The 251,159-nt window shown below is 44.5% G+C and overlaps 8 protein-coding genes, 1 long non-coding RNA gene and 2 other non-coding genes across 27 annotated transcripts; 5 read left to right on the top strand and 6 right to left on the bottom strand.

Moving 5' to 3' along the window:
• Positions 1–882: 882 nt before the first annotated feature.
• On the bottom strand, positions 883–22,579 carry Emc3 (ER membrane protein complex subunit 3). Its single transcript, XM_003464082.5, has 8 exons — positions 22,398–22,579; positions 15,252–15,309; positions 14,818–14,911; positions 12,130–12,234; positions 10,782–10,863; positions 8,223–8,302; positions 3,440–3,522; positions 883–2,166 (listed from the first exon to the last, which is right to left on the bottom strand). The coding sequence occupies exons 1-8, from the start codon at positions 22,550–22,552 to the stop codon at positions 2,038–2,040; spliced, it is 786 nt and encodes a 261-aa protein (XP_003464130.1). The 5' UTR covers positions 22,553–22,579; the 3' UTR covers positions 883–2,037.
• LOC111755301 (U6 spliceosomal RNA) lies at positions 15,825–15,935 on the bottom strand. Its single transcript, XR_002789871.1, has one exon. It is a non-coding gene; the product is annotated as a U6 spliceosomal RNA (small nuclear RNA).
• A 58-nt stretch (positions 22,580–22,637) lies between the features above and the next one.
• Fancd2 (FA complementation group D2) lies at positions 22,638–95,972 on the top strand. Of its 12 annotated transcripts, none has more exons than XM_063225247.1 (44): positions 22,638–22,806; positions 26,097–26,189; positions 30,133–30,267; positions 31,947–32,014; positions 32,177–32,292; positions 32,640–32,700; positions 33,534–33,586; positions 35,780–35,858; positions 36,992–37,116; positions 39,235–39,322; positions 40,269–40,373; positions 41,230–41,330; positions 41,690–41,798; positions 42,252–42,287; positions 43,608–43,751; positions 46,231–46,365; positions 47,822–47,953; positions 50,917–51,027; positions 55,031–55,140; positions 57,147–57,186; positions 58,355–58,474; positions 59,013–59,086; positions 59,395–59,541; positions 60,071–60,171; positions 60,778–60,893; positions 61,902–62,010; positions 63,113–63,220; positions 63,472–63,584; positions 65,185–65,328; positions 67,784–67,900; positions 69,478–69,606; positions 69,741–69,865; positions 72,987–73,097; positions 73,722–73,852; positions 75,313–75,406; positions 75,756–75,878; positions 78,118–78,211; positions 78,779–78,850; positions 79,493–79,531; positions 80,550–80,624; positions 81,553–81,627; positions 83,304–83,450; positions 84,752–84,847; positions 95,704–95,972. In XM_063225247.1, exons 2-44 carry the CDS (start codon positions 26,126–26,128, stop codon positions 95,776–95,778), a joined length of 4,347 nt encoding a protein of 1,448 aa, XP_063081317.1. In that variant the 5' UTR covers positions 22,638–22,806; positions 26,097–26,125; the 3' UTR covers positions 95,779–95,972. The 12 variants fall into 12 exon arrangements, 11 of the variants coding, with proteins under 11 accessions (XP_063081317.1, XP_013001745.1, XP_063081318.1 ...); XM_063225248.1 differs by having other exon boundaries at positions 22,761–22,934; positions 32,177–32,280; XM_013146288.3 differs by having other exon boundaries at positions 22,762–22,934.
• On the bottom strand, positions 50,141–67,889 carry LOC106026319 (uncharacterized). Its single transcript, XR_010039488.1, has 6 exons — positions 67,766–67,889; positions 64,545–65,405; positions 60,434–60,514; positions 59,352–59,428; positions 51,157–55,728; positions 50,141–50,366 (listed from the first exon to the last, which is right to left on the bottom strand). It is a non-coding gene; the product is annotated as an uncharacterized LOC106026319 (long non-coding RNA).
• A 1,388-nt stretch (positions 95,973–97,360) lies between the features above and the next one.
• Fancd2os (FANCD2 opposite strand) lies at positions 97,361–100,560 on the bottom strand. The gene is made up of 2 exons (XM_003464081.2): positions 100,369–100,560; positions 97,361–98,172 (listed from the first exon to the last, which is right to left on the bottom strand). The coding sequence occupies exons 1-2, from the start codon at positions 100,520–100,522 to the stop codon at positions 97,628–97,630; spliced, it is 699 nt and encodes a 232-aa protein (XP_003464129.2). The 5' UTR covers positions 100,523–100,560; the 3' UTR covers positions 97,361–97,627.
• Positions 100,561–104,246: 3,686 nt separating this feature from the next.
• Brk1 (BRICK1 subunit of SCAR/WAVE actin nucleating complex) lies at positions 104,247–111,082 on the top strand. The gene is made up of 3 exons (XM_003464080.5): positions 104,247–104,445; positions 110,276–110,358; positions 110,515–111,082. Exons 1-3 carry the CDS (start codon positions 104,328–104,330, stop codon positions 110,539–110,541), a joined length of 228 nt encoding a protein of 75 aa, XP_003464128.1. The 5' UTR covers positions 104,247–104,327; the 3' UTR covers positions 110,542–111,082.
• LOC111755298 (small nucleolar RNA SNORA84) lies at positions 105,110–105,242 on the bottom strand. Its single transcript, XR_002789868.1, has one exon. It is a non-coding gene; the product is annotated as a small nucleolar RNA SNORA84 (small nucleolar RNA).
• A 12,432-nt stretch (positions 111,083–123,514) lies between the features above and the next one.
• On the top strand, positions 123,515–131,604 carry Vhl (von Hippel-Lindau tumor suppressor). The gene is made up of 3 exons (XM_003464125.5): positions 123,515–124,061; positions 127,263–127,385; positions 129,202–131,604. The coding sequence occupies exons 1-3, from the start codon at positions 123,881–123,883 to the stop codon at positions 129,393–129,395; spliced, it is 498 nt and encodes a 165-aa protein (XP_003464173.1). The 5' UTR covers positions 123,515–123,880; the 3' UTR covers positions 129,396–131,604.
• A 19,647-nt stretch (positions 131,605–151,251) lies between these two features.
• Irak2 (interleukin 1 receptor associated kinase 2) lies at positions 151,252–220,638 on the top strand. Of its 4 annotated transcripts, none has more exons than XM_013146285.3 (12): positions 151,252–151,407; positions 169,420–169,602; positions 190,603–190,746; positions 201,059–201,165; positions 202,871–203,208; positions 203,996–204,110; positions 205,961–206,070; positions 208,370–208,565; positions 212,179–212,241; positions 216,727–216,909; positions 217,818–217,992; positions 219,216–220,638. In XM_013146285.3, exons 1-12 carry the CDS (start codon positions 151,314–151,316, stop codon positions 219,326–219,328), a joined length of 1,821 nt encoding a protein of 606 aa, XP_013001739.1. In that variant the 5' UTR covers positions 151,252–151,313; the 3' UTR covers positions 219,329–220,638. The 4 variants fall into 4 exon arrangements, with proteins under 4 accessions (XP_013001739.1, XP_063081324.1, XP_013001740.1 ...); XM_013146286.3 differs by lacking the exon at positions 151,252–151,407 and adding an exon at positions 157,790–157,976; XM_063225254.1 differs by lacking the exon at positions 216,727–216,909.
• Positions 220,639–222,062: 1,424 nt separating this feature from the next.
• Tatdn2 (TatD DNase domain containing 2) lies at positions 222,063–242,721 on the top strand. Of its 3 annotated transcripts, XR_010039489.1 has the most exons (8): positions 222,063–222,468; positions 222,564–222,992; positions 227,392–227,898; positions 232,704–233,597; positions 238,713–238,840; positions 240,237–240,420; positions 240,602–240,696; positions 240,817–240,999. XR_010039489.1 is itself a non-coding variant. In XM_063225252.1 (7 exons), exons 2-7 carry the CDS (start codon positions 222,570–222,572, stop codon positions 240,955–240,957), a joined length of 2,277 nt encoding a protein of 758 aa, XP_063081322.1. In that variant the 5' UTR covers positions 222,063–222,468; positions 222,564–222,569; the 3' UTR covers positions 240,958–242,721. The 3 variants fall into 3 exon arrangements, 2 of the variants coding, with proteins under 2 accessions (XP_063081322.1, XP_063081323.1); XM_063225252.1 differs by lacking the exon at positions 240,602–240,696 and having other exon boundaries at positions 240,817–242,721; XM_063225253.1 differs by lacking the exon at positions 240,602–240,696 and having other exon boundaries at positions 227,407–227,898; positions 240,817–242,721.
• Positions 242,722–244,296: 1,575 nt separating this feature from the next.
• On the bottom strand, positions 244,297–249,430 carry Ghrl (ghrelin and obestatin prepropeptide). The gene is made up of 4 exons (XM_063225255.1): positions 248,777–249,430; positions 248,532–248,648; positions 244,587–244,695; positions 244,297–244,431 (listed from the first exon to the last, which is right to left on the bottom strand). Exons 1-4 carry the CDS (start codon positions 249,074–249,076, stop codon positions 244,412–244,414), a joined length of 546 nt encoding a protein of 181 aa, XP_063081325.1. The 5' UTR covers positions 249,077–249,430; the 3' UTR covers positions 244,297–244,411.
• Between the last annotated feature and the right edge of the window lie 1,729 nt (positions 249,431–251,159).

Consider the following 251,159-nt stretch of genomic DNA (forward strand, 5'->3'; position numbering starts at 1 on the left):
CCAGCCCAGCCCGACTGGCCTGTCACTTGGACGTGGCGTATTTCACCTCTGCTTGTCTGGTATTTCATCCTGCCGATATACTGAACTGAACTGTATCTGTCCAGTGACAAGGGGTTAGCATTTCCTCATTTGGGACTGTCTAGGCAACACCACTAGGGAACTCTGTGCTAAGTTCTCACAGACTTCTCGTCATCGGCTTCCTGTTGACAGGTGTGTGCACCGTGCTGTTCTCCCTTCCTGCTCTGCAGTTGCTGGCAGACAGTGATAAACACCCCCTTGTATGGCTCTTGGAATATATCAGTGTGGCAACATTTGTGCACTGACCAGAGTAACAAGGCTTTTATCTGTATTTAAAACTCAGAAACATTTTCCTGAAACAAGGCCAACTCGAGGGCCTCCACGAGTCTGTCACCACTCAGCCACGGGCACACTTGCCCTTTGGGTGAGCCACGCCCCATGCCTGTGTCTGCTGCAGGTCTGTGGGGTCACGGTGAAACCTCGGGTCTCACCTTTTGACGACTACTAGCCCCTGCCCCATAAACTACAACTGTGACTGCTGGTGGATGGGAGCCAGGGAAAGGCCATGCGGAGTGCCAGTCACCCACACAGCCAGCCAGGACTGGCTCCCCTAGCTGTGTCTGCATGGCTGCCCTTCCTGCCCAGCAGCACCTTGTCCCCTCAGCCCCCCCAGGCTCCCTGGGATGCTGCCAGGCCACGTCCACTTTGGGGAGGTGACAGGCTCATCCGCCTCCTGCCCTCAGGTGCCTGGAGGTTCTAGAATCTCTGATACCTGCTGCTGGGGAGTCCTGAGGGCTGAGTTGACCCCTCCAGCACTACTTAGGATGTTGGCAGAGGCTGCCAAGCACGCACAGAGGCAACATCTCACAGGCAAGAGAGAAAACTGGACAGTTTAATTCAGTCAAGAGCCATTTGTTCCTGATTACAGTGCTCAACATGCAAATTACATCCACCTAGATATAGTAATGAGACCCAGTCGCATCCCTGGCTTGTGTCTAGACAAAGGCGTTGCTGGGGACCTGGATTCATGTGTCAGCCAGCAATGCTTTTGCTCCTTCTTGCCAATGACAGGTACATTGCACCTGCCCAGTGACTGGGAAATGATCTCCATCCACCTGCAGAGCCATGTACAGCACAGCACCATAGATTTGCCAATGAATTTGATATATTCTAAAGTTTGGATTCAGATCTCTGTTTTTCAGAGACAGGTCTCACAATGTAGTTCAGGCTGGTCTTGAACTCACTACAGGGCCCAGGCTGGCCTCAAACTCACCATGATCCTCCTGCCTCAGTTTCCCGACTGCTGGTATCACAGGTGTGTGCCACCATGCCTGGTAAAGCACTTATATTGCTCAACCTGTCTTAATAATCCTGAAGGCACCTGGGGGTCTGGCAGTGCCCGAGGGTGGCTGATGTCACTGAAGGGGGAAGGCTCTGCCACGCCCGCCAGTCCTGGTGTTCCCCATGAGAAGGGCTCATGTGAGCGAGGCCTTGACACACTGCTTTGTGTCATTCGATAGGCTCAAAATGAATAAAGCAGGGAGATTCATTTTGCTCACTCCTACTTCCTACATTTTTAGAAATGAAATGTATTACTGTTATAAAGAAAGTGAACTATATTAACAAAAAAATTAAAGGTAAATGCAGAAGTGTTTGGATTCCAAGAAGACAGGAGTTTACTGTGGTTAGAAGTCACACTGACTGAACATAACCAGCTACAAATGACGTTTCCTCCAAAGACTGAAACTTGCTACGTTTTTATATGGTATTCGTAGCCTGAGTTTCCCCTTTCTCTTTTATAACTAGATGAAAGAACACTTTTGGATAGCCAGAACTAGTGCACTCCTTTTTGTCCTCTAGTTTCCAACACAAAGGGGAGCCCAGCCCAGAAAAGAGCGAGCCCTGCAACATCCTGCCAGCCCCTGCATCCTCCTTTCCATCCTGAGGCTCTGGTTTCAGTCAAAGTACAAGGTTAGGCGCAATTGCAGGTTCCCAACGCAGCTGCTCCTGGCTCCAGCTTCAGAAGATGGATGTCTGCAGTTCCTTCTTGAACATGCCCTCAAAGTGCAGGTCCTTGGTCATGAGCTCCTCCTCAACATCGTCCAGGGCCCACTGGTGGTCGGTCAGCTCCAGGGCCTCCCACTCTGTCTGCAAGGGCAGATGAGGCAGGAGGGAGAGAGGGCTTGTCACTGACAGCATTACTGCTAATGGGCTGAGCCACCGGGGGTGCAGCCCATCTTGGTAGGTGCTCTGGGCTGTGCTGCCGCCTACTCATCCTACATCTGATGGGGAAGGAGATTAAAGTGTGGATGCTGCAGCACAAGTTAAGGTCCCTGGCTCAGAAACTAATGCAGCCAAGATTCAATTAGGTGCAGGGGACTCCTAGGCCCCAGGGCTCCTGGCCATGAGCTCATGCTCTTTTTTTTTTTTTTTTTTTTTGGTAGTAGGGATTGAACTCATGACCTCGAGTTTACAGGCAGATACTTATGCCACTGAGATAAATTCCCAGCCCTGAGTTCATGCTCCTGAAGCTCCCGCTTCAGGTCCTGTACAACTTCCAAGGGACATGGGACAGACAGCCTAATGTGGGAATTCTGAGCCTTTTACAAGGCAGCAAATAGCTTCCAAGGCCCTAAGAACATGTCTGCTCACCTTAGGAATGGTTAAACACACAAAGGCATTCAGTACAGTTTGTGGGAGTCTCATAATTGGTACTAATGAGGTCATCACTGGAAAAACATGATGAGTTTAAAGTATAAAACATAATTATTTGGCTGTAAGCTATGACTATGGTTTTTTTTGGAACCGGGGACTGAAGTCATGGAACTCACAATCTAGCACTTGCCAAGTAGGTGCTTGTGCCGCTGAGCTAAATCCCTGGCCCCAAGCCATGAATATGTTGAGATAAACAAATTTCTAGAATTTTAGTCTGATTGCATATGCCTTAGTTTTTAAAAAATGCTTTATAGGAAGCCAAAGTAGGAGGACTGCCACAAGTTCAGAGCCAGTCTGAACTATGTAGTGAGACCCTGTCTCAAAATAAATAGCTTCGGAGCTGGGGATTTAGCTCAGCGGCATAAGCACCTGCCTTGCAAGCAGGCAGTCGTGAGTCGATTCCCGGTACTGATAAAAAGGAAAAAGACAGGGGCTGGAGGTTTAGCTCAGTGGCATAAGCACCTGCCTTGCAAGCAGGTGGTCGTGAGTTCGATAAAAATGAAAAAGACAAAAAAAAAAAAAAAAAAAAAAAATAGCTTCACAGAGTTTTTCTGTCACTATTATATAGTTTCAACACAAAAAGTGCAGTTAGTTATTACTGGACTGCAACTGTCTGTGCATAGTAAACTGCAGAGAATGAAAGCACGGTGGAAGAGGACACTGTACCTGTAGCACCCTGTGGCCCTGCAAGGTGAGTGAAGCATACCTTGAAAGCTTTGTTGGTGTCTGCAGGCATGGCCATGGCAGCTCCTGTCATCTGCTCCTGCATCACTCGGGACTGGTCAGCAGCTGCAGAGGAGACACGGCTGCATGAGTGCTGGGCCCACAAGCTGTAGCACTCACAGACGCTTGGTGCCCACAGACTGCACCTGTCACCTACTGGCTGTGTGACTACGTAAAGTGCTGTACCCTCCCTGAAAAACAGGTAACTACAGCTGGGGAAGAGAGGGGACTAGAGGAAGCCCTGAACTTTATTTCAACAGTAACAACAGCCACAAAATATTGAGCAACTGTTACACACAGGGCTGCTGTCAGTCTGTGTCCACTTTACCACAGGAGTGGAGCGCAGTAGCCAGCCCTGTCCTGACAGACACAGCCAGGCTTACGACTGGCCACAACTGACCAACCAGCTCTTCCTCAGGATGACAGGCCAACACAGCAGACACGGTCTCTTCCCCAAGGAAGGTGCATTATTTTGGGCAGACAAATAACATGCCAACTCTGTGGCTGCTGGGGAAAATTCAGATCTTAAGTGTGAGTGCTAGTTTTTTTTTTTTTTTTTAGGTACCAGAGATCAAACTCATGACCTAGCACTTACCAGGCAGGCACTTACACTGCTGAGCTAAATCCCCAGAACTGTGAGTGCTGAATTTTCGAGACTTTCAAAAACCTCAGAAAATGTCTTCCCTAAATTCATTTTATTTCAAGGAAAAGAAGAAGAGGAGGAGGAGGAAGAGGAAGAACAGGAAGAGGAAGAAAAGGGAAAAAACTACAATAAAATTTCAAAGCATGTTACTTAGGGCAACAATGATACATACATTTCACACTGTCATCCCAAATCATTCACCCAGAGGACAAGAAATCTGCATTCAATGGTCCAAACAATCTCAGCACAAATTTTTCTCTTCAGTGTCTCAGAGAAATCAGTAGTGTAATTATCTTAACTATTATTTTTACACACTTTTTTTTCTGCTTGTCACACTAAAGAAACCATAAAATCTTTACACGTGTATTATTTATGTCACTAATGAGTATGTTCTCAAGATGCATCCATTTACCGTAAGTCCCCAGTTTATCCTTCTTTAAGGCTGACTAGTACTCCATCATACAAAAATACACCCTTTTTTACCCATTCTTTAGTCAATGAACATTTAGGTCGTTTCAAACATCTGGCTATTGGAGCTGGGGATTTAGCTCAGTGGCATAAGTGCCGGCTTTGCAAGCAGGCAGTCGTGAGTTCGATCCCCGGTACCAATAAAAAGGGAAAAGACCAAAAAAAACCATCTGGCTATTATAAACTGTGCTGCTATACACATGGGTGCACACACATAACTGAAGTATGTTGTTTTTAATTCATTTGGGAAGATAACCAGAAGGGGAATAGCTGGGTCAAATGGGACCTCTAGCATTAGTTTTTTGAGGAACTTCCACACTGATTTCCCCAGTGGTTGCCCAGTTTGAATTCCCACCAACAGTGGAGAAGTGTTCCTTTTTCCTCACAGCCCCTCGAGCATTTGTTATTGCTTGATTTCTTGATAGCAGTCATTCTTTCTGAGGTGAAGTGGAATGTGGAATCTCAGTGTTTTAATTTGTATCTCTCAAATGACCAGTGATGTTGAACACTTTTTCATATATTTATTTGCTGTTTATGTTTATTCATCTGAAAAGTGTATATTCATCTCAGATGCCCATTCTTAGATTGGGTCTTTAAACTGGGAGGATTGATTTTTCTGTTTTTCTTTTTATCGGTACCGGGGATCGAACTCACGACTGCCTGCTTGCAAGGCAGGCGCTTATGCTGCTGAAAATCCCCAGCCCAAGGACTGATTTTTCTGAGTTATATTCTCAATAGTAATCTTTTATCTGAGGAACAGCTGGCAAACATTTTATTCCAGGTTGTGGGTTGTCTCTTCACTCTGTTGGTGGTTTCTCTTGCTGTGCAAAAGATTTTCAATAGGGTGAGATCCCAGTTGTTGATTCTTTGTGATAGTTCTTGTACAATCAGGGTTTTGTTCAAAAAATCTTGGCCTACATCAGTGTCTTCAAGAGTTTTACTTACTCTGTCATCCAGCAGATTTAATGTTTCTGTTTTAATATTAGGATCTTTGATCTATTCTGATTTTAGCTTGGTGGTATATGGTAAAAGATATGGCTCCAGGTTCAATTTTTGGCATGTGTAAAGCCAGTTTTTCCAGCACTATTAAAGAGGTGGTCTTTTTCCAGTAAATGTGTTTGGAAACTTTGGCAAAGATAAGATGGCTTAGTGTGTCTGGAGTTGTTTCTCCCTCCTCTGTTCTGGTCCATTGATCTTGGGTCTGTTTTTTTGCACACTGTTTTCATCATGGTAGCTTTATACTACAATTTCAAGTCAGAGACTACGATGCCCTGTCTTATATGTTTGTTGTCCAGGATTGCCTTTGCTATTCTAGGTCTCTTTTGATTCCAGATGAATTTTAGGATTGTTTTTCTAATTCTGTGAGATGTTACTGGAATTTTGACTGAGGTTGCACTGAATCTGTGTAACAGTTTTGGAAGTAGGGCCATTTTCACTATATTGGTTTTTCCTATCCAAGAGAACAAACAGGATATCTCTCCATTTTCTAATATCTTCCTCAATCTTTTTTTTTTTTTTCAGAGTACTGTAGTTTTCTTTTCTTTTCTGTCTTTTTCCTTTTTATCGGTACTGGGGATCAAACTCATGACTGCCTGCTTGCAAGGCAGATGCTTATGCCCTGAGCTAAATCCCCAGCCCCTGTAGTTTTCAATGTAGAAGTCTTTTACATCCTTTGTTAGATTGATTCCTAGGTATTTCATTTTGGGGGATGCTATTGTAAATGGCATTGTTTCCCTGATTTCTCTCTGAGTTTGTTATTCAAGTACAGGAAGGCTATTGACTGTTAAATGTTGCTCCTATAATCAGCTACATTACTGAATTTGCTTATTAAATCTAGAAGTCTTTTGGTGGGGTTTTTGGGATCTTCTAAGTAGAGTATTGTGACATCTGCGAGTAACGATAGTTTAACTTCTTCCTTTCCTATCTTTATTCTTTTTCTGGCTAAAGTTTCCAGGACTATGTTGAATAAGAGTGGAGACAGTGGATATTCTTGTCTTGTTCCTGATTTTGGAGTGAAAGCTTTCAGTTTTCGTCATTTAGTACGATGTTGGCTGTTGGTTTGTCAGAGATGGCTTGTATCAGATTGAGATAAAGCTTGTATCAGATCTATTCCAATTTTTCATAGGATTTTTATTATGAATGGGTTCTGGAATTTGTGAAAAGTTTTTTATGCATCTACTGATCTATTGATCATACAGTTTTTGACTTTAGCTCTGTTAATATGGTGTATTACACGTATGGATTTAGTTATGTTGAACCATCTTTGCATCCTGGGATGAATCCCAGTTGATCATGCCGTACAATCTTTCTGATGATTTGCTACAGTCTGTTTGCCAGTATCTTACTGAGGATTTTTGCATCAATGTTCATTAGGGAGATTGGCCAGTAATTCTATTTCTTACTTGGGTCCTTCTCTGGTTTTGGTATCAGGAATGAATCTGGAAGTACTGCTTCCCATTCAATTTCATTAAAGAATTTGAGAAGCAGTGCTGTTAGGTCTTCTCTAAATTTCTTGTAGAATTCAGTAGTGAATTCATCAAGGCCTGGGCTTTTCTTTGTTGACAGGTTTTTAACTGAATCTTTGATTTCACTTATCATTGATATTGGATTATTTAGTATTTTTATACCTTCTTGATTCAGCTTTGTTAATTCATACATATCTAGGGATCTGTCCATTTCTTCTGTATTTTTCATCATGTTAGCATACAAGTTTTCAAAGTAGGTATAGATGACTTCTGGGGTTTGTCAATTTTATTTAATTTTTCAAAGAACCAACTCTTTGATTCATTGATTCTTTGTACTATTTTTTTAGTCTCCACTGTGTTAATTTCTGCTTTGATATTTGTAATTTCCTCCCTTGTACAAGCTTTTGGTTTAGCCAGCTCTTCTTTTTCTGAGGTTTAACATTAAGTTATTTATATGTGCTTGCTCTGTTTTCCTGATATGGGTATTTACTGCTACAAATTTCCTTCTTAAGCCTACTTTCATTGTGTCTCACAAGTTCCAGTATGTTGTACTGTCATTATCATTCAACTGTAAAAGCTAATTTCTTTTTTAATTTTATCTATGACCCATTGGTTGTTCAGTAGGGTGCTATCTAATTTCCATATGTTTATGAAGTTCTTGTGGTTTTGTTTGGCATGCATTGCCAATTTTATTGCACTGTGGTCTGACAGTATGCATGGGATAATTTCAATTCCTTTGCATTTACTTAAGCATGTTCTATGAGCTAGTACATGATCTGTTTTGCAGAATGTCCCATGTGTAGCTGAGAAGAACGTGTATTATGATGTTGTGGGGTGGAACATCTATAGACATCTACTAGGTCCATTTATTAAAAAGTTTGACTTAGCTCTAATATTTCATTATTCATTTTTTTGTGTAGTTGATCTGTCTTTTTATGACAGTCAGGTATGGAGGTCTCCCAACATAGTTGTATTAGAGCTTATTTGATATTTCACGTCCATTAGTAATTGTTTTATATAGTTGGGTGCACTGGTATTTGTTGCATATATACATATATCATTAAAACTTCAGAAATTTCAGGAAGACAATGAGTTTGACTACACTGATGGCATGACCTACGTGATTTTTTTGCTCTAGCATGAGTGGTTCAATTATCGAAGTATTCATTTATCATAGCAGACATTCTTACCATTATCTTGGCCCAGAATCAGAGAGTAAATGCTCCGGAGCCCAAATACGTTGAGAAAGTACCAGGATGCAGAACTCACCCTAGCAAAGCAAAAGTGAAAGTGTTGATAGTTGCATAATTTGCAAAGTTGTTTGGTATAAGCCATATTCAACTAACATCCCACGAAGAAAAATAAGCTGTTAAGACAGTTTTACTACTATAAAAATATATTAAAAGAAATATATTAATTAACCAATTTTTGTCTTTTTGAAACAGTGTCTGCTATTAACTGCACAATTCAGGCTGACCTTGAATTCATACTATAGCCCAGGCTGGCCTCTTGAGTGCTGGGATTACAGGCATGCGCCACCATATATAGCTAAAATATGTATTAAATTAAAATTGAAAGAAACTCCCTGCCTGCTGTCCCTTTCGACCAAGTGCTGGGACAGAACCTGGGATCTTGCACATGCCAGGCAAGCACACTGCCACGGACCCACACCTCTGGCTGTGGCATCCTCTGTCTGGAGGAAATCACAAGTGCCAGTGTGTTCATGCTTAGAGGAAAGAACCAAAGGTAGACTTAAGCAAGTATTTACAATGCTGAAGATGTAAATTATTAGAAAAGTGTTCCATGGGCTGGGGGTTTAGCTCCACGGTACGAGTGCCTGCCTGGCAAGTGTGAGGTTATGAGTTTGAACCCTAGTACCAAAAATTAAAAAAAAAACAAAAAGTTATTAAAAATCTTATAATAGGGCCAGGGATTTAGCTCAGCAGTATAAGTGTCTGCCTGGCAAGCGAGAGGTTGTGATTTTAATGTCCAGTACAAAAAGAAAAAAAATTACAGTAAATCATGCACCTAATATATGCTAGTAGGTCAAATTTATAGAGCTGGGCATGGTGGCACACGCCTGTAATCCCAGCACTCTGGAGGCTGAGATCATTGCAAGTTTGAGACCTGCCTGAGTTACAAAGTGAGCTCAAGGCCAGAATGAACTGAATAGCAAGACCTTGTCTCAAAAAGACAAAAAAAAAAAAAAAAAAAAGAAAAAAAAAAAGAAAAAGAAAAAAAGAAAAAAGTATACCAAGTTTTAAATTTTGTTTATTCAGCCCTCAGCAGTGGTTTCCCACCCATCTCCCGTAGAATATGCTTACATATAATACAAACTAGAGGGAATAAGGAAAATGATATTCACATGGAAAGATGCCACAAAGTGAGGTCAGGTAACAGGAGCGGTCTACTCCACTGCAGGCCAGGCAGTGATGTCTGAAGGTACAACACTGCAGGTCTGTTCTGCAGCAGAACAGTCCACTCAGGTCCAGGCCCCATGTTGTGCATGTGAGTGTGGCAGTCACAGGCCTGACCTCATGCTGAGATGAGAAAAGCTCTCCTCCAACCCATAGAGTTCTCCCCTAGCCCAAGTGGGGTTTGGGAGGTTAAGTTTAAACAGAATCATGCCGCTCCTACAAAACGCAGTTTTCTCAGCCAATATTATCACAGGACCTGTCCTGTTCTTGCTATAGAATGAGAGATGGCTCTGCTAGCCTAGATAAGCCAAAATCACCGCTGGCCACACCACTGCCCGCCCTCCTTCTCTTCTCTCGAGGCTGCTTTCTAGGCCAGTTTTGCAGAAGGTGTGGAGAGTCCAGAGACCACGTGAGCCACATTACTGTGTTGTAGGTACAGCAGCAATGTTTCCCAAGCATTTTGGGTTTTTGGTTTTAATATTCTGCTATTAAAAAAAACAGAGTGGAAGTAAGTCTGAGGTGCTGGCTGCAGATAGCCTCGTACCTGATCAAATACTAATTTTCCACAACTTCATAGGGTTGCTATGAGGACAAAGTAATAAACAGAAAACCCTAGAACAACAACTAGAACCAGTGGAAACTAACATATCTTAGAGAAAAACACAAAGATTTCTACAGTTTGGATGTGGATGTCCTCCAAAGATTCACACTTGGTGCTTAGCCTGAGGAGCTCTGGGAATGTGGCAGAGCCTTCAGGAGGTTTAGTCACAGTCCTAGAAGGCCTGTGGGACCTTGGCCTGTCCCTTTCTTTCATGTCTCAACCATGTGGTGGATGCTTCCTTCATCACACGCACTCATTATCTGCCTCACCCCAATCCAAAGCAGCCACCGACCAAAACCTCCACTCCTGTGAAGAAATCCAAGCCTAAAGAAATCCTCGCTTTCTCTTTTCAGCACTGAGGACTGAACCCAGGGCCTTTTACTGAGTCACATCCCCAGCCCTTTTTGCTAAGTCATCCAAGCTGGGCCCGAATTTGCCACTCCTCTTGCCTCAGTCTTCCAGAATGCTGGGATTACAGGCGTGTGCCACTGTGCCCAAAAACTGGCCAGAGTTCTGGCTTAACCTTTCTGCTTCTGAGAGGCTTATCACATCCATCCTGTGCCCCTGTGGCCCAATGAAAAAGGCTGGCAAGTTCTCTACTTTGCAAGACTTGTGGAAAAGCTGCCAGAAGCCAGCAACATTATTTCAAGTAGAGTCAAAGTAAAATAAACCTGTAAAGAACTGTCAGTAAAATATGCAGGTCAGAAATCTTGATCTTAGAAAGTTCTTACCAGGATGCATCTAAGGTGAGTAGTTCAATTCCCTGCTGCAGCATGGGCTTAAAGCGCAGCGTCAGAGGAAACGGGACCTTGGCTGCAGGGAAAAAGCAAACATTCAACAGTGCCACACACTGTTCTATTCTTACAGCAGCTGAAGTGCCAGTGCAGAGTTTTCCCCAAGAAGCTGGGAACTCTGTGCCATATGTGCCTCAGAAAATGACTTCTACAAGGAAACATGAGGCAATTTTTGAAGAAAAGGTAAAAAATGTTGCTCTGTTCTAGTTTCCTTGAATAATACCAGCTTTAGATTGCTGAGGAAGCACGCTCAAACTGAGCTGTCACCTAAAGTGTGGAAAAAATTTGTACTTATCTAGTTATTAAATCCAAAGTGGAACACGTACACACCAAGAATTCTATTAATAAGAAATGAAATTGGTTCTCCTCTCAGCAGTGGTAAAAAAAAAAAAAAAAAAAAAAGAAATGAAATTGGTTAAAATCAAATCATCTAATAAACAGACAGAAAACTAATCCCAACATCCAGCAAAAGAAATCGAAATAGAAGTACGCTTCCCTTTATTCTTCCTCCCTGGAATACCATATACATGGTTGTGTAGGCAAATGGGGAAGTCACTCACCTGAGTCTCTCCTAGCAAAAAGTATCAGACACACAAGCTTAAATATGAAGTGTGAACTAAAATGCAGATAATAGGAAGGCCACCAGAGAAAAGTTATTGTAACCCAGCATGGCCAATGAATATAAGTGTACCTTGACTCAGCATAATTATCTTATATATTATATATATTATTTGGCCTAGGCATTAATCTGTGCTTATGATAACAGACTTGGTAAGAACTTAAAAATATATTAATGTATCTGACACTGGCAAAAATTTTTTTTTATTTTTTTGAGACAGGGTCTACCTATGTAGCCTTGAACTCATTTAAGTAGCTCAGACTGGCTTTGAACTCACACAATTTTCCTGCCTCGGCTGCCTGAGTGTTGGAATTATAGGTGTGCATCACTATACCTGACTGGCAAAAAAATTTTTAAGGGGTGGACAAGAGAAAAAAATAAAGAGATGTGTTTATACATGTACCACTTCCCCATAATTAATGTAAAGATCAACCACTGCAAACATTACTAATAAAAATTAAAAATTTATAAAAGCATCCACATTTTGAATTTAGAGTCAGTTCAAATCAGGAATCATAAAATCACAACACAGTAATATGTTTCACTTAGAGAATGTTGTCAGTTTCCGTAAGAAACCCTCAGCTGTGACGTTAAGTCTCTGAAGCACAGGAGTCACCAAGGGGCACACAGGATGGGTACAGGTAAAGATGCCGGCATGCAACTCACTTGTGACAAAGCCTGAGAATGTCATGTTGATCCATCCACCGATGAGGATCATAGGGAGGACGTTTGTGACGTTCCCCTTCATCATGTCCGTGAGCATTGTGGGATCTGAGATGCAAGCACAGAGAACACAGGCTTACCTTTCCTGTTTTCTGTAAACTTAAAGTGTTGGACAATTCACGGAACATGTGTTCCTTGTAAAAAGAAATTTATGGCACAGAAATTAAGAAATAGTTCCTCTCAGCTCATTCACTAAACACTGAGTTATTTCTTGCATATTCTTCCATCTTTCACTTTATACACACACAACGTAAAGGGATTCTATGTTTAACATATTCTACTGTGTCCATTTTTGGGTTTTGAGACAGGGTTCTTTATGCTGGTCTTGAACTCACTATGCAGCCCAGGCTGGCCTTTCATTCCTTGTGCCTCAGCCTTCTGAGTGCTGGGCTTATATTCTACTTTCTAATGTTTTACTTACTCTTTTATTTATTTTTGTAGGGTCTCATTACATAACCCAGGATGCTCTCAAACTCATAATGATCCTCCTGCCTCAGCCTCCCATTATAGGTATTATAGGTATGTGCCATCACATCTCACTTTATGTTCTAAAATTAGTAATTTTGTGGGTGATACTTCCATGTTGGTATAATATCTGCCTCCTGCTATGAAGAATTACTTTTGGGTGGGTATTTCCAACTTTTTTTCTTTAATGTTTTTGAGACAAGGTCTTGCTTGCCTTCAACTCCCTAGGTAGCCCAGGATGGCTCAAATTCATGGCCATCCTCCTGCCTTAACCTCCCAAGAGCTGGGATTATTTGTATGTGCCACCTCATCTGGTTTTCTAACTCTTTTTTGCCAATAAACAGTACAATACAGCATATAGTTATCTTGTATACAAAGCTGCATGGCTATCTGTTACTGTAAGAGAAGTTTCTTGCTCCTTTTTTGTTTTTGTTTTTGTAGTCCTGGAGTTTGAATCCAGGGCTTTGCACTGATCTGTATCCCCAGTCTTTCTTTTTGAGATAGTCTCACTATGTAACCGAGGCTGCCTCCAATTTGTAATCTTTACGCCTCAGTTTCCCGAGTAGCTAGGATTATAGGTGTGTACCACAGCATTTAGTTATAAGAACTTCTGGGTTAAGGGTGTAAAGCCCTAAAATTGATAGCTATTAGTAGCTGTGGCACAGGTCAGTGGCAGATTGCTTACATGTGTGTGTAAGGTCCTAAGTCCATGCCCAGCACTACCAAAAATCACTCGGACATTTTTTGTGTGTGCGTGTGACCGAGCCTTGCAATGCAATTCCAACTCACCTTGAACTCACTTTGTAGCCCGAGCTGTCCTCAAATTCACAGCAATCTTGCTGCCTCAGCCTCTAGAGTGCTGTGATTACAGGCATGCATCTCCACACCTGTCTATAAATCACTCAGAATTTAACAAACTGTTTTTCAACAAGGCCTGATCATATGGCTTGACTACTCTTGCAAATAGTGGCTTGGATCAATCTTTCAATCTTTGCCAATTTAGTGGGCTAAAAAAGACATCTTGTTTTTATTTGTCTTTGTTTATTTTATTTGTATTCCACGAATCATTAGTAGGGTCAAATATGTTTGTATAAGTATTGACTTTTTCTTTTTTTGTTTTTTTGAGACAGGGTATTACCATGTAGTTCAGGCTGGCTTTGAACTCATTTTGTAGCCCAGCTGGCCTTGATATGCAGGGACCCTCCTGCCTCAATCTCCTGTGTGCCGGGATTACAGGCATGTGCCACCACACTTGGTTTCTCCTAAATTTTCTTAACACCGGTACATTCTGTATGGTTTTAAAAGAGCTGAAGAAATGTACTAAAATGAGAAATAATTTTGTTTTAAAAATGTATTTTTTACAAGATAGGGATGAGTAGAAGTCAGAAATCTGTCAGAGCAAAAACTGCAGGGACCAGTCATGACCTGGTTGGCCTAAGAGTTCTAGAGCTCTGCCTCACTCAGGCAGGCAGGTGTGGGTACATGGCAGCTGACGTGATACTTCAGTGTGTGTGAGAGTGTGTGTGTGTGTATATGCACGCGCGCACCTGTCAGCTGCAGTCCATGAGCAGTGGTGCGCAGGGGAAAAACTTCCAGCTCTGCCCCTGGGTATACACAGCACAGAGACCCAGGAGGAGGGCCTGGCCTTCTCTCACTCTATCATCTGAAAGCACTTTCAAAACCTACTTTCTTCACTGGATGTTCAGAAGACTTATTTGAAAAAAAGACCTACACAAAACAAAACAAAACAAAAAAAAAAAGAGGGGAGTTGGGGATATAGCTCAGCAGCACAGTGCCTGCTTGGCAAGTGCGAGGTCCTGAGTTCTATTCCCGGTACCAAAAACAGAAAAACAAACAAACAAAGAAGAACAACAGCAAAACAAAACAAAACAAAAAACCCCTGGTAGCTGGGGATTTAGCTCAGTTGCATAAAGTCTGCCTGGCAAACACAAGGTCGTGAGTTCAATTCCTGGTACAAAAAAAAAAAAAAAACAAAACCCAAACCCTAGGCTTTCATAGATCCCCATATTAGATATTTTTTCTAAGATGCTTTGCATATTACTCCCTATAATTTAATATTTAAGAATCTATAGTCTCTGTCCCTGCCCCCACCAACAGTCTAGGTTAAGAATCTTTTGCAATGGTGAGCGATGGGAATGAACATACCAGTCATAGGAGAAGGTGGCACTACTTTCCTTTTAGTTTTTTTGAAAAATCCATCCTCTGGGTTGTTGAAGTAATATTTCCGTGTCAAAAAAGACTAGTGGGGAAAAACAAAAGTTTTAAAGTCCAAGAACCGTGACATAGCAAATCATCCCACAATTCCCTGGAGAGCGGATCAGAAAGCCCATGGAATAGAAGGTGACATTCAGAGCTGACAACTTACTTGGCAGCTGACGTGACACTTCAGCTGAGTCAGATTTAAAAACAATTTCCTAAGAAGGTTAAGGTCACAATGATGACAATGATAAAGCCACAACTTCATTACCAAGTTGCCAGCTTCAGCTCTCCCGAAAGAGTCCTCTTATGGAACACTCAGCTATCTACTGCTCAACAGTGAAAGGTAGAGCTTTTTAATAAAAGATACTGTAAATGAGTACCTGTTTGGGAATGTATTTTCCATTTTCCCGGAGGACTCTGCTTCGAATTAAGACTTGACTGAAAAAGACAACCAAGATAAGGAGATTTTTAAAAAGTGAAACACTAGAAGAAAACGAGAGAATAAAGTAGAAGACCTATTTAAAAACAAGAGAGGACCTACTTGGCAACAACTATGTGTGGAACTCTTCCAACATTCAGTATCTTAAAAACAAACAAATTTAACTTAACATTGAGAGTTCCAGAAAAAGTAGTCTTCGGAAATAACTGATTGTAAACAAATATTTCTGAGGAAGGCGTAATTTTTCTTACTTTATAATGTGCTACGAAGAAATTTCTTCTGAGTGAAAAGAGTAGCCGTTGGATATTGTTCAAAAGACTGGGAGGCAGGAAGGGAAAGTTGAAGAAACTTCTTAAAATAAAACAGAGATATGAAGACAGGCCTTGAGAAGGATGTTATCTACAGACAAAAAATAGGAATCCTACTAGGATTCAGAATGCTAGTCAGTTCTCCATATAGTTACTAAATAAGTGAAATTATTCAGTGATCTTAGGGCAAGTGGATCACTTTGTTTTTAAATATGGAACGCTTCACGAATTTGCATGTCATCCTTGAGTAGGGGCCACACTAATCTCTGTATCGTTCCAATTTTAGTATCTGTGCTGCTTGAGTATAAACTGATCACCACAGGTAACAGACTGCTATATATTGAGTGTCACTAAGATACAGATATTAAACAAAACAGAGATCAAAATACAATTTTTATGTTTTCAAAAGTTGTTCAAAGGAAGAAAAAGGCCTTAAATTAATGGAAATCTTGCAAAGTGAAAAACAGCCAGACCAAACCCAAGGAAACCGTACACGTGCTTTCTCCCTCTCCCCGCCGGGCTCCATGCCATGCTACACTCCAGCTTCCTCTGCCAGCCCCACCTTCCTTAGACGCCTTCTTTTCCACACAGGTCTTCCTATGTGGGGCCTGTGGCCTCTGCCATTTCCCTCCTCCCGCCTACAGGTGACCTGAAAGGTGGCCGCTCTGTGACAAGAGAAATACAGTCGCTGAGAGCAATGGTTTAAACTTTCAGAATAATATGACCTTCTCACCGACATTCTAAATTTGTGATCAAAATATTTTTTACAAAAGCCTGCAATAGATTGAAAATCACAAAACAAGCCCCTAAACTAGCCTGTAGCACTGAAAGTTTAAGAAATACTGGATGTGGAATGAGTAAAAAGTTAAGCAGACAGATGGGTTCACATTCTGCCTCTGCCACTTAGTAGCTATGTGATCCTGGGCAAGTCACTCAGATCTCCTACACTGTCACGCCCACTCCATGCTATACGAGACTGACACTTTCACTGGACAAACAGTTCTCAAACTCTTCCGTGCCAGGTACCGTATCAGGAGCTGTGACAATGATCAACACACAAATATGGCATGACTGCTAGTCTAGTGGGGCAGAAAGGAAGTAAACGACCACAGGAATCAAAGTGGAACTCAGCAGTTATGCATGTCCTAGAAAAGAAGGACGGAGGGTGTTAACATGTCTAACACGGGGAGCTGACCCATTCTGGGAAGTCAGGGACTGACAAAAAACTGTTGAGGATGTAGCATTAAGCTGCAATCTGAAGAAGGGCTGGGAATTACCTTCCTAAAGTGCTGGGGGTAATGTTATGAACATGCTTTGCAGCAGGAAGAAATGCTATCTCTCTCAGGGCCCAAGAAAAGGCCACATAAGAGAACCCAGAAAACAGGGCTGAAATGGTACGCACAAACCATTCTAAGCAAGGCCATAAGAATCCCACTGTACTCCAGTCTTTGTTGCTGTTCTTTAGAGACAGGGTCTTGTTATGTAGTCTGGGCTAGTCTTGAACTATGTAGCCTAGGCTGGCCTTGAACTTTGGCAAACCTCCTGCCTCAGCCTCCCCAGTGCTAGGATTATAGGCAGGTGCTACCACACCCAGCCTGTTGCTGGGTTTTTTGAGCCAGGGGATCACTATGTAGTTTAGGTTGCCTGGAATTTGCAATTCCCTTGCCTCAGCCTCTTAAGTATTGGGATCACAGGTGTGTGTGATCACACCCATCTCTGAACTGAGCGCTTTCATACTGAACTACATCCTGGCCCTTCCTTCAATTTTTATTTTAAGGCAGGGTCTTGCTAAGTCCCTAAATTGCCCAGGCTGAGCTTGAACTTGTGATCCTCCAATCTCAGCCTGGGATTACATTCCTGGAATTATAGACATGTGCTATCATCTCATCTCTGGTTTCCATCAGTTATTTTATGAGCAAAAGCAAACTAGTGAAGAGTTTTAAACTAAGTCCTTCACATGCATTATCTCATTTAAAGCAGTTACTACTATATATAAAACATCCTAAGCATTAGGTCAATGAGATCTTTTTTTTTTTTTTGGTAACAGGGGTTGAACTCATGACCTTGTGCTTGCCAGGCAAGCACTTCCCACTGAGCTAAATCCCCAGCCCTTCTTTTCATGGTGCTGGGGAATGAACCCAGGGTCTCACACCGTCAAGTACTCTACCACTGAGCCCCATGTTCAACTGTTTTTGTTTTTTGAGACAAGTTCTTGCTAATTTGCCCAGGCTGGACTTGACCTTGCAATCGTCCTGCTTCAGCTTCATGAGTAGCTGGGATTATAGCATGTGCAGATGTGCCTCATTTTGTCTAGGGCAAAGTGAAGGGCACAAAGTAGGTCATTCATAAGACACAGAACAATTCATAATTCAATTTTGTTTTCATTTCTGTGGTTAACTAAAAAAAAAAAAAATTCCTTGTACTAGATATAGAGATAAATCTTTAGTAATCTGCAACCCAAAAGACATTTTCTTAGAGTAAAATTTCAGTTTTTAAAGTTAAGACTTCTCAAATGGAGCTTCCTGGGCTTATGAGTATGTAGGAATGGGGGATTGGTCAGTGTAGGATGCTTGCCATGCATGCCCAAGGTCGTGGTCTCAACCCCCAGACCCCCAAGAGAGAATTTGTAATTTTTAAAAAGTCTAATATTAATTTTATTAAGTATTTCACTTTTAACTTACTACATTTTAGAATAATTTTAGTTAAGTCTGGAAGCAGTACGAGCTTAATAATTTATGGAACCAAATGTTCCATTTTGTGCTCATTTGGGCTAATGTCAATCCATATTGTGTTTAGAAAAATGTTTTACAACTAAAAATCTCCTATTCTGCCTTGGACTTGGGCTGCTTCAGAATATATAGCATTCTACACAGGTTCAGTGATGACTGTGGGGGACAGTCACACCCTGCCAGACCAGGCACAATTCCACCCCTCACGGGCAGGAGAAAGAGCAGTTCTGACCAGGGGCACAGGCCTAGGAGCAGTGATTCTCTATGGGGGCGCTGTCTCAGGTAGCAGTTGTGAGAAGAGGTGGGAACTTTCTGATTGTTAAAATGATGGAGTAGAGGGGGAAAGGCAGGTAGAGTGCCATTTGTTAGGGGTAAAAACATGTTTAAGTCTCCTTCAATGTTGGTGAGTTTCAAATACTGATTATGAAGAACTATCCCATGTCACAAACAATTTTTTTAGTATCTCACCAAACTTTCTAATTATCTAAGCTTCAAACCTAATTCCATTTGCTTTGGTGGTGATAGGGTCATACTTTCTATATTCAGTAAACTTCTAGGTGAAGTAACACAAAGTACAAACAAGGAAAAAATGTTCTTTGTTTTGTTGAATTTATAGAGTGGCCTTTAAGTAAAGGCCAGGGGGGCTGGGGATTTAGCTCAGCGGCATAAAGTGCCTGCCTTGCAAGCAGGCAGTCATGAGTTCAATCCCTGGTACCGATAAAAAGGATAAAGACAAAAAAAAAAAAAAAAAGAAGAAGAAGAAAAAGCCAGGGGTCGGGGATTTAGCTCAGCAGCATAAACACCTGCCTGGCAAACATGAGGTTGTGAGTTTGATTCCTCACAAACAAACAAAAAAAAGTTTTGGGGCCAGGGATTTAGCTTAGCGGCATAAGCACCTGCCTGGCAAGTGTGAGGTCATGAGCTTTATCCCTGGTACCAGGAAAAAAAAAAAAAAAAAGAAAACAAACAGACAAACAAAATCACAGAGACAGCATAGCACTGACTTTTGTGATATTCATCAGTTTTAGCCTACAATTGACCAGTCCCAATAATGGTGATTTCACAGACAGGTGAATGCACAGGACTTCTATATCACATCCTGTAGGACAGCTGTACACAAATATTTATAAAGCACATATAATTTATCTTATAAATTACTTCTCCTGCTTATTACAAGTAGAGCATTATGTTGCCTTTTTTTTTTTTTTTTTTTTTTTTTTTTTTTGTATTGGAAACTGATTTCAGGGCCTTGCATTTGCCAGACAGGTGTTTATGCTTCTGAGCTATATCCTGGGACCTGCTTTATTTATATATTTATTTATTAGTACTGGGGATTGAACTCACAACCTCATAGTAGCCAGATACGTGATTATGCCACTGAGCTAAATCCCTGACCCTAGCCCTACTTTTTAAAAAGTTCTTAACCAGGTGTGGTGGCACAAGCTGTAATCCTAGCATCTGAAAGGCTGAGGCAGAAGGATCACTGCAAGTTCAAGGTAATCCCATATCATGTAGTTCAAAGACAGTCGGAGCTCCATAGTGAGACCTTGGTGGAAAAAAAAATCCTGTATGTAGACTGCATCAACTACATTTTAGGGTTAACAAAGAGCTGTATGTTTGACAGCACTTGGAATCATTACTCTAAAAAACATGGTAAAGCAGCCCCCAAAATTGTGGCAGACAATGTATAATAGCAGGAATCATAGTAAAAATCATAAACCTGGTGAGACAGCACATGCCTATAATTCCAAATACTCAGAAGCTAAGGCAGTAAGATCACAAGTTTTGAGCCAGCCTGAGCAACTTAGCCCAAAATGACTAGCCTCAAAATGACAAGGGGTGGAGACATAGCTCAGTGTTAGAATAGTTGCCTAGCATATGTAAAGCCCTAGGTTCCATCCTTGGTACGGGGAAAAAAGCGAAAAGAAATCATGACAGTAGATCAGCTAAGTCACTCTAGGTTCAAGTATATGCACGACATTTTATTACTTTGGTTATTTTGGGAAGGCAAACTCCAAGCTTCCTTTTCTTCAACTGTAAAAATGGGTATAAGATTACCTACCTCAGTACTAATATACTGTGGATATATTAAAAATGTGAGTAATTCATGTGCATCAAGTAGAGCACTTTCTACTTTGCATCTGTCCACAGGATTCATTTTTGGGGTAAACTGATTTGTTAGGGTTAGCTCCAAATGACTGGCTGTGCTTAGTTTTGAAACTTACGACACATGTACCACACGCACTTACCAAAGTGGCCACACTGGTACAGTGGAATGCGCCTGAGGCGTGAGAAGTCCTAAATGTTACCATGTGTGAACCTCTTTAAGCTTCAGCTTTTTTTTTTTTTTGGTCTTTTTCCTTTTTATCAGTACCGGGGATCGAACTCACGACTGCCTGCTTGCATGGCAGGTGCTTATGCCGCTGAGCTAAATCTCCAGCCCCCATGCTTCAGCTTTTTAAAACAGGAAAAGAGTGCATGCTTTAAAGAGTCTCTTTGAGTTCTGCATCAACTAATCAATATGAGTGCTTAGCATAGTGCCTAGTATAGAATAAGTATTTAGAAAAATGTTGGCCTCAGGCTGGGGATTTAGCTCAGGCGGCATAAGCGCCTGCCTTGCAAGAGCGTGTCGTGAGTTTGATCCCCGGTACCAATTAAAAAAAAAAAAAAAAGAAAAATGTTGGCCTATCATTGTTCTCAGATAATTGGGAATGACATGAAAATGATAAAGTGCTCCCCAAACTAAAGTCATTTTCACTTACTTAGCACTTGTACTATTATATAATTAACCTTTTGGAGGAGGGGGAATGGTATTGAGAATTGAACCTACAGTCTAGGTTCAATTCCTTGTACAGGAAAAGAAAAAAGAACAGGGAATATGAGAGAAAGCTCATTCAGGCAGTGACATCCCCAATACTTTTCAAAAATTTGAGACAGGTCCATTATGTTGCTAAATTGCTCAGGCCGCTTCAAGCTTGTTTTCCTCCTACCTCAGCCTCCCTGAGGGCTGAAATTACAGGCATGTGCCACTATGATTGACTTAACATTTTTACATATCGACTTTTCTTATATGTTACTTTTTAATGTAAAGTAATCTTTAAATTACCAGCAAGTGGAAATCTAGTATTATCTGCCATTTTTGGGGGGGGCATCGGGAATAGAACACAGGATCTCACACTCATTGGAGCTATATCCCCAGCTGAAAAGAAAGTAATTTTTATTTATTTATTTTATTTTTTTTGTCTTTTTCGTTTTTATCGGTACCAGGGATCAAACTCACGACTGCCTGCTTGCAAGGCAGGCGCTTACGCCCCTGAGCTAAATCCCCAGCTCCAAGAAAGTAATTTTTCACAAGATACTGTCACATGTGGAAACTTCTAAACTTGATGCTTGCTCTCTTTATTACAATGAGAGATGCATAAGTTAACAATAGGTGTTTAAAAGATTGTTACCTATTTCATTATAGAGGAGCATGAATCTAGATACTCCAAAATCATCTCAAATGCCTGTCTCCGCGGATACATACTGGAAGAAAGCACATAAGAAGGAAGTTGGTTCCACCTCAGATGGGGAAATCCTGGAATTTCTGAGGCAGCTGTAGTTTGCAGAGCACTGTTTCTGTGCGTCTCCGCTGCCAAGTAGATGATCTGGTTGTGTGGATTATCATGTCCACGTGACTGGATGTAGCAAAGGCTAACAGCCCATAACAACCATTCTGCCTGACCACATGGCGGGACGGGACAATCCCGACAACCTTACCGAGGGTTGGCGACCAGCCTCCTATTAGCAAAGGGTTCTTTTTTTCTCCGTTAAGCACTTCCCTGGTCTCAGGCCCCGTTTTAAGGGTTTCACAGACACCACCTAATTCAGTCCCACGCTTGTTCTGTGTGATGGGCACTGTTACTATCCTTTATAGAAGACAAGAAGAAACAGAGGAAGCGGCCGAGGTCACCCTGCCAGCAAGGGCGCGAGATCTCGGCTGACAAAAGCCCTGCACTTTACTGCCCAGAGCCGCAGGGTGAGGTCGGTCAGGTGGAGAAGGGAGCTGACCTGTCAGACACTTGTTCCTGGGTGAGCTTCTTGTCGCTCTGCAACAGAATGGACACGTAGTGGCGGATCATGCCTACGAAGAAAGTGATGATCACGATAGGAAGGACCACCCAGAGGCGGATGTTGGAGTCCAGCAATAGCTCTGGCCCCGCCATCTTCGCTGAGAGCAGGTTGCCGGCCGCTGGGAGTGCAGTTTTCCTCCGATTCCGCTCCGGGGCCTTCTCCCTCTGGTCTGGAAGGCCAACCCCGGCCCTAGAGCAACCGGAGTCCTGAAGTACCCGATTCCAGCTGGGACGCCGGGCGCCGACTTCCGGCGCGCGAGCGTGACGTCATGAACACGCGTGGCGTCACAACGGCGTCTGTCGGGCGGGAAAGTAGAAAAACTGAGACGGGGGACGTTTTCTGTCTGGTGAGAGAAGTGATTTTGGTGTCTCCAAGCTTTGCGTCCCTGCAGTCTCCGGGCTCAGGCCTAGCGTGGTCTTTCCCACCGAGGCTCTGGGCCCTGAACCTCGGCTTCCTTATCTGGCTATCGTCTAGGTACTGTTTTTTGTTGTTAAAAAGGCGAACCGAGGCGGGCGTTTAGCCAGGCGTGGGGGTTTGAGCGCCTATCATCTCAGCGCTCCGCGCGGCTGAAGCGGAAGGATCGAATTGGAGGCCAGTTTGGGTAATTAGGCAACCTGGCTAAATAAAAAATAATTTTTATGTCTTAAAAAATAAAATGTTGCACCGTGGGGGTTGGGAGGATGAAGGCCTTGGTTTTGCGAGAAGGAAGGAGAGCAACGCCTGTAATCTCTGTATTTGGGGGGCTGAGGCCGGAGAATCTCTGCAACTTCAAGGCCAGTCTCAATTACATAGTGAAATATTGTCTCAAAAATAATTATTTTTGTTTAAAAATGAAAAGCAAGATGAAGTTACACGTGTTGAGAAGTCAGATCCCCTGATTCTGACTTGCCTTAGTTTTTACGTGTGCAAAATGGCTGACAGTGTTTACACTCATTAAACAAGGCACGGTGCTGTGTACATTATAACGTAGCCTATAAGGGACCTATGAGTGTTGAGCCGAGTTTGGTGGTATGTGTCTGTAATTCCAGCACTGTGGAGGGTGAGACAAGAGAATGGCACTTTCAAGCCCAAGGTAGAACTTAGCTTAGGGAGATCCTGTCTTCAGATAAAAAGGACTGAAGATGTTGCTCAGTGTGAAGGCCCAAAGTCAGTGATGGCGAACCTTTCAGAGCTTCAGTGACACTGCAGCACTGCCCTAGGCTCAATCCCCATTACAGGAAGAAAAGAAAAGAAAGTCGGTTTTGGTGGTGGTTAAAAGTAAGGTTTCTGGAGCCAAACTGCCGCTCTTAGAATCTCCTCTGCCACTGATGACAAAACTAACAGCGGTACCTACTAGAAATGTTTCATGAGGACTAAATGTTAACTATGAACCACTAAGGGCAGTTTTTGTTAGCTGTCAGTGTTTTACCTGGTCTGAAGCCATTCCTTTTTATTTATTTTTTATTAATGCTTATTTTTGCTATGTAGTTCAAACTGTTCATCAACTCCAGACTGGCCTCAATCTTGAGATTCAGCCTTCTAAGTATTGAGATTACAGGCATGTGCCATGCCTGGTTGCTAGCCATTCTTTTTTTTTTTTTTTTGTCTTTTTCGTTTTTATCGGTACCAGGGATCGAACTCACGACTGCCTGCTGGCAAGGCAGGTGCTTATGCCGCTGAGCTAAATCCCCAGCCCCTTGCTAGCCATTCTTACTCGGTGAATACTGTATTCTCAATTTTCCTTAAGCATGATTCTGGTCACCTGTAATCTCAGGTACCTGGGAGAAGATTACAAATTCAAAGCCAGGCTGAATTGCAAAACATTGTCTCAAAATTTAAAAAAACTCCCTGGTACTACAAACAAAAAGAAATTTGTTTTTCTTTATGCTAGGTATTGTGCTGGGACAGAGAACAGTGATGTAAATAAGACTGGCTTCTTGTCAAGGAGCTCTGCAGTATGGGCTTGTAGGTAGACTCTGGACAGGGAAGCTGGAATAGCAGACTTCCTTTGTTGGCTGTACTGGAGGAACACTAACTCTTTAAGGATGAGCAGAAATTTCTGGGCAGCCAAGAACATTTCAGGTGAAAATGCTTGTGCAAAGACAGTGAAACCTGGAAGGTTCTGGTACCATGTAGTAGTTCAGGCTGTCCATGTTTGTGCGGTCATTTCTGACTGTAGACTCTCTCCTACCTATTTCAGTAAGTTTCTTCCCACACGTGTACTGGTAGAGTCCTGTTTTGGCACTCAGGTCTCTTGTTTAAAAATGAGTTTCTGAAGCTGGGCATGGTGGTGCTTAACCTGTAATCCCAGCACTTGGGAGGATAGGGCAGCAAGATCACTGAGTTTGAGGCCAGCTTCTGCTACGTGGTGAACTCAAGGCCAGCCTGCACTATACAGTAAGACCTTGTCTCAAGAAAAACAAAACAAAACACTTTCTCTGATTATAAGGAAGCTAGATGGCAGAGGCTTTGAGATGGGAAGGAAGGGGACCAAGGTAACGGGGAGGAAAGAAAGAGAAGATAAAGGCATTGAAAATGATCGAGATGTTATATGCATGATGAACTCTGCAAAGCATTCTAAAAAACAAGAAAAGTTAAATTCCATATTACAAACAAGCACTAAAGTGATTTTTGGGTTGAGGGTGTAATACTGTGTTAGAGTATTTGCTTAGCGTGTTACAAGGCCCTAGGTTCAATCCCTGGTGCCACCAGAATAAATTAAAATAAAATAACATGAAATATAAAATTTTCTTTTAAAAAGTCTCTATGAACGTTTGTTCCTCCTTTTCTTCACCAGTAGACCTGTACTTTACTGTCACTTATACAACTGAAGTTAGATATGTTGAGTATTTAATATAATATGATCCCTTAGAGCAAGAATCATGTCTTTTTTGCCCCAGCACCTGTCACAGGCGTTGGTATGTATTGAATTAGTTTAAGAAAAGTGAATTGGAGCTGTGTGATACCAGGTCTTGAACCTCAGGTGAAGAACTATTTTTTAACTTAGCAACAGGGCTGTAGTTTTGTAAAGAGACAACAAGGTAAACAGTCCTTCAGAGGTAGTGGGTGGGGGTTGGGGATTTAGCTCAGTGGCATAAGTGCCTGCCTTGCAAGCAGGCAGTCTTGGGTTTGATCCTTGGTACCGGTAAAAAGGAAAAAGACAAAAAAAAAAAAAAAAAAAAAAGGTAGTGGGTATTGGCTAAATACAGGCATGAACAACACCTGGATTTAAATAGCATTAATATAAAGGTTAAAATACTTAGAACTCAGAAGGCTGAGACAGGAGGATTGCTAAGAGTTGCAGGCTAGCTTAAACTACATAGCAAGATTCTGCCTCAAAAAAAAAAAAGAAAGAAAGAAAGAAAGAGAAAACCACTAAAAACCAAAACTTTTTTTTGTTTTCGTTGTTTTTGTCCTCTGACACAGGGTCTTGCCATGTAGTTCAGGCTGGCTTGGGCTCACTTTGTAGCCCAGGCTGGCCTCAAACTCTCAGTGATCATCCTGCCTCAGCCTCCAACTGCTGGGATTACAGGTGTGTGCCACCATGCCTGATCAAAAACTTTGGTTTTTGCATAGAACAGTTTTCCTCAGCCATAGCTTCAGTTCTTCAGCATTTAGCTTCTAGAAGTAAACTTCAGTGTTCTCATTTTGCTCTAGGAAGTAAAGTATAGAAGACTTTGATCAACATGGTTTCCAAAAGAAGGCTGTCAAAATCTGAGGATAAAGAGACATCCACAGGAGAGGCCTCCAGTAAGTATCTGGCCATTTAGTGTTTTAATTTTCTGTACGGTAGCAAATGTATGAGACACTTGAAAGAGATGTAAAGTTCCTACCCTACAAACTGAAAGTCATCAGTGATGAACACTAGAGCACAAGGATCCAGAGTCAGGAGGCTCAGGAATGCGTTTTGCCTCTTAATTCCACATCCAACCTTGCTGAAGTCTTTAAGCCTTGGTGACCACATCCAGCAAAACCTGTCTTTAGACTTGTGTGAGGACACAGAAATAGAATCTACCTTTGAAGGAGACTTCTGTTCTCTCTTTGTATCTTACAAAAAAAAGGTTGACTCAGGTAAGTGCTGGGCATGGGATATGCAAAGGAAGGCCGTTTCAGAGCAAGCACGCCACAGGCAGACGGCTTGGACTTCCTGATGAGACTGAGGATGGCCAGGACCCCAGCAGCCCTGAGAAGCATCCACAGTCTTTTCATTTGTCACACACATTATTCATGTTACTGTAGTTTTCTGTTAGTGTTTGAAGAATTATTTTTTTTACAAGGTATAGGAGTTTAGGTACTGGTACAACTGATGTTGATGAATGATTAAAATAATTGAGGGTGATTAAAATGTCAAGGCTAAAGCTCTTTTGAAAGACTTGATTTATGAAAGGAAATTTTGAGGTTCTAAAAATACATTAGTAAAAGGATTATAGAATATAGAGAAATTGATAGAAAATTTGAAGAGGAATGATTTAGGAGGTTGCTAAATATAATTTGATACTTTGTTCTCCAATGGGAAGGAGATATTTAAATTGAGGAGAGTGAGTTTAAAGGAACTTTGGCTTTCCTGGCAAGGAAAAAGCAGGCTGGATGTGGTGAAGCACACCAGTGTTCCCACCACTTGGGAGGCTGATGCAGGAGGATCTCTGCAGGTATGTACTGAGTTTAATACCAGCCTGGACTATATATTAAGACACCATCTTATATTCTGTATATTTTTTTCCCCCTGAAATTCATTTTATTTTAAGGAGAAAAAGAAAAAAAGCTAAAACAATTTGAAAACATGTCCATTAGGGGGCAACAGTGGTACATACGTTGCTCATTGTCATCCTCAAATCATTCACTAGAGCACAAGACATCTGTCTGAACAATACCAGTACAAATCTTTCTCTTCAGTGAACTCAGAGAAATCAGTAATATAACTATCTTAACTGTTTTCTATATACATATGTATATATACATATAGGTACTCACACAATGCGATATTCACACGAATGCCTTATTTATTTATTTATTTTTGGCTTTTTCGTTTTTATTGGTACTGGGGAGCTAAATCCCCAGCCCCGAGTGCCTTATTTATTTATTTATTTATTTATGTCTTTATCCTTTTTATCGGTACCCGGGATCGAACTCACGACTGCCTGCTTGCAAGGCAGGTGCTTATGCCACTGAGCTAAATCCCCAGCCCCAAGTGCCTTATTTATTTCACTGCGCATGGTCTCAAGTTGTATCCATTTATCTTTAAAATCTCCAGTTTATCCTTCCATAGGCTGGGTAGTAGTCTATTATATAAAAATACTGCATCTTTTTTTTCCATTTCTCAGTTGATGGGCATTTAGGTTGTTTCCAAGTTCTGACTGTTACAAATTGTACTGCTATAAACATGGGTGCACATACATTGCTGTGGTACAATGTCTTTAATTCTTTTGGGAAGATACTTTGAGGGGAAGAGTTGGGTCGAATGAGACCGCCAATCCTAGTTTTTTGAGGAATCTCCACACTACAGTGGTTGTACCAGTCTGCATTCCCACCAACAATGGAGAAGGGTTCCTTTTGTTCTACAACCCCTCCAGTATTTGTTATTGCTTGACTTCTTGATAATACCCATCCTTTCTGGGATGAGGTGGAATCTTAGTGTGGTTTTAATTTGCATCTGTTGAATGACCAGTTATGTTGAACATTTTTTCACATATTTATTTGCTGTTCATATTTTCTTGATCTAAGAAGTATGTATTCATCTTAGATGCCCATTTTTGGATTGGATCTTTAAGTCTGGGAGGAATAATTTTTCTGAGTTCTTTTTATGTTCTTGATAGTAATCATTTGTCTGAGGAACAGGTCCCAAATACTTTCTCCCCATTGTCGGTTGAGTGAGATAGCATCTTTTTAAAAAATGGAAAGGAAAAAGCAGAATTGCATTATTCAGGGAAAAAAGTAGATTCCTTTTTTAGCTTTAAGTCTCTGTGTTTGTGGTTATTATTTGGCACTGGAATTGAACCCAGGGCCTTCACACTGTGCTATACCTCCCTAGTCCTTTTTTTTATTTTTTATTTTGGTATTGGGGATCAAACTCATGACCTTGTGCTTGCCAGGCAGGCGCTTATGCTGCTGAGCTAAATCCCTGGTTATTTTATATTTCTTTATTAAGCCACTAAGATGCCAGGCTGAGCTTCAGTTTGCAGCTCTCCTGACTCAGAGTGATGGGGGTCACAGGTATGTGCCACTACACCCAATTTTTGTTTTGTTTTTTGGTACCAGGAATCAAACTCACAACCTCATGCTTGCCAGGCAAGCACTTATACCACTGAGCTAAATCCCTAGTCCCTATTAAACCCAATTTTTATGGATTGAAAGCCTTATGATGAAACCAGTCTGGGCTTTGTACTCAAAGATATAATGCAGAAAAACCTATTCCATTATATTTTCCATTCTATTCTGTTTTGTTTGAGACAGGGTTTCACTATGTAGTTCATACTGGCCTCAAACTCACAGTGGTCCTCCTACCTCAGCCTCCCAAAAATGGGAATTAAAATGTGTACCATCATGCTGATTTATTTTTAAGATTTTGACTTAGTAGTTCTGGAATATGTGTTTTTGCTTGTATACCTGTTTGTTTTGGGGGTTATAAAAAGATCTTTCTATGTATTCGATTGGCCTTGAACTGAGTGTTGTGTAGGCTGGCTTTTAACTTTAAGGTGATCCTCTTGCCTCAGCTTGCTGAACTCTGGGATTTTACATGTCTGCTGCTAAGCCTGGCGGGAATATGCTCGTTCGTTCGTTCTTTCTTTCTTTCTTTCTTTCTTTCTTTCTTTCTTTCTTTCTTTTCTGTGCTAGGAATCGAACTCAGGACCTTGTACTTGACAGGCAGATGTTATTTTGGTTTTTTGAGACAGGGTCTTGCTGTGTAGTTTAGGCTGGCCTTGAACTCGTCGTGTAAACAGGCTGGCCTCAAAGTCAGAGAGCTCCTGCCTCAGCCTCCCAAGTGCTGGGATTACAGTGTTAGAGTATTCTGGCGCAATAGAGAAGCAAAAAGTACAAAATGAACAGGTTTATTAAGGACATGGAAAGTAACAACCCGTGGTGGTTGGGCTAACTCCGGCAACCGGATACCGAGAGGCAGAGGGTTAAATAACCTCTGATTAAAGTGGCACATGGGGCAGATATTGACGATATGTGAGGAACTGATTGGAATTGTCCTTGCCTGCGAACAGGGAGGGGAGTTGCAATTAGGCCTGAAGAAGAAGCAGGAAGTGGTAAGTGTTCCCACTTTGGCCTTCCGCCATGTTAGCCCACCGCCATAATTGCACGGTAATTTATACTAGGGCAAGAACTTTTCATACAGGTGTGTGCTTTTGGAATATGCATTTTTAGTGACTGCAATGTAGTGGCTTGCAGACAGCAACCTGAGAGACAGTGCTTTAGATCTGGGAAGGAAACATTTTTGTGGGTATTCTCATTACAAGTGGCACATTGAAAATTCAACAACTCAGGAAAATAATTTTATTTGTTGATTGTTTTATTTGTCTGTTGTTTATATGTAAGCTACTATTACCATTTTTAGATATAGTTTCACTCCAGCCTCAAATTAATAAAATTCTTGGAGAATATATTCATTTTTCTTTCAGTTACTATTCCTGGAGTTTTACATTTTAATCTTTACTTCTGTTGATATTTTGGAAAATCTTGTCATTTTCAGAGACCAAGAAGCAACAGCTTTCCAAAAAGATAAAGAAATCTCATGCTTCTAATGAAGTTGAAGAAAACGTCTTTGTCAAGCTTCTTAAAACATCAGGACTTATTCTTAAAACTGGAGAGAATCAGAATCAGCTAGGTAACTTTTAACCTAAATTTATCTTTTAGGTTTAGAGAAAAGATTTAGGCCAAGTGCTGGGTCTCCTAACTAAATAGGCAGTGAAGATTTAAAATGACCCATCAGGGCTGGAAGCGCCTGATACGTTGGCATACACCTGCAGTCCCAGTACTCTGGAAAAGTAAGAAAAGATTGCAAATTTGAGCCCAGTTGGGGCAGCTGGAGACCCTGCTTCAAAACTTCAAAAGGCGGGAGGCTGGAGACACAGCTCAGTGCAGAGGCCTTTGATTTGCTCCCCAGCACTGCCAAGAGGGAAAAAAAAAAAAAAAAAAACCAGTTTGGACTGGGGATGTTGCTCAGTGGTTGAGATTGCCTAAATTATATGAAGCCTTGGGTTTGACCCCCAAGCACTGCCAAAAAAGAAAGAAAAAGCGAAACCAAACTTGTCTTTGTACCTGGTCCCTGTGGCTCACATCTCTGATCCCAGCTATTCAAAAAGCTGAGGCAAGAGCATTGCAAGTTTGAGGTGAACCTGAGCAACTTAGTGAAACCCCGTGTCTAAATAAGAAGTAGAAAGATTGCTAGATTCAATCTGTAGTACTGAAAAGAAGAAAAAGAGGATCTTGTGTTGTGAGACATAAGTAAAATTTCTTGTAGAGACTATTGTTGTAGTCTTAGTCCTGGTTAATGCATGTTAAATGAAGTGCTCCTAACCTATATTTTTTAGGGAAAAAAAGAGAGCATAGTTGTATTCCTTTGTGTTGCATTGTGAAAAAAAGTTCATGCCCAGGGAGTAACTAGATATATGTCAGAATAATTTCAAAAGAAAATGTGGAAAACTTTATGAGGCCAGAAATTACTCTGCTAAGTTATGATAATTTTTTTTTCCCTTTTCATACAGTACTCAGGACTAACCCCAGAATCTTATACATGCTATTCAAGTTCTCTGCCCCCGAACTGTATCTCCAGCCAATTTTATTTTATACTTACATTATTTTATTTTATTCACTTCTTTCTTTGTTTTTTGTTTATTCAGACAGGGTTTTACTATGTAGTTCAGGCTGGACTAGAACTAGGAATCTTCCTACCTCAGACTTCTCAGTGCTGGCCACTGTGCTTGGCAAGATTTTTGTTTTTTTTGTACTGGAGATGGAACTCATGGTCTCTTGCTCACCAAGGAGGCACTTATGCTGCTGAGCTAAACCCCCAGGTCCCACTTGACAAGTTTTTGATTTTTAAGTTTCAGGCAGAGCATTGCTAAGTAGCCTAGCTAGTCTCAAAGTTGTGATTCTCTTGCTTCAGCTACTTGAGTAGCTGGGATTGGAGGCATATATTCTCAAATCTGGCTGTCAGATCTTTCTTAGCAAACTTAATTGCTATCCTCCATCAAAGTTACATCTTTGCAGCTACTCAGAGGGCTAAAGTAGGAATGTTGCAAGTTTGAGCCCAACATAAGCAATTTAGTGAGATCTTGTCTCAGAATAAAAAAATAAAAAGGCTGATTATAGCTCACTGCGTAGGTCTTGCTTTTAATCCCTAGAGCTGGGGGCAAAAGCTAAGGTTTTTTTACTGTGTGTTTACAAGTTTTCACTCTGAAATGAGGTTGGAAATATTTGTAGTGCTTTCCTCCGACAGAGGGAAGACAGTGGTATTGGGAGATTTATAGACCATGGTGACTGGCTGTCCTTCTTTCCTCCTAGTTGTGGATCAAATAGTTTTCCAAAAGAAGCTCTTTCAGTCCCTGAAGAAACACCCTTCTTACCCTAAAGTATGTATTTCCCTCGTGGTATTCTTGCTTTTGTTACCAGCATTTTGAGATGAGGAATTTAAAGACACTGGTATATAGTTGAGTGGGCTAAAATGATTTTTAGCTGACAGGAAATGTTAAGCCAAAACTCCTACTATTCTGTTTTCAAATCTCCCTACTAAGGTAATAGAGGAATTTGTCAGTGGCCTGGAGTCTCACATTGAAGACCATGACACCTTCAGGAACTGCCTCCTGCCTTGTGAACGTCTGCAGGATGAGGAGTTGAGGTGTGAGGGGAGGTGAGATGTCCTTGGGTTTTAGTCTGTTATGGTGACCATACTAGGGTAGGCAGAGGCAGATGTTTACTTTTGAATTATGATTCTCTTTGCTAAGACTTGAGGCCTCATCTTGAAATTATTAAATTTATCACTATAAGGTTAGAAACTAGAATGTTTTATAGAATGTGTCTTACTTGTGTTGATATAATTTTGAATCTGCTTTAGTAAGAGTTATCTTTTGGTCTGCTTTTTCATCTAACAAGATTATATTTTAATGCTTAAAGATTTTATATTTTACCAGTTTTTGTGGCAAATGATTAAAAACATTAAAAAGTGACAAGGTGGAAACAAATACCTCTTCTTTACAGCACGGGCACATCTTACTCTAAAAGCCTCATTAAACTGCTGCTGGGGATTGACATATTACAGGTGAGACTATCATTTTTCCTGTGAACAATTGATAGAGGTAATGTGTAGTGCCCAGTTTTAAGTGACTGGAGTTCAGGGTAGAGTGAGAATAGTTGGAAGTTGAGGCTTGCAAGAGCTTTGCCACAGTAGTCCTGTTGCTGCGATGAACCTGGCAGTTGATACCTATCCTGAGAGCCCTGTCCTTCTGAACATCCCATTTGTTCCCTCGGCATAGATTCTGCTTTGTTACAGCTGCATTGTCTGGGCTCTGAGAACCTTGTGATCAGGGTTATTTCCAATTTAGCTTTCCAGCTACTTATTTGATTTGATTTTGCTCCTTACCTTCTTCTTCTTTTGGAGTTGAGTGGATGATACATTGATGTAGTTTTAAAAATTTCAAATTGTACAAACACATGTACAGTGAACAATCTCCCCCTCAGACCATACTCCATTTTTTATCTTTTCCTTTTCACTGGAAATCTTGAAAGCTAGTGGTCTTTAAGTCTGTAGGTTCCTTTGTTCATGCTGGAAATTCTCTACTTTTGAAAACTACTTGATAATTTTTTAAAGTCTGCATTTCATAGATTAACAGTTACCATATTTAATAGTATTTTTACTGTCTGATTATTTTCATCTTGCCTTGAAAATCATTTTTTAATATTTCAAAAGACGTATGTCAGGAGCTTGTACAAAAAATATGGCAGTATTTGTGTGGATATCTTTACAATAGGATTATATAAATTATAGCAAGGTCTCTCCTCAAGAACTCAGGCTGGAGAAAATCTGGCTAATTATAAATTTCTACTGTGTATTTTATGAGACTGTCTCCTAACTCCTTATATCTTCTTTTTTAGCCTGCCATTATTAAAACCTTATTTGAAAAGTTGCCAGAATTTCTTTTTGTAAAGTAAGTAGATTTATTATGGAATGCTCACGATACCTAATTTATTATGGAATGCTTACAATAACCTAATGTACTGAATTTTCTCTGAAACGCTCATTCTGTCTGTTCTTGTTATAGATAGTGTCTTGCTTTGGAGTTCAGGATAATCTTGAATACATTATACAGTCCAGGCTGGCCTGGAACTCTTGACAATCCTGTTCTTTTTTGTTGTTTTCCTTTCACCCTCCCCCATTCTTTGTTCCCTTTCCCATTTGAATATTTTTGTCCTATTTGCCAGTTTCTGTTATATATCTGTCCTTATTTATCCTTTCTATTTCTCCCTCTAGAAAAACAATGTGACATTTAAACATGAGCATCCAATTTATTTCATTTAAGACTATGGACTCCGGAGCTGGGGATTTAGCTCAGCAGCATAAGTCCCTGCCTTGCAAGCAGGCAGTCGTGAGTTCGATCCCCGGTACCGGTAAAAATGAAAAAGACAAAAAAAAAAAAAAAAAAAAAAAAAAAAAGACAATGGACTCCAACTGGGTGTGTTGGCATGCATCTGTAAATCCCAGCACTTAGGAGGCTGAGGCAGGAGGTTTGCTGTGAGTTTGAGGCCAGCCTGAACTGCATACATAATAAAACCCTGTCTCAAAAAGACCACGACCCCCCCAAAAAAACTGGACTTGTTTTTCTTCCCTCCCCCTCCCTAGTTCCCTTTTCTTTTGAAAAGTTTCTATTTCACAGTGCCTTTTACAGTACCTTTTATATACTTCACTCTGTATTTACACTTACATACTTACATATTTACATACCAGAGAAAGGATGCAATATTTACACACGTGAGTCCAATTTCACTGAAGAGTATGTTCTCAAGGTGCATCCATTTACCTAACTATCTCAAGCTCATACTTTATAGCTGAGCAGTACTCAACTATAAAAAAAAAAAAAACACATCTTCTTTATCCATTCCTCGGTTGATGGGCATTTTTTGTTTCCAAGATTTGGCTATTACAGCTGTGCCAGTTAGTGTGGCTATACTATTTGTTATGATGTTTTTTAATTCTTTTGGAAAGATAGCTGGATTAAATGAGACTGCTAATTATACTTTTTTGAGGAATCTCCATAGTGATTTCCAAGAAATTCTTAAAAATGTTACAAATCAGTTAAGTCAAGAAAAAGAAGATAAACAAACATATGTAGGTATATCAATAGTGGATAAATCGAGGTGATAGTTATTGTTATTTTTCTTTGAAGTGTTTAGAACGTTGAAGATTCATTCTTTACAATCCATGTTGTAGCTGAGTGGTTTATGCTAGGTACAATCTGCCCCAAATCCTTTTCAGCAGTTAAGATTGGCTGCTGTAAGGTGGAGATACAGCTCAGTGACATGCTGCCTGCCTGACAAGTGCGAGCGCCTGAGTTGTATCCCTCATACCACAAAAAAAAAAGACTGGCTGCTGTGAGCAAGGCCTGAAACAGTCAGAAAAGAAGGTGGGGCTGACCTAAAAATGCAGACAGGAATTTGAGAGGAGGGCAGAGACTTCATTTTGGGGGAAATAATAATAACCATACCAATATTTATCTGTAAGTAGTTTTCAATACTTTCATGATCATAATTAAATTTGACCCTTTGTTTCTATAATTATATGCATGTCCTTTTTTTCCCCACACTTAGAACATTGTTGTAATAGTTTTTCCTTTTTAAATTCTGTTTGTCTTAGTCAGTGTTTTATAGTTTATTCATATTTTATTTTTAAAAAACATTAGCATTCTTTAAAAAGTTTACATTATTACTGAACTCTATCTGGCCTTGACTTCCTTTTCTTCTGAATCTTCTCAGGCTACAGCACTGCTAACAGTTCAGTGCATCTTTTTCCAGGCACCTTGTCTAACATGTAGAAGTTTATGTCTGCTGTGTCTGGTATCAGTTGTATCTAGCACAGTGTCAAATGCATAAATGTTGCTCAGTGAATGTTAATTGACCAGCTGAAATATTTTGTGCAGTAATGCTGCTTGTTGTTGTATTAGTTAAAACGGCCAAGTCCCTGGGTTGAGGTATGAGCACCTGCTTATCCTGTGGAAGGACCTTGGTTCAGTTCCCAGCATCAAAACCAAACAAACAAACAAATGAAAAGCAAGAAAAAAAAAAAAAACCTGGAGAAATAAAAAAGAAAAAGACTTAGCTCCTGGTCTTCTCATTCTTCACTCCAGAGTGAACAGTGATGGCATCAGCATGCCGCGACTTATTATCAGTCAGCTCAAATGGCTTGACAGAGTTGTGGACAGCAAGGTAGGTTTACGGGCTTCATCTATTACTTGGACTTAAAGAGTGTTTTCTGTACTTGATCCAATTTTTAAACAGGAGAGAGTCACATTTTTCCATCTAGCTATCAACATCCTGGCTTTTATAATTTTGAGAATCAAATGTATTTTACCCTTCAAATTTCTTCAAACAAATTTATCAAATTACAGAGATTAAATACAATTTGTCATATAAATTAAATACTTGGAAAAAATTCATTAGTCTTTCAAAGTGCAGTGATTGCTGTTTATTTGTCTTTTGTTGTTTTTGAGACAAGGTTTTACTACATATCAGGCTGGCCTTTATCTCACGATGTAGCCCAGGCTGGCTTCCAACTTGCAGTGATCTCCTGCCTCAACCTCCCTAGTAGTGAGATTATGGGCTGCATTTGTTTCTTCAAAGTGGTATGATTCTACACAGTCTTAGTTCACTGCCCATGTTTTAATTTGATACATAGGGAAGTTATAGCAAATTTTCAGCGTTAATGTGATTTGCTTCTTAAGCACCTTTGTAAAGTTGGATCTGTTCTGAGCCAAGGGCTTGAGCTCCATGTATTTTCAGGAGTTCTAATTTTGGCAGGCATTTTAAGATTAAGTCTTTGTTTGAAAGAACATGAGAGCCAGGCATGGTAGTACACACCTGTAATCCCAAAAGTTGGGAGGCTGAGGCAAGAGGATCGTAAGTTTAAGACCAGCCTCAGATATAAAGTAAGCTCAGGCCCTCCTGAACTGCAAAGTGAGACCCTGTCTCAAAAAAAAGAAAAGAGAAACCACATGAGAATTTGGAGTCTCGTCTTGTCTGGAATTTGGGGCCTGCTGCTTAACTGTGTGTCTTTGAGTAGGTCATCCCTATAGTTTAAGAATGAGATTATTCACACAAAGTCCATAGCTCTGTAGAGTATATGATTAATACTATTAGGTAATGTACTGTCCACCCTACTTTTTTCTATCTTCTGTATTATATGAAATTTTTGAGTCTGTTTGGTTCTTAATGTAGGTTTTTAGCTTGATGCTGTATTTGTCTCACTACCTGGAAAACAAGTCCAGCTCTGTGTGTTGCAGGAGACAGTGTTTTCTGCTCTGGGTAATGTGCTGACATCCTAATAATGTCTTCCCCTGCAGGACCTCACTGCCAAGGTCATGCAGCTGATTGGCATTGCTCCAGAGTGCTTGCAGCATGACTTCATCACCAGCCTTCCTGAGATCCTTGGGGACTCCCAGCATGCTGATGTGGGGCAAGAACTCAGGTGGGTAATTGTTGTGGAGCTTTGCCAGTGATGCTGCCAGGTGGAAACAGTATGGAGGTTCTTTGTGTGTGAAAAGAGCATGTACTTGCCTCCCATGAATAGACTGTGGGATTTGATGTGCATTTTGAGACAACAGGTTGATATTTGAATAGACCATCTGCTTTCCTTAAATGATATACCCAATAGGAAGGTAAGGTCTGGCTTAAGATTTCGCATATAATTTTGGTCTGTGGAGAACTGAACACAATCCCTTTCTTGCCTTAGTGTTTTCTGCAAGGGTTCCTGAGTCCTAACTGCACATTGCATCATTTGCAGAGCTTCTTAAACATCTGCATTCTGTGACGCCCTAGATGACTGATCATGATGCACATCCCTGCATCACATCTGTTCCTGAGAACCATTACTTACTGCCCTTACTCTCCACTCACGTGAAGAGTAATTAAGAAATTACGCCTGGGTTATAATTCCTGTCCTGTCTTTTTTTTTTTTTTTTTTTTGGATATTGGGAATTGAACTTGGGACCTTACGCTTGTCAGACAGGCGTTTATGCTGCCAGGCTATCTCCCTGGTCCTAATTTTTGTCTTAATGTAACCTTTTATTTGTTGTGAAACTGGTTGGAAAAATTCATTTACTTCCTTTTCAGTAGTTCTCTGCAGAGCTATCTCCATATATGTTGTCTTGGTTACTTTTCTCATTGCTGAGAAAAAAAACACTTGACACCGAAAGTTAAAGGAGGAGAGGTTTATTGTAACTGAAGGTTGATAAAGGTTTAGTTCACAGTCAGCTGGCTCCCAGGGAGGGTGGTGTGGCAGAGGAGAAACTTGTCTATGGCAGGGCAAGGAAGGCGGAAGGCAGCAGGCAGCAAGGGACCAGCAACAACAGCCCTCCTTTTGTCTCTTATATTGTCTCACCCAGAAGGGGCTGTGGTGTTATCCACTCTCAGCACTCTGCCAAACCAATCAGTGGACTAATTTAGTAATCACACACCCTTGATCCCATTACATACATAATCCCAGAATTACACACTCTAGATCCAGCCACCTCTGAAAAGCCCCACTTACAAGCATGAGGCTTTGGGGAGATGTCTCGACACAGACCATGACATACGTCTAGTAATTCTGGCTTTTGTGCTTATGGTCTGGATGCTCCCATCTAGATAAGCTGTGATGCCACTACTCACTCCTTGCCTGGTGACAGCTCGTCTTGTGTGGCTTTTTCTTAGAATCCATGACAAATCTATCACCATTGTGTGCTTCACATGCATCTGTCATACTTAGGCTTCATGTGATTGTTTTGAGTTTTTTTTCCTTTTCTTGAAAAGGCTATGCACCAGACTTGATGGTAGTGATTTCTCTATGGTGAGATGGAGAAGAGGTTCTCACTTTTCCTTTTTTCTAATGTATTTATGGGCTGCCTAGTGAGAAGATAGCTCAGAGCTTTTCTAGCATGTATAAGGCCATGAATTCAAGCCCAATAACACTGCAAACTGAATATGATGAACATATATTACTTTTTGTCATGAAGCTAATTCTTATTGAAGTTAGTCTAAATAGTAATTTAATGGGAATTCAGTATTATTGGCCTGTGTATCCACATATTCCATTCCTTGGGTTCAACCAACTACAGATCAAAAATAGAAAAAAACACTACATCCATGCTAACATGCAGACTTCTTTTCTTGTGCATTATTTCTTAAACAGTACAGTATAACAACTATTTATATAATATGTGCTTATACATATTAAGTGTTATAAATAATGCATTGGTGATTAACCTTGCATGAGGATATGTGTACAATGCTACTTTGTATAAGATGTGAGCTTCCATGAATTTTGTTTTCGTTTCTTTGCTAGTGGGGTCTGTGTTGACCAGTCTGGTCTGAAACTTATAGGCATAAGTGATCTCCCTGCTTCAGTCTCGTGAGTAACTACGATTATAGGTGTATACTATCATGCCTGGTTTCATCTGCAAATTTTGACATCCATGGGGGCATCCCAGAACCAGTTCACTGTAGACATATGAGTTACAGCTCTCTCTTCTCTTCCCATACTCTCATGAGTGGTTTTTCTCAGGTGTTCTGTCCACCACTGAATAACTTTTCTTTTTCCAATGCCCAGTGTCCTATTGGTGGAGAGTACTCAGCTCACTGTCCCTATCCTGGATGTCCTTTCCAGCCTCCAGCTTGACCCTGACTTCCTGTCTAAGGTAGGGAAGGTGCTGCTCTGCAGAAACAGGGCCAGCTTTCTGACTGGGGCACTGTGTCAGTTACTATTTTGGGAGAAGTCATGTGTACTGATCTGTGTTTTGAAAATCCACTGAGTTACATTTGATTTCTTGCTCTTTTCAGTGGACTTTCAGATGCTTACTGTTACTCATTTCCTATTCTGTCTCTTTTTTGGGTGATTTGGGGATTGAACCCAGGGGCACTACACTTTACCATCAGCTATATTCCCAGCTGTTTTTATTTTTAATTTTGAGATAAGGTCTGTTTAGGCTGCCCAGTGATGGTCAGACTTTAACCTCCTGTTTCAGCCTCTTCAGTAGCTAGGATTACAGATTTGCATCACCACATCTGGTCACTGGTCTGTTTTGGTTTGGGGGGTTTTTTTGGTTTTGTTTTGTTTTGAGACACAGTCTTGCTCTATATTCCAAGCTGGCTTCGAACTCAAGGAGATTCTCCTACATCAGCCTCCTAAATGCTAGGATTACAGGCACATGCCACCTTACCTGACCTGTATTTATGCAAAGTTTTTTTGTTTTTTTGTTTTTTTTTGGTGCCAGGGATTGAACTCATGGCCTTGTGTTTGCCAAGCAGTCACTTACACAGCTGAGCTAAACCCCCGGCCCCTATGCAAAGTATTTTAAAGAAAAGTTTTTATATTGCTTGATTATTATCCTCAATAGGAATAATACTGTGTTATGCCTTCATATAGCCAGTTGAAAATCGAGACTAAAATCTAGGATAATAACGCTTTTACTTTTATCATCTGTTTGTAAAGAAGCTTTGGCATTGACAATTGAAAGTTTGTAATTTGGGGAAAAACAGAAGATGTTTTTCTTTCTAAGTTTCAGGATTTTCTAGTTTTACCTAACAGTACTGGGTTGAGTAATGATAATACAAATTTAAAATTTTTGTGCTTTTTATTTTTAGGTCCGCCAGTTGGCAATGGGTAAGCTAGTTTCAATCAAACTGGATGATTTTCCTGTGATAATCAAGTTCATTCTTCATTCCATAACAGCCACTAATGCGTTTGAGGTATGCTGTTATTAACTGACTAGCCAGTGTAGTGGTGATTGCCTATAATTTCAGCAATTTGGGAGCCTAAGCAAGAGTATCACAGGTTCAAGCCCAGCCTGGACAGTTTAGCAACTTAGTGAAAACCTGTCTCAGAATTTAAAAAGGGTAGGGGCTGGGGATTTAGCTCAGCGCCATAAGCGCCTGCCTTATAAGCAGGCAGTCGTGAGTTTGATCCCCGGTACCGATAAAAAGGAAAAAGACAAAAAAAAAAAAAAAAAAGAATTTAAAAAGGGTTACTGATGTAGCTTACTGTGAAGATCCTGGGTTCAATCCCCATTACTACAACAAAAGCATTGGACTTACATAAAGATACATTAGGATAAATAATTTAAATTAGTAGGTGGAAGCTGTTCTTCTCCCTGAGTATCGTGGCATGTGCTGTAATCCCAGCACTTAGGAGGCTGAGGCATGAAGATTGCCATAAGTTTGAGGCCTGCCTGAACCTACATAGTGAGACCCTGTCTCAAAAAACCCAAAGCATGTGGGAAGAAGTGTTCTTCTCTGGCCCCAGACAATTAACAGTGTTGATTAATGCCGATAGCATTCTGGGAAAACTGATACTGTTAGTCAGATTGCTTATTCTGTATAAGCTGCTATAGGTTATAGTTGCTAATGCTGTAAAGTAGAGGGTTACATGGTGGTAGCATTGGGGGTATGATGTTATACTTGTGTTATTCTAATGACTCCATTTCAAAATGCTTGGACATTTCAGTTGGAAGTTTTAGTCTTTTCACGATTATTTTGGCTCTGTTGAGGAAATGAACTCTGCCTATCCACTAAGAATAGTAAAATACCTGGCTAATACTTTCTGTAGGTAATTTCTGAGCTTCGAAGAAAGTTGGATCTGCAGCATTTTATTTTTCCATCATTGTTACAAGCTTCACAGTTCACATTAAAAAGAAAAGGAGGCGCAAGGTATGAAAGTCTTGCTATCCTTTTTCTTGCATAATTGAGAAGAGTTTTTTAAAATTTATCCTAGAATCATGACACTTAGAGCTTAATACTTGCATTTACAAATAGTGATAGTAATAGTACATTCACATAGAATATAGTTTTTTTTTTTTTTTAAATCAGGTGTGTGTATGTGTGTGTGTGTGTGTGTGTGTGTGTGTGAGATCCCAGATTGATGTAGTATAAGCTTTTTAGCCGTTTTACTTGTGACTTGAGGTTGTGACTTGCTCCAGGATGCACAGCTAATAAGCAGGAACCCAGATATTGTGACTTCTTCTCTGATAAATAGAAGAAATAATTTTTCCCTTTCTTGCTACTTGCAGTTCTTCAGGAAGTCAAAATAGTAGCCATCCCGACTATGTTACCCTCATCTTTGATGTAATAAAGTCAGCTGTTAGATATGAGAAAGCCATATCAGAAGCCTGGGTTAAGGTAAGTTTTTTTTTTTTTTAATCGGTACCAGGGATTGAACTCATGACCGCCTGCTTACAAGGAAGGTTCTTATGCTGCTGAGCTAAATCCCCAGCCCCATGGATTAAGGTAAGTTAAGAGCTGGGTATGATGGTGCATACTAGTAACTCAGCATTCTCGAGGCTGACGTGGGAGGATTGAGAATTCAAGGTCATTAAGGGCTACAGCGTGAGACCTTTTCTCAAAACAAGAAAAAATTCATCCTTGAAATGTAGAGCATCAAGGAGGAAAGAGGTTGTCCGTCCATGACACAGGTGAGGTAGGTTAAGGTAGCCGGGAGTCAGTTCCAGCAGAGGTGATCCTGGTGACAGGCAGATGTGCTTTCCCCCTGCAGCGCAGGGCATGCCAGGGCCCTGGGGAGCTGGGACGTCATGTTGATGTGTCCTAATATTGCTTTGACATTTGTTTTTCCAGGCAATTGAAACTACTGTCTTGGGATCTGATCACTCGGTAATGTTCTTGCGCTCTGAGTTTAGGTAGTAGAGCCAGAGTAGTGACCGTGGTTAGGTTTCCGTCCTGCTCGTCTCCCTACCTGCTTCCTGTCTTCTGTGCCTCTGTAGCTACTCTAGTAAACACAACTACCAAGCAAGTTGAAGTGATGAGTAACTTACCAAATCTTCCACCCGTACCCATTCCTGTAAGAAAGGGAAGCCTGCTGTATCAGGAAGGGGACATGCACATTCTGGACATATACATTAAATTGCAATAGAGACACAGCACCTCCAGCCGCAGTGGGGTGCCTGCCTCACTGACTTTTCACCCCCGCAGAGCTGTTGGGATAGCCGTGCTCTGTGGCTTTACCTCACCTGTGTGGACCTGCCAGAGCGAATGAGCCTCACCACTGTTCAGCTGCTCTGTTTCTCTTACTTCACAAATAGGAGTTTTGAAGCCAAATTGGTCAAGTTGCTTTGTACTGATTAGTTCTTGCTAAGGATTTTTCTGTAGTTGGAGTCTGTTTTCTGGAATTTTTTTAGGTGGGCTATCAGATTGTTGGACTATCTTAAAAGCTTCTATGTTATGGAATGTAAAAAATGAAAAGAATATATTTTGTGGGGGAAAATAATCAGAATATATTGATTTTGTTTTTGTACAAAAATAAATTGGCTATCTGATTACCTTCATTTCTACTTTTACAGATTTGTAATCATTCTGTAAATATAATTTCACATACTTTCTTACTGGCTTCCCTTACCTTCTACTTCTGGAAATGGAAACCAGAGGCTTATATGTTATCAGCAAACACTGTTACCACTCTGTCAGCCCCATTGTCCGTGTCTTAATTTAAGTAAACTCAGTCTCAATGTAAGAAATAATGAGCTGGGGATGTAGTTCAGTGCAAAGGCTCTGGGTTCAATCCCTAGACCCACAAAAAATAGTCTTTACATGGCTCTCTATGGTTTCAAAACACAACCCTATCATAATTTAAACTCTTAATGAACATTTAGAGTTTTTCAGCTTTTTGCAATAGTAGGGAAAATATATGCTGGAGTTCTTATGTGATTTAATCTTTTGATAAATGTGAAGATGGTTAAAATAACTTTTATAATATCACTTCCATTTATATTTCAAGAAATACGAGTAATGAATGGTTGTAGTGCTTTATTTTTCTTGAAAGTATTTCTGGATTTTGTGTGGGGGGGTGATACAGGTAATCCCATAGGACTATGTTGAACAAATGAATCAGTTCTGTAATGGGAATACATTGAGAGTTACTGTTTTGTTGCGGAAAGTCTACTGATGTTTCTGTTCTCCTTTACATCCTTCTGACAGACTTTTGATGTGGTGATGCTTTTCATCATTTATAGTACCAGCCCTCAGACAAAGAAGTACATCGAGAAGGTGCTGAGAAGTAAGATTCGTTCAGGCTGCTTTCATCAGCAGCTGCTGGAGTCGACGTTCTGTGTCCACTTCATGGTATGGTCGAGCAGCAGCCCATGGCTGTAAAAGACAGGGCTGACTTTAACCTTTCCGGCCAGGTGGAAATACAGATAGTCCTTCTGCGAGCTGTTTTTGATAGGGAGCTCAGCGTGTTTTGAAGTCAGACACACAAGCTTAAATATCAAACTCTTCCGTAGCTTGGTAGAGGAGTTATGTTAGTTATGTTAGTGAACTAAACAAAGGCTGATTTCCACATTTTTTGCAAAAAAATTTATGGAATTGATTTGGGTGATGGAATCATGTCCTTCACATTGATTGTATCACCAGACTTTTTGGTTTTTATTGTGAAATGAGGTCTTACTGAGTTGCCAGGTTGCCCAAGCTGGGCTCAAACTCACCATCTCCTGCCTCAGCCCTTGAATGCTGTGGGGTCCGGCAGGCATCACCATACAGGTTCCATAGCACTTCTTAATTTCTTTCTTCATCTGCTTTTTCCCCCTCATTCCACGTTTTGATCTCTTTCCCATTTGAGAAACATCTATCTCTTTACTTCCTATTATCTATCTTGTATTTTGCTCTATTTGTAATTTTGGTTGCTAGAATAAAAGAACGAATGTGATATTTGAGCTGTGTGTCTGGCTTATTTCACTTAACGTGGTTTCAAGGTACATCCCGTTTTCCTACAAATGACTGAGTTTATCTTTCTTGAGGCAGAGTTTTAACTGCATTGTGCATAAATACCACCCTTTCTTTATCCAGTCATCTCTTGATGCTCATATATATAGGTTGCTCCCAAGATTTAACTATTACAGGCCAGGGAAATAGCTCAGTGGCACAGTGCCTGCCTGGCAAGTGCAAGGTCTTGAGAGCAGTTCCTGGATACCAAAAAGAAAAGGAAAAAAAAAAGAAATTTAGCTATTACAAACTGTGCTGCTGCCTGGCATTGTGGTACATGTCTACAGTCCCAGCACTTGGGAGGCTGAGACAAGAGCGTTGCAGTGGGTTTGTGGCCAGTCTGGGCTACATAGTGAGTTCAAGGCCAGCCTGAACATGACCCTATCTCAAAAAAACAAAAAACATAAAAACCTGTGCTGTTATAAACATGGATGTTCATGAATCACTACAGTATGATGTCTTTAACTCTTTCTGCAAAATACCTAGAAGAGAAAGACCTTGGTCAAATGGAATTTCTAGTTTTAGTTTTTAAGGAATCTCCATAGTAGTTGCACTAGTTTATATTCCCATCAACAATACAAAAGGTTCCTTTTTTGCCACAGCCTCTCCAGCAGTTTTTATTACTTGATTTCTTGGTAATGCCATTTTTTCTAGAATAAGATGGAATCTCTGTGTTCTGATTTATGTTTCTCTAAGATGTTGAGCATTCATGTATTAATTGGTCATTTGTACTTTTGAAAAGTGTCCATTTTACTTGTCCATTTTTTGATTGCATCTTTTATTTAGGAAGTTTTGGGTGTTTGTTTGTTTTTGAGTTTCTCATATATTCTAGATACTAACCCTCTGAGAAATTGCTGGCAAAAAGTGGTTCTACAGGCTGTCTGTTTACTCTGTTGGTTGTTTCATTTGGCTTTTTAATTTGATATGGGCTTATTGATTTTGGTACTATTTCTTATGTAATTGGAGTTCTGTTGAGCCTATGCCTGTGACTTCAAATATTGTGGCTATTTCATCTACCAACAGGTTAAGTGTTTCTGTTTTAACATTTAGTTCTTTAATCCATTTGATTATAGTCTTTAATCCATTTGATTATAGTTTAGTGCATGGTGAGAAATATGGGTTTAGATTCAATCTCCTGCATGTGGAAAACCAGTTTCCCCAGCACCATTTATTAAAGAAACTATTCTTCCACTAGTTTTTATTCTTTGTGTCCCCCTTGCAATATAGGGGATTGAGCCTACAGGTACTCTACTACTGGCTACTTTCTTAGTCCTATTTATTCTTTGTTTTGAGACAGTCTTGCTAAGTTGTTTTTGGTTTAGTTTTTGTTGTTTTGAGACAGTCTTGCTAAGTAGATCAGGTTGCCTTGAACTCAGTATGTTGCTCAGGTGACCACAAACTTGCAGTGATCCTTCTGCCTTAGCCTTCTGTGTCCTGGGATTATAAGTGTGCATACTGTGCTCACTCAAGGGCAGTTTTTATCTATTTGTGTAATTCCATTGATCCTGAGAGAAAATTCAGAATGATGAAGATTATTCTAAGTAAGATGAAGACCAAGATGCCATAAGAGTGTGCATGATGATCGCTTTAGAATCCTAGCACTGTGGGGGCTGATACAGGAATGTTCCCAAGTTCAAACTCAACCTGTAACTCTTAGGGACTTAATGAGACCTTGTCTCCAAAAAAAGGTCCTAGGGATGTAGCTCTACAAGAAGACCCTTATTTCAAACCCCAGTACCACAAGTGAATAGACAAATATTTAAAACGTTAAAACTAAAACACATCTCTAATATGCATAATAACTAAGCTTTTCCCACAGCTTGTGTTCTTTCTCCTCTAGGTTCTGGAGGATGTCTGTCCTTCTATTCTATTGGTGGCTCAGAATTTGTTTCACTCCCAAGAGCAGAGCATAACTTCATTTGCCAGTTTGCTCTACAAATACTCATTTAGGAGTTTTGACACTTACTGCCAGCAGGTATGTTGAAGTCCTTTATTTTTATGAGGAATGGAGAAATAGAAACACAATTTCGTGTAAGCTGTGATCCGATGTATATTTCTTGTTGATTGAAGGAACCTGAAGAGGAGAGAACACAAAACTGGAGCTTGGGAAACTTGGTTCTAGTCCCAACTTTAAAATGAGTAGACCAGCCTGGGGGATTGAACTCGGTGTTAAATGGGTCTAAAGTTAAGGTCTGAAGCCAGTCTGCTTCATTTAAACCTTGGAACACTGGGCTGGGTCATTAGGTGGTCTTCACAGTGCTGGAATGGCATTTAAATCTAGTTAAAAGTAGTCAACTTTTATTTGATCCTGGAGTTGTTCCTTCAAAAACATATAATAAAAAATAAATGAATAAGAAATGCTTGAGGCCTGTTCCCATGAATAGGGGACACAAAATTTAATAGTAAGTGTCTAGAGGGAGAAGGCTGTATTTGTAGAAAGTTACTGTAAAAATAAGGAATTATTATTAATGATGTTTAAATACACTTGAAGGGAACCTTGGCAAGTGAAGATTGATTGATTTTTTTTGAGTGTGGGAATCGATCCAGAGTCTTAAGCATAGGCAAGCATTCTGAGACTGAGTTCACCCCTAAATCCCAGCTGAGGAATTTATTAGTTTGGTGAAAACCCATCTCAAGGTGGTTGTGGGGGCTGTAGCTCAGTGCAGAAGCCCTGTGTTACTGCAATATGGTGATGTATGTCTGTATTTCTAGCACTCTGGGAAGTGGAGGGAGGATGATTACAAGTTTGAGTGGAAGCCAGGTGTAGTGACACATGCCTATAATCCCAGCATTTGGGAGACTGAGGCAAGAGGATTATTGTGAGTTCGAGGCCAGTCTGGGTTACAAAATGAGTTCCAAGCCAGGCTGAAGTGCATAAGGGAGACCATGTCTCTAAAAGACACCGAAAAAAAAAAAGGTTGAAAGGAGTCTGGGCATCTTGCTGCAAAGGTGTCCTGGGTTAATCCCCAGTACTACAAAAGAAAAGAAAAGAAAAACAGCAGTAGATACAGCTGACATTAAACATACGATTCTGTTACTGGACAGGAGCTTAAAGGGAAGCAGAAGTAGCATCTTAAAACCTTTTTGACTCTCAATGTCTTGGAGGTACTATCATGATCTCTTTTCTCTTATATGGGTAAAACAAAGAGGAAGACCACACCCAGAGGCAAATTCAGGTGGGTTTAGAGACTGTTCACTCACAACTTTTGGAAAGTAGATCAAGTGTGGATCATAGTGTGATTACACTGCAATCACCTGAGGCTTCCTGAATCCAGCATTACTGAAAACTACACAGTAGATGGTAGGATCAGGTGAGCTGTGAATTTAACAAGGTCATCACCCACAAGGCATCAGGGTGAACCTTTTTAGAATGATCTTGCCATGTTTTTGCTTTATGTTGCTCTGGTGAACCTTGTTCTTTCCTTGTGCAGGAAGTGGTTGGTGCCCTAGTGACCCACGTCTGCAGCGGGAATGAAGCTGAAGTTGATGCTGCATTATATGTCTTGCTTGAATTATCAGTACTAGACCCGTCTGCAATGAGGCTGAATGCCGCATTTGTGAAGGTATCTGTTGATTACACTGTCATATGCTGACTCATTTCCTTTGTCAAATATAGCAAAGTTATCTGTTGGTAATCTTTGTTTAGTTACTCCGTAACTGGTGCCTAGAAAGTGAAATGTAATAGGCAAGTACTATTTTAAAATGACTTGTTGGGGCTGGGGATATAGCTCTGCGGCACAAATGCTGCCTGGCAAGCACGAGATGGTGAGTTTGATCCTCAGTACCCTCCCTCCCCACCAAAAACACCTCACTGATTATGTACTACTTAATTCAGCAAACGTCTCTATTCCTAATGGTTGCCAAGCTCTGTCCTGGATGCTGTGGATATAAAGGTCAGTGTTTGCCTTTCCTGATAGACATACAAGCAAGTTATAAGACAGAATCTACTGAATTCTGTTATGAAGCAATGGGGCTGGGGATTTAGCTCAGTAGCTCAAGCATTTGCCTTGCAAGTGAGAGGACATGAGTTTGATCACCGGTAGCAAAAAAAAAGTACTATAGATACAACAGAGCAGGCATAATTCAGTTTGACCTGGAGGGCTGGAGAGTGTCAAAGTGGAAATCACATTTGAGCGTGTCATGAAAGATGGGAAGACCTTCTGACCGACAGTAGTTGAAAGGGAAGCTAAGTGATGCCTGAGGCCATGTGTGCCTGAGGAATGACAGCGGACTGGACAGAGTATATGTGGTTGCAAGTGGGGAGGCGAGACCGGGAGAAATGGAAACAGGGCTCTGTTGCAAAGGGTTGAAATCGAATTGAAGCCATTCTAAAGAGTGTCAATCTTATTTTTGTAGAAAATAGGGAGCAAGTGCAAGTTTCTATTAGGAGTTGATTTGATCAAATCTTGGTTCTGAGGCTGGTGAGTAGATTGGAGACTATAGATTGGCCTAAGAGAGTAAAGGCTGAAATTAGGCTCAAGGGGAAAGAGAGGGAATGATAACTTTATTTTTTAAAAAAATTTTTTTTCAAAGCCATTTTTTTCAAGGATAAAAGGAAAGAAAAATAAGAAAAACTGCAACAAAATTTCAAAACGTCAATTAGGGAGCAACAGTGATACATACATAGCACACCATGATCCCCAGATCATTCACCCAGAGCACAAGACATCTGCATTCAATTGTCCAAACAATACCAGCACAGTCTTTCTTTGGTGAACTCAGATAAATCAGTAGTATAACTATCTTAACTATTTTTATATACATATACATACACATATACATGTTTTTCTTTCAGCTTGTCATACTCACGAAACAATACACTGTTGACATGTGTCTTATTTGTTTCACTAGTGAGTATATTCTAAAGTTGCATCCATTTACCAATACAAGTGTACAATTTATCCTTTTTATGGCCGGATAGTACTCCTTTGTATAAAAATACATGTTTTGTTTCCATGCCTCAGTTGATAGGCATTTGGGTTGTTTCCAAGATCTGGCTATTATAAACTGTACTGCTATAAACATGGGGATATATATATATTATACATATATATATTACTGTGGTATGATGCTTTTAATTCTTTTGGGAAGATATTCAGAGGGGAACGGCTGAGTTGAATGGGACCTCCAACTCAATAATATCTTTAGAATCAGTATGGTTATCAAGAATATATTGTGATAACAAAGCGAACCGAGGTCCGAGTTTTCCATCTTAGGAACCTTGGTGATTTGCTGTACTATGTTGCGAGCTCAGGACTGCAGGTGAGGAGTGCATCTTTTGGAAGAGGCACAGTGAGTTCACTTTGGTGCCTGCACGTTGGATGGCTAGTAGATACCTGGAGATTCCAGTGTGGATCCCAGAGGGCACCTCCAGCTTGATGAGCATAACAGTGTGAGCTCAAGGGGGCAGCAGGTCCTGGGAGCTTGGGAGAGTGCCAATCCTCTGAGAACAGTAAGGGTAAGTGGCAGACCAGGCAAATGTCCACAGAAAGATAGGCTTAGAGTAACGTAAATCAGAAGGGTGTCAGATAGCAAAAACCCAGGTAGAAGAGTGCTTCTTACAGAGAAGCAGGGTGGTGGAGTGTTTAGATGGGGTCATGGTCATTAGCTTGGGCAATTAAAAGCTCACAGAGCCCTTACTACTGGGTCCTCAGACCTCCTTGGAAAAGTAGTGTACCTATTAATATATCCATGTTAGAGATGAGAAAGCTGAGGGGCTGCTCATGGTCCAAAAGGAATCCAGTGGTTCCTCAGTTCATGAATGCTTTTATTTTTGAGCGATTTGGTTCACAAACAGAAGCATTTGATAAAATTTTGTTTTGGTTGCAAGCTCTGCATTGGGTGATGAGCACAACAGCAGTGTCTTTCCCACACACAATACAAACATGGCCGTCTTTTCCAGAATTGTGGACCTGATGGATGGAGTTCATGAACCGCCGATGTACCACTGCAGTTTCCTTTTGATTCCTTCCAGATCTGCAGGGAAAGGATAGTTTATGGAGTAAAAGCTAGACAGGAAAGATACAGTGAGGAGTTGGTGTTATAGACAACTTCTGGTGGAATATTGTTCTCACTGAGGAGAAAAAGGCAGAGAAATGGAAAATCTACCAGGACGACTAAGCTGGAGATGGTTAGAGCCTAGGATTGTGGTGTAGGGGTTCAGGGGACCAGTGCTCAGGGTTTCGTTTTCCTGGCTCTGGGTTGGATCCTAGTCTCCGATAGACTTAGGCAGCTGCAAGAACCCTTTCCACTTGTGTACAGAATATCCAACCTTTATAGTCTGAGCAGGGCTTTTAGAGCTTAAGCTTTTGGAGAAGAGATAGATAAACACCTAGCTATCTAAGTGTGTATCTCATAAGAATTTTAATTTTTGTTTTGTTTTTAGGTACTGGTAATGAAATCAAGGCAGGGCCTGATATGTTAGGCAAACGTTTTACCATTAAGCCTCAGCTCAGGATTTTAATTTTTTGACTTAAAGAGAAAAACTGTTAGCTACCAACCTCATTGTTGACATTTTTTCTTATAGGGCCTTTTAGATTACTTGGATAATATGTCCCCTCAGCAAATCCGAAAACTCTTCCATATTCTCAGCACACTGGCATTTAGTGAACAGCATGAAGCCAGCAGCCACATCAAGGTAAGAGGCCTTGTGTTGAGAAAGAATCTTTCAAACCTCTTTACTCAGAATTTGCTAAACAAAATCACACTAGTCTGTGCAGTCAGAGTGCAGAGCCCTGGTCCCAACTTTTGCCCAGTCTTTGCTTACCACAAATATCGTGTGACTGTGTCCGTGGCTGGAGATACTAGGGTGTCAGGTTTTCTGCCCACACCATAGTCTGGTAGATAGTTAGGTTGTGATCAGCTAACTATGGCATTGAGTTGGAAAAACAGTCCCAATTCTGTACTGAGTCCTGTTGAGAAATAGAATTCCACAGGGCTTGCTTTCATTTGTAAGCACTGCTTACAGAAACCCAAGCAAAGAATTATAAGAGGAGGAGAGATTAGATTGGAATCACAACTCACAACTCTTTTTGTGCCTATCATGTTGCCTCAAACAGTAAATTCATACTAACTGGACTGTGCTTTTAACGATCAGCACTGATTTTACTTTAAAAAAAAAAAAAAAAAAAACCTCTTTAAAGCTAGGTAACACACATAAATGGAACAAATTTAAAATGTATAGAAGAGTACACAGTCAAAAATGATTTCTTATCCTTCTCATTTCTCTAGGCATCTGGTTTCTTTCCCTAGAGTTCATCAGTATTGCTAGTTTATAGCTTTTGTATGTTTTGAGCATTTACAAAAATTTGTATTTGCCTTTATACTGCTATTTCCCTCTCATTTGATGTCTTGTATGTTGTAGTTAGCAGGATACTTTGGAGGCTACTAATATGTTACTCATTTCATTTTTGAATTCTAGTAAAACATATATAACATAACTGTTTAATCATTTTTATTATCAGTTGTAAGGACATTTGCAATACATAAACTTATCACCATCCACTTTTATTTTTATTCTCCCAAACAGAAAATGCACCCAACCCAGGTGCGTACCCTCTACTTGTGATCCCAGCATTCTAGGAGGCTGAGGCAGGAGGAAGGGAAGGGAAGGGTAGGGGAAAGGGATGAAGCAAGCTTGTGCCTATTAGTCATTAATAATTGCAAGTTTCCCTTCCCATCAGCCATGGTAATCTATCTCTACTTTCATCTGTGATTTTGCCTAGTCTAGATACTTCATGTAAGCGGAATGGTGCAATATCTGTCCTTTTCTGTCAGCTTATTTCACATAACATACTGTGTTGTTTTGAGACAGGGTCTTGCTGTGTAGTCCAGCAGGAGAAAGTTCAGCTGTGTTGTGTGATGTAGGAGGTATGATCAAAAAATACATTGAATCTTTAAATTCTAAAATAGTTATTGTAGTAAAACACATTGCCATTAATCCTCCCCAAAATATCCCCCCCAATTGAAACACACTTAGCCCATTGCTCTTGGCAATGTGTCTTTTACTGTTGTAAGTCAGTTTTGTTTAGCTTAACATTGAATGTATGTATTTTTCAATCATCCCTTATATCTGAACTTCATACCTTGTAGTAGCTGACTAATCCTTACTTATGGGCTGCATTTTGTCCATTTGTTTGTCTTTCAATGGACATCTGGGTTGCTTCCGGATTCAGCACTGGCCATTTCAGTGCTATTGTGAACACTGGTGTACATGCACTGATTTGAGCCTATTTTCAGATCTTCTGGGTATGTATCTAGAAATGGAGTTGCTGGATCCTAGGTGATTCTGATTAACATTTTGAGGAACCACCAAAGTTATACATAGCAGCTCCCGCATTTTACATTTTCAGTCACAGGCACAGGGCTCCAGTCTCTCCACACTCTAGGCACTCACTGCAATTAATAGCTACCTTAGGCTGGACTTAGTGGCACATGCCTGTAATCCCAGCACTCAGGAGGCTGAGGCAACAGGGTGGATTACTGCAAATTCAAGGCTGTCCTGAGCTACGTAGTAAGTTCAAGGGTAGCCTAAACTCCATGATGAGACCCCGGCTTAAAAAAAAAGAGAGAGAAAAGAAAAGAAATTGGGTGTGGGACTGGGTGCGGAGGTACATACCTGTAATCATACCTAAAAACTGTGGAGAGTGAGGCAATAGGATCACAGTGAGTTAAAGATCAGCCTAGTCTACATAGTGAGGCTTTGCCTGAGACAGTAAAATAAAAAAGAAAGAAGTGCAAGGCCCAGGTTTGGTCCTTAGCACAAAAAGGGGACAGAGAGAGAGAGAGAGAGAGAGTGAGCGCAAAAACAAGAGCAAGCACTCGGAAGGAAGGACATTTCTATTCTTTATTTTATTTTATTTTATTTTGTCTTTTTAAGACAGGGTCCGCTGTGCAGTTCAGGCTGGCCTTGAGCTCACTTTGTAGTGTAGGCTGGTCTTGAACTCAAAACGATCCTCCTGCCTTCCGAGTGCTGGGATTACAGGCATGAACCGCCACACTCGGGTATTCTTTATTCTTTAGTTTCTTTTCTTGTTGTGGTATTGGAGATTTTTATACTATATGTCAAAGTACTAATCCCTTGTGATTTTCACATATTTTCTTCTATTCACTGCATTGTCTTTTCTGTTTAGTTTTTGGGGGTAGGGATGGTTTAATTCTCAGGATGAGTCTCACTGTGTATTCCAGGCTGCCCTTCAATTTGCTGTGTAGTCCAGGCAGTTGAGGATCCTCTGACCTCAGGCTCCTAGATTTTGGGACTATAGGCATACATCTCTATGCTCAGCTTCTATCTTTTTTTTTTTTTTTTTTTTTTTTCTGGTTTATGCTTTTTTTTTTTCCTCTGGTACCTGGGGATCAAACTCACGACCACGCTTATGCCTTTGAGCCAACCCTGGTTTATGCTTTTTTAAGGGGTTTTAGTTTTTGTTTTCTTTTGTTTCTTTTCTTCTTCTTTTCCTCCTCCTCCTCCTCCTCCTCCTCCTTCTTCTTCTTTTCTTTTCCTTCTTCTTTTCTTTTTCTTCTTTTTCTTCTTCTTTTTCTTTTCCTTTTTCTTTAGGACAGCATCTCCTTATGTAGTTCAGCCGGGCCTTGAACTCACCATGTAACCCTGGCTAGCCTTAAACTCAGCCTCCGAAATGCTGGGATATAGGGATTATAGGCATCATGCCCAGCTCCAGGTTTTTTTTTCCTTGATAGTGTGCTTTGATGTGCAAAAGTATTTAATTTTGATGGCATCCAGTTTATCTTTTTTTTTTTTTTCCCTGTATGGTTGGTACTTTTGATGTCATAGTTAAGAACGTATTACCAAGTCTAAGGACATGAATATGCTCCCTGTTTTCTACAAAATGAAAATTTGGGGACTTACATTTAGGTCTGTGATCCACTGTGAGTTAAGTTTTGGTGTTGCCTTTCTGGTGTAAGTTTATGGTTCAGCTTCATTGTTCTGGATGTGAATGTCCGGTTTCCATTGTACCATTTGTAGAGACACTGTGATTTTTCCACTGGTGGTCTTCATGTCCTTGTTGAAGAGCAGTTGACCATATATGTAAGGTTTATGTCTGCGCTATATTACATTCACCTGTTTATCTATCTGCCCAAGTCAAATAGATTAATTAGCTAAAAAATTAATTAATTAATTAATTAGGCAAAGCTATCCTGTGTTCAGGAATAGCTTTGCTTAATTAATTAATTAATTTTTTAGCTTTGCTTAATTTTTAGGTGTTTAACTTCTTTCACAGTGTTTATATAGAGTTTGACATATAAATCTTTTGCCTCCTAAATTTATTCCCGAGTATTCTGTTTCATTATTGTAGCTAAGCAGCCATCCACATTGAGTTACAATAGTTTTCATATCTTTACACAAAATAGTTTTCATATCTTTACACCACCACAAAAATAATAGCTGCTGTGAGCCAGGTGCTATTCTAGGGATTTTTCACAATCTCTCAACCTTCAAACAATCTTTCCCATCTTGTGGATGGGAAAATTGAGACTCAGAGAAACGAAGTACTGTATAGGAGGTCACAGTTGTAATTGAAAGAGCCCTTTCTCCTGGGGTTTCTTTTGGCTCTGGTGTCCATAGATTCTTTTGCTGTGCCATCCCAGATGCTTATTCTTCACCCGTTGTATTCTCACTGCAGGACGATATGCACCTAGTGATCCGGAAGCAGCTCTCAAGCTCCATAGTCAAATACAAACTCATTGGGATCATTGGCGCAGTTACCATGGCGGGCATCATGGCAGCAGACAGGTATGCGTGCAGAGTCTGGCTTTAGTGAAGCAGGATCAGTTAATGAAAATAAAATGTTACATTGTGAAGGCGTCCTTTTAACAGTAGATTTTAAACCTGTAAGAGAAGTGAGCAAATAGTTTGTGCTAACTTTTCCGTATTTCCTTCCAACTTGGACTTTATAGACCTTGTATGAGTTTTACAGTTGTGATTATAGTCATTGTAGTGTAATGGTTAAAAAGTAGGAGTTGCCCAGAGGTGCAGTCTTTGAAGGCTTTCCACAGAAGAGCACCTTAATCCTCTTGGAATTTGTTTTTCTGTTTCTGCCCCTAAACCAGGTGCTAGACAGTATAAGTCCCAACATTGCTGCACTGATCCTGCTTGGAACTTCATGATCTGAACGGATAACAGTCTTATAGTTCCACCCTTTTTCTTTGATGTCCCAGTTGTAGCATCTAAAGAGGCATCAGATTTGGGGCTTGTTAAGATGGTGACTTTGCAGTACAGTTTCATGTCCATTGAATTGTGCAGAACTTGGGCTGGGGATTTAGCTCAGCGGCATAAGCACCTGCCTTGCAAGCGGGCAGTCATGAATTCGATCCCAGGTACCTATAAAAAAGAAAAAGAAAAAAAAAAAAAAAGCAGGAATTGTGAGGAACTCCTGAGGCCTCAGGAATCAGCGTTAATAATCTGAAGAGGCTGCATAATGTATTGGTTGAACAGTTTATTCACTGAGACTGCGCCACTTGCCTGGAGTTACATATTTGTAACCTTGAACCAGTTGTTTCTACCTTTTTAGTGTCACCTCTGTGCCATGAATATCTGCATGGTATTTACGCCATAGCGTCACTGAGAATGTTAAATAGAGCAGAGCCAAGCACACAGCTGTACTAAAAGAAGCAATGGCCCCAGCCAGGTAAAGGAGTGTGCACCCTAGTGCTGTCACTGGATGGGACCTGAGGAGGCCTCCACAGAGAGGATTGGGACCTCACCTAGCCCTCGAGCTTTTGGAGGAGAATCTCGGCACTTCTCAATGAGATAGGCGGATTTATTAGGCAGAATCAAAAAAGTACACACTTAGAAAAGAGCACACGTGTGCAAGGCCAAGATACACCACAGTCTTGGTAGAATGTTTCTGTGGTCAGGGGATGCCCTCAGGATACATGGCCTTAGATGGTTTGTTCTGTTGTTCGTCTGCTGTCTGTTTCCTTAGGGTTAGATTGCTCACTGGTGAGCTGAAGCAAAAGCACTTTTCCAACTGGGTTAAAATGTACTGTTTTTGCATGTATTTGAAGTTTGGAGTGCCAGATAATAGGGCTGTTCCTTTGAGAGTAGAAATGTTTCGATTTGTAGATTTATAATATCAGAAGAAAACAGGTCAAATTTATGGACTCATTATATCTTTAAAACATAGGGATTTAGGAGTGAGGAGCCTAGAAAGCACAGGCCTAGGGATGAAAAAGACATCAAAACCCTAAGTGACTTTGATTGTGTCCGTAGGCTGCAGGTTTGTTTAAATTTCCATGTATTTTTTCTATGCTACCTCAGTCCTAACTATTTGGGGGTGGGGTGAGGCAGAAAGAGTTTTCTTCCTCTCATCTTAAAAAAGAAAAAAGGAAAGCAACCTGAATAGCACAGCAGGACCCTGTCTCAAAGAAGAAAGAAGTGAAGTGCATGCCCTTATTATCATCACTAATTTAATGTGCCCTTAGAAATCCATGGGAGCTGGGTGCAGCAGCATCCACCCGTACTCTCAGCACTATATGCTGACCTGGGAGGATCAGTGGAGCCTAGATGTTTGAGACCCAGCTAGGCAACAAGGCAAACCCCACTTGAAAAGACAGAAAACAAACCTGAATTGTTGTATATCTATATCCATGGTTTGCATGGGCAGTATAATACCCCTCCACGCCTTCAGAACTCTTACCTCTACTCTTGCTTCAGGGAAGGTCAGGGTTGTTTAACTTACTGCCATTTGTTGTAAAATATTGAAAAATGAAACTTACAAGTGGATATTCTAATTTCAGCCAAGAGAGAGTTGACCCGAGCAATGAGCAGTGCACACAGGTGAGTTTGTATATTGTACTCATGTATGCTTATGAGAAACTGAGGAATTGCTTCTTATCACTCTCAGATTACCAGAAAGAATACTTTTAAAAAAAAAATCTTCTAATCTCATAGCTTTCATGGTTTTTGTCATTTTTGTGACACTTAGATTCTTTCGGCTTGCCTTTACTTACATATCTCTTTACTTATATATCTCTCTGCACTCTCTAAATTGAAACTTCTTAGTGGTGCACACTTATGATTAAAAGGCTGAGACAAGAAGGTCTCTGTGAATTCAAGGCCAACCTGGGTGACAATATCTGTTTAAGACCAACCTGAACTATGGTGGAGACCCTGTCTCAACAGCAAAAAGAAATTGTAAATTCTTAGCAAGAGCTGACCATGGTTAGTTGGGCATGGTGAAACGTGCCTGTAATCCCATTGACATGGGACATTGAAGAGAGAAGGTCATTTGTTTGAGGCCAACCTAGGTAACTTAGCAAGACCCTGTTCAAAATTTTAAAAAAAAAATAAAAAGGGCTATGGATATAGACGACTTGCCCAGCATGCTGCAGGCCCTGCATTCAATTCCTAGTACCATGGGACAGGGAGCGATAGCAATCAAAGGTAGAGCCCACTGTGTACAAGGTATCAACCCTAGCATGCTCATCCCCAGAAGAAAAACATGGCAGGTTGGCTGGACCATATGGGAAAAGAACCTGTGTGCTCAGATATAAAACTAGTTCAAGGATTTAGCTCAGTGGCATAAGCACCTACCTGACAAGCACGAGGTTGTGAGTTCTATCCCTGGTACCAAAAAAAAAAAAAAAAAACCAAAAAAAAACAAAAAAACTAGTTCAGAGATGGAAAACCAAGGTCTTGAATGCACGGAAGGTATTTTTGTTTTCCTCTTTAAGCAGAGATAATCCTTAAAGGTTTCTTAGCATGGAAATGGCATAATGAAAGTTTAGCTTGAGAAAAATGAGTCTGGCTGTGGAGTCTGATGGGTTGGAGAAAATGTTGATTAGAAAGAGACATGGTTGTCAGGAGGCTCTGGAAAGTCTCAGGTAGGCGCTTAGTGGTATGGCTGGAAGGGGAACTTGACACAGAGTGGGGCAGAGGGAGCTCCAGGAGTGTGGGAGGGGCTGCTGGCCAAGGCACGAGCATTCCTTCTCTTCTGCTGCTCCAGGTGATGTCCTTGCTGCAGCTGGTTCAGTCCTGCAGTGAGCAGTCTCCTCAGGCCTCTGCACTGTATTATGATGAATTTGCTAACCTGATCCAAGAAGGAAATATAGCTCCAAAAACATTGGTAAGGTCCAATGTCTCTTTTCAAAGTGATGAAGCATGAGAACTGCACCTAGGTCATCCTGCAAGCGCCCCAAAGTTTTAGTTGAGAGGATGATTCTACCCCCTCCTCCCCTGGGTTGGGCTTTTCTGTCCACATTCTCCACATATCGGTACTCACAGTAATGAGGGAGAAGTGGAGGGTTGCTTGGTGTAGGTGATGTTGACAGATACCATCTGTTTGGTAGCCCTGTTCTACCACCGGTCACTGTGCTAAGCGCTTTCTGTATGTACCCTTTTCCACGTCACGGTAGGAGGTATGTATCGTTCTTTCCACTTTAAAAATGAGAAAACTGGGGCTGGGGATTTAGCTCAGTGGTATAAGTGCCTGCCTTGCAAGCAGGCAGTCATGAGTTCAATCCCTGGTACCGATAAAAAAGAAAAAGACAAAAAAGAAAGTGAAAAAAAAAATGAGAAAACTTAGGCTTGGTCAGGTTAACAGTCATTTATCTGTAGAGCAAGTGCTCCTGAGAGCACATGCCTTTTTTGTTTGCTTCCTGAAGGAATGGGTTGGGCAGACTATCTGCAGTGATTTCCAGGATGCGTTCGTGGTGGACTTGTGTGATGTCTCAGAAGGGTGAGTGCTGTTTGCCTCTGCTCTGGTTGCCCAGGTGAGGAAGTTAGGTTGGCCATCAGTGACTGATACAAAGTTCACTGTGCCCTTCACTACAGCCAAGTCTGTCCCACCCACAGCTTCTTTCTTTTCAGCCCTAACAGCCCTGCCCCTTGCTTCAGAATCGCTAGAAGTCCCCACTTGTTCTTTGTCCTGTTTCTGACTTCTCCCCACAATAGTTTATTTGAAGTTAATTTGTTCTTGTGCTTTCCTCCATAGGCTTGCTTACCATTGAGCTGGAGCATGAGATTCTGGCTTCTCTGTCTTCACAGGGCACTTCCATTTCCTGGGAAAGCACTCTACGGGCTGGAAGAATACAATACTTGTGATGGAATTGCCATCAATCTCCTGCCTCTACTCTACTCTGAGGAATTTGCAAAAGATGGAGGTCATATGACTGCACAGGAATCAGGCCAAAAGTCAGTACACTCTCCCTCCCCCAGAATCTCTGTTGGTGGTTTGAGTGTTCATAGAGCATTTTACGGTTTTTCCATCTGCAGGGAACTTGAGTTAAAGGAGATTCTATTCTCCCAAGGGTATTTGGAGGATTAGAGGGAATGAGACAAATTCGTTATGTTTTTCCCTTGGATCATGAGGTTGAAATTTGCATTATTTCCTGAGAACCAACAGGTGTTCTGTGAAGCGATTTTCTCTTCTGTTCTTCTGTTCTTCTTTACCTTACCCTTGTTTTCTTTCCTGTGAGCATTGTTGGCTACTTCTCCCTCCTACCACCTTCCCTGTGTATCTCATTCACTCTACATAACCCCTTCCTTCTTTGTAATTCAGGTCACTGTTGGCTGAGCATTCATCAAGTTAGTTACCATTTATTCTTAAAAGTAAGCATTTATTTTGTGGAAAACTTACAAGTTATAAAGACAGGCACTGTATTGACATGAACTAATGTGATGATGGCTATGAATTGTCTGCAAATGGACTTTTCCTCCCCAGATTGGTGTCTACATTGTGCCTGGCTCCTTATTTCCGGTTATTGAGGTTTTGTGTGGCAAAACAACATAATGGAAACCTGGAGGAGATCGATGGCTTATTAGGTATACAACGAAGTCTTGGGTCCTCTTTGTGACATTTCTTGCCAAACAGACAAGGGCCAACTAGTACATGGTATAGGTAGGAAGGGATTTCTAATTTTACAGAATAGTATAGCAATGGAATTCCAGAGATAAAATAGTATGTATTTGATTGCACAATGTTAACAAATAACTTGTTATTGTAGTTCCACATTGCTTTCTAGTGATTCTCTTTTATAACTCTTGCCAAACTTCTTTATCCTAAGATGGGTGTGCTGGTGCTTACCTGTAATCCCAGTAGCTCCAGAGGCTGGGACAAAAGGACTGTGAGTTTGAGCCCAGCTTGTGCAATTTAGTGAGACTTCATCTGAAAATAAAATTTTTAAAAGGGCTGAGGACATAATGCAGTGGTAGAGTATTTGCTTAATATTCATAAAGCCCTGGGTTCAATCCCCAGTACTGTGAAAAAAGAAAATACTTCTTAATTATATTTATTGGTTGCTGCATGAGATAGAAGTTTTTTGTTTTGTTTTGTATTTTGAAACTAGTCAGAGCTTGATCTCCAAATATAAGCTAAAGGGAAAAGGAAGGCATTCCAGGATATTTGAAGGGCTTGTCCTTCTCTCTTAGATTGCCCTCTGTTCCTTACTGACCTGGAGCCTGGAGAGAGGCTGGAGTCCATGCCTGCTAAGGAGCGCTCATTCCTGTGTTCACTCACATTTCTCACTCTCAACTGGTTCCGAGAGGTGAGCAGAGTCACTCAGACATCCCTCCTGTGGTCATTAGTTCTCTCAAAATACAGCTACTCCCTTATAAGGCTGGGTGTGGTGACGTATACCTGTAATCCCAGTACTTGGGAGGCTGAGGCATGAGGATCATGGCGAGTTTGAGACCAGCCTGGGCTACAAAGTGAACTTAAGGCCAGCCTGAACTGCACGGTGAGACCCTGTATCCAAAAAGACAAAAACAAAAAAACAAAACAAAACAAACCCAGCAGCTATTCTGAACTTCCATAGGAATCCTAAACAAGCTCCACCAAGTGCTAGTGTCTGTGCTCTACCTGTTTCACCCCACCTCTCCCCAGCTGGTGTGGTGCCAGAGCACCCAGAATAAACTCGTGAGACCTATGCTTCCCCATCCTGAGCCCTCTCAGAGCCTTACTTCTGCCTAGAATGATCTTGCCCTCCGTGGAAGAATTGTTCTTTTGGCTAGCACAGGCGCATGCTGATTGGCTGCAGTGAGATGACTGGTGGTGGTTTCCCTTCCTTTGAACATGTTACATTTCAGAGAGATGGTGATGGCAGCATCCTTCTGCCGTTTCTGCTTTCCCTTGCATTTTAGTTCGGAGATATGTGTTTGAATGACTTACAGTTCATCATCGTGGTGTTATTATAATGTGGACAGGATGGGTATTGTTTTTTTACATATATAGAATTTCAGTCACAAAATTTTATTAAGCATTTACCTGCTGCTAAGTTAATTTGTCTATAACATTTAATTCAAATAATAACTACTGTCTGTTGTCATTTTAAAGTTGAAGGCTAAGGAAGTAACTTGGTTGTAGAGTATTTACCTCGTACATGTGAGACCCTGGGTTCAGTTGTCAGTACTAGAAACAACAAATGCAAGCTATAGCATAGAAACTCACAGATGTGCTTCCCAGGGGCAACTTTGTTATAGGTGAATAAGGCAAATAATGCAGACTTAAAAGTTAAAATCTGAATACATCACAAATGTGAGAATATAATTTGCAGGTAGTGAATGCCTTCTGCCAACAGCCGTCACCTGAGATGAAGGGGAAGGTCCTCATGCGGCTGAAGGTCATTGTGGAGCTACAGGACATCCTGGAAAAGCACTTGGCAGGTAGGGCTCATCCTCTCAGCTCTACTCAGGTCAGGGTGGTGCCTGCACCCTCCGCAAGCAGGAAATACGTGCTGAACAAAACTTTTGATGACTGTATCTGTTTCGCTCTATTGTTAGCACCAGGAAATTTTACTAGTTAAAGTAAAGACTATTAAAAAGAAGACACAAAACATGGGTTGGACCATTATCAAGTTACTTTGTTAGTTTGGATGTTATATTTCTGATGGTCTTTGCCTATCTGAACATAGTCATGAGCCAGGAGAAGAGATGAAGGCCTCTTCATACCTTCTGATCATGTAAATATACCAGTTGTTGTAAGGAATTACTATCTTGATTCTCTGGAGAAAACGTGCAGCTTCCTTGAGCCCCTCATTTAACATAATAGTGTGTAAAACAGAGTGCTGCAGGGTTGTGGCAGGTCACACCTGCGTCTGTAATCCCAGCCACACAGGGAGCTGATGCAGGAGGAACACATTTTACTACAAGGGAATATTAGGGATCCCTTAGCTCAAAAAAATTTACAAAGTCTGGGGTATAGCTTGGGGTACAGCACTTTCCCAGTATGCACAAAGACCTAGGTATAATCTGTAGTCCTGCCCAAAAAAATTAAAATCCAAAAATACTGCTTTGTGACCAAATGTTATTAATATTGCGAGGGATTTTTTGTTTTGTTTTATAATGTACAGTCTCACTGTGTAGTGCAGCCCTTGAATTCATTTATATGGCCCAGGCTGGCCTCAGACTCCTAGCAGTCATCCTGCTTCAGCCTTCCGAGTACTGGGATTATGGGTGTGTGTCTGTACAGACAGTATCTTTAGATTTCTGAATATAAGTTTGTTTTAGTCCTTTTATGTGTAGTTTTATATCACTATTTAGAATGGTTTTGTTAGTGATCATAATCAGTTACTATACTATGATACTGCTGTAAGTTCTCTGGCTATCCGGCAGTGTGAGAGGAATGATAGAGAATGACAGTGTGGCCCATAAATACTATAATGCTTGGTAAGTCTGGAAACTAGTTTTCAGCCAGTTGGGTGATTGCATTCCAAAACCAGTGGTGGTGCGTGGTTGGTATACATTGACCTTCTGACGTCTCTTTCAGTTACTCCGGACTATGTCCCTCCTTTTGCACACTTTGACTTGGAAACTTTAGATGTAATACCTCATAGCAGTTCTGCGTCAGCAAAAAGCAGGAGCAAAGGAAAGATAAGTATGTTTCCTGCTTCCCTCAGCCACACTGAATTAACCAAAGACATTTTATATATGCTGCATATTTTTCCTCAGTCACTATATAAGCATCAGTAGTTGGAGAGATTATATAATTGAACTCTTTCTCACCAGGCATATAAATGCTTTGTAATCTAGGCTATAGTGTTAGCTGTTCTACTGAGTGGAAAGTTATTTCCTGAGAGCACTGATTAATTGAGCACTTAAGTCACTTTTCTCTTTTTAAAATATAAGGAGGAAGAAAACAAAAAGCAGATGATGGCAAAGCATCCCCTGCTGATAAACTTTCGAAGGAGGATAATTCAGAATGTGAACCTGTGGCATCTGGAAGAAGCCAGCTAGACAAGGTACTGGAGGGGTAGGTGATGAGAGTATGTACAGCAGCCCAGTGCGGTCTGCAGAGGGCCAGCCTGATTCCCTGTATTTTATAGAGGAGAACTTGGAGACTGAAGAGACAGTCTTTAAGGCTTTGGAATAACCAGTGACCTATTTACAAGCAAAGTGCAAATTATACTTTTTTTTTTTTGGTATTTTTTCAGACAAGGTCTTCACTTTATAATTCACACTGACTTCAAACTCACTGTGTAGCCAGCTTGGCCTCAAATTTATAGCAGTCCTCATGCCTCAACCTCCTAAATGCTGGCATCACAGTTGTACACCTTCACACCCACACCTACTCAAGTTACTGTTAAATCTTTACTTCTGTACACAATGCTGTTATTTTTTTCTAATTATTTTCCTTCATGTTTTACTCCCATTGTTTTGTATCCCAGTAGTGTTTTGAATTTTTCCTTGCAGTAATTATTAAATTCTATCTAAGACATACTTCCTGTGTTTCTGCTAGTGTCTTTCCCCATCTAATCCTAAATTATCAGCTTCTCAGTGAATTAAAATAATTGCAAATGCTTAGTACAGTTTCTGATACTTGATTAGCAATAGTTTCTTTTCCTGTAATTTCCTGTATTGAAAAATAGATTTCATGCATTTGTGAAATTGCCTGGGCTCCACATGGATCATAATCACTCTGTCTTTCAGTTACTATTTATTATATAATTCATTGTTCTAAATGTCTTAAGTGCAGTTTAGTATTAATGGCTACATGTTAGCCGGAAGGTATTTATGCAGTGAAAATGTAACTTTTTACATAAGGGTAATGCTTATTTGCGCTTTAGAATGGTCATTAAAAATTAGATAAATATAGAAGATTTATTCTCTTTTTTGCTGCATGTTTTGATTACTTTTTTCTCATTGTTGAGACAAAATACCTGACACCCAAAATGAAGGAAGGAAAGGTTTATTTAACTTACAGTTTTTGGATGTTTCAATCCATACTCCTCTGGCTCCAAGGCAGGATGGCGTGGTTGAGGGGCAGTTGGTCATGGTGGCCACAAGGGACAAGAGCAAACAGGATAAAAGGAGGAAGCAGCCTCCTCCCCTCCCCTCTGTTATATGCTGGCCCTGCGCCCCTGGGCCAGTGCAGCCCTCACACCACCACTCCCAGCACTAGACCACCATCCAATCACAAACATTAGATTCAGCCACTCCATGACTGCAGGAGGCTTGTGGGGGAACTTTTAAACAAATGACAAAATGATCCGGCCTGCAGATCAACAAGTTCAGAGCTCCTGGAGGGGAAACGGGGATTAAATAAAAGACATGGGGGAGACAAAAAGAGACGAAGGCAAGTTGATGTGACCCAATCAAGCCTCCGGTTTATTGAGAAAATAATCACACCTTTTATAGGCTAAGGGCGGGAGCTGGGACAGGAAGAGGTTAAACAGATGAATACAACAGGGTTACCATCACATCCGGATAAGTGACGTAAGCAGAAGAGGATTATGGTTAATGTAGGCAGGCGCAGTGCCCATAGGAGAGAGAGAGAGAGACATCTAGGCAGCAGTGCCTGTCACTCGGCTCCCTACAACAAAACTGTATCTTTCCTTCCAGGAGTTCACAGGGAAGGAAGCGAGGGCATCAGTGTCCCTGCAGAATTATCGCGCTTTCTTCCGGGAGCTGGATATTGAGGTCTTCTCCATTCTCCGCTGTGGACTCGTAACCAAGGTTATCTTAGATACTGAAATGCACACCGAAGTGAGTGACATACTGGAATCTCAGAAATTTGTCTTCTTTCAGGAAGTTCTTCAGCTCTTCGTATTTAAAAAACAACACTGTAACATTGAGAAAAGTTAAAGTGTTGGATGAAGCTCAGTGACAGAATACTGGGTTCTATCCCCAGTACCACAAAAGGAAGGAAGAAGTGATTTAGACTCAACTTTAAAGCCTTTAGAGTACCGATGAGTGGTCATCCTCATCACTTAGATGTTTATAAGCCAGAAATTTTCAGCAGTGTGTTAAAAATGACAGATCACAGGCCAGGAATATAGCTTAATGGCACCTACATCTGCCTGCCAAGTGTAAGGTCCTGAATTTGATTCCTGGTACTAGAAAAAGAAAGAGAGAAATGACAGATTACTGATAATACTTAGTTTGCTTTTGTAGAGGAGTTGTTCTCTGGTGTACAGAGGTTAGCGCTGTTTCACGACGTTTGTTCAGCATCTACAAATGCTTATAGAGCCATTTTTTAGGTGAAAGCATTTACTAGTAATTCAGACACTGACAGTGCAATAGTATATTCAGCATGGTGTTTGCCTTCAAATAAGTTATAACCTAATTGGAAACGTGATAAAGTGATAAACCAGCAGTAACTATTGCTGGACTAGACCACATTAATGGACTAGCAAATCCTCAGAGAATTATATTTCTAATGAAATTGAGAGTAAAGATATTTTCACAAAAGAAAGTACCTTTTGATATGAGATTTCACTGGATAGTAGACTGTCTCCACACTAAGAAATACAGAAATACCTTGGACCTTTACTTGATAGTTATAAGAATATGGGCCTCTCCAGAACAGTAAATGTCTTTGTTAGGTGGGACACTGGAAATTTAACACATGGTCTTCACAGTGATTTATACTCCGGGCCATTTTTTCACTTTTATTTTTTAAGGCAAGGTATTGCTCAGTTACCTAGCTGGGTTTCAGTTTGTAACAGGTGTGTGCTACAGCATCTCACTTTTTTCTTTTTTCCTTTTTTTGGTTTTTTGAGAGAAAGTCTTGTTTGTAGCCCAGGCTGGCCTCAGAGTCCTTCCTCAGTCTCCCCAGTGCTGGGGTTACAGGCATGCACCACCGTGCCTGGCTCTTTTTTTTTTTTTTTTTTAATCTTCACATCAGCTTTCCTGTAGAAAATTCTCCAAAATTGTATGTGGAGGCTGAGGATATAGCTCAATGGCATAAGTGCCATTCTGGCAAGTGCAAGGCCCTAGATTTAATTCTTGGTACAAAAGAAAGGAAAAATGAATTGTGTGTGGAGTGAACAGTTTGGAGTGGGACTTCATCCTTTCTACTTCTGGTAGTGTAATATACTTGTAAAGATTCTGCCTGTAGTTAATAGTAAAACATTAAGGGAAAGAAAATATGAAAGGTGAAATTGCGAATTAGTCTTTTTGGGCCAGGGATTTAGCTCAGTGGCTTAAGCACTTGCTTGGTAGGTACAAGGTCATGAGTTCGATCCCTGGTACCAAAAAAAAAAAAAAAAAGGAAAATGAATTAGTCTTTTTTTCTGCACAGTACTGAAGATAGCAACCAGGGCCTTATAAGTTCCCTACCACTGGCTTATATCCGTAAGCCTTCTTTTTGAGGCAGAGTCTTGCTAGGTTGCCCAAGCTGGCCTGAAGCTCATTATCTTTTTGCCTCAGCCCCTTGAGTAGCTGGGAGTATAAGCATGTAACACTGTGTCTGGCAAATTAGTCATTTTTACTAGTGTGTCTTTAAAAATACACCCTAGTTTTCTAGGGAAAAAGATACAAAATGAAAGTATGTTTTCTGGATGGGTTTTTTTGTTTTGTTTTGTTTGAGACAGGGCCTCACTGTGTAGTTCAGGCTAGGCTTGAACTCCTAGCAATCCTGCTTCAGCCTCCCAAGTCCTGGGGTTATGTCTTCTAAACCACATTTTCTCCTATTCTTTGTATGTGTTTTGAGACCAAATCTCACTGTGTAGTTCAGGCTGGGCTTGAACCTGCTACATAGCCCAGGCTGGTTGCAAATTTGAAGTCATGGCAGTCTTTCTGCCTCAGCCTTCTGAATGCTGAGGTTATAGGTATGCACCACCATGCCCAGCTAGGATTCCTATTTCAATAATTTGGAAATTTGCTTTATTTTGGAAACAAATTTTGACATACTGAAAAGTTGACAGAACACAACTACTACATTTTACATGAGGTGGAGAAAATTCATCTTTTATTAAAAGTCAGATTCTCTACTCATTTGGACGCATGAACCTGAAATATACAAAAACCGAAATGAGCAGGCAGGCGTGGTAGCACATGCCTTTAATCCCAGCACTTGGTAGGCTAAGAGAGGGGGCCTACTTTGGGTTCAAGGCCATCCTGAACTACAAAGCAAGACCCTGTCTCAAGAAGACAAAAACACAGACAGAGAGACCAGGACCCATGTATCTGGAATTAGTACCTCTTTTTCACTTCATAGGCTACAGAAGTTCTGCAACTTGGGCCACCAGAGCTGCTTTTCTTGCTGGAAGATCTCTCACAGAAGTTAGAGAACATGCTGCTACCTTCTTGTACTAAAAGAATGTCTTTCCTCAAGGTCAGTGTAGGCAGAGCAATTCCTGAGCTGTATGACTCTGGAAGCAAGTAGGTGTGACAATTCGTCTTTCTGACCTCATGCTTGGGTATGTGGATAACATGTTGGCAGCCCTGTTGCCAGATCAGATTCATTTTGCTTAGAAAGGAATTCTGAGCTAGGGCTGTAACTTAGTGGTATTAATAGCATGGACAACACCCCAGCTTTGATCCCCAGCACTAAGGAAAAAATGAAACACAGACCTCTGCTATAGCAAACAAAAAGGTACTCAAAACAAGAAATTTACTACTAAGTTTTCCGAACATTCCTCTTTCTTGATCTTCACTTGGGTCTTATTTGTGTGATGCAGACAATCAAATCCAGGGTCTACGAATGCTAGGCAAATGTTCCACCACAGAACTATGCCCCAGAGCCCTTGGGTTTTTCTTTTTGTTTTTTCTGTAGTAGGCCTTTGCCTTAAACTACATCCTCTGTCCTTTTTATTTTGAGACAGGGTCTCACTGAGTTATGAAGTAGCCTCAGCCTCTCAGAGTGCTGGGGTGACAATCCTGCACCATCACATCCAGCTCCCAAACAGCCTGTGCCTAAGCTTCATTGTAGCTGCCTAGAGAGGTTAGAGCCTAATTGTTTATGCAAGGTACAGACACATATTTTAGCATGTGGAGGGCCAGCTGGGTGGAAAGAGCAGTGATACGTTAAAGACTTGGGTGCCAGGATCTAAACGTTAACACATCTAGGGTTATGGGCAGTGTATTCTTTGTACTATTTGCTCTACATTCCTGTCAACTTAAACCTTTTCTATTATAGTGTGAACTTTGTTAGTGGTAATTGACCTTTTTTTTTTTTTTTTGTCTTTTTTGAGACAGGTTCTCACGCTATGCAGTTCAGGCTGGCCTTGAGCTCAATTTGTAGCCCAGGCTGGTCTCGAACTCGCAACGATCCTCCTGCCTCAGCCTCCCAAGTGCTGGGATTACAGGCATGAGCCACCACTAGACTGACCTAGTCTTAAATATTGCTGTTAACTCTATATAGAGGTGTACTTCTGCAGCCATTTAGAAACAAAGGTGTTTGTCTGTTTTGGAAACAGTGTCTCATTTTATAGTTCAGGCTGGCCTTGAACTTGTGGCAGTTGATCCTCCTGCTTCAGCCTCCCATGTGCTGGGATTACAGTGATGTGCAAAAGAGAAAATGGAGTCCTTGAAAGCACCTCATTTTCCCCTCCACCCTACTTAAGAGTACAAATTTGACTAAATTCAGGCGGGTATGGAGGTGTACACCTGTAACCTCAGCATGTGGGAGGCTAAGACAGGTGGATCACCATTGAGTTCCAGGCCAGCTTGAGCTGTAATAGCAAGCTCCAGTCTCAAAAGTCAAATAAAAGTTTTACCGGGGCTAAGGATTTAGCTCAGCAGCATAAGCGCCTGCCTTGCAAGCTGGCAGTCGTGAGTTCCATCCCTGGTACCGATAAAAAGGAAAAAGACACACAAAAAAAAAAAGTTTTACCAAACTTCATAATGAACTCTTAGTTTCAGAGAAGCTATCAAACAGTTTCTTCCTCCATAATGCTGAATTTGTTATAGAGCAAAGGAAGCCGGAATATTGGATTTTCACATCTTCATCAGAGCTCTGCATCGGAAGTCGTTAATTGTGTTGTGCAGCTGGTAACCCCAATGTGTAACCATCTGGAAAACATTCACAACTATTTTCAGGTTAGAAGACTGTCTCATCATTATAGAGACCTAGAAATCAATAAGTAAATACAAGATTTCGTTTTTGACTAAGAAAAACAAGAGAAGTGAGAGAAGTTGCTGGAGCAGCTGCTCTAACATTGTTTCCCTTTTAGTGTTTAGTCCCTGAGAATCATGGTGTGCCCACAGTGGGTGGCCCTGGAGGGAACGCTCAGGAGTACCAAATAATGTCTTCCTGTTATCTGAGGCTCCTGCAGATTTTTCATTGGCTTTTTGCTTGGTGAGTATATGGGGAGAAATGGTGGAGAGAAACGAGTATGTACTTGATGAACAGGCACTAGGATATAAAGAGAAGGAAAAAGTTCAAAATAATATAGAACTATGGTGAATTTGTTCTTTTTCTCTTGACTTGTTTTTTACAGCCACTGCTGTTAACGCACTGCACAGATTAGGTGACGTATTGATTGTTAGTTAACTAATAACAGATACGGCCATTTTACTCCTCAGTTTCCTATAGCACAATCTCTGTAATAACTATTTAACTTGGTATTTAAATGTTTCAGTGTGGTATAGTGATACTCTCCTATAATCTCAGCTTCTTGGGATCCTGGAGCAGGAGTATCACAGGTTTAAGGCCATTCTGTGCAATTTAGCAAGACCCCATCTCCAATAAAATGTGCTGGGATGTAGCCCAGTAGTAGATCCTCAGTACTTTAAAAAAATGTTTCTAGAGTCAGATAGAATACAAATCTGTAATTTCAGTTGTCTGAGTCAGGAGGATTCCAAGTTGTACGCCAGCCTAAGCAAGGACACCCTGGACTCCATATCAAGACCCCATTCCCAAAACACAAATAAACCAGAAAGAAAAAGTTGCGGTGTTTTTTCTAGAGAAGTTATGGATAAATCCTAGTATGTGTGGTAAAGACCTACATGCTGTGTGAACGGGGGTGTTTTGGATGGGTGTTCCAGGAGACCTATTCAGGCCCTTAAGGATGGGTGACCTGGAGGGGGTAAAGGAGAGACCCAGAATGCACAGGATGGATGTAAGATGAACAAGGGAGGTCTGTCTCGTAAATACTTTAGTGTTCCAGATCGAACTCAGTTCCACTGTCTGCTTTACTCAGGTTTTCCAGGCAATCTAACCCAACCTTAGGTTTATGCTAAATTTTGTATACTGAGTTACAGGCATGTACATCCAGTTACCTACTCCCCCCCGCCCCCTGAGTCATTAACACTTCAGACTCCTTGCCTCCAGCAGGACGCGTTGTCGCTATTGCCTGGCTCTGCCTAGCTTGGTAAAGGGCACTGCCAATTGCCTCAGCCAATTGTTCCCCTACTCTGCACTTCTCTCCCACGTATAATCCATCTCTCCTCTGCACTGATCTCGCCTGAACCAGATTAGTGTCATTGTTGGTCTTGGCCTTTGGTGACAGTGATCCTCCAAGACAGGCCTAATTTTGTCTTGTCCTAGTCTTGGACTTTGATTGCAATTTGGTTTTCCTTGAGATCAAACTCTTGAGCTTTTCTCAGGACTTCTGCCTCATTCCTGCCGTTGCACTTATGTCTTGCTCTCCATTTCCATCCATACTGAGTGCTTTTCAGCACCGTATACAGTTTCCACCTGAACAACTTTTCTCTTCCTCTTTAAGCTTTAGTCTTTTCTGACTCACCAAATCCTATGAGGTCAGAATTTAAACTCACTTCTTCAGAGACACCTTCTCTAGTCCCTGAGCTACGTAAACTTCTTTCCTGACTTTCTGATCCGGTTTTCTCCTAATTGTCTTGCAAAACTTACCATACTTTCTTGTAATTGTTTACTCATCTGTCTTTTCTACTGAACTGTAAACTTCATCAATCATTTGTTTTGTCATTAAAGGTATTACCCAACTAAAGATTTGAATAGACAGTCATCCGGACAGGTAGAAATGGCCAATACATACATGAAGGGATGATTTTTGAGGGTGGGTACAGGGAATCAAACTCCACTACCTTGTGCGTGCCATGCAGTTGCTTGTGCCACTGACTTGACCCCTTGAAGAGACAGTTTTTATTAGCCATTAAGGAAATGCAGATTAAAAGCACAGCATATTCAATAGGATGACTAAATGAAAGACACGCCGCATCAAGTGTTAGTGCAGTTGTGGGACAGCTGGGATGATTATGTGCTACTGGTGGAAGTTCAAATCATGGAAACACTTTGGAAAGCAGTTTGTAAAGTTTCTTACACAGACACAGCTGTGCTTCAACCCTGTTATTCCCTAGGTATTTACCCAAAATCTCTGGATTTTTTGAGACAAGGACATGCTATGTAACCCAGACTGGCCTTGAATTTGTGGGATTAAAGATGTGTGCCACCACACCTGACTCCAGAAAAATTTTATGCAAGTGTTTATAGTGTCTGTATTCATAATATCTCCAGAGTGAAAACAACCCAGATGTCCATCAGCTGGTGAATGTACAGGCAAATTGTGGCATATCTGTATGATGACATACTGTGTGCCCCAACATGGGTAAAAAGGATAATGGCAAGTTAAAAGCAAGACTACAGGGTTCATTGTATTTTAATTATATCATATTCTAGAAAAATCAAATAATATTACTATGGTGGAAAGCAGACCACTGAGCAAAAGTATGAAGGAGGAGATGAGTTACACAGGCACATAAAGAAAGCCTTGGGGGTGATAATAGATATATTCACTATCTTCTAGTGATGATTTCATGAGTTTTTAAGTCAAAACTAACAAAACCAACACGTTAAATACATGTCCTTTTTTTGGTCTTTTTCAGACGGGGTCTTGCAATGCAGTCCAGGCTGTCCTTGGGCTCCCTTTGTAGCCCAGGCTGGTCTTGAATTTGCAAACAGTCCCCTTGCTTCAGCCTCCCGAAGGCTAGGATTACAGGTGTGGGCCCCCCCACCCAGTTTAAATATATGTCCTTTATAATCCCAGCTTTCAGGAGAGTGAATCAGAAGGATCACTGAACTGTAGGCCAGCTGGGCTACATAAGGAGAGACCGGTCTCAAACAGACCAAAATGGAAAGAGAGAGCGAGGGAGAAATACCAAGACTTGACATGTGAAAGAGCAGTTCTTTATCCAGCCCCTACTATGACAGTCTGACACAATTAGTCCTGTGTTGTTGGAGGCTTACCTCTAAAACCGAGGAACTTTCTTCTTGGATGATAAACCTCTGGGGACTGTTAGATCTGTAAAATCTATTCTGAATGCACTTTAGCTTCTGATCTCACATCCTAGAGCTGTGACTGTATTTGATGCTTATGTCCTTTCAGTGCTTGTTACATGATTGACTTGCTAATGGCACAGATTGGGGGCCAGGATCTTCAAATGCCATCTGAGTTGTCCCCCAGAAACAGCTAAAAGACCTTGATTTAACTTTCCTTTAGGAGTGGATTTTCTAACATTGAGAATCACAGTTATCTATACTCAGCCCTTGAGGTCCTTACTGGACGAGTAAAGCAGTTACAGCCTGATGAGGCCTTGGAGGAGCTTCTCAGGTAGGCCGTAATGCAAACCTTCCAATGCTCTCCTAGAAAGTGGATTGCAGGATTTCTTTGCACATGTTTGGTCATTAGGAATTGTAACGGAAATTAGTATTTTCAGCTGTTTTCCGTCAGCATTTGAAGTTTCTCAACTATATATTCTGGTAAATTCTAAAGTATTGAGAGCCTGGGACCAAATTATCTAAAACCTCAGGCATAATTTTGCATAATTGTGATACCCATCTTCCATTATATCCGTGAATAGAAAGTAGATCATATATGATATAGTCATTAAAAGCCATAATTGCTTTTCACCTTGTCTCTAGTGAATTCAGATTTTTTTTTTTTTCAGTTTATAATGAAGAAAGAGCCAGGCGTGGTATCCCCTGTAATTCAGCACTCAGAAGGCTGAGGCAGGTGGTTCATCAAATCATCGCAAGTTCAAGGCCAGTTTGGGCTACATAGTTGGTTCAAGACCAGCCTGAACTGCATAATGAGACCTTGTCTCAAAAAAAAAAAAAAAAAAAAAAATCTGTAAAAGAGGATAATTCTGATTAGGCTGTCGAACAGTACTAGGGATCTGGAGCAACTCCTGTGAATTTAAACCCATCTACATGTTGGTTTCTTGTCTCCTTACAGCCAGAGCTTCAATTACTTGCAGAATTTCCACAACAGCATCCCCAGTTTCCAGTGTGGTCTTTGCCTCATCAGAATTTTGATGGCCCTTTTCAAGAGATCAGTAGATCCTGCTCCAAAGAAAGAAAAAATTGGTGATTGCGCAGATCCTCCTTTTTTTTCTTTTTCCACGAACAGGATTAATTTCTTACGAACTTGTAGCTTCTCAGAACTTGGACATTTAGGGTCGTGCAAGAAGGCCACTGTTCCAAAAGGGACTAAGACTAATTTCCACTCACATTGCTAGGTGTGACTTTGGTTAGATCAGCTAGCTAGCTAGCATATTTTTTTCTTTTCAGATGATGAGAACTGAATCCAGTTTCTTATACATATGAAAGCTATGCTTGTGCTAAGCTACGCACTCAGTCGTGGATAATTTTCTTTTTGGCTTAAATTTTAACCATATGATGCTGCTTTTTTTTAAATTATCTGAGGCATTTGATAAAAGACATAAACCACTAGGTTAATAGAATGGGAGATAAAATTAGGATCAAATATAAAGGAAGTGTTGGCCCCTTTCCTGATCTAACATTCTTTTTTTTTTCTGACTTTCTTTCATTTTTTGAGACAGGGTCTCACTATGTAGTTCCAGCTGACCTTGAACTCACTATGTATCCCAGGTTGGCCTTTTAACTTGTTATGTAGTCTAGACTGACCTCAACCTTGTAACCCTCCTGCCTCAGCCTCTGGAGTGCTAGTTCTTTGTTTTTTTGAGACAGGAGGGTCTCACTATGATCTAGTCTGGCCTAGAATTTGGAGTCTTCCTGCTTCAGTCTCCCAAGTGCCAGAATTACTTTTCTTTTTATTGAGGACTAAACTTTTGCACTGAGCTATATCCTCAGTTCTTTTGTTTCTTTGTTTCTTTTTTTTTTTTTTTTTTTTTTTTGAGGCAGAATATTGCTACACCACTAAATTGTCCAGTCTAAGCTTAACTTTGTAGTGTTCTTGCCTTAGCTTCCTGAGTGCTGAGATCAAAGATGTACACCATCATACCTTTTGACCTTTTTCTTTTTTACCATAACTCTTAAAATCCTGCTTATCCTACTGGGCAGCACAAGCAGAAAGCAAGATGATTATACGTGAAACCTCTCTTATGCCCCGCTGGTGAGAGGGGAGGCTTAGTCTGAGCCTGGGTTATCCATTGCTGTTGTTCTGTCCAAGAGAGCAAGCCCAGCTTCCACTGCCAGCTGTGCTCCTCCCTGTGCCTGTGTGGCCCCTCTGTGTATGCTGAAGGGTGGGCTGAGGGCTGCTAAGTGTTGGTTCTTGGATGGGTTTATTTCTGGTAGAAGTGTCATTGGAACAGGAATAAACAGTTTAAAAAAACCTCAGAGACTTCTTAGTTAATAAAAATCCTTTTAATCGATAATTATCTCCAAAAATGTGAGAGACATGAGTGAATTTATCTGATATTACACATTATCTTTGTATATCAAAATGTCACTATGAACTTTTAATATATGCAGTATTATTTCAATTAAATATATATGTAATTTTTTTTAGAGAATGGGGTTAGTTTCTATCACATGTGAGATGCCTGTGCTATGTTTTCTAACAGCTTTCCTGGCCAGACAGTTCCTCTGCCGGGTGTGGCCACATGGAGAGAAAGAGAAGACCTCTGTTTTCAAGGATCAGCTTCAGGATTTGCTCTGGTGAGGTGTTCAGTGTCTTCTAGTGAGCCAATCGCCTTTTCCCACTTAGCACCATCAGAATCCCTCACTTGGGCACACACCAATAAATTACCTTTTTTAGGGGGAACTTGAGCACAATGAAGTATGTTTAAAGTGAACGTAACTCGAGATCTGTGGATCTTAATTACTTCTAGTTCTGCTTACTGTTAACTACTAATGCCTTGTTGCTAAATCAAATCAGAAAGAAACAGAGGTGTCTGCAGTTTTATGATTGAGTTAATAAAGCTTAATAGTGGGCAGTATCTCATGAGAGAAATGTGGACATGAGGGTTCCGTGGCTGGCATTCATACCCTCTGACTTTCCTTGCAGCATTTACCTGGAGCACACAGACAGTGTGCTGAAGGCCATAGAGGAGATTGCTGGCGTTGGGGTCCCAGAGTTGATCCACTCTCCAAAAGATGCCTGTTCTCCCACATTCCCTACACTGACCAGGTATGGGGCTCTTGGCTGCCATCATTTTCCTAAGATAAAGTCACATTGTGTGGAGAATCTATTCCCGTCCTCATCACGGTCCTGGAAGGTTTATATATATAATCCCATGGAGATGGTACTAGAATTCTAGAGAGTTAATTCCAGTCTACCATTTCCTAAGGCAAGAATTCAAACACTAAGACATATATACAGTCTTAGGGAGCCCAGAGGTTCTAAGTCTAGCCAAGATGGTGGTTCACCAGCCCAAAGGCCCTAACCCAGAGCCCAGCTTGGGTTTTAATAATCCTCCATGAGGGGAGTGGCTTGGGAGGAGTGACACTAAGAGTGGTGGGAAATACGTGACTGCTATGACTACTGTGAGTTGGCCTAGGTAGGAGGTCTGAGGTCACCTCTGTGAAATGTAGAGAGAGTAATCTGCATAACACAGCTGGGGTAGTATCTAATAATTTGGGTTGGTACTTCAGTTCTGATGTGGGAAGCCATAGCCTCTTTCTTGAGGCTCAGACCTAGCCGGTAGCGTGGAGCACACTCCATCCCACCTGACTCAACTACGTATTTGGGAAGTCACTGAACGAGTAACACTGACTTGTCACTCGGCTTCACAGATTATACATTGGCCCCTCAGCCAGCCCAATTTACGTTGCTTAAAGCTAGCTGAAGGGAAAAGAAATAACCTAGCCAGCTCTGTACATACCAATACTTGGAAACAGGGCCAAAATGAAGATAGTTGCTCTTCTGTTCCAGGAGAGTCCTCTGGGTAGTTTCCCACAATACTGCCCGATGGATGTGTTTTCCAAGTTCTGATACAGGTGGTGGTACTGTCACTCATTCAGAATGGAGTGTCTGCTGCTCTACCTTCCTTCCAAGGGCTCTTCGGCTAGTCTGTAGAAGGACCTCGCTGGGAGGGAAGTTTTAGTGGGTGCAGGGTTCAAGGGTAATGAACTTTGCCTCTCTCTGCTTTTTTCCTTTAAACTTTGAGACTAGAGTTAGGATTATAGTTAAGGGTAGTACACATGCTTAATATGTATGAGGCATGTGTTCAGTGCCCAGCATTACAAAACCAGGATAATTAGGCACGGTAGGTAGCATATGCCTGTAGTACGGCTCTTTGAAAGATTAAGGCAGGAGGATTTCATGTTCAAACCTATCCTAGACACCTTAGTGACTCTCTTTATCAAAATAAAAGTGAAAACAGCACTGGGGATGTAGTATAGTGCAAAGGCCTTGAGTTCAGTCTTGTGCCACAAAATATTTTTCTCTCTCTCTCTTTTTTTTTTTTTTGGTGCCAGCGATTGAACTCACGACCTCACGCTTGCCAGGCAGGCACTTACACTGCTGAGCTAAATCCCCAGCCCCTCCTCCAAATTTTTTTTAATTAAACTTGAGACCATTTTTCAAGGAGGGTGACTGTTGTCTAGTTTTTTTTTTTTTTTTTTTTTTAATCGGTACTGAGGATCGAACTCACAACCACCTGCTTGCAAGGCAGGTGCTTATGCCGCTGAGCTAAATCCCCAGCCCCTGTATCTAATTTTGTATGTCTAAAATGGTTTGGATCTCATAATATTAGTAGCTCTCTTATACTCATATGGTTCATACAGCACTTTCACGTTCCAAATCTTTGGCCCTTTCTGTAATTCTCATAAGAGTGGTCATCATTCTCCTCCACTACAGTTGAGGAAACAAAAGTGAAAAGGGAACCTCACCGGCTTGCATGGGGGCAGTAGGATGACCACAGACCATCACTCAACCCAAATCTTCTCCCCACCAGTTCACTGTTCTTCCCGTTCCACTGCTGCCACCTGTCATGAAAGTCAGCTCCATTGTTTCGTGGGCTGACTCGGCCTCATTCTGACTCCTCCTACTCTTCTCCCTCTTTAAAGGACTCTAATGAAAGAACATTCAAAGCGGTGAGGAAAGAAGGTACTTTTGTTCTAGTGAACGTTTCCCAGGAAGTCTTAAGTGTGTTATCTGTCTCTCTCTGTTCCTTTCCCTTCTTTGCTTTTTTCTTTTCTTTTTGCAGTCCTGGGAATTAAAGTCGGCCTTCACACTGAGCTACATCCCCAGGGCTTTCTTATTTTGAGAAAATGTCTCAGTAAGTTGCCACGGCTGAGCTTGACTTTGTCATCCTCTCTCCTCAGCCTCCTGGTTGCTGGGGTCGCTAGCATGCACTGTGCCTGGCCCTGAAAATTCTTTCTGAGCAGGGCATCGTTATGTAGATGTGCTTGCTTTTCTCTCGTAGGCAGACTTTTGTCATTTTCTTCCGTGTGATGATGGCTAAACTGGAGAAGACAGTGAAAAGTCTCCAGGCTGGCTCAGCAGTACAGCCACCAAAGGTGGGTCAGACACTCCCCTCACCAGGAAATGAACGCTGAATTGCTTGGAAATTTCTGATTCTTTTATTTCTTGGGTCTAGTGTTCTTCTTAACCTATCACCTTTGATTTAGCAAGATTAGAATTTTTTTTCAAAGACCTTCTGTTTTAATTTCCTTTTCCTCTAGTGAAAATGGGGCCCTGTTTTCCCTGGCTGCTGGGGAAAGGTGGGAAGGGAAAGGCCAGCTGATTTAAGATGAGCTAACCTGTTTAAGACGTGTAGGCCTGGACAGCCCGTGAACCAGAACTCAGCAAGAGCAAGGGCAGGCACAGGGCCTCGGGAGCCAATGAGCTCTGGGTACCAGCAAGCGTGCTGCAGAGGCTCTTTATCTATGTAGAAGTACTGTGGCGTCACCACAATGTGACAGTTCAGATCATCTTCTTGGGTCCACTGGATGTTACAGCTTTTTGGAGGGCCAGTTGGCTTCCATCTCAGAATAGCTGTGCAAATGAAGACCTGTGTGATATCGGGAGTCCAGGAGGAGAAGGCTGTAGCTGTGATTCACAGGCAGTGTGTTTGGCATCCCCAGGTCCATGAAGAGAAGCTCCTGTACTGGAACATGGCTGTTCGAGACTTCAGTATCCTCATCAACCTGATAAAAGTGAGTAGGGAAGAAAATTTTTTTAAAAAGTGAGTAGGGAGCCTCGCTGACCTGACTCGAGTGGTCACTGAAACACTGCCTAGAGGGCTTTCAAAGCTGCTCCTCCTTGTTCCCCTCCCACCTTCTTTGGGGACCCCCTGGTTGTCTTCCTTTCTTTCAGCCTGTCTCTGGCTCTTCCAGGCCAGCTGTCTCTCCTTAGGTGGTGGTGTTTGTTTTTCCCTGCCTCCCACCTGGACCACATTACTTAGCCCCCGTCATTCTTGGTTCTCCTGAGTGAGTGCTTTCACTGGCCCTCCAGTGCCTGCACTCTGCTCAGGCTTGTGCTCCAGTCCTTGACATCCCGCCCACTGACGACTTCCCTCCCTCACTGCATCATTCTGAAGGCTGCAACCCTCTGACAGAGCCGTGCTCTCCACCTGCCCAGTGGGAATCCTTACCTTTTTTCCTTTGCTCCTCTCTTCCTTCTCTTAGAGTTCAGTTTTGGAAGTTACTTTCTTCTGTGAATTAATTTGTAATAAACCAGCCAATGTGCCTTCTTTGGTTTAGAAGTTCCTGTAGCTCCCGGAACTGCCGTGCACAGTTGAAAGGGGCCGGCCTCGAGGAGCAGGCTTCAATTTAGCTCCTTGTCTTTTATGCCTCTAGGTGTTTGATAGTCATCCAGTGCTGCATGCATGTTTGAAGGTGAGAGATTTATTGGACCTTGTTTATTGTTTGTTTCATGGTCCTAGGGATTGAACCCAGATGCTCAACCACTGAATTATACCCCTGTTGGTTTGGGTTTTTTTGTTTTGTTTTTTTGTTTGTTGTAGTTTTTGAGGAAGGGTCTGGATAAGTTGTCCCAACTAACCTTAAACTTGTGATTCTCATGGCTCAGCCTTGTGCATCTGGCCTGGTGTCCTGTTCTTGTTATTTTCTGGCCTCTTTCCCCTTCTCCACTCATATATCACCTGGCACAGTACAGGAGACAAGTCAGTCTGAGAGCGTGATTTCTGTGATTGGCCAGTTTGGAAATCCACCCTCTGCAGTTTCTTCCTCTTAGGAATGAGTTACCCTTGGGAGCTGGAGTTCTTCCCACCCACTCTTGGGCTGGATGAGGCCTGTGGCCTGTGGCTGTATCAGCCATATCCAAGGCAAGTAAATTCTGCCTGCATTTTCCAGATCAACCTTTTTATACTGTTCCATATTTTTTGCTTGTTTTTTGGTAGTGGGGAGTGAACGCAGGACCTCATAGTTGCTTCTAACTACATTCCCCAGCCCTTTGGGGATTTTTTTGGTACTGGGGATCGAACTTGCGACCTCACACTTGCCAGGCAGGTGCTTATGCCGCTGAGCTAAATGCCCAGCTGGTCTTGAACTTGCAGTTTTGCCTTAGCCTCCCTAGTAGCTAAGATTACAGGAATGTACCGCTATTTGAATTTTTGGGTTTTGTTGTGAGCCAGGATCTCACTATAGATAGTTCAGGCTGGTCTTGAAGTTACTATGTAACCAAAGCTGGCTTTGAACTTGTGATGATCATCCTGCCTCAGCCTCCCGAGTGCTAGAATCACAGGTGTGCACCACCTTGCCTAGCTCAAATTTGTCTTTTATGTATAAAAATAAAAACATAACCTTCTTGGGCCTGGTAGTGCTAGGCTGTCACTGGCAGAGTTTTTCACATAAAGCTTCCTGCTAGAGTCACCTGTGTGTCTCTTTTCTTCAGTATGGACGTCTCTTTGTGGAAGCGTTTCTGAAGCAATGTATGCCGCTCCTAGACTTCAGCTTTAGAAAGCACCGGGTAAGAGTTGAGAGCAAAGGCTTGCTCTGAAGAGCTGCTGAGAAGATAAGGCCACAGTCCCTTATGGGCTGGGCTGGGAACAGTCCCTCTGCCTGAGTTCTGGGCCACATGGTGTCTCACACCACTTTCAGGCTAGCCCAAGGGGTCTCCACAGGACTGAGTGTTCTACAGAGGGCCACCTGCAGGCATGGTATTCCTGGTCTGAGGAATCCCTTTCAGCTTGCTTCATTGTGCTGCTGGAGTCCAGGCCTTGACATGTTACCTGTCATGTGCCTATTCTGGGCTATCCTGTGTCTACTTTTTTTTATTTTTAATTTTTTCTACTTACTTACTTACTTACTTATTTATTTTACCGGTACCAGGGATTGAACTCACGACCACGCACTTGAAAAGCAGGTGCTTATGCTGCTGAGCTGTGTCTACTTTTAGGAACTAGTCATAAAAATAGATCTCATGTGTGTTGTAAAACTGCTGTTTTAGTGTGTAGTCTTGGTGAAGTTTTTTTTAGCCAGGTGACACCTGGGGCTACAGTTGTAAAACAAAGATAAAAATGAAGATAATTTGTCATACATATTTTGTAAATTGACTTTGCAAAATACCAAAGTCCCTCCTGTTTGCTATTTGGTTAGTCTTTCATAACCATCAAAGAGAAAAGAGAAGTGGTAATTTATCCTAATTTGCAAATGAGAAAGCTGAGATGGGAAAATGTACTTCAGACTTCAGTGTGTGTCTTGCACCTGGCAGACTGACATGGGGATAGAAGCTGGAGCCGCAAGTGTGAGCCAGCGCCACTGCTGAGGGTCAGTTAAGATGATTATCCTCGGGGGCTGGAACCTGAAGTTCTGCCTCTTTGGATTGCAAAGATGTTTTGCATCTAAAATGTGATTAGAACATTTCATGCTGGGCTTATGAATTTTGTTGTTTTTAGGAAGATGTTTTGAGCCTGCTGGAAACCTTCCAGCTGAATACGAGGCTGCTTCATCACCTGTGTGGGCATTCTAAGGTAAGGGGAAGCAGGCCTTAGCCTCTGCTTCTGGGGCCAGGCTCCTGCCGCCCTCCTGTGCCTTTGCACAGGGCACTGTGTGCAGAGGCAGTTTATTCAGGGCAGTCAGAGCCTTCACAAGGCACGGTGCATGCCTCTGAATTACAGCTACTCAGGTTACGGAGGCAGGCTTATGACTTTCAGCAATTTACCAAAACATTATCTCAAAATATAATAAAAAGGGCTCAGTGGTAGTGCATTTTCATACAAGTTTCATAACATGTTTAGTGGGGCTGGGGATTTAGCTCAGCGGCATAAGCGCCTGCCTTGCAAGCAGGCAGTCACGAGTTCGATCCCCGGTACCCATAAAAAAAGAAAAAGACAAAAAATATATATATATATATCTCATAACATGTTTGGTTCCTATTACCATTAAAGGAAAAGGAAGGAAAACCTAAGTTGCTGATTGAAATTGAGCAGTTTTCTAGAAAAGGATATTCTGTATCTGAAATTTTATTCCAATTCCACTGTTCTTTTTTCTGGTCTCTTGCGTGAGGAATATCCAGTGCTACCATAAAATTCTGCAAGCTGAACATGGTGGCTCATGCCTGTAATCCTAGCACACAAGAGGCTGAGGCAGGAGGATTGTTGCGAGTTTGAGACCAGTCTGCTCACCAAAATGAGCTCAAGGTCAGCCTGAACTGCATAATGAGACCCTGCCTCAGAAAAATAAATACTAAAAAAATTTTTTTTTTTTTTTTTTTTTTTTGTCTTTTTCATTTTTATCGGTACCAGGGATTGAACTCACAACTGCCTGCTTGCAAGTCAGGCGCTTATGCCGCTGAGCTAAATCCCCAGCCCCTAAAAAAAATTTTTGAAAATGAAGTACTGCAGTTGGGAGAAATGTTAAGTGATGACTACTGAGACAAGAAGTCTTTCTAAAGCGGCCTCTTAGAATTTTTCGTATGTTCCGCTTGTCAAGTAATACACAATCTCCTGTTGGGACAGTTCGGTGTTAAAAGACTTCTGCTTGCTACTCTCTCAGCAGTTGGTGAAACAGTCCTTGTGTCTGAAGGAACACAGAACCCTTAGGAGTTCTGCAGCCACCTAGGAAATCGAATGGTTCTTTGAGCAGTTCCTTTTGTTTACTTCAGTCTCTGGTTCTAAATTCAGGAAGTGCCAAACAGCCAGGCAGGGTGGTACACACTTAACTATCCCAGAGTTCCACCACAGGTTCAAACCCACATTAGTGCACTCAGGGTCAGCCTTTACTGCATAGCAAGCCTCTGTATCCAAAAAGAAGGGCATACAGTGGTGATTTAAGGACTCAGCTAACAGGCCTTCTGTTCAAGAATATTTTAGGTAAGACCTGGGATTTAGCTCAGTGGCATAAATGCCTGCCTGGCAAGCTCAGAGTTGTGAGTTTAATCCCCAGTGCCAAAAAAAAGAACGTTTTAGGTAAATGCATTGCTAATTGGTCAGTAAGAGGTCAAAAAGAACCTAAAAGTCTTCCTTACTTTTAATCTTTTTGCTGCCACTGTCCGTGGAGTACTCTGCCAAGGTTCCTGTTTCATGGACCTTGTCTCTGGACCATATAGGCAGGGTGGGAGATCTTACTCTTTTCAAGGTGTGAGGAATAGGAAGGGTGAGAGCACATGATAAACCCAGATGTAATGGTTGTATTCATTTTTGTTCAGATTCATCAGGATACAAGACTCACCAAACATGTGCCTTTGCTTAAAAAGACACTGGAGCAGTTGGTTTGCAGAGTCAAGGCAATGCTTGTCCTCAACAATTGTAGAGAGGCTTTCTGGCTAGGCAACCTCAAAAACCGGGACTTGCAGGTAAGCATAGAGACTGTCAGTGCTAAGTCCTTCATTTTTTAAAAGTATTAAAAGAAGCTGGGCATGGTGGCGCATTCCTGTAATCCCAGCACTTGGGAGGCTGAGGTAAGAGAATTGCTTGCATGTTTGAGACCAGCCTGGGCTACAAAGTGAGCCTAAGGCCAGCCTGAACTGCATTGCAGTTTTACTTTCTCTAAAAGACCCCCAAAAAAAAGTATTAAAAGAAATTTAAGAAAGGTAACGTAAGCCCTGCTTGCTCAATAACACTTTTTAAGTCTGTGACTATTCAGTTCTTAAAGTTAGGTGATGGGGTTGTCACAGGCTACATCACTCATCCCAGCCAGAAAAGGAGCCCAAACCTGCCATTGATGTAAATGGGGCCTCAGTGGGCATGCTATGCCCTACCAGAGGGAGATCCATTTGAATATGGACAAATTTCCTTTTGGTTGGTTGGGACTTTATTCCTAAAGCAGTCTTATTTCTGAAGTCAATTGCTGGCCATTTTAACACCTGAACGTTTGTAGGGTCTTTCAGTTATCTATCTGTAAGACTGAAACCTTATGTTGCTGGCCAGCTGTGGTGGTGCTTGCCTATAATCTCAGCTATCCTCAAGGCAGAAAAATTCCTGTGAGTTTGAAACCAGCCTGAGCTACCCAGTGAGACTCTGTCTGAAAAAAATAAAAGCTGAAAGCTTGTGTTACTTTTCTACTGCTTTGGAGTTCCAGTGTTTTTCACTTGTCAATCATACTTACAGTGTCTTGAGTATTAGAATGGTTATATGTGAAAAGAACAGACCTCAGAGAAGTAGCTTCCCTTCTTCACATCATCGTTGTGAGGCAGGTTCTGTTGTTTCCTTGAGAAAACCAAAACCCAGAGGAGGAACCTCATAAGACCATTTGCAACTGTGGAAGTAGCTCCTGATTTGAGTTTGCCAGTGATCAGAGCTGGTGCTCTTAAGCCACTTGGCTACCCTGTTCTTCCTCCTCTCCCACATTTGTGACTAGTTTATAGGGCTTATGTGCCTCTGAGTGCTGGGGAAATTTTAGTTCCATATTCAGCATTGACTGACTCATCAGTATAATCTGACCTTGTAAAATCTAGTGTAGTACTAGAAAACAGAAATGTACCTTTTGTGGAACTTCTGCTGCATCAGAGGCAGGGGTGTGAGGCAGAGGGTTAAACATCCCTTCTTTGGTGCTGGGTCACAACTTGGTGTCCATGTTTCTACTGCCTGTAAACTCACTCTTTGTACGCTAAAACCCAGAGTATAACCCACCATTTTCTGGCCCATTGGCATTTAGGGTGAAGAGATTGTGTCCCAGGATTCCCAGGGGAGCACAGCAGAAGAAAGTGAGGACAGCACAACATCCCAGGTCTCCCAGAACAATGCTGCCAAGGTATCTGCAGAGAGCACCAAAGTCTGATCCCGAGGGCCGCAGTAGGGATGGTAGCCAGGGCCTTGCACAAACCAACATTCCCAGCCCTTTTTGATTCTTATTTTGATACAGAGTCTCACTAAGTCACTAAGTTGTCTGGGCTGGCCTCAAACCTGTGATCCTCCTGTCTCATTTCCCAAGTAGTTGGGATTACAGACATATGCCATCAAACCCACCTCCCTGTTTATATTTATCACCACATACTTCGGTTCTTGTCTTCATTCCCTTCAGTGACTACATTGTTTTATTCCCGCTGGTTGGTCATTTGAGACCAGTTCTTATTCTGTAGTCCAGCCCAGCCTTACACTCATTGTGCAGCTCAGAATGGTTTCAAACTCAAGATCCTGCTGCCTCAGGATCCTAAGTGCTAGGATTACTGTACTTGCTCCAACTATAGTGGAAGCCTCCCACAACTACCTTCCAGTCCCATCAGAAAAGCTTCTTAGCTTTTCTTTAATGATTAGGAGCTCTCAAAAAAAAAAAAAAAATATATATATATATATATATATATATAACCTTAAAATTGATATCTCAAGGTCAAAATTAGCCTGAACTACACAGTGAGACTTTATCTCAAAAGCCAAAACAAAAGCCCTCTGTGCTATCTCTTGCACGGTGGCTGCCCTCACACACTATAGGGTATATTTCTAATTTCCTTTTTTTTTGGAGGGGGGGGTTAACCAGGGATCAAACTCATGATCTGCTTGCCATTCACGCACTTATGCTGCTGAGCTAAACCCCTATTCCTATGGGGTATACTTCTTTTACTTGGCCCAAATTTGCTCTGTAGAACCTGTTTCTTCTCCTATCTTGAATAAAACTGCTACCATTAAAAGAAGAAAAAAAGGGGGGTCCAGGGATACAGCTTAGCAGCTTAGCACCTGTCTGGCAAGCACTTCAATCTCCAGTACCAAAAGAAAATAACAGTATCAAGTATCTGAAGCTGAGGTATATTACGCTGTTGAAAGTTCTGTTTCGAGGGGCTAGGGATATAGCTTAATGGTAGTATATATGCTTTAGCAGCCACAAGAACCTGGATTCTTGGGGGCTGGGATTAGAACTCAGTGGCACAAGTGCCTGCCTAGCAAGCACAAGGTCCTGAGTTCAATTCCCAGTTCCAAAAAGCAAAAAAGACTTGGATTCAATCCCCAGCACCAAAAACAAAAAGAAAAACTTCCCTCCTCTAGAAGGGAAATGAGGCGAGAATGTGCTGAGTGTTGAAAAAGTTAAACCATCCAAACCAAGTGGTCTTGCAGTTTTTTTTGTTTGTTTGGTTTTGGGTTTTTTTTTTTTTTTTTTTTTTTTTTTGGTCTTTTTCCTTTTTATGGGAACCAGGGATCGAACTCACGACTGCCTGCTTGCAAGGCAGGTGCTTACGCCACTGAGCTAAATCCCCAGCCCATTCTTGCAGATTTAAAAAAATAAAAACAAAATGTGTATTTCTAGCTTGCTTTTTTTTTTGACAGGGTCTCCCTATGCAGTTCAGGCTGATTTTGAACTCACTTTGTAGCCCATACTGGCCTCCAATTGGCAGCAATCCTCCTGCCTCAGCCTCCGAAGTGGTGGGACTACAAGCATGTACCACCAAGTCCAGCTTGTTGGGTTTTTTGTTTTTGTTTTGTTGTTGTTCTTTTGTTTGGGCTTGCTTATTTATTTATTTATTTATTTATTTTGAGATGAGGTCTTGCCAGGTTGCCTAGGCTCTCCTAGAACTTTTGATCTTCCTGGCTTAGCCTCCTGAGTAGCTGTGATTATAGGCATCTATCACCACTTTGATGAATAATTTGAAGCAAACCATATCCTTTTAATTTGGTTCTTTCTGTTAAGCAACCTCCCATGTTTGAGTTAAACAACAATAATTTATGATGGATTCTTTTTGAGATATACTGGTACTTTTAATAACTACTTCATTCTACACTGAATGGTATTAAGACTTTCTTCCTATGTCACATTACAGCAGAAGAGCTGGAGGTCTATAGTTTAAAGAGTAACACAAATTTGGCTCACTTACAGTACGGTAGAGGCAGTAACCAGGTGACCTCTGTTCATGGTCTTGGCTTAGAATTAACAATATCAAGAAGAATTGGAAGTCCATCATAGGCCCATTAACCTCCTGTTACAGACTCACACAGGACACTGCAGTGAGCACCAGAATTCAACTCCCATGTGCAGACAACCTCTGCCTTCTTCCACATCCCACTCTGCAGATAGCTGTTCTGCCCTTCTAATACCCCGGAAAGTTCACTGCACTCTCCAAATCCTCAACACCAAGATGGAGTGGTGATTTGGTGTTCAGATATAGCATTGTGAGGAAGAAAAGGAGGAGGGAAGCAGGTCCCTGGGACTCAGTAAGAATCTCTTCTCTGCTGTCTTCTCTTTTTGTTTATTCTTGTTTTTATGTGAGTGTTAACATTGTTGCTAGTTTTTTATTGTTGTTCTGTGCCTCGGTTTGTTGTCCTGTCCTATCCTGTCCTGTCCTGTCCTGTCCTGTCCTTTTCTGTTCCTGGAATCAAACTCAGGACCTGGGCTTACCAGGGAGGTAGTGCCCTGTTGAGCCATACCCCGGCCTCTGTTCTTTTTTATTTTTTCCTTCTCTCGTTCTCTCATGTCTTCTTTTCCAGTTTCCCAAAGTTTGCATAATCTTTCTTTAGCATTTAGCCTTGCTTCTAAGCTCTTCCTCTTGTTCAATTTCCCTGTTTTTTCCCCTGAAGCCCCTAAAAGTAAAATTTCCATATTGTGAGGAGATATTTATTATATACAAATTTCTGGTTTGTTTTAGATTTTATTATATAATCACAAATCTAGTTCATATGATTAAAGGTGGCAAATTAATAGTTACCACAGTTTCTCATTCTCTAGGCTGTGTTTGATGCTGTTGCTCTTGCTGATTATACTACTTTACCCAAATTGACATAACTGTTTTAATCATTTGTTTTTCCCAGTATGCCAAAACTGAGATTGCCTAAGGGTCATAAACAATACTGTACGCCAGTGCCAGAGAACAAGGTACTGAGCCAAGTAGGCAGCAACTTCTCATCCCCAATAAATTGAAGAGGCAGGATCTTGCAACAGAATACAAAACCAAAAAGTAGGTATATTTGGAAGACCTCTCTAAGAATCATTTCCTAAAGGTTCTCAATACTAGCAATAAAGCTGTGCACCATAAGCAATTTAAAAGCATCAACCTAGAAATTTTAAAAACTGAAAGAAAAAGAAAATGACAAGACACCTCATGAATTTGCAGCCTCACTTTCCCAGGCACAATGAGGTAGAACAATCCAAAAGATACCCAGCTGGACTCTCTCAAGTGGTGATAGCAAACTGTATCAAAGCAGGTAAATGAGGCTGTACAAAATTAAACCAGAAATAATCTCTAAGAGCAACCCATAGATAAGAAGGTTCCCCTCTTATCTCTCAAGAGCTATGTTTCTCAATAAATTTTCCTACTCTTAACTTCCATTATTCCTTAGAATTCATTCTTCAGTTTTGAGGAATACCAGTTTGGCATATCTGACATCTATGATGTTGGGAGTTATGTTTCTCCTGTATCATACTGCCTCCCACAAAAAAAAGAAATATTGTCTCAGACAACTACAGAAGTGGTCACCCTAATGAAAGACACGGTTAGACATAGATTTTTAAAAATAGCTGAGTTCAAAGTGAGCCCAAGGCCAGCCTGAACTGCATAGTGAAATCCTGTCTCACAAAGACAAAAATAAAGTAAAATAAGTAGCAGAGTTTAGGAAAATGGTGAAATCCATGAATACTCAACATGGGAAAGAAATAGAATCCATGAAACAGATTCAGAGAGATATCCAGGAAATTAAAAAATTCCATTGAAAGTATATGCAGCATAGTGCCTGTGTGGCAAGTGCAAGTTTGTGAGTTTGATTCTTGTTGGTACAGAAAGTTAAAAAATAAACTAATATATAGTAGACAGAATTGTAGTTATCAATTATGAAAAGAAAGATTTCCGGTACGAAGAAAAAGAGATTTCTTAGAAATAGCAATAGACTCATGAAAAATGAGTCTAATGGCTGTTAAATGATACAAGGCAGAATAACATCAGTTTGATCAGAATCAGTGAAAAAACAGGAGATAGTGCAAACAACATAAAAATATCTGCTCACAAGCTAGGCATGATTGCATACACCTGTAATCCCAGCATTTGGGAGGCTGAGGCAGAAGAATCTCTTGAGTTCAAGACCAGGCTAGACTACATAGTGAATTCAAGGCCAGCCTAAACTACGCAATGAAACCTGTTCACAGAAGTAAGTGGTAACAGAAAACTTCCTAGGCATGCAAAAAGAATTTTAGCATACAGATTTGTGAGATATATGGACCTCCAGTTAGCCATGATCAAAAATGATCTACACCAAAGCATGTAACAGTCAAATTCCAGAAATTCAACACAAAGACAGATGTTTTAAAAGCCATTAGAGTGAAGAAACAAATCACCTAGAAAGTCCATCAGAATCAGAGCAGATTTTTCAACACAAACTTTCAAGTCAAGGAGACCTTGGAATGAAGTTTTTCAAGCCCTAAAGAAAACAGTCTCTAGTGCAGAGTGATGTGCCCTGCAAAATTATCTTTCATTATTGATGAAGAAATCGGCTACTTCCATGACAACCTGAAGAAATTTATGAACACCAAAGTAGCACTCCAAAATGTTCTGAAGAGGGGGTTGGGGATTTAGCTCAGGGGCATAAGTGCCTGCCTTGCAAACAGGCAGTCGTGAGTCTTTGAGACAGGGTCTGTATGCAGTTCAGACTGGTCTTAAACTTTCAACAGTCCTCTTGCCTCAGCCTCGCAGGAGTACTGAGATTACAGGCGTGAGCCACCATGCCCAGCTTTTAGATTTTGTTTATATTCTTCACCAAAGGTTTCTCTTCTTTTTCTGGATTCCTCCATTCTTCTATCTGTGTCTTCTTGAGAGGGGCTTAGCATTTCTTTTATTAATCTTTTTATATCTTGCCTCACTTGGATTAAAATTTCAGTTTTAAGTTCGTCTGTGAGGTCATGAAGGTATTTCTTTATGTCCACTGATGATGTGGCCAATATTGCATGATTGCTGCACTGGATCTCTTCTGTATTTACCTCTCCTGGACTTATTTTCCCAGAGTCAGCAGCAGGAGGCTTTTTCTTTTTTCTTTCTCTTGTCCTGTTTCTGTTTTCTTTCAGACAGGTGTATGGTGGAGGTCTTGCCCTCTCCATATTGCTACGGTTTTTCTGAAGTGTGCTGGCTGGGGGCTTGCTGCCTTCTCCAGTTTGCTGTTATCTGATATGCACCCAGGGACTGTGACCTGGCCCTTCTTCTCTGACAAGCAACAGGCAAGTGCCTTTAGCACCTTAGCCTGTACTGTGCGGATGTCACAGATTCAGGACAGTTTCGTCCCTGGCTATTGGGTCACAACCAGGGGCGTGACTCACCCAAGCTGGTCCTACCAGTCCTCTTTGGGCCAGGGATGGCTGACTGACACCAATGCGCTTCTGGGTTCAGGCCCATCCTGCCCAACTCCAATATGTCCTCTAGCCGGCCCCACCCGCCATGGGACCCAATTTCCAGCACTCACCACAAATTAATGTAGTTCTACACCTTGGCTCCACTCTACGCTGTGCCGTGTCTTCCCCCAAAGGCCCCAGACTCACCCAACTCCTGATTTCAGAGGCTGCAACTTCAGTGCAACTGCAAATCGTCCCACTCCATGGTGCACCCAGCACAGCACCAGACTGGCCCCAATGAGCGCATCTGGTTCCAGCCTTTCATCCACGTTTTTCCTTCCTTCCTTTTTCTTTTTCCTCAGTTTCTTTCTGGGTCATTAGAATCCCTCTTCTTTCGTCTGGTCTTCTCCATGTTGTTAAATTCTAGCGTCTGAGTTGTTTTTCTTAGAGAGGCTCTCTATCCAGCTACCTATCAAGCTGCCATCTTCAGAACTCTGAGCTAAACTTTTGAACAAATGGATTTAGATGTGTACATAGTGTTCCACTCCACAACATCAGAATACACATTCTTCTCAGCTTCACATAGGTTCTCCAAAAGAGACTGTACTAACTTGGGGCTGGGGATTTAGCTCAGCCACATAAGCGCCTGCCTTGCAAGCAGGCAGTCGTGAGTTCGATCCCCGGTACCGATAAAAAGGAAAAAGAAAAAAAAAAAGAGAGAGAGAGAGAGAGACTATGTACTAGCTCATAGAATGTGCTTAAGTAATTGCAAAGGAATTGAAATTATCCTGTGCACATTATCACATCATAGTGCAGTGGAATTGGAAATCAATGGCAAAAGTAACCAGAGAACTTCATAAATCCATGGAAATTAAATAACACCCTCTAGAACACCCAGTGGGTCACAGATGAAATTAAAGAAGAAATTCAGAAGTTTCTGCTATTAAACAATAATGTCTACACAATATACCGAACTTACGGACACAATGAAAGCAGTCCTATGAGTCAAAACCCTTATTAGGAAAAGAGCAAACTAAAATAACCTGGTGTCAAAGCTCAAGCTCCTAGATAAAAAAGAGCAGGTCATGCCCAAAGCTCATACAAGGGAGGAAATTGTAAAGATCGGAGCAGAAATTAGTGCCATGGAGACTAAGAAAACAATACAAATAACCAGTGAATTGAAGATTTGGTTCTTGGCAAGATTAAATCAAATTGACAAACCCTTAACCAACCTTATCATAAAAAAGAAAGACTCAGATCCAAGCAATTAGGAATGAAAAGGGTAAAATCACAACAAACTGCAGAAATCCAGAAAATCATCAATATCCACGTTAAGAAACTATACTCCAATAGTATGAAAAATAGAAACAGATTCCTAGATGTATATTAAAAATTCAAAATAAACCAGTAAATAAAATTAAAGATGTGATTAACAATCTACCAACAAAGAAAAGCCAAGGCCCTGACACTTTCACAGCTGAATCCTACAAAATATTTAGGGAAGATCTAACACCACTATTTCTCAAACTCTTTAAAATTGAAAGGGAAGCAGTACTCCGAGATTGATTCCTGGAAGCAAAACATTATCCTGATACCCAAACCAGCAAAGTATCCTACCAAAAAAGGGAACTATAAGCCAGTCCTTTAATGAATATAAATGAAAAAATCTTCAGTAAGATAATCAGCAAGCAGAATACTGCAAATCATTACAGATTATATACCATGACCAAGTAGAATTCATGCCAGGGATGCAAGAATGATTCAACATATACAAATCAATAAATGTAATATATCAACTGCAAAGAACAAAAAAAAATTCGATAAATTACCATGCATGATAACCATAGAAATTTGAAAGAGTCTTTATCTCAATCTAGTGAAAGTCTTCTGTGACAAACCAACACCAGTGTCATACTAAAATGGACAAAAACAAAGATTTCATCTGGAACAAGACAAGGATGGCCACTGTTATCACTTACTAAGTATAATGTTGGAAACATTTGCCAGAGCAATTAGACAAGGCAAAGAAATGAAAAGAATAAAGATAGGAAAGGAAGCAGTTAAATTTTCATTATACACAGATGACAATACTCTACATAGAAGACCTTAAAAACTCCACCAAAAGACTTCTAGATTCAATAAACAAATTTCAATAGGTAGCTGACTACAAAGTCAACACTCAAAAATCAGTAGCCTGTAAACAAATAACAAACTCACTGCTGAGAGAGAAATTAGGGAAAGCACATCTTTCGCACTGACATAAAAAAAAAAAATACTTAGGAATCTCTGTACCAAAGGAAGTAAAAGACCTTTACAGTGAAAATGACAGTTTTCCTGAAAACAAAGATTGAAGAGGATATGGAAAGTTATCCCTTGCTCTTGGGTAGGAAGAACCAAGAGTGAAAATGACCACACTTCCAAAATGTTACACAGATTCAGTGCAATCCCAATCAAAGTTTCATCAATGTATGTCACAAAATTAGAGAAGATAATCCTAAAATTCATTTGGAGCTAGGAGAGACCTAGAATTACAAAGATAATTCTCTGGGCAACAGGGCTTTTGTGAGTTGAGGGCTGGTGATGCTTTGGGGACAGAGCAGATGTGAAAGGGCCGTATTGGCTTGGGTGATGCTGGGAGGGAGTAGCCTGGCAGACTAGGCTGGGTGTGCAGGTCCTGTCTGCCTTGGGGCTGGGGAGGCTGTTGCTGTGGAGCTGGAAGGAATGGGACTTGGGGAGTGCTTGACTGGGTCTGGGAGACTATGCCCACTGTTTCTTGCTCCTTGTCTGGAATCTCAGCAAAACACTGGATATTGTCACAAGCTCAAGCACTGTCTAGGAAGTTTAGCTACTTAATGAGACCCTGTTGTAAATTTTTTTTAAAGAAAAATTTTTTGTAAAAGTTGCAGATGTAGTTTACTACAAAATGTCTTGGATTCTGTCCCAGTAACCCTAGTGTGCACGGACAGACAAGTCAAAGCTATGTGTGGTAGTGCATCCTTGTTAATTCCATCACTTGAGAGGCTCAGGCAGGATGATGTGTGTTTAAAGGCAACCTGGGCCACATAGTGAGTTCATGCCAGCCTGAACTACGCAGTGAGACTCTTGTCTCCCAATGACCAAAAGAATTTTTTGTTTTTTGTGGGGTTTTTTTGCACTAAGGATGGATATTTATTATAAGTCATGTATTTTTTTTCCTAATTGTTTCCACATGACATTCATGCTGTGGTATCTATAACATTTTTATGGGGAGTATTTGTTTTCTAGACAATCTACCGACAACCATTGATTCCTTAAAATTCAGTGTCTTACTGCTGAGCAGTAGTTCAAATAGGTAGTAATTGGGCAGGGAGTGTAGTTCAATGGTAGAATACTTTCCTAGCCTGTTCAGAGCTCTGGATTCAATCCCATCGCCAAATCAAAGTAAAATACAAAAATTCTGGGCAGCAAAGGCAAGGCAGGGGGTATCATAATCCCTGACTTGAAATTATATTACAAAGCTACTGTGATTAAAAACAACAGAAACAGCATGCTACTGGCCAAAAAACCAGACTTGAGGATCAGTGCGACAAATTAAAACATGCAGAAACAGCTCTAAACACATTCAGCCACCTTATCTTTGACAAAGGAGCCAAACACCTTCCCTGGAAGAAAGCTAACTTATTTAATAAATGGTGCTGGAATAACTGTCTTTCCACATGCTGAAGATTATTATTAGACCCATATCTTTAACCGTGTGTTAAAAGTACATTAAAAATCTAAATACTAAAACAGAAACATTACATCTGCTAGAATAGGTAAAACTCCTGGGAGACCTTGGTGTAGGCAAAGGCTTTATGAACAAAAGCCAGATCACACAGAACTGTCACAAGAATCAACAACTGGTATCTTACCTAAACAGCTTTTGCACAGCAGGGAAAACTGCTGAGTGAAGAGCGCAGGAAAAAAAATTTTTTTGCCAGCCTTTCCTCAGACAACAGGCTACTGTGTAGACTATATAAAGAACTAAAATAACCAGACCCCCATATTTAAAGACCCAACCCAAAAATGGGCATTTGAGATGAATAGACACTTCTCAGATGAAGAAGTAGAAATGGCAAATAAGCTGGGCAGGGTGCATGCCTGTAATCCCAGCACAAGTGTAGACTGGTGCAACCACTGTGGAAATCAGTGTGGAGACTCCTAAAAGAACTAGGTTCGATCCCCGGTACCGATAAAAAGGAAAAAGACCAAAAAAAAAAAAAAAACTAGGACTAAAGGTCCCATTCGACCCAGCTCTTCCCCTTCGTGTCTTCCCAAAAGAATTAAAAGCATTGTATCACAGCAATCTGTGCACACCCATGTATATAGTGGCACAGTTTGTAATAATCTTGGGAACAGCCCAGATGCCCATCAAAGTGAGGAATGGATAAAGAAGACATGGGGTTTGTTTGTTTTTCTACATTGGAGAAATACTCCATTTGCTGCTAGAAAGAGGATAGGCTTGAGATACTTCTAGCTAAATGGCTGCACCTTAAGACCATACTCCTTTAAGTGAAATAAATCAGACACACATGTAAATACTTCATTGTCTCTGGTGTGAGAAATCACAAGTGTAAATAAGGATAAAGATGTATAATAGGTATTGGGAATGGGAATAAAATGTTCAAATGAGAAGGGGAAAGGAATGAAGGAAAAAGAATAGAATGAAAACAGGATCGGGGGCTGGAGATTCAGCTCAGCGGCATAAGCGCCTGCCTTGCAAGCAGGCAGTCGTGAGTTCGATCCCTGGTACCGATAAAGGAAAAAGACAAAAAGAAAACAGGATCGGGCTGGGGATTTTGCTCAGTGGCATAAGCGCCTGCCTTGCAAGCAGGCAGTCGTGAGTTCGATCCCTGGTACCGATAAAGGAAAAAGACAAAAAGAAAACAGGATCGGGCTGGGGATTTTGCTCAGTGGCATAAGCGCCTGCCTTGCAAGCAGGCAGTCCTAATAATCCCTGGTACCGATAAAAACAAACAGCTTTTGTGAATGAGGAAAGAGTAGAAGGTCAAGGAAGTGGAAATAAGATACATCGTGTACAACTTCCATATGATAATGTGCCAATAAAAATGTAGCAATAAAATAAAATTTAAAACAATTGGGGGGAATCTCTGGTTTATTTTATAAATGGTTTCAAACTGAGCCCTGGGAGTGAGGTGCAGTCCTGAAATCCAGGCACTTGAGGCTGAGGCATGACAATCAATGCTACAGAGTGAGACCCTGTCTTGAAAAACAAAAACACTATGCATTCTTGGTTTTAGCAATAGGATTAGTGTACTGACCACCCAGGAGCTGTGTTACAGTGCGTGAGGTCACCTAGAAGGGTGCCTAATATTTCTTTGTGCTTTGCCCTTTAGGCCGGTGTTGAGGATGAAGCAAGTGATGGGGAAAAGGAGCTGTACAGTGAGGACAGTGATGACAGCCTGGATTAGCCCTGGGAGCTGCCCCACCGTGCACCGTCTCCACAGGCTTCCTTTCCACTTAGTATGCAAAGCTTCCTGTTCTGCCTCCAGAGGGTTGTTGATTACTGCCCGAGTCCTGCAAGCTGTGCTGACAGCGTGCAAAGTTACTTTTTCTAAAATGCAGGCTTATGCAAGTTTTACAAATAAATTTTTTTCTGCTCTTTGCCTCGGCTACTTCATTCCATCCTTTTGATTTTCTACATTATTCAAGTGTAGGTAGAATTGAAATTTATGCAAGTGGCATACAATTGATGCAGTGGCAACTGCTGGCAAGTTGGCTCTCCTGCTCAAAACTAGGATCCCTACTGTAAGGCTTTGTCTGAGTTACCTTCTTGTTGCTGAGACAAAGTACTTACCAGCCAAAGTTAAGGGAGGAAAGGTTTATTCAACCCACAGTGCACGGAAGTTTCACTCTGTGCTCCCCCAGCTCCAGGGCAGGAGCCTCGTGGCAGAAGGGGGTGGTGGCAGCAGCCCGCCTTCCCTCTCCTGCAAGCCTGTTGACTGTGCCACCCACACCCAGGGTGGGACTTCCCTTAATTCACATTCAACCCCTAACCCAGCCACCCTGGAAATCCACACCTGTGAGTACATGAGGCTTTGGGGCACATCGAGACACAAGCCGTCATAGGATCATTCTCGCCTAAGACAAGAACATCTTCATGAGTTTTTTGAGAAATGGCTTGAACTTTTCTCAGTGCCCCAGCCAGAAACATTTTGCCTGCCTTTTTAATTTTCTGGTTATTAGTGTAAAGCAAATGAAGAGATCTTCCAACCTATGATATGTTTATTTCTACATTATTTTGAGTTATGATAAGACTACTGTATAATTAGTTGTAATTAATTAGAGCATTATGAGTATGCATCAGCTAAAATGAACTGCTCTCCTGTATTCTGCCAGAAGGCCAGTTTTAGTGCTGCTACCAAGTTCTTTCTTGGCAGGTGATAACAATCGTTTTAATATTTGTCAGCATAGTGTCAGGCAGGGTGATGCAGTAAGTTCTTAACTATGACAGCAGAAGTACAGACAGTACAGAAAGAAAAAAAAAAAAGCATAAGGGGCTGGGGATTTAGTTTAGCAGCATAGGCATCCGCCTTGCAAGCATGCAGTCGTGAGTTCAATCCCCAGTACAAAAGAAAAAACAAAAAACCAATAAACTGGATGCCATCAAAATTAAATACTTTTGGGGCTGGGGATTTAGTGGCATAAGCACCTGCCTTGCAAGCATGTGGTCGTGAGTTTGATCCCTGGTACTGGTAAAAATACCAAAAAAAATTATAAAATTAAATACTTTTGCACATCAAAGCACACTCAAAAAAATACTAGACTTGGACATGGTGGCACATACCTATAATCCTGGGAGGCTGAGGCAGGAAGATTACTGAGCTTGAGGCCAGCCTGGGCTACTGAATGAGTTCAAGGCTAGCCTAAACCACAAAGTGAGACCCTGTCTCAAATTCAAAAAAAAGACCAAAGAAATACATCTTTTTTTCTTGACTCTCTCTTTTCTCCCCAATTCAATGTCTTTGGTGTCTAAATCAGTTCACATTAGACTCACTGATTTATATGGTTTAATGGTTTTCATCACATTTACAAGTTAGTACTACTTTGACTCTTGTTGTTCAGCTCTACAATGGATGTGTTCCTCCTTCCTCTGTCACTGGCCCTCTTCTTGGAGAGAAGAAAGGGGCTCCTCTTGTCACTTTTTGACACAAAGCGACACAGTAAGGGCAGCATCGCCTTGGCTTGTGTAGACAGGTTGACACGAGCTTGGTTTCATCCCAGAGAGCAGGTGCTCAGGCTCAGGTGCAGCAGGACCCCCTACCTGGAGTGCTGCAGGGCAAAGGTGCACTTCTTGTAGGTTGCATACAGCAAGAGAATGGAGCGCAGCATCTGTTTGCACATTGTCACTGTCATCTGAATCTGAGGCTCCTTGAGTCCAGTGGGCCACTGATGCTCCCTGCTGATAATCTTGCAGAAGGCCGACTTCTCAGAAACTCTGAAGGTCCCGGTCCACTTGGGAGGCTGAGCCGTGATGACCCTGCCAAAGACAGAATCCACTCCACTGAGGCGGACAGGCTGAGGTTTCCTGACAAGTCCTTTCTTGTGGATCATGCTTCGGAGCTCTGATGTGTGATAGGGTAGCTTGGGACTCACTCCATTGTCCAGGAATGGGCTGTCAAGGACGAGCGTGACCTCTTGGAAACACAGCTGAACTTCCAGGTCGGAAGGGGTGTGTGGGAAGCCGGGGGAGGCCCTGAAGGGGTGCTTGGAGGATGGGGTGGGTGTCGTGTGCCGCAGCCATTGGAAGCTCTCGTCCAGTGGAGTCCACGGTGACCAGAGCTGGTACCCTGCCATTGAGAGTCCTAGACAGAGGAATGAGACATGGTGTTGCTCTGGTGTGCTTTTGGCGAGCACAAGCATGCAAGTTCACAACTCTGCCTCAGTACTGACTTAGACACTTTACTGTCCCCATGAGTAGATTCCAGGAGGTAGGAGGGTATTAGTAATTTTATAAAGGACAGTAAGGATGGTAGCAAATATTGAATGTGGTAACTACAGTGTGTACAAAACTTCCATTAAACCTTTTCACAGGCCTCTCAAGGGAAGTGTTAACTCATTAAAGAGAAGTCATGGAATGTCCCTGTCCGTGGTTGTGTGCTGTGCTGTGTTGGTGACTGCTAATGACAGAAACCTTGCCTGCAAGGGGAGAGAGGTTGCTGAGAAAGGCATGTCTTCCACAGGTGTGACTGATACCCTCCACTGGACATCAGTAGTTCTCAAAGTGTGATCCCTAGGCCAGCAGCAGCAGTGCCACTTGGGAACATGACAGAAAGGCAGATTCTGGGCCTCACCTCACATTTAAGAGGAAAAAATTCTCAGGGCCAAGAATCTGCTTAAACAAACCTTCCGGGGATTTGGTGCATCTTACAGTTGGAGAATTTTCAGCTGCTTTCCTGTCTTTCACCATGGAGGCAATCTCCTTGCCCCTAACAGCCCCTGTATTTACTTTGTGTTTTGTGTTGTTTTTTGGTCTTGTTTTGTTATACAAGAAAACAGCGCAGGCTGAGCACAGAATCTCTCAAGTGCCCCTCAGAGGAGTTGCCCCAGCCGGCAGGGTGGCTGCTTTTCAGGACTGTGGCCTGATAGTGACAGAACACCTGGCAGCTTTCACAAGGCCTTGGGTTTGATCCCCAGCATCACATACACCCAAACTTTGGGTCTCTTCTAGGTGTGGGTCTGTTTTTTCATCTGTGGGACATCAACAGTTTAAGACCTTCACTTTCTTTTCTTTGAAGAAAGAGGGCTGGGAGGGTATTGCTAACTCAAATCATTTATCCAAGTACAATTTGGACTTTCTGTCATTTCGTTTTTTAAAATTAATAATTAATTTTTGGAACTAGGAATCAAATTGAGGACCTGCTGCTCATCAGGCAGGTGCTGTGTTACCAAACTACACCCCTATCTTCCATCACCCTATTTAAAATTGCCAATATATAACGGTTTTACTCATTTTAGGAAAAGCGAATAGTTTTGGAGCTGGTTAATGACAGAATCTGTGCCTTTTTTTTTTTTTTTTTTGAGAGCTTATTTGGGCAGAGGAGCACAGCTACTCGTATACCCTTGACCTAAGAAAATGGGCCTCCACTATAGGATAGTCGTCCTCTGCCACTGAGCGCACAGCTTTGTAGGGGGACAGTGAGGGAAGAAAGGACACAGCCCCGCCAGTCAGATCAGCCAGATCAACACTGACGATCAGCGGGGCGACAGATGTTGCAGCCAGATTGGCCTCACATCCTTTTCTTGTGTGTGTTTTAGTTTGTTTGTTTTGGTTTGTTGTTGCTTTCTTGGAGACAGGATCTTGCTCTGCAGTTAAGGCTGGCCTTGAACTCACTGTGTAGTCCAAGTGTATTTCTTTTCCCTTCTCACTGCTACAAAGCACTGTGTAGCAGTGCAGATCTGATCTCATCCCATAACTGCCAACATAGTTTGTTAGTTTATGTTTGATCCTTCATGTGTGTCATACTCAGGCCTCATGGGTGCTAGGCAGCTCTCTGTCACTGACATACACCCTTATCCCTTTTAAATTTCTGAGGTGAGTTCTCACTAATTTGCCTCAGTTGAGCTGAGTGTGCTGGTGCAAACCTGTAATTTCTGCCACTCAGGTGGGAAGCCGAGGCAGGAGGGTCACAAATTTGAGCCCAGCTTGGACAACTTTGTGATAGCCTGTCTCAGAAGAGAGTTGACTGGGGATGTAGCTCACGGAGCACCCTGAGATCAGCCCTCAGTGCTGTCAAATAAGTCCAGCCTGTTAAGGTTCTTGTAGAACCAATGTGGAATGAGCAGCTACTGACCCAATCCTTCCACTCCTTCACACAGGGCTAGTGGTGCTGCCCCATCCCCAGCACTGGACATCACCTCGTCCATTCCAGGAGGCGAGACTTGGCTACTCTGTCCTTGGAACTCTAGTATCTTCCAGACAGGCAACACCCGGTTCTAACTTAAAGGACTTCCCCATCAGACTTCCTCCCATTCCAAGGAATCCGCCCGGATTTCCCCACCTGGAAAAGGTGACGGCAGCGCCAGAGTACAGCTAAGGTCCTTGTGAACCTTCAGCAGAAGCGGAGGTCCGGCGCGCGTGGACAGGGGCCTGCTCCGGGTCCCTCGCTCTGGCCTAGCAGAGGCGGTGGAGGGAGCCCGGGCCGGGCCCAGCATCAGGGCGGGGCTCACCTGGTGAACTCCCCTCAGTCCAGAGTGGCCACATCCTTCTTAACCGGGTGCCTGGCAACCGCCTTTGTGACCCAGCCAGGGTCCTTGGAGCTAGGCCAGCCAGGGCCATGGGTCTGTGGCCTCCCCAGTCCTCCTGGAAACACCCAGCAAGCAGCTTCCGGACTTGGCTTTGGCTCTCAAGGCACAACTCTCTGCCCACCCACTACACCTGCGCACCAGGATCGGACCCCCATATGAGTTCTGGGACTGGAGCCAGTGTTAAAATTAGCACCTGGGAGACTGAAGCAGGAGGATCCTCATGAGCTCGAGACCAGCCTGGGCTACAAAGTGAGCTCAAGTTCAGCCTGAACTGCAGAGCGAGACCCTGTCTCAAAAAGACCAAATAAATAAAATAAATTAGCATTTACTCTAAACCTTGCTGGTACTTGGGCAGAGGGACCCACAGTTCCGACGGTGTTATTGTATTCGGTGTTTCCACGGGTCTGGCTTGGTGGTGCATGCCTGCAATCCCAGCACTTGGGAGGCTAAGGCAGGAGATCACTATGAATTCGAGGCCAGCCTGGGATACAAAGTGAGTTCAAGGCCAGCCTGAACTATGTAGTGAAACCCTGTCTCGAAAAGAAAAAAAAGGTTCCAGGGGAAGCAGAAGTTATTAATGCCTGCCTGTTAAGAGAACAAGCTAGATACACACACCCTTCACTCTGGCGAGCACCTCTCCATTTCCCATTCACTACCAGTCAAGACAACAGGAAAGATATGCCTGTCTTTCTTTTACTTCCTCACTGAAAATTTCCTGCTCTTCTGTTAAATCTAATAACAACCGTGTCGAGAGTTGGGCGTGGTGGCTCAGGCCTCTAATCCCAGCCCTCGGGAGGCTGAGGTGGGAGGATGGTTGCGAGTTCGAGACCAGCCTGGGCTACAAAGTGAGCTCAAGGCCAGCCTGAACTGTATAGCGAGACCCTGTCTCAAAAAGGACAAAAAAAAAAAAAAAAAAAAAAAGAATTGTGTCCCATATTACAAGGCTGAAAATGTGATGTGATAACTTTGTAAACTCACATCAGTTGTTCTGGAAAGCTGAGGGTGGGGCACAAGGTTCACCCAGACGCCTTTGCTGCCCACAGGACCTGGCTGGGAAGGCACCTGTCAGAACATATCACGGATTCAAGAAGCTAGGGAAGGCCACCTGCTCCTTCCTGACACCCAGAATTGCTTTTGCGTTTTGTAAACTGCAAACAGCACCAGTGAGAGAGATCATCTTCAGTCAGCCCATTGGGTGAAAATGACAGAACCTGAGGCTCTAAAAATGAGCTCAGGCTGAGATCCTGAACTGGAAGGCAGGGGCTGGAGGACTGGTCCAGGGCACATCATGTGTGCATGCGTGTCCCACGGAATAAGTGAAGCAGGGGTGTATTTGGAGAAGAATCAAAAAACAGAGCAAGCAAAGGACAACGAAGAGGTGTAAATTATTTGGGGACTTTGTTTGTTTGTTTTGTTTTTTGAGATAAGGTCTTACTATATAGTCCAGGCTGGCCTTCAGTTCACTATGTAGCCCAGGCTCACTTGAAACTCAATCTTCCCGCCTCAGCCTCCTGAATGCTGAGATTACAGGCATGTTCCACCATGTCCAGCTGAGGTGCAAAGGATTTTGAATGAAACTTTTTCCCCAGGTTATTTTTACTTTTAGAGAGACTACTGTTAAAAATCAAACATAATAGTTCTTGTTGCATAGTAGCGTTTTATTTTTTGAATTAAAGTCCCCAAATCAGAGCTGTATGATTACAGTTGGATAGAGAGGCTGTAGTCCTCCTATGGTGGTGACCTATACAGTCCGGCATAGTCTGTGGCAGCTCTAAGGGACATGTTCCAGTCTGGGTTTCACTATTTATTTATTTTTGGTACCAGGATCAAATTCATGATCCCTGGCTTTTTTTTTTTTTTTTTGGTACCAGCTATCTTGCTCAGAACCTTGAGCTTGCCGGGCAGTTGCTGTGCTACTGAACTATATCCTTGTCCCAGCTCAGCTTTTAAATGGCACAATGGAGCACTTGCTTCCGTGTCCCAGGGCAATGCCCCAGTGATTGAATGGCTATGTTTTGTTTTGTTTTTTTCTTCAGTTCATCATGCTTTTTGTTGTCAGGCTGGCAAGGGGATTCCTGATGCCTGTCCTTGAGGGCCAGGAATCTAGTCCAGATACAGAAGACCACTGTGAAAGAAGCAGCAGAATGTATTGCAGATGAAAGTGTGCAAGCCAGGCATGGTGGTGCACACCTGTAACCCCAGCACTCGAGAGGCCGGAAGATCACAGTTAGTTCCAGGCAATCTGGAGTTCAAATTCAGCCTGGACTACAAAAAAGAAACAGTGCAAGGTGAAACTACATTCCCTTACTCAAGTTGCAGTTTAAACTTCACATCATTGTTGTTAGGATGTTCTGGCCCATGAAATCCTCTTCAGTTTGTCCCCACTGGCCACTTTTTTTTTTTTTTTTGTACTGAGGATCAGGACCTCGTGCTTGGCAGGCAAGCATTATGCTGCTGAACTGTATCCTGGGCTCCCTATCAACTTCTCTTTGCATGCTTTCAAATGTCAGTGAGCTAAGGAAAAGCTCCCAGCCGAGGTTACCTGTGCCAGATCAGGTGAGCCTTTCCCAGGTGCGCGGCCAGGGCTGCCCCTGGGAATGCTGGTCTTGACATCTCTGGGTGTGTTCCTCAGGCAAGATCTCCTGCAGCTCCATCCTGTGTAGAACGTCCACCTGGGCTTGTTTTATTAGTGTTACATGTTCCTTCCATGCCTCACAGCCTACTAGTATTTTTCTACCTGATATTGTCCTGTGACTAAAGTGTTCATAATTAAATGCATTAATATTTACACGATTGCCTTTGGTAGCTGTGCTGTTGTTTAGCCATTCCTCAGCTGTTGTCATGATGTAAGGAGAGCACTGTTGTGACTAAAGTCAAGTGTGCTTTTTTCCCCACTGGTTTTAATGGAATGATTAGGTCTAAAGGTTTGAAATTTTTTGTTGTTCTTTGTACTGATTTACATATTTCTTTCTCAAAGGATTGTAGTAGTTTATGTAGTTACCAACTCTTTATGATGCTACGAACTTTGCCTCAGCCTCTCCAACACTGGGTATTTAACAGCCGGGTGTGGTAGCACGCACGTGTAATCTCAGCACTCTGGGAGGCTGAGGCAGGAGGAAGGTAAATTAGAGCTCAGTCAGGGCAATTTAGCGTGACGGCTTAAAAAAAAGAAAGGAAAATATTTTGTTTCCTGGTAAATATGAAGTGGGATATCATACCGTGTCGGTAAAGGGCATTATTAAATGACTTATGGGACCAGGGTTTAGCTCAGCAGCGTAAGCGCCTGCCTGGCAAGCACGAGGTCGTGAGTTCCATCCCCAGTACCAAAAAAAGTGACTTGTATTTACTAGGGCTTAACAGTCCCCTTATTATTTTATTGCTGAGGTTTAACCGTCCCTGTATTATTTTATTGCTGACACAGATTGCGCAAAAAGCTTGGAGCAGACGAAGGCAAGAAGAGCATCGGCGCCCCCTATCGACCGCAGAGGCCCGTGACCGGCGTGGGCCTGCGGGTCGCTGCAGCAGTGCAGGCTTCCGTTTTGCCGGGCGTAGGAGACAAGCAAGGCGCAGGCATGAACTCGATACTGCGCAGGCGCATCGCCGTTGCAGCGCCTGCGCGGGCGCCGCCGACTCGGTGTGGGCGGGGAGCAGGCGCACTGGTGACCTGTGCGCTCAGCGCGCCTGCGCAGTCAGTCTTCCCCAGGCGGCCGCCATGGCTGGACAGGAGGACCCGGTGCAGCGGGAGATCCACCAGGACTGGGCGAACAGGGAATACATTGAGCTCATCACCAGCAGCATTAAGAAGATCGCGGACTTTCTCAACTCGTTCGGTCAGGGGCGAACAGGAACGGGGCGGGGCGGGGCGGGGCGGGGGAGGCGGGGATGAGAGACTCGGCAGCGCTGAACGCCTTGCGCCGCGCTGTGCTCCTGCCTCCGCTCCACCTTCTCGCTGCGCGATCTGGCCGCGGGGCCGGTCGAGCTGTGGCTTCGTCGCTGTGGCAACCGCAGCCCCGCGAATCGGCAGTTCCCCCCCGCGTCTCTGGCGGCCCGGTGCGGCCGGGGAGTGCCGCTCCCCTTCGGGGTTCCCCGGCCTTCTTTGTGCCGCCTGGTTCCAGCCCCCACCTCGTCCACAGGGTGCCGGCGCGGCGGTGTCGCCCCCCTAACAGCTCCCGGTCTCTTTCCGGACGAGATCGAAACCCTCTCGCGCCGCCCCCCCCCCTTCCCCCGTCCCCAGTGATGGCAGGAGCTGAGGCGAGAGGTTAACGGTTCGGGTCTTGGACCCTAGACGGACTGCATCCCTCGCATCTGATTTGTGTTAGGTGTCTGTCTGTGCTGGCCGGCTCCTCGAAGCTAACACGGGGAAGTGCTTTCAGTGGAGGCTGCTTTACCGAAAGCTGCCCTAGCAAAGTCTTTTCGTGGCAGTCTTAAATTCTTCTGCACTGGACAGCAAGCCTGTAATACTTGTACCTCACGTTCTCCAAGTGTCCCCCCCCCCCATGTAGCAGTGACCGGCCTATGACAGCTGCTGAGGAAACACAGATGCCATGCAAAAATCACAGGATTGCTGTGGCCCATTGTACCCACTGGAGTTCTGTACCTGAACAATAGCCCCTAGCAACCACAGGGCAGTTTTTTTTTTTTTTTTTTTCTTTTGTACCGGGGATTAAACTCAACGTTTTAAATATCTTAAGAGTGGCTACTATGGCCATTTATTTTTTATTTCATGTTTTTGGGAGTTGAACACAGGACCTCATGCTTTTGGGGCAAGTGCTGTACTGCTGAGCTAAATCTCAGGCCCATTCTTCTTCTTTCCTTTTCTTTTTTCGTTTTTTTTTTTTTTTGTTTTTTGTTTTTTTGAGACAGGGTCTTGCTATGCAGTGCATGCTGGCCTTGGGCTCACTTTGTAGCCCAGACTGGTCTTAAACTTGCAGACGATCCTCCTGCCTCAGCCTCTCGAATGCTAGGATTACAAGGGTGCAATACCATGCCTGACTTAGGCTCATTTATTCTTATTTATTCCTCCTTTTTTTTTTTTTGCCTTTTTGTGGTACTGAGGACTGAACCTAGGGCCTTGTTCTACCACTGAGCTGCATTCTCACCCTCACCTTCTTCCTGTTTTTGTTTTGTTCTGTTGTCTATTTTGAAACAGGCTGTGGCTAAGTTGCCTAGACTGGCTTTAAATTTGGAATTCTCCTGCTTCAGTCTCTGAGTAGCTAGGTTACAGATGTGTGGTCAGATGCTCAGCTCATCTGTTCCTCTTACATAGCGTCTCACACCTGAGTGGGCTATTAAGCGTGTTGTATTTGTTGGTTGAGTACAAAAACAGGTTTGACTTTTGTTTGATACAGAGCCTCACTGTGTAGTTAGGCTGGCCTAGAACTCACTGCATAGCCCAGGTTGGTCTGGAACTCTTGATAATCTTCCTGCCTCAGCCTCCTGAGTGCTGGGACTACAGGCATGTGCCATAACGCTTGGTTGGCTCTTCCAGAAACTATGCAGAAGAGTGGTTTGAATTGTTAGCAGCCCTCACAGGAAGTGGTCCTGTGTGGAAGGAAAGGGAGGCACTGAGATATTGATGTGCACTGTAGGGGTGGGTGTCAGAGGGAGCAGCCCCAGCTGGGGGAAAACAAGATCTGGAGGGAGAGGATGTGTGGCCCAGAGCCAGGCCTGACTCACTCAAGATCTAGAGCTTGCCTTGCCACATGTGGGAGGCCATGGTTTAAGCTCCAAGCACTGTGGAAAATTAAAAATAGAGGCAAAGAATAGTGGTTTCCAACCAAGAGTGACAACACTTAGGTATCAGGATTCATATAGGGGTGATGAGAACCTTCTGAAATTAGTTTGTGGTGCTGGTTGCAAAGCTTTGGAAATATACTGAGAACCACTGAATTGCATACTTCATTAAGGTAAACTGTATGTATGTAAATTAGGTATCTTTTTTTGGTCTTTTTCCTTTTTATCGGTACTGGGGATCGAACTCACGACTGCCTGCTTGCAAGTCAGGTGCTTATGCCACTGAGCTAAATCCCCAGACCTTAAATTAGGTATCTTTAAAGCTATATTTTTAAAAGGAGGAATGAAAAGTAGCAGTAAAAAGCCAGGCGTGGTGGTTCATGCCTGTAATCCCAGCACTCGCGATGCTGAGGTGGGAGGATTGTTGTGAGTTTGAGACCAGCCTGGGCTACAAAGTGAGCTCAAGGCCAGCCTGAACTGCATAGCAAGACCCTGTCTCAAAAAAGACCAAAGAAAAGAAAAGTAGCAGTAAAAATGGAGGATGTGCTAACCATGTATGGTAACCTATACCTATAATCCTAACATGTGGGAGGCTGAGGCAGGAGGGTTGCTTTCGTTTCACAGCCAGCCTGAACTACAAAATGAAACCGTGTCTCAAAACACCAAAAGAGAAGAGATACGAATGTGGTAAAGAATAACATGGAAACAAGAATGATTAAAAAGTGGAAGAATTTGAGTCTTAACAAAGTTTAAATGGTGTGAGGAGTAAATTATGGCTCCGATGTAGGTACTCTAATTTTCAATAGTATTTTAATTCTTTATAGATATGTTGTATTTTATTAAACCATTCTTCTAGTAATGAGCATTTGTTTTTGTTTCTCCACCATCATAATAGTAAAAGTAGTGAGTGTCTATGAGTTAAATCAGTTTATGTATTTTTGTGCTGCTGGGTCAGGACCCCTGACCTCCAGCGTGCTATACGTTAACACTTCCTAGAAAGGGAGATGAAGTACATGGATAATTTACAGATTAGAAGTTTAGTTGTGTTTCAATAAATTCAGAAAAGGAAGAATCGTGTTCGTTTGGCAAGACATCTTAGAAATACAATTTGAACCGAGTCTGTTTTTTATTAGTAGCTCTTTGCAGAACATGATGGGTACATGACTGTGGGGACCTGGTCTGTGCGCAGGATACATCTTCCTTGCTTCTCACCCCCTTCCCCGCCTGTCCCTTGTCCCTCTGACTCTGCCTTCCCATTTACAGAAGCTCCCTTTCTAGTTTCTTTTTCTGAAGGATAAATGTGAAGGATTTGCCGGTAAAAGGATGCGTCTCATAACCACACTGTTGAGTGAACTGCATCAGACACACAGCCTTAAATATGGCCTGAGATTCCTCTCATATGACAAACTCAAAATATAAACAAAGAGCAAAGTAAACGCTAGATAATAGGCAAGAGGGAGATCTTTTCCACAGGGGAAGGGGAACGAGAGTGAGAGCCAGCCTTCCTGGAGAGTTGAGATGGGAGGTGTCAGATGAAAGCTGACCACTGGTGCAGAACAGCTAGCAGTGCGCCTCGGGAGCACCAAGTCAGGAGTGTGGAGACTGCTGTAGAGGCTGGAGAGTCTGGACACGGAGGTGAAGGTCACGGAGATGACCGAACAGTGTCGGGAGAGGTCCTGGGAAAGAGTTACACTCGCATGCCCTTTTTTCTTGTGTGTGAGGAATAGTTGGAAAAGTGAGACAGTAGTTTTGGTTAGAGATGTGCACAGAGAAGATATTTTGAGGTTGCATTTTTTGAGAAGTGAAGAGGGACTGAAGGTGGAAGAGGAGGAGAAATGCAGGCTCCGTGGGGTGCTGGGTGTCTTTGTTTTTTCTAGTTCTGAGAGGCTCATGCAAACAGTGACATGTTCTCCTAGACAGCAGTGACCATGTGGCATCCCAGAGTTGGCAGCCTCTGCCACCCTCCTCCCCTTCCCCTCAATTTCTGCTGCCTTTTTGTTTGTTTGAGACAAGGTTTCAGTGTGTAGTTCAGGCTGGCCTTGAACTTATGTAGTATGTAGCCGAGGCTGCTGAGATTACAGGTGTGCATCACCACAGCTGGCTCTGCTGCCTGTTAACACTAGACAATCCTAGTTTATGCTGGGTCATCCCAAAATGTGTTGGTTTTGTGATGTGCAAAAGCAGACTGCATTCCATAGAAACCATGCTTAACTTTTTCTTCCTGTTCTCAAGGCTGGAGTTCAACCCAGGACCTTGTATGTGTGCCAGGCTAGTGCTGTGCCATGTAGCTGTGACCTGAGCCGCGGCCATACTCTGCTTTGTGCTTTGTCTCTTCTTGGGCTGGCAGTGTGTGCCACCATGGCGGTGAACAGTTACTGAGCCATGAGGTCCAATGAGTTAGGCAGTGCCACTGCATTTTCACTGAAATGGCTCTAATTCTTATTTATTTAGAGACAGGGACTCACTCTGCTCCAGGCTGATCTTGAACTTGGGCGCCCTCTCCCTCAGCCTCCTGTATTAGCATTACAGGCATGTGCCATCAAGCCTGGTGCTTTTTTTGTATGAGGGGGAAGATCTTGTTATGTTATACAGGCTGAGCTTGAATTTGTGATACTCACGCCTCAGCATCCCAGAATGCTGGGACCACAGGCCTACAACACCATTCTCAGCCATGTTCCCTGTCTTGAAACTGTTGCTGGTTAACAAGTGGCTATCCTTTGCTGGACGAGGTGACACAAGCCTGTAATCCTAGCACTCAGGAGGTGGAAACAGGAGAATCACTGCAAGTTCAAGGCCGGCCTGGGGTACCTAGTGAATTCAACCTGATCTACATAGCAAGAGCCTTTCTCAAAAAAAAAAAAAAAAACAAAACTAAAAGCAAAAACAAAACCAATGGTGATTTCCAGCCTAGGAGTGTTGTTTTATATTGCTGCTATAACAAATCAGCAGCTTAAACTACATTTATCATTTTGCTCTTGCGTGGGTCAGAACTTCACTTATGCCAGATGTGGTGGCACACACCTGTAATCTTAGCATTGGAGAGGCTGAGGTAGGAGGATTGCAGCAAGTTTGAGCGTAGCCTGGACTATAAAGTGAGTTCAAGGCCTGAACTTCATAGAGTGTCTCAAAAAACAAAAAAAATGCAACACTTGGCTGGTCCTGGTGTGGCGTATGTTGACTGTTTAGGAGGCTGAGAGAGGATTACACATCCATTGCCAACCAGGGTACCTTAGCAAGACCCTGTCTCAAATAAAATGTAAGGAGGGGTGTGTCCAGCTTAGTGGTAGAGCATTTGCCTCATGTGTGTGAGGCCTTGGGCCCAATCCCCAGAACCCCAGCCCAGGGGCAGACCCATAGCATTGATCACTGGGCTGTATCAGGCATCGCTTCCCTCTGGAGGCCCTGTAAGGCGACTTGTCTTTGCCCACTGGGCTGTGGGCAGAATTCCCTGTTTTGTGGTTGCAGGACAAAGCCAGGTTTCTTTGCTGGTAGTTAGCTGTGGCTGTCCCCAACCCTAAAGGACACTCATATCCAGAGGTTCATTCCCCCACTGCGAAAACCTGCCTGCTGTATGTGGCTGCTTTCCCTCTGCAGTCTCTTCTTCACTCTGACCCCTGACCCTCATCTGTTCCCACATCGACCCCAAATGGAAAATACAGGTTAGAGCCCTGCCCGTCCAGGTCCTTACTTAGCCTCAGTAAGCCTTGCAAAGCCCTTTTGCCTGGCGTTGTTTCGGGCTCTCAGAGAAGACCCGGCCATCCTAGTGTTCCCTGCTGCCTGCTCAGCAGCAGCTGGGTCTCTGAGCTGCACTGCCTTGACCCCGGTTCCCACGTGGGCTCCTCATGCTGCACACCTGGCCGCTCTCCCCCAGCACAGGGTGTGCATGTGTTTTGACACTAGTGCTGAACACCAGTCTCCTTTCACCAGATATGTCTTGCCGTTCAAGACTCGCAACGCTGAATGAGAAGCTGACAGCCCTGGAGCGGAGGATAGAATACATCGAAGCTCGGGTAAGCCCCTGCGAGCCTTGCCGGGGTGTGGGTTTCCACGCCCCTGCAGCTGTCTTCCCTGTGATTTCTCACTGCCTACAATCAAAAGGACGTTGTGCGTCTCTTAGACCCCTTTAGTTGTTTTGAATTTGTCTGAATGTGACTGTTCTTTGACAGGTGACGAAAGGCGAGACTCTCACCTAGAGCTGCACTGCCTGCTGCTGGGACTTGCTTTACAGGACACAGACCTCGCAGAGCAGGCCCTGCAGCCCCAGCTCTTCTTCTTCTCCTTCAAGAGCAACAGGGCTTTTTCTCGTGTTTTCTTTTTCCAAAGGTCCAGCCTTTGCACTCCGCCATGAGCACCTGAGAGTGTGGTGTGGCACAGTGTGGGGAGATGTCCGTGGTCTCCCGGAACAGCTTAGGCATTTACCTTGCAGTAGCACGCAGCGTTAGCATCAGTGTGTCTCAGGTGTCCAGAGCCCAGAGCCTGGCTTCCGCTAAGGCCCCTGCCTGCTCCCGACTCTCCTTCAGCTTCTGGCATTTCTGCCTTTGTCTGTGCCCGACTTTGGGGAGGGGAGGGTCCTGGCTGGTCACTCAGCAGCTGCCAGAGAACATTGCTAACCTGCCACTTTGTTCTGGAGATCCAGGCCAGTCCTCTAATTGGCTTGAAGGGACATCTTCAGAGTTTTCTGTCACTTGATCTTTTTGTGCCTCTTGTAATTCCCTAATAAATTCCTCAACTTTACCTGACTGCTGTGATTAAGGAGGGAAGAGGGGCTAGAGATGCGCTTGCCTCTGCTGCATAAGTCCTCCAGCTGTAGCTGTCCAATTTGCCAGCTAGGCCTGTGCTGGCCCTTAGCTGCGTCACTTATCCTGTAACCCACATTGAGTCAGGTGTGATGTCACAGTCTGCCCACTTCTGCTTCCACATGGCCTCACTGTAGTCCAGGGCAGACTCAAGCTGCAAAATGCCGGTTTCCCTTGCAAAGCAAATCCTGTACACGTAGTTGATCAAGAACCTAAAATTTGTCATTCTAGTGTCCAAGGCTTTCTGTAAACTTGAGGGCACCCTCCTTGTAAAACCCTTTTCCTTGTGTAGGTTACTTTTCATCCCTTAGGCTCTGCATACAAAAATTCTCCCATTCAAGATCTAGGTCAGGTCAGGCTTCTTCTGCAAAGCTCCAGCATAACGTCTCCATGCAGTGCTGCCTTCTGTCCTGTCCTGTTTTCCCATGCGCATTCTCATCCTGATGTCAATCATCCTGTGACTCAGTGGGTGTACTCTGAATACACCTGACCCCTGATCTGCAGAGAGCAAGCTGCCCGGGGATTCACATCTTTGAAGAACCTCACTCAGACCTCTGGAGGACCAAGCTAAGCATACCTACTCTTAAAATGGGAAAGTCTTCAAAATCTTGAAGTGCTGACCTGATGCCACAGTGGAACATTGCACGCCTGACCTCAGGTCATAGTAGAAATAGGCACCCTGGAAACTACATGACATTAACATAAAGCAATGTATAGTGGTGTATATGAAACGTGAATTTCACGTTCAGATCAATGTCCTATCTCCCAGACCTCATTTTTGTACAAATATTCCTAAATCTGAAAACATCTGAGATCCAGCTGTAGTGAGAACCAGCTGTAGTGTCACACACCTATAATCCCAGCATTCGGGAGACTGAGGCAGGAGGATTGCTGCAAGTTTGAGGCCAGCCTGGACTACATAGCAAGATTGAAAAAAAAGAAAAAACATACTTGAAATATTTCTGACTCCGCATTTTGCATATAAGGTACTTGTACTTCTTTATGAATAATTACAGTGGAGACAGTGGAGACGCTTGTACCATTTATCTTAGCAGGTGTTCTTTTCAGCATTATTGAGCGCTCCTATGCAGTTCTTCAGTCATGTGAGTTCGTTATTTGTATTTCCCTCCAAGATAAGGAAGTCAGTGTTAGTGTCCAAGTGTTAGTGTCCTGGTGTGCTGTTCTGCAGTCAGTTTTGCCACCTGGGTTCCTGCCATGGGTAAGGACCATAACATGAGATGGAAATAGGGGCAGAAGTGCTAGTGATATCTCCAGGCAGGAGAAGCTCTTTCTATGAGAGTGTGTGAAAATGGTTAATAATGGTTCTATTATATGGATATTAATGTTAATTTGCTGGTGTTAAAGTAATAAATGCACCAGTAAGTGATATAGTTCAGTGGTGGAGCACTTGAGTCCATCCTTAGCACAGCCAAAGGAATGAAAGAGTGCATGAATAAAGCAGGTGTGGTGGCTCACTGCTGTAATACCAGCACTCAGGAGGCTGAGACAGGAGGATTGCTGCAGGTTTGAGGCCAGTCAGCCCTGCATAGTGAGACCTTGTCTCAAAACAATAAACTGGACATGGGGTACAAACCTGTAATTCCAAGTTTCTGGGGGCTCAGGCAGGATTTTAAATTAGAGCTTAACCTGCGCAGTTGAAGAATTTAGGGAGATGATATCTCAAAGTAAAAATGGCTGGGGATGTAGCTCAGTACAGAGGCTGTGGGTTGAAACTTCAGTCCAACAAACAGTGTTTCTAAGAGTGTCCTAGAACCACATTGCTAACCTGGTTAGAAAGGGCAGCAGGTGGTGCTGAGTGCAGGGAACCAGTGACCAGCCTCCACTGGGTGCAGGAACTTCATCCTGGAATGTGCTTGCCAGGGTCCTGTGTTGTCATCCCTTTATTTTTTGGGACAGGGTCTTGCTGTATAGCCCAGGCTGACCTTCAACTTGGATCCTTCTGCCTCAGTCTCCCACCATCCCCTGCTGTCATCCCCTTTCACTAGAGTCCTAACTCTCCCGTGGGTGTTCCTATGTGCCATGTGCTTTAGGCAGTTTTCTTTCTTTAGGGCAGGGGAGAGGAAGGAAAGGAAGAGAAGGACGGCGAGGTGAGTGAGGAGACGAGCAGTTTGTTTCATTTAACCTCAGCAGCTCTAGGAGCTGGTCTCCTGTGTGGGACCTGGGAGCGTGCTGGGATGGCACCAAGACTTGCTCACTCACAGGCTGCCCTAGCTATCTCTGACTTCTGAAGGTGGTGTGGCCAGGTGGGAAACTGGTATTACCTGAAATCCAGTGCCTGTGTGTTTGTGGTGGGGGTGGTACTGGGGATTGAACCACTGAGCTACGCCCTTGCCCCCCACCCTCTTTTGTCTTTTGGAGACAGGGTCTCACTATGCTCACTGGCCTTGAGCTCACTTTGTAGCCCAGGCTGTCTCGAACTCAAAACAGTCCTCCTGCCTCAGCCTCCCAAGTGTTGGGATTACAGGGATGTGCTACCACGTCTGGTTTACATTGGCCTTTTTAAAAAAGTTATTTTTTGTTAATACATGCTTGTAGTACATAATAATTGCATTCATTGTGGGGAGTAGGTACACATAGATAATATTTTAATTCTTTTTCCCAGCTCTTTTTATTTTTTGGACAGGGTCTTGCAGAGTTGCCCAGGATGGCCTTGATCCTTGTAATCCCTTATCTTGGCCTCCTTGCCCTCTCAGCCTCTTGTGCTAGGGTTATAAGCACGTGCCATCACGCCTCCTGGCTGGCTGGTTTCTGTTCCTCTTTGGTGCCTGGGGTTGAGCCCAAGGCCTCTGGGTTGCCAAATAGAAGCTCAGCCACTGAGCTGCACTTTGTTCTGCTGTCATTCACTTGATAAAGGTGGCTCCCAGCTCTCCTTGCTGTGTCTGGAAATACTGTGTGTATTGATTGTCTAGGTTCATTTCTGCTGGCTCACTCTTAGAATGTGCAGCTTGTATTTTCTTTCTTTTTTTTTTTTTTTGTCTTTTTCATTTTTATTGGTACCGGGGATCGAACTCACGACCGCCTGCTTGCAAGGCAGGTGCTTATGCCGCTGAGCTAAACCCCCAGCCCCGCAGGTTGTATTTTCTTTTGCAACACTGGGAATTAAAACCAGGGCTTGGTGCATGCCAGGCAAATGTTTTACCACTGAGGTGGACTCCTAGCCACTGTATAATTATTTTCTGAAAGTCTTGCTAAAGAATTTAATCCATTCTAGCCCTTAACCTCTTCTAGTAGTCTATGAACTAGAAGCAACTACATCCACCTCTCAAAGGCCTTTTTTGGTTGGGCTATAGGAACTTTTATTATTTTTAATTATTTTGAGAGGGTCTTGCTATGTAGTTCAGGTTGGCCTTGAAGTCATGGTGATTTTCCTGCCTCAGCCTCCTGAGTGCTGGGATTACAGGCATGTACCACCTTGTATGGCTTAAAAAAATTTTTTTTAAATGGCTGTAAATGTAGCTTGGTATGAAGGCCCTGGGTTCCATTACCAAAATAAATAGTAAAACACTGGCTTGGAGAATATATATATATATGGATATACATATTAGAAGTCAGCACCTAATCAAGAAATGGACAAACGAGGAGTCTGGCAGTATACACCTGTGATCTCAGCTACTCTGAAGCTGGGGCAGAGGAGTACAAAATTCAGTGCCAGCCTGTACATTCGCACAGCCCTGTCTGAGACAGGAAGGACTGGGGTGGAGCTCAGTGGAAGAGCAGCTGCTCAGCATACCTAAGTCCTGGCTTCAGTCTCATTCAGGAAAGGGGGACAGCAGGTCTGCAGTGATGTTTTGCAGTCCACACAAAATGGCGAACAAGAAACCATCACCAGAGTGGCGTTGAGCTAGAGAGTGGGAGGTGCGTACATGAGTGCCAGGTGCACAGTACCCCAAGGCGGGAGGATGCCAATGGAGGCCAGCGGGACACCCTAGGGAGCCTCCGTCTCAAGCAGGACTGGGGTCAGGACGGTCAGTCACAGTGCCTTGGCTTCTGTTTCCAGTGCTTCAGGAAAAACAAATAACCTGATTTTAAAATGGGCAAAGACATCAACTAGTGAATGGATAAAGCTGTGAGGTTTTTTTAAATCAGCAGAGTACTACTCTGCCATGAAGGTGGACAAGCTTGAGGTATTTGTAGCTACATGGATGCACCTCCTTGAGACCATTCTGTTAAGTGAAATAAATCAGACACGTGTAAATACAACATTGTTTCTCTGTTATGAGAAAGTGTAAATAAGGACCAAAATTTATAATAGATGTGAAACAGGAGGAAAATGGTCAAATGGGGAGGGAACAAAGGAGGAAAGGGAAGGAAGGAAAAGTTTTAAAAATCAGAAAAGAAAAAAAAAAATCAGAGAAGAAGCTGGGGATTTAGCTCAGCGGCAGAGTCACCTGCTCAGCAAGAGTGAGGTTGTGAGTTCGATGCCTGGTACCAAAAAAAAAAAAAAAATTAGAAAAGAGGTAAAAATGGAGACAAAGCTTGTAGAGGGGAGGCGCGGGGGGGGGGGGGGTTGAAGGGAGGGCAGGGGAAGGGGGAAAAAGTTATGTACAGGTGCAGATTCTCTGATGGATCTGATGATTATGTATATCTAAGATGTACTGATAAGAGCTAGGGACATAGCTCAGTTGCAGAAGTGCCTGCCAGGCAAGCACAAGGTCCTGTGTGCAATTCCTGGTACCCCCCCCCCACTAAATAAAATTACCAATAAAATCTGGTTAAAACTACAATAAAGTAAAATGGTCCAAGGAGTCAGGTGTGGTGGTGCACACCTGTAATCCTAGAACACAGACAGGCTGAGGTGACTGCAGGGTCAGATCAGCCTGAACAACACTTAGATTTGCTAGCCTGAGGCAGAAGGATCACTGTGAGTCCAAGACCAGCCTGGGCTACAAAGTGAGCTCAAGGCCAGCCTGAACTGCATAGTGAGACCCCATCTAAAAAAGACACACACAAAAAAAGTGGACTCAACAGTAAAACGATAATAAGGAAATATTCAGAATATCTTTGAAAAAAAAAAGACTGAACAAAACTGTTTGTAGTCTCACTGTTTGAAAGTCCACTTTATATGCTTCAATTTTGTAACTTGAACAACTATTTCTAAGATGAGAATATGTAATCTATTAACTAGTGATTTCTTATTGTTTATTTTTTAAATTTTGTATTACTTGTATCCTTTTTCTGTTTTTTTTCCCTTTTTCTCCTTAAATAAAAAAAAAAAAAAAAAAAAAAAGAAACAACAACAACAAAAAAGAAACGAAAAAAGACTAAGCTGTAGCCCAGCAGCAGGGCGCTGGGTTCACTCCCAGTAACACAAGAAAATCATTGAACAATTTTAAAAATAAAGGGACTGAATAGAAATTTCTCAGAAGACATAAGTGACCAACAGAAGAAAAAAAATAATAGGAAAAGGAAAATGATATATAATCACTAATCAGGAAAATGCAGATTAAAGCCATAATCTAGCAACTGCCAGAATAAATACAGAAAAATAAGAGCTGGGTGTGGTGGTGCACACCTGATGTCTGCACTTCAGATGCTGAGGCAGGAAGGTAATGAGTTCAAGGCCAGCCTGGGCCTTGCCTTCCCCGCACACAGACACTGAACAAAAGTGCTAAGTGTTGGTAGAGACTGGAGAGATGGGGAGCCCCTGTACATTGTTGGTTACAGTGGAAAACAGTAGGTAGGCCCTGTAAAAAACAGAATAGAGGGGTGGGGATTTAGCTCAGCGGCAGAGGTGCCTGCCTTGCAAGTGTGTGGTCCGATCCCCAGTACCGATTAAAAAAAAAAAACAATAGAATGACCATAAGGTCCAGCAGCCCCACTACTGGGAATACACATAGTCCATGACTTTTCAACTTTACAAGGGTGCAAAAAGCAAGAGACTTTCAGCCTGGGAATGGCAAATGCCAGTAATCTCAGCACTCCAGAGGTTGAGGTAGGAGGATCTCAGTGAGTTCAAGCAAGCCTGAACTACGTGGCAAGACCTTGTCTCAAAATAAATAAGTAAAATAAAAAATAAAAGAGCGATAGACCTCAGTAGAAAGGGCAAATGTTGAGCTTTGGCTGTTTTCCTGAGCTAACTGTAGACAGCAGTACACTCTTTGGACCCTGAGGGGCAGCAGAGGCTGTACTGTGTGGTACCCTTCATTGCTGAACTGACACTGCAAGCTAGGTACATTCTGCATTTTCAATTTCCACAAGGTTATGGGGCATAATGCTGACATAAATTGAGGAATATCTGTATATACAAAGGAAAGGGAGTTGGTATGGTGATGAGATCTCTTCCATGTTTGTAGTAGCATTATGACAAGTCCCTGACTAACGAACATTGTATATTGTGTAAGATTTACAGGTCTACCATGTAAAACTCAGGTGCACAGTGTAAGACAGGTGGACCATGTGGGACTCCCACAGGTAGACAAGTCCCGTGGGGAACCATGTAAGACTCGCTTAGTTAGATTACAAACAAATCCAATTTACAAATTTTCTCCCAGAACAGAACTCCTTCCTAAATCAGGGACTTAAAGTATATTCACAATAGCCAATAAACTGAACTAAACCTTCATCAGCTAACTAGTGGATATAGAAAATGTGGGTGTGTATGTATATAGTAATAACATAGTATCTAGACTTGAAGCAGAAGGAGATCATGTGATTTGAAGCGTTGAATCTGAAGACATTAGGCCCAGCCAAACAGAAGAACAAGCACAGAATACAGTCACTGGTGCAACCTCAAAAAATTTAACTCAGCCAGGTATGGTGGCTCACACCTGTAATCCCAGCACTCAGGAGGCTAAGACAGGAGGATCACCACAAGTTCAAGGCTAGCCTGGCCTACAAAGTGATTTAAAGATCATCCTGAAACATAGTGAAACCCTGCCTCAAAAAAGACGCCCCCCAAAAAAAGTTGGACTCAAACTAGGTATGGTGGTAATCACCTATAATTCCAGCATTTGAGAGACTGAGGCAAGAGGATTGCTGTGAATTTGAGGCCAGCCTGGGTTACATGGTGAGTTCAAGGCCAGCTTGAACTATTTAAAAAAAAAAAAAAGCAGAAAATAGAATGATGGTTTCCAGGGACTGTGGGGATGTGGGTGGAGATGCTGGTCAAAGGGGTGCATCATTTCAGTTAGGATGAATAATTACAGCATGATAGCTGTGGTTAACAGTGTTACATGAAAGTCAAGCACAATGTAATGGCATGATATATAATCCAATACCCAGGGTTGATTCAGGAAGATCATGGATTTTTTTACTTGAAATTTTCCAAAGGAGTAGGTATTAGATGTTTTCACCATTAACAAGAATGTGAGGTCCCATATATGTAAACTTGCTTGATTTTTAAAAATGGGGAATAAGCCCATTGAGGAACTGGCAATATAGATTAGCAGTAGAGTGCTTGCTTAGCAGGTGTGAAGCCCTGGGTTTGACTCCTAGAACTGTAAATCAGCAACAGCAATCACAACTACTATACAGCCAGGCCTTCCCATCAGTACTCTGGGAAGCTGAGGCAGGAGAACTGTAAATTCAAACCCAGCCTGGGCAATTTAGCAACAACTTAGCAAGACCTTGTCTCAGAATTTTTTTTTTTTTTTTTGTCTTTTTTTGAGACAGGGTCTGGCTATGCAGGTCAGGCTGGCCTTGAGCTCACTTTGTAGCCCAGGCTGGTCTCGAACTCACAATGATCTTCCCACCTCAGCCTCCCGAGTGCTGGGATTACAGGAGTGTGAGCCACCATGCCCTGCTCCTGTCTCAGAAATTTAAAAATTACAGTACATGTGAATCCTAGCAGCTAGGAGGCTGAGGCAGAGGATCACTGGTAGTTGAAAGCCAGTCTGGGCATACAGGGAGCTCAAGGCCATTTTGGATTACATAGCTCAAGATCCTGCCTCAGAAAAACCAATAAATAAATACAATTTAAAGGATAAAAAAGGCAGAGGAGGTAAAAATGGGGCTACGGATGTAGTTCATTGTGAAGGTTCTGTGTTCCATTCCCAATAAATAATTCAAAAACCCAATAATTCAAAAACAAAAGCAAGCCAGGTGTGGTGATGCATGCCTGTAATTCTAGCACTTGGGAGGCTGAGGCAAGAGGGTTGTTGCAAGTTTGAGACCAGCCTGGGCTACAAAGTGAGCTTAAAGCCAGCCTTAATTGCATGGTGAAACCCTGTCTCAAAAAACAAAACAAAACAAAACAAAACCCAAAAACAATAAAACAAAAAAGCCCCACTACCATATGTCAGGGGTGAGAAGACTAAAGGAGTTTCTCATGTGTGAGTACCCCAAAGAAGGTCATCGAAGCAGATATCAGCCACATAGCAGGAGCAGGCAGCTGAGCACAGCAAGAGTGCAAAACCAGGGTCTGGGGATTTAGCTCATCGGCATAAGCGCCTGCCTTACAAGCAGGCAGTCGTGAGTTCGATCCCCGGTACCGATGAAAAGGAAAAAGACAAAAAAAAAAAAAGAGTGCAAAACCCACCTGCATCTTGTATAATTGTTTTTTTTTTTTTTTTTTTTTCGTCTTTTTCCTTTTCATCGGTACCGGGGATCGAACTCACGACTGCCTGCTTGCAAGGCAGGCACTTATGCCGATGAGCTATACCCCCAGCCCCTACTGTATAATTCTTATGCAGGTTGTCATCTCATTGACATTTATTTTTTGGTACTGGACATCGAACTCATGACCTTGCACTTGCTAGTCTTATGTTGCTGAGCTAAATTCCCAGCCCCTCATTTATATTCTTACATGCTGGATTCACTGGCGCATGTGTAGTTGTTCATTGCTAAGCCATGGTAACATAACTGCATCCTGCTATGCCTTTGTGCTAGACAGTGGGATCACATCCTCAGGTGTCCTTAGATGCCCGAGCTCTGAAGCAGTCTGAGTGGTTCCCCACATCCCACCTCCTCAAAGGTCAAGGGTATATAAATGTAACATTCTATATATAACAGGGCACAAGTGCCTCCCCATGCTGCAATCAGCAAATCAAGAACCATGTGGTTTTGTAAAACCACCTTTCTTATTTGAGAAGTTTTATTGATAAGCAACATCAAAGCCTGACATACAACAGTTGAGGCCTGGGTCATATGTTGAGCAAGGGCTTTGTCTTGGTTACTTTTTCCTCTTGCTGCTGAGACAAAATACCTGATGCCCAAAATGAAGGAAGGAAAGCTTTATTTAGCTCACAGTTTGTGGAGGTTTCAGTCCATAATCTGCTGGCTGGCATACAGAAGAGAAGCAACAGTTCATAGTGGCTAAAGACAGCAAAAGCAGTAAGAGCAGGTGTCCCTTGTATCGTATGTAGGTTACCCACCCCTAAGGAAGGTGTAGCACTCACACCCACAATCCCGACATTGGACCATGTATCAATCACAAACTCTAGGATCTTGCCCCATGACTACATGAGGCTTTGTGGGGGACATCCAGATATAAACCAGAACAGGCTTCAACCTGGAGGGCTGTTTATGATGGTTGCCCTTGGTCAGATGCTACTCCTAGCAGCATCCCATATGCAGCACTCAATATTTTTGGTCAGACACCATTCCTAGCAGTCAACCATTGCAATGCCTGGTCAAGACACCTGTTAAATCATTTGCTGGTGACTGGAGGGGCTTGTGTACTGCACCATGATGGCCTATATAGCTTTTTGGCCATGTTCCCATATGTCTTATCACACAGTGCCCTGTCACCACTGAGCTGCCCAAGCTGGCAGCCAGAATGTCAGCCCCCTTAAGCCACCCAATTGTCCATGCACACATGCAGGGCATCTCCCTCCTGCCTCACAAGCAATCATACTGTCATCAGTTCTGCCCATTGGTTTGATCTGGCTCTTCTGGTCCCATATGGGGCTGAACAGTGACTGCTGTCCACTGCAGGACTGGGTCACGGCAGGAACCCTCAGTATATCCAGTGGAAAGGGGAGGATCCTTCTGTGTAGGGCTGGGGCTTGTGTCCCATCGTCTGTCCTCCCTCATAGGCTCCTGGGTTGTGTGAATCATGGGTCCCAACTATTCCCTGGTCAACTGCTAAGGAGCTCCTTGAGGAAGAGGCCTGCTGTTGAGGTACGTCCCCTGCTGTGTAAGAGTGGGAGCCTGGGCCGCCCCACTTCTGGAATGGGCAGTTTCTATCCCTGTATTTGTACTTTGTCTGTACTTTCACTGTCTGTTGTCCTGTGACCCCTCACAGGCAATGCAGAGCTGTGTACAGTGCTGTTTCACAATCGGGGTGCCAGCTCTCCACAATTGTGACCAAAACCCGCAGGGTGGGGCTAGGGATTGAGCTCAGCAGCACAGCACTGCCTGGCAAGTGCCACGTCTTGAGTTCGATCCCCGGTACTACAAACAAAAAACACCCACAGGGGCTTTTGTTTCCCGTTTTTGCCGTAAGTTCCAGCTAAACCCAGTATTATCCATACTGTTAGGGAAAATCGCAAGCTAAGGTCAATGACTCAAAGGGCTCATATCAGTATAACTGACCTTTTGAAGTTCTGGAAAGCACCTTCTGCTGTGTCCATCTAGCCCCATATTATGTCCAACTTGGTCATCTGGTATAGAGAGCACAGCAAGGTGGCTAGGTGTGTTATGTCTGCCAAAAACCTAGCAAGCTTGGGGCTGGGGATTTAGCTCAGCGGCATAAGCGCCTGCCTTGCAAGCAGGCAGTCATGAGTTCAATCCCTGGTACCGATTAAAAAAAAAAAAACTAGCAAGCTCACAAATGCCTGTAATTGGCATATGGTCATGGGTCTGGAGTATGCTTGGATCTTATCAATAACTACTAAATAAAAAGTTTCACTCAACCAGACAACATGGAAAATTTGACAACATGGAAAATTTGACAGACAAGCCAGTTCCCTGAACCTTTTCTTTGTCTACTGCCCACACCCATGCCAGCAAAGCTTCTTTCAGACTGTGCATGGCGGCTTCCAACTCTGAAAGGTTAACATAATATTTATTGGCGTCTTGGCCTAGCCCCAGTCTCCTAAATGAGTGGGCAGTGAATGGTTTATTTTTTAAAGGTGGTCTCACTATGTAGCCCAGAATGGCCTTGAACTCACAGCCTCACACTTGCCAGGCAGGTGCTCCACCACTGAGCTATATTCTCAGCCCCTCTGAACAGCTTAAATAAAAGAGATCAATAGTATGATTTTGGAGTATCCAGGAAGGTCAGAACTCTCAGGAATAAATACAGACAGTTATTCGAGTCTCTCTAGAGGGAAATCAGCGCTTCAGAGAGATTCAGATTGTAATTATCACCACCCTACCTAGTGGGCACCTAGTGGGTGCAGACAGGTATCCGACGCATAGGTGGGTGACCAGAACATCTGGACCCAACTCCCCTCCTTTCTCAGGAATGCCTTTGTCTTTTTCAGTACTCTGCTGCTTGACTTGCTTCCCTACTGGATCATATAACTAAGCAGCTATAATTGTAATCCTATAGGTTGACAGTAGTCTGACCCACATTGTACTCACATTAAGATTTTGCTGTATAAATTATCACTGATGGGGCTGGGGATTTAGCTCAGCGGCATAAGCACCTGCCTTGCAAGTGTGCGGTGGTGAGTTCGATTCCTGGTGCCAATAAAAACGAAAAAAGACCAAAAAAAAAATTGTCACTGACAAAGAGCTTCAGTGACCACTCACTCCACAACTCTCCTGGAAATCCAGGCTCTATTTTTCTCTATCTCCAGTAAAACTCTTCTGCCTTCTCACGTTTGCAATTCCTTCCTCCGTGTTGAGACCATGAGCTCACTACGTCTGACATCTTAACAGGTTGCGAGTTAGGTATTTTCCCCACGACAGGTGCATCACATAGAGCCTGGGCCATTTACCAAGAGCTGTAGCTCATCACTAGAGCATTTGCCTCCGAGGTGCAGAAGGGCCCGAGTTCAAAATCCAGCGACCACTCCTTTCCCAGCCACACGCGGGGCGGGAGGAACAGGGAGAAGGGAGCAAATGGGCTTGTTTCCCCCAGCATCGCAATCAGGGAATGCCAGCTCTCCTTTACAAATGTGTTTGATTACTTTCCTTAACACTTTTTTTTTTTTTTTTTTTTGTCTTTTTTGAGACAGGGTCTCGCCATGCAGTTCAGGTTGGCCTTGAGCTCACTTTGTAGCCCAGGCTGGTCTCAAACTCACAACAATCCTCCTGCCTCAGCCTCCCGAGTGCTGGGATTCCAGGGATGTGCCACCACGCCCGGGCTATAACAGTAACACTTTTAGAACGGAAGTACAAAAGCCAGTTATAAGAACAGCCTGCAGCGGGAGTGAAAAGGGGAGGGTAAATTTTATGTATTGGTTCTTTGCTATATATTTTTAATACCGTGAACCAAAGCAGAGACAAGACAAATTTGACGACTAAGAAAAACTTTAACAGCACAGGAAGTGGGGCGAAAAACTGCTGGGCTCTTAAAACAGCAGTACTGACAGGAGATACAATTTAGCAAACAAGGCGACGCCACACCCCACCCGACCTAAGGACCCCTGCGCGTGCGCACACGCTCCCAACGGCCAGGTCTGCGCGTGCGTGCCCCTGCCCCAGGATTACGTAGGCCGCCCGCCGGGCACGTGCACGCACGTACGCGCGCCCTCCACGACCCACGCCTCCGACGCGGCCATTGGCGGTGTTTGGGTCCCGGAGGTGAGCCCCTGGAAGGCAGGGATTCTGAGAGGCCGGGGCGAACCTGGAGGCGGGCTCTCGGCGAGCCGGACCGCCGCCGGAGATGGAGGCCGGGCGCCCGCGGCCGGTGCTGCGCTCCGTGAATTCGCGCGAGCCGTCCCAAGTCATCTTCTGCAATCGCAGCCCTCGCGTCGTGCTGCCCGTGTGGCTCAACTTCGACGGCGAGCCGCAGCCCTATCCGACGCTGGCGCCGGGCACCGGCCGCCGGATTCACAGCTACCGAGGTACGCGCGGCCGCCGCCGCGAGCAGGTGCCAGCGCCTTGGCCTCGCGAGCTCTTCTGTCCGGGAAGTGCGGCGCTGTTCTTTCCCTCGCGGCTAACACGGTCGGTGCTGCTCCGCAGCGGCGCAGCGTTGAGGAATGCTGAGGGGTCTGCATCCGAAGGTGTTTTTACTCCTTCGAAGATCTTGTGTCCGTCGCGCATGGACTCCATCCTCAGAGACATCTGTGTAGTCCTGCCACCCTACGCCCCCCCCCCCCCCCGCTGTGGACAACTGCTTGGAAGGGCACGCACGGGCACGAGCCCGCGTCACCGAGGGAGGAGTGTGCGGGTCCGCTTAGGGAGTGGGTCTCGGAAGGATGGGGGCAGGATGAGCAGGACTCAGCCAGGCCGGATGAGTGCGAGGTTTAGACACGTGCTAAGACCCGGAGCCATGGCAGAGCGGGTGGTGGGTATGGAATGGTGGGCGAGGAACCTCAAAAGGTGGTTTTACCCCTAGGGAGATACAGTTGGATACCATTGTCGGATTCACCCACTGGGTGGCTCACTCCAGCTGCAGAGTGGCTTGGAGGGAAGACCACTGGTGAAAAGTGGTTAGGGGACTGTTAAGCCAAGTGAGGGTGCTGGCGGTGGAGCCCCTGGGCTCCGTAGTGAGCTTACGGCCAATCTTTTCTTTTTTTTTTGTCTTTTTTCCTTTTTATCGGTACCGGGGATCGAACTCACGACTGCCTGCTTGCAAGGCAGGCGCTTATGCCGCTGAGCTAAATCCCCAGCTTACAGCCAATCTTAACGACATAGAGGGACCCCCGTTTAAAAAAACCAACAAAACAGAACAACAACAAAAAAGACTGGTTAGGACTGACTAGGCTTTTAACTAAGGGGATCTTTTTCCTGCCCTTGTGGTGGAGTAGCCCTAGCCTTCTTCAATTTTCAAAATCCTTTTTCTGTTTTGCCTTTTTTTTGAGATGGGGTTTCACTATGCAGTTTAGAATGACCTTGAACTCACTTTGTAGCTTAGCCTGGCCTTAAACTTGTGATGTTCCTCCTGTTTCAGCCCCCTGAATGCTGGGATTACAAATGTAGGACACTATGCTAGGCAACCCTTCTTTTCTTGCTTGAACTACTGCGTCATAAGCTAATACCTTCCCCCTTTCTCTCTCTCCCCCCCCCCCTCTTGTACAGGTGGTTGAACTCATGACCTCACGCTTGCTAGGCAGGCCCTTGTGCCGATGAACTATATCCCTGTCTCTTATTTTTTTAAAGGAAAGGAATGTCTTCATTACTTACAGTTCTGGAGTCTGGAAAGTCTAGTGTATAGGAACCACCTCTTGCTGCAACACAACACCGCAGAGTGCATTACAGGGACACAGGGCACCAGACTTTTTTTTTAAGTGTGGTCCCAGACCAGATGTGGTAGGAGACACTTGTAATCTCACCACCTTGGAGGCCGCGGCCAGAGGATCGCCACAAGTTCAAGACCACTGGAACTACAAAGGGAGCCTTTGTCTCAAGAAACCAAAAATAAAGTGAGATCTTACTATGTAGTTCAGGCTGCCTTGAACTCTCAATCTCGTGCCACAGCCTCCATCTCTATTTTATATAAGAAATTTTGTGAATTTTGTGGTCTCTAAAATTTACCCTGTGCCTAATTTAGTACCAATTTTATAAAGAAAATTACTATGTGGGTGTACTTGATTTCACTGAATTGTACACTAAAAAATGAGTTAAAATGGGCTGGGCTGGTGGTTCTTTCCTCTAACACCAGCTGTTCAGGAGCCTGAAGGAGGAGCAGTGTGCATTTGAGGCCACCCTGGGCTACTGGCAAGATTTTGTCTCAAAAAAATTAAAAAACAGGGGTTAAAAGTGTAGCTCAGTGATAGAACACCTGTCTGCCTAGCTTATATGAGGTCCTGAGCTCTATGTTTGTCACTACAAAGTAAATAAAACACTCAGAGGTGTGAGTGGAATAGTGCTTGCCTAGCTTGCAACTTCCAGAACTGTAAAAAAGCAAAGTTAAACTGGTAAATTTTATATTACCTATATTTTGCAACAGTGAAAAAATTACTTGCAAATTTAGATTTTTAAATCTGTCCACCAAATCTTCAAGTAAGTTTGTTTGTATGTTTTTTTAGGCTGGGTTTTTACTATGCAGTTCAGGCTGGTCTTGAACTCACTTTGTAGCCCCAGGCTGGCCTTAAACTTGAACTGATCCTCCAGCTTCAGCCCTCCTTGAGTGCTGGGATTACAGTTTTACCCCACCTGGCCAGGCTAAATAATAAAGCCTTATGTCAGATTTTTTTTTTTAAATTTTTAAAAATTTTTTTTGGTACTGGGAGTTGAACTCAGGACCTAGTGCTTGCCAGGCAGGCTCTGTGCTGCTGAGCTATATCCCCAGCCGTTCAAGAAAGTTTATGCCCTAGAAAGGAGTGCTGTATTTATGCTGAAAGAATACACTCCTTCCTTAACATGTTCTTGCTGGCCTGTGCTACTGGTGGTACATGTGTGACCGTTTGATCAGGCAGCTTGAACCACTGGCAGTGCACGTAAGTATCCTGTCTGGCAGCATGGGACAGTTGTGTGTATTTCATGCATACAAACTACAGCCCCATGTGAATGTGTTAGATGGGATCCTGATTGTCGGGGTTTGCCTCTTTCCCCTTTTACTTTATGGTGTCTTTTTAAAATTTAGGTATAATTTACACAATAAAATGTGCAGATCTTTGGCCTTGATGAGGTTTGGTAGTTGTACACCTAAATCAGAACATCTCCAATATCTCCGCTGAGATTCCTCTGTCTTCTACTTCCCCCCACACTTCCTGTTCTCACAGCTTTGTTGATTGTGCCTTTTCTGTCTGGCTTCCTGCGCTCAGGGAGAGGTTTGGGGAACCAATGGCCTTATCACTGCAGTGCTCTGTGTAGTTTGCAGTCACCCACTTTGTGTAGGCTTTTTTTTCACTATGTTTGCATACTTGTGCCTGCTCTTCTGCAGTTTCTGTTGCCTTGACAAATCACTGGGCCTATCAGGCCTGCTTTCTTACCTAAAAGCGGGGCTCATGTAAGGGGTGTGCTGTGATGTTCCTGGAGGGGCTGTGTGACATTTAAGTAGAGTGAGCGGTGGGAAGTTCATGTCAGTAAGGGTGCATGGGGAAGACAGATGCCTTGACGAGGTCACTGGGGCTCCCTAATGGCTTCTGCTCGTGTGACAGGTCACCTTTGGCTCTTCAGAGATGCAGGGACATACGACGGGCTTCTGGTTAACCAGACAGAATTATTTGTGCCGTCTTTGAATGTTGATGGACAGCCTATTTTTGCCAACATCACACTGCCAGGTACTGATGGTCAATCATACTTTTGATAAATGTTGTTTGTTGTAATAAGTAGTGGATAGGTTATTTGAGAATGGAAGATTAGCTTCATAGTTCAGTATTTGTTTAAAAATCAAATTACTAGTTGAAGTTAGACTTACCAAGACCCTATCTCAAAATTAAAAATTTGAAAAAGGACCAGGGTTCCAGAGCGAATGCCATGGGTTTAGTCTCCAGTACTGCAAAGATAACTGTAGTGTTATACATTTATATATAGATCCTGTCGTGTTAAACAGGTGGACATACAGAAAAAGTATTGAACATTGTTAAGTTTGGTAAACTTTGCCTTATAGGATACTTTTTTTGTTTTGTTTTGCATTTCTGGAGATTAAACCTAGGGGTGCTCTACCTGAGATACATTCCCCACCTGATGTTTTTCTTTTTCCTTTTTTTTTTTTTTTTTTTTTGAGACAGAGTCTTGTTACGTAGTGCAGGTTAGTCTTGAACTTGCTTATGTAGCCTATGCTGGGCCTTGAACACAGCGATTCTCATGCTTCAGCCTCAAGTACTGGGATTGCAAGTGTGCACCACCCCACCTAGCTATGATTTGGTTTGTTTGTTTGTTTGTTTGTTTATTTTTGGTACTGGGGTTTGAACTCATGACCTCATACTTGCCAGGCAGGCACTTAACACTGCTGAACTAAACCCCTAGCCTTCTTTTTTCTTTTTTTTTTTTTTTTTTTTAACTTTTTATCAGTACTGGGGATCGAACTCATAACCGCCTGCTTGCAAGGCAGGTGCTTATGCTGAGCTAAATCCCCAGCCCTAGCCTTATTTTGTCTTTTTTGAGGCAGGGTGTCAACTGCCCAGGCTAGCCTCAAACCTGTGAGTGTTGTATACATGTAATGAATGTAGTGCCTCCATGGGCTAAGGCAGGAGGATCACAAGTTTGAGGCCAATCTGGGCCACTTAGTAAGATTCTCTCAAAATGAGAAAAAGTTAATGCCATATATGATAGAATATGCCTGTAGTCCCAGTACTTGGGAGGCCAATGCAGGGAGCTCACAGAGTTCAAAGCCAGTGAGTTTAAGGCCAGCCTGTGCTACATAGTGAGAACCAGTGTAAAAGGTGGGAGAGGGTCCTGGGAAACTTGGAAATGTAGCTTAGTGGTAGAATGCCCTTGGAATCTCAATTCCAAGTACAGATAGGTAGGTAGATAGGTAGATTGATTGATTGATTGATCAGTTGATCTCGGGTTATAGCACAGTGACAGAGCACTTGCCTAGAATGTGTAAGGCCCACGATTTCATCTCAGCACTGCAAGGAAAGAAGTACAAGTTCCCTAGTGAGTTTAAAATAGGAACTGAGTTACTAAAAAATTGATTTTCACAGTCTTTGTTGATCTTTGCTATGTGACACCCACCCGAACTAGTTATTATTTGTTGAGATTATGCAGCCTGAGCTGTGCTCAGCCAGGTGGTAATCCTGCTTCTACTGCCAGGGCTCTTTTCTGGATGGCTTTGGGGTCTGTCCCCTACTATGATTTCATCCACAGCACAGTATAACACATTGTTGCTGGCTTTTCTTAAGGCTTAGGCTAAGCACGGCCAGGATTTCTTCATGCACATGCACACCATGAAAGTTACTCACTTAGCCCTCTTTCAAGCAGATATTACTACACAGGGCATGAACACTGGGAGCAGCTGTCGTGCAGTGCTACTATAGCATGTGCTCAGCTTTTGTTATTTATTTAACCTACATCATTGGTGTGCTTGGCGCCCTTGCTCACCTTTGTCCCGAGGCCTGGTTACCCCTGAGGATTTGGTCTCCTGCCTTGCAGTGTACACCCTGAAAGAACGATGTCTCCAGGTCGTCCGGAGCCTTGTGAAGCCTGAGAACTACCGGAGACTTGACATCGCCAGGTCACTCTACGAAGATCTGGAGGACCACCCAAATGTACAGAAAGATCTGGTGCGCCTGACACAGGAACACATCACCAATCAGCCACCAGAAGAGGAGCTCAATGGAAATTAGCGTTCCTGTGTCTCAGCTTCTGCTGATACTGATGAGTCTTGCTCTAAAAAGAGGACTGGCCATTACTCTCAGCTTCACAGTATCTTCTTAATGAAATATACTACTTTGCTTGAAGGAAAGGTGGTTGACTCTGCTAGTTGTTGCTGTGTAGAGGGGCAAACATCAGTAAGAATCACTTCATTCCTGCCCTTTGTCGAAGTACTCATTAGGAGAAAATAGTTGTATTTTGTTCCTAGTGAGTTGGGCAACTTTCAGTGTAAGAGTGTTCGAATATGGAATTCGGTAAGAATTGCAGCATATGCTTTTACCCAGGGAGAAAGCAGTGGCTTCTGTTTTGACCTAATGTAATGTGGTTGGTGACATGCCCAGCTCCCAGTGGAAGAAGAGAGTAGGTCATCCTGGAGGCAAGGAGCGCTCTTTCTCTTAAGGCTCCGCTGCCTAGCTCAGTGCTGGTGAGCCGATGGCACATGTGCTGCAGAAGGCTGTTATGACTGCTCTGAAAGGTTCACCCTCACTGTCCTGAGCCTCCAGTCACTGGGGATCAGTGAGCAAATTAGGGGATGCGTCAGTGGAAAGGGTTCAGAAGGTTGGCATTATCTTCTGGTCAAGGAGGCCTTAGCCTGTGGCATGGTGGTGCACACCAGTAATCCCAGCACTGAGAGGCTGAGGCAGGAGCATTACTGCAAGTTTGAGGCCAGCGTGGACTACATAGTGAGACCCTGTGTCAAAAACCAGGGAGAAATCGTTTTTATGGAGAGTACTTTCTCTGATTTTCTAAGTCTCTCACCTTTCTTGGCCCACTTCTGTTGTAATACTGTTTTGTTTCTATTTCTAACCAGGATTGGTTTTCCCCAGTTACTGTGATAATAGCAATTTTGTAACTTGACATTTACACAAAAAATAGCAGAAAAGAGCTATCTTTTGTTTAATTCTAGTGTGAAAGAGCTGTGCTGTAGACAAATTGTCAGTTGTGGATATGTCTGTTAAATTTGTGGCATTTCCAGGCTGAGAACATAGCTCAGTGGCTTAGCACTCCTGCCTGGCAAGTGTGAGATCATGAGTTCAGTTCCTAGTACAAAAGTTTTTTTTGTGGCATTTCCAGTTGGTTTAGCATCGTTATTTGCAGGACCTGGTCACATCCTACCTGGCTGGAGGAGGAGAGGCTGTGGCCCTCCACTCCCACACCAGTTCCTCCTAACAGTATGTCCTGGAGTAGCCTGAGATGTAGTTTTGTGAATGTACACATCCTTTCTCACAGGCTGGACAGTAAGTCATGAACTCAAATTTAATACTTATATCAGACTTACTTTTTTGTAACTAATAGCATTTTATTTTTGTTTTTGTTTTAATTCCCCTGGGAAAGGCAAAATTTAAAAAGAAAAGTAGCCAGTTGCGGTGACGTACGCCTGTAATCCCAGCATTTAGGAGGCCGAGGCAGGAGGATTGCAGAGAGTTTGAGGCCAGCCTGGCCAAATAGCCATAGTGAGACCCTGTCTCAACAGAAAAAGAAAAAGTAAAAGGAGAAAGATTACTGTAGAGACAGTACTTACATACAATCACTGTTAACTTTCAAATATTTTCTCTCAGCCCTTTATAGGACACAGTTAGGATCGTGTAGTATGTACAGTTTTGTATTTTCCTTTTTCATTTAAGTTTATAACTTAAATATTCTCCCGTGTAATTTATAAGCTTTCCACAAGCATTACTGGCCCCCTTGAGATGAGAGTCTGAAGTGTGGACAGTGTTGCTAGTTCCGTGGGCCACAGTCCATGGGACTTAGGGTAGTGTCCCTCTGCCTGCAGCTTATCTCATTGCCCCAGTCAGCTTTGAGGGTGCTTAGAGAGTATCATGCAGCTCCCTGTAGGGTTTGGATTTTCCGTGGAGGTGGGTGAGGGAGGCAGAGGTCCCTGGATAGTGTGGATGTGGCTGGGGTCTGTGGGACCAGGAGGTGGCTGCTGCAGTGCAACACAGGTTTCCTGTTTCAAACTTGTTAGTGTGTCACACAGGTTTTATCTTTCCCTTGTTAAATACAAAATTTTAAGTACTGTTTTTTGTGTTGTCTAAAAGAAGATGGACCTATAACATGAAGCATGTATGTTTTAAATTTGGAATCTTGTAAATGTGTTAAGTGTATTGTTCTTAAGACACTGATATTTCCTATTTTGAATTTTAAAAAACTTGTGCATTAAATGGTGCTGAGCAAAGAAAACAGGCTGATCTGTTTTGCTGTTTTATCTTGGTTCCTCCAGGGGAGTTTGGAAGGGGCTTGCTCCATAGCTAGGGTGGGTAGAGGGATGGATGTGAGCCATCATCTCTGTGTGTGGGGCCCAGGTGGAGGCCTGTCCACAGCCCACTAGCCTCATTCCAACTCTCCCTTCCCAACCAGGGATTGCTCTGAAATTTAACATCATTTTGCCTAAATTTATTTTCTTACAGAAGTGAAATGCCACTGCAAAAAATTTATGCACTGCATAGAAAAGCGTTAAGAAGAAAGGCATTTGCACTGGGAGCAAAGGTGTCCTCCTCCCCTACCCCAACAGAACCAGAAAAGGCCAGAGGTCAGTATTTTTCCCAGTGGCTATGCTGAGAATCGAAGGAGGTGCCTGGATCCAGTGCAGCAGTAAGATGTGAAGTAGGCTGCAGTAGCTGTGGTGGGGCACTGGCCTGCTGTACCAGAGGTTGGGTGCCGTCCCCAGTACTGCCACAGTGACAAAGAACAAAGCGTGAGACTTGTTAGTGTTCTGCTTTCTGGGTGCATAAACCCCAAAGTGACCATTTCAGGAACTTGCACCCTAAATGGTGTCTTGGCTGGGGTATGACTCAGTGCTAGCACACTTGGCTATCATGCACAAGGCCTAGGTTCAATCCCCAGCACTGAAAACAAGGAAGATTTCCGCCTTCTATCCTTATTACTTCAGTCCTGCTTTCTGTCAGTCATTGGCTGCCTGTTTTTCTCCAGCTTTTCCCCTTTCTGTTGGCACACTTGGACTCCTCGCATCAAGAAAAGATTTTCTAGAAGCCAGCTGTGGTAGTGCATACTTGTAATCCCAACACTCAGGAGGCGGTGGCAGGAGGATCACCATGAGTTTGAGGCCAGCCTGAACTACATAGAGAGACCCTGTCTCAACAATAACCAAGTTCTTAGCCTCTGCACATACCCAGGAGTCCATTAGGCAGATCAGAGAAAAATCAGATACACTTCCATGGTTTTCCAAAAGATTGACCAAAGTGGGATATACCTATAATTCCAGCTACTGGGGAGGTTGAGGCAGGAGCATTGAAAGTTCAAAGCCAGTCTGGGTGATTTAGCAAGACTCTCAAAAAGAAAGGGTTTGTGATGCTTGCCCATAATCCCAGCACTTGGGAGGTTGAGGCAGGAGGATCACAGTGAATTCGGGGCCACTTTGAACTATATGGCAAGACCTTGTTGCAAGAAAACAACAAAAAAGGCCTCTTGGCTTAGTGCTCCATGGATTCAGTCCCCAACACTGCCCTGAAGCCCGTCTTTTCTTGTGGTTATTTCCTGAGCTATGCAGTGTAGTAAGTGCTTCCATAGCACAAATGAGAGACGAGGATGGCATAGGTTCTGTGCAGATTCTCAGCCATTGTAACTAGAGAATTTGGGCGCTCCACATGACACAGTGGGAAGGCGTTCTCTCTCTTCCTACAGTAAGTCCCCTATAATCAGCAGACCATGACTTTTCTAAGCATTCTTTTTTTTTTGTCTTTTTCCTTTTTATCAGTACCGGGGATCGAACTCACAACTGCCTGCTTGCAAGGCAGGTGTTATGCCGCTGAGCTAAATCTCCAGCCCGACCATGACTTTTCTTTAAGCACATGTACAGAGAGGGTGCAGAGAAGGTGCTGTACTGCCTTTCCAAGTTCCTGCTCTGCAGGTACTGGAGCCTACGGTGGAGGGCCTGAAAAAGCGTCTCCAGGGCTGCTGGATTGACCACCAGTGGTTTTTTTTTTTTTTTTTGGTGCTAGGGCTCAAATTCATGACCTTGCTTTTGCAGCTAAGTGCTTAAGCTACAGAGCTAAATCCCTGGGCCTGACCACCAGTTTTTAATCCAAAGCAATCCACCACTAGTTTATGGATGCTCTGCACATTTTGCAGGCACCACCCAAGTGGACAGCTGCAGTGTTACAGCCCCTTTCTGGGATATCCCTAAAGGATGTGGTGAAGGGAAATCATCACAGTGGGCAGAACTTGGGGCAGTGCGCTTAGTAGTACATTTTCCCTAGAAGAAGAAATGGCCAGATGAGACTATATACTGATTCATGGTTGGTAGCCAGCTGGATGGTCAGGAACTAGGAAGGAACATAATTTGAAATTGGTGACAAAGATATTTGGGGAAGACCTATGTGGATAGATCCCTTCTTATGGGCAAAGAATGTAAAAATACTTGTTTCCATTTAAATGTTCACCAAAAAGTAACATTAGGCCACCAAAAAGTAACATTAGGCGACCTGGCGGCAGGTTAATTATACTGGACCACTTCCATCATGGAAGGACTGCGCTTTGTTCTCACTGGCAGAGACATGTATATTTGCCTTGCCGCACATAATGTTTCTGCTAGAACTACCATCCGTGGATTCATAGAATGCCTTATCCACCGTCATGGAATTCTACTACATAGCATTGCCTCTGACCAAGGAACACATTTTACAGCTAAAGAAGTGAGGCAGTGGGCTCATGCTCATGGAATTCACTGGTCCTACCATGTTCCTCATCATCCAGAAGCAGCTGGATTGATAGGTGGAATGGCCTTTTGAAGACAGTTACAATGCCAACTAGGCGGCAATAGTTCGCAAGGCTGAGGTAAGATACTTCAACAGGCTGTATATGCTTTGAGTCAGCATCCACTAAGGGCATTGTCTCTCCCATGGCCAGGATTCATGGGTCCAGGAATCAAGGAGTGGAAGTAGGAATGGTGCCACTCACCATTCCAGGAAAAGAACTGAGACCTGCTGAGGTGCTTGCTGGAGGCAAAGGAATACAGAATGGGGAGTGGAAGGAGGAGGTTCTAAATACCAGCCACGACCGGTGATCAGCTGCAGAAAAGAGGATTGTAATTACTATTTCTCCCCAAATGTGGTTTTAATGTAACATAATGTTGATAGAGTTAAGGCTGGCTCTTGGGATTGTTAAACCTGTGTTATAATGTTAAAGTTATAAACTGATAGGAGTAAGCATCAACCAAAGAAAACTTACATTCCATTCTGGTAAGGGAATTAAGTGTGTTTCCATTGTACGCAGGATAGTTATAACATGTTAGGTGCAAATATATGCATGTCTTGGTATCTGGAAACTAGTTTAAAGAAACGTGTCTGGTTGCCAAGTTGACAGGGGTAGATTGTAGTGGTTGATTGATTGTGTCAACTTGAGACATTTAGAAATTTAACTAAATTGGCTGAACAATTCTACACCCTAGGGTGTAGAAGACCCGCTCTAGGGAGGCTCATCACCTGGAAGTATAAAAGAGAACAAGAAAGGACAAATGCATTCCATTCTTTGGAGGAGCTTCAGGCATACACAGGCCTTGGGCTTGGACTTGATCTCCTGGCTTTCAGTGTTCGTACACCCTTTAACTTTCTGGCATACACCCTTCAACCTTCTGTCACAGACCCATTGGCCTGCGGTGCAGACTTGCACTGGACACTGTGGTGAACTCCAGACCTTGGATTGAAGCCTTTAGGCTCCAGCATACAAACACCCTCTGCATACTTCCTCATCTAGCTCTGGCTGACCATTGTTAGCCAATCTTGTAATTTCTTATACATTTGTGTATCTCCAGCATTTGTTATTCGAAGACTGTGTTGACTAAGAATGGAGACAGTGGCCATGCTGGAACTTAGGATGCTGGGAAGCCAAGCAAGCACCTCCCCTCCCTGGTAAGCGGTGGCAGTGTGGCAGACTGCGACCCTTCCAGGGAAGAACCACCAGTGTCTCCTGAGATCCACGCCATGTTGGAACTTATGAAGCTGGGAAACCAAGCAACCAGCCTGCCTCCCTGCTAAGCAATAATGAACTTATTGGTGCACATTTTATTTTGATATATATGATTGAAAGAACAACGATTGTAAAGATAACAAAATATCCTGTGATACCTATTACTTTCCCGGTAACCTGCTGTGAAATTCTGTACCAATTTCACTGTATGATCTTAGTTGGCTTTATTTATTTATTTACTTATTTATTTATTTGTCTTTTTCCTTTTTATCGGTACCGGGGATGGAACTCAACGACTGCCTGCTTGCAAGGCAGGTGCTTATGCCGCTGAGCTAAATCCCCAGCCCTTAGTTGGCTTTATTCTGTCTTGTTCTGTTACATTTTACTACTTTCAAAATAAAATTAAAAACAAAAAGGAATGGAGACAGTGAACATCCTTGTCTTGTTCCTGATTTTAGAGTGAAAGCTTTTAGTTTTTGTCCATTTAGTATGATGGTGGCTGTTGGCTTGTTGATGGCTTTTAACAGATTGAGATAAAGATTATCTGTTACAATTTTCTGTAGGTTTTTTTTTTTTTATCATTAATGGGGGCTGGACTTTGTCAAAAGATTTTTTGTTTTTGGGGTTTTTTTTTTGGTACTGGAAATCAAACTCATAACCTTATGCTTGCCAAGCAGGCACTTAAGCTGCTGAGCTAAATCCCTGGCCCCCAACCCATTAATTTTTAAACAATGAGAGACTCTCAAGTCAATAGCAAACAACAATCTACATTTCATTTCCACAACGAATTTTACCATCATTTTGACCAGCTGGCAGCCCAGGTGGGAGCATTTTTTAAAAATCTATGACCCAAATTAAATTTTGATTAAATGATCCAAAAATGAAAAGAAAAAAAAGAAAATTGTTGAGCTCAAATAAAAAGAACAGCTGTTCACAGAACAGACAAATGGACACAAAGATGTACAATCTGTACAGATTGGAACAGTCATAGAGACAAGCACATAGCCTGTTGGTGTCTGTGAGAGCTCCTAAGTTACTGGTGGGCTATTTAAACAGCTGTCATGTTACACCCCTTTGCTGACCTAGGCCACTTCTTACCGCATGTTCTCGGGGCTGGAATGCCTGTCCACCTCCAGCACCCCATGTCCTTGGGCATTCCTCTGGTGCTTCATGCCCCAGGGGCACTCTGTACAGGCACTTGTGCTTTTAGCTCTGCACATGTGAGTGAACACTAGCTCAGCAGCTCCCAACACAGCTTAACAGACTGGACAAACAAATAGATACTCAGGCATGCTGACAAACATCTTAAAAAGTCAGAGTGCACTCAATTATATTTTTGGCCAAATTGAATTACAGTAACTTTTTTACAGTTCTGGAATTTATAACTACAAATAGACTGGTCAGATTTGGTGTAGGTCAATTACCAGAGATTTCTTGTAAAAAGAATTTAGAAAGAATGAAATTTTATTTATAATTAACATATTTTGTATTTTATCTTAATACTTTTGTGTCTTCCTCTATTAAATTTTTATTTGGTTATTTCTATATACTCATCACCTATTAGACCTTTAGTTTTGTTTTTGGTTACCATCTCCTGGGAAGCCTGAGTCAATTCTTTCAATTGTCTCTAGGTGTGGTCTAACCCCATCCTTTCCTATCACTTTTGTAATGGTTTCTGAAGTGTCAATGTCATTGGACTGAGCAGCCGACTCCTGAGAGGTGGAATCAACTCCTTCTCTGGATTTGTGTCAGTGATACAGCCAGACAGCCTGCTCTCGCCCCCAGAGAGGTTGTTCAGCATTCTCTGGGGGCGGGGGGGAACAAGAGTATGTCCTCCACTCCAGGTGAGTAGTGGGCTGGGACCTTTCCATTGTCCAGTCCAAAGACCTGGCCAAAGGACCCTTCCTAAAACCTTTTTTCTTTACCTGATTAAATAGTCTTTTTTGCCGCTATGGTTCCATCCTTAGTAGAATTTAAAGTTAATAGTATATACCGCCAAGTGAAGTCTATTATGAACTATAAATTTTGTAAAAAAAGCTTCACCTTTTTGTTTTTGTAATTGAATCTTGAGCACATGATGAGCATGTTCAACAATTCCCTTGACCCTGAGGGTTATAAGGAATTCTTATCATACAGGAAACATGAAAAGTTTTATAAAATGTTTGGAAGGCAGCACTCCTATCGGCTGGGACCTTGTCAGTCTCAAGTGCCCACAGACATCCAGGTGCACTACAGCACCCAAGGAGGGAGCCATGACATGTTTAGCTGCTTCACTGGTGTGAGCAGAAGCAAGGTAAATCCCAAGAAAGTGTCCACTGAAACACGGGCCCAGCATAGAGTGCTAAACTCAGGAATGTAAGTGGCATCCATTTGCCAGAGATGTAACCCGGGGATTAGCCCCATGGGGAGTGACGGAAGATGTGTCACACAGGAAGAATATTGGTTAACAGTTTGCCAAGCCTGTTCCTGGGTTAGATGGAACTGTTTGCACGAGGCGCAAGCATTTTGCTAGAATGTGGCGTGGGAGGCAGAAGCCTGCTGAATGGTATCTGAGGGACGAACAGTGACAGCCAGCAATCTGTCTAGTGTGTGGTTTCCCTCGGTGAGAGGCCCTGGGAGTGTAAATGGCCAATAAAGCAGGGAACATGGTGTGACTGAAGGCAAGTTGGAGTGTGTGAAATCAGTGAAAGAGATCCTTTTGACTAGTATGTCAAGTGGCAGTTTAATTTTATTTTTCTGTGAAAATGGAGAGGCCTCCTCTAGTGGGGACTGAACTTATTTTTGAAGGAAAGACAAAGTATGTAAGGGAAGCAAATTGAATTAGTTTATCTGGAGGATAATGGCAATCAGTAACACCAGGAAAATTAGCCAGTGCAGATTGCCAAGAGGATGACACTGCCATAGCCACTGTTGTTGGACAGAAGACAAGGGAACAATGACAGTTTGCACCTCACAACCAAAGAGCTGAACGGCACGTTCGCCCAGTTGCGATCAGTTCTGTCTCAGCTTCATGAAAGGGAGTAATGGTTTTGTGTGAAGTATGTGGCATGTATCCACTGTAAAGGCTCCTGAGGCTTCCAGAGGACCCTAGTAGGCATGTGTTGAGTAGGGAAGATAATTAAAAACCTTGGTGAAGATGGGTCAACTCTAGAAAGTTGGGCATTAGAGAGAGCAGGATTGACTTTTTCCAAGGCAGCTTTAGTCTCTGACGTAAGAGTCCTTGGAGATGTGGGGGCCAGGTTCCCCTTGAGAATGTCAAACAGAGGACATAAGCATGAGTAGTTAGTTTGAGAGCTGGGCAGAGCCTGTTAATATCACCAACTAAAATCTGAAAATCAGATAAGATTGTAAGATGATTAATTTTAATCTGAACAGTTTGGGGTTACAATATGTCTTTGCTGGATGATGTAACCCAAAATGAAAAGGGTGCCATGGTTTGCACCTCGTCAGAGGCCACAGCTAGGCCTACACTATGACAGGCATTGTCTAATTGGATAAATACTTGGTTCAAAGTGGATAAGAATTCATGTGCCAAGAGTATACCATCCACGTGATGAGTAAGATAAATACGTTGATAAATCTGATGCACACAACACAGCTACAACCACAAGCTCTTGACGTAGGTTGGACTGTTTGCCATTTTTCACAGCAGAAGCATCCCCGGAAGCAGTGCATAGGGGTTTGGTGTTTGACAGAAGGGAGATTAAGGACAAAACATTTTTATCTTGAGGATGAAGGTGAATACTTTTAAATCAGTCACCATAAGGTAAAAATGCAAAGGAATAGCTACGGGACTGGGTGTTACAGTATTCTGAGGCAATAGAGAAGCAGAGTACAAAGTGAAGAGGTTTACGGAGTTGAGGACACGAACAGGAGAACACGGCTCATGGTGGTTGTGCTGTTTCCTCGACCAGATACTGAGAGGCAGAGGTTCTCTGAGCTCTGATGGGAAGTGCCCCGGGGTGGATACTGATGACGTTACGTGTGAGGGACCCACTGGAATTCTCAGGGCATGCAGACAGGAAGGGGAGTTGCAATTAGGGCTGAAGAAGAAGCAGGAAGTGGTAAGTGTTCCCACTTTGGCCTTCCGCCATGTCAGACCACCGCCATAACTGTGCAGTGATTTATACTAGGGCAAGAACCTTTCATTCCATCTTTGTATTGTTAGGAAAAGAGCAAAGATTAACTCTTACTACTTGCTACTGGACAGGGGCATCGTGTTGGGGTCTAGGGGGTTGACGGAATGACAGTTGATGCCCATGGAGAAGCTCGCATCAGATGTTTCAGCCAGGATAGCTTTATCATTGGTGAACACTCACATCCTGGATTGGAGAGACCAAAAGAAAAGGTGCTATGAGGAGGCAGGCCACTATCATATTTAAGGACCCAGGAGAGGTAAAAGGAAAGGTGCCCTTGATGGAAATGTGTTGTTGCATGAGGGCCATGGGAGGAAGAATCTGAAAAATGAGTGTGGAGTTGGGAGGGGGAAGTTATGAGGGGTAAATATTCCCCATCTGAAAGGGTAAAGGTTCAAAGTGTAGGTAGGTAGGGCTTGTCCTTGGTCCAGAAGCTGAGCTGGAAAGAATAAGCATGAGAAATACAAGGTCTGACAGTTGAATCATGTTTGGGAAATTATAGAGCCATGGCTGTGTCACTGTAAGTGACACGAGAGCTCAGACAGACGGGAGTCTCATGTGTAACTAAATGGCTGAGAGTGGAGAGAGCTAAGATAGTTGTAGTGAAAAATTAACTACTAGAATGTAAGGGGTCAGGAACCAAATAGGATAACAAAACATGACCTAGCCTGAAAACGGTGGCTGTGGGCCTTGGTGAGATGGAGATGAGATGACCACTCAGGCTGTTTAGAGTCAGGGGAGTTAGGGTTTGGAGGGCACTGCTTAGCTTGAGCTACGTGGAGCCAGGATGGCAGTCCGGCGGCCTTGACCACCGTTGAAGTGCCGAGGAAGATCGGGTAGGGGCCATTCCATTTTAGTTGTAGTCCTGTTGAGAGATCTGAGGAATAAAGACTGGACCATTATCTGACTGGATACTTTGAGGCAGACCAAACCTTGGAGTGATTTTCTGTAACAGAACTTTAGGAATTACAGCAGCCATCTCCCTGGTTGTGGGAAAGGCTTTTATCCATCTTGAAAAAGTACAAAGGTGAGGAGATACTTGAGAGTTTTGTGGCGGGGCGTAAAAGCTTTGTGTGTAAAGCTACCTGCCAGTCTTGGCCAGGAGTGTGTCCACAAAGCTGATGAGCAGGAAAGGAAGGGGGTGGTTTGAGTCTCTGAGGAAAGGTTCTTACACAGATGTGACAGGTGTGAGTAAGCTGTTGAGATCTGAGAGTGTCTGGGTCAGTCTACATAAATGGAAAGGAGTCTTGGCAATCAGGGTGTAGGGAAGATGGTAAAAAGTCATCTTTAACGTCTCGGACTATGGCATGAGTGGTGGAGGGAGGGATATGAGAGAACATGGGATAACACCCCTGGGTGAATTGGGATAACGACGTCCTTGATCACCCTGAGGTCTTGTACCAGACGGGGAACCCATGAGGCTTGAGTATCAGGAGAATGGGAGTGTCATAGGGCGAAGGGGTAGGATTAAGAAAAGCATTGTCTAAAAGGTGCTTGATTATAGATTTAAGTCCTCATAAATGTTTAGGAGTTATAGGATATTGGGGAACACAAAGAAAAATTGAGGGGTCCCTGAGACAAATTAAAATAGGCATAGATAACATGGGTAGTGCTGGTGGGATTGGAGGTGTTTTAAACTTTGGGATCGACTAGAGTGGCTGATGAGAGCGATGGGGAGGGAGAAGGTAAAGGAGAGGTTAATCCTTTGGAGACCATCCCTACCTAAAAGGGATGTGGGACATGTTGGAATTACCAGAAAGCTATGAGTGAAGAAGAGAGTTTGGAACCTGCGTGGAATGGGCCCTGTCTGTAGAGGCTGTGTAGATTGGCTGTCAATGCCCACTATAGAGACTGAGGAGTTAATACAGTGGCCTGAAAACTCAGGAAGAACACTATGCATGGCCTCTGTCTCTACAAGTGCAGAGGGTGTCTTACCTGAGACCTCCAGTGAGGCTTGAAGCTCTGAGAAGGATACTTTAATGGGCACTGTGGGCCTGAGCCCCAGCAGTCTTCAGCAGCAAGTCCAAGCAGATCAGCCAGTGAGGGATGCAGTGGTGACGAGATCTCCCATGAGGGCAGGAGTTAGAGGATGGCTTACCTGCTCTCTGGTGGCTAGGACAGTCGCCCTTCCGGTGGCCCTTGAGATTGCAGAACGGACATTCTCTTGCCCAGTGTCCTTTTTGTCGTACTTGAAGCATGGTCTGGGAGGGGCTCGGGCAGTTCCACCTTGTCTCGGTTTACCTGTTTTAGAGCTCCAAGTGTCACTGCTAAAAGGTCTTAGAGCTCCAAATGGCACTGCTAAAAATTGAGATTGTTATTTTTGGGTTTTTAAAATTTTTATCTCTGCTGTTGAAAATACAAAAAGCCATAGTGAGAAGGTCTTCCTGGGGATTTAGCTCAGCGGCATAAGCACCTGTCTTGCAAGCAGGCAGTCGTGAGTTCGATCCCTGGTACCGACAAAAAGGAAAAAGACAAAAAAAAAAAAAAAACCCAAAAAAATAAATAAACAAACAAACAAATAAATAAATAAAGAAGGTCTTCCCGTGGGGTTTGAGGGCCAAGTTAGCCTTTTGTCTTAGGATTTGGCTCACAGCAGGAGCTATCTGTCTCCTCCGCAGTCACAAGACATCTGGTCCTCTATGCTGGCTACTTTGAGGCCCTAGCCCTGTCTGACTGCCTGTAATATCTTTAACTGACTTAGCTGCCTTTAGCATTTTTTCTTCTGAAGTAACCCAAATTACCATGAGGGGTAATGGGCAATGACCAGTTTGGCTTTTTTAGGCTGAAGGGGGTTGAAGTTGTTGAATGGCTGACAGAGATACTCTGCAGAGCTTTTAACTAGGGGCCCCCAGTAAATAGCAGGCATTTTTATCTTGGGTAGGTGTACAGCTTTAAGTCTCAAGAAACAAAGGCAAATAATCAATTAAGTATGAAAGAGTCAAATAATAGAATCAACAGGGTATTTATGAGTATAATTTTAGTAATGGCTTCCCATGAGGAGGATAAGGATAATGTCCAGGGAATTTTAGAAACTGACATGTCATTCATTTGTCATACACATTTAGGTTTTATAATTGTATAAGTACCTCCTGTGCTATTAGAATGTCTAATGCCATCTGATTTTGGATGGCCTCTTTTATTAATTTTATCTTTTTTATTCAGGAGAGAGAGCAGCTGCGGTATCATTTGAAGCCAGTTGAGTACAGTTAATTATGGCCTCAATATGCACCATATAACCTTTTTCTGGAAAAGATCTGGTGGATCTCAGTAAAAGGAACCTAAAAGGAATTTATAATTACCTCTTACTTTTAGTTGTTGAACATTCAGAAGAAAAGATTGATAATAGTACAGTGCAGTAGAGGCAGTAAGCTTAACACAGAACATTAAATGGAACTTCTATTTTCTATTAACCATGGATGCTTTAACATTTGAGCACTGAAGAAATTTTTGCCATTGCTTGGACTGCTCAATATTTAAGCATCTCTAAGTATAACACATACGTTGCATAAATTTTTGTTTAAAAATTGTTTAACTAGTGACGTCATGTTGGTTTGACTTGGATCTCCTAACTGGAGCACAAGAAAAAGGCAGATGTCTGGATCTGAAAGAAAATATTTATCATCATAAACAATCCCAATTTTATATTTGAAGGCATGAATATACCTTAAGATCAGCAACAATGAATTGTCTTAGCCATATGAACTTTAGTTGAGGTGTCTCCCATAAGGTTATGGAGATTATTGGGGCCTCTAATTAATGAATAAAAGTTAGTTAAAGTTACCAGGTGGCCACTTTCTTATTCATCAGTTGAAGTCTTGTCCAGGCTCTCCTCACCCCAAGGGATTTTGTTTTTAACAGTTTTAGCATCATTTTGACCAACTGGCAGCCTAGGTGGAAAGGTGTTTTTAAAATTTATAACCCAAATAAACCTTGATTAAATGATCTGAAAATGCAAAAGAAAAGGAAAAAGATTGTTGAGCTCAAATAAAAAGGAATAGCTGTTTACAGAGCAGACAAATGGACAAACATGGGCAGACGATCTGTACTGTATAAACAGACTGGACAGACAACAGATACACAGACTGAAACATCTTACAAAATCAGAGTGCACTCAAGTATGTTTGGCAATTTGAACTATAACAAATAGACTAGTGTGAACCTTCCTGTAGGTTAATTAATAGAGATTTCTTGAAGTAAGAATACCAGAAAAGGAACCTAATTTATGGTCACTCTGAGATTAGTCAGGGCGGGGGGGGGGGGACGAACTTGAATATGCACTAGCCCCTTGGGAACAGTCTGCCCCTGAAGGGGGCACAGGGACTGAGGCTGAGAAGGCCCAGTGTGGTGGGCCGGTGGGGAAAACGGCATGAAGGAGTAGGGGACAAAGAAGGGCTGTCCAATGGCTCAGGTGGAGGGGATCAGAAATCTGAAACTGGGAAGAGACACTAAGGGAAGGATTCGAGGCTACTGGGGGTGAGGAGGGGGCGAGCATGGCGGGGCACAGAAACCTCTGGCTGAGAAAGCTGTGGGGTCTGGTCTTGGAGATACAGGGCAGGAGCCATAAAGACAGGAGCCGCATCATCTAAAGGGGTCTGGTGGGGAGGGAGAGAGAGTTCCTTGTGGAGCAGAGTAGCCCGAAGTATTTAGACCACCATACAAGACAGAGTGAGGGAAGGACACGTCCTCAATGTGAAAAAGGCCTAAAAATGAGGGCTTTCTGCCAGCTTGCTGCCATTGTGACAAAAGCATAAACAAAATATCTGCTTTTTGGTTTTTATAGCCTTCTTTATCACCAAGGTTATGAACTGGGCACCTCAGAGGTGTGGTTTTCAGGGGACAGGAAGTGGTCCCCATGCTTGAATTATAAGTGAGCCGAGAAAACAGTTTTACCTCAGGACGTAAGAGCTTTAGCTACCCCCAAGGAACGTGGAAGCTGTCTTGGATCACACCTATCAAAAGAAGTGGTCACCTGTTTTGAAAATGTGACATGGAAGGTCCCAACCCATTCTCATCGGCCATCACTGAGCAGTGCGGGGTGGGATCCCGGAGAACAAGAGGGTAACAGTTTTGTCTCGGGCTGTCCTGCCCAAGGACCATGAAAAGTGCTATTTTTGTCCAGATACAGCAATGCATAGGTTTTCTGATGCAAACTTGCGAATTTTAGGAGCGGAAACACAAAACTCCGGATGACAGCTCACCTGTGATGAATGAGGAGGGTCTGTGTTGCATTTGGATTAGTGCCAGCAAATAAATAGGTTCATGGGCAGGGGAGCTCAACGTGGGTGTGACTCCCAGGAGTGACTGCCATCAGAGTCTCAAGGCACCATGGTGTTAGAGTATCCTGGCACAACAGAGAAGCAAAAAGTACAAAATGACAAGAACAGGTTTACTGAGTTGAGGATGTGGAAAGGAGCACACAGCCCATGGCAGTTGGGCTGTCTCCTTTGACCAGATAAGGAGAGGCAGAGGGTTTTATCATCTCTGGATTGGAAGTAGCACATGGGGCAGATATTGATGATGTGTGAGGAACCAATTGGAATTCTCTGTGCAAACAGGAAGGGAGTTGCAATTAGGCCTGAAGAAGAAGCAGGAAGTGGTAAGTGTTCCTGCATGTTAGACCACTGCTATAACTGTGCAGTGATTTATACTAGGGCAAGAACCTTTTGAAAGAGTTTTGGCCCAGGCCGGACACTGTAGCTGGAAAAGCCTCAGCTGGAACCAAGGAGCTCCATCTCCCCCACCCCTAGGAATTTACCTCTGGCGCCAAGAGAATACCAACGGGCTACTTGTGCATCCCTAATGCCCCCTTAGGTTCCACCCCAAACCTAAGCTACATGTATGCCCCCACTCCACGTGTTCCACGGAGAGATCCCCGACCCTGGGGGGGGGGGAATGCCGTGCCCCAGGGGATCAGGGGTGTCTCTCCCCACATTCTCAAAATAAAGGTCATTTATATTTCATACTTCTTATCTTTTCAGCCACCATCGGTCCCCCACAGTTCTATCACCTTTCACTGAGCCTTCCTGGTTGAAGTGCTCCCAAAGGTCCTATGGTTTGATTAACAAATCATCTAATAATCTCCATTTCCTGACTTCTTTTATTATGAAAATTGGCGTATTCCAAGGGCTATTGGAGGGTTCTAGATGTCCCACCATCACGTGTTGATTAACCAGTGTATGAGCTTTTACAAGCTTCTCCTGAGTGAGGGAGCACTGATCAACCCAAACAGGGTCATCAGACATTCAGGTTATCTTGGATGCCATCTGTGGGGTCAGAGGAAAGATCACAACCTCTCCTGCAAATGTGAAGGTGGGCAGCCTATGGCCAAAATGGTCCTTTTTAGGGGTCTGTTGGAAGGGGTTGTCTTCCCCCCTGATTATTTTTACCAAGCCCTCGGTAGAGAGAAAAGCTTGTGGTAACATCTGAAGAGTCACCAAGGAGTTAGGGCTAACCAGAAAAGCCCCCCCGTCTTCTGTGATCATCCCGACCCCATAAACTGACTGGTGTATGGGGGGCACATAAGGCGAAAAATGTCTGGAGCTGCCCTCTGCATCCCTCCAGCTCAACAATTTAGCACTTCTGTTAGGATGAGAAACTGCCCATACCCTGCAGATCTGTAGCTGTCACATCCAGAGGTCATGCCGTGGGCCAGTGGCATTGGGCAGTAATGGAGACATCTGTTTCTGTGTCTAAAAGCCCTTTAAGTGCTTTTCCTTCGGTGATCAATTCCATCTTGGGCCGAACTTAATCTGTTGAACCCAGTAAGTATCAAAAGACCCAAACCCCTTGGGTCCCCTCTCCTTATTTATAGATTTTCCAATTTTTGTAAGGAAAGAATAAGCAATTGAGCAATATGATTTGAACCATGTTTTGAGACTGACCCATAACCTTGATTTCCTCTCTGTAAGCAGCACTCATAACACTTGGCAAAACCTGGAGACCTTTTAAAGTGAGGCTGCTGTGTCTTAATAGGGGCCCCCCATTCCTTGAGGCAAAGGCCTGTAGACTTCAGTGGGAATAACTTGGGGTCCCATTTCTGGATTTAGTATGAATCTAGAGAAGAGACTGAGGTCCAAGCCTTCGCTGTCTTTCATTGCTCACCAGAGGTCACAAAGTGCCTGGCGGGGAGGGCTGGGCTGGGGAGACGTGAGGAGAGCGCTCGCATTGTTTGATGGGGCCAAGGCAGGCCCAATGGAAGTTTCCTGGGATGGGCCAGCCTTCCACCTCGATTTTGGATCTGTGCTGACTTTCCTGATGATGCCCTCGCTGACACTTCGCTCAGATACTAGAAGGTTTTGTTGAGACAGATAATGGCTGTGCTGCCGCCGCCACAGTTGCTGCTGCAGAGCAGTTTTGTGCAAATGCCCCACTCCCACCCTGCAACAAAAACAAGTGACTTTGTTCTTTCCCTTTCCTTTAGGCTGTGTTTCCTGAGTGACTGCTGCTCCTGAGGTAGCCCCGTGCCGTGCCTCAGTATCTGCACAAGTCCAGATCATTTCAGGCAGTGTAGCTGACTTTTAGCGGGCTCCTAAACCTTGTTTACACTATTTATTTGCATTTTCAAAAGCCAGCTGTTGAACTATTAATTAACCAGCTTCTTTGTCACTTATAATTCTCTTACTAGCTTGTAATAAACATGCTGGGAAATCCTGAAACCATTCTTCAGGACAACAAACAGGCATCAAATCCAGGGAGGTCTCTTCAATGCTTCAAGCTTGACACCTGATGAAGCCAGTATCAGCACACTCCAGGGATGAATACTGACCTACACCAATGTACTTCTCCCCCATTGTGTGCACATAAGAAGTGTCCCCTCACCCTCAGTCTGTCGCCATCCATGTTCTGGAGCTATTTGTAGTGACCAGCTGCAGCTCTAGAGGTCCCTGGGGTGAAGGACTGTGAGATGATGACAAAGTAAAAGACAAAATCTGGGGTCAGACTACTCATATTTATACAGTTGGCAACATAGTGTCTGTGGTACCCTTTGCCTAGCAGCCCATTGCTTGGATTGTCTCGGGGCTTGTGTTCTCTGGACTGAAGTAGCTTCTGCAGTGGCTTGCCCCAGCCTGCATGTGTGGTCATTTTTCAGCTTCCCTCCTTCAGCTCCCTACACGGCTGGAGCTGAATCTCTGGACGACTTTAGCTCCCAAGGCTGCAGCAAGAAGGAAGTGACCTGGGCCAATCTGAGCTTGAACCTGCTGTGCCTGAAACCCCGGAGCAGGGAAGAGACTGGGCACTGTGGGGCGGTGTGGTAAATACCTCACATGAGAAACAGCCCCAAGTAGCAGGGGTCAGGGATAGAGTACTTCTTGATACGTGTGAGGCCCTGAATTCATCTCCAGCACTGCAAATAAATAGTATGATTTTAAAAAGGGGGGTAAAGGGTGGCAGATTGCAATGCAAGAGGATTGCATGTTGATTGTCTTGTCCCGTCAGTCTGGGAGGTGGTGCTTCCACAAGCAGCTCTCAGGCCACCCTGAGAGTCTGGCCCTCTTTCTTCCATGAGGTGGAGTCCACTAAACAGTCAGACTGGTTGTGAGCATAGGCTGAGTCATCTTATCTGGCCCCCGTCTTTCCCAGTGCTGAAGCCCAGGATGCCAGCAGAAGAGGCTGAGCACACTGGATGTGGCCACTCTGACCTCAGTGAGGTGGATGTGCACGGTGGCATCAAGCAGTCCATGTGAGTGTCACGGCACTGCTTCTCAGTGGTGGGCATGCTGCCCCATTCCCACAAGGAAAGCAGAAGCTGCTGTAGCACAGAGAGCCAGCGAGTGGCTGTCCAGGCTGGACTTGAATGTGAATCCTTCTGTTTCAGCTTCCCAGAATGCTCAGATGACAGATGAGTATACTATCCCTGGCCAGGACTCAGGTCATGATAGAACTCCAAGACTGATGGGGTCTGCTTTCAAAATAGCACTGCACTGGGCATGGTGCATGCGTGTAATCTCAGCACTCAGGAGGCTCAGGCAGTGTTGTAGTCAGGGTTGTACACAGAGAACAATTAGGATTAAGACATGGAGTTTATAATATTTTTATAATGGTCACCGGGAGTTAACACAGGAAAACGCAGGAAATCTATCCACAACACCAAACACATAGATTATTTAGTCAAGAGCCTAAATCCCACAGCACATGTCCCACATGAGTCCAGATAAAAACCCAGAGCGCAGGACAGTGCCTCCCACCAGTCCAACTGGAGGTCCAGAGCCCACAAGAAGTCTCTTTTACGGATCCATGCCAGGAACATCCAAGGGTCAGCGGTGGAAGCCAGAAAGTCTATGCCAGCAGGATGAAGGAGCTGTGCTAGTGGAATGAGGGTTCTACGCTGGAGCTGCAAAGTCACACAACAAAGACCAGGGCTGTCCTGAAAGGCACCACAGCTGTCCTCAGTGACACGGAGGCCCTGAGCTCCTCCTCCGACAAGCACAGTCGGGTACATGCCAGGAAGCAGTGTGACGAGCTCATCCTGGAGACCAAGCAGCACATGTCTTCCCCTCTGGAGCCAGGAAGCAATGCTCGATGTGAGGACCAAAGCTTTTCCAGGAGAACCAACAGCTCAGACAGCGACTTGTAGGAGAACCCACAATGCCTCTTTAACGCCTCAACCCTCAACACCTCCCTTCTTCTTCACCTATTTATCCTGGCAACCCTCCTCAGGTGGAGCATCTCCGCCCAATGCATGCTGATGTAATCCAGCTGGCGTTAAGTTGACCACCAGTTCTTAACCCGTAACAGGCAGGAAGACTGCCTCAAGTGTGAGGTCAGTCGAGGTCAGCTTTAACTACATAGCAAGACTTTGCCTCAGAAAACAAAAACCAAAAAAATGAAATAGCGATGGCATAAAAGGAAAACAAGTCAAAAAAGCCACGTGTGGCATCACACCCCTGTAGTCTTGGTGTGCTGGGAAGCTGAGGCAGGGTGGTCTGAAGCTCTAGCCCAACCTGGACAATATAATGAATTAGCAAAACCTTGATTCAAAACTGAGTTTGGGGGCATGCTAGGGCTGTAGCTCAATCAAAGTCCCCAGTGCTGCTGAGTAAATAAATGAATAAATAAAACAAAAAAATGCCAAGAGCATCTGCCATTTTGGGGGTCCATTTTCTGCCCAAGCCCTGTTAGTAGCTGTTCTTTATGGGAAGTACAATTTGGTTTCATCCACTTTTATTACAGCTCTCAAGTAGAAATGATGAGTTTTACTCTCCAGAAGTGGAAAACAAGGCTGACAAGCGAAATGTGTGGTCTAGGGTTACTGGGGACCTGCCAAGATCCCCTGTCTCCCAAATGAGTGTATAGTGAAGGCTTAAATAAATGAGACAAATAGTATGATTTTAGGGCTCCAGGAGGATCAAAACCCTCTAGCAGAGTTCAAGGCTCTGAGGGCTGAGACAAAGAGCTTCTCTGGGTGCCTGTATTTATCAGGGTTTCAAACAGAGAGGGGATACTGAGGAAAGTGCAGGAACTGAGCAGGACCTTGGGAGTCACTTCAAAGACTTCTCCAAGTAGTAAATATGCCAGTTTAGGAGAACTGTCTTATCTCCAGGATGACAGTTATGCAGGAGTGAGATGCCTGCAGATGAGTCTCTATCCACTTAATTGGTATTTGAGCCAGGTGTCCTCAGCTGTGGCCTTATCTTGTCCTTTGAGACATCTCTGGCCTCACAGGCCACTACAGGCCTCAGCCAGGACCAGAGATTCATAGAGGCTCACTTACTATGAATCAGCTTCCCATCTCCAGACAAGGGGCCGAGGCCTAGGACAGACTCACGGAGTAGCTAATTTTAAGTCCTGCTCAGAGCTGCTTCATATGGTCTCCAACATGGGGTCACAAAGCCTGCCGGTGGCTGAACTGGGACTTGGTCCTAGGACTTCTCACTTCGATACCAGTTTCTGTCCTTGGAAGCCACATTCCTTCACTAGCTACAAGTTGCACTTTGATGCCGCCTAGCCCCGTGAAACCTATTTATGGTTGAATAAAATGGGGATAATAAGTGGATGTGATGGCGGGTGCCTATAATCCTACTTAGGAGGCTGAGATGGGAGGATCTCTTCATGCCAGGAGTTTGAGGCCAACCGGGCCAACATAGTGAGACTCAGTCTCAGCAAGAACAAAAACTAGCTCTTAGGATACAATGTAGTGAGAATTATATCTGATCACTCATGCAAAAGCACACTGTAAACTGGGGTGGTGGTGCACACCTGTAACCCCAACACCTTCCTCAAAGTGTCAATGTAAGGAATAAGTAACCCAAGTGAAGTCTGCAGACAGTGAGTGCCCAACGAGTACAGCACAACTAGTATAAGAGCTGTTGCTCCTGCCCTGCATTACCATGTGGTTTGCCCCACAGTCCCTGTTCTGCCAGTCGTATCCTGCAGCTCTGAGACACTGTGGTTGGTAACCAGCCACCCCGTCTAATGCTCTAGACTTTACTCCCTAACCTGACCTACCCCTTTCATATATCCACCCACTGTCGGCTTCCACTGCGGTGGGCGCCGCGCCAGAGTGGAACCCAGGGCCTGTGCCTGCGAGGCCTCTGGTTTTCTCAGCACTGGGGATCAAACCCAGGGCCTTCGCCCTGAGCTACATCTTCAGCCCTTTTGCTATTTTTCTTTTTATTTACTTTCCCTTTTTCTGTTTATTTTGAGCGAGGATCTCACGAAGGTGACCGAGGCTGGGCTGGCTTTGCGGTTCCGCTGCCGTCTCTGAGCTCTGGGACCACAGCTGGCCACGCCCGGCTCTTCACTGTGCGGTTGACGCGCGGCCAGCGCTCTCCGGCCAGCAGGGGGCGCCGCCCCGGCCTCGCGGCTGCCGCTGCCCGCGCCGGCTCCGCCATGGCCGGCTTCATCTACCAGCTGCCCGCCCGCGTGCTGGACGAGCTGTGCCGCAGCCTGGACGCGCTCAGCGAGTGCGACTGGATGCAGCTGGGTGAGTGTGACCGCCGGGCGGGGGCCTGGCCGGGCGCGGGCAGCTGTGCTCCGCCTCCCGCGGGGAAGACCGAGCCCAGCACTCCGGGAACTGGTGACTCGGCAAGACCCAGCCTCAGATTAAAGAATAAGTGTGGTGGTTTAGAGGTGTAGTTTAGTATGAAAACATTGGGTTAAATCCCCACTATGAAGAAAAAAATAGAAAAAAAAAAAAAAAAAAAGAAAGAAAAGGAAGTAACTTGCCTGAGAGCTTGGGATGGCGCGGTGGCAGAGTGGATGGGATTCGAACTCAGGCCCTGGACAGTAACTCGTGCTTGATAACTAAGTGACTGCCTGTGTGTCTTAGCGCCCCAGACAGGGACCTGTATTCTGGGGCCCCACACTTCCTCGCCCCTGACTTGTGGCCAGTTTCTCACTCTCCTTGACTTTCGTTTCTCGGCTGTACACTGGAGAGGAAATGATAACTTTTTAAATTGTTGTTGTTGTTGTCTTTTTGAGATAGGGTCTGACTATGCAGTTCAGGCTGGACTTGAGCTCACTTTGTAGCCCAGGCTGGTCTCAAATTTGCTATGATCCTGCTGCCTCAACCTCTCTTGAGTGCTGGGATTACCGGCATGTACCACCACGTGAGACAGGCCTTCCTATAACTAGCCTGTCACTATGTAACCCAGAATATTTTTTTTTAACCCAAGGGTGGACTTTATTACACCAGTTTACCAATTTTTCTGGAGAGTCAAAAACTTTGCTCTCTAATGGGTAGTTGTGGTGGTCTTGAACTTACATTGATCCTCCTGCCTCAGCCTCCTCGGTGCTGGAATTATAGGTTAGGCCACCATGCCCAGCCCATAGCTTCTTAATAATTTCACAATGAAAATATTGTGCAGAAAAGAACCTCCCCCCCAGTGTAGATGTTCTTAATAAACCATGAGAAAGTGTTACAGTTTTTACTTTTATGTTGTGATTTAAGTCAGTGTAACTGGTGCTGCTTAATTGTTAAGTGTAGTAGTATATTTTCTAGTGAATGCTGTTGAACCCCAAGAATGAGATGCCAAGATGTTGTCCAAAAACAGGACAAGACTTTTTTTTTTTAATCGGTACTGGGGATCGAACTCAGGACTGCCTGCTTGCAAGGCAGGTTCTTATGCTGCTGAGCTAAATCTCCAGCCCCGGCAAAACATTTTTTAAAAGAAAAAGAAGCGCTTTATTTAAGCTGGTACCCAGCAACACAGTGCAGTTGGAGTTTGCAAAGCTGTGTAACTAGGTTAGATTTTTGGAAGGAAAAAAAATACAAAGCAGAGGTGGGAGGGGATAAGGGTGGAGAAGGCTTTTGCTATTTGGCCTGGGGACAGAGTTCTTTGCTTAATCAGTTGCCTTTACAGGAGGGGGACAAAGGTTGACACAGAATACAGGGTTACCAGGTAATGACACATACAGAACAGAATGGCAGCATTTTTGTTAGAGCACAACAAATGCTTTATTAAATATGCCTTTCACACAAAAGAATGTGTAACACATAGAGTGGAAAGAATACCAAATGATGAGCCTGTGTTATCTCTGTGGTTTGAGTTAACTGCACATGTTTTAACACAGGCCGAGTGGTCGTCAGTCAGGGGCCATTAGGAGCCTGGGACATTTCTTTAGACACTTGGGTCTTCACAGAGTGGAGGATGAGTGAGGATGCCAGCAGGGCACAGGACAGGTGTTGGCGGAGGTGCAGCAGTCCCGACTTCACCCTGGCTCATGAGGAAGCACTTGGCAAACAACTTCCCAGCAAAGCCTTGCTCCAGTGCTGCTGTGCAGACTAGCTTCTCTCCTATGCTCTTTTCCTGTTGTTTGTTCATGTTTTTGCGGTGCTGGGGATTGAACCCAAGGCTCTGCTGTTTGCTGTGATGACTGGAAAGGCAACAGCTGCCTGAGGTGTCACTGTTACGGCATAGGTGTGTCTGTCTCCCCACCAGGGCCAGCAAAGAATTGAACAAGACACACAGGAGGGGTGGGCACAAGGCACAAGGCTGTTTACTGCGGGGAAAGTGCAGCCTTGGGTGTGCGCCACAGTGCCTGTCCATCTTAGGGTCCAGGCCAAGGGACTCTGGCCAGGATTCGCTGTCAGGACAGCAGGCACAGCCACAGGTGGTACCCCGGGTGTCCTGAGGTTGGCCTTCTTTCCTTTTCCTAGACTGTGGGCAGGGCCAGGGCTGGTGGCTACCCGGCTAACTCCTCATGCTGGGAAAGGAAGTTGTTTGGGGTTGGGTGTTTTGAGTTAGGGGCTCGTCCTCTACCCCAGACTAGCCTCAAATTCAGGCTGGCCCTTCTTCCTCTATGAACCCAGTGCCAGCCTAGCTGCCAAGAGTCCCCAGGGATCCAAGTGCAGTGCTGAGACCAAGGTGCAGGACTCCAAAGCAGTTAGTGTTTGTTCCCCAGGCTCCTGCTGAGGAGAGCTGGGGAGGTGGATCTGTGGAGGGTAGGGAGGGCTCCAGCAGCAGCAGAGAGTGATCCCCAGCATGTGGGTCTCCTGCCTCACAGGCTGTGAAACACACCCAGCTCAAGCTCTGTAAATTCCAGGTATGATAGGAGTTTTCTGCCTGAGGAGCAGCTGGAAATTTTTTTCTCATTCTTAGATTGTCTCTTCATTCTGTTGGTTGTTTCTTTTGCTGTGCAAAAGCTTAATTTGATATAATCCTGTGTGTTGATTCTTGGTACTATTTCCTGTGCAACTGGGGTTCTGTCCAGAAAGTCCTTACCTGTGATAGCCAGGCCTGGGACACAGAACATCCTCTGCAGACCAGTATCAGGGCCGACCAGTTCACAATTGCCAAAACCCAAACAGCCGGCAGCTTAACAAGCTGGGGAGAGACCCTTAACAAGCATGGGACACCACCAATGGCTGGGGCAGGTGCCTGCTGAGCTCTCTGTGGTCACCCCAGCTCCACAGAAACATGGACTGCTGCAGGCACGGCAGTAAGACCTCAGCAGGACAACGGCAATCAATCGCTAGCATTACTGGGGAAGCCTGTGAGGGGCTGGGGTGGCTTCAGGAGCAGTGCTTTCAAAAGGCTCTCACTGGGGGCTGGGGATTTAGCTCAGCGGCATAAGGGCCTGCCTTACAAGCAGGCAGCCTTGAGTTCTCCCTGGTACTGATTAAAAAAAAAAAAAAAAAAGCTCTCACTATGTAGCCCAGACTGGTCTTGAGCTAGCTATGTGTTTGTTTGCCACTGGGAATTGAACCCAGGGCTTGTGTACACTATGGAAATACTCTACCTGTGAGCTGCATTTCCAGACCTGACTTCAAACTGGGGATCATCTTGTCTCAGCCATTCAAGTTCTGGGATTGCAGGTGTGTACCTCCATGCCCAGCTAGTACCATGAAATTTCTCTTGAAGTCATAGGCAAAGACTTTTTTCCCTTTTTTTGCTACATAATTCAAGTTGATCTTGAAGTCACTATGCAGCCCATTATGACTTAAAATTTGTGGAGATCCCTCTGCCTCAGTCTCCCAAGTGCTGGGATTATAAACATGTGCTGTCATGGGGTGTGTCCTGGGGGCAGGGGGACAGCCGAATCCAGTGGTGACTTCCTCGCTCTTTCTTTTTTTTTTTTTTAAATTAAATTTTATTTTATTTAAGGAGAAAAAGAAAAAAAAAAAGCAGAGAAAGGGTACAAGTTATACAGATTTACAGAAAAAAATAAACAGTAGGGAATCACTAGTTAATGGATTACATTTTGTCATCTTAGAAATAATTGTTCAAGTTACAAAATTAAAGCTTATAAAGTGGACATTCCAACAGTGAGACTGCAAATAGTTCTGTTCAATGATCCAACAATACTCAGTAATATCATTATCTATCTTATACTCTTTAATATACATGCAGTTATATCGTTTAGAGCACTTTCTTTTCCTCTCTTTTGTACAATGACAATTACACATTTTGGGTTTTGTTGCTCCCACAGTTCTTGTTATTACTTTTTTGGAAGAGAGTAGAACCAAATGTGACATAACAGAAGAGAGTCAATCAAATCAAAAGGGTGGACGTAATAGATAATGTAATCCTCGCTCTTTCTTGTTCCAGTCTTGTACCTGGTGTGATGTGATGTGACATTTTCTGCTGGTGTGTGTGTTTCCCCGGTTAGTAGCTGAGTGTCTTCTCAGTGCAGGTTGGCCATTCCCGCGTACTTTTCAGAGGACACTTCTGAGTTTGTAGGCCTAGAGACACAGGTGGCCCCAGCGCCCCGAGGGCATCAGCAGCTGCCCAAGGCCATGCAGGTAGAGCCCAGGACTGCCTGTGCCAGGCCTGCCCTGCCTGACCTCCTCCTCGTGCCTGATCTTACCTGCCTCCCCTGCCCAGCCTGCTTGGTCCTGACACAGGGTCCTGCACTTGCTGCTCTCCTGGCCTCCCCTTGCTGGCCTTCTGATCTGTTTGCTCTTGCTGTTGTGACAGGTCCCTCACACCACATGGTGTCCAGGTCCCGCAGGCCGTCACTTGGCCTGGAACGCTGCTCTGCCCCCACATCTGCTCTGACCTGACACTCCTGCCTGCCCTGGGGATCACAGTGGCTGATTTGGTGACCCAGGGTGATCTCTGGTTTCTAAATCTTCATGTAATCCCCTCTGCAGAGTCCCCTTTGCTATGCAAAGTGCCATGTACATATACACCAAGCTAGGGGTTTGGGTGTCTTGGGGTGGTACTGTCCCCATTGCTGTGTCCCTGCAGGTCAGTTCACAGGCTCATTCCAGGGGCCCCTCCTGGGCCTATTTCTTCGCCCTGGTCACCATGCTTGGGTGTTACCACATTCCTGACCTCTCTGAGACCTTCTCTCTGAGAGTAGGTGCTGAGCCGAGGGCGTGCACCGGGCCCTGGCCATGCCGACCTCCTGGGACCGAGGCTGCCTGCAGGACAGGCCTTTGCCCCTGCTTGGGTCCTGGTGCTGACCCCATGAGAGAGTGGGAAGTGATGGCCCTTGAGCCACTGTGGTCTGGGAGAGATGGTGTGAGGTGTGGGACGCTAGGAAGTGACTCAGCAAACCCCCAGCCATGGAGCTGTATCATGTTCTGGGGTTGATGCTTGGAAGACTGTCCAGCTGCGTCATGGGTGGCTCCCGGTACCCGTGGCTGTCACGGGCCTGTGTCACGGTCCTGGAGTCCCTCACCCAGGCTGCTCGGGGTCTCCTGGGCTCCCCTCAGGCTCTTCTGGGCCCGCATGTGCCATCCTTGTGTGCATGCCAGCTGTGTGCTCAGGCTGGACCGCTTTGTTGTACCTGCCTTTGCCTTGTTGGTGGTGCTTCCCTCAGGGTGCTGGGAGACTCAAAAAGTGGGTTGCAGAGGTACTGAGGGTTCCCTTATCTCACAGGGAGGAGCTGCTTGGTCTGGAGAAGGGGCATTTCAGCAGGTTGTGCCCATCTGCTTTGGAGGACATGCAGGGTGGCTCGGTGAGCTTGAGAAGGCGTGGAGTGCTGGACTCCACATGAGAATCCTCGGTCATCATACGCTGGAGATAATGTGTACTGCTGCCATATCCTCACTTGATCCTCTTGGCCACTCTGAGGGAGAGGCTTCTCCTGTAGTTCTTTGGTAGATGAGGAAACTGAGGCTCAAGCAGCAGTGAAGGGCCTTCTTCAAATGTATAGCAAATAAGTGGCTGATATAGGATTTGAACCCATGCCTCTGAAGCACCTGGTCTGGCTTCTGAACCACCCCTGTCCTGTCTTGCTGATTTATGTGTGAGCTAGCTTTCCATTCCTGGAGCAAATACCCATGATCAAATTTCACAGATAGTCTCTGTGGCTCACGGTGGCTGAAGCCTCAGTCCCTGGTCATCTGGCCGTTGTGGCCTGTGGCCTGTGGAGAGATAGCACCTCAGGGCAGGAGCACAGGGTAGAAAAGCCGTGCCCATCATGGTGCCAGGAATGCCATGATGGGAGACAGCCACACCAGGGTTCCCTGTCCCCTTCAAGGGAGGTCCTCAGTGAGGGGAAGACTCTCCCTCAGGAGAGTCTGCTTTCACTTCCCCAAGAGTGCTGGGCCTTTCACACAAGGGCCTCTGGGGACATTCAGGATCGATTAAGCTGGGTGTGGTGCATACCCGTCATTTCAGCACTCAAGGTTGAGGCCGAGGATCATGGATTCCAGGCCTTCCTGGGCTGCTTGGTGAATTTGAGGCCAGCTCCAACTACATGGTGAGAGCCTGTCCTCAGACAAACAAGCCAACAAACAAGACCCAGGCTCCAGCAAGTGCATGTGGTTTTCTATCTGTAGGAAAAACCCTGGGAGCTGAGCTGTTAGTGGTTTCCTCTGGTCTTCCTGGTAACATGGTCATGCAACTTTTACTTCTGCTTCCCAAGTGCCCTGCGGTGACCAGGTGTCACTTGCTTAGTTAGCAGGAGCTCTTGGCCATGACTCGTCCCATCTCAGTGATGACCCCATGCTGGACTATGGGTGATGATGATGGCCAGACCTCTGACTTTAGCTGTCTTGCTTATGTGTGCCCCTGAAGGGCCACTCTGAGTTCGCTTCCTGCTTCTCCAGGGTGCAGTGCAGTGCTTGGCTTGTTTTCCCGTGGCCCTTCCACTTCCTGGGTGAGTAGTAAGTGGGACAGCGGCTCCCTGTGGCAGGAGAGGGGAGGGTGGCAGGCGGGGTGCCTTCTTCATCCTGCTGCTGTCTTCTCTGCGTGGCTGGGATTTGGCCTGGGATTTCCAGTGACTGGGGTTGCAACTCTGGAACTTTCCATACCAGCCGGTGCTTCTCCCCTAGGGCAGAGGGTTGTGCAATGTGATGGGTGGGGGTGTGCTCCTTGCTGGGGATCCCCCGGCTGGCCCCACGGAAGCCTGGGACTGCCCTGCCTGAGTTCCCTGGGCGTGTGTTACTGTAGCTATCATTGAGTGGTACACTGTGCATGCTTGGCGACCGTGAACAAATGTGTGACCAGTGAATGGTCTGGAATGGAGGGATTTTTTTTTTAAAGAGGAAAAAATAAAATTTTAAAACAGGATAATAAAAGGGTAACAGTGGTTAATACACTGCATATTATCTTTACTCAGAGTATATGTATCGGCATTTACTTGTCCAAACAGTATTAGCACAAACCTTTCTTTTCAACGAACTAAGAGAAATTAGTAGTATCTCAACTTTCACATAGTATATAGTATATAGTATATAGTGTATATATATATTTTTTTCATTTTCCTTCCTTATTTTCTCCGTTCCCTCGTCCCTCATTTTGAAGCTTTTTCCCATTTTACAAATTTTATTATACATTTTGGATCTTATTTAATCTTTCAGCTTCCCATACTAGGGAAGAAATAGAATGTTTACACATATGTGTCTGGTTTATTTTACTTATGAGTATGGTCTCCAGTTTTATCCATTTACCTATAAAAGCCTCCAGTTTATCCTTCCTTGTGACTGAGTAGCATTCCATTGCATAAAAAGACCACATCTTTTGTATCCATTCCTGGTAGAGGAGCTTTTGGGTTGTTTCCAAAATCTAGCTATTACAAATTGTGCTGCTATAAGCATAGGTGCCCATGTATTGGTGTAGTATAATGTTTTTAATTCTTTTGAAAAGATACTCTAAAAGGGTAATGGTGAGTCAAATGTGAACTCCAGAGGTTTTTTTTTAGACAGGGTCTCACATTGTAGTTCAGGTTGGCCTTGAACTCTCTGTGTAACCGAGGCTGGCCTTGAACTCACAGATCCTCCTGCATCAGTGTCCTGAGTCCTGGGATGGGCGTGTACCTTGCCCAGCTATTTTATATCTATCTGTTCATCCATCCATCTATAGATATCTGTTTGTATATTAATCTACCTAGCAATCTTTTTTGTAGTACTAGATTGAACCCAGGACCAGAACCACACCCCCAGCTGTTTTTTAATTTTTAATGTTGAGATGGGGTCTTGCTAAGTCACTCAGTTACTCAAGCTGGGCTAGGATTTATGATCTGTCTGCTTCAGCCTCTCAGAGTGCTGGAATTACAGGCATGCATCACCGTGTCCTGCTGTGTCTGATCCTGGGGACTGAACCCAAGGGCTCACACAGGCTTGGTGAGTACTCTGCTACACTGTACATCTCCATTCTGAATATGTTCTGGGGTGTGTGTGTGTGTGTGTACATGCAGATGTATTTACGACCAGAATCTTGGAAGGACTGAAGTTTGTGAACCGAGGCACCACCATATTAATTTCTTTTTAAAATTTTTATTTATTCATTTATTTATTTTAAAGAGAATAAAACCAAGGAAAGTAAGACAGAATAAAACCAATCAAAACAAACCAGTGTAAGTGATACAGGACTTCAAAACAATACGTAATCAATAATAGTTACCATAATGCCTCTTGTCTTCAAAATAGCTGCAGATACTTTCAGACATAGTAAAAATCAAACAGAGCATAACAGAATAGAATCAATAAAAACAAAACAATGAATGTAATAAAGGACTTCAAAACAAGACAGTAGTAAATCCAAATTGACTACCGTAATAGATCTTGTTATCTTTGAAATAGCTGCTCATGCCTTCGGATATAACAAAATCAAACAAAACAGAATAAAACCCAACCCAACAAAACAATGAAAATGATACACGACTTCGAAACAAAATAGTAGGGCATACTGGCTACTGCCTTCAGAAGAAGACACCTCCTAGATGCCACACTGTGTACCTCAGTTCTCTCAATAGATGATCAGCCCACTGGGGTTGGGGCCACTGAAGCTGAATACACGTGCAGGGCTGTGACGTGGCCCGGGCATGGCTGAACTGAGAATGAGGAGACACCTCAGCTGAGGCCACCTGAGGCTTTCTGGGTAGTTTTCCTTAATTAGCATTGTCTGTTGCTCTGAGGGGCCCTTGAACCCATCCAAGATCTTGCTCAGGTTTCCTGTGTTTTCCACTCAGCTTCTTGCGTGTTCTGATTAAATACGGGCTGCCCGTATACAGGGCCAGTCAGCCTGCTGGCTAGCAGAGTTACAAGCTCTGTGGAGGATCTGAGTCCTCCAGGAGCGCTAAAGATCATGCCACTTGTCTTATTTCTTTGGGCCTTCACTGTGCACCCCTTTGGGGGTTTGGGGATCTAGGCACAGACCCCAGCACACTGGCCCTAGACCTGCAAGGTCAGTGAAACACCAAACACTACAAGCTTCAAGTTCCATTTTACCTCAATAACTGTCATTGCAGCCTGAGTTTCTCTGAATCAGCCAGTCGCGTATTGGGGTGGCGTGGGGGTAGGATTGGCTCTTCTTGTTTGCCAGCTGCGGAGCTGGAAGGTGCTGGGGTCTGGCTGTCCTCCCCCCAGAGGTGGCCCACGAGTGGTGCTGGTTCGCAGGGAGGGCTCGCTTCTTGGTGAGTCTTGTTCTGTATCCCCGCAGTCTGAGAATGGCGCTGACTCACGGGAAAGGCTTGGGTCTGGCTGTCCCCTCGCCCACGGTGCCCACACATGGTGCTGATTTGCAGGGCACCGCCGTATTAATTTCGTGGTGAAAGATGAAAAGCAGTGGCACATCCCTTTTATTATTGCCAACAGGAGCTTCCTGCACATTTGGCCTGTGCTTTGGGGTTGGTAAAGGGTTTTCACATCCAGTGGCTATTTTTCTCGCCTTTTCATTGGTCCTGGGGCTGAACTCAGGCCTCCCACATGCTGGGCAAGCCCTCTGTCAGGAGCTGCATCTCTGCCCTTTTTATTTTATTTTGAAGTATGTCGTGAGTGTCTTAGAGCACTCTGAACTCCGGGAAAGGTAAACACGCACACACGCCTGATCGGGACACGGGGGGTACAGTGCTCGGAAAGGAAGACAGGACACGGCACCTTTACTGTCTGCACCACGTTACACTGCACTGCACGCACAATCTTTATTTTAGGATTCATATATAGTAAACCAGATCAGTTCACAGAGCCCAGATAATTAAGTAGTGAAAAGGCATTCTTTGTGGCAAGCTACAACGTGACAGACTACAATGTTTATTTTAAAGCTATCTAAGTGAAGTAAATAATCACAACCAGTTCTCATAACTTCTCTAGCCCAGGAAGAAATTCATTAGCTCAAGAATGTTGTTAATTTGTCTGCTGTTAGTGTCACAAAGGGTGGCCAGCCACTTCCTCAAGACTTCTGCAAAACAAAGCCAGCTCACAGTATGGATTCCAGAGGGTGAGGGGTCTCACTGAGAACAGGCATTCCTATTCTACCTCCGTCTCGCATACCAGGGCGGCTATTGTAAATTGCAGGTTAGAGGGGGTTGGGCCTACAAAGTGACACCTCATCCCCCACACTTCCTTCCTTTTTATTTTTTTAACAACAATTTCCATAAGATCAGGTTATTAATAGTATTTCGTCTTATGCAGTAAAAATACACAAGAACTATGGCAATGAGAACTATAATTAAACTAAGTCCCATGCCACTTAAAGTGTGGGTTATGCTCTGCCAGATTCCTTTGGAATCTAATCCTTTCAAAGATTGAGCAAGCAATTGCGCGAATTGTGCTAGGGATTCATCATCATTTTGCTTTGCAAAATCCTTGTCAATTTGATTATGCAAAGATTCTATTTCCTCCTGGGCAGAGGTGTTTCCATTTAGATACATTCTAATCACTTCCCATTCATATTCTGTTTGATTATAAGGTCGTTGGGTTATACAGAAAGTAGTTGAATTCCAATCACATTTTAAAAACACTTGATGCTGAAGAGCCAATATTTTTCTACCCATCCATTCAACTGTTTGTTTAAGGAGGTCTATTTGTTGTTGTAGTTTGGCGTTTATTTGCCACTGAGTTAACCAAAGTTCATGAGAATTTTCATGCCATAATTCTACAACATGTTTTTCTTGCAAAGAGGTTTGTAAAGCTATTCCTGAGACTGCTGCTAGGGAGGCTACAGTTATCAGACTTAACAGTACAGCAACCACTATTCCAATAAATCTTTTTGTACGTTTTAACAGATGTTTAAAAAATTCAGTAGTAACAGAAATTACTGGGTCTTGAGACCATGGTCGAGTTAAATTTACAGGCAACCAAATATGAGTTTTTTGTTGTAACAGCATAACTGTATAAGGCTTAGTGAAATTTAGTGTGCTATTTAAGCATGTAAACAATTGACAATTTAAACAAGTACAAGAAAAATGTGTAAAATTAAAAGTTCCCACTAAAAAGACATAAGGCAGAGGTGCACAAACAGTAATATTATACATTTTAAACCTAGTAAAATTATAAGTAGTAGATACAGATCGACTAGTCCCTGAATAGGAAACATTGTACAAGGTTACAGGTTGCATAGCAGCTGGAATCTTTCAAATATGATTTTGAAGGTGATGAGGGTATTCTTCGGCTGCAACAGCAGGGTTAGCGATTCCACCATCTCCCCACCACAAAAGAGACGTCTTCTCAGTCCCCGAAGCAACGGTGAGCAAGGCACATAAAGCTAAAAACAAGTTTTCAGGGTTTAAAGGCTTTCCTGCTTGAAGGACAAGCCGTTGCCCTTCTATGGTCAATTTCTTTAATTGTCCCCATGTAGGGAGGGGATTTAAATTTGGTCGCTGTGAGCGGCGAGAATTTCTTAGCTGTAATCTGGCCATGGCTGCGATAGGAACAAGCTCAGCATCTTCAGCCTCTAGCTGGTTTCGCGCTCGCTTCTGAAGGCACGGTTCCGGTTCCTTGGGGAGTTGTCTCCGGGACTGGCGAACAGGGTCTGGAGGCGCGGATCCTGATCCATCGTCCAGGGACCCACTGCTGAATTCCATTTTCTGTGGAGATATAACCAAAACCTTTCCCCTTATAGAGCAGTGTGCCCTTCTCCCATTCAGCCTCTGGAGCTGTTTTAGTCCAAATAGGTTCATTAATTACATAGGGCTGTTGTTGCTGTTCGAAATGTCTTTCAGCTCTTGTTAATATTTCACCTTGTGGTAAATTGAGAAAATTTAAAATAAACAATGCTTGATGCAGTAATATTTTTGGACTGTTTTGCAATTTAAACAGTATTGGTATCTGAATATCCTCCTGACTCCTCCTTTTTAATTTTTTAATTTGCAACTTAAGAGTGCCATGTGCTCTTTTAACAATAGCTTGACCCTGGGGGTTATATTCAATCCCTGTAATATGAATAATATTATGGAGATCACAAAATTGTTTAAATGTTCTGCTAGTATAAGCAGGTCCATTATCTGTTTTGATTTTAGAAGGAATTCCCATAACTGTAAAAGTCTCCAATAAATGTACAATAACATTTTTAGTGGATTCTCCCTGTTGAGCAGTAGCCCATAGAAATGAAGAATAGGTATCAATAACTACATGTACATAAGAAAGCCGACCAAAAGAAGGTACATGTGTAATATCCATTTGCCATAACTCATTAGGTTGAGTTCCTCGAGGGTTGACACCTGCGGGAATAATTCTTAAATGTAATGGTCTACAAATAGGGCAGGCTTTTACAATCTGTTTAGCTTTTGTAAAAGGTATCTTATATTTAAGATGCAAATGTCCTGCATTTGCATGATTAAATTGATGTTCTTTAACGGGTGTAGTGAACATAACTAAGGAATCCACTGCATTGTTACCTGATACTAATGGTCTGGGTAACTGAGAATGAGAACGTAAATGAGTAATAAAATAAGAATGATTTCTTTTTTGAACATGTATTTGTAAATTTTGAAATAAAGACAATAAGGCAGGCTTATTAGAATATAACACAGCTGAATAGATATTTGTCACTACTCCAACAGAATAGGCTGAATCGGCTATTATATTAATAGGTTGGTTATGAAAATCTAAAAACACTTGCAATATAGCAAAAAGTTCATTTTGTTGTACAGAGTTAAAATTTGTCTGACGTACCCAGTAAGATTTTTGAGTCTAATATGCAGCTTTATTTTTAGATCCATCTGTAAATATAGTCAAAGCTTGTGGAATTGGCTGTACAGCTAGTAAGGTATTAACCACAAATTGTTGACGTCTAAAAAAATCCCATAATTTACTTTTAGGAAAATGATATGAAAAAGTTCCCATGAAATCTGCTAAAGCAATTTGTAAGGTTTCAGTAATTGACAACAAATATTTCCATTGTTCCTTAGTTAAAGGGATAACTATATTGTTTATATCTTCTCCTATCAAAGTTATAGAATGAGCTCTACCATTCATAATTAAAGCTGCAATCATATCGATATACGGTGTGACATTTTTAGATTGCTTAGTTTTAGTGAATACCCATTCTACTGGCATAGCATTCTGACCTAAAACTGCAGAGGGATATTGAAAAGTATTAATAATATATAAAGTTAGAGGCAATTTAGGATCAATCCTAATTAAAAATGCATCCTTAATTCGTTGTTCTACAAACTGTAATTTTTGCTCTGCTTTTGCTGTTAAAGAACGAGGGCTGGATGGATCTGAAGAGCCCTGTAGAGTAGCAAACAAATGCTGTAATGCATGGGTAGGAATACCTAGTGTGGGACGAAGCCAATTAATATCCCCTAATAATTTTTGAAAATCATTTAAAGTGGATAACTTATCTCTCCTAATAGACATTTTTTGTGGAATCACCTTTTGTCTAGTAAGAATATATCCCAAATAATGACTAACTTCTTCCTTTTGAATTTTATCCTGTGCTATTACAAGTCCAAACGGAGAAAAATATTGAGGTAAAGTTTTTAAAATATCTTCTAAAACATTTCTATCACTATATGAGAATAAAATATCATCCATGAAATGAGCCGTATAAACCTGAGGCCATCGTGCACGCACTGGTTTTAATGCTGCATCAACATAAATTTGACATATAGTTGGGGAATTTTTCATTCCTTGGGGTAAAGTTCTCCATTGATATCTTTGATACGGTCTTTGATAATTTGTTTGAGGAATTGAAAAAGCAAACCGTTTTTTATCTTCTGGATGTAATGGAATGTTAAAGAAACAATCTTGTAAATCTATAACATATACAAACCAACCAGCAGGGAGCGCTGAGGGTAAAGGAATACCGGGCTGAAGGGCTCCCATTTGAAATAAGGATGAATTTACAGCACGTAAGTCCGTTAAAAGTCTCCACTTGCCTGATTTCTTTTTTATCACAAATATTGGAGAATTCCAAGGAGATGTGGATGGTTCTATGTGATGTAGAGAAAGTTGTTGATCAATCAATTCCTGCGCTGCCTGTAACTTTTGAGTAGTCAAAGGCCACTGATCTATCCAAATTGGGTCATCATTTTTCCAATTAAGCTTTAAAGGATTCATTTCCCTAAGCTGTAGAAACATATTAAAAATGTATATGAACTCCCCATTGTTCTAATATATCTCTTCCTAAAATAGAAACTGGCACCTCTAAGATATAAGGTTTAATAACAGCAACTTGACCCTCTTCATTTTTTATATGTATATGCATTGTGGCTTGTCCAATTGTATTTACTGGAGTTTTACTTACTCCTTTTATATTACATGGAATAATAGTATAAGTAATATGAGAAGGCCAATCAGTAGGTTTAACAATAGTAATATCCGAGCCTGTATCTATAAGAGCCTGAATTTTCTTATGCTCAATAAAAATATTAATAAGAGGTTGTTGTTGAGATAATTTAGCTGTCCACATTACATTAATAGGGTTAGTGCTGCCGAACCCTCCTGTTCGTTGAACAACAGAGGATCCTATTGGGATATAAGGCAGTAAAATGAGTTGAGCTATACGTTCTCCCTTTAATAATTTATAATCTGTAAGTGAGGACATCAGAATTTGAATTTCTCCAGTATAATCTGCATCTATAATTCCTAAGTGAACAGTAATGCCTTTTTGATTTAAACTAGATCTACCCGTGAGCAAGCCAAAAGTTCCCGCAGGCAGGGAACCAAAAATTCCTGTAGGAATTTTCACGGGAGATTGTCCTCCTCTTAATTTTACATCTTTTAAGGCTGGTATGTCCACTGCGGCACTGTGTTGGGTGGCTGGCTGTAGGGAGAATACGGTAGATTTACCCCATTGATTTGTCCGGGGCCCGGGGTAGGGCCCGTTCTCCCGTTTCCCTTCTGTTCAGCTGAATTAACTTGTTTACTCCTGCATTCACGAGCCCAATGATTTCCCTTCTTGCATTTTGGACATAAGCCAGGAGCTCTAGATCTCTTTTTTTTATCATTGCCTACAAGTTTTGGACAGGCCCTCTTTACATGTCCTGTCTGACCACAATTAAAACATTTTAAAGACTGTTCCTTTTTAGATTGCCAATTAGTCCACGTGGTTGCCATGGTTTCAGCAAACAGTTGCATTTTCCTAGATTCTGAATTTAAATCTTTACATTGTTTTATAAAACTGTCAATCGTTCCAGTATCTTTTATTGAAATTAAAGCCCTTTTGCATTTATCATTAGCATTTTCAAAAGCTAACATTTTTAAGAGATGCTCTTGTAAGTCTTGTCCCACTACTGTTTTTTCTATAACATTTTGAAGTCTTGCAACGAACTCAACATATGGTTCATTGGCTCCTTGCAGAACTTTAGCCCAAGATCCATATTCTGATCCTTTAGGCCGTATTTTATCCCAAGCTTCTAAAGCAATACTTTTTAATTGAGCATGAATCTCTCTTGGAGCTCCTGCCTGATGCTCAACAGTATCAAAGAAACCTGTACCAGAGAGCATGGGATAAGAAATGAGTCTAATATTAGGATCTCGATCGTCAGCATTTTGCCTTGCCTTTTCCGCACAACCTTCTATAAACCACATGTGCCACTGTAAATATTCTGGCTCTTTTAAAAGAATTTTGGCCAAGGCCTTCCAATCATAAGGAGCAAGATTACCATACTGATCTGCTACCGACGTTATTAATTCTTTAGTGTAATGAGCCTGAGGGCCATAAAGGGTTACAGCCTTTTTTAATTTTGCTAAATCATCCATATTAAATGCTTCCCATCTAGGGGGAACTGCCGCTCCATCTATTGGCTGCGGCCTGATTACAGGGAAAGCAAAGGCAGGCTTTTCCTCGTCAGAATCCCCTAATTTTGGTAGATCAGCCAAAGCTAGCTTGGCTTTACTCCAATTAGGGTTAGATGGAGGAGGTGCAGAGGGAACTATAGGCGGGTTCTGCTTAACGGAGAGTTGTTTCACCTCTTGTGTTAAATGCTGTATAGCCTGTAAAATTGGGCGATTGTCATAATTTGATATTGCTGCGGCAGCTAAAGCTGAGTCGGCTGTAGCGGATTTTACTTTCGGTTTGGACGCCTTTTCACTACTTAAAGCGATAGCGTCATTTTGAACTACATTCTGCTCCTCCTCTGTGAGGGGCAATTCCTGAATAACTGGCTTAATTTCTAGTTGAAGATTTTCTACAATATGTTCATCTTCCATAGCTTTTAATAAAGAGTACACAACCGACCAAATAGCCCAAAAACGTAAAGGAATCTTCTCCTCCTGTTGCATAGCCCTTTCTATACTAACCCTTGCCTTCCTCCATACTTCTACATCCAAAGTTCCTTTATCTGGAAACCAAGGATTATATTCTTTAATTGTATCAATACACATATCCAAGTCAGCTGACCTGAGCGATATGCCATATATAGATAATAAATGTTTAAGAATTTTTAAGAAAGGAGAGGAAGCAGATTGTCCCATTTCCCCGTAATAAAATTATACTTACCTTCCTAAGCGACCTTCGGAGTCCCTGTTCGGGCGCCACTTGTCGTGAGTGTCTTAGAGCACTCTGAACTCCGGGAAAGGTAAACACGCACACACGCCTGATCGGGACACGGGGGGTACAGTGCTCGGAAAGGAAGACAGGACACAGCACCTTTACTGTCTGCACCGCGTTACACTGCACTGCACGCACAATCTTTATTTTAGGATTCATATATAGTAAACCCGATCAGTTCACAGAGCCCAGATAATTAAGTAGTGAAAAGGCATTCTTTGTGGCAAGCTACAACGTGACAGACTACAATGTTTATTTTAAAGCTATCTAAGTGAAGTAAATAATCACAACCAGTTCTCATAACTTCTCTAGCCCAGGAAGAAATTCATTAGCTCAAGAATGTTGTTAATTTGTCTGCTGTTAGTGTCACAAAGGGTGGCCAGCCACTTCCTCAAGACTTCTGCAAAACAAAGCCAGCTCACAGTATGGATTCCAGAGGGTGAGGGGTCTCACTGAGAACAGGCATTCCTATTCTACCTCCTTCTCGCATACCAGGGCGGCTATTGTAAATTGCAGGTTAGAGGGGGTTGGGCCTACAAAGTGACACCTCATCCCCCACAGAAGTAGAGTCTTAGAGCTGCTCAGGCTGGCCTTGAACTTGTGATTTTCCTGCCTTGGTCTCCCGGGTAGCTGGGTTCATAAGTGAGTGTCTTTGTGCTTGGCTCCCAGGGGTGCTTGTGATCCTTGTCACAGTCCCACAGTGGTGCTGGGGCATGAGTTCTGTGTTTGCTTATTCCTTCCTAGGTCTGGGCCTCAGACAGCCAGGGCCGAGATGCCCAGGGCCCTGTGGATCCACTAGAGTTGCTCACCTGCTTCCCCCTGGGGCTGGCTTTGCCTGCCTCTGAGCTAGGCTGGGTTCTCTGCTCTGGCACTGAGGCAGTGGACAAAGCAGCTATAGCTCTGCCCATGGAGTCCCACCCAAGACAGGAGACAGCATGGAGGCACCTGCTGTGATATGTGGCCCCAGCACTCACAGCTGCCACCCAAGCCTCGCACTCTTTGTCCTGTGATCATCGCCAGGTTGATGTTTATATTCTATTACCTGTGTGCAAGTCCCCATGAGTGTTCAACAGAGTAAGCATTGGTGGCACACACCAATAGTTGCAGTGCTTTGGGAGGCTGAGGCAGGAGGATCGCAAGTTTGAGCCCAGCCTGGGCAGCTTAGTGATTTAGTGAGATCCTGCCTCAAAATAAAAATAAAAAGGGCTGAGGATTTATCTGAGCATGAAGGCCCTGTGTTCCGTCCCTAGTACTGTAAATGCATGCATACCCACAAGCATATGTGAATATGTAGACAGGAGGAGACATTCAGGACAGGGACGGCCGCCTGCCCAGTCTCTTGGGGAGGGCCAGCTGCTCAGTGTCTCTTGCTTGCTTTGCAGCCTCCTACGTGATCACAGACCTGACCCAGCTGCAGAGGATCAAGGCCATGGAGCGCGTGCAGGGTGTGAGCATCACGAGGGAGCTGCTGTGGTGGTGGGGCATGCGGCAGGCCACAGTGCAGCAGCTGCTTGACCTCCTGGGCCACCTGGAGCTGCACCGCGCTGCCCACATCGTCCGGAGCTGTGAGTGTTTGGCTGCCCCGTGGCCTCAGGGCGTGCTGTGACTCCTGGCTTCTTTGCCCATCTTCTGTGCACACCATGCAAGTGCTCCTCCTTGGAGCTGCCCTGCTGAATGATGTCCCAGCCTTTTGATTTTGTAGTTTTAAGAGAGGGTCATTGTAAGTCACTAAGGTCCTGAGGCTAAGCCTGAACTTGTGATCTTCCTGCCCCAGCCTCTTAAGTGTCTGGTATTATAGGCATGTACTTCTGCCTGGCCAGGACACTTTTACAATATCAGTCACAGTGGATGAGGATGTGGCTCAAGTGGTAGAGAGTGAGGCCAGGGTGTGCCAAGGTCTGGGGATCCTGGAGTTCGGAGGAGCTCTAGAAAAAAGGTAGAAGGGAAGGCACAGAGCAGAGCAGGGTGGGCCCCAGAGTTGTCCTGTGTGGGGTCCTGGGCAGGGGATGACCTGGCCAGATCCACAGACCCAGGCTCAGCTCTCCCTCACTGTCCCTCGGCCTTCTGGATTTGGGACTCTCTCAGAGGGGAACTCAGAGCAAGGAAGCAGGTGGCAGGCCCTGGGGGACACCTGGGGCATCACCGGGGCTGCAGCCCATGCCACCCAGTGACTCCCCAGAACATGGTGTATGCAGGGTACCCGGGCTTTTGTACCTGGTGACTTCCTGTCTGAGTCCAGGAACAGGTGTGAGAGACCCAGCTGATGCGGAGCAGCCACCCCTGCTCCCTGTGTGCTCCAGCGAGGTGGCCCAGTGCCTTCCTCACAGCTGCCACCCAAGTCCCCTTCTATGCCTGGGGGTGCTGCTGCCTGGGGCACAGCTGCTCAGAACCTGCTGCTCATCCCTGGGGCCAGGCCTCATGCTTCCCTGCACGGGCATTGCCTTCGCTGCCCCCACCCTGGAGTGCTGGCACACATGGCCTTGGGCAGTGTGACTGACTCCTGCCAGCTGGGCTGAGACCCAGCGTCTGCTTCTCGGTCTTTTCAGGACCTGACGTGGCAGATGCTGTAATTTGTTTCTCTTGTGCTGAGGATTTAACCCAGGGTCTTTGTGCTGAGTGACATCCCCAGCCTCATTTTTTAAATTTTGAGATAGGGTCTTGCTGAGTCTTAAGTTGCTGAAACTGGGCTCGAGCTTATGATCCTCCTGCCTCAGCTTCCCACAGTGCCAGGATTACACGTGTGTGCTGGCATGCTCGGTGCTGAGAAATGACTGTCGAGCAAATATACTCTGAAACCTGTCCACAGCTTGAGGGAGATTAACTCAGCAGATGAAAAGGGGGTAAGAAGCCCACCAGCCCTGTGCAGTCAGAACTGAGGGTGGGGTGCCAGCCGGTCTGCTTCGGGAGGGTCAACAGGGTGAGGCCTGGGCTGGGCTTCATTTTCCCCAGGATTTGGAGAGTGTGAAGCACCTTTATTAAACACCAGTCCTCGTCCCAGTCAGCACACACACGGTGCAGAATGGGAGAGGTGATACTTCCTGAGCTCAGGTGACAGCACCTTGGGGGCCAGGTCCTGGGCTGAGTGTGGGTGGCACCCAGTGGCTCCTGCGGGTCTTGGGAGCTGCCCTCCTGGGCCGGGGTAGTGGTGATTGAGCCAGGGTTTGGGGCTTCAGGAGACATTAGTGATGTCTCGGCTGGGCCTCCGTTGACGTTCCTTGGGTCTCTGGGAAAGTTTCCTGCCCCACAGCCCTGCTGGTTAAGGCTACAGGGAGAGGGCCAGGCCCATCCCCTGCCCTGGCTGCGCTTGGTAGCGTCTGCACTGGCCAGGCCCTTCTTTCTGTATCTCATGTGTGTTTTGTTTTGCTTTTTGTTTCTCTCATTGGTGGAAGAAGTGCTGTATTTCTCATCACTTCATGGGCACAAGTGTGAGTATGTGTGAGAAGCATTTGATGCCTGTGTCCCCAAAGCCTCTACTCTCAATTGTGGCGTTAGTTGTATGTACGTCACTTTGCATTTGCCTGCTGTTCATCTTTTGGTGGCTTGCTCAGCAGCCCCACCCTGAACAGTTTGAGAACAGATATCTGCCCACGCATTGACTTTTTTTTTTTCCGCAAATGGTAGGCAAGCATCCTGCCACAGAGCTCCAGCCCAGGCTGCTTTTCCATGTGTACTTTCTGGTCTGTTCTGAGCTGAAGAGGCGGGAGTGGTGGTTTATACCCTTGGCATGAGGAAGTCTGGGGCGACAGTTCATCTTTATAAGAAGAAAGCCCTAGTTTTTTTTTTTTTTTTTTTAATCAGTACTGGGGATCAAAATCATGACTGCACGCTTGCAAGGCGCTTATGCCTCTGAGCTAAATCCCCAGGCCCTCACCCTAGTATTTTAAAGGTCCAGTTTAGCTCTTGGTTGTAGTAGTGCCAAAGGTTATATCAGGAGCTGGTGACCCCTATCTTACCAGTAACTCCTCATACCAGGGTCAGCCTTTACCTTATTTATTTTTGTGGCACTGGAGATTGATCCCAGGGCCTTCAAATTTAATTTTGCAACCAGTCCTTTTTTAAATTATATATTGTAGGGGCTGGGGATTTAGCTCAGCATCATAAGCGCCTGCCTTGCAAGCAGGCAGTCGTGAGTTTGATCCCTGGTACCGATAAAAACCAAAAAGACACACACACAAAAATTATATATTGTATTACGTTTATCTGTGTTTTTTTTTTTTTTTTTTTTTTTGAGGCAGGGTTCACAATGTAGCCCAGGCTGGCCTCAAACTTGTAGCAGTATTCCCGTTCGGCCTCTTGAGTGCTGAGATTGCAGATGTGTGACACCATGCCCAGCTTTTTTAAAATTTATGTATCTTTAAATTTTTGAGATGTCTCTGCAGGTTGCTTAAGTTGGCCTTAAACTTGGTGAGCCTCCTGCCTCAAGTGTCCCAGAGTGCTAGGGTTCCAGGGGTGCACTGCCACATCTGGCTTCTTCACTGATTCTTGGGAGCCTGTTGTATCAGCATTATAGACTCCCATCTGGGATGGAGGCAGACTCAGGAGCTCCCCTAAGAGCTTGCTCACCCTGTCTGGGCCAGTGGGCACCCAACTCTGACCTCACTTCCACTCACAATCCGTTGGCCAGAAATCCCTTATGCAGCACTCCTGGCAGCACGGGAGGCTGGGAAACAGTCTTCACCAGGAGGTTGCAGACACACGTGACACATCTGTTACTCTAGAAGTGAGGACATGTGTGTCAGAGGACCAATTAGAAGTCTCTGCCATAGGCAGTCCCATCTGGCCCAGAATGTACACACCTGGCTCCTCACACATGAAAAGGCCCTGTCCCCAAGGGGGATAGAGATGTAGTACTCAGGAGCCGTCTGTACACCGTGGAGCCAGAACTGTGGCTGATGCCCTCCTGTCCACGCCCTGTGGCCGGTGTGCTTCACCCCAGCTGTTTGGGTGCCTATGCTGAGTAGAGGTGAAGGCACTGTCTGCTCCAGAGGTGGTTTCTCTGTTCTGCCCAGCTGGCTCTGCTCAGTAGACACATGATTTGGAAAGCTTCCTAAGAAAAATCACCTGGAAGCTCTGTTGTGACTTTTTTTTTAATCAGTACGGGGGATCGAACTCATGACTAAGCTTTTGCAAGGCAGGCACTTATGCTGCTGAGCTAAATCCACAGCCCTTGGAAACTGTTGTACAGCTCAGTGGTAGAGGATTGGCCTAGCAGGTGAAGCCTGTATCCCCAGCACCCTCCAAATCCCCCCAAATAACCTGCAAATTAGTGGGCCCCACTGCTCCTCATCTTTTGGAGACACTGGGGCGGGGCCAATGGTATGAGTTAAAGACTGCCAGCGATCCAGTGTACTGGGCAGCCTGTGATTGCTGGGTTTGCCCTGAGTGGCAGAGGGGATGGAGCTGGCTAGGTCCGAGTTCTCTGCAGTCTTACCTGAGAAGGAATCCAGAGGCTCCAAAGGAATCCATGGGCTCGTTGGCTTTCCCACCCTTATACCATTTTCTGCTGATGTAGCTTGGGACCTTGAGGAGAGCATCAGGGTTCAAGTAATTACCAGCTCTTAGGAGCCCAGGTCTGTGGTTCTCAGAAAGACCTAGAAGCTTCTGGGCTCTGAGTTTTTAATCAGTCTTTCCTTGGTAATTGCAGCCAAGGAGCCAGCCTCGACATACCTTGGTTGACACACTGATTTTTTTTTTTTGAGGAGGTGTAGCTTTTATTTGTTTACCAATATCTTAAATTTTGACCTAGCATGGTGGTACATGCTTGTAATCCCTACATTTGGGAGGCTGGGGCCGGAGGCTGGGCCGGCCTCAACTACATAGCAAGACCCTATCTCAAACCCAAAAAGAAAAGAAAAAAAACCTTTTTGGCACAATTTTGATGCATATAGGGATCATATTTACTGCAGGGAATTTGCACCCACTGCTGTACACTGATAGAGCTGCCGTGCTCACATTGCCCCTCTCCTGATTTAATGAGTTTACCCGAGGCCTCCTTTGATGCCACCTGAGAGACAAGTTGGGTGGGAAATTCAAAAGGTAATATTATACTTTTCAGGTAAAGGCATTAACTGGCCTTATTTTCAATTCTGGAACCAGGTGACACCAACCCTTCATAAAACAACCCAAGTGTTCCTGTGAGCAAAGTAGACAAAATTGGTTTTAAAAATAGAAAAGTCTTTTAGACTCCCTTGAAACACAAGGGCCTGGGAGTGTAGCTCAGTGGTAGAGCACTTGTCTAGCATGCAGAGGCCCCGGGTTTGATCCTTCACAATGAAAACATAAAAATACAAAAGGCCTGCGGATGTGACTCAGTGTAGAGGCACTGGGTTCAGTCCTTGGTGCCACGAACACACAGTAGGGGACTGGGAGACAGAAGAGTGACCAAGGAATCAGGTTGTTTCATCTTTTTGTGTGTAAGGGTTAGAGCAGAAGGACCCTCATGATCTGCCAGTTAAACCTGGTTTGTTGGGGAAATTTGAACAGCTAGCTTGTTTGCTTTCCCCCTCTCTTTCTTGTTCGGTACCAGGTAGCTTAGCTTTAGTTACGTTAGTGCGTGTGACTGCTTTCTGTTTTCTGATCACCTTTGGCTGTGAAGCCCAGGCTAGCCTGGAACTGGCAATTCTGCCTCAGGCAGCTGAGTGCAGAGACTGTAGGCTTGCGTCACTGCACTTGGCTTCTGTTTTAATTTTTAAAAGTATTTTTATTAGCATACATTTGCAGTATATCATGTTTCTATTCTGTGAGGAGTAGGCCTCTCGCAAATGTGCAACAGAACTATCAGCATGTGGACCAGAAGGACAGAGCGAAAAACGAGACTTTATTTCTTGATTTTGTAAGAGCAGGTGTCAGCTGGGTGTCATGACTCACACCTGTAATCCTAGCACTCAGAAGGCTGAGGGCAGGAAGATCCCTGCTTTGAGTTCGAGTTTGAGGCCAGCTTGAATTACATAGGAAGATCCTGTTTCAAGCAATACAAAACAAAAACAAAAAGAAATGGTGCCAGCCAAGCAAACAGACTGACATACCAAGAGAGCTTACAGTGAGCAGTTAACTGTCAGCACAAAGTTCCCTTCCATTGGCTCTTTAATTAGCTAAGTACTGTGGGGCGTCCAATATTTACCCTTGGCCTGCTCCTTCTATAAACATTTTGTGGGTTTAAAAAAATTTTTTTTCAAATCCATTTTATTCAAACATAAAAAGAAAAAAAAGAGGTAGGAAAAACCCGATAAAATTTCAAAGCACGTCAATCAAGGGGGTAACAATGGTACATACATTGCACATTGTCATCCCCAAATCATTCACCCAGAGCACAAGACATTTGCATTCAATTGTCCGAGCAACGCCAGTGCAAACCTTTCTCTTCAGCAAACTCAGAGAAATCAGTAGTATAAATATCTTAACTATTTTTAAAATATACATATGCATACACATATATGTATTTGTTCCACTTACACACTAATGAAATAATATGATGTTTAGACATGTGTGTCTTATTTTACTAATGAGTATGTTTTCCAGGTGCATCCATTTCCCTATAAAGGTGTCCACTTCATCATTCTTTATGGCTGAGTAGTACTCCATTGCATAAAAAAAACCACATCTTTTTTTTTTTTGAGACAGGGTCTCACTATACAGTTCAGGCTGGCCTTGAGCTCACTTTGTGGCCCAGGCTGGTCTCGAACTCGCAATGATCCTCTCACCTCAGCCTCCCGAGTGCTGGGATTACAGGCATGAACCACCACGCCCGGCTCCAAAACCACATCTTTTAATCCATCCCTCAGTTGATGGACATTTAGATTGTTTCCTAGATCTGGCTATTACAAACTGTGCTGCTATAAACATGGGAGTACATATATATCTGTAGTATGATGTTTTTAATTCTTTTGGGAAGATATCCAGAAGGGGCATAGCTTGGTCAAATGGAACCTCCGTTCCTAGTTTTTTGAGGAATTTCCACAGTGGTTGCACCCGTCTACACTCCCACCTACAGTGGAGAAATGTTCCTTTTCCCCCATACCCCTCTAGCATTTGTTATTGCTTGATTTCTTGACAATACCCATTCTTTCTGGGTGAGGTAGAATCTCAGTGTGGTTTTAATTTGCATCTCTTGAATGACTAGTGATGCTGAACATTTTTTTACATCTTTGCTTGCTGTTTGTATTTCTTTATCTGAGAAGTGTGTCTCAGGATCTCAAATGCCCGTGTTCCGATTGGGCCTTTAAATCTGGGAGGACTGATTGTTTTGAGTTATGTTCTTGATAGTAATCCTTTGTCTGAGGAACAGCTGGCTTACATTTTCTCCCACATTGTGGGCTGTCTCTTTACTCTGTTGGTGGTTTTTCTTGCTGTGCAAAAGCTTTTCAGTAAGGTGAGATCCCATTTTTTGGTCTTTGTGATAGTTCCTGTGCAGTCTGAGTTTTGTTCATAAAGTCTGCCTACACCAGAGTTTTCAAGAGTTTTACCTGCTCTTGGGGCTTGCGGGATTTAGCTCAGCGGCTTAAGCGCCTGCCTTGTAAGCAGGCAGTCATGAGTTCGATCCCCGGTACCAATGAAAAAGACAAAAAAAAAAAAAAAAAAAAAAAAGAGTTTTACCTACTCTATCATCCAGCAGATTTAATTTTTTGGTTTTAATATTAAGATCTATGATCCATTTTGATTTTAGCTTAGTACTTGTGAAAGGTATGGGTCCAGTTTTAATCTTTGGCATGTGTAGAGCAAGTTTTTCCAGCACCATTTGTTAAAGAGGCTTTTCCCCAGTGAATGTGTTTGGCACCTTTGTCAAAGATAAGGTGGCTTAGTGTGTCTGCAGTTGTTTCTGTGTCTTCTAATCTATTCCATTGATCTTTGGGTCTTTTTTTTTCCAGTACCACACTGTTCTTATCATAGTAGCTTTATAGTATAATTTCAAGGCAGGGATTGTGCTGTCCCCTGTCTTGTTGTTGTTGCCCAGGATCACCTTTGCTATCCTAGGTCTCTTCTGGTCCCAGATGAATTTTAGGATTGTTTTCTCTCATTCTGTGAGATATGCTATTGGAATTTTGATTGGGATTGCATTGAATCTGTATAACAGTTTTAGAAGTATGGCCATTTTCACTATATGGTTTTTCCTACCCAGGAGCATGGGATAGCTCTCCATTTTCTAATATCCTGTTCAGTCTCTGTTGGGCGCAGGGGCTCAACATACCATACCCCACCCGGGACTAAGGACCACGTCAGCTTCCACAATGCGCTACGTCCCTCTCTAAACTAGCCACCCCGTGCTCACTCCGTATTTGCCCCGTGCCGACTCTGTGGCAACCCCTGATTGACCACAGCTGGGTATATTGGCCAGAGCCCGCATCTCATCCCAACCCTGCCTCCTCGTGACAGCCTGTGATTGGTCACAGCCAAATATATAAGCCAGAGCCTGCAACAATAAAGCGGCAGTTATCTGTTACCCACAAGAGCGTCCTCTGTCTCATTGGGGTGCTGCGCCGGTCAAGTCTCCTTTTTCAGAGTACTATAGTTTTGTGTTTTTTTGGTTTTTTTTTTTTTTTTTGGGTACTGGGAATTGAACTCTAGAGTACTATAGTTTTCAATTTAAAGGTATTTTACATCCTTTGTTAAATTAATTCCTAGGTATTTCATTTTTGGGGGTGCTATTGTAAAAGGTACTGTTTCCTTGATTTCTCTCTCAGTGAGCTATTGTTTGTGTACAGAAAAGCTATTGATTTTTGAGTGTTGACTTTGTAACCAGCTGTTACTGAATTTGCTTATTAAATCTAGGAGTCTTTTAGTGGAGGTTTTGGGGTCTTCTAAGTAGAGTATCATGTCATCTGCAAATTATAGTTTAACTTTTTTCCTGTCTTTATTCTTTTTATTTCTTTCTCTTGTCTAATTGAACCAGCTGAAGTTTCCAGGACTTCGTTGACTAAGAGTGGAGACAGTGGACTTCCTTATAGTGTTCCTGATTTTAGAGAGAAAGCTCTCTGTTTTTGTCCATTTAGTATGATGTTAGCTATTGGTTTGTTGTAGATGGCTTTTATCAGATTGAGATATCTATTCCAATTTTCTGTAGAGTTTTTATCATGAATGGGTGCCTTTTCTGCAGCTGTTGAGTTTTTTCTGCATCTTTTGAGATGAACATATGATTTTTGTCCCTACCGCTGTAAATATGTTGTATTCCATTTATGGATTTGCATATGTTGACTCATCCCTGCATCCCTGGGATGAACCCTACTTGATCATGGGGTACAGTCTTTTTGATGATTTGCTGCCGTTTTCCAGTATCTTATTGAGGATTTTTGCATCAATGTTCATTAGGAGATTGGTTTTGGAATTAGAGTAGTGCTTGGTTCCAGGAATGAATTTGGGAGCATTGCTTCCCTTTCAATTTCATTAAAGAGTTTGAGAAGTAATGGGGTTAGGCTTCACTAAATTTCTTAAGGAATTCAGCAGTGAATCCATCAGGGCCTGGGCTTTTCTGTGTTGATAGGTTTTTAATTATATCTTTAATTTCACTTTATTGATTTTGGGTTATTTAGGATTTTTATGTCTTCTTGATTCAGCTCTGGTAATTCATATGTATCTAGGAATCTGTCCATTTCTTCTGTATTTTCCATCTTGTTAGAGTACACGTTTTCAAGTAGGTATGGATGATTTCTGGATGTTTGCAGGGTCTGTTGTGATTTCACCCTTTTCATTCCTGATTGCATGGATTTGAGTCTTTTCTTTCCTTTTTTTGATAAGATTGGCCAAAGATTTGTCAATTTTATGTAATCTTTCAAAGAACCAACTCTTTGATTCATTGATTCTTTGTATTGGGTTTTTAGTATCCAATGTGTTGATTTATGCTCTTATCTTTGTAATTTCCTCCCTCATGAGCTTTTGGCTTAGCCTGCTCTTCTTTTTCTACAAGTTTGAGGTTCACCATTAAGTTGTTTATAGTGCTTGCTCTGTTTTCCTGATGCTGATATTTACTGCTACCAGTTTGCTTCTTAAGCCTACTTTCATTGTGTCCCACACTATTTTTAATGTCATTTGTGGTATCTCCTGCTTGTTCATTGATTCTAGTTAATCTTAGGTTATCCTTCTTTGTCTCATCTAGCAGCTGCTGAACTGATTTCTCATGGTCGCTTGCTAGTTCTGAGAAACCTGTTTTTTCCTGGTCACTCCCTGCAAGCCTGTCTTCAGTATCTGAGATCCTGTCCTCACATTGGCCTAATCTGCTTTGAATACTTTCAATGGAGTTTTTATTCTCCTGGATAACTGCTTGAATCTGTTTTATGGATTCCATTTGTTTGCTGTGTTGTGCTTCTGTAATTTGCTTAAGCTTGTCTATTTTTTTTTTTTTTTGTCTATGTCTGCTTAACATTGCTAAGCATGGTGTGTATTTTGGTAATCTCTGTAGTTATTTGAGAGATTATTTCTGATTTTATTTTTGCCAGAGCCTCACTGATTTGCTTTGTTGTTACCACTTCAGAGAAACCTGGTGTGGGGTTTGCAGACTGTCCCCCCTCATTGCCCCCTGGGTCTGCCTTTGGTGAACTGGGTGTCTGGGGTTGCATCTCGTTTAAGTGTCTTCTCATTTCTTTTATTTTTATTTATTTATTTTTTTAGTTTAATTCCTGTGGTGGTGCTTGTAAGTTGGTTCTTGTGAGTTGCTTTATTGGTGGTATTTAGGACACTTAGGCGATGGTTACGTCTCTGAGGTGTCATCCAGGTGTAGCTGGTTTTGGGTTTGAGTCTATTGAAAGATTTTACCTCTTCAGTTTGTTGGAGATGAGAAGTTGTTGCTCATTTGGCCTGATCCCTGCTTCTTTGGCGCTGTGCCACCATATTTTCTGTGACCCTTAGTTAATCTCAGTTATGGATTATCAGGGCCAACAGCTGTTTAGAACAATTATGTCCATTTTGGCTTTAGTGGTACCAATAGCATCAAACAGCCTAGGAAACCACAAACTGAACTAACCCTTCATTTGCAACTTTTAACTGTATGAACTAGATTTGTGATTAGGTAATCAAATGTAAAGAAATCAGATAATTATATGAAATATGTAAGTGTAATGTATCAATTTTGCCCTTGGGGGTTAAAATTTAAAATGGATTAAGGAGAAAATAGAGAAGTGGAAGAAGAGAAAGAGATTACAAGTGAGGCTGGAGGACAAAGATGGGTCCTGCCAGCTTAGGGGGACTGTGCAGAAGGCTGAAGGAGAAGAGAGACATACAAGGCAGAACAGAACAGAACAGGACCACACCCACAGAGAGGTGAGGAGCCACTCACACTCATTAAAACAAAAAACAGAGAAAAAGAAACAACTGAATAAATCAAAACAAAGCAAAACAAATAAACCAGAATATTAAAAACAGTAGTCCACTTGCAGGATTCTCTCTGGGTTTACTAGTAGACAGCCGTGGAGACAGCGTCCAGAACCGTGCCGCTCTGTCCCTGCAGCCGGCCATTGCTCTGTGGTGGAGTATCAGATGACCTCAGCAGGCCTGCCCTGACACCAGACCCATCCGGCTCCCTGCAGTCCGAGCAGTTTTCCTGGGTCTGTTCCCACAGTGAGGGTCTGCTGGAGGAACCCAGCAACCATTCTGGTTCTGGGCGTATCTGGCCGGACTGCAGACTGGATCCTGGCCATCGCTGTCTCCTGCAGCAGGACTAAGTCCTCTGCCCTGACTGCAAGCCAGCGAAGCCTTCCATGTCCACTGCTCCCCGCCACTGCCACGTCTCTGTGCAGAGGCCTCTGGGGTCAGCAGCCTCCACTGTCACCTTGACTGTGTGTCCCCAGGTTCCAGCAGCTCCCCTCCCGCAGTGAGTCCGGCTCTGGGCCAAGGTGCTGCCAGCCACCGCCTTCTTCATTAAAGTTTCTCTTTTTAGTTTTACTCCCTCTGTGGGCTTCAATTCACCCTTCAGATTCTCCTTAGGTCCAGGGATCCACTTCCTCCCGTCTTGGCTTCCTCATGATCCTGTATCCCACATCTGGGCCACTGTCAGAGAGGCTGTTTTCTCCGTTGCTTATTGCTCCGCCATCTTCCCGGAATCCTCCTTTTTGTGGGTTTTAAAAGCAAAGGATTAAGCTACAGAGGGCAGCTTCTTAACTGCCACTACTTTTCCAGTCCGAGTTAGTATAGTGACTGCCAGACCTTGTTTAGAGACCCTTTCAGACCCATGACAGTCACACCCACAGGCTGGGAGTAGCTTTCCCCTCAGAGTTTATCCTGAAAATAGGCCACTTTGACTTTCTATTGCTTTTTCTTTATTTTTTCTTTCTTTATTATTTATTTATTGGTCTTTTTGAGACAGGGTTGAGACAGGGTCTCACTGTGCAATTCAGTCTGGCCTTAGCTCACTTTATAGCTCAGGTTGGTCTCAAACTCACATCGATCTTCCTGCATTAGCCTCTGAGGCTGGGATTACAGGCACATGCTACCACGCCTGGCCCTTTTTTATTTTTAAAACTTGTTTCATTAATTAAGTTTATTGGTATATTTTAAGTATACACAGTGATCATATTCATCATAAGGAATTTGTTTCTCTACATGATATATCATGATTCTTTTTTTCTACCCTCCTTTCAACTTTTCTTCCCTTTCTTATTTACAAAAGTTTAGTTTCCATTTTTTCTTCTTTTCTTATTTTCCTTCTTTTCTTGTTTTTTCTTTTCCCCAATCCCTTCTATATTTCTCTTTCCCATTTGAACATTTTCTTCCTATTTCACAGCATCTATTACATATTTTGGTCCTTATTTATACTTTTGGTTTCTCACATCAGAGAAACAATGTGGTGTTTACATGTGTGTGTCTGATTTATTTCACTTAAGAGTATGTTCTCAAGGTACAGCCGTTTACCTAGAAATGTCTCAAGCTCATCCTTCTTTGTGGCTGAGTAGTGTTCTGCTAAGAAAAAGCCTTCCATCAGTTGATTGGCATTTGGGTTGTTTCCAAGATTTAGCTATTACTAACTGTGCTGCTATAAACATGGGTGTGCATATATCACTGTGATGTGATCCTTTTAATGCTTTCACAAAGATACGAAGATGAGGGAATTGGAGTTGAATGGAACCTCTAGGTCTATCAGCTTTTTCCGGAATCTTCACACTGATCTCCACAATGGTTGTACCAGCCTACGCGCCCACCAGTAGTGGAGGAGGGTTCATTTTTCTCTATAGCCCTGCCAGCATTTTTAGGGTTTGACAGTCTAATACCGATTTGAGATTTTTAAAAAGTCTTACAGAAAATTAGAATAGATGGTCTTTATTTCAATCTGATAAAAACTGTGACACGCCAATAGCCAACATCACACTAAATGGTTAAAAACTGATGTTTTCACTCTAAAATCAGAAACAAGACGAGGATGTCCAGTATCACCAATTCGTTTCAATATAGTTCCAGAAACATCAGCCATAGCAGTTATGCAAGAGAAAGAAATAAAAGAAATAAGGATAAGGAAGAAATTACCATTATTTGAAGATGACATTATGCTCTATTTAGAAGACCCCAAAAACTCCATATATAAAGAAGTCTTCTGGGGGAGTTTTTTTTTTCTTTTCTTTTTTTGGTGCTAGGTGTCGAACTCATGACCTCACACTTGCCAGGCAGCTGCTTAAATCCACGGCCCATCTTCTAGATTAAATAAGCAAATTCATCGCATAAGTAGATACAAAGTCAACACTCAAAAATTAATAGCATTCCTGTACATGAATAACAAACTCACTGAGAGAGAAATTAGGGAAACTACACCTTTCATGATAGCATCCAAAGAAATGAAATACTTAGGATTCAGTCTAACAAAGGACTAAAAGCCCTCTATATTGACAAGTTCAGTTCTGTGAAAAAGAAGACTGAAGAAGATTCAGAAAATGGAAAATTATCCCTTGTTCTTGGGTAGGAGGAATCAATATAGTGAAATGGGCATCTCCCAAAATTGTTATACAGATATAATGCAATCCTGATCAAAATTTCAACAACATACCTTGCAGAACTAGAGAAAACAATCATAAAATTGATTTAGAACCAGAAGAGTACTAGAATAGCAAAGGCAGTTCTGGGCAACAAAGTCAAGGCAGGAGGCATCATGATCCCAGACTTGAAATTATACTGCAGAGCTGCTGTGATAAAACAGCATGGTACTGGCAGAAAATACCAGAACCATGTGAACAGTGCCAGTGAACAGCGCCAGTGAACAGATCAGAGAATGCAGAGGATCAGTGAACAGATTAGAAGGTGTAGAAACTCCTCTAGACATACTCATCCACCTTATCTTTGAATAAGGAGCCAAACACCTTCCCTGGAAGGTGGCCTCTGTAATAAATGGTGCTGGGAACACTGGATTTCCACATGCCAAAGATCATGTCTTCTACCAGGCACTAAACTAAAGGTGAAATGGATCAAAGGTTTAAATATTAAAACAGAAACACTGAATCTGATGAAAGATAGAATAGATAGAACTCTTGAAGACGTATGGTGATGTAGGAAAAGACTCCATGAACAAAACCTAATTGCATAGGAATTATCACAAAGAAGCAAAAATTGGGATCTCATCTCATTAAAAAGGTTTTACAACAGAGTGAAGAGACATCCCATAGTGTGAGCAAAAATTTTAGCCAGTTGTTTCTCAAAGAACTATCTAAGATATATAAAGAACCAAAAAAAATCAGACACCCCAAATTTAAAGACCCAATTGAAAAATTGGCATCTGAAATGAATGCACACTGAAAGTGTGTCCATTTTCCTACAAATGACTCAAGTTTATCAGTCTTTATGGCAGAGTAGTAATCCAATGTGTGTAAATACTACATTTTTTCTTATCCATTCATGTGTTAATGGACATATGGTCAGGCGCTGTGGTGCTGAGTTGTATCCCTGACCCTATACTATGTTTTTTTTTTTTTAAATTGGTACCAGAAATCGAACTCATGACCGCCTGCTTGCAAGGCAGGTGCTTATGCCGCTGAACTAAATCCCCAGCCCCTTGAGACAGGATTCTTGAAACGAATAAGTTATCTAGATTGGCTCAAACTAAAGATTCTGCTGCCTCAGCCCTCCAGAGTTCTGGGTTCACAGGCATGTATCACCACACCCACCTATTTCTATTGTAGCTTGTTTTGTGTTTTACTTTTGGGACGGGGTCTGGCTAACTTATCCAGGTTGGGTTAAGCTTGTGATTGTCTTGCCTTAGCCTCCGGTGTGCCTGGGGTGACAGGCCTGTGAAACTGTACCAGGCCTTCTTGTCCCATTATCTTCCGCACTGAGCTGGTGCTCAGTGGTCCAGCAGCTGGAACTGGGATCGCATCGGTGAGGTAAGACTCTCCATCCTGCCTCCCCCAACCGGGGCGGCGGCTGGGGTGGGGTGCAGGCGGCCATGGTAGTGGTGCAGGTGGCAGTTACATGGGCAAGAGAGTTAATATTGAATTAAAAAGACTTCACCGAGTGCCTGCAATGTGCCAGGCAGCCTGTTGTCTTCTGTGGGTGACGGATAATGAAGCAGCAACCAGGCTGACATGCATGCGCAGCCATTGTGCATGTGTGCTTGGGGGCCCTGCGGAAGCCCTGAGGTGTGTGCCTAGGCTGGTCAGCCTAAGGATGGCTGGTCAGCAATGTGGGGACCACTGGACTCTTCCCAGGATGGGCCTGACCTGGAGTAGGTGGGGCTGTGTTTGAGGCCCAGGTGGAGGATGGCAGGGAGGGTGGACAGTGTGGGCTGCAGCTAGAGAAGGAAGGCTCAGCCGCCCAGTGCCGCAGAGGCCAGCCTGTGTGTTTGCTGTGGGATGACTGCGGGGCTGTTTGCTGTGTTTTTGCCTTCTTCAAGTAAGGTTGTCTATAAGCCAACCTCTTTTGCTTGGACCATCACTTACTCTGTCTTATGGAATGGAGTGCTGCTTGAGCCAAGAACCTAAGAAGAGCCAGGAAAGCTTGTTTAATATCTACTTTTTAAAAAGCGGGCAGCTGGAGGCTGAGATATACTTTATTTATATGGTAGAAAACAGGCTTACCCTGCAGGAGGTCTGGAGTTTGATTCCTCAGAAGCAAAAATAAGAGCTGGGAACATACAGCTCAGTGCATGAGGCCCTGGCTTCAATTCCCAGCACCCTCCACCTCCCCCACATAGGGAAGATGCTGGCTTGCACTGTGATCCTGTTTACTTAGGAGACTGAGGCAGAAAAATTGCAAGTTAGAGGCCAGCCTGGGCAGTTTAGCCAGACCCTGACTTGGGGGGAAAAAAAGAAGAGACAATGGATAGCTTCCGTTTTGGGGTGTATTCCACTGTTCTGTAGAGTAGGGGCTGCTTGGGGTTTCCTTGGCACAATTTATGACAGGAACATTTGTTAATACTGTTTTCCCAGCATAGTATGTGGTGTAGAAACTCATCACAGCCGGGAGTTAGGCTTGTGGTTCTGGGGATGACCGGCTTACACCTGGCTTGTGCCAATGAGCCCTTTCCTCATCACTTCTGTTACCTTTTTTTAACAATTTTATTTGAAGGAGATTAAGACAAAAGAGGGCATAACAAAGTAGATCAGATCAGAACAATGCAAGGAACACAGCATTTTACCACAAGACAACCCGTAATTAACAGTAACTATCATAATGTCTCTTTCTTTGAAAATTGAGCGTAGCTTCATATAGGATAGTATCAAGCAAAACAAAATAGTATAAACCCATTCAAGAGAATGAAAGCATTACAGGGCTTTCAGAACCAAATAGCAGAGATGAACAATGGCTACTATATTACCTCATTTTGTTATCTTTTCTTATTGACTGCAAATTGAGGTTCACAGACTAGGTGGCTCGCCCAGTATTGTGTAGCTTGCGAGTAACAGGCTAAGGTAGTGCGGCCCGTTCATGTGACCCTAAGTTGTGCCTAGAGACATCACTAGATATTGTCAAGCCTCATTTTCCCTCCCTGAAACCTGGTAGAGGCATTTTTCCTTCTACTTTGCCTATCAATAAAACCAGAAGCTTCAAAACTAAGGGATGTGATTTTATTTTTTAATGCTGCATCAGCTGGGTGTGTTACGCCTGCCCGTGATCCTAGCCCTCTGGAAGGCTGAGGCAGAAGGATTCCAAGTATGTTGTCTCAAAAAAAGATTTAAAAAGTGCTGGGGCACATCTCACTGGCAAGGTTCTGAATTCAGTCCATAGTACTGCAAAACAAAAAGCCCAGACACAAAAACTGGTCCCTAAGTTTTCAGAGGGATGGTGCGGGTGGTGTTCAAGTGATCTACTGTGTGTCACATACGTGCTCTGTAGTAAGCTATTGTAACTAGTTTCCACAGAGTTATAACAGGCGCCCTGAAATCTCAGTTGTGCCACACAACAAAGGTTGAGTTCCCTCCCCTACGAAGTCTGATGCGGGTCACGCCACTGGCTGTCATTTGGTTTTTTGCCTTGGGAAGTCTACATTGCCAGCCCTTTGTATTTTGTACTCTGACACCAGGGTCTTGTGGAGTCACTAAGTTGCTCAAACTGGGCTTGAACTTTGATCCTCTTGCCTCAGCCTTCTGGAGTGTTAGGATTGCAGGGTTGCATGTGTACACGCAGCTCACCTGCAGTCTCGAAGCCTAAAGGTGAGTATGTTGGGAACTCAGGGCTTTTTGGGTCACTGCGGCAGGCAGACAGGAAGGGAAGAGGTGCAGTGGCTGCTGGTTGCTTTGCCCGGAAGTGACAGGGAGCCTCTCTGGCTAGAACCAGCCACACACCTCCAACTGGCCTACGGGAGGCTGGGACCTCAGAGGCAGCAGTGGGTGCTGGATTAACTCACTTCAGTTCATGGATTTGTGGGGGTTTTTTTTTGTACTGGGAATTGAACTAAGGACCTTGCGTTTGCTAAGCAGGCACTTGTGCCACTGAACTATATCCCCAGCCCTGGTTCACAGATTTGTGCAAGGCTCTGCTGAACTGCATTCTGCAAGGGTCCATGAGGTCTGATCTTGCCCAGTTCTCACATACCATTTCCTGCTTTCCTATTGCTCCTGCAGCTTGGCCACAAGGGTCGGCCTGCACCCAAACAGTACCAAAATGTGCTCTTCCTCAGGGCTTTTGCACATGCTGTTCCTGGAGCACTGTTCCCTTCCTCCCTCATGGCCCCTGCTTTCTTCCTGTCGCTGGTCCTTTTCATCTCTTGGGACTCCGCTTAATGCTGTGTGCTCCGTGGAGTGTGCCTTGAGTACCCTGTTCCAGTAGGTCTGATGAGTTCTCTTCCTCAAGTGTCTTTTTAGGATGAGTCCTCTCGGTTTAAAATGTTGTATGTCTGTTTTTGATTATTTTGTAATACTGGGGGTTGAACCCAAGTCCTCATGTTCTATCACTGAGAGAGACTCCTAGGGCCTCAGGGGCTTTTCCTTAACCAGCTTGAAGTCGGGATTCTGTGCATGTTGATAAAGAATGGTGTCCTGTCACCGATACAGCAAGACAGGACATACACAAGGCACCTCAGGGGCCGGGGGAAGGTTCTCTGAGCACCTGGGACAGAGCCTCAGGAGGACAGGTCCTGCTGTCAGAGCTGTCTGATTTTGTGCCTAGCTGGAGTGGGGAGTACCGGATGGTGCATGGTGTGTGTGCCGTGAGTGCTGTGCTATGTGCTGTGTGCTATGTGTTCCAGAAGGGTCAGGCTCAGGGATAAAAAGGGAAAAGAAAAGCAGGCCCAGAAAGCTGACATGCCTGTGGTGTGGGCAGCAGACCAGAGTTCTTTGGGTATCGTGGAACCACGTCTGCTTGCTCTAGAAGGGGTCTATTCCAGCCAGTCAGCTGAAGAGGAAAAGCAAATGCATAAATATTGCATCATTCTTTGACTTGAGGGTTGTGAGGGAGAAGTTTCTAGAGTGAACCTGTCAGGCAAAGACTCTGTGGCCTTCTACGCAGTGAGCAGGGCTGCCTGGCCTCAGTGTCATGTCTCCTCAGCAAGGGAGGACCTCAGCGAGCAGAAACTTTCACTGCAGCAAACACGGCCAAGCAGCTGTCCTTGCTTTCCCTTGGCCCTGGAGTTTCAGAGGCTGCATGTAGGATGGGATGTTGGTGGCAGTAGCAGTACGAGCAGTAGCAGCTCGTGTCCCCTGAGCTGTCACTTTGTCCTCAGGCAGCTCTCAGGGTGGTGGAGGGCCCAGCTCCTGGTCTCATTTGTCTGATGGTTCCCTTAGTAGTGAGCCCGCTGGTAGAGTCTGTAGGAACTGGAATTCCTGCCAGGATGCTGTGAGCTCACTGCTTAGCTTCTGGTCGGTGGTTTGTAGTCATTAGAGAGCTTGGGACACTGTGCACAGAGACAAAGAAATCACACTGTCAGCCAACCCTAGTGAGCACAAGGGGCAGAGAGGGGCTTCTGCCTGCATCTTCTGCGCTGCCACTGACTGACCTAGTGCCAGCGGCCAAGACTCTGTGTCAGCCTGCCCCTCTGGTGGCTGACAGGGACCCAAGCAGGAGGACCCATCCCTCATCTCACCTGCACGCATGTGGCTCACTGGCCTCCTCCTCCCCTTGCTGATGGCTTTATTCCTTAATGTAGCAGGTTGAAAGAGCTGTGTTGTATCTCTTCAGTGACCAGAGACCAGGCTTCCAGGGGGTGAGGACAGAGAGGCCATTTGTTGTCTGGTGGTTTTGACCAGGGAAAGCAAGGCAGAGGCCTGTTCTGTCCCTTCCAACTTAGACTGGTGTCAGCAGCTCTGGGGCAGAGAGGAAGATGCCTAGAACCTTCTGCATTGTGTTCCTCTCTTTGCAGCATTGGCGTTCTGAATGCCCAGAACCCAAGGGCCTCACACATGCCAGCCCAACACTGTACTCCTCAGCCTCATACATACTTTGCCATGAACACTTGGCATTTGTACACAACGTTCCTTTTTTGAGTTTAGGGAGAGGAGTCTTCCCAGGGGACCAGAACCCCTTGAGGGGACTGATGCTGGACTGGCAGCTGATAGTGGTATGGGGTTGTGACCCTTCAAGGGTGACTATGGTGCCTCCTGTGCAGGGCATCTCCCCACATGTGCCGATGGCTCCCTCAGAGCTCTGAGACACTGGGTGGAGCGGGGTCTCCAGCCCTCACAGAACCTGTGCGTTCCCCAAACCCATGCCGAACAGAAGTGATGGCTCTTCAGGAAGCAGGTAACCACTGCAGCCAGTCCCCTGTCCCCCTGGGCTATTTGCTTCATCTGCTCAGGTCTCAGTTTCTTGTCTCCAACAAGGATGGAACACAAAGATGTTAAAGGTGCATTGGTCTGTTTTTCCCTATAATACAGAGAGGATAGATATACATGTAGAAATTCACACATGGAAGAATTTTTTAAACTATTTACTGGAACAGATTATATAGTGTACGATATAATGAACAGATACTCTGAAGAAGAAGAGACACTAAGAAACCCAATGCTAATTCTGTAACATTATGATATAAAATCTAGCAATACTATTAGTCACTGTTCAGAGTGATTTAGTCTAGTCTCTTTAAGTTCAATTTCAGCATATATAAAGATAAGGACAGTTACTATGAAGAGAATGAGAGACACTGTGGTAGTCATTATTGTCCTCCCCAATGTCAGGTCTTGAAGACCTAAAAAGCCTTCATCATCCTGTAATGATCTGATTAGTTCTATAATATACAGCATGTATTCAATGTGTGTGAAGATGGGGACAATTATTTGGAAGAAAACTAGAGACAATAAGATAGACAGTGAAGATCTCCAGTGGACTTGCTTTGAAATCCGTATTTCTTTATGAACTGTTTTGTTCTGTTTTGGTATGTTTAATCTTACCCTCTTTAAGATAAAAAACAAGTGTGTAGGACTGATAACCATATTACTAAGTTTTTGAAGGGTCATTGAGCAGAACTGTTGGCACTGTCACTATTTGAATGTCACTTTGTATGCTTTAATTTTGTAACCTGAACAACTATTTCTAAGATGATAGTATGTAACTTATCAACTAGTGATTTCTTACTGTTTATTTTTCTGTAATTCTGTATTATTTCTACCCTTTTTTTCTGTTTTTTCTCTTTAAATAATAATAATAATAATAATAATAATAATAATAATAAGTGCATTGGGGTTGGCTGGCCCTGTCCTAGTGGACTCTCAGTGACAGAACCGCCAGGGGTAGGAGTGCATTTATATGTGGAACAGAGCTCATGTGTCTCAGCTGGGGCAAGGAAGCTGCAGTTCAGCCAGGGCTGCTAAGATCAAGGGTTACTTAATGGGTTGGGCATTTGATTGTTTTATTTTTATTCATTTTTTGCAGAGCTGGACATGGAGGTCAGGGCCTCAGGCCTGCTGGGCAAGTGCTCACCATAGCCCTGGCATATAAGCGAGTAGATGTTAATTTAATGCACTCCACTTTCTAAGTGGGAAAAGAGGCTCAGAGACAAAAGTAACTCATCTGAGGCCATAGAGCTGGCTAGGCAGGTATGGCGCAGGGTGTCTGAGCAGGGCCATCACAGGCCATTCTGCCCAGAGCCTACACCATGCCAATGTGGAGACCACAGCCCAGGGTGGTGGGGCACACTGTATCCATGGCAGAGCTGAAGTGGAACTCAGGTTTCCCATCTTAGTGGTTGCCCCACATCACAAAATGACAGTGACCTTCCTTCTGTCTTATTCCAGGGAAGCAGGGTCCTGAAACCAGCTCTTCCCTGCCAGCTTTCCCAGGGCCTGTGCCACCAGGATCTGCAGCGGCTTTCCTAAGAAGCAGTGAGGAGGACCAGGATGTGGGGAAGCCCCTGGAGCCGGCTGCCTGTCAGGGCCGAGGTATTTTCAATTTCATTTAATTTGTGTAGTTAAACTTATTTAAGGAAATTAAGATTTATCTGTAACAGTGGTAGTGAACCTATAGGACAAGTATTAGTGTATTTTTTTAAGACAAAAGGTGTTACTGTGTGAGCTGTTTTTTCTAACCTAAAGCCTCAGCATTCAGGTTTCATCGCAGTGTTGCCACTTGGTGATGAATCAGCGGGTTCTGGGTCATGGTTCAGTGCACAGTCTGTAGCAGGCTCATAATCACTGATCTCTGTGAATATTCATCTCAGCATGTAGGAGCAACCTGGGAAGGGTCAGAGGGAGTTAAGCACAGGAAAGAAAGTCTGTGCAGAGGCACACACCTGTCGTCCCTTCTGCAGGAGCTGAGGTGGGAGAAGCACTGAGCCCCTGGGTTTAACACCAGTCTGGACAGCATAGCACAACTGTCTCAAAAAATAAACAAAAGAGACAAAAACCAAACTGAGTGTATACATGCATGCCTGTAATTGTGAGGCCAAGGCAGGAGGATTGTGAATTTAAGGCCAGTCTGCCTAAAACAGCAAGTTCAGCTTGACTACATAACGCAGCAGGACCTTTTTGAGAAAAAAATGAAAGAAACAGGAGGGTGTGGGAGGGGAAGGGAGAGGAAGAAAGGAATCAAGGAAAAGAAAAGAAATAAAGACAAAAATCCACCAAGAAAAAGTAGAACAATCAGGTAACAGAAGAATATGTACAGGTGCGTATAGCTCAGGGATAGAGTGTTTACCTAGCATCTGGGAGGTCCTGAGTTCAATCCTCAGTACCGCAAAGAAAAGAAAACCAAACTAAAGCACACACACACACTCATGCACCTCCTGAAAGACCACACATAGGTACTTACTGCCCTTTTGTTCTGACTGTACCAGGAATTGGTGCATGGCTTCTTACCTCCTAGCAAGAGCCCTACCACCAAGCGATACCCTGAACGCCCATTTATCGCCATTTTTGTCAAGAAAATATATCCGTAAGCGTGGGCCTTTTTCTGTACCAGACCCTGTTGTGAATACTTCCAAGATGCTGACTCAGTCCTCAGCCACAGCGTGAGTTGGCTGTTGTTTTTCTCCCCTGTTACCAGTGCAGATGGGGTTGAGGATGAGGACGCTATAGCCTGAGGTTAAACCAGGCCAAGCTTAGCTCTCACTGTGTACGGCTCTGAGCTGGTGTCCAGCTGTGTGTCTGTCTAGTCCTGGGCCTCATGACTGTGCTGTGGGGCATACAGGGTGCCATCTCTACCTTCTTTCATGCTGCCAGCCCTAGAACTATAAGTTGGCCCAAGGTCCCCAGCAGCACAGAGAGGGAGGGTGACTTACTTGAGGGCCCTTGGGTAGAAGGCGGCATCCACACATGGGCCTTGAGCGCACGCCACAGCCACTGTGCACACTGCCAGCCCCGACCTCACAGCCTTCTTCAGACTCCTCTCCACTTCCGAGGGAAACGGTTGTTTGACTGATGGCTGGGGGATGCAGCCTCCAGGTGACTGTCTGGAAATTGATACTCAGTGCTGTGTCTCTGCTCTCACTGCCTCTGCCTTGGAGTCTCGCCTCCTTTCCCCATCTGTGGCCACCTAAGCAGTGAACAGCAGATCCCGGACCCAAGCGGCCTTAGTGCCAGGGACAGCATGGTTGGGACAAGCAGGGCTTCAGCGTTAGACCAGTATTTGAATTCTAATACTGTCATCTTCAGCAGGACAATTGCTCAACCTCTCTACACCTGAGTTTCTTTATCTGTAAACAGGTAAGAACAGCACCTATGGCACCCCATTGTAAAGAACCATACTGGTTGGTGCTGCCACCGTGGAAGTGCTCTAAAATGTTAGTGTGTATTAAGAATGTGCCAGGCATTGGGGATTTAGCTCAGCAGCACAAGCGGTGGCCTGGCAAGCGTGAGGTTGTGAGTCGATCCCTGATACTAAACAAACCAAAAGAATCTGCCAGACATCAGCTGGGCTGAGTCTATGAACTCCAAGCTCAGGCATCTGGGTTATATCCTATAGCTAAAAGATACCTAAAAAGAAAAACACTGTGCAGGCCTTTCATCAGCAATTAAAGATAAGGGATGTAGCCCAGTGGTAGAGCCCTTGTCTAGCATGTGCAAGACTAAATTCAGCCCTTGTACTCCATAGATATATAAATTTATGATAAAGGGAAATGGGCCTAAGGCATATGTGATGATGGTTGTTGGTCAGAGGGAAAAGCAATGAGACAGGAGAATTCTAGGGCAGCACATTCAGCATGAGGTGGTAACAGGCACAACACTTCCTTCTGATAGTCTTTGTCTAAGTTACTGGAAAAACAAGCATCACCTTCACTGCCAGCTTTTGTACTTTCTTGATTGTCCCTGGCTGGCAAATATTCCAGGAAGGTTGAGATAGTTATATAGTGTGCATAGACAGGAAGTGTCTTGTCTAGAGTAAACCAAGCTGAAAATAGCAGACTAATCATTGACTTCATCACAGCTCTTAAGCCCGCCTTGTCTTGGGAAAACCCCATGTTCCATGTTAGAAACCCAGTTGGATCTAGCCCTGCTGTTGCATGAGTCCACTTAAGCCTGTGCAGAGATGCTCTGAGAGTGAAAGCAGAGGCTCTAGAGGGCCCGACAGGAAATGTTTCTGTTTTAGTAAAAGCTCTGGCATTTGGAGAGCTAACTCCCAGGGTTTAGGAGGCCAGGGCTGCACTGGCCTGTGTAAGTGGGCAGAGCTGTCGCCTTCCTTTTCTGTCCTGTGAGGCTTATGCCTATCCTGCTTCCCAGGTCTTGACAGTAGTACATGCACATGTGTGTGTTTCTCACAAAAAAATCTTTAATGTAGAAGCAATGATAGCGTACAGTGAAGCCGCTCGTGCTCTCTTTGGGTGTCACATGTAGCCCATGTGGCTTCTCCAGCTGTCTTTATCTGTCCCCTCCCTTCTCTTAGATAGTTATTATAAGTAGAATATACTTATATGGTGCTATGATCTGTGTCTGGATGTCCTCCAAAGCTTCATACCATCATGGGTGGCAGGATTTTTTTTTTGGTCTTTTTCATTTTTATTGGTACCAGGGATCGAACTCATGACTGCCTGCTTGCAAGGCAGGTGCTTATGCTGCTGAGCTAAATCCCCAGCCCCTTTTTTTTGTCTTTTTGAAACAGGGTTTCACTATGCAGTTCAGACGGGCCTTGAGCTTACTTTGTAGCCTAGGCTGGTCTAGAATGCACAACAGTTCTCCAGCCTTAGCTTCTCAAGTGATGGGATTACAGGCATGTGTAAACATGACCACTGGGTGGCAGGATTTTTGAAACCAGCTAAATCTTGAGTGTGTGATTGATATGTAGTGCAATGTTGAGATCAAGGTTGTTGGTATTAAGGGTGGGTGATTGGTAGATCAGTCCACTGACTGGACAGGCACTGTCCTAAGCCTAATAGGCTGGCTATAATATAAGGGACAGAAAGAGATTTGCTCCCCCTCTCTCTTGCTCCCTTGCTGTCTTCCTCTGCCATGAACTGTTGTTGTCTCTGCCATGTGCTGCTCTGCCTTGGAGCCAGCAGATTATGGACTGAAACAGCCACAAACTGTGAGCTAAACAAACCCTTCTTCCTTTAACTTTGGGTTTCAGGCATTTTGTCTCAATAATGAGAAAAGTAACTAGAACAAAATTTGGTTCCAGAAGTGAGATTGTTGCTGTGACTATGTCTTACCATATAGTTCAAGAGCCTTTGAGAATGGCTTATGAGAAGAGTTTGGAAAGGTTCAGAGGTACCAGCTGAAAAAGCAGAACTAGAATGCTTTAGGCTGTTCTGTTTGGGAGATTCTAGTCAGAGTTCAGAAGACCAGAAGGCTGATAGAAATCCTGCCAGTAAAGACCAGGGTTGGGAGGTTTCTGCTTGAGGGAAGGACTGTATTGGTTGTTGGACTCCTAATGATGTGTGTTATGGCTTGGCAGAAAGTTTGTCTGCATTTTTCTTGTGTTGCGAAATTTTTCCTGAGGCTGAGATTAAGGGTGGCAGACTAATTTAATCCTATAAAAGAAATTTCAAGGCAGTTGAATGTTGAGGTGGTGGCATGGCTGCTGTGGAGGGCATTTAGCCAAATCTATGTTGAGAATCAAAAGCAAAGAATGTAGAAGCATGACTTAAAACATTGTGAGTTTGGTCAGGAAGGAAGCTGCAGTAAAGCTATGGACTGCAAAGATAGAGCAGAAGAGATCTATTTCTGAGAAGAAACAGGAGAATACAAAAGATGACTTGAGGACATCATAGGAGGCAGCAGCACTCCAAGAGGACCAACAGTGCATCAGTTCTCTTTTTATGTTGTTGCCAACAGCCCTCACACCCAGCTCCACATGGATTCATTTTAGCTGGGTGTTACATGCTGACATTAGTTAATTCATCACAGTTCACTCCTAGTCAACTTGATAACCAAACACATTTCTTTAAACCATAGTCTCCAACAGCAGATTTATAAAAATTTAATATGTCTTGACTATTCAGATTAACATTATTATAACAGTTACATACATACAATCTTATTGCACTAATTTCCACACTAAAAGCAAAATATTCAAAGGGTGCTCAAAATTCATTTTTTTTTTTTTTTTTGTATTAGAGAGCAAAGTCATGACCTCACACTTGCCAGGAAGGCATTTATGCTGCTGAGCTAAATTTCCAGTCCTCAAAATTCAAGTTTAAAATCACAATACTTTGACTAGTTAACCTGATTTTAAATATGTATCTAAAAACTACATATTAAGAGAGCTATTACAATCACGGTCCTTGCCTCCCATTAACTTTTTTTTTTCGTTGTCTTTTTGAGACAGGGTCTCTCTATGCAGTTCAAGCTAGGCTTGAACTCACTTTGTAGTCTAGGCTGGTCTTGAACTCACAACGTTCTCCCTGCCTCAGCCTTCTGAGTACTGGGATTAAAAGCATGAGCTATCACACCCGGCCCCCATTAACATTTTAATGTCAGGACATGGCAATACTAAGAAATGCCCCAAGGGATCTCTTGAATTCCAGATACACTCTTACCTTCTGATAAAAGTCCTTAGATCATTTTTTTCATTGTCCTGTCCCTTCTCAACAACAATATTCTCCTCTGTTTTATCCTTGCAACCCATAGCTCCACTGGAACTTTCCTTCTCATGAAATGTTTTAGATAAACCCACTGGCCCTCTACTCTTAATTTTGAATATAGATCTGGCCAAAAGTTTCAACACTAACCATTCCACTGTTCCAACTGTAGACTGCATTGGAATTTTCTGCCATCCAGGCAGTGTTTCTAATATAAGCAAAATGCAGACCAACTTTCTGCTGAAGCACAACATATGACACCTGGAATCCAGCAACCAATGCAGTCCTTCTCAGTAGAAGCCTCTTGAGCTTCATCTTAACTGATAGCATTTCCATTAGTCCTCTGATTTTCCAGACTCTAACCAGAGTCTCCCATTCAGTTTAGAGCATACAGGAGCTACATCTTTGGCCAATCTCTCAAAATCTTTCTAAATTAATTCCTCAAGCTCTTAAGCCACATGGCCAGGCAACATCACACCAGTGGCCCCACTCCTGGTACTAATTTTATTGTAGTCAGGATTTACAAAGGACAAGATTTAATTCAGGATACATAATTAGGATTATTTTATAGTCACTCAAAGAATCAAATGCAAAAGAGTGTGGGAGGTCTGTCCACATACACTAGAGACCTAAAGAATCCAGCTGAAGACTTAGAGCCCAAGGCAGTGTCCAACATGAATCAAAATGGAGGTCTAGCCATGCAAGTCTGTATCGAGTATCTGCACTGGAAAGTGGTCAATGGTGGAAGCCATAAAGTCTGTACCAGTGGCATGAAGGATCCAGAGCAGGCTGAGGGATCTGCACTGGAGTCAGGAAGCAACATTCAAAGTAAAGACCAGAGCTCTGCTCAACCACAGTGAGGATCTGAAGACAATCACCGCCACCCTCAACAACACTGAGGATCTGAGCTCCTTCAGTCATGAGAACAGCTGAGTTCATATCAGGAAAACCGTGTGACAGGCTTATCCAGGAGAATCAACAGCACCCCCCCTCCCAGTTCTGCTTTTATGCTGTTGGCAACAATTCTCAGATGGTCCTTCCACACCCAGCACCACACTGACTCAATTCAGCAAGGTGTTACAAGTGAGGAACCCACAGATAGGGAATCCACAGTACTTTGAACTTATTCTGGGAAAAGTTTTACACCCTTGATGGCAGGAGAATCTCTCTTCCTCCTCTTCTGCCTGCTTTTGGGGCACACGGCAGGGGTGCAGTGTAGTGTGTACGTGCACAAAGAAGGCCTGGAACACCAGAAAAAACAAACAGAAATTGTCCTTTTGATTTTCTCCCACCATAATTAGCAGCCCCCGAGCTTGATCCCTACGGGAGAGGTGAGCAGAGATGGAGGCTAAGGGCTAGTGCTTCTTACGTCATTTGTCAGCCTTGCAATATTGGCCCAAATCCCATTCCTTTTTACCAAAAGGAATTTGGTAAATTCCTTTGGTAAATTTGGTAAATTCCTCATTTGTTCCTCTATAACCTCATGTCATGGGAACAGACTCAGCCAACCTCTCAGGCCCAGAGAGCTAGTGCAGCCTCCAGAGGCAGCTCCAGGCATGGAGGCATCTGGCTAGGGGTACAGCTCAGTGGTGGAGCCCTTGGCCTAGCAAGCAAAAGGCCTTGAGCTTCATCCCAGCCCTGCAAGGAAAGAGAGGAGAGAAGACGAGGGGGGGAGGGGGAAGGGGAAGAGGGGAGGCAAGAAACAAAGAAAGAAAACAAATACGTATGACGCTGAGGCACACTGTGTGGTCACATCTGTGGTCAGGCCCTGGGGCTGGGCAGAGTGGAACTCAAAGATGGGGTTGGTTGGAGCAGTGGGCCCAGGGATTGGGGCCTGTACCAAACTGCCTGCCCATGAGAACCTGGGTGCTAGTGTTACTGGGCAGGGGACCTGCTGGAGGCTCCGCTTGTAGGTAGTTTCCAGGTTCTTTCTGTCTCAAACAAAGAATTGAACAAAATAAGCAAAAATATTAGTAAGTTTATTTCAGAAGTTAAAAGTGGCTTGCCTGGCAAGTGTGAGGTCATGAGTTAGATCCTTGGTGCAAAAAAAAAAAAAAAGTTAAAAGTGAAATACTATCTGTGCTTTCATTGCTTGAGCACTCTTTCATGTCTGTGTCTTGTAATCTGAGCAACTATTTTGAAGATAATAGTAGACAATACATTAACTATTATTAAGCTCCTGTTGTGTTGTTTTGAAGTTTTGCATTGACCAGGGGTTTAGCTCAGTGACACAAACGCCTGGCTGACAAGCCCAAGGTCATGAGTTCAGTCTCAGATAAAAACAAAAAAAAAATTTGTATCATCATTTTTCATCATTTTTATTCTTTTTCATTTTAAAATTAAGAAACAAAAATAAAAAATAAACAAAAAAGTGAAGCAGTACAGTTGAGTGGGCCAAAAGCAGTCCAGATGCTTGTGTACAAGAAGGAAAGAATCAGTAAGTGACCAGGCTGACCTTGAACTCACAGTGATCCTCCTGCCTCAGCCTAGTAGCTGCAGTTATGGAAGATTATGGGATAGCAGCAGGAAGAATGAAGGGAAAGAGGATGAAGAGAAAAGGGTCCCCAATAACCCAGGCTTGCAGAATCGGTGGGGTCAGATACCTTGGACATCAGAAATGTGCCAGGCATCATGACCTGCTAAACTTAAACCTAGATAATCATTAGGGTGGTGTGGCATTTACAGTGGCACTAGGAGGAGGGAGTGACCCAGAAGGGTAAGAAACTGGTGCTGCAGATCGAATACAAGAGAAAAATAAACTCCACATGTAGGGCCTTGGGAACTCAGTATGGGTGTCCTGGGATTTGGTTATACCTGTTCCCAAAGCAGCTGTGGCATGCCCTGCCTTCCTGCTGTTGCAGAAATCTGATAGCAAACCAAATGAAAGACCCTTTGCACTAGAGAGTTTCAAGCAGCTGTTTATTGTACTAGCAGGCTGGCAGAGCCATGTCCAAATCACCAGCCTTGAGTCAATTTTGGGTTTAGTTTTTATAGCATTGCAAGCAGGAAATGCAAAAGCCAGTAGTGAATCAGTTTATGTCAAGTCATAGGTTGTCAAGCAGATTTGTTTTATGCAAATTTTCTTAAAAAATTGTTTACCGGGGCTAGGGATTTAGCTCAGCAGCATAAGCACCTGCCTTGCAAGCAGGCAGTCATGAGTTCGATCCCCGGTACCGATAAAAAGGAAAAAAGACAAAAAATAAAAAAATAAAAAATAAAAAATTGTTTACCGTAAGGCAAGAGAAGTGAGGGAGGAAGTGGGGCTGAGGGGCTGAGAGGTTGGAACCACGCATGTGCCTGATGAGTTTATCTTCACTGGACAGTCCTTGAAAATAGAATTAACTAATTAATTAATTAATTGGGTACTGGGAATTAAACTCAGGATATCATGCTTGCCAAGCAGGCATTGTGCCACTGAGCCACATCCCCAGATCCTATGGAACATATTTATATGTCACACAGTATAGGCAGTCCAGGTGTGACCAGACTGAGCCAGGTCCAGCTGTCTCTAAGTTGCAGCTGGCGTGGTCAGTGAAGTCTGAGTGTCGTGGTCTAACTATGTGCTGGGCAGGGTGAGAACATCTTGTCTCAACAGGGCATTAGGCTGTTGATTTTTAACTTTTCTGTTACACTGCCTCACTAGAACATGGACACCACTGTGCAGTGGGAGGGCAATTGGCACATGTTATTTCAGATAAGGCTGCACCTCATCCTAGGCTCCGGGTGATGAACCAACCCTTCGAACTCATGTCAGGAGAATGATGCTTCCAGCCACCTGCCTGGGTTAGTAGTTTCCCAAGCTTGACTTCATTTTTGCCATGATACTATTTTCAGCCTCCTGAGTTCATATTTTTATGGTCCAAGGTTCAGATTAGTCACCACTTTCCTGTTTGTGTAAACCAGAAGTACCTGAGGCAGACAGGTTTTTTTTCACCAGTCCTGGGAAATAGGCAGCTTCCAGAGAAAGGAAAAGAGACAGAGGTCTGAGCACAGCAGAAAAAACCTGAGAACAACCACTGTGGCCCTGAGACTACACCGGCTGTTCTGTATAGGCGATGGGGTCTTATGTTGGGTCACAAGGAGGGGAGATCTTTGAGAGGGGGCTGTGGCTCTCTGTCTAAAGCAAGCCTGAGAGAGCATGATGGTCATGGCTGCCCAAGGAAGAGGTTTGGGGAAGCGTAGGGACTGGTGGCCGCTGTTCACTGCAGGGCTAACTGTGTTGTCTCCAGGTGTGGCTGTACTGGGACGGGTGCTTCGAGGGGTCTCAGATCAGGGTGGTGACCACCAGAGTCCTTCACCCTGTGTCTGCTAGCTGCTCCTGCTGTGCCCCACCCCCACATATTTCCAATGTTGACGTCTGGAGCTCTGCCCTGACCCTGGCTGACTGTGTCTACATGTGTGACCAAACACTGTAACCCAGCAGATGCTGGCTCAGCTGGTTTTCAGATGGGTCTTCATGTGGCACCCAGTGAGAGCATTTCACCCTCTTCAACCTGACCCCAACCTACTTTGCAGGACTTCTCTGTTCTGAAGTTTCTCTCACTAAGGGGTTAAGACCAGGGACCCTGAAGCCACTGACTGTGCCCTTGGAAAGATGCTTGACCTTTCTGTGCCTTCTTTGGCTGTCTGCAGAGGGAAGGTAACTATGGTGTCTCCCTTCCTTGGATCTTTGCAGGCAGATCAGTTGTGTGCTCCCTGCATTCAATGTCCTCCCTGGTGGGATGTAGGTGTTGCTTGTTACCTGTGGCCTGGATATTTACTGCCTGACTGGTTTTGGAAAGCATTTTCCCAGGCCAGGTGCCCCCTGCCCTGTAACCCTTCCTTCCCTTGCAGCCTGCTTTGGTCCCTGTGCCCCTGACCTTCCTTGCCATGGGCTGTGTCCTCAGAACCACTTCTTGCTCCGTGAGCTGTGTGGAGGCTTTGCAGAGGCTTTTGTGACTGCCGGCTCATATCCTCCCTGCTTGAGTGGGTGCAGAGAGGGTACAAGAGATCCCAGATCTTCCATGTTCTGGCTTTGTTGTTCTGGTTAGTGGCTCTGCCTCTGCATTACCTGCTAGATAATGAATAATGATGAATAACACCTTGGTTGTTGGTTGTTGCAAGACTTAAATGGATGATGCCCATTTGGGTGTTGGAGGAATGGCAGCACTAAAGCAAGGACAGTTGGTTTGGGGACTGAATGTGTAGCCCCTCCTGCCACTCCCCAGCCTGTGTTCTGACCCAGGGTCCTTCCTTTCCAGGGGGTGCTCTGCCCAGAGCCCGCCAGCTGGCTTCTGTGCTGCTGCTGTCTGAAGAGGACACTGCCTGCCCCATAAAGACTGACTCCCCTGCGACACTGCACTCCAAGGTACAGCCTGTTCTTCTGCCTTCGCCACGCCCCAGCTTGGGGCTCCCTCCCAACAGTGGAGTCCTCAGGACCGGGAGCGGGGAGGAGAAAGGGAACCTGTCAGACTCTTCAGGGTCCTCCGAGGGTGACTGCAGGTGGTCAGCAGGATGTTCAGCCAGGGCATGAGTGTGCTGTATGAGCATATGTTTGGTCTTTTCTATGGCGGGGAGGGGCTCAGGGCCTGGCTCCTGCAAGGCAGGTGCTCCGTGACTCTGAGTGTGTGTTTTTAACGAACTTCCTTGTCATATGTGTTTAAAAGATAGCTCTGGTAATTAGCATCCTCTGCCTTACCGCTGAAAATATCTCCGTCCACTTCAGTTGTCTTGGATTGTGTGACTCAGTCTCTGTAACCATGGAGTTTGAGTGACTGGGGTTAGGGATGCCCTGTGACTTTTGCATGTCATACAGACACTTACTTTTGCCTTGATGGATCCTCCTTTTTTTTTTTTTTTTTTTTGTCTTTTTTCTTTTTTATCAGTACCAGGGATTGAACTCACAACCACACACTTGCAAGGCAGGCGCTTATGCCCCTGAACTAAATCCCCAGCCCCTGGACCCCTTCTTTTGTTTAAAAAAAAAAAAACCACCAAAATTATCTTTTGTGACTACATTGGTACTGAGATGACTATAACCCACCCTGGTTTAAAAAGTGAAAGTGGGCTGGGGGTGGAGCTCAGGGCAGAGCACTTGCCTAGCATGTGTGAAGCCCTGGGTTCTCTTCTGGGGGTCAGGGGTGAGCAGGCAAGAGAGAACAACGAAGAGAAGAAAAAAAAGAGAGGGAAGGGAAGAAATAGAAGAATTAAATTTTTGTGTCTCCTTAAAGTAATTACAGGCTCAGCATCTGGGAAAGAAAGCAGCTCCTGAATCTGGGTAATGGGCTCTTCCATTAAGGGTGTTCTGCCTAGGACTTTGGTTGTGGGTTTGTTAATGATTTTCAGAGATCTGTTTATCTGGGAGAGTGGTCATGGGATAATGTCACGTGAAAACAAATCCCAGCTCTGTATCTGTGTAGCACATTTTCATTTTTGGTAGATAAATCCTAATGCATCGAAGTGGCCAGAAGTACAGCGAACTTTAATAGCACTTATAGGGATAGTGAGGTTGGGAAGAAAAGTTCATCCCTAATTTTCTAAAACTGTTGAAAAGAACATATAACTTTAAAAACTTAAATTTATGTGCACTTGTCTTTAGAAAGGATGTTATGGGAACAGAGCTGCTTTTTACAGGCTGTTGTGTATACCAAGTATCCAAAACTCTGAGCTGAGAATTGCATTTGGTAGTATGAGCCCTGCTTTCCTGAAATCTGGCAGCCCGGCCTATGTAGCCTGTATGTAGGACTGGGGAGTAGAACGTGGCCGTTCGTCAGCTTTGTGACCCTTCTTCAGGTCTTTGACTCCCTGGAGTACTCGACATTTTAGTACATCTTTAAGTTACCTGTAAACTACTATTGGTGTCTTCATTTTTGGTGATGGAGAAATTGTGGTTCAGAAAGGTTGAGTAATCCATCCAAGGGTGCAGAGTGAGTTTGAGACAGGGCTGGGATTTAAGCTTGGGTCTGTCCACATCTTTTTCACCACATCCCCTCCGTCCTTTCAGCTCTGGTATTCAGGGTCTGCTGGGTAGCAGACGAAGCCTCCAGTAATCTCTGTGTCTTCTGGATTCTCAGAATTTCAGCACTTCTGTTCCTAAGCAAGCAAGACCTCTGAGCTGTTCTGGAGCCAGCCTTCTCTGGAGCGAGGCAGACGTGATCCAGGCGACCAGCAACTTCCACCCAAGCCACAGGATTAGTAGCAGCACATTCGCTGATGTGTACCGAGGGCAGAGGCATGGGGTGCCCTTGGTTGTCAAGCAGCTCCGGGTGGTAGGTGAGGGGGCTTCTCCAGGCACTGTGGCTGGACATAAGGGGCCAGGCCTTTGGCACCGATGCCTGTCTCCCCAGGCAGCCTGCTCTGCTTCAGTGTCACTGGAAAGGTTCCTCCGGGCAGAAGTGCAAGTTTGCCTCAGGTGAGTTCCTTTTGGGAAGCACTGTGTAGTGGTGGCGAATGGTAACCTTCGCGTAGTGCCTCCTGTGTGCCGGGCACGGTTCAGTTGCTCCATACTGATTGTCTTAGTCTGTTTTCTGTGCTATAACCGAGACCACACAGCAGGTGAATGTGTTAGGAACATGGGTTTATTTATCACATGGCTCTGGGGCCAGAAGTCAGGAACATGGGGCTCTTATCTGGTGAGGGCCTTGTGCTGCATCACAGGGAGCAGCAAGCCACCAGCTCACGTCTTGCCCCACCACCGGGGTCCACTGTGGTGTCCTCCCAGTTCTTCCCCAAAGGCCCTGTCTCCAATACCATGAATGTGGGTTTGGGGATTACATTTCCAGCACATAAATTTTGTAAGACACATTCAAATCACAGCACATGTGAACTTGTTTACTCCTGACAAGAGCTGCATAATGGGGCTGCTGTTATGACATTGTTTTACAGATGGGTAAACCGAGGTATGGAGATGTTAAGATCACAGGGCTAGGAAGTGGCAGCAGCAGGAGTTGAACGCACGTGGTCTGTCTCCAGAGCCCGTGCTTTCTGTGTAACGTGCATAGGGAGAGGGGACTAGAGAAGGATGGGAGAACTCTGTCTCTGGGCCAAATTTGAAATAGGCCATGACTCACTGACTGCAGCTCGACTGGCAGAGCCATCTTAACTGGGAACCTGCTAGATGGGCTCAGGGAGGCAGGCGAGGCTCATCTGTGGGTCTCCTTGATGTCTGGTCCTTACCTTGTGCTGCTGGCTGCTTTCAGATGCTGCCACGCCAATGTGTTGCCTTTACTGGGCTTCTGCACTGGAGGACAGTGTCACAGCCTGATCTACCCCTACATGGCAAATGGTTCTCTACAGGACAGACTGCAGGGCCAGGTAAGGGTTGTTGTGGTCAGAGACAGGAAAGAGCAGTGTCTTAGTCTTGGCCAAGGACTCACAGGAAGGGGGGCCATGCAGGTAAGGCATAGGAGGGGTTTGTAAGAGAAACTGGGCCACGAAAATGCTTGCAGGATGGCTTGCCCATGGGCTGTCACTCAAGTCAGGATCGAGGCAGGGGTATCACAGCACTGGTGCTGTTCCTTGCTGCTCTGGACATGGTGGCCAGTGCAGTAGGACAGCAAAAAGAGCCCAGAGGTAGGAATGTGGGAGAGGAGGCAGATTTTTATGGTATGTGTTAATCTAGAGTGTTCCTTGCTTGTGTGTTCACGGGGTATCTCTGGAGACAGACATACACAGCTGGTATGTTTGCTGCTTCAGATAGCGGTAGTGCAGGATTGGAGGAAAGCTTTCATTATATGCCTTTAATGTATCTTTAGAATATTAAATCACATAAATGTACTACCTCTTTTTTTTTTTTTTGGTGGTTCTGAGGATGGAACCCATCCTTGTGCCTAATAGATAAATGCTCTACCATTGACATATACTCCTGACCCTTTTAAATCTTATTTTGTGACAGGATCTTGCTGAGTTTGCCAGGCTGGATTTGAAGTCTTGATCCTCCTGCTTTACCTTCCTGAGTAGGGGGATCATAGGCATGTATCACCATGCCTGGCTAAAAATTATAACTTTAAACAGAGAGTGGTAATGCACGCCTGTTATTCTAGCACTTTGGAGGCTGAGGCAGGATGGTCACTATGAGTTTGAGGCCTGAGCTACATAGTTCAAAGCCTGAACCAAGGGACTGGTGATAGAGTTCAGCAGCACAGCACCTGCCTGGCAAGCACAAGGTCCTAAGTTCAATTCCTGGTACAAAAAAAAATTAATAAATAAAAATAAAAACACAACACAGCTGTCATTTCCATTGGCAGAGGTCAGGCTTCACTGTCACCCACCGTACCCCGCTAACTGCTGGCTTTGCAGAGCCTTCTTGTATGAGGTGTCTCGAGGAGGCCCTCACCTGCATCATTTCCCTTGGGCCTTGCCAGCCATCAGAGAAGTGTTTTCCCGTTTTCCAGAAGCTGAGTCTCTGGCACACAGAGGGCAGGAGCCTTGCCCCAGGAGCATGGTCATAGCATCAGAGCAGGCCTTCCTTGAGCTGTGGTGGCCTCAGTGTGCTGTCACAGAGTCCAGGCTAGCTCTTAGAGGGTGTGGATGCTCAAGCCACAGGTGAAAGCAGGTGCCAGTGTAGCCCAGGGACTCAGCCTTAGTGTGACAGCAACAGCCCAGCGTGGGCACAGAGCTTCAGCCCTCCTGTCATCCTCCCTGCCTTGTGATGTTGCCCCCAGGACGCGCTAACCTCTGAGCTCTCAAGAAGCCCCTGCCAGAGGGGAGGCAGAGATGCTGTCATACAGGTCAGGGTCCATCCAAGCTGCTGGATTTTGAGCACCTGTTATGCGAGGGCTCCCTGGGGCCCCTGGAATCATTATAGTATCTGTGAAATATGGGTACATATGTCTTTTGTTTTTTGTTTTTCTTGGGAATGAGGATCAGAACCTAACATATGATGTTGCAGATTCTTGGCAGGTGTTTTGCTGCTGAACTGTGCCTCTGCCCATCATTTCCACTTTATATGCAAGGAGACAGGACAAGTTAGGAGTGTTTTCTAGTTGCACAGCTATTGAGACTGCATCAGACCTTATAGGCAGGCCTGTCTGCTGTGAGATGCACAGCCCCGTCTCAGCAAGCTGTGCGGGAGAGGATAAGATGGGCAGGGCAGAGGAGGCCTGGGAGTGAGGATGCAGCCTGCGGTGCTGTGTGACCCTTGTTCCTCTTCTTCTTTCTCCTAGGACAGCTCAGACCCTCTGCCCTGGACCCAGCTTGTCAGCATCTGCTCAGGGCTACTGTGTGCTGTCGAGCACCTGCATGGCCTGGATATCATTCACGGCAACGTCAAGAGGTGGGAAAGGGGCTGGCTGTGAGGCTGAGCCCTGTTACGGGGCATACCCGCTGCCTGTCTTCTCTGGGGCACTCTGCCCACCTATGTGTGTGTTTGTTTGAGGGCTATGGCCTGGGTCTGCCTCCCCTCTGCACACAGGGCCTATCTGTCCTCACATTAGGCTTGCAGAAGCTATTCTTCTGCAGCACACCATCTGCACTCCACTGCCTTTCCTGTCCACTCAGTAGCCAGCTTGGACCTCATCCTCACACTTGCAACCATGTCCGACACTTGGAACTCTCTGTTTGGACTCTTCTCAGTGACCCTGCCTGTGTATCTGTTTGTCACACCAGCTTGTTGGGAAAGCACCCTGTCCCCTAGTATCTTAGCACCATCTGTCTAAGAGTAACAGAGCCCCACCTGGGGCCTGGCCTCATGGGAGAGATTCCAGAAGGTTCCAGAAAATTCTGCCAGAAATAGCCTCCACCTGTGGGACTCAGTTCCTCAGAGTCCTCTCTGTTTGGCATGTGAAGCATGAAAGCCCTTCCTTTTTTCCTCTACCCTGATTTCTGTTTGATCACTCCAACCTTTGTACTGGACTGGCAAGAAAGAAAACAAAAATCAAAGGCTTCAGGGGCCTACTGCTGTGACTCATTCAGTGACCTCTGGTTTTCATTTCTTTTCCTTTTTGTGGCTCTAGGATGGAACCCTGAACTTGTGTGTGCGAGGCAGGTGCTCCACTGTTGAGCCGATCCCCATCTGTTTCACTTTTCCCCCACACAGGTCCAGAGCCCTAAGTAGCACAGGGACCTGCTTACCAATTTGTCTTGTTTTCCTCCCTATTTGAACATGGTGAGCATTTCCTTTTATGGTATATTATCCGTGTTTTTTCCTTTTTAGCATCCCTTGATGGGCATTGCCCATAATTTTACTTACCCACTCTTAAGAGTTGATATCAGAATTGGTGTCTACTGTTTAAACTACTGTTTGGGATTAGTTCCACACATGTAACTTGGTTTACCCTGCTCTTTGGAATATTTTCTCTGAGGTAACTCCCACTGACTAGATGACTGGATCAAAGGATATATATTTTTTTAATTTAAAGAGAAAAACAAAACTAAATGAAGCAAGACAGTAAAAGGCTAGAAGCAACACAGAATTTCAAGAGAAAAAACATACAGTAAGAGTTCACCAGTTAATAGATCACACATTGTCAACTTACAAACAGCTGTCCAGATTACAAAATTAAAGCATACAAAGTGGAGATTAATACAGTGAGATTGCAGTCAGTTCTGTTCAATGATCCAAGAAAAACTCAGCAATATGGTTCTTTTTCCTACACATTTAAATAAACTTGCAGTTATATCCTTGAGATCACTTTCCTTCCTCTCTTTTTTTACACTAACAATAGCGCATTTTAGTTTCCATTACTTCCACAGTTTTTTTAACTTTTTCTTTGAAGAGGAAAAGAAAAAAGATTGAAAAAAAGGCCAAAAAACAAAAACCAAAACAAGACGGACCAAAGAAAAACCCAATGTGACAAAGCAAAACAGAGTCATTTAGATCAGGAGGATGGACATAGCATAAAATGAAAAAAAAAAAAAAAGGGATTACTAGGTGATCAACAATGGTTACCATTATGCTTCTTGTTATCCTAAAAAAGAGTAGCCTATATCAGCTAGTATAAAAGAACTGAACAAAACTGTACATAAGACCAATAAAACCACATTGGAGAGCTTACAGGATTCCAAAGAAGATAATAGTCAAATAATAATAATGGGCATCATAGAATATCTGGTTGCCTTCCAAATGGTTGCCTATACCCTCAAACTTGATACTATTAAGCGAAACAGAATATAATAAAATCAGTCAGAACAAGATATGGAGAACACTACAGGGGTTCAAATCAGGATATTTTTATTGACCCTTAACATGTTTTGAAATTGCTTTTGTTCTGCCTGACTGGGCAAGTTTGTCACAAAGGATGCTAATAGGTAGACTTCTGTCAGCCAGCCAGAGGTAGAGGTCAGCAGCTTTGGAAGTCAGCCAGCAGGCACAGGCTGCAGGTTGGCAGGCTGAGCTGATCGTGGACCCCTCCGGGGATCAGGGAGCTGCACTTCTGGGCTGTGCAGCTTATTTGCTGGAGGACTGGACTGCAGTGCACCGCCTCCTGGTAGCAGGGCTGGCTCAGAAACGCTGTGGTGAGGGTCTTCATAGCCCCCTAGCAGGGGCTCCAAACACTCAGCGCTGTCGTTTTCCAGAATGGTGTCTGTGGAACGTCCTCTAACTCAGAATGAGGGTTCTTTGCTTCTTGTCACAGCTCCAACATTTTGCTGGATGAAGAATTCACCCCTAAGCTGGCTCATCCAGTGGTTCAGTTGTGTTCTGTCGACAAAAGGTCAGAATACACGGTGATGAAGACCCACCTTTTCCAGGCCTCTGCAGCATATGTGCCAGAAGATTTCATCAGGGTCGGGCAACTGACCAAGCGCGTGGACATCTTCAGCTGTGGGATAGTAAGGATTTCCTTCCTTGCACCCCTTTGTCGACCCCTAGCTTCTTGGAGAGCAGAGCATACAGTTTTTGCTTTTGTGCCAGGCCCTATCAGGTCCACTGTGTCTGTGTACATGCAATGGAGTCTTGGGCCTTGTTCGTGTTCAGCAAAGGCTCTGCACTGAACCATACTTTCACTGTTTCTGGTTTTTTTTTTTTTTTTTTTTTGGTAGTACTGGGAATCAAATGAACCTGGGGCCTTCACACGGTGCTGCATCTCCTTCCCTTCCTGTTTTTTTTTTATCTTGGGATAGGATCTCATTAAGTAACTCAGATGCTCAGGCTGGATTCAAACCTGCAGCACTCCTGCTTCAGCCTCCCAGAGTGCTGGGCTTACAGCTGTCTTATTTTTTGAGATGTGATCTGACTGTGCTGCCTGGGTTGGTCTCAAACTTGTGGACCCTGCTTCCTCAGGTTCCCATGTAGCTGAGATCTCAGTCATGTACTGCCATGTCTGGCTTCCATGGAGGATTTTTATGGTCTCTGAGCTAAGAGTGGTGTGTGTGTGTGTATGATAATACAGGTATATATGATAGTATATGGTAATATATATATGATTATAAAAAATAGGATATGTGATAGAGACTGTGTGCGACCCACAAAGGCTACAATAATTACTGAAGCTTGCTATAAAAATATGTCAGCCCTCGAAGTAAAGATATTTATGACTGTCCAAAATTTTGTAGGCTGTGGTAGTATCCCCTGACTTCTCTGATTTTAGTCTAGGCATCCATCCTGTTCCCTGTCTACTTGTCTTTGTTCATGCTCTTTTCTCATTACTGGGACAAAATACCCGATGTCTGCAGCCTAGCTGGAGAGAGCTGATCTGGCTCATGGTGCGGGCTTCAGCTTTAGCCAAGCAGCATGGTGGATGAAAGCTGTTCAGCCATTGGGGCTGGGGGTTTAGCTCAGTGGCATAATCGCCTGCCTTGCAAGCAGGCAGTCCTGAGTTCGATCCCCGGTACCGATAAAAAGGAAAAAAGACAAAAAAAAAAAAAAAAAGCTGTTCAGCCATGGTAGCCAGGAAGCAGAGACAGAAAGTGTGGGTTGTGTTGGGCTCCAAACCCTAAGAGCTCGGTCACCTGTTCAGCCATTTCCCCACCATCTGTTGACCCCCTTGTCCATAGCCACCTGTCCATTCAGTGTCTGTGTGCCATCTAGTGTCCTCCTGCCACTTCTGCAGCCCTTCCTTCCTGACCACTCGCCAAGCACCTGTAATGTTAGTGTCACTAAAATACAGTCATGGCCGGGACCTCACGATTTGAGTGGAACAGTCTCCAAAACGTGTCTCTGTAGAATGCACCCTAATTCCATGAGAGTGCTGTAAGACGGATGTTACAATAGCTGGACAGGTTTTGTGGATGGTGTGGAAAATGCTAGGTTAAGCAGAGTTAAGCAGATCTCGTTACAAGATTAGTTAGCGCCTCCTCCCCTCCTCTTCTCTTTTTTTTCTCTCCTTCTAAGGGTTGGACTTGAATTCATGATTGTTCTGCCTCAGTCACCTATTGTGCAATGACCGCCCATCCTAGTTAAGTAGAGACTCCGTGAGCCTTTAATCTGGTCACTGTGGGTTCACCGTAGAGGGCTGTGCACTGACTGTGGAACTCTGTTTTCTCAAAGCATCATTCAGCCTCTCATGGAAAACATTGGCTGACCAAAGGAAAGTCTGGCCTTAGCTGGCTGTACACAGCGGTGTGCGGGCTGTCCTCTGCAGTCTCCAACTCTGCACTTCCCCTCTCTGACCATAGCCTTGTGTCTGTTCACATCAACCTCCAGAGGGCTCTTCCGGAGCCAGCTTCCACCTTTGCTGGGCCTTGTGTCCTGTCCCCAGCTCGGTGGTCTCCTGAACTCCCTGGAGAAGTTGCTATGTGGAGCTCTGCTGTGCTGGCCCACGCTTTTACTCCTAAGAGCCAGCCGAGTAACCCGTAGCTGCGAGGAATCGTGGCCTCGGCCCCACTAAGCTACTTACAGTTGTGTCACCTGCAGGAACTCATCTTGCCTGTGCATGTTTGACCTTCTGTAAATGAGATAATGATGTGTGAAGAGCGTGGCATAATGTGTGCACACTGGTTAGTGCAGTGCCCTGCACACATCCAGACTACTATTATTATTACTATTGTTATTATTTTTAAATTTCTGGCATGGCGGGGGCTGAGGATTTAGCTCAGCAGCATGAGCACCTGCCTTGCAAGCAGGCGGTCGTGAGTTCGATCCCCGGTACTGATAAAAAAAAAAAAAATCTGGCATGGGAATTGAGCCCAGGGCCTCGTGCATGTTAAGCACAAGCTATGTGCTCTGTGGCACCCTGGCCTGTTAGTGTTACTCTAACCTTTATACCCTTGCTAGTTCTGTTCATTGAAAGCTTTCTGATTGTTTCCAGTGTCACAGTTGACTTCTTGTTCACCGTCCCTTCCTCCTGGTTTCTGCAGCCATCCTCCTGGGGGCCCACTGCTCCTTTGCTTAGCCCAGCCCCTGGCCCATGACTGTGATGTTGAGCTTTGGTTTTCCTTTGAGGAGCACATTGCATTTCCCAGTGTTTTGTTCATTTTGTGTTTCTGTTTTCTTGCAGTACCAGGAATAGAATTCAGGGCCTTGGACATGCTAGCAAATATTGTGATACTGAGCTACGTGTACCTCTGCCCTTTCAATATGCTTGGCGAGCCCTTCCTGAGCCGGTGCTGTAATGGGCTTGCCCCTGCAGGGCCACATCCATCTCCTCTGCCTGGCAGAACTTGGTTACTTTCAGCTGGCTCTGACACCACTTGCTGCAGAGGTGCCCCCTCCTGGTCAGGGTGACTGTGTTAATAACCTGGTCAGCTCTGCAGTGTGTGGGACACTATTCTGCTTCCACAGGATTTTTAGGAGAGATTTGCCGCTAAGAGTAGTGTGTTCACTCCTCTTTACAACCTTTAGAACCCTACTTAACAGTGGGAAGACACTGAGATTCAGAGTTTAGCTACTCTCCCAAAGGTCATCTGAGCAGTGCGTAACAGTAGCATTTGAATCCGGACTTGTCTGGCTTTAATCATGTGCTGCTGTCTCTGTGGAGAATTGTTTGGTTCAGAGCAGGCTTCCTGTTCATGCAGATGTGTCATGCTCGTTAGTTTCATGGGTTCAGGTTGTGCTTCTAGGGAGTGGAGCAGTAATGAATAAAGAGCATTAAGGAAGCTGTGGAAGATGCGCTATAAGTTCACTGAGACTTTGCCTACAGAGTTCAGACCTGCAAGAGTGTGCCATCTTTCCTGAGATGGACAGGGCAGGCTTGCTGTTACTGATGGATTCTTAAACAAAATAAATTTAAAAAACTGACATGTGTAAGTCAGGCATGGTGGTGCACTCCTGTAATCCCAGCACTCAGGAGGCTGAGGCAGGTGGATCATTGCAAGTTCAAGACCAGCCTGGGCTACAAAGTGAGCTCAAGTCCAGACTGACCTGCATAGTGAGACCCTGTCTCAAGAAAAGAAACAAAACAAAAACTAACACGTGTGTGTGTGTGTGGACAGCCTCTGCTCGTGGCCAGATCCTCCTGCTCCTTCATGCCTGAGCATCTGACTGAGTGTGTTCTCTTCTCTGCAGGTGCTGGCAGAGGTCCTTACTGGCATGCCTGCAATGGACAGTGACCGGAGCCCCGTGTACCTGGTAAGGGAGTGGTCCTCAACAGCTAATACCATGGAGTGGGGAGGCTGTGCCTACCTAGGCAGCCCTCAGGTCGGGAGTTTGATTTCCATTTGTGCAGAATAGCTTTAAAGCCAAGCCCCACCAATTTTTCATGCTAATGGCATTTAGGGTGCCTAGGAAAACTCAGTCCTTCTCTACCTACTAGACAGTTAGGTTTGTTCTCAACTTGGTGAAAGTGTATTTCAGCCCCTTTAAACAGGTTTCTATAATGAAAACTGTACTTTTCCCTTTGTAGGTCAAAGATCTCTGACACACACATGCACCCATATAATGTCATTTCAGAAATACCACACTGCAGTTGGACTCTTCTGCGTGTAAGCCACTTTACATAAGTTATCTTTCTGGATTATTGAAAAATCCTCATGATAGGATTATGGCATTGGTCTGCAGATGAAAAAAGTGGGCTTGGAAATTTGCAGGCATTCTTGGCATTATTGAACCTCAGAGTGGGGTTCTAGTCAGGTCTCCGGGCTCTAGATTAAGATTTCTCTCTCTTTCTCTCTCTCTCTCCCCCAACCCCCTCTCTCTCTGTGTGTGTGTGTGTGTGTGTGTGTGTGTGTGTGTGTCTGCCTGTCTTGTTTCTGTCTCTAAGGGTTTTGTGTGGTTCAGCTTGAACTTGAACTCACTGTGATTCTCTGACCTCATCTCCTGGATGCTAGAATTATAGATGTGCTCCAGCACACCTTGCTATTTTGGTTGTTTCTTAGGATTGTTCTGTTCCCTCCTGGGCCCTTCTCCCTTTTCTTTCTGTATGTCATTGCATTTTTGCATAAAGTGTGTCATCTGTCCCATATAGACCGTCTCACAGTCAGGTTTCACTGATGACATCCTTATGGTATTGTATGTGTTTCATTCTTCCTCATATTTCCTGTGCTTGAGACTGACTTTGGGTTCATGGTCAGTGCTTTTCTCCAGGACACTTCCGGGGCTGGGGAGGCTTCCCATGGCCACACAGCCCGGGTGCTTGGCCTGGCGTCCTGTCTCAGGGGCAGTTAGAGAGAGGCTGACTTTCTGTTGTGAAGCCCTGGAATCAACCTGAGACTCATCCTCAGCTTTCTTGCAGCTTGCTGGATGAGATCTGTCTTTCCACTAGAGGACTCTGAGGTGGTGAGCTGTCCTGTTGCACCTGTCAGCCAGACACAAAACACAAAACAAAACATAAATTAAAAAGCCAGATGTAGTGGCACATGCCTGTCCTGTAATCCAGCACTGGGGAAGCTGAAACAGAAGGCTGGCAGATTCAAGCACAGCTTGAGCAATCATGTAAGACCTTGCCTCAGAGTAAAAAATGAATAACCAAAGGGCTAGGATGTAGCTTGGTACAGGGGCCTCAGATTCAATCCCCAGTACCACTAAAAAGAAAGAGCTAAAATTGTTATTGGAAGTAACAACTGTTATTTTTGGCAACCTGAACTCTGGTTCTTATTTTAGGTATGAATATATACACATAGCTCATATTATATATTTATTTATTTTTGGTCTCACCTATGAATACTCATTTATATACAGTATTTATACTTAAATAATTTATATTTTACATTATGATCTGGCCCATGGATCAGTCCGCGGGGTGTACCTGGAGGGGGAACGGGGATGATAAAGAACAGGGGGGAGACAAAGACAGATGGAGACAAGTTGAGGAGTCCAATCAAGTCTCGTTTATTCAGGAAGAGGTTGCAGCTTTTATGGGCCAAGGGCAGGCTGGTGGGACAGGAAGAAGCTACGAGGTGGTTTCTGATGGGTCATCGTCACGTCCAGATATGTGACATAAGCAGGAGAGGATTATGGGTAATGTAGGCAGGCGCATTACGTGCCCATGGGAGAGAGAGGTGGGGAGGCAGCAATGGGGCTGTCATGCCGCTCCCTACAACATTATAGTATGAAATTTTATCAGGCTTTTGCATTTTATTTAGCATGAATAGACTATGTCTATGTGAATAGACTGTTTATAGCATACAGTATGTAATATATAAAGTATATTGAAATATGTACATATGTTCATGAAATTAACATGTAACAAATTGTTTTATAATATATAATTAAAAATATATATGGCAACTATTTAAAGTGTACACTATATTTTATATGACAAATATATTGCATGGAAATGTATGTAGAGGGCTGGGGATATAGCTCAGTGGCACAAGCACCTGCCTGGCAAATGTGAGGTTGTTTGATCTCTAATACCAAAAAAAAAAAAAAAATATATATATATATATATATATGTACAAATGTTATATTATTTACATAAATTATATTTGTGGAGACAAATAGAAAACATCAAATATGTTAATATTGTATAGTTAGAGCCAGGGATTTCACTCAGCAGTTCAAGCACTTGCCTGGTAAGCATGAGGTTGTGAATTTGATCCCTGGTATTAAAAAAATAAAAAGGTATAATTAATGCAGCATAACTCTGTTAAGAGTGTACATAATTATGTCTTAATTTTCTTATATTTAAGCAATGTATGTGTTTCATATAATGTGTTGGAACATATATATGTAAATATACATTCTATACCATATTATATATTAAATATATGTTATATAAAATATATTTTGTGCCAAATATATATTTTTATAGAAATATAATTATGTCATATCTTCTGTTGTATAGTTTTAAAAATTCTTACTATTGTGTATATATTTTACATATTTATAATTTTGTAATCATATATTTATAAAGAATAATAAATGTGTAGTTATATATTTTTGGAGGTACTAGAAATTAAACCCAGAGAATCATCACATATGCTGTCTATCATGAACTACAATTCCAGTTCTTATTAAAATTTTATTTTCAATGCTGGGCATGGTGTTGCAGTGCACCCCTCCAGTCCCAACATTTGAGGCAAGAGGATTACTGTAAGTTCAAGGCCAGCTTGGGCTATATAGTGAGGTGCTGTCTCAAAAAAAGCAAAATACAAAAAAACAAACCAACAAAAAACCCAATCACCTCCAAAAAAAAAAAAATCCCATAAAATTTTGAAACAAGTCTTCTTTGAGTTGCCCAGGCTGGTCTTGAATTTATGGTTTTCTTGCCTCAGCCTCCTGAATAATTGGGATAACAACCATATGCATATGCACCTGTGCATAGCTGTAATTATATATTTAAAATTTGAAATAAATAAATAAGCGAGTTTTTATGGTACTAGGGATTGAACCCAGCCAGGACCTTTCATAGAATATGCAAGCACTTTACCACTGAGCTACACCCCTACTCTTAAATCCTATATTTCAAAGTGTTTTGTACTCTAAGAGAGTATCCATTCTATGTAATCTTCAATTTTATTTTATTATTGGCATCAGAAATGGAACTCAGGACCTTGTACTTGTCAGGCAGATATTAAGGCCATTGAGCTGTATCTCTGGCCAGTTCTTCAATTTTAATTTAAGCACTCATGGGGGGAAAAAAAAAGAACTCATGCAAAATATTCCAGATGAAAAAGTTTCAGTTCTCATTTCTTGTCTTTGTCCTTGTTAATTTGTAAGTAATGTTATTTGTAACTCTCTTTGCATTTAGCAGCTGTGTGGAACCATTCATGTAAATTAGTCTTTAGACATTTTTTAAGGGTGGGCTGGGAGTGTAGCTTAGTGGCAGAGGACGTTCAGAGCCCTGGGTTTCAGCCCTAGAGTTGCAAAAAAGAAAAGCAACTCTGGAAGACTGAAATTCTGCTCTTATTCTTTTTGATGCTTACCACCCCTCCCCCAGAAGATTCCCAGCTTTTCTGTTTGCATTGATTTTGTTTCTCTTGGAGAAGCTGCTTGAGATCAGCAGGATCCATGATTCCATCTTCTGCAGGGTGGGTGCCATCAGAGAGAACTTAAGAACCTACTGTTTCTGGGCTGGGGATTTAGTTCAATGGTTCAAGTGCTTATCTGGTAAGCACAGGGTTGTGAGTTTGATCCCTGGTACCAAAAAAAGAAAAAAGAACCTACTGTTTCTTTTTGCCTCCTTTTGTCACAAGCTTTTTCATGTGTGTCATGGCACCAGCAGAGGCAGAAAGGGTCTATGTTAATTGCTAATAAGGTTACATTATTAATGTAAGTAGAGTGCTTGGTATGCAGTAGGTGATCATTACTACCAGTACTGTTTATCACCAGTAGTTGATTGTGTGGTTTCTTCCGCTTGAGGTATCATACCTTGTGCTTTAGGTACAGTGCTTTGCTAATGTTTCTGTTGGTCTTAAGAGAGCCATTTTTTTGACACCACAGAGGCCTGTGGTTGGAGGTATAGGTGTACTGTGGGCTGCATATAGGCAACTGAGTGATTCTCTACTTCCTGGTGTGGTGCTTGTTTCTGGGACCCTTGCATTTATGCTTTAAATGTTCAGTGTGTTTTTTGAGAAGCTGTTGGGCTCCAGGGCAGTCCTGGAGGTGGGTGGGGCAGGCATGGTAGCTGCTGTACCATGCAGCTCACTGAAGGCTTTTGCTTTCCTCCCACAGAAAGATTTACTTCTCAGTGAAATTCCAAGCTCCAGGAAACCAGGGGTTCAGAAGGTGATGGCAAAGGAGATCTGCCAGAAATACTTGAAAAAGAGAGGTGGATCCCTGCCTGAGGACTGTACTGAGGCCTTGGCCACAGCTGTCTACCACTGCCTGTGGAGGCGCAACAGTAGCTTGTGGGAGGTGAGTGTCGCTCACCTAGCCTCACTTCTCGGAGACTGTCTGGGTCTGCCTCACTGGAGACGGGTTTGCAGAGATAGGATTTCATACATCAGGACTGGATTTGGTCACGAGCAGCTTACTCCACACAGAGTACTAGTGCATGTCTGGTTGGAAGTCTTAGAAATTCAAACTCAAAAAGAAATAGAGCCAGACATGGTGGCACATGTCTGTAATCCCTGCAGCAGGGAGTCTGAGCCAGAAGGATCGCCAAGAGTTCAAGGCCAGGTTGGGCCGCATAGTGAGTTGAGGGCCAGACTGGAGTAGGGTGAGACCCTAGCTATAAAAACAAAGCCAGACCAAAGCTCCAACCAAAAAACCAAAACCAAACCAAAACCAAAACACAAACAGACATGGGAGGGGAAAAAATGAACAAATGAACCAACGAATAATGTGGCTCATTTAGCCAGACAGCAAAGGACCAGCCAGCCTTGCTCTGCTTTCAGAGCAGTTACACCAGTCTCAGCATCAAAGGTGTTATCTGTGGCTCTCCATCACTCATCACTTCTCTTTCTCTTTTGCTTTTTTTTTTTTTTTTTCTTGGTACCGGGGATCGAATCTCTTGCTGTTTGTTGACGCTTCATTTTCCTTTCCTCTAAACTGACGTCCACTGTTTAATGGAAGCCTGAGCTTTCATTAAAGACTGGAAAGCAGTCTTTACAGCTCTAGATGGAAAAAAAAAAAAAAAAAAAATCCCAAGGAAAGATTCTGATTGGCCATCTGGGTCACGTGCCCAATCGCTAGTATGAAGGATGGGGGGGGGGGTCCTTTGACTGGCCCGTCTCGGCTGCCGTACTCTCCCGCAAGGTGGAGGAGGGGCGAGGGCAGACGCGGCCTTCAGTTGCTCGCGTTGTTCTCTTGTTCAACCCAAGGCCCGGAGTTCCGTGGTTGCCGTGGAGGAGCGGCTCCGAGCGCCAGGCGCACTGCTGCAGTGGAGCGGGCTCTCTGCAGGTGCCGGCTGCCCCGCCAACACCCCCGTGGAGACCGGTGACGTAGACTTCGCGGGCCTCCAGGCTGCGGTCTCCGCGACGGCGGCGAACAGTGCGGGTACGGAGGCCGAAGTGGAGGGCTGCAAGCGTGCTTCTCTGGGGCCCGGGACAGTAGGCGCAGCCGCCGTCCGTCCTTCCCTCCCTTCCTTCCTGATTCCTTTAAAGATTCAGCCAAGCAGAAGGAAAACTCTACTTCTTGACCCCGCCCCATTTCCACACTTCATCACCTTCTCCATCCCCTTGCCGCCTGTCTCCGCGTCACCCTCCACTGAACTGCTGTCCTTCTGCCGGAACCACTGCAACCAACCCTGATCCTCGTTGACCCGCTGGGTTCCTTTCCAGTTCCTTCTCCAGGCCGCCTAGAGTATTTTTGGCGGTGGCTTTTTCCCTCTGGTGCTTGTGATACGGGGGAAATACACGTAACACCCAGCCTGCTGGGTGTCAGAAGCACCGAATCCGCGTTCCCCCAAATCGAGTGAATTTTAAGGAATAACGGAGATTAAGAGTAGGAGGTATTTATTGAGAGACAGGTCCTAAGAGACAGAGGGGGACCCAGAAAATAGGTTGCTGCAGACCCTCTTTCACACAGGGTGTTCTATAGAGTAAGATCCCGAGGTGGGTTCAAAATGGGTGAGGTAATACTGATCCAGTCTGACGTGGGAAGAGGGAGGAAGAAGAGAGGCTGTCTTTGAATGACTCTAGACCTGTACCCTGCTGTGGGGAGGGGACCCAGTGCTCTAAAGGTAGGAGTGGTGAATGTGGATCTTTCACTCAGGCCTGTAGCAGAGGCCTCGATTAGTGAGCCTCTGACTCAAGTCTGACCAAGTTTTTTTTATTACTAGTGGGGAGTTGGTGCACCTACAAAGCACATCTCTAGTCTTTTTACTTCTGCTTGCCTTGGTTCCCTCCCCGCTCCCTCTGTCTCTTGGTCCCCTTCCCATTCAAAAAAGAACTATCTCCCTGTTTCCTGTTGTCTTTTATTTTTCTCTTAAAATATAGTAATAAGTATGTAGTTTAGTTTTCTCACACACGAGGAACCATGAGATATTTTAGCTTGTATTTCTGACTTCACTTAACATCTCAAGTCTCAAGTGCATCAGTTTACCTGCAAATGACTTTTTATGCTTCTTTATTGCAAAGTAGTACTCCATTTTCTTTATCCATTAGTATATTGATAGACAATAGGCTGCTTCCAAGATTTAGCTATTCCAAGTCTGACTTTCTAGAAGCTATAATGGCCAATTTTGTTTAAGCTGTTTTTTACTTTGTGTTAAACTTTAGCTCCAGAGACTTCATGGAAAATTGAGATAAATGAAGCCAAAAGGAAACTGATGGAGAATATCCTGCTCTACAAAGAGGAGAAACTGGACAGCATTGAGCTTTTTGGACCCTGATGACTAGAAGAAGCTGAGGATTCTTGTCCTTGAGTGGAAAGACAAGTGTCTAAACCAGGAAATGGCTGAGGCAGAAACCAGTGTCTGGCAAGAAACACACAGAGCAAGCATTAGCTCTCCCAGTGCCCTTTCACTAATGAGCCAGGGAGAAGGGATCTCAGCTTTCTTTTCTGGCTTTTTTTTTTGGTGATATTGTAGTGAATCTATGGTATTGAATTAGGTCAGTGCTCTGCCACTGAGCTGCACCCCCAGCCATTTATATTTTTTATTTCGAGGTAGCCTCCATAAGTTGCCTTTGCTGGCCATGAACTTGTGATTTTTCTGCCTCAGGCTCCTGAGTAGCTGGAATTACAGGCCTGTGCCACTGTGTCTGCCCGCTATAACTTCAGCTTTTTTTTTTTTTTTTTTCCTAATTTTGTGTTTTGAAGCCAAGGCTTTCACACTGAGCTCTACCCCATCATTTTTTTATTTTTTATATTGAGACAGTGTCTTAGTAAGTTGCTGAATTGCCTAGACTGGGCTTCAACTTGAGATCTTTGAGCCTTACTACTTGGGGATTGTAGGGAGGCACCAACACACACAGCAGAACCTCAGGTTTTACTGACCAAGAAAAAACAAAAAATCCAAGAAGTGCTCATCCTGTCTGAGATTTGTAGGTCAGAGCATGGTATCATAGGATCACAGGAACAGAAGCTAAAAGCTTGGAACACAGGGCCAGGATGTAGGCTATTTGGGGTTCTGCGAGCCCATGATGGTAACCACCTCAATACAAACTGTTACCTCAGCAGCTATCACCTCTTGACAGTAGACAGCTGAGGAGAAGTTCTATGATGAGTTCTCCAGAATTAAGCCCCTGTGAGTCATATTTGCCAACAACCACCTGCAAACTTCCATTGCATGAAGATTTTTAGCTTGTGTCCCCACGCAGTTCTGATTCACCTGTCAAGATCTCAAGTTTTACGAATACCACCCACCTGGGAGAGGACTCATAGGCTTCCTGCACCCTCTGTTGGTAATCTTGCCACCCGTGGGTATTTATTAACTACCTGCTCAGTACCTTTATCCTTTCATCCCGCTATTTGAGAATGTGTTATTTATGGCAACATGGAGCATCGAGAGAATTAGTCTTATGTCTGATTTTACGGCTAATTAAGTTGATCATTTAATTTCTAGGGCCTCAGTTTCCTGGTAAGGTTTCAGCTCTTTTTACCTGCCTTAGTGTTGGGGGGATGGGTGCAGTGACGGCAGAAGCACTTTCAAAATGCACTTGTTCTGTTTTATAAGATAAATAAAAAGACATGAAATGTGTACTTCTGCTGTATCTAATGTCTATGCCTTGAGTATATTTTTAAACAGTCATGTTGCAGTCGTTGTGAGACATGCTACTTTTAGCTAAAAAAAATGTGTTAAAATAACTTGGTAGTGATTCTTTTTTCTTCATAAAATAACAGTGTCTCTAAAGCCAGTGATACCTTGTGACTTGTGTGTTCAGCTGACTGTTGGAGAGAAGGTTCCTAAGAAGGGTTGTGTCATCTCGCATGGCCAGGGAACCTTCCTCCTCTTGTCTCAAGTGGAGAGCACTGCAAGGGTGGGTAGGTCGAGCCTGGTGAGTGACAGGAGCAGGGGCTGACCTAGCAATCTGACCCCTCACTACAGCTCACTGTGGTTTCCTCTAATCACTGGGACAGTGCAGGGTTCCACCATCAGCTCACAGGTACTCCTACACAGGCTATTGTGTTCATGCTCCTGCATCCTGGGTGGTTTTTGTTTTTTTCATGTCTGTCACAGCCATTGTTCTGAGGTAATATAGGGAGAAAAAAGGTAGAAAAGACAAGGGAAATCATAATTTAAAAATTGTACTTTTAAGAAAACTAACGTGGAGTTACCTGCGGTTATTTATATCGGTATTCCATATGCTTGTTTACACTTCTTTCAGGCCTTTCACACCAAAATCCTTAGATACTAGCTAGGTCTGTTGGTTTAGTTGATAAAGGGCAGAGCTTATGAACAGATTGAGACAGTTCAAATTTGGGGGGGAAAACATTTTGGATCGCCCATTTTTGTGCTCGTGTATGTTGGCATTTTGAGACAGGGTCTTGCTCTGCATAGTTAAACTCACTATATCTGGAAGTGGCTATCCCCTGCCTCAGCCTCCCCAGAGCTTAGGTTAGCAGGCATGTGCCACCAGCTCAGCTTCCCAGCCAGCCAATTGGGACAAATAATCAGGTTTGTGCAACCTGTGGCCAGTGCAGCACTGTATGGCCCCCAAAAGTCAGGAACTTTTTGTTTTTTCGGAGACAGGGTCTCGCTGGCCATAACTTTATGGGTAGCCAGGCGGGCCCTGAACTCAGCAATAGTCCTGCCTCCGACTCCAGAGTGGATGAGGTGACAAGGCATACACCACCACGTCTGACTCTTGTAGTCTCAGTTTGAGCCACTGCTCTCTGATTTGTAAAAGAGTGGTGAGGGCGCAGGAGTTAGCGTGGGTTCCACGTGCGAAACCTCACTCCGAAGTTCGGGCGGCCCGCAACACCACCAAGGTAGTCAGAGGCGCTTAAGCGTGGCCACAGCTTAACGTTTAGGGGCCTCATGCCCAGAAAAGTGAGTGGCTCCGCCCCGTCGGCTTCCAGCCAATGGAAGGGCGCGAAGGGCGGGTTCCGCCTCCGAGGCGCTAGACCAACAGGCGAGCAGCGTCCTGCTCGGAGCGCCGGCCCTGTTCGTAGGCTGTGGGCGCCCTCAGTGGGCCCAGGCCTCGCTCCGCCGCGGTTTGCAGGGCTGCTTCCGGGGGCGGGCGGCTGGGCTGGCTGAGTGCTGGCGCGGTCCAGCGGGCGGGACCGGGCGGTGCTGAGTCGGGCGGGCTTGGCGCCGCCAGCTGCAGGGGAGCAGCGGGATCTGCAGGGCCGGCACGGGCCCGACTGCCGCTCGGGAAGCGGCCCTGCCCTCCGGCCTTGGCGTCCAGGGCCGGGGCAGCGACTCCAGGCGCCAGCTCCGGAAGCCGTCGTCGCGAGTCGCCCTGCGCACACGGGAGCGCGCCGCGGGCGTGGGCCGGGCCGCCGCGGGTGAGAGCCCGGCTCGGTGGACGTCTCTGGGGCGCGGGTTTCCGAACCTCGAGCACTGATGGGCAGCGGCCAGCACAAGAGGTCGGTAGCCCCCGGTCCGCGGCGGCGGCGGCGGGGGGCGGGAGTTGGGCGGCAAGAAGGCGTACTGGAGCCCAGGCCCCTCTGCCTCCTTCCAGGTGCCCATGGCGTCGGAGCGACACAGGGTCAGGCACCGCTGGAGCAGCCCTTCGGAAGGGCGCCCCCGCAAGCGCAGCTGCCTCCGGGGCCCCGGTGATGTGGCCCCCTCCAGCCGGCCGCCTCCTGGCTCTACGGCGCGCCCCCGAGCGGCCCGCGGCCTCGCGCGCCTGAAAGCCCGGGACCACGACGATGTGGCCTGGGCGCCCAAGCCACCTCGGAGCTCTTCGCGACGCAGAAGTTCCTCTTCCTCCTCGTCCTCCTCCCCCTCCTCCTGCTCCTCAGGGGCAGGCGTGGACAGGGCCGCCCCCCGAGGCTGCCTGAGTCGGAGCGCTCGGGGGTGCCCTGCGTCCAGGGGATCCCCTCTACACCCCACCAGTCCCTCCCTGGAAGAAATGGCTTCTCTCGAGGAGGTCGCCTGCAGCCTTAAGGTAAGCGGCCACCACGCCTTGCAGTCGCTGGAGCCGATTCCACGTGATTTGAGAGGTTGGGGTTGGAGTCAAAGTGATCAGGTCCTTAAAACCCCCGGCATCTTCCCTGCTCTACCCCAATCGGAAAGACCTCCAAGGACGGCCCGCAGCTGAGTGGAGAGGTAGCTTTCGAGCTTGGTGACACTTAGGAGCTACTTAAAGGCTGTAAAGTGCTTGTTGCCTGCCCTCCCACACCACAACAGACAAACTGAAGTAGTCTGGGATTCGGGATTTCCCGTCTGTGTCTGTGTCTACCTGTGCGGTGGGGGCTGGACCATCCCTGAAGTAGGAGGAGACAAATGATGTTTTGTGTTTCAGTTAGTGGTTTAGGGAATTGTGTGCCCTTGGAGTTTGAACCATTCTGAATGACAGATTCAAGGAATTTGGTTGTTGGCGTGGCCTTCACTAAAAAGACTGACAGGGCATTAAATTTTTGCTTTTGTTTTGTGATGATGGTTCTGTTTTTTGTTTTTTTTTTTTTTTGAGAATCCCTTTGTGTGTGTTGTTCAGGCTGGCCTCAAACTTGTGGTACTCCTGCCTCAGCCTCCCAGGTTATTTTGTTTTTGGAGGCTGCCAGTCTCTTCTTCACTAGAAATACATAGATTCATCAGTACTTGGGGCAAACTGAGGGGTGCTTCACATTCTATCCAGTTGTCTGTCAGGTTTCAGACAGAGACTTCCAGGGTCTGGCAGTGCCTGAATACTGCTCTCCTGGAGTCCGCATTCTGGATTTTGAGCAACCCTATAAAAGGTGAGGAGGAATTCTGTACCTGAAAGGGTCAGGAAAAAGCCTTACTTGAGGTGAGATAGGCTACCCATTGAGAAAGTTACTTTACACAGGAAATGCCCGCCAGAAGGGAATTACGATTGTTTTTCATCCTTCCTGGGTGGTTTCCTACATGCACCTGAGAAGTGAGGTTTTATTTGGTTGTTTATCCTGGGGAGCCCTTTGACTAGGTGCCCCAGATTTTTTCCATGTTGATCTCACAGCCTGAATTCAGTGCCTACATGAAATTTTTTTTTTTTTTTTTGTCTTTTTCCTTTTTATCGATATCGGGGGTTGAACTCACGACTGCCTACTTGCAAGGCAGGCGCTTATGCTGCTGAGCTAAATCCCCAGCCCCAACATTAATTTTTTTTAAATTTACAAATAATGGAGATGTGAAAAGGTGGCTTTAGGGTAAGAATACTAAAAATATGACTGGTGTAAATCAGGTAAATGTAGTTTTTCATGTAACCTATTTTTTTTTTCATGTTTTGAGACAAGGTCTTGCAATATCATTCTGCCTGGGTTTGAACTCACTGTATAGCCCAGGCTGGCCTTAAATTGACAGCAATCTTGCTGCCTCAGCCTCCCGATTGTGAGAATTACAGGCATGTGCCAGCATGCCTAGCTGATGTAATTTAATCTTGTCATTAAGCCATCCATGTGGGCTTGGATAGAGTGTCAGAGAATATCAAGTATATTTGATATCATTAGGTGCCTATTCAGGAGCAGAGTGCCTCATGACAGGGCTGTGGAGGTAGCTGTAACTGCTTCCCATTGTGTGTGGTGGGTAACTGGAGAGGTCTTGGGGACAGAGGGCAGCAAGATTTTAGCAGACAAGGGCATTCACAATTGTGTTCTGAGCTATTTGAGAGTTCCCATAGGGATTGACACAGGGGATTGACTGCAGTTATGGGGGAACTTGTTTTGTCTAATGAGTCCCAAGTCTGAGCAGCTGCCACTGATGGGCTCCGATGGAATCACCATATTCTCTTCTGGATCCTTTGAAGATCACCTTCCGCTCGCCTACTTTCTGCCCTCCTGCCTGTTCTGTGTCTGTGCAGGCTTTGAGGGGGTCACATCCTGGTTCTTTATGTGTGCCCAGGTGCAGTGCCAGGACACCTTCTGGACACAGTGTCCAGAAGGGCACTGTCTGTCTTTAGCGCAGTGCTCAGGGTGGCTGCCAGGGTCTCAGGAGCTCCCACTGAGCTACATTCCCAGCCCTGGGAATTTGAGAATCCCTAGAGATTTCTGCTGCCTAGCCTTACTCTGTTCCTCTTATTTCTGGGATATCTGATTGACAGGTTTTCTAAATTCTAATATTAGCTGATAATCCTTGTTTTCATGTTTATTTAGCACTGGATATTGGATCCAGGAGTAATCTACTGAACTACAACCTCAGGCCTTTTTCTCTTTTGGGTCTTGCTAAGTTACTAGATTGCCCAGGCTGTCCTCAAACTTGGATCTTGCTGCTGCAGCTTTTCAGGAGTGCTGGGATTGCAGATATGTGCACCCCTGTGCCTGCCTTTGTTTCTTGATCGACACATCATTTTAGGTGTAGTTCATTTCATATGTGTGTGTTAAGGACAGGAACGACCTCTCCATGTGCACTTTCCATCCTGTCTTCAGAATATACACTTCATTAAGCAGTTCCATCAGGAAAAGTGACCTATGCAGCTCAGGATGACCTTGAACTCACTATGTAACCTAGGGTGGCCTTGAACCTGTGGTGAGCCTCCTGCATTAGCCTCCCAAGTGCTGGGATTATAGGCTTGCAACACTACATCTAGCTTTAAAAATTCATGTATTAGAAACTTCAGTAAGTTCTGAGGTTCAAAATCAAAGTGTACCTTCCGTTTAGCACTCCAGAGTCCCAGCTGCCAACAATTAAGAGTACTTTATGAAAAAAGTACTACGCCTATGCTAACATTTTTACACGGATCCAAAGGTTTAATGATAGAAGAAGATACTACATGTTTCTTGGAAAAAATACAAAAAGTTTATAAAATAGGTGAACTTTTCCTGTTCTTGTCACTTCCCTAAGAGGAGTAGTTTGTTGCTTCAGACTTTGTTTGCAAATATATAGACCTAAAAGAATTTTTGTCTTCCAAAGTGAGATACTGCATAGACTTGTTAGTGTTTCGGTCTTCCCATATATATAGTTGGTCATTAGAGCAGTGTCTCTCTCTTGTCTTATTTATTTATTTAATTATTTTGCTGTTTTATGGTGTCTTTTTATGTACCCAATTCTGTTTTGATGGTCTTCTCTTGGACTGGGTCCAACTTTCCTAGCTTAGCCGAACAAGCTTGCGGTGGAGTTCCTTTATTTTGTCTTTTTGAGACAGGGTCTTGCCATGCAGTTCAGGCTGGCCTTGAGCTCACTTGGTAGCCCAGGCTGGTCTCGAATTTGCAATAATCCTCCTGCTTCAGATTCCTGAGTGCTGGGATTACAGGCTTGAGCCACCACACCCTGCTGAAGTTCCTTTTTCTTAGTATGTTTACTAAGTTGGGAGGAATTTAATACAAAAAGTTAGAAGTACAAATTGTAAGACCTGTAGAATTCCTAGGAAAAATAAGTGCAAGTTACCACTGTGGAGGTTTGGCAAGGGGGTGATTCTGGGGGAGATTTTTTTGAGACAGGTTCTTGCTGTGTAGTTCATGCTGGCCTTGAACTCACTGTGTAGTCTAGGCTGGGCCCAAACTCACAGTAATCCTCCTGCCTCAGTCTCTTAAAGGCTGTGATCACAGGTATGCACCACTTTCTGGGGGAGATTTGTTTCTTACATCAGACTGGATCTGAGTTTCACAAATTAATATTGCAGTTTAATAAAGCTGGAAATTGGGTCTAGCTTTTCCCCTGAGGGCAAAAGAAGGGACTGAGACTTCTCTGGTAGTCTCTGGAGAGATGGGGGAGGTATGAAGGGGGACTAGATGTTCCTGATGGAGCTTGGTGCAGTCTCTGGGAGAAGGTCGTCTGCCCAGCACCAAGGTGTGATCTGAGGACGGTGTTGGCAGACACTTGAAGGAGGTTTAGGGTAGGGTGAGAAGAACTTCCAGGCTGTGGGAGTGGGGGGAGCCTGAGTAGGAGCTGTAGTCTTCTTGGCCTGCCCTTTCTCTCCCTGGGTGCTTAGAGTTCCTGGACTTGGAGATAGGTGGTTTCACTGAGAAGATTTGGGGTTGTTGTGCTATCTCCGGGTGGGATAAGGCATGTGGCAGGCCTTGCCTCCAGGAATTGGTGGTCTCGTCTCTTTAGACTGCTAATGTCAGCTCTTTCCTCCCTATCATGCGCAAGGGCACATCTGATGAGCTGAGAAGGCGAGGGTTACACAGGCCAGCAGCTCACCGCTTCGGCAGTGGCCCTGCTCCCTGGGTGGGAGCATCTTTTTCTCAGCCACTGTCACTTGCCCTTCACTGGCAGAACTCCCCTAGATTCATACTAGGCCAAGTGCTTCGTCAGTGAAACTGCTCTCAGGATAGACTGCCCTGCCCTTTTTTTTCAAATCTGTTTTATTTCAAAGAGAAAAAAATTAAAACATATCCATCAAGGGCAACAGTGGTACATACATTGTGCAGTGGGGATGACTCTTTGAACAGTTTTTTTCCTTCCAGGTTGATTCCAAAGGTAGTTCTCGTAACTCCATCAACTCTGAGTTTGCAGCTGAAGCTGAGGGTCAGAACGATGTGATGGAGCCGGACAGGGTCCAGAAGAAGAAAAGGGATAGGCTTCGGGACCAGGGCTCCACCGTCATCTATCTGAAGGCCATCCAGGGAATCCTGGGGAAATCAGTGCCCAAAAGGAAGGGAGAGGCAGCCACTTCCAGGGTGAAGCAGAGCCCAGGAGAGCAACCCAGCCAAGAAGGAGCAGCCCGCAGTGTCGCAGTCACTGCTCCCAGTAAGGAAAGAGAGCCATCCCCGCAGGTCAGGACGGAAGAGGAAAGGCCTGTGCTAGATGAGGGCCACTTCTGTGACAGGAGAGTGGTTATCGACCCTCAGCAGAAACCCAGCGTGGAGCCGTCCGGGGGCCCGGTGACGATCATTGAGAAGCCGGCTCCAACCTTGGAGTTCGTGGATGATGCCGACTCGCATCTAGAAACCCCAAAGGTAAGTGAAGCACGCAGCAAGCGTCTGGGCTTGTAGTGCTGGTTAAAATATATTGGGTCTTTCTGGTTTGGTCCTAAGTTGTGATGTTGTTGGCAGTGCTGAGGATGACTTCCAACGGCGTCACAGGTCAACTCTGAGCCAGTTACCTATCCCACTAAATGTTACTGGTGTGAGACAGTTCTTGGAAGACTCAGGTGTCTGAGACAGTCTTTATTTTATACTGGACCTTAATATCAAGTTTGGTTTTATTGAAATGCTAAGTTGGAAGTCATTTTGGGGAGGGAATTCTGAAAGCATTGATCCTGTGTCTTTATTTTTAGTTTTGTGAGATGTCTAAAGCTATTCTGATTCCTGATACTTAGTGTAAGATGGTTTTATTTCTCCCTGCAATCTTGTGGAATGTTTCTTTTTTTTTTTTTTTTTGTCTTTTTCCTTTTTATTGGTACCGGGGATCGAACTCATGTCTGCCTGCTTGCAAGGCAGGCGCTTATGCCACTGAGCTAAATCCCCAACCCCTGAATGTTTCCTTTTTTAAAAATCTTTTTAAAAAATAGTTCGGCCAGAGATTTAGCTCAGAGGCATAACCCCCTTGCCTAGCAAGGGCGAGATTGAGTTCGATCCCTGGTTCCAAAAAAAAAAAAAAAAAATTAGTTGATGTTTTGTAGTGTGAACAGCGCTGTTCCTTTTGGGAAATCAGTTCATGTATGTATGTGACTTATTTTCGACTCCTCCCTCCCTTTTTCCTCCGCACCACTCCCTGGCCCCCTTCCCCATCTCTTAAGATTCTTTTAGTTTCCTGGCGTCTCTTTTTTATTCATTTACCTATTTTTTATTAACACGTGTTTGCAGTACATAGGTTACATTTATTGTGGGTTTTCGGTCCCCTTCCCTCCTTTCTCCCTCCAACTCTTTTTCCTCTCTTCATTTGTGAAGTTCTATTTCCATTTTTTTCTTCAACTCATTTTTAAAATCTCTTTCTCCTTCCTTCTTTTTTCTCTGTCTCTTTTGTTTTCTTTTTTGGTACCGGAACTTGAACTCGGGACCTTGTGCTTGCCAGGCAGGGCTGTGCTGCTGCCCCAGCCCCTCTTCTCTGCGTCTTATTCCTCTTTCCATGTGAAGAATATCTCCACGTTTCATGATGTCTTTTATTTTGCTCCTTATTTATTTTTTTGGGTTTCTCATTTTAAAAAAATATTTAAAATTTATATTTTAGGTTTGTCATGTAAGAGGAGATGTGAGTTTGGCTTATTTCATTTAGCGTGCTGGTCTGGAGCTCCATCCATTTTCCTGCAGATGACACGACTGCGTTCTTTATTGCTGAAATCCTGTCATGCACAGACCGCATTTTCTTCATCCGTCCATTGATCATCATCTAAGCTGTCCCAGGGCTTGGCTGTTTGAGTGACACTGCTGTAAACATGGGTGGGCGTGTATCACTGTCTGTAGTTCCAGAATACACTCAGGAGAGGTGCTGGGGTCAGATGGAATTTCTAACTTTAGTATTGTGAGGACTTGTGACAGTGATTTCCATGGTGGTTGCGTTGTTTCACATCTCCACCAACCACAGGAGGGTTCATTTTTCCTCTGGGTCCTTGCCAGTGCTGTTTTGTTTGTTTGTTTGTTTGTTTTTCATTACTAGGGGTTGAGCCCTGGACCTTCACGTAGCTACAATCCCAACCTTTTTGTTTTTTATTTTGAGACAGGATTTTTCTAAGTCATTAAGTGGCTCAAACTTGTCATCTTCCTGCCTTAGTCGAGTGCGGGGATTACAGGTGTGCACTACTACGCCCAGTTCCGTGTGTGTGTGTGTGTGTGTGTACATAGATATATATATGTATTTTTTTTTTAATGTAGATATAAGTAAAGAGCTGGATCACAAAGATATTATGTGTTAGTGTATGTGAGAAGTACTATAACTTTCAGATGTACAGATACAAAAGGAGAGAGATGATTCCAGTATGTCTCACTGGAAAATTCAGCCAGAAAAAGCAAAACTTGTCAAGCTCAGGCAAGACTACTTTTTTATTTTCTCAGCTAAACATATTCAACGTAACTATAGTGGTGCAATGCATACCCAGGTACCTACCAGGTAGTTTCGAAAGCTCAGTAGAAAGTTGTTTTTTTTTTTTTTTTTTTTTTAAATTGGGAGACAGGTTCTTGCTTTGTAGTGTAAGCTGGGCTTGAGTTTACTATGTAGCCCAGGCTGGCCTTGAACTCTCGGTAATCCTCCTGCCTCAGCTTCCTGAGGGCTGGGATTACAGGTGTGTACCATTATGCCTGGCCGCAGATAAAACTTTAAAGTGCTGCAGTTTAAATTACTATTCTTAAAAAAAATAAAATAATTACTTGGTGTGTGCGCCAGGGATGAAGCCCAGAGTCTCATATGCTAAGTGGCTGTTCTCCACTGAGCAACAAACTCAGTCCTTGCCTTGTATTTTAGAAAAGATTCTTGTTGGTATTTCTGTTATTCAAGGAATAAGTGGTACAGTGGCTGACGCTTAGAATCCCAGCTACTCAGGGGACTGAGACAGGATGATTGCAAATTAAAGCCTACCCTGGGCAGTTTGATAAGATCTGTCTCAAAAAATAAAAAGTGCCAGGATGGTAGGGATTCGGGCTCACTGAGAACGCTTGTCTAGATTACACAAGGCTTCAGGCTGATTCTGTAGTACAAGGGGAAAAAGTAACAAGAAGAAATACAGAGCAGAAAAGCTTAAAAAGGAAATTTATAATTCATTTCAAGTTTTGTCACAGCTAGGTGTGGTGGCAAACGTCTAATCTCAGTACTCAAGACGCTAAGCAAGGTGGGAGAATCTCAAGTTTGGGCATCTTAGCAATTTAGTGAAACATGGTCTCAAAAAGGCTAGAGGAGGATCCAGCTCAGCAGCATAAGCACCTGCTTGGCAAGCTTGAGGTCGTGAGTTTGACTCTGGTAAAACCCCCTCCCCACTCCAAGGGCTGGGGAAACCGTGGTATGAAGGCTTTGGGTTCAATCCTCAGTAGTAAAAAAAAAAAAAAAAAAAATCTGTTTTTGTTTTTTGGTACCAGGAATTGCACTCATTGCTTGTGCTTGCCAGATAGGCCCTGTGCCACTGAGCTGTATCGCTGACCCAAGTTTTACTGGTGATCACTGTTTTGTTTCCTTTTGCAGCATAGGTGGCAGTGTGGAGAGTTAATGTAGAGAATATAACAAAAACACGTTTTGTTCTATTTTAAGGAGGTAATCAATTTGATTGTAATTGTGTTTCATAGTGAGTTTTTTGTTTTATTGTGTAGATTAGATTTTGCTTATAGAAGTATTAGTAAAATAACTTTATAGGCCTCTTGCTCAAGCTGTCTGGTGCTGATAAATGTAAACGATATCGTCAGGAAGAAATGTTGGACTAAGTAAAGTTGACTTTGGTCCAAGTTGGTGTCTGTGTCCTTCTGAATGTCTCAGACCTTGCTACATAAAAGTTACATGGAAAATTAGATAGATTTCTTGGTTTCACTCTGGGCCTTGAGTCACAGTATCTCAGAGTAGATTTTTTTTTTTGGTACTGGGGAGCAACTAACAACCTGCCGCTTGCCAGGCAGGCGCTTATGCTACTGAGCTGAATTCTTGGGGCCCCCAGGGTGGATGGTTTTAAAATGTTCTCCACTAGGTGATGATGTGAAGATGAGTTCAGTGGATATTTATGAGCAGTTACTGTTTACCAGGTGTGTTCAGAAGATCTCAGTGAAAAAAGAAAGCTCCTGATCTTGTGTTGCTTACATTCTGTTAGTGCTAAGTAATTTGATGCAAAGCATGGCCGTTCCTGTTCCTGTTGCTACTTAGTGGCTTAGGAGATTGTTTTGTGACTCAGAAGTTGAGAAAGTGTAGCCTGGAAAGACCTTATTTAGGGGACTCCAGTGATTTGAGGGCTGCAGTCAATTATCAGCTATCAGCTCAGCCACCCATCTATACCTGCAGGTGACCTTTCAGGGTGGTGTGGCTGCTTGTGGAGGGAGGCCACAAAGCCCTGGAGTCCCACAGTTTTCTTCTGCATTCTGTGGGCTGCAGGTGAGGCGTAGTTAATATGGATTCAAGGGGGCCAGCCATAGCCCCAGTAATTTAGTTGCACGTTTTAGATCAACCACAGCAGTTATGGTTTTGGCTGTACTGGTACGCTGTTAGTATGGAGTGCATTCTGCAGAGCAGCTTTTCTCCAGAGGGACCAGTAAGAGAAGGAATGCAGGGACAGCACCCCTTTAGGGACAGAGTTTAGTGATCACAGGTGCGTTCCCCAAACCTGATAGGATTCTTCACAGCTGCAGCTTGACCTGGCAGATTTCACTTCTGGAATCTGTGGAGATTTTAAGGCAACCAGGTAAAAGGTGAGCTAGTACACAACTGCACAGAAGGTGAGCCAGGGCTTGTGTATGCTGATGCCTTTGCTAATAACAGTATCATCTGCTCATGGTTTTGGTCCATGGTTAAGGGGCCTTCTTGCTGGCAGGACCCAAGAGGGGCATTTCATGGCAAGAGACAGTGAGCTCACTTGTGTGTCTTACTGTCTGGTCTCTCCTCATCTTCCTGTGAAGCTATCAAGGTTCATTCCTGGCCCTGCATCCTGATGACTTTCTCTAATCCAATGGCCTCCCGAAGGTTCCCCCCCCTCAACAGTATAGTTAGTCAGGTTAGGTTTCCATCCTGTTGGCTCTCACAGTGAGAATCAGTTCCCACCTGAGCTCCAGAAGGGGCAGACAACCCTCACACCATGGTGCTAAGTCTGAGGGTCATTTGCACATGGGAAGACTAACACATTGTCATTTCTTCTCTGCAGCATAAAGACAGGGAAGTGGTGCTGGAGCACCCGTCTTCAGGAAGCGACTGGTCTGACGTGGACGAGTTCTCCACAGTCAGGTTCTCTCAGGAGGAGCCCATCTCCCTGAAACACTCAGCAGTTCCAGAGCCTGCATCTTTCCCCACTGACTATGTCATGTACCCTCCTCATCTGTATAGTAGCCCGTGGTGTGACTATGCCACCTATTGGACTAGCAGCCCCAAGACTCTGGGCTACGCCTCCACGTGCAAAAGCAGCCACGACACAGCTCAGGCAGAGAGCAGCTGCAGAGTCCCGTGTGACTATTCCCCTGGCCCCACAGCAGGTGCCCAGAATACCTCCAGAGACCTGAAGGCTGCAGAAGAAGGCAGATCAAAGAATTCTCGCTCATTTCATTTCTGCAGACGCTCTGGAGAAGAGAGGAAGGAGAAAAGAACATTCCGAGAGGAGACACCACCTCCTTCCAGTAGAGGACAGGTGGACAGGAGCACATCCGCCTTCCTGCCGAGGAGCCACGGGGAGCCAGACCTGGAGGAGGAGGGCTTCATTGACACTCACTGTCACTTGGACATGCTCTACTCCAAGCTGTCTTTCAAAGGGACCTTCGCAAAGTTCAGGAGAATGTATAGCAGTTCCTTCCCAAAGGAGTTTCAGGGCTGCATCTCAGATTTCTGTGATCCTAGGACACTGACGGATTGCCTGTGGGAGGAGCTGTTGAAGGAGGATCAGGTTTGGGGGGCCTTTGGCTGTCATCCTCATTTTGCACGTTATTATAGTGAGAGTCAAGAACGAAATCTTTTGCAAGCTTTAAGGCACCCCAAGGCCGTGGCATTTGGGGAAATGGGTCTGGACTACTCCTACAAGTGCACCACGCCTGTCCCAGAGCAGCACAAGGTAACAAAGCTTGTTATAGTCTGCTTTAGTTTACAGTTACTTCTTCAGTGTTGAAACCTAAGATTTTCTTTACTTTTGGAACCAAAGAATTTATTTATTTATTTATTTTGCAAGTCCCATTTTATTTCCAGAATTAAAAACTAAAAATTACAAAACACATCAGTCAAGGAGCAACAATGGTACATACCTTGTGCATTGTCATCCCCCATATCATTCACTCAGAGCATAGGACATCTGCATTCAATTGTCTGAACAACAACAGCACAAATCTTTCTCTTCAGTGAGCTCAGGGAAGTCAGTAGTATAATTAATTATCTTAGCTAGTTCTTATATACATATATGCATACATTCACGTATATATGTTGTTTCTTTTAGCTTCTCACAGTAGTGAGACGATACGATGTTTACACACTCAAGTTGCATCCATTTACTATAAAACTCTCCAGTTTGTCCTTCTTTATGATGGTTTAGTACTCCATTGTATAAAAAGACCACATTTTTTTTATCGATTCCTCAGTTGGTGGGCATTTAGGTTGTTTGTAAGACCTAGCTAGTATAAATTGTGCTGCTGTAAACATGGGTGCACATATATCACTAGGGAATATTTAATTCTTTTGGGAAGATATCCAGAAGGGGAATAGCTGGGTCGAATGGGACCTGTAGTCCTAGGTTTTTTTTTTTTTTTTTTTTTGGTACTGAGGATCAAAGTCACAACCTCATGCTTGCCGGGCAGGTGCTTACGCCACTGAACTAAATCCCCAGCCCTTAGTCCTAGTTTTTTGAGGAATCTCCACACTGATTTCCGTAATAGTTGCACCAGTCTGCATTCCCACCTGTGGTGGAGAAGGTGGAGCTAAAGAATTTAGAAGTCATCAACATTTCCTTGTTCCTGTCCAGATCCTCTGGAATCATTTGTCAGACACTTTACAAGCTATGAGCTCTTTCTTACATCTCAGTGTTCTTCCCCTGCGGTGCAGGGACAGACAAGCCCTGTACCTCTGCAGACGCTCCCAGCCCCGTTGGTGCTCTGATATGAGAGGGAAAGAGGCATTTTGTGATGTGGCTGATACCAGTGTCAAGACATTTCCTTGTTGCTTTCTTGGGAAGCAACAAACTTCAAGTTTTGTTTTTGTTCAAGAAGATAATTTTCATTCAGTGAGAGATAATGACTATTACTCTCTTTCCCTCCCAATGTTTTTTGAGTGTTTGGAAGGTAAGAGTCCTTGGCAGGTAGCATTGCAGGTTTCTGACTGGGAATGAGTAGGACCAGGAGGGCCCCTGTCTTCATCCCTCCTTGGAACCCCTGTGGCATATGTAGGAGGCTGCTGCTTTCCTGGGCTGCATTGTTGCGCTGCTGGGGCCCTTGGGTGCCTGTACCTCTAGACTGCAGGCCTCAGGGAAAGGTACATGTGCCTCCCTTTGTGGAAACTGCTTCCCAGCTTTCCCTTGGGCATCATCTCATATCTGGCCTGAAGTGTTACTCTCTTAGCCAGACCTGATAGTAAAATAACTGTCTGAATATAGGAGAAAAAACTGATTTTAGAGGAGGGAGACAAATGTTTAATATCCTGTTTTCCCAGCAGGTTGTTTGTGGTACAGGGCAGAGCAGTGTGGGGAGGACATTTCAGGAAAGCTTCATGGGAGTTTTTAGGGAGTGGATGCTCACTGAACATTTACCAATATTTCACTGTATCTTTTCCTTTGCTGAATTGTAAGGGTCTCAAATGTCGGTATGAAATAGATGGCCATGCTGTCTAGAAAGCTGGGCTTGAAGCAATGCTATAGTTGACCAGTGCAGCCTTCAGCTATTAGACCTGGTGAAATGGAACTTGAGACTAGAACATAGTGAGTCAGAGGAAATAAATTACTGGCTGAAGGGAGAGTAAAACAAAAAGCTGCATGTAAAGGAGAAAACAGTTGACAGACATTTTTGTTAACACTGGAGGAAGCTGGGCCTGGCGGTGCACACCTGTAAGTCTACAACATGAGGCCCAGAGGAGGGGAATGGTGACTAGTGGCTGCCGTGAGTTGCAGTGGTTCACAGGCTCAAGATGAGTGCTGCACTGCGGTACGTGCTTGCAGGCAGATCTGTCCAGCCTGATGGGTGCAGGTCTGGCTCTTCAGAGAGGTGAAGGCTAGAGATGGAGCTCAAGGATCCAACATGCATGAGGCCTAGCTTCAGACACCAACACCGAGGAAAGGGAAAAAAAGTTTGGTCTGTTACCTAATATTTCTGAAAGGACTAGGAAAGAGAGGAAAAGAATACAAATAGCAGGGTTAAAGTGGGTGGTTTTCCTTCTACCTGGTAAAAACCCCAGTTAACTTTTTCCTTATCTGTGTGTTAACAGATTTTTTTGTTTAAAGACAGGGTCTCACTGTATAGTTCAGGCAGCCTTGAACTCACTGGAGCCCAGGCTGACCTTGAATTTGCAGCAGTCCTGCCTCAGCCTCCTAATTGCTGGGTTACAGGTGTGTGCCAGTGTTCACAGATTTAACTGTTTACTTCCCAAGCACCAAATCTCAGGTATTCCATGTGTGACTTGTACATACCTTCCAATATGATTATCAGAGTCCCTTGGCTCTAAAAGACTAGCACAGTGTCCTTCCCCTTCTTGCTGGCTGCACTCTGCCACATCTGCCTCTGGTAATAAGTATGCAAAAATCATCTGAGGACAGCCTCGGGCAGACTAATGAACCACACAATGCTTGACCAGGCACCATTGGGGGGCCAGATAGTGTTGGTTAAGTGGCACCCGCTGTGTGTTCATGTGTGTGTTTCCTGGTAAGCTGCACACAGCTGTAGAACTCTGCGTGCTGGGAAACTCTTTGGTCTTAACGTTTTGAAATTTGGAAGTATTCTACAAAACAATACACTTCATAGTACTCTTAATTACCTCTCGTGGATTGTGAATGTGGATTGAACCCAGGGTCTTGGGCCGACCTGGCACATACTTCGTCACTGAACTCTACATATACTTGCCCTGTGTGCTTTTTTTTTTTTTTTAAAAAACGAAGTTAATAAGTTAAAAAGTAATAGCTTTGAATGTGTAGTTATAAACATTTTCCTATTCTATTAACTATACTTTGAAAACTATGTTTTTTGTTTTTGGGTTTTTTTTGGTCTTTTTCATTTTTATCTGTACCGGGGATCGAACTCACGACTGCCTGCTTGCAAGGCAGATGCTTATGCCGCTGAGCTAAATCCCCAGCCCTGAAAACTATGTTTTTTATATAGCTGTATATTTCTCCCTAAGGCTGTAGCAGTATGCTTGGCTATTGTTTGCTTGTGTGTTTGTTGACAGTAGGGTCTTGCTATGTAGTTCAGACTGGCCTTGAACTCACTGCAACAGGACTGTCCTCTGCCTCTCAAGTGCTAGGGTTAAAGGTGTGTGCCACCATGCCTAGCTCATGGCTATTCTGAAGCCTTTTTTTAGAAACAACAATTGGGCTGTTTTGAAACCTCTTGCCTTGATGTAGGGGTTAAAGGGGGCAGATTAACAGGTAGCAAATGTACCCGGTGGGGTCTGGCCCTACCTAAACCTTCTACCAAGCATTCCAATAGTGGCATGTCTGTGATCCTCTCTTCAGTTGAAAGCAAGGCAAAGCTAGACATGGTGGTGCATGCCTATAATCCCAGCACTCAGGAGGCTAGGGCAGAAAGATCATTGTAAGTTTGAGACCAGTGTGGGCTACAAAGTGAGCTCAAGGCCAGCCTGAACTTTATAATAGACCCTGTTTCAAAAAGACAGGGAATGGGGGCTGGGGATTTAGCTCAGCGGCATAAGCACCTGCCTTGCAAGCAGGCGGTTGTGAGTTCGATACCGATTTAAAAAAAAAAAAAAGGAACAAAAAGACAGGGAAAAAAAAAAAGAAAAGACAAGATAGGGCAAACAGGTGGCACAGCAGAATCGGTATTAGCTGGTCCATCTGTTGAGAAGGGGTAGCAAGCACCTACATTAGTTAAATTTACAATTGTCTTTCTCAAGTGGATATTACTTTACCACCAAATATACTTCACTGTTTCAGGCTAATATGAATTACATTCTATAACTGAAAAAGCTGCCCAGGAAAATAGTTCTTTAGATGAGACAATTTGCTTATAATAAAATACTTTTGTTCTGATCTTATTAGAAGAAAAAGTAGTTTCTAGCCCTATTCCCCCACCTCTATGCTCCCAGCCTGTGGCACTGAACCCTGGGGTGTTTTCCCAGTCCTTTTGAAAGTTTACTTATTTAATTTTGTGATAGGGTCTCACTAAATTGACCAGATGGGACCCAAACTAGTGATCCTATTGACTCAGCCTCCTTAAGTGCTAGGATTATAGTGATGTGCCACCATGCCTGGCTTAGCCCTAATTTTTCTTTCAGTCATTCATTTTGTCTTTTTGAGACACAGTTTCACCATGCTGGCCTTGAACTCACTTTGTAGCCCAAGCTGGCCTCAAACTTGAAGTGGTGCTCCTGCCTCAGCCTTCAGAGTGCTGGGATTATAGGCATGCGCCACCATCCAGCCTTTCATTTATATTATTAAAAATATGTGCCTTTTATTAATGAAGATTAAAAGTGGCTAGAGTTAAAAAGAATGAAATAGATCTGTTCATACTTACCTAGAAAGCTATCCAGTTTGGACTGAGTAAAGAAAGCAGGTTGTAGAAAATAAGTATAGTGTTTCTCTCTTAACACACGCTTGAGTGCCTTCTGAGCACTGGGCATTGTGCTGCGGGGATGTGTGTATGGCACAGCTCCTCCACTGAGAAAGTGCATTACACCTGTCTCCGGCAGCACAAAGTGATGAGTGCAGTGAGGCGAGGGCTAAACACACTGTCCTGTTCCTGAGCCCAGGACAGCACTGTCTGGATCAGTGTGCTGGCCCTGCAGCCTCTGGGTGCTTTAGTCCCTGCCCTTGCTGCTGCACAGTCCTTGGGGACTGCAGATGATCAGCTGTCCCCAGGGCTTCAAGCACACTTTGCTCTCTAGAAAGTGCCAGGTAAACAGCAGCCATCATGGTTCCACTGTGTCATTTTTGGGTGTACAGAGAATTGGACACAGTGAGGTTCCAGTATGACAGGCTTTTGAAGTGTCCCCAACCAGATGGTGTCCCTTTGTCTTCTTCCAGGTGTTTGAGAGACAGCTGCAGCTGGCTGTGTCTCTAAAGAAGCCCTTGGTCATCCATTGCCGAGAAGCTGATGAAGATCTGCTGGACATCATGAAGAAATTTGTGCCCTTCGACTACAAGATCCACAGGTAAGGAGACTGCAGCTTGAGTGGCAAATGTAAGACGACTGCCAGGGCTGCTGCGTGAGGAAGAGCAGAAGTGAGGGGATGGTGATAGATGTGGGTTGCATTACTTTTTGCTTGTATTGGAGCGTTGGAGATCTGTACCCGTATTGCCTCATGAATCCCTTTGCTAAGGATCGGAGTTGAACCATATGCTAATTCTTGTCCTTGTGTGCTGTTTTTCTGTGGCACCTGGCTTTAGCTGACTCCCTGAGTCACCAGTGAGCAAGAAGGGGCTTTCATTTCTTAGAAGTGAGGACTATTGCTCCTTTGGAGTCCAGTGCCTTAGCGCACAGAACATTGAGAGCATCTCAGAGTCATTTTGTCCTTTTTTTAAATTGAAAGTTCCTTTTCCATAGTTAGAATGAAAGTGCAAATGTGTTTTGTCAAACATGTTGGGTTCTGAAGTTGTTTGATGAACACTTTGAGCAGCCTGTGTGTGTGTGTGTGTGTGTGTGTGTGCTGGGTATTGGCTTGACTGGTGGGGATACCCGGGTTAGTGGGGTCCATTGTAAACAGGGTGTAAGGCTGCCCAAGCTAGGTGTAAGTACTTATTCTGGGTAAAAGGACCTAGGTTAAAGGTGAGGAAGGGGTTTGTTAGAGACCCTGGGATCATGCTGCCACCTTCTGGGGGCCTGAGTAGATAACATCACACAGTGGGGCTGAGACACAGACACTCTGCAACCCAGGCAAGGATGGCCATGGTGGTGTTGGGGCCGGGAGAGGCCGTGAGCTCTCAGATGGGGTGAACTGGAGAGCAGGTGCCAGCAGCATGGGCAGCTGTCACACGTAGAGAAGAAAAGTCACCTCAACCCATTCTCTCTTTTTTTTGTGATGCTGAGGATGGAACCTAGGGCATTGCACACTAGGCAAGCACCCTGCCCCTGAGCTATGTCCTCAGCGTTCATTTTTTGTGTATACTTCCTTAGACTGCATAGGCGTGCCAGGTGTGGTAGTACACACCTGTAATCCCAGGAAGGCTGAGACAGGAGGATTGCTGCAAGTTTGAGGCCAGCCTGGACTACATAGTGAGACCTTGTCTTCAAAGACAAAAGAAATGAATACCTAGACATAATTTTTGCATACTGCAGTTCTAACTGTAGAAGGGTGTTTTTAATTCTGTGCTCTTTTCCTATCACAAGCTGTGCTGCACCTGCGTTGTTAAGCATTCTTTGTTGAGTAGCTGTGCAGTGCTGGGTGACATGGGAGGGAGTTGCTGGGTATTGCTCCCTGTGATTGCTTTGGGCCCCCTTGGGTGCAGTCGTTTTGTGCCTGTGTCTCATTGAGGGCATGAGATCTGGAGGGACTGTGGGCTGCTGCAGGAGGACTGTGGGCAAACCCTGGCTTGGCATTCTCCCCATAGGCACTGCTTCACTGGCAGCTACCAGGTCATCGAGCCCCTGTTGAAGTACTTCCCCAACCTGTCCGTGGGCTTCACTGCAGTGCTGACGTACTCTTCAGCCTGGGAGGCACGGGACGCTCTGAAACAGATCCCACTGGAGAGAATCCTCGTGGAGACCGACGCTCCCTACTTCCTCCCACGCCAGGTAGGGCTGTCTTTGGGCCAAGTTGAGGCACCAAGGAGAGGGTGGGGAGATGGGTGGTCAGAGCCCCAGCACCCCACAACCTCCAGGTCCCAGCCTGGCTGTGTAGATGTGTCCTTGCTGTTGCTCTGCACAATCTAAAGTCCAAGGGTGGAGAAGCTGAAGGGTAACCACTCTCTTCCAGGCAGTGCAAAGCCCTGCCCTGTAGAGGGCAGTCCACAGAAGCGTGGGACCCTGCTCACCCAGAGCCCCCTGCTAGGACTCTCCCTGCACCTGCAGGTAAAGGGGTCTCCACAGGGCAGCCCCAAGAGGTCCTTGCTGGGGAAAGGCTGGGAGGGAGTCTGTGTCCAGCTGTGTGCAGAAGACACAGCAATGTTTTCCACTCTTGATGTCTTCCAGGTTCCCAGAAGCCTGTGCCAGTATGCCCACCCTGGCCTGGCTTTGCACACAGTTCGAGAGATTGCCAGAGTCAAAGAGGAGCCGCTGTCCTACACCTTGGCTGCTCTGCGTGAGAACACCAGTCGCCTCTACAGTCTGTGATTCCGAGGACACAGCAGGAGCCATGGCAAAGGTCATGCCGTTCACATGATGTGCTTGTTAGACATCAGGCCAAGAAGGTGTTTGGCTGTGTTTTCTTGGCTGTGTTACATGATGTGAGAAGACCAGCAGCCTGATGGAACATGGGCAGGGTCTGAACTTTGCCTGTGTCCCAGGTCAAGGATGTAACTGCAGAACCCATTGGAAAGAGAAACCCAGGACTGGTCATTGTCCTTGGAACTCCGTGCTAAGGCTTCAGCTCCTACCTGTGTGTGTGTGTGTGTGTGTCATGGGTTCAGGGAAAGGAGCTTCCCAGAGTGGCATTTGGCTTATGCGTCTTGGTGAGAATGAACCAGGGCCATCCCATGTAAGGGCCAGTCCATGACTGTTCTTCGCAGCTGGTGGTTTTGCATAGTCTATGAATAAAGTCGGCCTCCTCCTTCACCTCCTCCTTCACCTCCTCTTCCTCCTCCTCTGAGCACTGTGGGTGTTGTATCCTGCTTCTTGGTTATAGAAATGACCTCAAGTGGGGAGCTGGGGGACGTTCACTGGCAGACTGTTCCTCCTCCCAGGTACCTTCCGTGCACCATCGCTGCCCCTGCTGTCAGTGGAGGTGTGCAGCCGGTGCTCGTCCATGGAGGGTCCTGGCAGACAAGCTCTGGGGGAGGGCCTTCTCAGGGCTGATCCTGTAGGAGGTGCTCTCTGCTTCCTCAGGCTACTGGGGTTGCTTCCAGGGTGGTAAATGGTAAGGGTGACAGTGTGTGGCACAAGCCACTTGCTGGTTTGTGATAGCCTCCATTTTTGCCACGTTCTCCTGGCACACTGGCCCAGAATAGTCCCTCAGATGAGTCTTGTGTGGCTGACCCTAGTACGCCCCACTGGGCTGACAGCAGAGAGAACTTGTTCTGCAGGGCTCCTGGGCCTGGCTGCGCAACTTGGCCTTCTCCAGAAGCAGTCCGGGCCCTCTGCAGCCAGGTCCCTTGCTTTGTCCTCTGTCTTAGCTGGAGCCTGTTCACAGCCACATCCTCTTGAGGGCAGTGCTCTGCAGCGCCCTGCTGTGCCTTGTGACAGTGGACTCACTGGAGGGCCTGGTGGTCAAGGAGTAGGTGCAAGGAGACTCCTGGACAGTGTGGGAAATGATCCTCCTGACCTGCACCCCGGAATCCCTCATCTTGTTTCTCACTTCTTTCATAAAATCTTTCACTGATTGGTTTGTAGCTGGGCATGCAGGGGTTTTTAAATGTTGTGAGGCCAAGTAGAATGGATATGTTTCCTAGTTGGAGTGACCTGGGAAGTTGGCCTGGCTCACGGTCCATCTCGGTGGCTCACTTGTGCCTCCCATTTGCCAGTGTGGGATGTGGGGACTTGATCTGCTTGGTAGATGCGGGGACTGTCAGTATGTATGTCAGCCATGGGAGCCAGAGTCCAGCCATCTCCCTGACAAGAAGCACTTGGGTCAGCACTGCCCATGTTTGCTGGCATGGTCTGTGCTAAGGGGTCATAAGTGATGACTCCGTGATATCTCCTACCCACTGCTGCGTCCTGACAGGGCACAGCACAAGGTACTGTTGGTCTGCTTTTCTGTCCCAAGATTCAGGGCCGCCATGTGGCTGCTGTTACATGGCAAGTCCTCCTTGGCTAGGCGTGAGAGCTGGGGGCCTTGTTTTTACTCTTTAACTTTGGGTGGGTGACTTATTCTTGCTGTATGGCCAGAATGCATCTGTATGTCCCCATCTTTGACTTGTGAATAAAGTGATCGATCCTCCAGCTGCCTCTTGTGTTGTCCGGGTCTGTGGATACATATGTGGGTGATACTGGGTTAGTCTGGCTGTTGGCCAGCTTTGCGTCTGGATGTCTGAAAGTCTGAGACATTGTCAGGTGTTCCCGTTCCTTGCAGCACTGTTACATGATGTGAGAAGACTCGGCGTGTATATAGAAGACGCCACAGCATGGAGCATTCGCTCCCACTGCACTCCCTGAGAAGCCAGCTGCTGCCCTGCTCAGCTTCCGAGGAGCACGCAGAGGCTGGGCTGCCTCTTTCCAGAGACCCTTGGATCTGGGTTAGTGACTCCTAACCCAGGGGAGGTCGGCACTCTACTTCAGCTCCCTCTGTCCCGCCCCTGCACTCCCCACATGCCTACAGATACCTTTTTTATTATAATCCTCTTCCCATGTGGTTATTACTGAGCTCAGGCTGATGCTTGTGCGGGCAAGAAAGTGACAGAGTTCCCATCATGATGTCCTTGTGGTTGGCTTAGAAACGGGAGTGGGTGTGATCTGCCCAGGGCAGGTGGAGCTGGGCAGAGCTGAGGTCACAGTAGAGCAGGTCAGTGAGAGGCTCAGGACCCCTTTGCCAGGAATTGCAGCTTTGCTGATGACCCTGCCAGTCAGGCTTGAAGTCCACAGCTGCCCTGTGCCTGGCAGGGCTGCCTAGCTGTGCTGCCTGTGTAATGCAGGGACCTCTGTTCTGCAACAGTGTGGGGTGGTTTGAGGGTTTTGTTGAGTTGTGGGCTGTGAAGGCTGGGGTGGGACCCAAGTCTGCGCTGGTTAGAAGCAAGAGGGTGGTGACGATGCCTCATGCATGTGCATTCCCCAAGCCTGCTGGTAGCCCAGGTTCAGTGCTACCATGTCCAACCAGTAACTGCGCTGGGTGTGGGTGGCATGAGTGTGACTCAGGGAAACACCTGGCCCCTGTGCCTTCTGTCTGGAGTCCCCGGTGTAGGTGTTTACCCGGCCTTGCAGGTGGCCTGTGTATCCCCCTCTGCATTATTGCATGGGGCAGTACAGTGGTGTGACCCCTGTATCTGCCCCAGCCCCAATTGGCACCCCATTTGTCCCCCCAGAAGACAAGCTTCTGATGTGAATTCAGCTGGGGGTCTGAAGGTGAGCCCCTGTCTACTGGGAGCTATAGGGGGAAATGTTTGAGGGTCAATAGCTGCTATCAAGAAGGCCATCCAGTTGGCCAGTGGCGCCATAGGAGGCCAGTGCTTTGCCAGGCCTTCGCAAGGGCAGGCGTACTTCAGTCCTATCTCGTTGTGACCACTGTTGAGCACCTGTGGGTGCTAAGTTCAGACTCATTCTTGGGCACGCACATCGCCTTGTTCATGTTGTCTTGGGGACTGGCCTTGAGGGGATGCTGACTTTGATACTGTCACATCCAGCACCTGCTGGTTCCTACTCAGCTCCAGGTGCAGTGTTGTGATCCTGGGACACTCCGCTGCATGTCTGTCTCCTCCTTTGTTCCCCTCATTCTATTGTCCCTACCCAGAGTCCTTCTGTCCTGCGCTCCTCCAGGATGTCAGTGCGAGGCTTCCCCCTGATGGAGTCAGCACCTTGCATGGATGTTTGGCAAGCAGTTGGGATATTTATTTGCCTCTTAAATAGCACAAGGGTATCAGGAGTTGCTGTGGAAGCACTGGGGGGTGGGGGGGGGGGACAAGGCAGCTGTCCTGCAGCATCACTTGTCTGCGGGGGCCTCTGGAATGGAAGGGATCCAGTCAGAGCTCTAGGGCCCCACCCCGCAGTGGCCTTGGCCTTGGGTAGGGCCCTCATCTGTGCAGCAGGCACGTGCCACCCCACCCACTTCACAGCGTGCAGGTGGCTCCCTTCGTGATCTCATGCTGAGGACTCACCTTCAGCCTCTTCTCCAAGGACAGCCTGAAGCAGTTTTCCCAGGGCCTGGCTGTGCTGCTGGTACTGAGCCCCGGACAGTTTGACTCCGATATCCAGTGGGACATTGAACTAGGATACAGGGTGACAAGGGAGGTGTCGGAGGTCAGCCCACTGACACACCCTCTGAGGGAGCAGGGGTGCCTGGTATATGTGGGCAGCTCTTTTGCCACTTTGGCTGTTCCCTAACTGTCCAGTCTCCCATGTATTCTCCAGCCTCAGCTTCCTGGGGTTCTGATTAACACTGTGGAGCCCCCCAGAATGTTTTTCTCCCCCTTCTGGTTTTGGGAGACAGGAGAGTGAATCACTGCCAGTGGACTTTTGAACCTAGAGGGGAGGCTTGGGGGTATGCATACGGGCTGCTAGCCTGGGAGGTGCTGTGTCCTCTCCCTGCCCATCTTCCTCTTCCCATTGTCCTGCCTCCCCACCTCCCTCGGCTGCTCTGGAAGCTGGTTTCCTAGCAGGGAGCTTCCAGCTAGGCCCTTTCTTCTGCCTATGCTTCTGTCCTTCCTCTGGGGTAGTATCTCCTTTCTCAGGTTTCTAGGCATTCTCTCAGATGGGCCACTGCAGGTCACAGCTTTGGGGAGACCGCAGAGAGCTCTGTGTGTGGCCATATCAGAGATCTTCCCTTGTAGAGAGCAAGAACCGGACTTTAGCTGTTCTGTCAGTGGCCACCTTGGGGCCAGTGTGTCGTGACCAGGTGTCTGCATGTGTCTACAAAGGTAGCTTAGTGCCAGAAAGGAGCCTGGTATCCTGGCTTCTTCTCCCAGACCCCACAGTGAAGCCCAGGGAGGTTATGAAACTGCCTGTGGGCACAGGAGGGCTGGTGGCCCAGGACCAGGAAGCAGGCCTCTGTGGCCCACCCAGCCTCCAAGGTGCAGGCCTGCACTCCTGCCAGCCAGGCCTGCATATGATTCCTGCTGCCACACCACACCTTGGTGCTCCTCGAGGCAAGGCTGGCCTGACCCCACTGCATAGGCTTGGAGATTGGCTGGGAAGTTCTGACGTGGGAACTGCCATGTGGCCCCCTTGTAAAGTGTTATTCACCCTGAAGGTTGTGGAGGGCAGATTAGTGTCTTTAAGCAACTGGCACTTATTCCTTTGGACAATTCCCATTTTTCTTCTCCACCCAGACTGGTGAGGAGTGGTCAGGTCATTTGCCAGTCACCCTGGGAAGCAACTAGCCTGTCTCATGGGAAATGCTCCATAGCCTCAAGCAAGCCTGGATTATGCAGGTGATCCATCTGTGGTCCATCTGTTTGCTGGGGGTCAAGGAGTTTATCTTAAAATTTGAGTTCTGAATGTGATCTGGGGGGAGATTTGAGGAAGATAGCGGGGACTGAGATGAGGTGGAGCTACTATGGGAATAGTCTGGTGGTACTGGATGGACAGGCTGTGCTGTGGCCTGCCCAGTCCTTACCAATTATACCCCAGCTTCCAGGTACCCCTCACTGGCTTTGGCCAAAGATGGCTATTTCTCTAGGGCCAGTAACCATGGATGCTAGGTACCTTCTTGATACCTGGCCTTAGCTTGAGACCTCTGTCCCACCTGAGCTGGCGCGCACTCCTTGCCTGGGCGAAGTCTCCTTGTGTGGGCCTGAGGGTTACAGGGCACCCAGGTGGGAGTCTGTTGACCAAGACTCACATCATGGAGGAAGGCTTCTCTGGAGAGGGTTACAGAGGGCAGCCTTGGGGCGCTCCTTTCCTGTGACCATGACCAGAGCAAAGGATGGGGACCAGGAAAGACGCCAGGCAGGACTCCTCCTTCAGAGAACAGGGAAGTGGGTCTGTGGTCAGTCCTGACTGGGGCCCTGGCTACACCCTCTGGCACTTTAATTCACCTCTCTGAACTGATGTTTCCTGTCTACAGAGGGGATTAGTAGCACCATCCCTACTAACCTTGTGTGTTGTACAAATTAAATGACATGCAGTAACAGTAAGATGCAGGCAGGTGTAGCTCAGTGGTAGAGCACTTACCTAGCCTGGGCAAGGCCCTGGGTTTGATCCTCAGTGCCACAAAAATAAAAGAGATAAAACAGCTTGCACATGAGACTACACAGGTGAAAGGATGGGCACTGGCTGGACTGTCTTCTGGCCTGCCCTCTCCTAGCACTGCTCCTGCGGGCCTTCTCTGTGATAGTGCTGATGGCAAAGATCAGGGAGGGCCAGAGTGATGGGCAGAGTCAGCCTGGCCGCCCCTCCTGGAGACACTGGAAAGCCTTACCCTCAGGACAGCCCTGCTGTGTTCAGGGAGCTGTGGAGTGTGGGGTGAGGGTGCTCCGTCCACACAGGAGGCATCTGCTGTGGTTGCAGAGGCTTGAAACAATCCATCTCAGGTGACCCTCCCCCTCAGTCCCCACAGTGCCCAGATTCGAGGAGCTGCCCACACGTGAGCAGTGCTCCCTCTCGCCCCTCCAGGCATTCCAGATGGGCAGCTCTGCCCCATGCACGGTTCTAGGAAAAGCCATGCCACATGATCCTATTGTCTCATCCTGGGATGCCCTGCAGAAGAGGTGATGACGCTGGGAGCTGCTATGAAGAGCTCCAGACAGCATGGAACCAGGAACAGGGTTGCAGGCCTGGAATCTAATACCTTGGGAGGCCAAGGCAGGAGGATCACTGTGTTCCAGCCTGGCCTGAGCAGTTCAGTGGCTTAGCAAGATTCTGACTCAAGGGCTGGGGTTTAGCTCAGTGGCACAAGTGCCTTGCCTAATAAGTGCAAGGTCCTGAGTTCAATCTGTAGTACCAAAAAAAAAAAAAAAAAAAAAAAAAAGACTGATTCAATATTTAACAAGATGGACCAGGCATGGTGGCTCACATCTATAATCCTAGTGCTCAGGAGGATCTCTGAGTTTGAGACCAGCCTGGGCCACATAGTAAGCTCAAGGCCAGCCTGCACTGCATTAGTGAGACCCTGTCTCAAATACACACAAACAAAATTAAGAAGGGCTGGGATGGAGCTTACTGTGAACGCCCTGAGTAATGGACCAGCACAGAGCAGGTGTAGTGGAGCCCTGCAGTGACCAGTAGAGGCAGCAGAAGTTGTTAGAAGAGCTCCAGAGGGCCTGGGGGGCTGTGAGCCAGGCTATGTAGTGCCAATGGGGCTGGCTGAGAGCCCAGAGCCTCCCACACCAAGGCAGCTGTGCTTTCCCAGTTGGTGACTTCTGTCTGTGTTGAGTGCAGCGTGATGGCGACCACCACTGCTGGGTTCACCCCACAGGTTCTGGCCTAGCTGCAGTGAGGTGTGGCCACCTAACTCTTAGGAGCCAGAGCCTCGAGCGAAGTGTTGCAGACAGCCCCATGCCATCCCTAATGCTTGCACTGTCTCTGCAGGTTTTCCTTGACCCATGCAAGACTGTCTTAGCCAGTGTCATGTTACAGTCCTATAATCTCAGACCTCTGGGAGGCTGAGGCAGGAGGAGCTCAAGGTTCAACCCAGCTTTGGCACTTCAGTGGCTCCGCAAGACCCTGTCTCAAAAAAGGGCTTATAGCTCAGTATAAAGGTCCTAGGTTCAGTCCCTAACACCAGAACCAAACAAACCTGATCCACTTTGTCTACAGGCGGGGACTGCTGTTGCTCACCTGTGTGCATTTCTGTCTCCACGCACTCCATCCCTGCATTCAGGCCTTCAAGGCCCCCCGCTGGCCCCTCTGAGACCGCCTGGCGCCGCCAGTGCCACTGCTCCCTGGCTCCGGGCCTTACACTACTGCACTCTGTGGCAAAGTTACTTCTAGATACTTTTTTCTTGAGCAAAGGCTTCACGGAATCCTGTGCGAAGCTCAGCTGGTGGGACTAGTTTATAATTTCTGAGTAGCCTGTGGACAGGACTCCGGTCATAGCTGCCTCCTTGCCCATCTCCCTGACCCCCGCCGCGAACCCCACGCCCTTGGCTCTGCCGGGGACAAACCTGGGTCTCTAGCTCCTCTCGTGCCGCGTCAGCCTTCCCTCTGCCTTCTGGGCGGGGCCAGTCTTCCAGCTCTCGCGGCTGTATTTTGGCTGGCAGCTTCCTGGACTCCTTTCTCTGCTGGGAGGCAGAGGGCTTCTTTAGCCCACTGTGCCTTTCGGCCCAGAGTGGAGCTGCATGGCCGCGGTGCACGGGCTGGGGTGCGTGGCCTGTGCAAGGCCTGTGTATGGTCGGAACTGGGGCCTCACCTGTGCGCTGTGATGCTCAGGGCTCCGAAAGCTAGCGCCGGCCATGGCCAGCTCCATCCAAAGCACGCTGAGGAGCAACAGGCTGCAGATGGTCCCCGCCAAGGTCATGGCCTCCACCAGAGGGGACAGGCAGAGGGGCCTGAGGAGAGAGACTCGGGCAGCTTGCAGTTCCCTTTGCGGGGCTGCAAGCCGGCGTGGGCGGAAGCTGGCCGTGGGACTGGACCTGGATTTAGCGGGCAGGAAGCAAGGCTGAGCTGGGGTAGTGCTGTGGTAGATGCTGGGGTGTCTGCCCCGACTCATCTCCCAGGCCTGGGAGAGCCTGTGCTGAAGTGCAGTCGAGGGACCATGGAGCCAAACCGGCGAGGTCCCCAGGGGATACGGGGATTGGGGCAGCCAGCCTGGCCTGGGCCGTCCTGTTTAGATGTCCCTGCTGAGGCCCAGAGGAAAGCGCGAGTGGCCAGCACTCCCACGTCAGCAGTGGACACATACACAAGCAGAAGGAGCCGAGCTCTGCACCTACCTGGACTCTGCACGGCTGGTGCACGGGGGCAATTTGGACCTTATATAGGAAGCCTGCTGTTTGCTTTCATCCAGCGGGCCCATCTCCGAGGTGGTCAAGCTGCCTTAGGCTGACACACATTCCCTGGAAACTACACCCCCTCCCCCCAGGAAGCAACAGTGGATGTCAGGCACCTGCGAGATGGCTGGGTTGGCATGGTACCATTGTGTGTGTGCCTGTCCCAGCTGACCCTGCTAACAAAGTACATAGATATTATTATTTTTTTTTTTTCTGATTTTGGTCTTTTTTGTCTTTCTGAGACAAAGTTTCACTGTGCAGTTCAGGCTGGCCTTGAATTCCTTTGGTAACCTGGCCTTGAAGTACTGATTGTCCTGCCTCAGCTTCCTGAGTGCTAAGATTATAGGTGTGAGTTCTACCATGTACGCACTGCTGTGGGGTTTTGCTCTGATTTTTGCTGTATTAGGATTGGAACCCAGGGCCCAGGTCTCTGTGCTGAGCTGTGTTTCTGGCAGCAGCAAAGGGATCCTATTGTGGGTGGTGCCTGATCAGTCTGGTGAGTCTTGTGGCCCTGGGCTGGCTCAAATTCTCCTGTGCTGTTGCCTTAGGCAGGTCACATCACTGACATCCTCTGTGCTTAGGAGCCTGCATCTCAGATCCCTTAAGGTTTAAGGGGTGGGTATTGAGGGTGTTTCAACCCTAAAGAATCCGCCTGACAGTAATGGCTGGTGTCACCTACACCCTGACACTTGGGATCTCCTGCCTTGCCATTTCCTCTAGATGTCAGCAGCCTGGGATCCTTACTTCAAGAGCAGCATCAAACTGATGCTCAGGGCAAAGTGAGCTGTCTGGGGGATGTGTGCTGGGCTGGCTGCAGGCGGGAAGGGCTGCTGTGGGGAGGTGTGCAGGCCGGGGAGGGTCGCAGAGCAGGCCTGGCACAGGAAGGTGGGGCATGATGAAAGGGCTAAAGGGTGGTTTGGGTCAGGTCTTGGTGCTCCTGTGATCTGCCTGATCCACAAGTAGAAGGAGGCTAGGGGAAAGATGGAAGTGCAGAGTTAACTGAGAGTTGGGAAGTCCTCAAAGCCCCAGAAGCTGAGCCTTGATTCCACTAGAAGGTGAACTGAATGACAAGAGAGCCATGCTTCTCCCAGAGCTGTGCAGGTCCCAGGGTGTCCCAGGCCTGCTCACGGTGCTCTTGTGATCCAAGTCTCCTCTGCCGTGGGCATGGTATTCCAAGAAGGTGGTCCTCCCTGTGCTGTGGGCTGGGACAGTGCAGAGAGTCAATTGCCAGATGATTGTGTGACCTGCTAGAAGGACTAGGGGTGGGGCAGAGACTTGGGACAGTTGGAAGCAAGACTGGGTGGGCTGAGCCCCTCAGCAGAATGGGGAACTTGTGTTGGAGAATGGCCAGTTTTCAATCCCAGAACAGGCGCCACACCAGGAGCCTTGGGAGCTGTCACCACCTGTCTTGGTTGGATACGTTGCTGAGACATAATACCTGATGTGCAGAATTAGGGAAGGAAAGGTTGGCTTGCAGAGGTTTCAGTCCATAGTCAGCTCCACCACAGGGAGACTCGTGACAACAATTCCAGGCGGCAGAAGACAGCAAAAACAATCACAATGAGAGCAAAAGGGGCGGGGCGGAGAGAAGACTGGTCCTTGTGTGTAGGCCACCACCTTGGGCGGGTGTAGCACACCTGTAATCCCAGCACTGGACCATGAATCAGTCACAAACTAGATTCAGCTGCTTCACGACTACATGAGGCTTTGGGGCACATCCAGACCCCGACCCTGAGCCCAGCCCTCTGTCCTCAAGATGGAGATGGTGGAGAGAAGTTTAGCGTTCTCAAAAAGACCTGGAGCCTT

Source organism: Cavia porcellus, unplaced genomic scaffold, assembly GCF_034190915.1.
Source record: "Cavia porcellus strain 051 isolate PalLab524CR breed Dunkin Hartley unplaced genomic scaffold, mCavPor4.1 scaffold_15, whole genome shotgun sequence".
NCBI classification, from domain to species: domain Eukaryota; kingdom Metazoa; phylum Chordata; class Mammalia; order Rodentia; family Caviidae; genus Cavia; species Cavia porcellus.

Bases quoted from the DNA above. Each gene is read 5' to 3' on its own strand.
- Emc3 (XM_003464082.5), bottom strand. From the start codon at position 22,552: ATGGCGGGGCCAGAGCTATTGCTGGACTCCAACATCCGCCTCTGGGTG. The intron at 15,310-22,397 runs GTCAGCTCCCTT...TGTCTTTTTCAG, and splicing joins CAGGAACAAGTGTCTGACAG to TCAAGTCTTAATTCGAAGCA. The intron at 10,864-12,129 runs GTGAGTTGCATG...TTTTCCCTGCAG, and splicing joins ATTCTCAGGCTTTGTCACAA to CCAAGGTCCCGTTTCCTCTG.
- Fancd2 (XM_063225247.1), top strand. From the start codon at position 26,126: ATGGTTTCCAAAAGAAGGCTGTCAAAATCTGAGGATAAAGAGACATCC. The intron at 69,607-69,740 runs GTTAGAAGACTG...TTTCCCTTTTAG, and splicing joins ACATTCACAACTATTTTCAG to TGTTTAGTCCCTGAGAATCA. The intron at 75,879-78,117 runs GTATGGGGCTCT...TTTCTCTCGTAG, and splicing joins ACATTCCCTACACTGACCAG to GCAGACTTTTGTCATTTTCT.
- Fancd2os (XM_003464081.2), bottom strand. From the start codon at position 100,522: ATGCTGGGCCCGGCCCGGGCTCCCTCCACCGCCTCTGCTAGGCCAGAG. The intron at 98,173-100,368 runs GTGGGGAAATCC...TCCTCTGTCTAG, and splicing joins GCTGCCGTCACCTTTTCCAG to GACTCTCAATGGCAGGGTAC.
- Brk1 (XM_003464080.5), top strand. From the start codon at position 104,328: ATGGCTGGACAGGAGGACCCGGTGCAGCGGGAGATCCACCAGGACTGG. The intron at 104,446-110,275 runs GTCAGGGGCGAA...TCCTTTCACCAG, and splicing joins GGACTTTCTCAACTCGTTCG to ATATGTCTTGCCGTTCAAGA. The intron at 110,359-110,514 runs GTAAGCCCCTGC...GTTCTTTGACAG, and splicing joins TAGAATACATCGAAGCTCGG to GTGACGAAAGGCGAGACTCT.
- Vhl (XM_003464125.5), top strand. From the start codon at position 123,881: ATGGAGGCCGGGCGCCCGCGGCCGGTGCTGCGCTCCGTGAATTCGCGC. The intron at 124,062-127,262 runs GTACGCGCGGCC...CTCGTGTGACAG, and splicing joins CCGGATTCACAGCTACCGAG to GTCACCTTTGGCTCTTCAGA. The intron at 127,386-129,201 runs GTACTGATGGTC...CCTGCCTTGCAG, and splicing joins TGCCAACATCACACTGCCAG to TGTACACCCTGAAAGAACGA.
- Irak2 (XM_013146285.3), top strand. From the start codon at position 151,314: ATGGCCGGCTTCATCTACCAGCTGCCCGCCCGCGTGCTGGACGAGCTG. The intron at 204,111-205,960 runs GTAAGGGTTGTT...TCTTTCTCCTAG, and splicing joins AGGACAGACTGCAGGGCCAG to GACAGCTCAGACCCTCTGCC. The intron at 208,566-212,178 runs GTAAGGATTTCC...TCTTCTCTGCAG, and splicing joins ACATCTTCAGCTGTGGGATA to GTGCTGGCAGAGGTCCTTAC.
- Tatdn2 (XM_063225252.1), top strand. From the start codon at position 222,570: ATGGCGTCGGAGCGACACAGGGTCAGGCACCGCTGGAGCAGCCCTTCG. The intron at 233,598-238,712 runs GTAACAAAGCTT...GTCTTCTTCCAG, and splicing joins CTGTCCCAGAGCAGCACAAG to GTGTTTGAGAGACAGCTGCA. The intron at 238,841-240,236 runs GTAAGGAGACTG...TTCTCCCCATAG, and splicing joins TTCGACTACAAGATCCACAG to GCACTGCTTCACTGGCAGCT.
- Ghrl (XM_063225255.1), bottom strand. From the start codon at position 249,076: ATGAGTCGGGGCAGACACCCCAGCATCTACCACAGCACTACCCCAGCT. The intron at 244,696-248,531 runs GTTTGTCCCCGG...CCTGTATCCTAG, and splicing joins GAGAGGAGCTAGAGACCCAG to TTCAATGTCCCACTGGATAT. The intron at 244,432-244,586 runs GTGAGTCCTCAG...CTTCCATTCCAG, and splicing joins CCTTGGAGAAGAGGCTGAAG to AGGCCCCCGCAGACAAGTGA.